General features: G+C 23.6%; 26 protein-coding genes and 1 long non-coding RNA gene across 48 annotated transcripts; 15 read left to right on the top strand and 12 right to left on the bottom strand.

Moving 5' to 3' along the window:
• Positions 1-39,406: 39,406 nt before the first annotated feature.
• On the top strand, positions 39,407-40,881 carry LOC129606859 (vacuolar protein sorting-associated protein VTA1 homolog). Its single transcript, XM_055517464.1, has 4 exons — positions 39,407-39,605; positions 39,710-39,823; positions 39,883-40,033; positions 40,108-40,881. Exons 1-4 carry the CDS (start codon positions 39,542-39,544, stop codon positions 40,682-40,684), a joined length of 906 nt encoding a protein of 301 aa, XP_055373439.1. The 5' UTR covers positions 39,407-39,541; the 3' UTR covers positions 40,685-40,881.
• A 3,110-nt stretch (positions 40,882-43,991) lies between these two features.
• Positions 43,992-56,820, bottom strand: LOC129606831 (novel acetylcholine receptor chaperone). Of its 2 annotated transcripts, none has more exons than XM_055517409.1 (5): positions 56,673-56,820; positions 55,257-56,042; positions 44,763-44,901; positions 44,488-44,639; positions 43,992-44,171 (listed from the first exon to the last, which is right to left on the bottom strand). In XM_055517409.1, exons 2-5 carry the CDS (start codon positions 55,374-55,376, stop codon positions 44,103-44,105), a joined length of 480 nt encoding a protein of 159 aa, XP_055373384.1. In that variant the 5' UTR covers positions 55,377-56,042; positions 56,673-56,820; the 3' UTR covers positions 43,992-44,102. The 2 variants fall into 2 exon arrangements, with proteins under 2 accessions (XP_055373384.1, XP_055373383.1); XM_055517408.1 differs by having other exon boundaries at positions 56,361-56,819.
• Positions 50,074-52,925, top strand: LOC129606832 (uncharacterized). Of its 2 annotated transcripts, none has more exons than XR_008696777.1 (3): positions 50,074-50,790; positions 50,908-51,172; positions 51,235-52,925. It is a non-coding gene; the product is annotated as an uncharacterized LOC129606832 (long non-coding RNA). The 2 variants fall into 2 exon arrangements; XR_008696776.1 differs by having other exon boundaries at positions 50,074-50,833.
• A 1,443-nt stretch (positions 56,821-58,263) lies between the features above and the next one.
• LOC129606925 (transmembrane protein 60) lies at positions 58,264-59,006 on the bottom strand. Its single transcript, XM_055517572.1, has 3 exons — positions 58,800-59,006; positions 58,600-58,733; positions 58,264-58,514 (listed from the first exon to the last, which is right to left on the bottom strand). The coding sequence occupies exons 1-3, from the start codon at positions 58,895-58,897 to the stop codon at positions 58,336-58,338; spliced, it is 411 nt and encodes a 136-aa protein (XP_055373547.1). The 5' UTR covers positions 58,898-59,006; the 3' UTR covers positions 58,264-58,335.
• Positions 59,007-59,573: 567 nt separating this feature from the next.
• Positions 59,574-64,245, top strand: LOC129606748 (GPI inositol-deacylase). The gene is made up of 3 exons (XM_055517263.1): positions 59,574-61,174; positions 61,237-62,223; positions 62,311-64,245. Exons 1-3 carry the CDS (start codon positions 59,717-59,719, stop codon positions 63,694-63,696), a joined length of 3,831 nt encoding a protein of 1,276 aa, XP_055373238.1. The 5' UTR covers positions 59,574-59,716; the 3' UTR covers positions 63,697-64,245.
• A 1,122-nt stretch (positions 64,246-65,367) lies between these two features.
• Positions 65,368-66,845, bottom strand: LOC129606880 (3-oxoacyl-[acyl-carrier-protein] synthase, mitochondrial). Its single transcript, XM_055517495.1, has one exon. The coding sequence runs from the start codon at positions 66,812-66,814 to the stop codon at positions 65,492-65,494; it is 1,323 nt and encodes a 440-aa protein (XP_055373470.1). The 5' UTR covers positions 66,815-66,845; the 3' UTR covers positions 65,368-65,491.
• A 385-nt stretch (positions 66,846-67,230) lies between these two features.
• LOC129606741 (cytoplasmic tRNA 2-thiolation protein 2) lies at positions 67,231-68,739 on the top strand. Its single transcript, XM_055517252.1, has 2 exons — positions 67,231-68,275; positions 68,336-68,739. Exons 1-2 carry the CDS (start codon positions 67,381-67,383, stop codon positions 68,674-68,676), a joined length of 1,236 nt encoding a protein of 411 aa, XP_055373227.1. The 5' UTR covers positions 67,231-67,380; the 3' UTR covers positions 68,677-68,739.
• Positions 68,704-70,120, bottom strand: LOC129606742 (putative uncharacterized protein DDB_G0289963). The gene has a single exon (XM_055517254.1). It carries the CDS (start codon positions 70,022-70,024, stop codon positions 68,759-68,761), a length of 1,266 nt encoding a protein of 421 aa, XP_055373229.1. The 5' UTR covers positions 70,025-70,120; the 3' UTR covers positions 68,704-68,758.
• A 237-nt stretch (positions 70,121-70,357) lies between these two features.
• On the top strand, positions 70,358-121,860 carry LOC129606740 (ceramide phosphoethanolamine synthase-like). Its single transcript, XM_055517251.1, has 5 exons — positions 70,358-71,246; positions 119,926-120,271; positions 120,343-120,500; positions 120,586-120,752; positions 120,887-121,860. Exons 1-5 carry the CDS (start codon positions 70,679-70,681, stop codon positions 121,661-121,663), a joined length of 2,016 nt encoding a protein of 671 aa, XP_055373226.1. The 5' UTR covers positions 70,358-70,678; the 3' UTR covers positions 121,664-121,860.
• A 5,583-nt stretch (positions 121,861-127,443) lies between these two features.
• LOC129606858 (folliculin-interacting protein 1) lies at positions 127,444-134,910 on the bottom strand. 5 transcript variants are annotated; one of them, XM_055517459.1, is made up of 10 exons: positions 134,681-134,910; positions 134,343-134,583; positions 134,098-134,286; positions 132,324-132,926; positions 132,004-132,256; positions 130,777-131,931; positions 130,530-130,714; positions 128,557-130,471; positions 128,242-128,502; positions 127,444-128,183 (listed from the first exon to the last, which is right to left on the bottom strand). In XM_055517459.1, the coding sequence occupies exons 4-10, from the start codon at positions 132,398-132,400 to the stop codon at positions 127,977-127,979; spliced, it is 4,053 nt and encodes a 1,350-aa protein (XP_055373434.1). In that variant the 5' UTR covers positions 132,401-132,926; positions 134,098-134,286; positions 134,343-134,583; positions 134,681-134,910; the 3' UTR covers positions 127,444-127,976. The 5 variants fall into 5 exon arrangements, with proteins under 5 accessions (XP_055373434.1, XP_055373436.1, XP_055373435.1 ...); XM_055517461.1 differs by having other exon boundaries at positions 134,264-134,286; XM_055517460.1 differs by lacking the exon at positions 134,098-134,286.
• Positions 134,911-135,616: 706 nt separating this feature from the next.
• Positions 135,617-136,953, bottom strand: LOC129606897 (uncharacterized protein CG1161). Its single transcript, XM_055517519.1, has 5 exons — positions 136,815-136,953; positions 136,574-136,734; positions 136,411-136,519; positions 136,230-136,355; positions 135,617-135,937 (listed from the first exon to the last, which is right to left on the bottom strand). Exons 1-5 carry the CDS (start codon positions 136,869-136,871, stop codon positions 135,761-135,763), a joined length of 630 nt encoding a protein of 209 aa, XP_055373494.1. The 5' UTR covers positions 136,872-136,953; the 3' UTR covers positions 135,617-135,760.
• Positions 136,954-137,391: 438 nt separating this feature from the next.
• Positions 137,392-140,427, top strand: LOC129606901 (uncharacterized). 3 transcript variants are annotated; one of them, XM_055517527.1, is made up of 8 exons: positions 137,454-137,576; positions 138,267-138,472; positions 138,563-138,707; positions 138,806-139,020; positions 139,106-139,816; positions 139,878-139,958; positions 140,024-140,239; positions 140,310-140,427. In XM_055517527.1, exons 2-7 carry the CDS (start codon positions 138,302-138,304, stop codon positions 140,204-140,206), a joined length of 1,506 nt encoding a protein of 501 aa, XP_055373502.1. In that variant the 5' UTR covers positions 137,454-137,576; positions 138,267-138,301; the 3' UTR covers positions 140,207-140,239; positions 140,310-140,427. The 3 variants fall into 3 exon arrangements, with proteins under 3 accessions (XP_055373503.1, XP_055373502.1, XP_055373501.1); XM_055517528.1 differs by lacking the exon at positions 140,310-140,427 and having other exon boundaries at positions 137,392-137,460; positions 140,024-140,265; XM_055517526.1 differs by lacking the exon at positions 140,310-140,427 and having other exon boundaries at positions 140,024-140,265.
• Positions 140,428-140,686: 259 nt separating this feature from the next.
• Positions 140,687-142,921, top strand: LOC129606899 (uncharacterized). Of its 2 annotated transcripts, XM_055517522.1 has the most exons (8): positions 140,687-140,759; positions 140,809-141,237; positions 141,310-141,454; positions 141,530-141,744; positions 141,807-141,873; positions 141,934-142,514; positions 142,566-142,646; positions 142,713-142,921. In XM_055517522.1, exons 2-8 carry the CDS (start codon positions 141,067-141,069, stop codon positions 142,887-142,889), a joined length of 1,437 nt encoding a protein of 478 aa, XP_055373497.1. In that variant the 5' UTR covers positions 140,687-140,759; positions 140,809-141,066; the 3' UTR covers positions 142,890-142,921. The 2 variants fall into 2 exon arrangements, with proteins under 2 accessions (XP_055373497.1, XP_055373496.1); XM_055517521.1 differs by having other exon boundaries at positions 141,807-142,514.
• Positions 142,922-143,574: 653 nt separating this feature from the next.
• Positions 143,575-145,769, top strand: LOC129606900 (uncharacterized). Of its 2 annotated transcripts, none has more exons than XM_055517525.1 (6): positions 143,575-143,782; positions 143,850-143,994; positions 144,067-144,269; positions 144,473-145,183; positions 145,291-145,374; positions 145,478-145,769. In XM_055517525.1, the coding sequence occupies exons 1-6, from the start codon at positions 143,612-143,614 to the stop codon at positions 145,652-145,654; spliced, it is 1,491 nt and encodes a 496-aa protein (XP_055373500.1). In that variant the 5' UTR covers positions 143,575-143,611; the 3' UTR covers positions 145,655-145,769. The 2 variants fall into 2 exon arrangements, with proteins under 2 accessions (XP_055373500.1, XP_055373499.1); XM_055517524.1 differs by having other exon boundaries at positions 144,055-144,269.
• Positions 145,770-146,051: 282 nt separating this feature from the next.
• LOC129606954 (uncharacterized) lies at positions 146,052-147,968 on the top strand. The gene is made up of 6 exons (XM_055517603.1): positions 146,052-146,240; positions 146,296-146,440; positions 146,500-146,690; positions 146,756-147,529; positions 147,628-147,708; positions 147,792-147,968. Exons 1-6 carry the CDS (start codon positions 146,052-146,054, stop codon positions 147,966-147,968), a joined length of 1,557 nt encoding a protein of 518 aa, XP_055373578.1.
• A 129-nt stretch (positions 147,969-148,097) lies between these two features.
• LOC129606953 (putative uncharacterized protein DDB_G0286901) lies at positions 148,098-149,746 on the bottom strand. Its single transcript, XM_055517602.1, has 4 exons — positions 149,297-149,746; positions 148,819-149,205; positions 148,378-148,647; positions 148,098-148,114 (listed from the first exon to the last, which is right to left on the bottom strand). The coding sequence occupies exons 1-4, from the start codon at positions 149,736-149,738 to the stop codon at positions 148,098-148,100; spliced, it is 1,116 nt and encodes a 371-aa protein (XP_055373577.1). The 5' UTR covers positions 149,739-149,746.
• An 18,019-nt stretch (positions 149,747-167,765) lies between these two features.
• On the bottom strand, positions 167,766-169,942 carry LOC129606952 (uncharacterized). The gene is made up of 3 exons (XM_055517601.1): positions 169,913-169,942; positions 168,923-169,727; positions 167,766-168,850 (listed from the first exon to the last, which is right to left on the bottom strand). Exons 1-3 carry the CDS (start codon positions 169,940-169,942, stop codon positions 167,766-167,768), a joined length of 1,920 nt encoding a protein of 639 aa, XP_055373576.1.
• A 2,300-nt stretch (positions 169,943-172,242) lies between these two features.
• Positions 172,243-174,749, bottom strand: LOC129606731 (E3 ubiquitin-protein ligase CBL-like). The gene is made up of 6 exons (XM_055517238.1): positions 173,706-174,749; positions 173,301-173,591; positions 173,096-173,212; positions 172,903-173,027; positions 172,722-172,843; positions 172,243-172,655 (listed from the first exon to the last, which is right to left on the bottom strand). Exons 1-6 carry the CDS (start codon positions 174,254-174,256, stop codon positions 172,518-172,520), a joined length of 1,344 nt encoding a protein of 447 aa, XP_055373213.1. The 5' UTR covers positions 174,257-174,749; the 3' UTR covers positions 172,243-172,517.
• Positions 174,750-175,670: 921 nt separating this feature from the next.
• LOC129606877 (heat shock 70 kDa protein 14) lies at positions 175,671-177,634 on the top strand. The gene is made up of 4 exons (XM_055517492.1): positions 175,671-175,872; positions 175,923-176,247; positions 176,311-176,655; positions 176,717-177,634. The coding sequence occupies exons 1-4, from the start codon at positions 175,813-175,815 to the stop codon at positions 177,544-177,546; spliced, it is 1,560 nt and encodes a 519-aa protein (XP_055373467.1). The 5' UTR covers positions 175,671-175,812; the 3' UTR covers positions 177,547-177,634.
• Positions 177,635-186,032: 8,398 nt separating this feature from the next.
• Positions 186,033-213,531, top strand: LOC129606767 (serine protease inhibitor dipetalogastin). Of its 7 annotated transcripts, none has more exons than XM_055517297.1 (7): positions 186,033-186,223; positions 186,527-186,770; positions 189,048-189,157; positions 208,400-208,863; positions 211,641-211,747; positions 211,816-211,967; positions 212,078-213,531. In XM_055517297.1, the coding sequence occupies exons 3-7, from the start codon at positions 189,100-189,102 to the stop codon at positions 213,181-213,183; spliced, it is 1,887 nt and encodes a 628-aa protein (XP_055373272.1). In that variant the 5' UTR covers positions 186,033-186,223; positions 186,527-186,770; positions 189,048-189,099; the 3' UTR covers positions 213,184-213,531. The 7 variants fall into 7 exon arrangements, with proteins under 7 accessions (XP_055373272.1, XP_055373277.1, XP_055373276.1 ...); XM_055517302.1 differs by having other exon boundaries at positions 186,034-186,223; positions 208,703-208,863; XM_055517301.1 differs by having other exon boundaries at positions 186,034-186,223; positions 208,502-208,863.
• A 1,566-nt stretch (positions 213,532-215,097) lies between these two features.
• Positions 215,098-217,948, top strand: LOC129606820 (exocyst complex component 7). The gene is made up of 9 exons (XM_055517391.1): positions 215,098-215,223; positions 215,303-215,468; positions 215,535-216,114; positions 216,184-216,460; positions 216,525-216,695; positions 216,764-217,058; positions 217,140-217,459; positions 217,522-217,655; positions 217,727-217,948. Exons 1-9 carry the CDS (start codon positions 215,176-215,178, stop codon positions 217,830-217,832), a joined length of 2,097 nt encoding a protein of 698 aa, XP_055373366.1. The 5' UTR covers positions 215,098-215,175; the 3' UTR covers positions 217,833-217,948.
• A 644-nt stretch (positions 217,949-218,592) lies between these two features.
• Positions 218,593-226,944, bottom strand: LOC129606819 (protein melted). Of its 6 annotated transcripts, XM_055517388.1 has the most exons (18): positions 226,574-226,944; positions 226,052-226,246; positions 222,911-223,032; positions 222,595-222,847; positions 222,360-222,484; positions 222,165-222,291; positions 221,871-222,069; positions 221,624-221,787; positions 221,348-221,554; positions 221,090-221,253; positions 220,552-221,000; positions 220,371-220,495; positions 220,132-220,308; positions 219,824-220,061; positions 219,591-219,748; positions 219,404-219,532; positions 219,065-219,343; positions 218,593-218,978 (listed from the first exon to the last, which is right to left on the bottom strand). In XM_055517388.1, exons 4-18 carry the CDS (start codon positions 222,697-222,699, stop codon positions 218,733-218,735), a joined length of 2,892 nt encoding a protein of 963 aa, XP_055373363.1. In that variant the 5' UTR covers positions 222,700-222,847; positions 222,911-223,032; positions 226,052-226,246; positions 226,574-226,944; the 3' UTR covers positions 218,593-218,732. The 6 variants fall into 6 exon arrangements, with proteins under 6 accessions (XP_055373363.1, XP_055373364.1, XP_055373360.1 ...); XM_055517389.1 differs by having other exon boundaries at positions 219,824-220,058; positions 222,595-223,032; XM_055517385.1 differs by having other exon boundaries at positions 222,595-223,032; positions 226,578-226,944.
• A 974-nt stretch (positions 226,945-227,918) lies between these two features.
• LOC129606781 (all trans-polyprenyl-diphosphate synthase PDSS2) lies at positions 227,919-229,990 on the top strand. Its single transcript, XM_055517329.1, has 5 exons — positions 227,919-228,391; positions 228,450-228,622; positions 228,711-228,900; positions 228,957-229,506; positions 229,565-229,990. The coding sequence occupies exons 1-5, from the start codon at positions 228,242-228,244 to the stop codon at positions 229,834-229,836; spliced, it is 1,335 nt and encodes a 444-aa protein (XP_055373304.1). The 5' UTR covers positions 227,919-228,241; the 3' UTR covers positions 229,837-229,990.
• LOC129606780 (uncharacterized) lies at positions 229,947-232,073 on the bottom strand. The gene is made up of 6 exons (XM_055517328.1): positions 231,842-232,073; positions 231,014-231,783; positions 230,716-230,957; positions 230,439-230,653; positions 230,150-230,385; positions 229,947-230,086 (listed from the first exon to the last, which is right to left on the bottom strand). The coding sequence occupies exons 1-6, from the start codon at positions 231,970-231,972 to the stop codon at positions 230,037-230,039; spliced, it is 1,644 nt and encodes a 547-aa protein (XP_055373303.1). The 5' UTR covers positions 231,973-232,073; the 3' UTR covers positions 229,947-230,036.
• Positions 232,074-232,356: 283 nt separating this feature from the next.
• LOC129606762 (cell division cycle protein 27 homolog) lies at positions 232,357-236,440 on the top strand. Its single transcript, XM_055517287.1, has 6 exons — positions 232,357-232,388; positions 232,489-232,651; positions 232,763-232,838; positions 233,155-233,592; positions 233,670-235,182; positions 235,242-236,440. The coding sequence occupies exons 2-6, from the start codon at positions 232,628-232,630 to the stop codon at positions 236,023-236,025; spliced, it is 2,835 nt and encodes a 944-aa protein (XP_055373262.1). The 5' UTR covers positions 232,357-232,388; positions 232,489-232,627; the 3' UTR covers positions 236,026-236,440.
• Positions 236,441-236,516: 76 nt separating this feature from the next.
• LOC129606886 (nuclear receptor coactivator 5) lies at positions 236,517-237,860 on the bottom strand. Its single transcript, XM_055517503.1, has 3 exons — positions 237,712-237,860; positions 237,340-237,657; positions 236,517-237,284 (listed from the first exon to the last, which is right to left on the bottom strand). The coding sequence occupies exons 1-3, from the start codon at positions 237,816-237,818 to the stop codon at positions 236,528-236,530; spliced, it is 1,182 nt and encodes a 393-aa protein (XP_055373478.1). The 5' UTR covers positions 237,819-237,860; the 3' UTR covers positions 236,517-236,527.
• Positions 237,861-238,416: 556 nt separating this feature from the next.
• Positions 238,417-246,463, top strand: LOC129606802 (protein hobbit). The gene is made up of 12 exons (XM_055517366.1): positions 238,417-238,595; positions 238,699-238,822; positions 238,927-239,148; positions 239,243-239,404; positions 239,479-239,619; positions 239,670-239,942; positions 239,996-240,139; positions 240,205-240,958; positions 241,018-241,859; positions 241,919-242,376; positions 242,435-246,056; positions 246,133-246,463. Exons 1-12 carry the CDS (start codon positions 238,537-238,539, stop codon positions 246,184-246,186), a joined length of 6,855 nt encoding a protein of 2,284 aa, XP_055373341.1. The 5' UTR covers positions 238,417-238,536; the 3' UTR covers positions 246,187-246,463.
• The last annotated feature ends 5,895 nt before the right edge of the window (positions 246,464-252,358 follow it).

Genomic DNA, 252,358 nt, shown 5'->3' with positions numbered 1-252,358 from the left:
AAAAAAATTTTTTTTTTTGGGATTCACTTCTATTTTTTATTTTGTATTTGTTTTTTTCTCTTTTTGTTTTTCTTATTTTTTAAGTTCACTTTTCTCATATACAAAACGTTTTCTGTCTTTTATTATTTTTATTTTATTCTTCTCATTTTCGTTTTATTTTATATTTATATGTATAACGCTTTAAAAGCCATCATCATCTTTTCTTACAATCTTTTAACCAGTTCAGTTCAACAGGTAACAATATAATGTTACAATATTTTAACCTACCTATATTATACATTTAAGTTAAATCCTATGCCTGTATTACAATATATGTAGATATAGGAGACTATGCTTTATGTATCGCGTTCACATATTTATAATAAATGCATGTTGAATACCATCCAAGAAAAACATTGTATTACTTTTATAAAAAATTTTCAATTTTAATTGTTAATAACAATGTTGCTCGAATATTTTCGTTACATTCCATTGACATATCAAGAGGAGGAGCTTGGAACTGCTTTAAAAGCACAATAACAGAAATTTTCAGAACTTCAGCAATTTCAGAATCTTGACATTTAAAAATCCACAATTTCAATCTTCATTTTCCATAAAACAAAATTATCTCTATCCCCCTCTATGGGATCAAATTTGCGTTCACTAATTTTTTAAACTATTTTTTTGTTAACTTTAATTCACGGCTGCTGCAATTGCATACCTTGTAGAACCTAAAAGAAAAAAAAGAAATTTATTATATTTTACAGTTGCAAAAAACAATTTTGTGTTTTTTTTTGTTTAATTCGATTAAATTTTTCAGTTTGGGAATTTATTTTGTATACAAAACGACATCTCTTCGATAATGAAAACTAAATGTCACTATAAAAATATCATACATACGTTTCAAGTTTAAGTACACTACTCTACCATGGTATAAGAGAGTACTCTCTTTTCAGCAGGTTGAGAAACAAATATAAAGTAAAACAGCACAAATTTAAAAGTGATTTTAATACAATATCCTATGATGGCATCGATATTTCATTATAATACAATAATGAGAACACTGTCTATATAATGATGAGATGCAAATTGAAAATTATGATGATATTGATGATGATTATAATGATGATGATATTTTTGATCATATACATATGGTATACCAGTGATTGACAATGATTAATCAACATCATTACTAAATTCACTTTTATTTTATTAATACTTTTAATGTATTGCTTTAAATATATTAATGAATGCAATGAGCAATATAATGATCAAAGAACTTTTTATCTATCTAACAGTAGAATTACAGAAAACTTAGTAATACACGCACAACATACACATAAACATCATGTAAATGTGTATTTTGAAATGGTGAGCTTTACAGCAACAAGCATAAACACATGGCTACACATAAGTACATTCTAATAAAGCTATAAACAAAAGTTCAATAGTTAGTATTCTAGTATAGATGTCGCTTAGATCAATGTGTACTTAACAATTAACATATCGATGTTCATATACTTAGCTAAATATGTAGTTATAAACGGTTATAGGTGAGTATATTAATTATAAAATTGTGTGTGATTCAAAAAATAAATTAAGTTTTTGTCTAGGCTTTCAAATCGTATTTATTCATTTCAGTTCATGCAAAAACACACATACAATATTGTGTAAAATTATTGTTATAAAAAAGTGTGTAGGTCGTGTATATTTTTTTAAGCTGAACTTGAGAAAAGTTCAACAACAATAATAAAAGTTTTAGATTTATTACAAAACTTGTTAATATGTCTAATGATGACATAAAATGACGTCATTAAAATGAGATTTTGTTTTTGTTGAAGTATAAATTATGTTGGACGCCAGAAAATAGAACGGTGAAAATGTTAATTAATTTTGTTCTGTTACAATTCTAAATTAATTATTTTTTTTCTTTATTTTGTAGCGTTACTTTAAATTTAAAAGGTGTTAAATGTTTACCGGTATTAAAATGGTCAATTAAAAAATTAACAAATTTTTAGTTTCTTTTTGTTTTTAACAAATTTAGTTAACAAATTTAATTTGACATTTAAGTAAATGACAATACTTTTTGATTCCTTGTTTAAAAAGTAGGAAAAATGACAGCCATAAAATACTGACAGACATGTGAGTTTTTAACTAAATGATTTCATTGATTAATTGTAGAATTTTGAAAAAATACAAGATATACGGATTTTTTAATTCAATTTTTAATAAAAAGTGTTAATTGATTGTTTTCTTATATAAATTGTGAACATATAAAAATATATTATGTAAATCAATTTAAAATTAAAGATTAAAAAAAAAATTTAAAATAACCTTGAAAGGAAAAAGGTTTTTGTATTTTTTCTTGAAAGAAGAACGTGATTTTAGTTAAATTGTGTAGAAGGTACAAAAATTGTTTAGTGGACGAGAATTTGTTTTTGTAAATTAATTGTATTATATAAACATAATGGTCTCTCTGATTTAATCATTTTGTTTTGCATTTCAATTTTTTTGAAGTTACGGAAATTTTAATTTTGATTATCTATAATAATAATTAATTAATTTTAATTATTAATAATTTTATAGAATAAAAAATATGTATAAATTAATTATTACTTTTCAATATTGCAGTTATCACAGTGTTGTTTTTAATGTTGTTTGACTAAAAACTATAATTTGAATTCGTTGTCAAGAGAAATTGCCACATATTAGTCTCATCAAAATTTACAAACAGTTTATTATTCACTAAATGCATATACCGCAACCTGAAAGATAAAATATAAAAATTCAATAGCAATAAAGCAAAATTTCTAAAAAAAAAAATAGTTTGTAGTTATTATCTAGTTTAATTATTTAAAGTTAATTTCTGAAACAATAAGAAGAACTCTAAGTTAATAAAATTACAATAATGTGAGAATTCTCACTGGTTTTCTAATGCAGCACTGTAGACTTAAGAAACACCTATGCAAACTAGGCTTAGGAACTGACGGGCCTTGCAAATTCTGCTTGGAATGGAAGGAAAACTTGATGCACCTTCTCAATGACTATGGAGTGTTGATCCATAAGAGCAATGACTGCTTGAGTAAACCCTCATTGCTGGACATATCGTATATAATATTAGAGTTAAATTTTGCGACAGGCTTACTGCTTAAATTGAATTAAATTTTACAAGATTATATAGACTTGAATTAGAAGAGTGCAAATACTATTACATCTTGATTCCGAGTCAAATCATCCACTTCTATATAATGTATACTAAAACGAAATATTTTAAATAAATTAATGCAGTTTTATATTAAATTAATGTTAAATAATTTAAAATATTTTTATTAGCAAAATATCAAATATTATAGAAAATAAAGTATTATTTCATTATTTCAGATATTAAAATATTGATAATTTAGTTTGTTTACAGTACCTTCAACGTAACCATAAAATATAACCATTTAATTATAATTATCTACTATATACTACATACGTGAGAATTTTTTTCAATATTACCTTCATTTACATTACATAATGTAAATGAAAATTTAATACAAAAGCAAATATAAAGTATATTAAAACTTTGTTTGAATTTCGTTACAATTTTGACTTTAATTTTGTAAATCTCAACCTATTACGCAACGTAATTTAATTTTGTAAATCTCAACCTATATAGCTACGTGCAAAATATTGCAGTATATTATTTGAATAACAAAAAAGAAACTTTATCAATAAAAAATTTATAGATTTATGCACAGCTTGCGAAATTAAAAAAAAAATTGTATGAATATTTCGATAATGAATCAATAATATTGAATTTGCGTTATAACGTAAAGGAAAATTAAAATTTTATTTGAGAATTTTTTAGAAAACAAAACCATATTGTACCAAATGTTTCCACGGAATTCGTGGAAGTGAATTAAGAAAAAAATAAATTAATTCTATTGAAAATTTAAGAGAAAACTTTTTTCTTTCTTTCTTTAAAAACTTTTTTTTTTGCATAATTAAACGCATGAAATGTGTGAGCTCCACATTATGTTTAAAGTAGAATATGTACGTGTGAATTTTTATGTATATTAAGCATAAATTTTCAAATTACATCCTTTTTATGGTTACGGAAAATAAAATATTTATGTACATGCTTGATTTACTGAAAATTTATTAATAATTTGAACTTTTAAATTTTTCCTCTCCAGTTCCAAAATTAAATGAAATGCCTTGTATAAATGAAGGTAAGAGTTTTTAAATTGTAATATAATTTTTGAAAAGTTCTTCTGTTTTTTCTTAAATTTTTGAATTTTCTCACAACAGAGTATTCAAAATTGAATTTATTCTCTTGAATTTTAAGATTGAGCATTTTCTTACTGGCAAAGCAGAATATAATTTCTTTTATCAATCAATGTTCTTTTTGTTACCGAATCGAAATTAAGGTTTGATGAGACCGAATTCTTTTCCATATAAAATTGCAATGCACAATGGTAACAATTTGTGATAGTTCATTTTTTAATGATGTGATTGGAAAAAACATGATGACATTCCTCATAGATGGCATTCTAAAAAAAAAATGAAAATGAAAATATGAATAATTTAACAATTTAATTTCAAAATATTATTGTGAAGGGTCTGTCTTCAGATGTCAGTAGTGAATAATTAAGTCTGTATCAATAAAGGATCTATGGAGGATTCAATAAAAATCCCAAGTAAATCTTAAAAAAATTTCTAATTATACACAATACGTTATTCTCGTATACATATATATGATTATGTAGTAAATCAACAATCAGCTCAAATTTTGGAAAATTAAAACTAAGAAAAAAAAATATAAGAAATTAATAATATGAAAATCAAATACTCAACTCTTTTATCATCGATAATGAAAATTATTAATAAGATTTAATAAGATTTATGAAAATATTTTTGTGTTGTGCTGTGATTTCGGCCCGCGATCTCTTTTTGCAAAACATTTCTTACTCATTCCATATCTTTCCTGTTATATTTTTTCTCTCTTATTTCAGTTTATTCTTTTCTTTTACAATGTACTCTCATTTTTTTTTTCATCAACAACTTTTAATTTCATTTTAAATTTTTTAACATTTAAAACACAAACAAAATTAATCAATCATATAACAGATGAAACTCAAAATAGAGAGGAAAATTCACTTTTGTTTGATCTTCTTTTTCGTATAATCACTCAATAATCAATATAACTCTCATTTTCTCATAAAATAAATTCTTCGTTAGTAAAATTTATTTTTTGAAGCTTTTATTTTATAATTTTCTTATGTCATTATTGTTATAAATTTTTTTTATTGAAGATGCTGTAACAGTAAATATTAATGATGACGTAAAAATATCATATTTATTCGTACACATGGTGTAGCTATGTATGTATGTAGTTATTTGTTAAATTTTTAAACCTTATTCATCTTGTGTTAGAATGAAATTTTCGATTGCGGTAGTAAGTGTTGTTAATTTATTAAGAACAATATGTGTTATGTAGGTTAGAAATAGTGTAAGTAAAATTACGAGTATTTTGGAAAATTCTTAAACTATAAATTGTTCACTGATTAAGTTTTAAAATAGTGAAGTGTGTATTAAGAATACTAAAATTAAATTTTTATGTAAAAATTATAAAATTTTAAATGGTTTAATTAATTAATTCCCAAAAAATATATTTTATTTTGACACAATTTCATATAAATAGTGGTAATCATCATGAAACAAATTTGCTAGTATGTAAATAAAAATTGTATGTGTACCATACAGAAACTTTTAAAATTCAAACAAGTAAATGAAAATCACAATAAATGATTTAATTTTGTATTAGCATTGATTAAGAGTCCCGGTCAGGTCACTATAAAAAAAAAATTATATTCAATATTATATAACTTAATATGCAATACTAATAAATATTATACAAGTAATTTTCCAATATTCATAATATTCGATACTAAAGACTAAGAAAAAATAAACAGTAAATATCAATAACCTCAAATAATTAATATAAATAAAAAACTACGGCAGGCTAGTCACCTACCTAGTTAAACTCTATGACGTTATGAAACTAGTGCATGAGAAATCATGCACTAGCCCTATGCTCCTTCTAGGAGTGAAGAAGGAAAAAAAAAAAAAAAAAAAAAATTGATTAAGAGTAGTTTAATTTTAAACGTACATTATTATTATTCATGATTATTTCCAAAATAATTCAATATTATTTATTGATCACTATTTTACAAATTATACAAATGTCAATATAACATTTTTCATACCGCAGTACATAATGGGAAGATTTCAAATAGATATCGTGTAAATAGCACAAATTTATTAATCCATATTTTGATTGTTGCAAATTTTTATTTTTTCTATATTTGAAATTTTGAAAGTAATAATTAAATTCATATGAGAATTTTCGATAAAATCAATCGGCAACAAAAAGAATACAAATTCCCAAAGGTCAAATAATTTGGAAAAATATTAAAAAAAGAAAAAAGGAAATAAAAAGGAAAAATTTAAATAATTCTGAATGAATTAATTGAAGCTTTCAATGTTAAGGAATTGAGAGCTTTGAATATTAAGCAATTGAGAGAACAAAATTTAAAATATGTTGACAATTTCAGTTTATTAAAATTTAATAGATTTTATCGGAAATGTTTTTGATTGTTTTCAATCAATTTTAAAATAAAATAAATTAATATTCTCTTAATAAATTTAATGCAAATTCTACAATTTGGGAATGAATTGTTTTGTGATCAAAGTCCTTGCTATAATAAGCAAACAATTTTGGAAAGTTTGACATAAAATTCGCATATTCTTATAACAAAGCTTAAAATCAAAATATTTTTGAATAAATTTTAAAGCCTTAAAGGTGAAAACTGTCAATCATTGTTATTAACATTAAAATGTTTTGAAAAAATAAAACCTTTTAGAAACCATTTTAGGATCATAGTAAGGAAAATATTATTGAAAAAATTATTTGCCAATTTTCATTTTAACCTCAAATTTATCTAAATTAAGAATTTCACTTTTCCATTTAGTGTAAACAAATTGTAAACAATTAAAAATTAATCGATAAAATCGATTATATTATCTTTTCATTTTTGTATCATAAATAATGCCTAATATGATAAATTGCATTCATAAATTTTTTTATGGGTATACAAACATAGATTTGATGAAATGATAATTGAGAAAATTTGCATTTTATTTCATTTTTATATTGATTTGGATAATTTATGATTTAGTACTTGAACAGTTTAATGCGAAAATATTATGGTGGTACATGTACCTTGAATTATTCGAATAAGAAACCTTGAATTTTAATTTTTTGGGTTTTTTGAATAAAGTTTTTGAAAATTTAAGTTTTTTTAACTTTCATGCTATTAACAACTACGCAACTATTAGACACAACAGTCATATGAAAAATAGTAGTATTTACAATTTTTCTGATTTATGACATTAGTTTACCTATAATCTTTGTAATCCTTGAGTTTACAACGTTTCAAGAGTCTTCTATTACTTTATTTCAATTGCAAATACAATTTCCATTCACAATTTCTAATATTCATAGTTTCCAATCCAATTTAAATCAGTTTTAGCGCCTAAAAATTTAAATTTATTATCAATTTAAATCAAATAATGTAAAAGTAAAAGTTGATTTTTTATTCATATTTGTAAATTAATAATTAAATCACTATTTGAAATAATAGACAAATTGAATTTATTAAAATTTTACTTACAAAAAAATTGAATAAAAAAAAGCCAATACCATAATTAACACATAACACCAAATGTCATAATGGACAAATTAGGTCATGTTACATAAAAAATGAAAAAAATCTTGGCATTTAGAAAACATGAAAAATATCAAAAGAACACTTCAAAAAAAAAAATTTAAAATTAATTTAATTAACTAGCCCCAAAAAAATTCTATGGCCAAAAATAATGGTAAAATAAATTTTTTTTTGTTTACTTATCCACATTTTGTTTTTCGAGTTCAAATTTCATATATGGACCAAATATTTTCTATATGTACATTCATAAAAAATATTGTGTTATCATATCTCAAATAAAATGTGTTAGGGTAAGTATACACCCAAGCCTCGCTATACGGCCGCTCTTTATACGGCCTTTCGCTATAACGGCCCTCTTTAATTAAGGTACATTTTCGATATACGGCCTAAAATGTTTTGCTATAACGGCTTTTTTTTTCTATGTCGATATATTGCGCAAGCGCAGTCTTTATTTCTTTGTGTTTCCCTTGTTTACGATTGTTATTCAGTGTGCGATTGAGTACCTTCCGAAAAATACAACAGCTCTGATCCAACCAATGGATCAGGATGCAATAGCCACGTTTAAAGCATATTACCTACGCCGAACATTCCAACAACTTATAAGTGAAACCGATGGTACATCATCAATTAAAACGTTTTGGAAAAACTAAAGGATGCTGTTGAGAACATTAGTGAATCCTGGAAGGAATTAAAATCGACAACAATGAACCATGCTTGGAAAAAAATATGGCCAGAATGTATAAAAACTACCGATGCAGAAGTTAATTTCTTTTCTGAAGTTGGACAAAACATTTTGGATTTAGCATATGATCTCGGTTTTGAAGATTTAAACGAATCTGATGTGCTGGATCTACTTGCAGCTAATAGGGAACCCCTTTCATATGAGGAACTCATTCAGTTGCAAGCAGAACCAGCAATTGATGAAGATACAGAGCCTGTTGTATCTAAACAGCTAACATCAAAAATCATGTCGAGCGCTTTTTCTTATTTTGAACAAGGAATAAACATCCTCCATGAAAACGATCCTGACGTCGAACGTAGCGCTAATGTGTCTCGAGGAATTAACTCAGCCATTAGCTGTTATAAATCACTAAAGGAAGAAATAGACAAGAAGGCAAGACAAACAACTTTAGACAATTTTTTCAAACCACCAGCGCAAAATGGTGGTGACAGTGATCTGTAGGTTTTAGTTGTTTCATTTTAATTTAAAAATTATGTAATGCTTTTGGAGTTTTTTATTTTATGTAAAATTTATGTTCTTGTTAAATATGTTTATAATTTAAACAAAGTAAAAAAATAAAATGCATTTTGAATGATAAACCATATTATATATTTATCAAATTTGGAACCGATCCCATTGAATTTGTATGAACACGTATTAGAGTAATTAATTCGTTATACGGCTTTTCGCTTTACGGCCAAGTTTCGCGGAACGTATCTAGGCCGTAAAGCGAGGTTTGAGTGTATTCAAAAATTTTTTACTCAAATAATATTAAAATTAAATTATAAAATTTTTTTTAACAACACTGATAATTATGATTTAGGATTTGAATTTGTGCAGATTTAGAGTAAAATGAGTTTAAAATTTTCTAGAATTCCTCTTCAGCAAACTGTTTTAAATGTCTTTTGCTTTTAATCCTTAACCCTTCTTCAAGCATACCCGTACTTTTGAATACGTGAGTGAGGTATAGAATTAGTAAGAATCTAAAACGATAAAGTTCAATATACAAACAAAATTTACACAGTTTACCTTCAATTTTCTACATCTTATACTGGAAAATTGAATCATGGAACACTTAACTATTGCAACCAGCAAAGAACTTCCTGTTTTTCATTTGAAATCTTTTATTTACGTTTCTTAAATTGTTTTGCACCATAACTATAACAGTTTCCATCGTATTTAAGCTCAATAAATGGTCGCACCTAAAATAAAAATAAAAGAGAATTATAAAAAATCGATACATTTTGTCAAGTAATAATCGAATCAAATAATGCGATTCAATATTAATATAAAATTTTAGCGTTTTCGGATGTAAAATCGTAAAAATTAAGAAAATAATAAATTAACATCAGAATATTCTTTAACTTCAAGTTTTCGCTAGTATAGTTACGATAAAATCGAATTTACACTTCAAAATACGATATATTATGCAAAACTTTTCAAAAATTTAATTATTAAAAAATTCAATTTTATTATTTTATTATAATAATTAGTATACCAATTACATTCGTACCAATTATTTCATATATAGTGTCAAGTTCAAATGCAAAAATTTCATCAAAAAATTAAAATGATTAATATTATCGTTCATCTTGAATTCTTAATTTTTCTTTGTTGTTTTTCTTAATACATGTTTTACTATTATATTCAATGAAAAATCATTTACAAATTTTGAATATTTATTTTTATAATTTAAGTATAAAATCCAAAATTTGTAAAATTAATTATTGCTGTATATTAAATGCTTTTTTTTTATAAATTCAATTTATATTATAGCAAAAAAAAAATTATTCGATTTTAAACTTGAAAAAGCACCCTGTAGTGTATAATTTTACTTTTCGTCATGAGTTTCTATTGAAAATTGAAAAAATATGTATTTGATTCAGGAACTATACAAAAAATATTAAATGTCAAAAAATATTAAAATTAATTTGTCAAAAATATTATAAAAATTTTTTATGATTGATATTTTTCATAAAATTTTTTTTGAATATTTTGAAAAAAAAATTTAAAGAATTTAAGGTGAAATTTTAAACGCATCAAATTTCAATTTCAGAATTTGAATATCCGAATTCCGTAATATTAAAATCATGCAAAAAATATTTAATGTAAAAACAATAACAATGTGTTATAGAAAATTAACAAGTTTTTGACATGACCTTCTTGATTAAACATATGTATTGTAAAATATTTCACGGATGAACACACTAAAATAATTGAAATTATCGAATTGATATCAAAAAAATTATCTAAACTTGTTTACAATTTTTGACACTTATGTTACATTTTTATATTTACATAAATAAATTCAATTTAATGACATTTTTAAAAATTCCAATTACAATTCAAATATAATTTACATAATAATATTCTTAAGTATTATTTACAAATACTACGAAATCTGTTAGACATCGGACATTGTGTAACAAAAAACAATAAAACCTAATACATTATATTCAGAAAATTAAGTTTTCAGAAATTTTTAACAGTAATCCAAAGATTTTTTACTATTTTTGTAAAATATCATAATTTTAACATAATATAAGGTGTTTATAAAATCAAATGCAATGTTTACGACAAATTTTATATAGGGCAAACGAGGAGACTATAGTTACAACAAGGTTAAATTAACATTTAAGTGAGGTAAAACTTGCATAAGGGATTTCGATTCAATGGTTGAGAAACACAATTACGAAACAGATCACAAAAATACAAATAAGAATTTAATGGTATAAGAGAAACGTTCATGAGAGCATGGAGATGTACAAATCTTACAAGGACACCAGTTTTAAGATTTCAAACAGGTATTATTTTAATTTGTAATAAAAATTATAAATGTAGGTGCATACGTAGAGCACGAAATATATGTAAGCGGAAATAAATATTCGATAACGAATAAAATGGTGTTTTCTCTTAGTACATTAAACAATTGTGAATATAATTAATAACGTACTTAAGGTACGACATTTTGACGTTAGAGTACCAAGCAATAAAACGTCAGAATTAATACTATAATTACGAACTGTTTGCAAGACTTTATTATCAATTAATGGCTTGACATTGTCGTATTATCGTAAATATTATCGTAAATATTACTTAACATGACAACTCAAATTGCAATATGTGGTAATTTTAAATGACATTACTATTAATTTTTAAATGACAACTATTAATGTCAACTTTTTTTTTTAATTTTAAATATCTAAAAATATACAAAAAGTATAGACTTTAAAGTAAATCAAAAATAAAATTTTTACTAATTTTGTCTATGTATATTTTGCGTTCTGCTAGATTTCTTAAATTTAAATACTTTAAATGTCTTCTTATCATTATGATTTATTTTATTATCCGGATTTAAAATTATTTAAAGATATTAATCTATAAATTTTAATAAATTTTACATAAAAAACAAAAAAACAAACAAAGTTAAATGTGATATTTTAAAAGATCGCAAAACGATATAATCAACTATTTATGTATGATAGCACATTTGATATATGAAGCGATCATCATCAAGCAAACCATAAAATATAATTTTTATGTTGATTTTCAAAAAAAAAAAAAAGAAGAAGGTATTTTAATATGCAAATTAGAAATTCACCAACTCACCATACCTACATATAAATTGTTACAGACATTTTTATTTTTTTTTTTTGCAAAAATATTTTATGTAATTAATTACTAACCAAAACCTACCTATTAAAAATTAAAATACTCGCGTAATACAAAATGTTGTGTTGGGAATTCTACAACATAGGTCAAATCCATTTAAAGTTAATATATAAAAAAAGTATATGGTCACTAACCAAAAAAAAAAAAAACACAAACAAAATATTGATTAGATTTGACACTTTATCGATTTGTTTCACATTATTTAATACCTTTTTAATTTTAAACGCTGATGTCAGTGAATATTATGTCAAGTTTAATACGCCTCTGCCTATATAATGTATAATTTAATTATATTTTATGAAATTTTTTTTTTAAAGTTTCCATATATTTAATTTTAAAACTCTACCAACATTTTTTGAAGAAGCATTTTTTAATTTTAAAACGATGAGTAATTATAATTTTTGATAAAAATTTTATGGTTTTGATATTGAATAAAGCCTAGGTAGATAGCAACTTATTTAAATAGAAATTTAATAATTTATTTCTTTAATGTTTACTTTACTGGGTGCTGAGGTCTACATTACGAATGCCCTTCTAAAAACGTTGAAATTATTTTTTCCCCCCTATAATAATTACTTTTATATTAAATGGTATTTTATTTACCATTACTGTAATCAAATCAAACAGCGCTGCACATGCTCGAAATAAGCACCGAATAGCCTCTCATTCGAGATTTTCAAGTTCTCAAATTTTTTTTTTTTTCACTTTTTGCGTAATGCAGTAATGGAACGACACATTCGTGCTTTTTAAGGGACCGTCCCTTTTGGGCCACGCTAGCCATTTAAACCAACTATCCAAGACCTCGCACGTTCAACTTTTGAAAAAGTTTTTCGGCAATATAAAATATTGTCAATATACAATGTACTGCACAATTTTTAAACTGAGACGGGCTATTTCGAATTACTTCTCCTAGAAAATCAGATTGACAAATTACTACAATAGTCTTATTTCAACTTTAAGCTTTATTTCTCACCAAATACTACTGAATTAATTAATTTTTTTTTTGAATACACACTGTCACTATAATTACTTCCTTTTATAGTATATTTAAACACATTCATTTATAAGATGTTTTTGGTAATAAATTTTACTTTTGTTATTAAGAAACGTTTAAATTGATCTTAACAAAAATGCTAAAAAAAAAACAAAACCAGTAAATGTTCGGCATTAGATTAAATTTAATAATGAATATGTACTCAAAAATTAATACAAAATGTAGATAAATTATTACACCTTTTAAATGATAAATTAAATTTTTTTTTAGAATAAATTAGTTTTTGTTTTTTTTAATAAACACACAATAAATGTACGCAATCTAATAATAGTGCCACTTTTATTTAAATTAATTATTATACAAAAATTTATAAAAGGATGGTTCATTGTCATTATTATTTAAAATATATGCTAAATCAATAAATTATATATTATAGGATATTTGTGTGAAAAATTCTTATAGCATAATATTCTAACTGTTATATAATTTGGTCATTGGATTAAATCTAACAATATGTATGAAATCACTTAATCCCATAGTTTTTTTTTTCGATAAACAATCAGTTATTACAGTCTCCTATAGAGATAAAATAACGGCATAGTTTGCAAAAATATTGTTAAAATGACGATCACATTAATAATATCAATCACTTTTATTTACAAAATATGACAATCATCTGCATATAAAGCAACTCTTATCGGCTGATGTTTTGGCATTTTAAGGTTGTCATCTCTTTTTTTTCTTATTTGCAAATCTTAAAATTTGACTTGTTCGGAACAATTAAAATTACATTACTGAATAAATCAATTGAAACCTAATAAGTCTAATTGACATTATAGTTTTGCATTTAGTTAGACGCCATTATTTTGTTCTGGTTGTTCAAACTTATGACATTTCAAACGAAATGTCAATTTTTGAATTATAAATTTGAAAATGAATTTCAATATTTTATAAATACATTTTTTTTGTTTTCTTTGTTTATTATCACTTAATATTAAATTGAAAATATCGAAAATAAATTAAAAACAAAGAATAAAATTTGTTAAACTTGATAATCTTGTTTTAATTTTTATTAAAAGTTTTGATCACTTTAATGATAACTGTGTAAAGTAAATTAAAATATGCTATTTTATAAAATTTCTTGTTTTTTTTTACCTGTTAATAACCTAAGAAAACCTACAAAGAAAGTTGTTTTTGTTTTTTTTTTAAATTAAAAAATAATAATTAATGTTTAATAGGTGTGGCGGTGTTAGAATATAATATACAATAAATAAGCAAATTTAGAGCTTCTAGAGGTATACAGTTTGATTAAAAAGTTAATTTCCTAAAGTCAAACACAAAAATAACGGGAAAATTTATGACCAAATTTATACTGCAAATTGCAGTATTGCTAATTGTTGGAAGGAACCATTAATTTATGTGAGTAGAACATTATCTTTCAATTATTTATTAAAAAACATTGCACTTATCATACGTCAATTCTGTCAAATTCGGATAAGATGTTAAATTCATTTATTCAGCTGTCAGAATTTTTTTACAAAATAAATTCTGGTGAAATTAGATTTGTCCTTAGTCAAATTTGTTTGGTCCACGTTCGTTAGTTTCCTAAAAGAAACAGTGTATGAGAAATTAATTTTTAACAGTTCTTATTAAGTCTTATAACTAACTTATGAATTTTTTTTCCGTTAATCCTATAATAAAATTTTAATGACAAAACAGACAACAACAATTACCTATATTCCATAGTTTCGTTAAAAAATATTATACTTTATAATTTTAGATTTTTGATCCTTGTCATCATCTATTTTTTCTTTAACAAGTATTTCTATTATACTGCAATAAAAAAAAATTAAAGTACCGGTTTATTTTTGAGTACCGTTAAAATTTTATTTCCTTTTTAATATTTTTTTTTGCCTTTTTACTGCTTTCCAGTTTATTTTGTTGATTTGATTTTATTATATTTTTAGCTTTTCGTTTTCGTTCTCAGGCAATCAAAATGACATAATCATAATTATTAATGACAGATGATTATAAAAAGGTTAATAATATTTTTTGAAGATTTATTGGCAACACTTCATTTGTTATTATTATTTTAGTACAGTTAAGGATTTTAAATCTAAATAATTTTTTAAGTAAAAAACTATATGGTTTCTAAATGAAGACGAGAGCTTTTGAAGAGGATAACTTAACGGGAATCGAAACAAACTTGTATTTTATGATAGAAGGTATAAAAACTTGGGTAATTAAAAATTTAGATTAAATGACTTAAGAATTATTTAAGGAGTGTGTGAATTCTTTAAAAGTAAAAAGTGATAGTTTTTTTTTCTCTCAACATCTAAATTCCAAAAGTTTTGTGTTCGTGGGGTGAGATTGATACGTCTTATTTACGATCACATAAAAGCTGCTGTAGCAATTGAGTTTTTTTTCAATTTCTTTATAATTTTTTAATGAAATTTTTATTACTCGAGTTTGTTTAAAACAACCTACTTTGAAAAACAAATAACCTTTTCTCATAATCTTCAAAAATATTTTCAAAAGCATTCCGTTCAATGTATGTTTTTAATATTGTTCTCAATTTCAAATGACCTTATCCTTGATTCTTTACATGAATTCATTGTATTTCATTAAAAAGAAAAAAACTCTTTTATGTACAAAGTAATTTTCATTTGAAAATAGCCAGAAGAAATCAAATATGCTACCCTCTATCGTTTCTTATCAAAATTAAAATTTATTTTTAGCAGAAAAAAAAAAAACAGAAAATTGTCAACAAAAACATTCAATTTATTGAAGTTTTAATGGACATTACTCACATTATTATCAAAATTATATTATCCATTATATTGTATCTTATATAAGATTTAAAATATATAGATAAATATGGATATTTATCAAAAAATATAAATATATTACATTTGTGTATGTATATACGCACGTGTAATATTAAATTTATTAAAAACAATGTAAACCAACTGCCCTGTACAACCTATATAAACAAGAAAGTTGACATAAAAATAAAATTACCATTAATGAAATCAAGAAAAATATTTCATGAGAATAATTTTTTGTTTTTATTTAAATTATTTAATTCTCCTTATTTAAGCAGATTCCTTAAACAAATTTTTAAGAAAAGTTCATTTTTTTTTGAGTGATTGTTAAAATTGCCCTTTGGGAAATTTTGTTATTTTGTCAATTATGAGGTAATTTAGGTAATTAGTTCTTTCTAAAAGTATTCACTGTATTTACTATTCTTTATAGGCTACGTTCAATATATTGTGAATTGCTTAATGAAATTATATTTTGCTAATAATTTCACAGGAGGAAATTTTTTGAGATTATACAATATATACTTGAAAATAGTGAAGTATAAGAAGTAAGTAGTTACAGGGTAAGCAATACGAGTATGGTAAGCAATTGACCGAAAATATTTTAAAAATTCATTCACTAGGTGGCAATAATAATTCTTCAATAAAATTCAAGTTGTCAAATTAAGTGTTTTAGACGTAAGAAGTTTTGGTACTTATCTCTTTTGATTTAAAATTTCGGTATTAAAGAGAATTAAATATATTTATCTGCTCTTTCATATGTATTCCAACAAACACATTATAAAAAATAGAATGAGAAATTAAATATTTCAATTCTAATCATTGGCATTTTTCAGTACTCATAAATCAGTTAATTATTTTTGCTCATAAATCAATAACTCATTATAATTTTAATTAATGTATCTTAATCAGATCATGAGCATTTCATGATTTTTATATAGATTTCATATACATACTTTATGTATATAACAAAAACATATGGTATACCAGAATCCAGCAATTCCCTTGAAGCTTTTAATTTTTCGATGGTTATAAAAGTATCAAATAAATACAATTTATGAGCATATTAAATTGTAATTTAATAAAAGGAAAAATAAAACGAAAAATGCGTATAAGTATAACCTCCCTCTCAAACAAAAATTTTTATGATACATACATAAAAACGGAAAAAAAAATAGAAAATGACCAAGAAAATTTAAAGATTATTATAAGAAACAAAAATTTGATCAAAATTTTAAATTAATTTACTGCATTAACCGTATATTGTAGGGTTATGGTAGACTTTTTTTTAAACATTTTTCGTTATTTACTTTGCTTATTTTACAATTTGGAACTTCCTTTAAAAATAAAGGAATTTTTTATATATTATATCGCTCTATAACTTACTGTAAGGAATTTCAATTAATTGCAACGACCCTTCAACATTCTGTGCATTATCTAGGGCATCCATCGCCATGCGACTGAAACATTGACTGGAGTTGAAATCTAACATTCGATAACAAAATAAGTCGACTGTGGTTTACCTAATAGGGAGGCCAAATATAGTTTTTAAAATTCTGTTTTAGGAGATTTGTAGCCTGTTAACTCCTGTACTATCACCCTACACCACTGCACCATAAGGAAAAAAAAGAATGGATCAACCCATAATACATTTTAATTTTAATAAGGTATGATTAAATTTTACATATTTAATATTTTTAAAATATTTTCTTAAAAACCTAACAAAAATACAATTATACCCCCGGAAATTTTTTTAAATATTCAATTATATTGCAAATATTAAAAAAAAATTTACATTTTATTTATATAATTTAAGCAATAAAATCTAAATACATATTTTATTCAAAATACTATTTCGATTACTAATTTTACAAAATAGATAGAATCGAATCGATAATAAAACAATTTTATAGAGTATACTCATAATTTGAATAATAAAATAATCGCATTAAAAAATGCATAATCGAACATAAATTCTCATTATTGCTACAAAAAAAAATGAATACGTATTTTCATTCCAGACTAAATTAAAAACAAAAATTAACATAATTATAAAAAGAAAAATTAACAAATAAATAAATAAAATATGGAAATAAAATATAAGCATAAATTATTTTAAATACCAAAAAAGAAAAAAAAATCGCTGCAAATTATTATAAAAATTTTGAAGTTTATTGTCAAGGTAAAATTATTTCAAAGAAAAATCGAAAAATATTGATTATTAATATAAAAAAAAAATAATTTTGAATTGATCGAGTTTTTTAATATGATTTTAACAATAATGCGTTGTTGCAACAAATAATTTACATTAATTATAAAATATTTCGAGCTAGATAGCGGAAATTTATTTCTTTTTTTACATTTTTATAAATTTTAAAGTGACATTCAAACTGTGAGCTAAAATTTTTACTCAAAAAAAGCTAAAACAAAATCTTATAGAACTGTTCATTAATAAAGTGGATCACAATTTGCAGCTAAAACAAACAGACAATTATGGAAGAAAATTACTTTTTTGAACACTAATCAGGAAAATATTCACTAAAAATTACATTTAACTCATTAAAATATATTCAATAAAAAATAGATATACCAATTTTATTCACCGGCTCGTCATCTTCAATGGCAAACAATTGAGTAAATTTCAGTATTTATCTATACTTAGTCTCCTAACAAATTGTAAAGCCACCTCTCATTATCTCAGTCGCAAGCAACCACCTCTAATTCACACAATAAAACTAAAAATTGCGATAGTTATTAAATTGATAACGAGTGACATGCAGATTTTTAGTTAAACGTAACATCAACTCTCAAAAATATCCTATAGACGTTTCCTGCGATGTTTCATGACAGCAATAACATTTTCTTCTTATATATAATTTCTTCGACAACGATAATAGCTTTTGAAAAACACTGACAATCATTTGTTTGTTCTACATTTTCGTCTACAAAAAAAAATTTATTATTGATTCAATTTGAATTTTACTTATTCCGGAACCAATAATATAAAATATAAATTACATTTTTTTTTCTATTCACAATTTTAATATATTTATATAATTATAATAACAAAATATTAAAATTATCACTAAATAATAAGAATGAACTGTTCACATATTTATATTTAAAATTCGAACAAAAGAATCTCAATTTTATTTTGGACTTCTTTTTAATCTTTAAATATGTATATGTACAAAATATAATAATATTAATAATTTTATGCAGTATCCGTGTCTATAATAACTACCATTATAATAGACCAGTAATTCACACTTCCAACAAGCAAAAGAAAAAAACAAACAAAATACGATATAAAAGTTGTCTGTTATACAAAAATTCTGATGCGTTTTATTGTAAAAATTTCAATACAACAAAAAAAAAAAATTAAAATCACAGAAAATTTATCTTTTGAATTTCTTATCATCTTCATCATCGTCATCATATCATCATCAATTTTTTATCATATTCGAATATATAATTGGTATATAAAGTGTACTATAGTTGAACACGCATTTAAATTTAAGCAATAATTTTTTTGTTCAACTACTGCGGGCATCATTTATACAAATTATTGTTAATTATTAAAGGTGTTTTTTTCACAAGATTTTTAAAATATTTAAAACCGTAATCATAATATTTTGGTACAACTGTATAGTATATATATATATATATATATAAATTTTACTTATTATTATATTTTGATTAATTTATCCAGGAAATAACAAAATATTTTTATTTGTTTTCAACATAAACCTATCATGTTACTAAAATATTATAACATAAATAATACATTGACATTACATGACACATAATTGACATTTAAAACATTAACAACATTAAGCGTTGTTGTGTGTTGTGCATAATGAGAAGTGTGTTGTGTAATTAAAAAAATCATGATATACATATGCAAAGAGGATTCTATTTGTATTACAGTAAACTGAAAAAGACATTCATTTAAACATCAGCAATACTTTTAAATTTTTTGATTATTGAGAACAATGTTCACAATTCAAAATGGTGCTTATAATTGACTAAATTAACATTGTAAAAATTTTTCGCCAAAAAAATATTCTAATTTCATACAACTTTAAAATAAAACTTTCTTATTATTTATAAGTTCTTCATTATCAATAATGTCATCAATTTTATTTTAATCAATTTACTTCATAATTCAAAATTGTTATACTACTGTTAATACTAGAACGTCATACACGATCAACCACGGCAATTACTTTCATTTGTAAATGAAAATGTGCATGTATTAAGTACTCATTTTTAAAATATTTTCTTACATAATGCAATGGTACATTAAAGAATGCAAAAAAAATATCAAAAATTAACAATTGACAAAATCGAATTCAAGACACTAGCAACAAACAGTGTCTGTTGTAACTATTCTGTCTGTTGTCTGTTCAAGAAACTAGCAACAAAATCGCATTCTGGAAAAATGCTTTACTTTCCTTATACAAAAATCGGATTTATTTTTATTAATCTTTATACCATTCGAATCACTTCACAGAGATGGCACTTTCATTCTCATACTGGTTGTGAACTTTGATTTAATAGAATGTGTAATATTTCTACTATAATCGTATTTTGAAAAGGAATTTGAATTGCTTTTAGTAATTAGCAAAGATCCAATTTATATTCTTTGATTTCATTTCTTAAATAAAATGTTGTTAACGTTTTCATTTTATTAGAAATTCTGCAAATCATTGAATATTCTGCAATCATCTCAATTTTTTTTTTTAATTTATGATTAATTATTGTATAACATTTAAGAAAAAATTAAAAAATTAATTTAAATTTAAAGAAAAAGAAACAAAATAATTACTATAATCAAAAAATGATGGACAATTTAACTTTTTTAATGGATATTTAATACAACAATACACGTTGAAAGAAAAGAGTTTATATCATTAATTTATAACAATAGCCGCTATATATAGTTAACTATAACAGAATATTCATTATTAAAAAACAGTAAATTTTTAGTTTTCTTATTATTAATTTTTATTAAATTTTCATTTAAATTTGGAACAAAAGAGATCAAACGGGTTTTTATATAATTTTTTTTTTTATTGACTTCATATTATTAAAAAATTTAATTTTTAAACACTTTTTAAGAATTCACTTAAAAATATACAAAATTTGTAATTTCCTAAATAGATAATATAAAATATCAATAATAATTATGATTTTATTAAAATCTATAATTTTAAAATCGGGTTCTAGATTTTTAAACTATTATTGTTATTTTAAGTTTAGAAGCTACCGAAATATTATTTCTGAATAAAATTCAAATTATACAAAATAAAAATTTCATAATTTTAGAAGCTTTTTATTTTAAATAACTAGTTCAATTATTTAAAATTATTATATTATATTAATTTTATTTAAGAAAAACAAGTTAGAATATATTATATATAGATTTAGTTCATTAACCTGATTCAAAATATAGGTGAACCTTCAAATATTTATATTTGTTTTTGAAATTTTAAGGAAATTCCTTTTGTTATTGTAATTTTTGAGATATAAATATGGTATGCCATTAAATTGACTATCTGTTTCTTTATTATACAAATTTGTATAGGAAGTAGGTACTTATCCAAAATGTAAATTATAATATTTTTTCATAAAAAAAATATTTGATATTCTAGATCTAGATATATTAATGTGTTTTTATATTAGGAATACTATCATTGTTAATATTTTTAAAAATTCGCTGAATAAGCCACATATTTTAGCGCTTGTTATTCCCTCTGCTCCATATCAATCTGCGTTAAAATTAGGTTTTATTCGCGTTAAAATTTCTATTTATCTCTCTTGAACCATTAACAACTATTTCAATATCTCTTTGAGATTTGTTTTTTCGTGTTGGAATGTTTATATACCATTATTCTCATTTCTAATATACAATGAGTAGCTTGCCCATTCCGAATCGACTTAATTTTTCTGATCACTTAATATATTAAATTTATATCACAAAATAAGTCTTGTATTCATTGCATGGGTTACAAATACCGTTTTTCCTCGAAATTATTTTTGACAACTTGTTACTCTTACTTTTTGGTACCAATTACTGAAATATAATTAAAAACAAGTTTATTGGTTGTATGAACGCATATGGTATATCCGTTACCGTCATTGTATGATTCGTAATAAAATAACCATACGAATTATCAAACAAAAATTAAATGTTAAAATAAAAGATTTATACCTATTACAAATCTGTTTTATTTAAAAAAAACAAAAATTTTTTTACTTAATTAACAGCAATTAACCAAAAAATAAATCAAAAAAAAATTATTCTTGTCTACATTCTTCAGTAAAGAACAAAAGAAAAAAATATTCTTATGTATTTCAACTTTAACCTCTAATGGTACCATAGCATTTAACAAAAATTCTTTAATTCAAGAAAGCACAAAAAAAATTGATAATTAATTTAATTTAACTACGAAAATATCGCAGATAAAATCGATTCTATACAATAATTTCTCATTATTATTATTAGGAGTAAAATCATAGGTAAAAATGTTTTAAGAATGACAGATGATCATTATTGTTTACAATTCCGTACTTAATCTAAATAATAGCGTTTTTTTTTTACTGAACGTCATTAAAAATATTGTAGACAAAATCGAAAAAAAAAAATTCTAGACAACACGCAAAACGTTTACACAAAATGCTTATTGTAACAATTGAAAAGAACAATGAATTTATTTTTTTCCTTTTTCTACTCCTTCCTTTTACTAAAATTAATTCAGAAATATTTAATCATGAACCGTCATTTTCATACTATTGTAAATAACTAAATAGCATTTTTATTTTCTATTAAAAAATTTTTAATATTAATTGTATAGTTTTTTAAACAATTTTAACAAACAAGTGCCTTATGTACACATAATTTTAATTGTTGTTAATAATTTAATATTTCCTTATATAATATTTAAATTATTCCTTTAATTCATCAAAACAAAAAAAAATCCAAAAACATAATAATATCAAAATATTTGAATAAATATTTAATTAAGTTATAAAAGAAAAACTGATTTTCCTGATCAAAAAACATAATTTATTAAAAATTATATTAAAAAAAAAAATTTTTTTTAAAATTAAATTTTGCAACTTAAGAATCATACTACTGAGTCATCTTTATCACTTTACTTATAAAAATTACTACAAACACACCACCACTTTTGACATTCGTGACGTTTTATTGTCTCATAATTAATGAAATTTTATACAAATATAAATATTTCAATATAATAAATAGATAGCCTATGTTTTTTTTTTACCCTGTAGCTACTATTATTAAAATTATGCCCCAAAAATCTAAATATTGAACTTCAAAATATTCTACAGACAAAATGAACGCATTTTTTTTTTCTTTTATTTTTCTTCCCTTTTTTTTTCAAGTCGTGTACTCGTAATACTTTGAATTATTTCTCAAATTTGGTTTTTAATCCACTCTTGTAATAAGTGTAGATAATTTTATTTATTTACTCGATATTTGAAATAAGTTTTTGTTAAAATTTAATTTCCTAATTAAAAATAAAAATTCTGGATATTTTAAATTTTAATGATATAAAATCAAATTTGACGACGAGAAGTCTGATTTGCGAGGTCACGTCAAATCAAGTAACGTCACATCACATCACATTACACTACGTCACGTTACACCATGTCACGTCATCTGCGTCTGAAAGCCCAAACTTTGCTGAATTTATTCATGAAATTTTTGCTTTTTTCTAAATGAAATAAAACTGACACTATAAAATACACTAAAATTGTGTGAAAAATGAGAGCTTCGTACACTAATTTTAAAACTTCGAATCATTTTTTCATCTACTTATGACACTACAACATCCAACTTTTTAACACTACAACTAACCAACTAATTTTAATTGAACACCAAAAGTTTTTTAATCATACTTCAATATTAAAAGTGCAATTTAAAGACAACGAACAGATCGTACGCTCATATGTATAAAAAATTTAAAATAATCAAATTATAAAAATGACAGACAGTCAAATTATAATTTAAAAAAAAAAAAATTTAAATAAAATTGAAACATCAGCGCTATCTATAATTTTTTCGGTTCTTAAAAAAATAACAAAATTATGAGAAATTTTTTTCTTAAAATGAAAATTCCATATTTTGTCATGTTTTATTTATTTTGATTTTTTTTTCTTATTTACCTAATAAGACAAATTAATAGCTGTGAGAAAATGGTTTCTTTTTTTTTTGTGAAAATTTATGCCGAGCATTGTTATTTTTCTTGGAAAATTTCTGTATCAATATGCCTTAGAGCGGATGGATGACATTCAATGTTTATTTTTTTATTAAAATACGCACACAAATATATGTACGTATGTATGTACATAAATATTATTTTTATAAATATAAAATTATTATGTATGAGATAAGTAATTCGGTTGAAAAAAAATAATTAATTAGATTATTTAAATATAATATTTAAAAATTAGGCTATTCTTTTATATTCGTATTATACGTAAAAAATAATAGATGGCGATAAGCAGATGGTCATTATTTTTAATGGTCCTTTCAATCGAATAAATTGACAAGCATTTTTTGTTAAATAAAAATTTACGTATACAAACTCACATTATGTAAGTAGTTGAGGGAAAAATTTTATAAATATAAATTAATTTAATTTTACATTAAATTGTTTTTAATTTAAAAGTTATTCAATTAAAATATTAGTAAAAAAAAAAGTACTAACAAATCAATTTTTGAAAATATTTTAAAAAAGTTTTTGAAATGGAATTGCTTAAGACTTTAAATTTTTTTAGGTTATGTAAAAGCTAATTAAAATTAACTAACGCCACTTGCGTGCACACAGATTTAAATGCCTCACTATTCTAAATATTAAAGCAAAAACTTTAACATTTTCAGTCGATGACGGCTTATTAATTGTAAAAATAGAAGAAAAGTGCCGAACGGCAATGGTGGATGATTTCTCCGTTGTTAATTGTATAAACAGAACGAAAGTTGTGAACGGCAATAGTAGACGATTTTCGTTGTTAGCACAGAACAGCAAAACAGCAAAATCAAACATTCAGTATTTTCCATAAATGTCACATGCAAGAAAACAAATTACGAGTATATCAAAAAATAGGATTTTGCTCTTTTTCCAAATTATAAACCAATCTGATCAAATTTGAATCGGATTATTAAAATTTAAACTCATAAAATGTTCTTAAAGTAAATCTAAAAAGTAAAATTGATAAATTATGTTATAAAATAGAAATCGAAAACTTACTACAAAATTCAATTAAAATATTAGAAAACAGAAATTACAAAAAGTATCAAAAGTATAATTAATAAAATTAATGATTTTTAATTGTAAAAAATTTTTAACATAACTTAAAATCTGAATAAAAATTTATAAGTCAAAAACACAAATAAAGTGACTTTTGTGGAAATAAATCAAAATTAATCCCTTCAACACACAATAATTGTGTGATTAATATTTTTCTTTAAATAATGAGAGAAATTCCCATTTACAATGAATGTGCTCTTAAAAATATTTTACTTAAATTTTTTGAAACAAATTCCAAAACAATATGAGAAGACAATAAAATTTTAATCTTTTACAAAATAACAAAAAAAAAATAAACTCTTCTCTATACAAAAAGCAAGAGAGCGAAAGAGGGGAGAAGAAATGAAAATCAGAAAAAAAGGATGTTCATAAAAAAGAGATTATGTAAAACTTTTTTTCAACAAAAAGTTGTAAAAACTTTAAAATTCTTAAATTATTATTTTATTCATATTTTCTTACAAATTCTTACAATATTTACAAAAATCTTCAAGGGCGATTTTGCTTGTTTCTCAATAATCGCAAAAAAAAAGATACATATATTCAGAAATTCATTAAAAAAGGAATAAAGAAAACAGTGAAAAACATTTCGGCCGATATTTATACACTCAATTTTGTATACCCTACTTATACAACTATAGCTTTTATATTTATAACTTCTTTAAATATGCCAGATTTAAGAATACCATTGGGACTACTCTCTAGTTTCTAAAACAAAAATGCTACATAAAACCGTTTTTTGCTCAAAAGCATTATTGTTTACTTGCGCTCACTTATTATAATGAAATGGAGAGTAAAAAATTATAACGCCAAGTCTCAGAAAAATTTTTGAAAAAATGAAAATTAAAGCTGTATGTGGGTTTTAACAAATCGTTTGAATAATTAAGAGCGCTCCAACAAAAAGAATGCTCAACGAATCAGAATATGGAATCGAATAAATAGGGTCAACGGAACGAAACATCATTTGACATAAGAAATTTTGACATGTTTGAAAAAAAAATCGCATATTCAACTCTGGTAGACATTGAGATAGGGTATGTAAAAATAAAAATGTTTAACACAATTTTACAAAAATAAAAATACAAAACAAAAAAAAAAGGATTAAAGAATTTTCTTCCTTTATAGCTTATTATACATTTTAATGCTTTAGGCAAGGACATTATAAAACAAAATATTAAAATATTAAGATATTAAATTATTCCTTAAAATAACTTAAAAAAATATATACAACATAAGTATATTACTATACTAAATATAGATTTTAAAGTGGTGGGGTTAAAACTTTTAATTGACTCCATAATATTAAGTAGAGAGAAAGTATATGCGAAAAAATTTCTAAAATTTCAATTGAAAATCTTTAAAATTTCTTAATATCTTTTAGATTATTTTAATAACAAGTTTATATCATTAAATATTTTGTTCATTTTAAACCAATTAAAATGAATGGTTAAGAAGTGTAGGGTTTAAATTGCTTAAACATTAAAAATATCATTGAAAATTTATAATAATTTGGAGATGAACTTAAAACAAAATCTCATTCTTGGAGATGGCATGAAAATAATTTCACTAGAAATATAATAATTTTATAAAATTCTTCTAGAAACCTTGAAATATTTTGATTCATTCTCAAACATTAATTATTATTTTAGTATATTCTCATAATTATCAGTGAATTCTGTATATAGTTTATTTATAAATACTTCATAATATATTTCTTACCTTATATAACACATTCCAAAACTTCAAAAGAATTCAAAACACATGTACTTGCTATATGATTGTACTTCTCTTTAAAAACAACATTTAATCACGGCATCAACAGCAAATAAAAATCCTAAAAAGGAAGAATTATTGTTTAATAAATACAATGTTTCTTATATATTATATAAATAAATTAATCATATTTATTTATGCATCTGATTAAAATTTACCACCCAAAAAAATCAACTAAATTATATAAGAAACAAATATTTTTACAACATTTTACAAATTGAAATTACCTTGATACACTCAGAAAAATATTTATTTTATAAAATTCATTTGATAAATTTTTTATTGTAAAATAATTTTGCATTAATACTTTCGCATCTCTCTATTTTTTTCACCGAAAAAGCTTGCAGTTTCGGAACTTTTAAAAAGGAGGAGACAGCTCAAAAATTTTCTTCTAGTTTCTTATAAAGATGTAATTGTACACAAAATTTCACTTTCTAACTTAAAATATTTAAAAGTTTTGTAAACCGGCTCAGGGATAGGCAGGAGATAGCTGAAATGGCAAGATACATAATCGAACTCTAAAAAGCATGCATATTAAGAGAAAAAGAATTAAAATGTTACAATATTACAATCGGTGTGTACAATATGAACTACCTAATATTTTTTGTATTCCTAAACACTTTATCGACTGGTTATGGTTGAGGCTGCCACTCAGTAAATACCGGCTAAGTCACGCCCGAATTTACTCCCAGTACTGGCTAAATTTTCACTATGCATTGTGTTGTGCTTATTTCTTTTGTTTTTTTATTACCCACTGGCAAAAGCCGATAAATAGTTTACCGGTCGATAAAGTATTAACTTACGTTATCATCACGCTACATATGTACTTTATTTTGCGGTATGCATGTGCGTATAAAAAAATTCTTAAGATCAAAGTATGACATTATGATTTGTAAGCAATATAAAAAAAATGTATATGTAATTTTTATTAATTATAATAATATGCTTATAACAATAAAAATGGTAATTAAAATATTAATAAAATATAAACAAAAAAAATTAAAAACATGTCTTTTATGGTTTTTAAAAATATTTCAATTGTTTTAAAATGGAAATTTATTCACATACATAATATGTAATTATTAATTTTTGAACATAAAAATTCTTGTTATACGAAGTAAAAATTTATAAAATTACATACTCGTATTTACATATATATGTGTATGAAGCGTGTAATAAGATTACACAAAATTATAATTACAAATTTTTTGAGTTTTGAATATCAACGCTAGAGGCGTATATTTGACATAATGTAATAAATATATGCAAGCATTGTATGACAGTACACAAACATTGTATGACAGTACACAATATAAAAGTATATTTACACGCATATGTGCTTTTTATTTATTTTTGAAATTTTGCACGTGAACACAAAATTCATAAAAAATTTTGTGTTTAAGAACTTATGTTCTTCTTCAAATTTTGTAAAAATTTTGATTATAAAATTTTATTCTTATAGTTTTCAATAAAAATATTTTTATATATTAAGGCTTTTCAACTATTTTAATAAATTTTATGTTATTGTAAATAAAACTTTTAAAAGTTGCGTACGTGTTGACATTGCAAAAAAAAAAATTGACATAAATAATCAACAAAATTATAGTTTTATATAAATTGACATATTCTTTTTAATATTAAGTAATTTAAAATTCTAGCACGTAAATGCTATATAAATCCTTTTTTCCTATAAAATTACACATAAGCGTACGTAACGTAATTTAAGCACCTACTTTACGTGTAGTTGTGTACATAATAATGTATGTAACGTGTGCGAAAAGAACATATTTTTTTAATAACTTTAGATTTACATTATTTGATTTTTAAGTCCTTGAATCAAAAAAATATGCACTTGGTCTATAATTTTAATAAAAAATATTTGTATTTTATGATTGTAATGCTATTTATATTGCAACAAAATTATAATGTACTGCAAATTAATTATATGAAAATACTTTGTTATATGCGAGAAAACTATAAGATACAGTAAAATATTGAAGATAGTAAACTATTACGTAAGATAGTAAAATTTTGAAACTACTCTTAGAAATGACAAAAATTCTACCTCATATGTGCAAGTAAGTTATAGTTCAGTGGAAATATGGAATAAGAATCTTACATAATTATTTGAAAGTTCAATTTTCTCAAAATTCAAATGTTTTTGATTGAACTCGTGTTTGCTTAAATTTAACTGAGATCTGCGATAGCAGCACATTTTTGTAGTTTGCTGCAAAAACATTTCGTTTTTATTCGTACCATACTGCAAAAGATCTACAATGATTATGTTGCAATTATTATGAAATAAATTTATGAAAATAAAAAAATATTACAAATTGATTTTGAAATTCGAAATATCAAACCGAATATCTCGTATAAGATTTTAAGAATATAAAAAAATAATATTCTTTATTGCGCTGCCTTTTAATTTTTCATCCACTTAATTCTTGTTGTAATAATAATGAATTTTTATATATATGTAGCTATACATATGTTTATTCCATAATTGGTTTCTTTCATAAATCTTTAATGAAAATTCTTTAAATTAAAATAATGAACACACAGAATTTACGAATATCTAGGCTGTTATATGAACGAACACTATTAATTTTATTTAATTTGTAAAATGTATAATGTTCTTGGAACGAATGATGACAATCTGAGAGAACAATCAATACAATTTTATTCTTTTCTTCTATGAAAATATTGAATATAAAAATACTTTAAGGATTTTTAAAAATGTTTAAATTTTATAACGTGATTTATTATTAATTTCTTGTAGCTTGAAAACACATGATTCTTGTTGCTCGGAACCGCAGAAATTTAAATGAAACCCAAAATGAGTAACCGCAATAATAACGGTATCAATATTATATAACAATTTTAAATTTAAACGTGTTCCTTACCATAGGAATGCCTGAAGAAAGCTTAATGGGGAATAATGGAAACCCTTATTCATACTGTATGTATTTCAAATATTAAAATTATTGCAATTTTATAGCATGCCTAATATGAAAAATGGCTGTTATTGCTATTCAATAAGATTACTACTTCAAAAATGTTCAAATTAGTGGATTAGTTTATATAGTTCACATGAGTTGATGTTTCTAATCTACTGACAATTTCAGTTTCCTAACTTGACTATGGATTGGCTTACGACAAAATCGTCCCAGCTGCTGAATGGAAGCACCGAAAATTTTTCATGTTTTAAGACTGTATACAGTTTGTTTTATTAAAATGTTCATAAATCTAATATTCTTAGAAACTCCCATTTTATTAGACAGCCTGAAGAAAATTTTAAAAAATTTTCCAATATTTTTCATAAAAATTTAAAGTTTTTCAAAATTTACTGCAAAAATTTAAAATTTTATTATAAAAATATTCCACTACATTCCGAATAAAGTGTACAATCGATTATAATATTAAAGAAAGAAAAAACCCACAGGATATCCTTTTAAGCTCATCAATTATAATTCGGGATCAGGATGAATAATTTTTTATTTTTCATTTCACTTATTTTTATATTTAATTTTTTTTTTTATTCGGATTTCGGCAATTCTTTTAATTTCCATAAAAGGTCAGTGACCAGACCCAAATATCCTTATTAATTTTATCTTTTCTTTTTTTTTTGTATTTAATATACTTAGCAAAAGTAAAACTTTATTTTAACCTTATTGTACAAAATGACCTTCCAATATAGTTCAAATAATTTTCAGTTTCAAATTAAAGGATGGGTAAAATTTTCATTTTAATACAATTATATAAGAGTAAATTGAATTTATAAATGAAGAAATCGCATTAAAATATTTATCACATAGCCTGAGAAAAAAAAATCCCCGGTGAACAATTATTATTATTAAATATAATTTTTAAATGGACTGGAAAATTTCAAACACAAGCATATAACCTTATATTTATACGGATTTAGAGGTAGAATTAGGTAAGCATTAAGGATTTGAAGGAAGAAAAGGAAATATGTGAGAAATAATAATTTAGGAAATTAAAAAAAATATTCTTACTTAATATAAGTATTGGTTTTTTTTAAATAAAATTATAAATCCAAATTTTCTGATCTTCTGCATAAATTAAATTCATGTACAAATTTTTGTTTACCTACTTAAATTAAAAAATGTCCCTAACAATATTGTTGCGCTACGTAATAATTTCAGAATACCTTAGCAGCAGTGTACGGAATTTTTGTTACGACATTCCGATAATGATGTCATAACGCATTAAGAGATCGGACTTACACTCTTCAATAATTGAAAAATTTCAAAAATTTTTTTCAATAATTTTAGGAAGTTTTTTTTTTAAAAAAATAAAAATTTTTGAATTGAAACTCAAACCGAATCAAACTTTATTAAAGAAAAAATTGTCAAAACTGTCAGCATTCTCCTTTCTTTTCTTTTTCAATTTTCAAAATCTTTTGACCAAATGTCACTTTTATAGAATATTCATATATGTATTATAACTTTTGTCATATTTATTAAAATTTAATATTAAAACAGTAAAACATAACCTATATGTGTCAATATTTTGTTTTTATATAATATGTCATATATTAAGATACGCCATTAGCACAATCTGTTAGAAATCGATTAGGATCTTTTCATTTACATATGTATATACATATGTAAGTATGTATGTACATATGAACATTATTCGAGAATAATAAGTTGGACATGAAATGACATGTTTGTAATAAAAATATTCATTTTGAATTTGTACAAATTCATTCAACAAAAAAAAAAGGAAATTTGAAATATTTTGAAAGTTATGATTATAACAATACCACAAGATTAATAACAAAATCAATCAATCATATACATACAACACATAATTTAAATCAATCATTGGTCATCTTAAATGCAGATCTAATGTATTTTGACATATTATGTAAATATATTCAGCAATTAAAATTGTAGTTTTGGGAATAAGGCAAACTAATTTTAAAATTTCCTTTTTCAATAATATTAACTTATTTTTCTTCTTTTTCAGATTATGCTTGGCCAGTTAAATATAGGGTATGGACACAATTTAATTTAAATTTGTAAAACAAAACTGTTTAAATTTTTAATAATATTAGATTTTTAACTCATGAATATTTATATTTTTAGGTCACAATAAGTCCACTTGACGTTTTCCAAGTTAAATCATTTTGATAAAAGTTATACAACTGCAAAATGAAGAATTACTTCTACTGAACTAGGTTAGGTTAGGTTAACTATGATATAAAATATAAAATTTGCTATAAATTTATCCAAGGGCAACAATATTACTAAATTTTAATCTAAATGTAACCTTGATATTAGCCAAATACTTTTCATGTCATTTGCGTTTAAATATTTTATTACACAATGGTCTACTTTTATATGAAACCATTGAAAATCATACTCAATCAGGTTTTTATTAAATCATAAGCTATTTCTTTTCATAAAGCCAAAATTAAATTAAAATTAGAATGAAAAATAATCCTTTATTTATAAGTTCTTTTTTTTTTCTATAAATAATTTTTTCTGCGACGTGCACTCAATTTTTTATTCATTTTTCTTTACCAATACAATTAGTATTAAAAAAATATAAAAGTTAAATAAAAAAAGCCAAAAACAAAAATTGATCCTTGAATTTCTTTTTTAATTTCAAAATTATTTCGAAGGTTAATGAAAGGCTTTTTTGATTTTATTTTTTTTAATTTAAACATTCAATAGAATAATTTGAGAAATTGTTGTAATTTTTTGAAAAATTAAACATAACCATTCTATTTTTGAGTATACACTTCGGTCAATGAGAATAAAACCATCGTAAACAAAATTTGCAAAGAGAACCGAAATTAAAATTCCATTATTTAGTTAAATTTTAATATACAATGAATTCAGCTTATTGTTTAGTTACAATATTGAAGTCATGACATTTTGAGTTGGTCAAAAAAAATAAAACTGTACAATCATTCCATCCAATTCTCCGCTCTTAACAAAAAAATTATTTGATCTTTCCTGCTTTTGACTATAAATTATTTGAGAAGAGACCAACTCCCAATTGAATATAATAACAATACTATATATTCAAAGTGCTCTTTGAATTGACTTTATTTAAATGAAGCGCAGTGTATTTCAAAAAAAAAAAAAAGAGTTTTGTTCTTGAAAATCAGATCAACAACATCAAAGTTAAAATTTTTGCTATGTACACTGTGTATTCTAAGAAACAAAATAAAAAATTTTTGTTAAAAAGAAAATCCTTCTTCTATTATCCTACCAAAATCGATTAAGATGATCTAAGTTTTCTTAATTTTTTTTAAATAAGGTCATAAAGTCTAATCAAAACATTCTTTAGATCTTATGCAATTTTTTATTGATAATATTCCCGGCACTCCAATGGAATACATAGTGGCGAAAATTTCATATTGTAAGCTTTAAAATATTTATTAAACTAAATTTAAAATCCATTTTTTTATGTATACACAGCAAGAGTAGTCAAAAACAGAGTAAAATATGCTTACTTATTCATATAACTTTGACAATTTTTATTAAAAAGTTTTTATAAGGTCTATAAGACTACGTTCGCTCAACAAAATAACCGTTTTCGCTTTTTGTTTTAGAATTAAATTACAAAACGAATTGATTTAGGTATTGTAAAATCAACATTTATGCATTATTAATTAAAATTTTTTCAAAATTTTATTTTATTTACTAAATTTATTAATATTATTGCAATTAACTGCAAATTACTGCAAAATGTTCTTAAGTTTTGAAGTCAAAAACTGCTTTTTTCTATTGTAACTAACTTGTATTTTAAGGCTGAACGTTGAAATTTAATATTTAAAATAAATATTTTATTAAAATTTTTCATAAATTTTTAATAAAATTAAAGTTGCGAAAAAAAATTCAAAGCGTTTTTTTAGAAATTCCCTTAGAACAACAAGAATTCGAATCCATCAAAATAATAAGAAAAACTAAACAGCATCATTTTTATTTAATTGAAAAAATAAGAGTACACAAATCAATCGGGAAAATTATCCAATGGGATTCCTATCTTCTTTTTGGTTTTTTTTTTCGTCTCGTCTTGAAATGGATTAATAAAAATTTTTTAACCTTGTTTTTTCTTTTTTGTTTTTTCTAAAACTTTACCTTCAAAAATGTCAAATACTATTAAAAATTTACAAAATTTAAGAAAATAATAAATGGTTAAAAGAAAATTTTTTTTAACTAAAAAATGATTCTTAAATTATTAGAAACTTATATTTCATCAATTTTGAATGGGTTTGTAATCTCAATGGAAAAAATAAATTTATGTATATAAGAGTAGCCACAAGTTGGGCAGCAAATATCAGTTAATTTAAAACAAAAAAAAATAAAATACTTATAAAAATTAAGTAGTGAAATATGTCAAAATTACTTTTCTACAGTAAAATGCAAGGAGAACGCATCAACGTGTTAAAAATTTAATAAACCAATAGACATACTAGATTTTTATTTCAACAATAATTGTACTTTAAATAAAATTCCAATTCCACCTGATTCGACTTTAAATTATCCAAGAATTCTAATCTGAAAATTTTGTTAATCAATTCTGAATTCAACAATTGGTCACTCTGAACATCTAATTTTCATTTTCATTTTCATCATTTTTATTAATTTATAAACTATCAATCATAAATAAAAGTTTTCAAAGAATTTAAAACGAAAAATTTTAATTTAATAAATACTTTTTTTTTTTAATATAATTCCATTTTTGAATATTCCAAAGGCAATAATTATAAATTTTTGATTGATTAAATTGAAAATTGTATTTAAAAATATTTTTTAAAATTAATTTACATGTAAAACAAAAATCTTTTGAATTAATAATAATTTTTATTATAATTTTCAAAGGATTTCTAAAATTTGGGCTTGAAGAGTGCCAGCAAATTTAATAATTCTAAACAATTCCAATCTATTTAATAATTCTACTTAACAAAAGAATAGAAACAACAGAAAGCTACTTCACAATCAGCACTTACAATCATCAAAGATATTGACTGTAAAAAGAACACAATTTTTGAAAATGTGTACATTTTTAGTAAAAACTTCACAAGAATTGAATTTTATCCGAAAAAGTGCTTCATAGTCATTGAACATAAATTACAAAGACTACATTTCGTTAGAACTAATATTTTTTGTTTAAATTTTTAATTAGACCGCTCATATTTAATGGCTTTAACAACTTTTTTTATTCGATTTCAGTTTCAAATTTAATTTCCAATTCAATACACCCGTTACCGATGTAAAAATCAATTTTTTTATCAAATATTTGAAATCTAATGTTCAATAAATTTGAATTTTTATGTTATACTTCTTATAAATTCACGATAAATTCTCTTTCCAAATTAATTGTGAGCTATAAAGGTTGATTAAACTGAAAAGTATCGTCGTCTCATTAAACAAATATTAATAAATTTGAAATTTTTATTTTTTTTTTAAATTATTGAGAATTTTTAAAACCTTTAACATCTATTTGTAATAGGGAATTTTTTTTCGTACGAAATTTATTAACCCTATTTAAATTTTTTTGCTACTTGTTTTCAATAGAATTTTCTACTTTGTTTTAATGATTTCAAAATATACACTTTTGTTTTTTTATTATTTTTTGTAATTATTTTTTTTTTATTTTGAAGAATTTTTTTAAGTGTAATTTTATCAAAGTCCTATTTTTCCATTAAAATTAAAACCTACGTACATAGAATTTTTTTTGGGTTTCCCTTAGAAAAGGTATTTATTATGTACCTAGATTTTTTTACTAGAAAAAATTAATTTTGAAGGTTATTTACATTGGTAATTTTATGAGTAAAATCATTAAATACATAAATGGAATTAATCAGCAAGCATTATTTATTTATAGTATAATTTTTATATTATTTGTACAATATTCTTTTCTAATTGGTTTTCTCTTTAAAAGAAAAGTTTAATCAATTCAAAGTAATTTAATTTACAGCGGCCGAAGTTATTGTGAAAAAAATTCGAGCCAGTCTATTAGAACCATAGAAAAATTTCAAGAGAAGACGGTAAAGAAAACAATATTGCATAGACTCGTTCTTAGCAAATGAATATTTTGAGTATTTTGATGAGAAAATTATTAAACTTGTTAGGTATTTGAAAAATATTTTCAAAAAGCATATAAATTTTGATCTAATTAGTAGCATATAAATTGAATTTACTTAAACTAGACTATACTTAAATTTTGACTATATATATTTACCTTAGTTAACTTTTAGTTAATCCTTATGCATAGTTTTTCTCATTTGTAAGAACGAAACTTCTTTCATTCAAGTAAGTAATATCTACTTCCATATTTTTATATTAATTACCCTTGTCATCCAATTTTTAATAACAAGCACTTATTCAAATAACAAGTTGTAATCACTGCAGTCCAGTAATATAGTCTAAAAATAATATAAAACATTTTTTTAATAGAATAACATAATATATTATAATATATATATATACATATGTATGTATTAATGTATGCACTTGAATTTATAAAAATATCTAAATAATTTAATCTTTTCAAACTCGTAGATTATGAATATTTACATTGAATGATACAAAAATATAGTTAACAAATTGCTCATGATCTGAGAATTAAGTACTCTTTTGCTATGCTATTTCTCATAACACTAATCCAAATGAACATAAGAAAGGATTTTGAAGGAATTTTCTACGAGTGAGTAAGATAAGTACTTATTTGTTATTGATAGCCAACCTATCCTTAAAATACATACATACATATCATTAAAAGCTATAAAACAAAACAACAAAATTTTAATACAAAATTATTTTTTCTATAATTTTTTTTTTTGAGAATTCCAACAAGAATGGTTTTAAATACATTTAATTTTTATGCAGATGAGTAAGATGCCCCATTAGTAATTAAAGAAAATATGTAATGGAATTTTTACAAAACAAAAAGTAATGTAAGTATGTATAATCATTGCAAATTTTTGAGCTAAGTTAATTTAAATCGAAAATATGTAAAATAAAAAGGGATACACTTAGAAGAAAGAAGTCATAAAATCTAAATAGCGATGACATTATAAGCTTCTTTTCAAAATGTAATCACATAAAATGAAAATGTTTCCTTTCAGAAGTGATAAAAGTCTTTTTCTATCTTCTTTTTAATTTTTTCTTCAATTTTATATTCCCATTTAATATTTCTTTAATTTAAAATGTCGTGACAGAAAAAGATTAAAACTAGTTAATTTCTCATGACCACAATAATGCATCTACAACAATTCTTGTAAGTACATATAAAATCCACATAGGTACGCTTATTGTGTATTTCTAGATTTCATATTTTAAAAATAGCATAAAACAAAATAACATCTCTCAAACAAAACAAAATCTCTGTAGATTTTATTGATCTTTAGAATTAAAGGTTTTTATTTAAGTGGTATATAATTAGAATAAAATCAATTTTTAAAAAAGAAACTATAATAATGGTAATAACAATAACAATAAAAGTTGTGCTAATAATTCATGGTTAATTCTATTATTAAGGATTCCTTACAAACAATAATCATAAAAATTCCATACAATATAAATTAATTCAGTTTCTATTGTAATTGATCCATTGAAGTGAAGATTCCATTAAGGTGAAGATATATATCCCATTGTAAGTGAATTCGTGAAAAAGTGTCGTATTAAAAATATAAAAGAGCATAATTGTGGAAAAATATTATGAAACCATAATTTAACACTCTTTAATTAAATTAATGCACCTGCTAATTTATGAAAAAAAAATTGATATTTTTATAAAATCCATGGTTAATAGTATTTTTATGGTAGCATACCTATTAATGATATGATAGCATATTACATACACCTCAAAAATATGGTTTATAATAAAATATGGCATGAAATACAAGAATTACAATAATATTATATAAAACATATTATAAATATAATAACATATTATTACATTTTATTATATTATTTTAAGAATCTTACCAATTTTCTGGAATTTTACTTATTGATCGTGTATTGCATGCAACAAGAGGGAACCAAAAAAAAATTATACAAAAACTTAATTGCAATCTACGAAAAGAATATTGAAATCTTCACTAATTGTATGGAATTATTGTAATTATGTACCCTTAACTTTAGTTTCTGCTAGCTTATATTTACTATTTTAGTAAAATGATAAAGTTAACGACCAAAATAAGGAAAATTTAAGCTTATTTGCAGTTAAATAATCAAAATGTTTAAGAATCTTATGATACAATTTTGCATATTTAAATAACATAAAAACAATTTAATAGTTTAACTATTTTTAAATCATTTCTAATTGATTTCTACTTACCACACCACCAATAATATTAAGATATCTTCGTTAGGTATAATACAATACCACATAAGAAACAATAATCATTAAGAAATCTCCAGTAACCAGTATAATTGTAAAAGTATTAGTTCCTTAGACAAATTTGAGTTTTGCAATAGAAATTGATAAAGGCACAATGAATTTAAAGCATAATCTGTTCAGATATGTTATGTTTCTGTTATACTGCCCTAAATTTTATACCAGTTCGGTCAGAAAAGTTTATCAGTTTAATCAGAAAATCGTGTTATGTTACCCAAAAAATACTCACCTTTTTTATTTTATGAATTTAGTAAAAAGAAACTCAATATAAATGCTTAAAGTAATCACTATGTCAATCTTGAGACTTGCCAATTGGGAGCTGCACATATGTATGTATGAATATGTTTGTGTATGGGAGTGCATATACGTTCGTACATTATGTAGGAGTGCATTTGAAGATTTGTGCGTTCTAGATAAACAACCAATTATTTTTATCCTCGCCATTTTGAATTTAATCCTGACTTATTTTGGATTCATTTTAATAAGTATGCATCTTTAAAATTGAATGTGATTATATTGAAATTTTTTGCTTTTTAAAATCCAGTTCCCAGCATTTTTATAACATTGTATACAATTTAACATTTTTATAACATAGCACTACAATTTTACTGTTATGCTATTTTTAGTTTATAGATTATAAATGTTTACGTAATTTTAACATAAAATTTTTATTTTAATTAATTTTTCCACAATGAACACTTAATTTATGATCCAAAGTAAATAATTTGCCGTTTGCTTTTTTTAAAAGCTTCCATGAACATGATATATGTTCGCGCGCTAAAATTGTCAAAACACAAAATAATTTTGTTTATATCGGTTCGTGTCTTTGGTAAATATGACATATATGTATATCCAATTAGTATTGCTCTCAATATATTTTCAGTAGTATCCCTGCCATAAAAATTACCAACATACTGTCATTATTCTTGACATATGTCACTATCTGGGTGATATCATTTTAACAAAGTTATTATTTTTGTATAAGCATTTTCTTTTTATCAACTACGGTTTTATTAATTTATATAAAAATTAATCAACTTTAACTTACTTTAGACAAGTTAATCTGACTCCTAAGAATGTCTGTAAATTTACCGCCAGTTCCTCCATCACTTAAGCAAATTCAATCATATTTAAAAATAGGTGAGTCATATTGATGCAAAGAATTATACGCGTAGTTTAGAACAAAAATTTCAAAATCAATAAATTTATATGATGAATTCAACTAAAAATATTATTATATGCAGCTTCTGAACATGATGAAAGAGACGTAGTTGTTAGTTATTGGGCAAGATTGTATGGCCTACAAGTCGGAATGAAAGCATCTTCAAAACAACCAGACGAGACAGCTTTACTGTTGGGTAAATTAAAAAAAATATCGATTTTGTAATCAAATTACAATTTTAAATATTTTTTTAAGGTTTAATGGATTGGCTAGAAGCTACAAAGAAGGAACACAGTGAAAATGAAGCTATTACAAATGAAGTCGTTGCTCAAGCTCATTTGGAAAATTATGCATTAAAACTATTTCAGTATGCTGATAAACAAGATAGGGATAGTAATTTTGGAAAGTAAGACAAAATAAAATGTCACACTTAACATTATTCTATTAAGTACATTTTTTCAAATAATATGTTCATTTTAGGAACGTCGTCAAAGCATTTTATACAAGTAGTATTATTTATGATATTCTTCAAACATTTGGTGAATTAAGTGAAGAAGCAATTCATAATAGAAAATATGCTAAATGGAAGGCTGCTTATATTCATACTTGTTTAAAAAATGGTGAAACACCAATTCCAGGACCAATGCAAGAAGATAATGAAAGTCCTGATCAAAATACGGAAAATAGTGATAATAGTGCAATAGGATTTTCAGTTCCACCATCTATTGATGAACCCGTCACTCCAGATCCAACTTCATTTGAAAATCCTCCGCCATCTGCTGAAGAAGTTTTAAATGATCCAACAAAATTACCAAATCCTCCAAAAGAAGAAGAAAAAAATCCTGGTGGTTTTATACCATATATTCCACCAGAACAACCACAATCTAATTATGTTCCACCACCAGCAAATGTTGAATTAACAATGGAACAAATGCAAAAAGCACAAAAATATTGTAAGCATGCTGGTAGTGCCTTGAGTTTTGATGATGTTCCAGCAGCAATTGAAATTTTAAGAAAAACATTACATCTTTTAACAACCGGAGAGGATTTAAATTAGAAATCATTAAGTATTCTAATAAAATTTGTATTAAATCAAAAATTTTGGAAAAAAAAATAAGTTCTAACTTTATGTACTGTTAAAAAGTTGTATGTTCTTATAATTTTAATTTATATTTATGATTATTAAAAAAATAAGCACGCTTAATAGATAAAATTACTTGTTTTGGATTTTTTTCTGAAATATTTTCGTCATAAATTACAGAATTTATTTATATACACATATTGTAAATAATATAGAAAGAGTAACGTTAATTTTTAACATTGAAAAACATTTTTATAATTCATTTTTGTTAGGTGTTAAAGTTTTATTGTTATATACAATAAAAATATGTAGAAATTACCAAGAAAAAATTAAGAAGGAGAAAGAAATCAAAAAATAAATAGTTTTTAAAAGATTATATCTTTTATAATGAAAATTTCAATGATTAATAATTCAAACACTTCCACCCATATTCGCTTAGTCGCCTCACTTGAATTGGTGGGATATACTTAATTGAAAAGCATTTTTGTTTTCATTGATTTTATTCAGAAAATTACAAAATATTTGAATAACAGCCAATCGTGTTGAAGTAATGCGACTAACAGAGTATAGATGTATATATAAAATTTAACCAGGATTTTATGAAATAAAATATTTTTTTTCTAAATATCCTTAGTTTTTCAGCCAATTCATGTGTATCAAATAAAAATTGTAATTTTAAATAATAAATCAAATGAATCTTTTAAACATTTGATTCTTGGTTTATAACATACAAGATAGTAAGTAAGTATTTCGATAGAATTCAAATCATTTTTCCTAAAATTATAACAAAAGACAGGACAAAATTATTCCAAACAATACAAAAAAAAAACCATATTTTTAACATTAAAATTTTTTTTCTAATTTTGTTTTATTTTTTATTTTTTTGCTTCAATCATTTTTTTTTCATTATTTTATTTTAATAATTTCATTTAATTTAAATTACATAAGTCTCATTTAATTTGCTAAATTAAGTGCAAAATTATTATAGTTACCTTTCATATATAAGTATTTTATAACAAACAAATTAATAAATAAACAGAAAAAAAATAAATAAATAACAAATATTTAAAAAAGACAAAAAACAAATAAAATAAAATAGTTACAAAAATTAAATATTTGAACAAAAACAAAAAAATAATTTTATAAAAAATTCAATTTTAAAAAGGAAGTAAATTTTTATTTACAAAAGATATTTATTTTATTCACTTTCTTTTTTCTTTAATTTTAATTTTAGTTTTATTTTTTGTGTTGTTCTTTGCATCTTTTTATCAATTTTTTTTTATATTTTAATGTTTTTTTTTTTATTTTATTTATTTTTGGCACTCAAATTGAAACCGATTACATAAAAATTATAAATTATTTTTTATACATATATATGAATAATTTAAAAATAAATATTGTATTTATGTATTTGAAATGCAATAATATATAAAATAAAAAGAAAATGAAATTTTACAAAAATTAAATAAAATATAAAATAGAAATAAAAACATAAATAAAACAGAAAAGAGAAAAAACTATCACGAATGTTAATTACATAGGGCAAATACCATATTTTATTAAATTATAAAAATTATATTCAAATAATTTTGAATTTATTAAAATTAATAACAAAAAATATTTCGAAATTATTTATAATAGATAAAGTGCAATATATTTTGAACAAATATTTTTCAAATTAATGCAATATCCAAACAAATTTTATTTAATATTAGTCACATATTATTATTACATTAACATTTTTAATATAAATTGTTTTCTTGTTTAAAATTAAATTTTTGAAAATTGAAATAATTTACAAAAAAAATTATTAAGTTACAAGAATAAAAATTATTTACATACACAATTGTTAAATAATAAAAGAATTTCAAAATTTAATTAAATAAATGTACTGTACTTAATTTTAATAAGAATTTAAGTTTGTTTTTGTTTCTTAAATGCAATTTTACTTTAGAGAATAATAAGCTATATTATTTATAATTATTAGATATTGCTTTAAATAATTTTAAAATGTGTAAAGCAATTAACACATAATATACAATAATATTGTTGTGCATAGAAATTAAATTACTTATTTATATAATTTAATATCATACATTTTATATTAATTTTATTTTGTTAATAAACTGAAAAGAATAATATTCATTATAGATTCATAATAATTTTATATATTAGAATTAAATATGAATTTAAAAAGGGCAATTTTCTTTATTAAAATTTAATTGAATTGAATTTATTTTATGGTTTTAGAAATACGTTTGAAGGATATTCAAATTGATAATATTGATATTTGAAATATTTATATTAATATTTGAAAAATATTTATTCATTATCTATGTACTTTTTTAATTAATTTTTCGTTATTATTTTAATTAAATGCGTTTAGTCAAAAAAATTTCGTATATTTTAAAATCAATAATCATTGAAGATTAATTTTATTCATATTTTCAATTCAAATGTAATAATCATATTAATTTGAAAAAATTAAAAATTAAAAATAAGATTCCGTTCCATTTAAGCGAACGCTATATTCCTTATTATATAAGCTGTAGGGTCTGTCATCACTATTTTTATCATTCACATTTTTTTTTAACTTATCATTGATTTTTGGTGTCATCATTAAAGAATGATAGTTACCATTGTGCGTTGTAATTTTATTCGGAAAGAAATTTTATTGTCATCCAATTGAAGAAAAATGAAGAATGCAGCTTTTGATCATTCACTCATTTTTTCTTGCATTCACTTTTTTGTTTGTGACAATGATGACAGGGGCCTATGTTAAATGCAATATATAAGTAATTTGAATACACAAGTTTTTGTTTATTGAAAATTCTAATTTTCCTTTCATATTTTCAGTTAGGAATTTTATTGCTTTTCAAATTAGTAATCGTCATTCAATATATATAATATAGTATTGCCCTACGTTCGTAAATAATTAATAACATTTCTTATTTTTCGTTTTAAAAAGAAAAGTTATTCAAAATCAATTTTCAGAGGGGTTTAATTTAAAAATTTTCATTTTTCGGAAATAATTTAAAAAAAAAATAGAAAAAAAATCATAAATACCTAATAAATAATATAGAAACGAAAAAAAAAAATAAAAAAATAAATTGTATATAAATAAAAAAAAATATATAAAAATATGTGGGTGTTGCGCATACTTTAGTGCTATATCAATTTTTTTTTTACTTTTTTTTGTGTCATCATAGTTTAGTTGCGATTTTTTTTTTCATTTTTTTTTTCCTTTTTTGTCAATTAATTATTAAAATCTCACAAGTGTACGTTTTAAATTTTTTTTTTTCCTTAATTATTGTTAGTTTTGAGTCTTTTTCCTTATATTTTATTTATGCGTGTGCTCATTATTAATTTAGGGTTCAAAAAAATAAAATTCAATTTAATCCTGTTTAACTCCATTTGCTTGTGTTTGTGGTGTTCCACCTAATTCTTGTTCTTTTTTATTAGTCTAAAATAATGAAAATTAAAATAATTAAATTTTATATAATTTATAATATAATTTTATTTTATTTCAACATAAAACTTTTCATACATACATACTACTTACTATAAAATAATAAATAATACAAATTATTAAAAATCTTGTGAAAAAAAAACATAATTTTAGTTAATAAATCAACTTGACAAATAAATTTACCAAGTCTTCAATACTAATAATAATAACAAAACTACTAAAAAAATGAAAAATTATTAAACTACTAAAAAATTAATGAACAAAAAACAAATAATAAATAATTTTAATAATATTTTTGTTTTTTACAAACCTGATACCAGACAACAAGTCTTCCACTTAACATAAATGTGAAGACTAATGCTGGTCCTGATCTCTCAAATGGATCACTGACCATATAATGCTGATAGACACCAAGTAGCATCAATAAAAGTAATGTAACATTGGCAGTGTTCTTTACTTTATCTATATAAATATATACAATTATAAAAAAAATTGGCAAATATTTAAAAATAAAATGAAAAAAACATAAATTAGTAAAAAAATTTTACTTTTTTTTTATTTTCATATTTTTGTTTATTCACTTACGATTTGGAATTAAAGCCATTGCAAGGCCGCAAACAATTTCCAAAATACCAACTGATCTTCTATACCATTTTGATGGTATTTTAAATCCCAATAGAGCTGTTAATGGAAATACTTTTGCGTATTTCACATATTCTGTACGCTATAAAATAAAATGAAAATGTTTTTGATTTCAAATATTAATAAAAAATAGTATGTATTTATTTTGCAATATTTATATTACATTAGTAAATAAGTAAATATACGTTCAAATTTTTTTGCATAATGAGAAAAAAAATGGAATATTAAGGCTAGATTTGAGTTTTATTTAACAACACCATTAAATTTTATTTTATTTTAGTTTGGGAATGTACAATTTTCATCTTTTCATTATAATTTTAATAAACATTGGTAGTTGAACTCAAAAAACTTTGTCAAATACCTTCCTTTAAGTGAAAACAGAACAAGAACGATTTTTCGTGGCGTAATACCCAAAATTTGTATAGAAAAAAACATATATAAAAGGGACTGCTAAGAATATAACGAAAGTTCCAGAAAATACTGCGAATTTAAATGATGACGAAAATTCTATTTTTTGATCATCTGTTTCTATGTGTGAATGGCATATGCAAAATACTGAACAGCTGAATTTGCCGTTTCACTGTTGTTCTGTTTATAAAACAGAAAATGTTCGTCGTTAACTGCTTTGGCTCTGTTTTTACCATTAATTGAATTCACAATTCTACTCTGCAACTGTATATTACTCAATAATTTATGTGTACAAATATATTCACTCATTATAAATATATGTACATATATATGAATGAACATTTTATATCTGTTTAAATTTCGTTGATAATAAATTTTTATAAATATTAAAAGATCTACAATATTAACCACCTACCAAATATTTATATATTATATTTAAATTTTTAAAATTTCATCTCAAAATTTTCATATTATAATTTTGTTTTTATATTATTGAAATATCAGAAAATGATCTCACAAAAATTTTGCATTTTTGAGAGTGTTGCATAAAATTTTTGGATTCAAATATAATAATGTTTCAATATTTTTACAAAAATATTTTATTAATTAAATTTAATATTATTTTTCTATAATTAATTAAATTAATAATTATTGTTCTGAAAACTTACGTCAAATAAAAATTAAATTTTATGAATATGAAGGAAATAATTATAATAAAATAATTTTTATGTTATAATAAATCAAAATTATTATTAAGCAGGATATTGTGTGTGTGTAAATTTAAAAAACAAGAAAAATTATAATTTTTCAATACAATTATACCATTGTAAAATAATAATAAATTAGATCGTAAATCTCTGTATTATGCTCACATCATAATTTCGAAATGAAATTTCAATGATAAATAAAAATATCTATAAAGCTTCCTCAAAAATTGTTGACAAATAACATAAATCAGATACAATTTAATAATATTGAAAAATAAACAATTATAAATAATATTCCTTGATTTAAATTTGAAATTTTTCTTATTTAAAGAATAATAATTGTTAATTAGAAATTATTTGACATTTATTGGCCACTATATACTAAAGATGAAGAACTCGATGTCTCAATATACAAACTGCCATCGTTAATAATTTGTACAAAAATACATATTTAGTAAATGTAGTAGATTTTGAATAATTTTCACAATTCGAAATTTCCCAAAAAATAGGTTACTATATTGCTACAACACTGACATAACTCAAAATTTACATTAAATTTGTACAACTTACCGATTTTAATCATGAATTCTATCGCCGCAACGTATGACGTATACGCGTTATAAATTCGAATATACGTTGCCTATACGAAACTGATTATTTTTATTAAAAAATTATTTATTTGCATTTCTGAGGCTGATGCATAAGTTATTTTTATATGTGATAAAATGAAAGATGAAGAAAACCTTTTAATTTTGAAATTTAAAATTTTCTGCTTTATTGAAATTATTTTTAATAAATGTCAACTGCGAAAATTGCTTATAATTGCAGATGATTGTCATTTATAAAATCGAGCGATTAATATGATCGTCAAATTTTTGACATACAGGAAAAAACCCATGTTTTTTTTGGTTATTATAGCAGTACTATATTTTATTCATAATTTCATTACCTACCACAATTTGTAATTCCATTATAAATTCCATTAATAATATTATAGAATTAAGAAAATAGCTACATATTTCCTTTTATATTTTCCGCTGCTATATAATTCCTACAAAAATTTCCCTCCGTACAATGCCAAAGACAAAAAAAAAATAACCACATTCCACAAACATAAATTAATAATTTTCCCATGTAGGAAAATTTTTTTTTCTTATACAAGTAAATATTTCCAAAAAAACAAGAGAATTTCAAATAAAATAAATAATATACAAAAATCTATTTTTAATTTAATTATAATATATAGCAATCACACTACTGGTCTGCTATACTGGATTATTATTGTAAAAATAGTTTTTTTTTTCGAATAGAGAGGTGTGGTGGGAAGTGTTACAATAATTATATTTGAATGAATATACTAAATATTTTCAAGTTCAGTAAAATTTTTGACCTCACAAAAAATGAAAAAAAGAAGAAAAGAAAAGAGGATCAGTTTTTTGACTTTTTGTCTAAAAAAAAAATAAATTTATAAAATTACATAATTAATTTTTTTGTATATAAAAAATAAATCTAGTATAAATAAATGATTTCTTTCTTTTTTATTTTTTTTTTTTATAGGAAATGTGTCTATTTAGCATATGGATATTAAGAATAATAAAAAATTTTGGAAAAACAAAATATTTGTTATATGTATAACAAATATAAAAAATCATTATAATAAAAAAATTTTAATAGGAAACAAGTGAATTTTATTTTTCCACTTTTTTTTATTCACTTCTTTTTCATTTTTTCAACTCATCATGTCACAAAATTTTTTGTTCTATAGATATACGTTATACACACATACATATTGTAATGTGTATAAAAAAAATGAAATTTTGAAAAATATATTAATTTTTTTTTTATTTATTTTGGCTAAAATATTTTTTTTTTAATTATTAAAACTATAACAATTCGCGCACATTCACACGCGTCAATAATTTTTTTTGAAATATGAATATTCCCCTCTATTATGAACATCGGTATCGGCCGATATATTATCGGCAGTTCTAATCGGTTTTAAGTTTCTTCTGTATTATGAACCGATACCGATAAAAATATTTCAACCGATCAAAAGAAGCTTTTTCATACAAATTTTTGTTTTTGTAAATTGGAGAAAAAATTTTTTTTTTTCTAATGACATTTGTTTTCTTTCAAAAGTTATTTTCAAAAAATTTTTAAAACTATTTTGAATTGTGTTTTGATGTGCTAAAAAGTTGTTGTAAGCAAATTATTTTCTGTTAAATTTGTAAAATAAAAATATACATATTATGTATATCGGGAAAATGTCGCGTGCATTATATTTTGAAAGTGAAGAAACGATAGTAAGTGAAGAAACGCAAGCTATTCAAAGACGACATATAAGAGATTCAACTAATCCATTGGATTTAGACAACAAAATGTATGTTTATGTACCTATTTTATTTTATTATTTATATAATATGTACGCATTTTTTAGGTTTATCCAGAATTTCAGATTATCATTCCTTGCCAGGTTTAAGTCCTCTTCCATTTTTTCTACTAACCGCGCAATTTGTTTTTTGTTGCTTACGATTTTACTCCTAAATAAAATATATGAATAACATTTTGAAAGAGAATAATTTAGAAAAAAATGCTTACATTTTAAAAAAGCAATTAATTACACCAGTTTCCTTGATAAAATGAAGATTTTACAAAAAAAAAAATCTGTCGTCTAAAAATTTGTACCCGCTTTTAAATCGGTGAAAATCCGACAATTTATCGTTTTCATAATACCAGCTAATACGTTTCCTATACAGGAAAAAAAGCTTTCCCGACTCCGATAAAATTTACCGATAAACAATGTTGGTAATACAAACACAAAATTTTGCCGATAAATTATCGTTTATCGGCCGATACCGATGTACATAATAGAGGGGATTATTACAAATAGGGTGACTTCCATATTGTAAAAACTAAAACAGTTTTTAAACCATTTTTAAACCGCTTTTAAACTTTTTCGCTTTTTTATACTAGATTGTCAAAATAATGTTTAAATATTTAACAAACAGTAAGACTTTAATAAATTTTACATTCAATGGTAGCACCGCTTAAACAAAATTTATAAAAAGCATCGAGAAACTGCTCGTGATGCTCTCTGCTTTCTTCTGCGTATATTCAAAACGGTTTCCAAGTAATGTGGAACTTACTACATCGTCGCATACTTTTAATGTACAATATGGAACATGAAACATTACATTGAAAACGTTTTTTTTTTTGAAGTATGGAAGCCTAATGTCATTGTATGTGCTTATGACTCTAAATGTAAATGTCTATGACCTACAATGGTATAATTTGGATTTAATAGAGTGAAATAAATAAATTAATATATAACGAAAACGAGTAATAATATCAGATATAATTAAATTTTTTAATTGAAAAATTAAATAATCTAATTAGAAAATTAAAATATTCATTAAAGTAAATTTGAACTTAATTTGACGTTACGACAGTGCTGTTCTCGAAATTTCTTTAATCCCCTCTTTGAATCGACGTGATGTAAACCCGAAATGTGTCAAAAAAGTGTCATATACTTACGTAAATTGATATTTTCATAAAGACAACGTAATGTATTTTTTTCAATTTTCAAGATATTTTTCTCTTAATATATAAAAGAAAATGATTCATATAGAAATTTTATAATAATTAAAAAATAAAGTGTAATACAAAAATATATGCATATTTTTTTCAAATTAAATTATAAAATTGAATATATTTTCTTTATTTTTTATTTTTTTTTTTTTGAAATTTATTAACATTTTGTTTATATAAGCGATGTAAGTGTATAATTCAATTGAAAGAAAAAAGGAAATGAGATATACTGAAAAAAATTTATTCATTTTTATATCCGAAAATATAATTTCAAATAATTATGGAGACCAATTGCAAATTACCCTCCTTTAATGAAAGAAAATTTAGTACTTAAGGAATTTAATATTAATATCTCTACGGAATGCGATTATTTAAAAGTATGTATTACGAATATGAACAAGTGCAATATAGAATTAGAAAATTGGGTTTAAAATGTGGTATATTGAAATTTCAATCTAGACAGACCTATCATCATTGAACATAGTTTTAAAATTATAGGCCTTTTCATAAACGCAGTATATTGCAATATTATATATAACGATAACTGCGCTGCAATTTCTTTCATAAACAAATGTTACTAGCCTAATTTGATCATAAACATAAGCCATGTTTTGCAATACAACAAAATTTGCATAAGTAGCGCAGGCAAATCATAGTTTATAAGATTTGATTTTTTATAACACATTTATATTTTTAATGTATTACGTTATATTTTTGCAGTATTGCGTTTCACGGTTATTGCGGTATTGTGTTTATACAAATCCCTAATTTTATAAACTCAAGTTAATGGACAAAGCACCTTGACATAATTAGAAATGCTGAATAAGTCAAGTTGATGCTAAACATATGCTCAACAATTTAGTTGATGTAGTTGAAAAGAAGATCGGAAGGCCAGCATTCATCCCTAACACGCTCTTTATAAATTTACATATATAAAAAAACAAACAAATTTCAATTAAAAAAGAATAAGTATCATAGCATAAGTTTTCGGAACATCTACATATTAAAAATTGAAAGAAAAAAAAATAAATAATTTTTTTTATTCTATTATTTTTTCTTCTTGCGATTTTTCCTTTAATTGATATTTCCAACATCAAACGGAAACACTTTTATAATATTTCAACTTTTCCAATTTAAATTTAAAGAGTTTGGGAAATTTATTTAAGCATAACAAGAAAAAAAAAGCACATATTGAAAATGTTCATGTAGCAAAGCACATTAAAAATAGCATTATTAAGATTATATCGATCGTTCATGTAGATAGAGAGGTGTGTATAATTTACGATTAAGAGTATACATTTAAGAATATGGGTATGTATACTTATATAGCAGTCTATATACAATTTTAATATTGATTAATATTTTATTTTCATTTTCTTTTATAGATTTTATCGATTTGGAAAATGTTTATATCATAAAATATGAAGAAAAATAAGAGCAAAAAGAATCAACATGTTTGGCTTTAAGTTTATTATTACAAGGTATTATAAGGAAAATTTTGATATTTCCCAGAAAAGTACCAGATATGTCAATATTAAAATATGATTGTGCACAGTATGAAACATATGTATGTGCATATGTACATTAAATAATGACGAAAAAAAAATCTGAAGAACTGTGAACTAATACCAGGTCTAAAGATAAGGATGAGTAAGTGTAATTTAGAATATAATTTGTGTTGGAATATATAAAAGTTTTGCTTATCTTTTTAGATTCAATATTAACAATTTTTAGAAGAGGTGTCCTGCTCAACAAGAACCTCGTTAAATCAAAATTACAAAAATATTAATTAGTAAAATTATTGAAGAATGACATTTACCAAAACCAAAAATGTAAATTTAACATTAATTTCACTTATTCGACAATTAAAATTGAATCGTTCAATAAATCAAATAGACGTAAGATCTGTATTATGAAAAGTACCCAAATAATCAGACATCTATGATCGTTGTTTTTTATAAATACGATTTTTGTTTAAATGCCCAGCTAGCTTTTAAGTAGACAGCATCATTACTAACATAACAATATTCATTAATTTTATACCTACAATTGCCATAATAATAAATAATTGAATTTGTTTACATGTTAATAACACTGTATTCATATTTCAATGTAAATTACTCGATGTTTTTATACTGTACGTTTTTACACACCCTTTAAATAAGATTTTGAAAATGCTGTTATGAATTAAGTAATTAATGACAATATAAACAAAATTTTATAAATGAAATGATAAATATATTTTGAATAAATGAGAAATGAATTATAATGTTTTATAAAACATAAATTATTAAATTTATACTTATGTATATAAAATCCATGATTTCCAAAAATTCAATAATAAGAATATTAATAGGCAATTGAGATTAATATATAAAACATTAAGAGAGATAAGGAAGATTTGTTGAATTGTGTATTGATATTGTACAATTAATACCGTATTATTGCATTTCGGAATATTTATAATACAATATTAATTAGCAATTAAACTAATAGGGGTGAATTAGTGAGTTGTATATTAGTACAATTTAGTATTATAGCATTTTGGAAGTCAAGAAATTTTTCAAATAATTTTAAACGAACACATGCTTCCGGAATAATTTTGTAATCGCATTTTGGTAATTATTGCAAGATTTTCCAATTACAATTCAGATATATTAAAAATTCATAAAAAAACACTAATTGTACTACATAGGTATTATAATTTAGTTGGGTCTTCCGTTTCAGTTCAATATTCAATAAATTTTATTCGTTTCTTCAATGATTATTGCAAATTTTTCCATTTAACCAGCTAAATATCTACAGAAATGTCATTATTTTATATTACTTTTGAAGAATAAATGTCATGTAAATTATTATTCTAAATATTTAATTTTATTAAAAATTAATTATTGTACTCAAATCTACACTCTAATTCAAATTTTTTTTTAAAAGGATGTTTATTTTTCTTTTTTGCTATAAAATTATTTTATCTGGGGTTAATTATCAAAACTATTAATATAAAAATTGCAATATGAACTCTTAAAGTAATTCATTAAATTTTATAATTTTTCTTTTAACTGTAAATCCAAAAAACCTACATATACAATCATATCGCAATACAGAATACACTATTACATTCAAATATATATATATATTTATATATCTTATTTATTTACCTAGTAAATATATATTTTACTTTATTTTTGTGCAGTAATTTATTAAAAGAACCCTTCATCAAGGCCTAACATAACAGCCAAAATATTGTCACCATATGCATGATATATAAAATGAATGAATATAAAAAATTGTTAAGAAATAAGAAAAAAAATGAGAAATTAAAAAAAAAAAATAAATTTTTTTCTCTTTTTACTTTTAAAATAAAGAATTTCAGGTCTAAAGATAAATTTATTTTTAAAATTAATGTTATACTAAATGCTAGACATCTTGTGTTTGACAACATACATTGTGTACATGCAAATAATGTTAATATTTATGTAGTATATGTGCATATTCATATGTAGATATATATATATATATATATATATATATATATATATATATATATATATATATACATCTACATATAATATATAATTAAAACTATTAAGTAGAAAAATATGTTAATTTTTTTTTATTTTGTACTCGAACATAAAATTTTTTACTTTAACTTTGCTATAAAATAGAAATTCAACCATATAACAACGTTGCATGTATGAATCGTTCTGCAGTTAGTATCTAAGAATTATACGTGTAATACCTACAAATGAAATTTATTATATTTTTTTCGTTCACGTTCCAATACACCAGAAGAAGAGAAAAATTTTTATGCTTTCAAAAATTAAAAATTTATATATATAAGGATGAAATGAAATGTGAAATGCGGAAAGAATTTTGCACTATTCTTAATTATTACAAGAGCCCTCACAAATTTTTTTAGCACGATAATGAAAGAGCATTTCTAGCAATCACAAATTATGAACTGAATTATGAAAATTAAAATCCTAATTATAGGATAACGTTAGTCATATACAATTCAGCAATTACACTTCATCAGCTGAATTGTTTATTATAGTGCAGTTATTATTACTATAATTTTAAAATATATTATTTGCAGATGAAGAATTTTAATTTTTGTATTGTATTTGTATAGCTACAGCAACATAGTGATATTGGAATTTTAAATTTACCTTGAATATTTTGAGTTAAGTTTTTTAATAGAATAATTATTATAGACCTTTCTTTATTATTGAATAACCAATATTATGTATGAAATTTCAAAATTAAAATGATTGTGTTCCGCTAAGAGAAACTCACTGAATCAATAATTTTTTTCAATTAACCAGAAACGAAAGAAATCAATAATATTAAATTTTTAAAACTCTTTTTCCAAAAATTTGCTTTCATAAGACGTGCATGAAAGTAAATTCATATAAAATGTATACGTATGAGTTGGCATAACACACACGCATGTATTATCAAAAAACATTCTAGTACAAAAAATGAAAACTTTTATAGATTTAAGAATATTGTTTGAGGCATAATTTAAAATTCATATATATACAAGTAAAATTCTAATAAATTTATATGACATTTTCTTATTGTACACGTTTACATTATATACAATATTCATCTGCAATTAATATATATATGCAGATATCTGCAATGTGACTTTATTAATGCACAAATAAATTATAAAATGAAAAATTTATTGTATATATTACAATTTTATTATAATTTAAATTTTAAAATTATAATTTATAAACAATGAAAATATGGTATGATTAAAATAAAATACAAGGAATAACAAGATAGCTGTATTTTTACTTATACTTGTAGAACTCAAGATGGTAACGGAATTGCTAAGAATGATACACGTATAAAATATATATTTAACACGTACACATTAATTCATGTTCCCACGTAGTACATAAACAAAACACAAAATCGCATCCAAGGTAATTTACACTTTTATTATATTTTATTTTGTTTTTAAATCTATTTACTATTTCTCATGTAATTTTTCGTATTTTCAGGCAACAAATTGGCAATCAATGTTATAAGATTTTCATAATTATAACAAAATTCTGCAATAAGCGCTCATAAAATGTCACAGTATAACTTTACTGTAACTTAACCTATACCTTAAAACTAAGTATAGTCTACAATTCAAAAGCTGAATTGTGTTTTATAGTACCATAATATATTGCAGTAATTCTGAAAACAGGACAACCGCTTATTATTATAAGCAATTTTTAAGTCAGGGGTTACTAAAATTCTCATGTCAGGGAATTTAAAATATTCAATGTTTTGTTGCATTCGTAGCAAATATAAAATGAATTCGTTATAGCTATAAAATAATGTAATCAAAAAATGCTTAAAATGAGAATATTTAAAATATTTGAAATTATTGAATAATATATTATTTAAAATATTTCTCTTTTAATAATAGTATAATAAAAATAACAAAATATAACAGTAATATATTGAATATATAACAGAAATTAATTGTAAGAAATTTAATGAAAAAATTAATTTTAATATATTTTTATTTTTCTATAATATGACTATAAAATTATAATTATACCGTTTATATTTTATTGTCACACAATTCAGTAAATAACAACTAATAATTCAAATAAATTGTATATTATGGTATTGCCAGATTATATTCAAAGTCAATATAAAATATAAATATAAGCATAAGATCACAATTTAAATATAAATTATAATTTAAAATATATATAATTCTTACCAAATCTTTATATAAATCTTTACTAATTGCTGGTGTTAATTTTAATGTACCAACAAATACAAAAAATAATCCCAATAAAATTGATAATGATTTTAATACAATTCCTGTGTTTGCTGCCATTTTAATTTTTTTTTTTGATTCCTTATATGATTTTTGTTTTTTTTTTCTTATTTTATTTTAAAAATTTTTTTTCGATATATAATGTTGCGATTATATTAATATATATTATATTTTATTTAAAATATTAAAAAATGTTTTCTTTTCAAATTTCGAATTTCGAATTTTTTATTTATTTTGTTAAATATTTTATTTATTTATTTTTTTTTTTTTGTTGTTGTTATTATTATTATTATGTATACATATTATAAATATTATTATTTATTTATTTATTTTATTTATTTATTGTACACTATATATATATTATTTATATTATTAAATATATAGTATATATATATGTATATAGTTGAATATGTTGAATATTTTTATTAAATATTGTCAACCCTCCTCTCGCTTTATAGATATACACACAAAGTTATGTATATTATTATTATGTATATCAGAAAAATTATTTATATTTTATATTTATAGGTGTATATATATACAATTTGTATGTATATATATATATATGTGTAGGTTGAATTTAAAAGACAAAAATGCTTTTATTATTTAATTTCACTTATATTTTATTTAAAAACAAATTTTTTTTATTATTTTTGCTTTTTATGTGATTACACAATAATTTTAGAACACTTTTAATTTTATTATTATTATTTGATTTTATTTTACCTATAATATTTTTAATTTTGAAAAAAAAAATAAAAAAATATTAAATATTAATAAAATTTCTTTATTGTTATAACCAGAGCCAGAAAGAAAGAAAAAATAATTGATTTTATGATCGAAAATTCCTTCTTTTTTCTCTTTTTTCTCGTTTACCAAGAAAAGGATAAAATAAAAAAAAAAAAGAAATGTAGAAAACGAGACCGCGTTTTTTTTTTTTGCGTTTACTTTTGTTTTTTTATTTGATTAATAAAAAAAATTTTTGGAATTTTTTTCTTTTTTTCCGTAATTATCGAAAATTTAATTTAAAAATTTTTATTTTACCTTTATCAAAAAATTAAAATTAATTTTACTTATCGCGTATTATTGCCTTTTTTTTTTACCAATTTTAATTCAAATTTAAATTTTATTTTACTTTATTTACCGTGATTTTATTTGTTTTTCTTATTATATTTTTTTATATTTTATTTATTTATTATTGTGCTTTTTTACCATTAGAAAAAAAATTTAGAAGTTAAGGGAAAAAATCGAATTTTATAATGAAATGAAAAAAATTTTTTTTTTCTTTTTTGTAATTTTATTTTCCCCACAAAATTGAAAAACTAATTTGAAAGGAAAATTTTTTTTTCTTTTTACTTTTTTCTTATTTTTTTTTTTTCCTTGCTATTCTATGGTAATATTGTGAGTATGCGCTAAACTCACCCTTTAAAAATCGATTTTGACACTGACTGAGGAGCAAAAAAAAACCGAAAAATATGAAAAAAATAAAAAGTTCATGTATTATGGACTTGTTTTTTGTGTTTAAGAACAAGAGTAAATTTAAGCACAAGAACAACAGAAAAAAAAAAAATAGCAAAACAAAAACCAAAAAAAGCGAGAGATAAAATATTAAAGTATTTATTTTAAGTTTTAAAATATTTTTTGTTTTCTTTTTTTTTTTTTTTGGGTATCTTCTATAAATCTGTATAGGAAAAATTTGTTTTTTTCAAATGCGATTATGATGAGAGGCAAAGTTTTCCTTTATATATAAAAGAGTGAAATAATTCCCACAAAAAAAAAAAAATTCTACAGAAATGAAAAATAAATTTTCTTTAATAGCAAATAATGTGTATTGTATGAATGTATGTATGTATGAGCCAAAGTATGTATCTGATAATAAGTAGTTTCGAATAAATTTAATAAATTTGAGAGCAATTAATTTTTTAAGACCACAATATTGTGTCAATTGTGTGTCTCGTTTTTTTACTCATCGAGTGAGAAGAAAATGAATCAGAATCAAAAACAATATCTTTGTAATCTCACTTTTCAACTCGCCCGAGTCGAATCTTATGTTAATTTCATATACCCTACCTATTGAAATTTTCAAGTTAAAGAAATTTTTCCGTAATGCGTATTTCATTTTTTTTTTCTAAAATTTATCCAAAATTTAATCTGTATTCACTGTTTTTGAATGTAACAAATTTAAATTTTAATATTTTTAGAAAAATGGCGTAAATCCATTGAATTTGAGAAATTGAATAATTTTACTGTAAAAACATAACATATAAAAATTAAAATAAATTAGAATTTTGATTTGAAAATGAATAATAGGTCAGATAAACAAACATCTTATCTTTTGTCTCTGACAATGATTTCCATATATCTACGGCAAAATTTAAAGAAATAAATAAATAAATTTTTGATAAATTTTTATAAAAGTTGCGAATTATGTAAAATACTTATTAAGAAATATACTTTGAATTTTTAAAATATAGAAAAAAAAAAGCTTTTTTAATTTTATATGGTCATAATATAAATCTTACCGTTATTATTATCGTTTCATAATTATGGTAAAATTTTATAATCTGAAAAGCTAAAACAAAAATCTTTTTCAATATTTTTCAAAAATTTGCTTTGTTTTCATATTATTATAATTTTAGATGAAAAATAAATGCATTTTATATTTTTGGCAACATCTTATATTTATATAAGATTTTATTTTATTCAAATAAAATCTTATTGAATATAAATTGAGAGAATCAACAAAGATGATTTTTTTTTTTTTATATTTTTGTCTGATACTGAATTCCAAAAAGCAAAACTTTTGAATCTCATATTATTTTTATTATTAATTTATTGTGAGAACATAATAAATATTATGAAAAATAAATTACATTTAATAGATACAAATTGTAGATATCAACCACCTACAATAATTTGTTATTAAATGAAATATAAAACAAAATACTTTCTTTTAAAACATAAAGTTTGTATTTTAAAATTTACATTCGTACTTAAAATTTTAATATTAAATTAATTTTTAAGAAGTTATCTGTAATGAAATATCAGATTTTTGAATTAAATTAACAAATACATATATTATAGTTGATGGCAATAAAACCCAAATTGGTATCATCATTTCAAATATACTGATATTTAAATGGGTATATTCTAATTTAAGACAAATCATCACCTGAGATGCAATTTTTAATAATACTCCTAAAATTATAATATTGTTAATAAATATTTTTAGAATGCACAATATTTATTTTAGTATTCTATGGACAATTGACTTATTATTTACCAGCTATATAAAGTTGATAGCTTACAAGAAGTTCCTTCAGTCTTGTTAAATTTCTCCATTTAGTTATTATTTTAATTATAATATAAATTATTAATATCGCATCAAATAACCATAATGGTATAAAAACTATAAACCTGAAATAGTAAAATAAATTATGTGATATGAAAATAATAGAATTTATAATATGAACTATGTATTACCAATTCCAATGGTTTTTCGGTTCTAAACGCAAACATAATAGTATAAGGAAAACTAATAATATAAACCATGTGAACAATGCTCTGTGAACTAGAGTCATTTTAATTTTTACTTTGTTATTAACGAGAAATCAATCAAAATCATTTTTATAATACAAAAATAACTTAAATATTAAATTATTTAGTAGGATAATGAAGTCCCAATCAGAAATTTACTTTAATTTGGAAAAGTAAATAAAAATTATGTCAATTTGCTGTCATTGTCAATATTGTCATATTAGGTTTTAATGACAAATAGCAGGGTTGTGCTGAAAGAATTTAATGGTAATTATGAAGAGAAACAAATTTTGAAAAGGTTTTGATATTTTTTTACAATATTTTTGAAAAAAAAAAAAATAAAAATTATATTGAAATACCTACATAATATTTAAACCTAAATTGTTAATATATATCGCGAAAATTAACTTTTTTTAAATTAAAGCGTTGAGGAGTTTATAAAATTAAATAGGAAAAGCTAATTTTAGAAAAAAAAATAACTCCAAATTTTTTTAATTATAACTACCCAATTTTTTAAATGCCTACTTATTAACATACACAATATTATATAAAACTGTAAATAATTTGTCTAAGCATATCCTTTGTCTTTCCTTAATATAATTTTATTTCGAAAATCGAAGAACCTTGAAGAAAGTAAATTATAAACAAATCCATAAGGTGTATTGGGTTATTAAAAATTTATTGTAGAGTCAGCTGTTTAAGCAATTTCAATTCCCACGGCATATAATTTTAAAATTTTATAAATAAATGATAACATAAATTTTTTTTTTTTTAAAAAAACTTTCTGTTACTATTTCTAAAAAAAGAATATTACTAATCAGTCTTTAATGTTATAAACGTTAGATAGATTAATATAAAATTCAATGTTTCGGATAATAATTGTGATTATTTCAATATTTTGTGCTTTATTTTTGTTGTATGGCTTACTATTTGCAGTACTTGAAAATGAACCAAATCGATGTCGTATGACTTATATGTTTGAATATCCACAATTTGTGAGAATTCATTTCCCAGCAAATAAATTCTATGAAAGATATGGATTATATGCTTATTCTGAAGGTGCTCTTACAGAACGTACACGTTCAATGGATTTTACTGGGGCTCCAGTAATTTTTATACCAGGGAATTCAGGTTCATATAAGCAAGCTAGATCATTGGCTTCAGTTGCTATTAGAAAAGGTCTAGATAATGGTTGGTATCAACATTTGGATTATTTTTCAATTGATTTCAATGAAGAATATAATGGAATATTTGGTGGATATCTTGAAAATGAAAGAGATTTTGTAAAGGCTAGTATATTTGCTGTTTTAAACTTATATAGTAAACTTTCAAATAAACCTACACAAGTAACATTGATTGGTCATTCGATGGGCGGTAAAATAGCTCAATCATTATTGGCCCATGATGATGTTTCACCATTGATTAATACTATTATAACTATAGCTACACCTATTGATGAACCTGTGTTAAATATTGACTACTATTTTGCACATTTTTATAAAAATATTAATAAATATTTTGAAACAAATAGAAGTTTTCAAATAACTAACAACGAAACTAATCATTGTACTGGAATTTTTGCAACTAAAAATCTCAAAAATGAGTCATTATCCCTAGATGATAAACTAATAATATCAATTGGAGGAGGTTCAAGAGATTTTATGATTCACTCAGGACTGACAAGTTCTAAGTTCAGCGATTTAAATACGTTAACAACAGCCATACCAAATGTTTGGGTAACAACCGATCATCTTTGTTCAGTTTGGTGTCTTCAATTTGTATTAGTTATTAACCGATTTTTACACAGCATAATAACACCATATTCTGCTAATCGAAAATATGAAAGATTTGCTCAACAATTTACACAAGACAAGTCAATTCGTTTAGCGAAGGCAAAACATTTCTTATTAAAACCAGATTATGGACATCGCATGAGAGAAATTGATTTACCTCCAGCTAGAATTGGAGTAATCGAATGGGAAGAAGATTCAAGGCGTGTTTTTAGCAAATCATATAATGATGGTCTTAATAAAACCGTCATTCAAATGATTCGGCTGACTGATTCACCTCATCATAAATATTTATCAGTTGTGGCTGTTAATATTGAATATGATGAAAATTTTCTAATGGGATGTGCCGCAATTGATTTTAACGAAGGCATGCGATATTGTAAAAAAGCATTATCTTTGTCCAAATATATAACAAGAATACCAACAATAGGTGACAATAAAGTTATTATTAAACTGGATTTACACAAGCTTAAAGACACATATCCTTCGTGGACTCATATTATCCTACGATTCAACCCAACAAGAAAAAGGGTAACTTATAATTATTATTTTTTAATAGGCAAAGAAAGCTTATATCTTTCTCCTTTTTACAGTTTTCTTGCAGCATTGACATATTTGATCCGGATTTACGATTTGTCAAAATTCACGCACCTAAATGGAATTCATATTCCCAATATGATGTTCTGGAAGAGACTCTTTATGGCAGTTCATTTTACAAATTCGAAATAAGTGGGATTGAAGATTCGCATCAATCCCTGTACTTTAACATAAAACCAAAAATTTGTTCACAAAATAAACATCATGCTGTAGCACGTGTTTGTATACCATGGCTTAAAAACTGTGATAAATATCAACATTTCACGGATGAAGAAAATCGACCTCTATACATTGATGTTCCAAAAACTAAACCACAAAATTACAATTCCACAGCAAATCCTATCATTGTGCAATTGCATTTAGATGCAAATTGTCGCTACAAAATATCTTACAAAAATTCATTTGGAGGAACAATGTCTCGGATACTACAACAATATTTCCATTGGTTGCCGGCTCATTTAGTGGGAATACTTTTGATGGCTTTTCGACATCAAATAACAATAACACCTAAAAAACTTTCATTTAGGTGTGGAAAACTCCAAACAGGATTGTTAGTTTGTTCCTCTTTTTTCATAATAACAATGTCTCGACTTTTTGGAAAATTGTTTCAAATGTTGTCCTTTTTACCTGAATTGGATCCGTATAGTGAATCTTTAATGGTATCAATTTTGATACATGGAACTGCTTTTGCAATGCTAATCTCAGTTACAATTTTTCTATGGTTAACTATAAAAATATATGGTAATATGGCACATAAAATTCTCTTAAGAATTATCAAATTACCCATTAAGCTACCAACAATAACTGATGCAGTAATGCCAGTTATAGAAAAAATTCCTATAAGTTCTGGTATTATATTAGTTTTCGTTGCTAGTGGATCATGTGGCGGTGTAGCTATGATAATTGGATGTGTAATATATTTTATGCAAATTTTGAAAGATTACGAAGATTATTTAGAAGAATTTGTTTATGATACGGCTAAAGTAAGTTAAAAGTAGAATTTAAAGGAAAAATTTACATATACACATATATATATATATATATTTATTTTTTATTTTTTTACTTTGTAGATGATAGCTGAAAAACTCTTTGGAAAAGTTAAAGAAAAATTTTTCAAGAAGAAAAGTGATATTGAAAATGCTGAATCAAAAGAGAACGAAAGTGAAACAGATGTTACTGATATTGAGGAACTTAATAGTGATACTTCAATTGCACTTTCTGATAAAGAAGAAGGAAAAGAGGAGGAGGTTAAAATCATAAAAAATATAAGCAGTGAAGACCCTGAACATTCGGAGAAAAATCAAGATAAGAATATAAGACGCAGGAAAAGGAAAATGAAAACAGATATTGATGAATCTAGGGAAGTTAAAAACCAGATAGACTCAGAAGATTCACTCAAAAACTCGAAAGATTTAACAAAAAACCTTGAAAATAAAAAGGATTCAGTGAAAAGCGAAGAATATGAGACATACTCAATCAAAAATCAAGAAAGTGAAAAAGTTTCAGATGATTTGGAAAAAGAAACGAAACCAATAAGTAAATTACAAGATCAGGAAGAAAAGAACGATTCGATAAGCATTAAACCGGAAACTATTTCAAAAGATTTAAAAAAAGATCAGGCAAATGAAGAAAATCCAAAAAAATTACCATCTGAAAATTTGGAAAAAGATGACAAAAATAAAAAATCGGACGAGTTAAAAATTAAAAAGAGGGAAGATTCAAAAAATAAAGAAGAAGAATCAAAGAATTTAAATGATGATAAGGATATGGCAACGAATCACAAAAACGAAAATGAAATTGATACAAAACAATTATCAGAGAGTAGTGAAATTTTATTAAATGCTTATGATGCTGCATCTGAACAAGATTTTCCAGAAGATATTAGTGAAACTGAATTAAATAAACTATTAGATGAAGCAATAACACGTCAAAAGCAAATTTTAGATGAAAAAAAGAAAAAAGAATCTTTAGAACGCTTAGAATATGATTCGGTTCATGAAAGTTTTTCAAGTATTAATTTTCATATGACTTTATTAATATTACTTGGTATTTTAACATTAATTAATCTACCAGCAACAGTATCATGGGCTAAAAATTATACATACGATCGAAGATTATCACCCGATCCATCTTATATACCATCATTAATTGTATTATTATCAATTTCAATTTTAAGACAATTCGGTGCACCACGTAATGTTTATGGTTACACTATTTTATCTGGTATATTATATGCTATAGCAGGAGGTTGTATTTTATATTGTCAAGATTCAATTTATCGTCTTAATTATATAATACCAGCTATATTTTTATTAATAACAATACAACAATTATTTTTACCAAAAAAACCAGAAGAGAATCAAGAAGAAGAAGCTGATAAAGAATTAAAAAATAAAATTGAAAGAATGAAAAATTTACTTGAAGAATGTGAAGGTGATTTAGAAAGTGCCGATTAAATATTAAAAATTAAAACCAGAAAAAGTGACAAAACAAAAAACAAATTTAAATTAAAAATTAAATGTTATTTTTTTTTTGTTTTAATTGGTTTTTGTTTTTCATAATTTTATTATGCAAATAACTCGTTTTTTTTCTTCAAATCTAATATTTTGTCGAATTTATTATTCTTATTGCCGCAAATAAGGACGTTTTCATGTGAAAAATATCTAAGAAATTCTAAATTTTGTTGAGTTTCTTTAACAATATTTTTAATATGGTTGTTTAAGCATTGTTTGCCGAAAAAAAAAAAAAACAAAAAACCAAAACCAAAGACTTGTATACTAAATTGATAATATAAATTTGATTAGGGTTAATTAGTAAAAAAAAAAAGACGAAAATTAAAAAAATAATTTTGTTATCTTATAAGTTGTGAAAATTTTTCGGCTTTCAAATTTGTTATTTAATAAATTTATACAACACAAAATAACAGCAATATTACTAACTTAATATTTTTAATACATTAATTTATTAATAAAATATTAACAATTCAATATTGTAATAAATCGAAAAATGGAGTTATTAGAGTTTAGAGTAGCTAAAACTTTTGATATAAAAATAATTTAATTAAAAAAAAAAAAAATTAAATAAATTATAAAAAGAAAATAAAAATTCCAAAACAAATTTAGTAAAAGTTTACAAATTTATTTGAAAAAATTAAAACTAATTCATTATATTTGATTTTTTGAACAGAAAAATAAATGACTTTGAAGAAGACAAAAGAAAATATATATGTTATATGTACATATATAAATAATTAGGAATTTTTATACAAGCTTTTAATTAAAATTATAAATAATTTATTAATGAGCCAAAAAACAACATTTTTCCCTAAAATTCATGAACATAAATCATGATCATAAAATTGTACTTACGGAAATGTATCTCTAATATTCTATATATCATAAAACATTTCAAATTGTACTATTTATTACTAATGAATAAACTCAAATTGAATTTGCATTAAACTCACTTATATCGAAAAATCAATTTTTAGCGGAAAATTGTAATTTTTAATTATAATTCTTTGCAAGAAATTTCATTAAGTGGTTCTTATATTAATTTTAAAGAACTTATTCATCAACAAAAAGACTTCAGTTTTGTGAAATATTCTATACAATTTTATACCATCTAAATATTCTCATAAACAAATCCCAAGTCCAAACAAAATTTTGTTATTTTTCATAAAAATTTATGCCCACTATTATTTTTGAAATAATCAAAAATATTATATATATTTCATTTAAAAAGATCATTAATTATAAATTATTAATTATTTTTAAATATTTTATTTCTTATTTTTTAAGTTTTTGTGTTTTTATAAAAAAAATTATTAAAAATGCACGTTGTTAATATTACAACAATGAAAAATAATGTTCAAACTAAAATTCTTTTATAATTAAAAATTTGTGTGATTTTTTTTTTTAATATTGTTAACAAGTTTTTAATATTAGTTAAGGTTTTTTTCCCTTTTTCATGTGAAATTTTGTTTGAAATTTTGAAAATAACTTTTGATCACATGAATAATAAAATATAATATAAAATTTCGATTTATTTTTATTTTATGACAAAATTCCCTCCAATTACTCCTAACAAATTATATAAACCAGTTTGAAATAATTCAATGCATTCAATCAATTCTAAAAAAAAAGAATTTATTTTAAACATGATCTATCTACATAACTATAAAATAAAATATAAAGCAGACAAATTATATTTTTGTCGTTTATAAAATATGTAATAAAAAATCAACAGAATTTAATTGGTAAAACTAGAAATACATAAACAACAATTAGTTCCTCCAAAACCAAATGAATTTTTAAGAGCTATTCTCCTTGTGTCCGTATTCCATTTTTTTGATTTTCTAACAATATTTATATTGATATCATCATCTAATTGATCAATATTTATAGATGGTGGCAAAATATTTTCATGACAGGCTTTTACAACAAATAAAGCTTCTAAATTTCCCGATGATCCCAATAAGTGACCATGGGCACCCTTTGTTGATGATACTTCTACATCATTTCTTCCTAAGACTAAGCTAATTGCTTTCGCTTCAATTTTATCTCCAGTTGGTGTACTTGTTGCATGAGCATTTACATAACCAATTTGAGAAGAATCAAGTTTAGCTTCTTCAATAGCACGTTTCATTGCTAGTTGTGCTCCGAAACCATCCTCACTTGGTGAAGTCAAATGATAGGCATCACCAGATAGCCCATAACCTAAAATTTCTGCTAAAATTGGAGCATTTCTCATTTTAGCATTTTCTAAACTTTCTAAAATTAAAATTGCAGAACCTTCACCCATAACAAAACCATCACGTTTCTTATCAAATGGTCTGGATGCTTTACTTGGTTCATCATTGAATGTTGTACTTAAGGCACGAAGTCTACAAAAACCAGCTATAGATAAAGCATCAATGCAAGATTCACCACTACCAGCAAGCATTATATCAGCATCACCATATTTTATAAAACGAAATGCATCACCAATAGCATGAGCTCCTGTTGCACATGCCGTTGACACTGAATGATTTGGTCCCCTAAAATTATATCTCATACTGATATGACCACAAGCCATATTCGGCAGAATTCTTGGAATAAAAAATGGTGAAACACGATTATACCCTTTCACCAAATTCTGATATGATAAGTAAACATCAGATAAGTCGAACATACCCATGCCAACACAAACTCCTATTCTGTCTTTATTTTTATCGGGTATATCTTTTAAATTTGCTGATGTTAGTGCTTCCTCAGATGCTAATAATGCTAATAATGTGGCAGGGCTCATACTTTTAATATCAGACTTTTTAAAATAATTTTCTAAATTTAATGCATTTTTATCTATTTGAGCGGCTACTTTACATGGCAATTTATTATATTCTTCCCCGGAAAGATTTGTAATTGAACTCTCACCAGCTAAGATTTTAGTCCATGATGTCTGAACATTGTTTCCAAGTGGTGTAACGGCACCAAGTCCAGTGACTACAACACGTCGACCATTATGATTTGAATGTGTACTAAAATTTTTATTTAAAAATAAACTAATAACATTTTTACTTGGTTTAAATTTCATGTTGATTTTTATTTATTTACAAACAACAGCACATTTCATTTTAGGACATTGTCATATGATATAAAAGTCAAAATCATATTGTTCCAATAAATAGGAAATCGATTGTAAAAATTTAAAGAATCGATTATAAAAATTAAGTGAGATTTTATTGTACTAACTTATTGCCACAGCTAATTTGTGGCTAAAAATTCTGATTAGCAATCGAAATTAAAGACCAAAGATTTTGGAAAGTAATAGTAAAATCTGAGTTTCACCTATAAATTCTGCATAACAAATTTTGTATTTTAAAAATTTGAACAAAGCAAGAATACATAAGAATTTACAAAAATTTTTGAAATATAATATTATGATCAATCTGGTAACAACTTTACAATAATATTTTTTATATAACATGACGTTGATCCATGCTGCTGTTTCAAAAGTCTTTCCGTCATCCTTTAAAATTTTGGTATTCGGGTCGTGCAAATTTTGTTATTTTTTCAATTATAGTCTTAATTAATATTTTAATTTCTTGTGAGACTCACAAAAATAAATCATCCGAAATACAAAAAAAACATTTTATAAAAATGTGCAGTATAGGAGAAGATGACTTTGGAGATGAAGGTGGAGCTCACGCTATGATTAAAGATAATGAAATGGATACGTCATGCGAAGTTGACCAGGTTGAGAAAATTGTATGCAAAAAATGCAACCAAAATTTAGCTGCTGTAAAAATACAATTTAGAGATGCAGAATGTCAAAATTGTTTTTTGATGAATGTTCGGCATAAATTTAGAGCTACATTGGGATCATCAAAATTAATACCAAAAGATTCGGAAATATTAATACTCTTTGATGGAAGTAATGCTTCAATTGTCTTAGCTGATATGTTACACTATGCTCAAACACAAAATAATTTTAAAAAATTGCATTGTTCAACTAAATTACTTTATATTGATGAAGATTTCGGTCATAATTTGGATTTGAAAGAAATTGAAAATTTTTTAAGAAAATATAATTTTGAATCATATATAGTTTCGTTAGGTGGCAATGGTGATCCAGTAAATTTTAAGGAAATTTTGAATTATATTCAAAATCCACAGAGGAAATCAGAAGAAGAAAATTTTCAAACTGAATTCGGAAATATAAAAACATTGACATCTCAACAAGATTATTTAGAAAGACGACGTAAAGTTATATTAAAAAAGGCAGCTGATTTTCTTGACATAAAATTTATTTTCTTACCGGATACAACTTCAGACTTGGCAGTAACTTTACTTACAGATGTTTCTTTAGGTCGTGGTGCTTCAATGGCCGATGATGTTTCTCTTTGTGATAACCGATACGAAAATGTTAAATTTGTAAGACCGATAAAAGATTTACTTCCTCAAGAGATTGAATGTTATTTAAAATTTTGTAACCTGAATCACACAGAACTTTCTGAACATATTCCATATGGATCAAATTTAGAATCAGACGCTAGTATAAAAAATTTAACTAAAGATTTTATTGATAATTTACAAAATGGATTTTCTTCAACAGTATCAACTATTTTCCGTGTTGGTGAAAAGATTGCTGTCAATAAGAAGAACCAAGATGTTAATTTGGAGAGTACATTAGAAAAATTAAATATATCATCTACTAAGTGTATGTTCTGCAATGCTAATTTAGATTTTTTTGATTCTAATACTTTGCTGGCGATAGAATTTTCGAGGCTTGCTTCGGAAAATACTGACTCTGAAAACTTAGATAATTTAGACAGCTTAGAGAAAAGAGCGTGGGAGAGTTTGTACGGAGAAAGCACTAATGACAAAATATTAAAAAATCTTTGTCATGGTTGCCGAAATTTATATCGTGATTGCGGAAACTATTTATATATGTAGTAGAAAAACAAACGATTTGTAAAAATTTTTTTTATTTGTAATATATACCTTTAAATTTTGTAACACATCCCTTTTTTATTGATTAGAAACCATATTTGCTTGCTGTTGCTCTTCTATTTTGTCTGTTTGCCGCCCACATAGCTTGTAACTCTGCTTCATTCGCTTTAGCTTGATGAGCTAAATAAGTGATTTGATGTTTCTTTCTAGTACCGGGAGCAGGCTCTTCATCCACTAATACTCCTTTAGGTTGATAAGTAGTTTCAGCAGCAAGAGCAGCCCTCATCCATTCATCTCGACTTGGTAAAATTTGTTCACCAGATATCTCAACAACCTGTATTTCTTCAACAAGTTTCCTTCTTTTTGCATGACTAGCACCAACTAATGCTTGTAATGCTACCTTATCTACTGATCCTGAATCGACTGGCTCTTCAATAATTTCACTCGGAACATTATTTTCAGTAGATTTTACCATTTCATCTATTTTCTTCGATGTTTTTTTAATTTCTGCTATTTTTTTCCCTACCATAGCATTCAATTCAAATTCACTAACTTCTGGTAATTTGGTTTCTAAATTTAATGAAAAGAAATCTTGATTTTCCCCTTCATCACTTTCGTCACTATCACTTATGTTAACCAATGATTTTGAAGTTTTTGTGCCTTTTTTACTTGTAGTAGTGGAGTTTATTTTGGATTGTTGCATTCGATTTTTAACATGATCTGGAATTAAACTTGTCACTGTACTGGTGGGTTTCTTATTCTTTTCTAAATTTCTTGCTTGAAATATTTCCTCGTTTTTAGGTTGGGGCAACATATCTAATAGATTTAAAGAATTTTTTGTTCCAGAATTTGTATTATATTTTTTGTTTTCAACTTTGAATTCCATAAATTGACTTAAACTGGGGATTGTAATTTTAACAGGTGGTTTTTTCGGCGGTGGAGGTTTTTCTATCAAGGGCTTTTCGACTTTTTTATGCAAAAATTCGTCATCCTCCTCTATTATTTCAGCATTGATTTTGGTTGACAAAGTTTTAGGTGTTGGCAATTTCATATGAATTGATAAATTTGAATTGCCACTATCTATCTTACTCAATTCTCCATTTGAAATTTTAGGTAAGGGTAAGTTAATTTTTCTATTTTCTGGATTGAGTGAACTAATTGTTTTTTCTGTATCATTATCATTGTAAATTTCATCTTCGTCACTTATATTGCCATTTGTGTGTTGTTCAGAATTTGAAATGCGATCTGAAATTTCTACACTCTTGCTAAGCTCTATTTTTGTTTCTGGTTTTTCGTCTAAATCTGAATTATCTTCTTCATCACTACTTGCATCATATGCGACTAAAGACATTATTATATGATTTATATTTAAAGCTAAAATCTATTTAAAAAAAAACAAACTCTTAAGATATTGTGAAAATTTATTTAATAACTTTGTTTGTTTCCAATTTTTTGACAATACCAAAAGTGCTGTCATTATCAAAAAATATTTATTATTTGAATTTCTTAAATGGCAGCACAGGTTTACTATCGATAATCTGCAACCCTGCAAAATGACATTTCTTATTTTGACATTAAACTTTGATTGCAGATTTAAATGTGACATATTCACAAATGTCAGAATAAAAAATTGAAAAGTGAATAAAATTTATTTAGTTTTTCAGAAACGATCGGATAAAGTAAAAGTAATTCGTATTTGAATTCGTATTTTGTATGTGCTAGAAATTTTGCCAAATTGGAATGTATTTTATTAACAATTATTTATTGTATATTATTAAAAATTCTTATTTCAAAATTTTCTTTTAATTGTTATGATTTTTATATTCATATTAATTATTTAATTGATTTAATATTTTACTAAAATATTTGGAAATAATTTCTTAATGATTAAGACCATTAATTGGTTATTACTTTGGAAATTAGTAAAGAAAAAACAAAAATAAGCATAATAAAAATATAATAAATTTATAAATTATTTTATAAAAAATAAGAAAAAAAATTCAATATGACAAATTGTGTGAGTGCTTCCAGTGATGGTATTGGATCTGGAGATACAGTATTAGATTGGACAAAAGAAAGAGTTTTAGAATGGGCAAACGAACAAAAATTAGATTGGAGTGTAATCGATTGTATACAACATGAGGAAATTGATGGAAGAACTTTAATATCAATGACTGAATATGATATAAAAGATTTACGTTATAAATTAAATTATTTTTTAAAATTTGGTGATATTAAAAAATTTGCGTTAGCTTTAAGACATTTACAAAAAGAGAATGTTACATGTTTAACATCATTGGGTATATTAGATGGTGGTGCTGGTGTAACAACATCAGGAACAGCAACTAATACTATATGTCATCCGCAATTTTATTCAAGTGGTGGAGGTAATCAATATATACCAACAACAACATCAGCAACAACAGCAGCTGTATTAGCTAGTTATCCAATTGGTACTATAGTAACTGGTACAGATTTATTACATGAACATGATCGTGTTACGCCACCATTATCGGTTGATGGTAGAGCAACAAACATTCCACCAGAATTTTTTAAGACTTTTGTAAGTGTAGGTAAGTGATATTATACAAAATTATTTTTATTTTTATTATATAACACTTTTTTGCAATATTTATAAATTTTATTACTTTATCCCACCAAGTGTCCAATACCAGCCAAGTGTTTGAATACCCACCAAGTCAATAACATAATCTTTTTTTTATAATTCCGTTCTTTTTATTTACCTATATACCTACTTATAACTTTAAAATTCCTTTAATTAATACAAAGAATAAAATTTAAGGTGTGAGTGATAAGAAAATCTGATATGCTCTTGGTAAGCACCTAGAATCAACATAAACTTAATGTTTGTGTTGTTATCTGTTTAATAAGCGGAACGTTTAGCCGAGCCTATATAACCGAATCTAAAATAATTATTTAATATTTACTTAAATATTACTTATGTATTTTTTTAAAAAAATATTACCTAGCTGTAAGTACTATAGCTAAAACTAGGGTTGATTTTATGTGTTGTCTCAATCAAATCTCTTCGATTTGCCATTTTAGATCTCCGTTAAGATAAGTAGGTATAATAATTTTTATTGATTTTGAATAAAAATGAAACCTCCCACCTATGTTATTTACAAAACAATTTATTTAAATAATCAATCATTTATATATAATAAGGGTATGTAGCCAGTTACTTAATCAAAATCAAATTCTTATGAATTATGGTGTATATACGTACTTTACTTTAAAATTTTTAAAATTATTTCTAGCATCCCACTTCTTTTAAAATGTTGAGGAAAGTTTTAATGATTTATTTGATAATATATATATATATATATTTTTTATAAAAATTAATAATAATTTTGTAATTGATATTCAAAAATTTATAGATTTTCTGGATTTTTTTTCTCTACATTCATTAACTTTAAAGGTTATATGTGTCTTATAATTCAAACAATAGTAACCTTATAATCTATTTCAACTACTAGAATCTATTGCATTTTAATTGAGTATATTGTTTATTTAGAATTTAGATTTAGTTAGTAGGTATCTTGCTGGTAATAAGTACTAAATTCCTATTTTCTATGGTGCTAAGTGTTTTATGTATGTTCTTTAGAATTTCTTTTATAAATATTTGTATTTTCTAAATAAAATTTTTAAAATGTATATTAATACTTAATTATCTTCTAAATTGAAAAATATATACATATCTACATTCTTATATCTTTAATTATAAATTCATTATTATTGTCAATCTTAGTAAAATAATTAAAAATAGCTCATTGATTTGTTTATAAATTATAAATTGTTTTTTTTTTCTTTTTTTAGAAAATGTGAATGAAATGCATAAAAGATGCCAATAAACTCGTTTTGCATTAAATATAAAATTTTAATCATAAAAATAGTTTTTTCTTTATAATTGCTAATAACAATGGTCTTTTTGCTTTCAATTACCTTATTAAAGAGCAAATAAGATGAATGATTAACAAATTTATAAATAATCTAATTTTCAGAATTTAAAATTTTCATTGTTCATTTAAATACATAATTCAAATTATAATATTAAAAAATATTTTAATATATAAATTTAAATTGTAAAATGGATTGATATTAAATAGGCAGGTAGGTGTTAAAATTGGGCCATGATTGTATTTCAAAACTCATAATTAATTTGAAATAATTTTGAAAATATTTAAAATTACAATTAAAATTTAATAGTTTATAATTTTTCAAAGAAGATCATTTACATTTTGAAATACCTTCAAATAAATTTGTGTTTTCTTTTACATTTCAATGAAAATTTCATCCGTGTGAATTTAATATTTACAAAAAAGAAAGAAAAAATCAGAAAACTTTATTTAATTACAAAAGATAAATTTAGATCTTACAAATATATATTGGTATTTTATTAATTTATTCAAGTATTTACAGTCGAATACGTGCTATTATAACATATTTATAATATTATATGCCCATCGTTTGGACAAAATTTTTTATGGATATTATTCGGATCAGTTATCCGTTTTCTATTTGACTAGAAAAATTAAAATATGGACAAAAAATGTACTGCGTGTAGGTATAAGGAAATTTTGCTCATACGCGTGTTGCAAATAAACGTGTTCGACTGTTCTATTATATATTGTGCTACTTACGAAAAGGAAGAAGTTATTAAAGCTATTAAAACCTTAACTTGTGTTCATATAAATTACATATCAATGGACAGGTCATTGTTATTGAATTTCAAATAATGAATGTTTAAATTACCGAAGTTTTACTGTTAAGAAATTTACACGTTTTTGTTAATATTAACTTATTTACACTGACTATCTGAGTGTATTAATGTTATTATTTTACTATCAATTTTTGTTCATTTTAATTCTCAGAGAATATTTTTGTCATTATCCTATTATTTTATTAGTTTATATATGCAAATATATTATGATATGTAAATACAAGTATGTATTTTAATAATGTAGCGCGTATGCCCATATATTAAACAAAACTATGTATGTCAAATGACTAAATGAATAATTGCGAACTGCATACAAACAAAAGAAAAAAATATATATATTTTATAATTAGAAATTTGAAGGCAAAATATTAAAAAAAAAAAAACAAAATAAGTACTTATACTTACGCACGGCACTATTATTATTTTGTTAATTTAGTTTCTTCATTTCTAATTCATACATAATTTTCTTATATATATAAATATATTTAATGTTTTATTTGATTTATTTACGAATTTACCTTGAAATGTTGAAAAATAAATACTTATAATTTATAGTAACGTATAAGTACTTATGTTCAATTTATTTCTGATATTACTTTGATTTAATAATTATTGAAAAATATTTAATTTTGTTCATGGTTAAATTATTTATCACAGCAATGACCAGGAGTAATTTTTAGGGCTTAAGTAGGATAATTAGAGCTTTCATTACAGTTTTAATTTGGGTTAAATAGGTTCTGGAATTTTAGGTAAATTGTGGAACTAAAATTTATTTGAAATTTAAGATTTCTCATTTACAAGTAGTCAAAATTTTAAATCTCAAGCATTTTTTTTTAGTAAATTTCTTGCACTTTTGAATTAATACTTAAGTATGTCACATGTTTTATTCTTATACTTGGTTACTTGTTTGTATTTATTGATGAAGACATATATACATATTCCAAATCGAATGATTTACGATGAAATAAAATTAATGAAAAATTGTCAATAAATTTAATTAAAATATTTAAATTTTAATGTTGCCAAAAAAAAAAAAAACGTGGAATTAAATTAAATTTTTTTAATTTTCAACATTATTTTTTTTATAGTAAGTACATGTAAATCAAGATTTTTATTTAAATTAATTGAATTATACTTAGTTTAAGTAATTATTTTGAAAATTTTGTTAATTCTCTGATTTATGAATATAAAATAGATTTTATAGGAAATTTTCATTAAAAAATCTAAAATTTTTAAATTAAAATACTTAGATTATCTAAATTATTATTTTAAACTAAAAATTAATTGGGCAATTGAATTTCACGCCGTATTTTTTGAACCAATTTTACGCTCAAACGCCTCCTGTTCATGTTTTCATTATCTTAATTATACCTTATAATTATGTATATAATATACAATTAATTTTTCAATTCCATATCATTTTAAAGCAGTCAACCAATGCAATCAGATATTTTAATAATCTTAGATCATCTGTTTAATTAATTCAGTAACTAATTATAATTACTTATTTGTTTTCAAATCTAATTTAAATGTTAAATATTACTAAACTTGTTTTCTAAAATTACATACTTATTTAGTTACTTTATTTATTTTTATTATGAGTCATGAAAATTTTTAATTATTCCATTCTTATTCTATTACTTAAATAGATTTTGTTTTTAATCCAATTCCAAATATTGTTTATCACGTAATTATGAATTTTGTTTGTATATAAATTACTTAAAAACTCCTTTATTAATAAATAATCCAAAATATTATGCAAAAAATGCATTTGATTTTGTGTTAAGTAAAGGTTGAAAACAAAACAAGTGAAATTTGTCTAGGGCGAAATGTCAAAATTCATATAGCATGCAAACATATGTATATAAATGGGGGCCGCCTAGAATCATATGTTGTCGGTAAAACACCTTAAATTATATTTTTTTTTTGACATCATTTATTTCCATGTGTATGCGACATTATATACAAAATACTGAATAGTTGATTTTGCCGTTTTCTGCTGTTGTTCATTGTTCTGTGTTCGCCGTTTTAGTTTTCCACTTTGGCTGTTCTGTTTTTACGCTAAATAAATAACAAAAAACTCAGAATTTTTCGATAGATATTCTGTTAGATAAATTTATCAAATTTTCGAATTGAGAATTAGCTATGTCAGAAAATGATTAAGTTTATACATGAACAAGAAATTAAAAATAAATTCAAATATTTGTGTTCTGGAATTAAATTTTTTCAATTTTTCAAATCATTCACTGCTTACTTAAGAATTTGATTTTAAAAAGAAATTCGTTTTTCAAAGCATTTATTACTTTATTTTTTGTACTGTAAGGAAGTCATCAAATTCTTAATTAATTCTTTTCAAATGCAAATTGTTTTTTTGTTTTTTTTTAGTGAATATTTTATTATTAAACCATTTCCTTAAAAAAATTACACAATTTTACTAATATAATATTGCTGTAATATTTTAATTTAAATATTTTATATTATGATTCATTGTTCTCATTTATTCCTAATTTTATTTTTAAATTAGAACAGCAACTATAAGTACTTACTTAGTTATTTTATGTACAAATTTCATATGAAAAATAAAAAATAAATTTTATTTTTAACTTGATACGTAAAATGGTTTAATAAATTTCAATTTAAAAACTTTTAATACACGTATATATACAAGTGTATTGGTACAATAAAATCACTTGTATAATTTACATGTGTGTATATTTAATTTTTAGTACAATTTAATTTAATATTTAATTAAGTAATGATAATTCTCATTTTATTCTTGCTAAATATTTTAGGTTTTTAATATACATACTCAATATGATTATAAATCGAATTAAATCTGCGGAACTAAAAGTACTATCGAATTCTTGGCATTACTAAATTAAGAAGTTTTCTTTCTCAAAACGCACTTTTAACTTAGTACTTACCGAATTGTACTATATGTTTAATAAGAGCTGCTAAAAACTAAAAGGCAGTGCCATTAAAAACAATGTAGATTTGCAATAGCAAATGTTTTCAATGCTACAGCTACAGCAAGTAAGGCAGAGTTTTCACGAAACGTCACATTTTTAATTCTTTAACAGCGATAGATGATAAAGATCATTTTTATAAAATTTTCAAAATTTTTATCACTCTATTTCCTTTAACAAGATATTTAAATTTATAATTATTTAAGAAATTTATTTTGAAAATTCAATTATTTTAAATTTTATATGTAAGGAACTGTAAGGAAAACTGTTTACATTTTATATCAGACTGAAATTACCAGATCGCCGTTTAAAAATTTGACGAAAAAAAAAACTGTTTAAAAATTTGACGAAAAATTAATTGTCGCCATTTTATTTTTAAAAAAATTGATCGTAAATATGATGAAAATTGTGTCTGACCGTAAATCTTATGTCAAACAGGGTTTACTTACTGATGTTAAATAGAAATGCGTACGAATTCTGAGTTTTTAGAAGAACTTATTCTTTGTTCATTGGCTTTATTTGTGCTACAAATGTTTTCAGTAGCGATTTTTGACAAATTAGTGGATTTTGTAATTTTTCATATTTCAGTTGTCTATCTCTCTCTCTCTCTCTTACTGAAATCAATATTTATAAATTGATTAGCAATACGTGATTAATAAGTTAAAAATTTCTATGAATTTTATTAATTAAACTAAAAATAATTTCAACTTAATAAATCAAATTTTAATTATAATTCTACAATCCATTGCCTTCCCCTTTTTTCTCTTATTCCTATAATATTTTTTAAAAATAATTAATTAAAATTAGTGACTAAGTATATGAAAAATTAAATAATAAAAAAAAAATCCATTGCCAGTTTAGGATAATTACAAATCCCTAGAAAAATAAAGATTTTTTCTCTAGAATTTATTTACTTACTTATACGAAAAGACTAGAATTTTCAAAAGAAACATGTTTTTAAACTTATGACCCTGAGGGTAATATGATTGATTAGATTCGCTTACCTTATAGCTTATATTTTAACTTTTTGTGCTCTGTTTTCTTTTTCAAATTAATAAGTAAGTTATTTAACTATTTTTCTATTTTACTAGTCTATTTTTCTTTCTCTTTGACTATATACATATATTATGTTATTTATAAATGTGTGTATAATGTGTATAAGTATTTGTTTGCAAAACACAGTTTTACGGCTGTTGACCCTCTTTTTAATTTATTTTTTGTGTTACGTATATAATAAATGTGATAAATTAAGTCATATATATACGTAAATTGTACGCTTACTCACCTGTATTGTAAATGTATAAAAATATTGTCAATATTATTTGTCTATCTACTTTTATATTTCATAAAATTTGACTTACATATTATTTATGTATGTACTTATGATCAAAAATTATTGTTAGTATACCTAATTATATAACAATTTAATTTAAGATTTAGTTTAAAATTTAAAAAAAAAATTTATTGAAAGCATGTGTTTAAATATTATTTAAATTGTTAATTTATATTATATTTTACAATATAGAGGGTATGTGAGACCCAATTTTACCCCTGAAAGAATAAGATAGTATGGATCCAAACCAAAATAAAAAAACTTTTTGTGGATATTTTCATGTTCCTGCAATTGAAATTGGTGTTCCTTTAAAATCGTCCTCATTTTTTATATTTCTATTTTTGACTCAGAACATCGGGAAAGTCAATTCGGTAAACAAATATTAAACATATAATGCCATATAAAATTTCCGGAATATTTTGGTTACAATATGCAAAAGTTTTATCAAATTGTCTAACTGTAATATTTTGAGTTATTAGTACTGACAATAAAGAAAGAAGAGGCAATCACTTATAGAATAGAAATCGAAAGAAAGGGAAATTTCTATTACTTACTTGACATTCATTTATTGTTCGTATGGATTCTTTTCTATAATCTTGCTTTATACGTGTGCATTATGAGCATCGTATACTTATACCCTGAATTTCGAACTAAAAATAAAATATTATAATGATACAAACATACAGTTTACTTCGAAAACCCACTTCAAAAAATTTTTCACATAATATATTTTCCTAAGTAGATAGATTAAGTACTTAGACGTAGTAAACAGTTAAAAAAACAATAATATATTCCATTCATATACCACATACATACGGGTACCTTATACTTACAGTTATAGCAAGCTAACTAATGGCGCGTGATGAAAGAGAAAGTAAATGTATTTTTTATTTAAATTATTAAAATATTTTTACATCAGAGTACTTACATATGTAACTATTTAGTTACTTATTTGAATACATTTTACATGTAAAAACATAGCAAATGTAAATAGTTCAGACATGTATTAAAAAGTATTATAAATTTTGATTTTCATTTTTAATATGAGAAATATTGATGGTCTTTTGTATTATGTAATTAGACTTTGTTTAAACATGCTTTTGATTTGAGATAAACATATTTTTTTCTTTAGATAGTTAAACTATGACTTTTAATAGTACATTCAAACATGTTCGATGTCTGCTTGATTTAAACTTTTCTCCAAATGCAACTTATTGAATTTACTCTAATCACCGAATTAATTTCATTACCAAATTTATTTCTGATCTTTAAAGCTGTTTAAAATCAAGAAATTTTAACAGTACTTATTGTGTTTCTTTATGTCAGACTCACGAACTCAAATGCGCCCATCTAAAAGGGAATACATTAAGTAATTTTGTAAATGATCGCTGACTTATGTAAATCAGGGCAGAACGGGTGCATTTTCAATTAAATTTTAAATGCATATTTGAAATAAATACTTACTATAAATTTCTTATTCGAAATTTCTATTAATGAAATTATTAAATGCAAATATGTGTATGTCCTTTTAAAATAAACGTGGTTTTCATTAATTCAGTGTAAAAGAACCATAAAAATATGAATATTCATTGCAAATTTCAATAGCTTTTGTGTTTAGCACTATCTATAAGTACATAGTGCTTAACATGCAAGAATGTAATTTGTATAACAAAACTAATTTGTCTTATTTCATTGGAAATCAATAACTATTTTAGGTAACACTTAATATTTTAGTTCATATGCCATAACTTTAAGGTGAAACACAAAAAAAAAGAAAAAAAAAATTATCTTCATTCATTCAATTCACCTTTACTTAAAGAAATTTTATTTATATTTTAATATTAATAGCTACTTAGAGCATATTTACTAACTCACCTTATAAGATTTTTGGGGTGGTGCTTTATTCTTGCAGGAAATTATATTATTTATAATATTTTTAGAGAAAACTTTGTATATTATTAATCATTGAAAAATTAATACTCCGCGTATCTACTAAAATGCAGATCCTAACACGCCAATTTAATTTATTCAGCAATTGAAATTTGTATTGCTGAATAAATCAAATGAATGACGTTTAGTTTTAAAATGAAAAATGAATGAATTTCGAATTCGAAATTAATTATGATTAATTGCGGAATAGAAAATTAATTGGGCACTCTATTTCATTTATTTTTTGATAGACAAAATTTACTATTTTTTTTTTTTCGAATAAATTGAAAGCTTTCCGTTGTAATACGAACAGGTTGAGATGGTCTCATTTTTTGCTTATAAAAATTTTTATTTTCTGATTTTATAAGAGTAATTATAAATTATAATGAAAATTTCGAGAAATTTTTGTATAAAAGAAGAAGGTAATATAAAAGTAACTATTTGCTAGTGAATTTTTTTTTTTATTTTTATACTAAGTTGTGAAGGTTTACCTTCACATACACTAATAAAATTAAATATGAAATTTTAAGTTTAATACTTAACATCTTGCTAATGGCATAAAAATATATTCATATGTATATGTACATAGGTAAGGTGTTTTTAGTTCAAATGTTTTTTTTTTTATTTAAAGAATTTGATTTGGAAAGTTGAAAAAATGTTTAACATGTTCTATAATTGCGTGCTTAATTGAGTAAGTACAGTCGAAGTCGCTTATTTCCACCACGCATATGAGCAAAATTCTTTTATAACCGTTGCATTTTTTAACCACAAGTACTTTTTTTAATCAAATAGGAAATGAATAAATGCATAATACGGATGTACTTATGTATATATTATGTACAAAAAATTCTGCCCGAAAGGGGTGTGCATAAAACATGTTCGATTTTATAATTATTGTTTATTATGATATTCTCTTTAAAGATGAGAAAATTCACGAGTTTTATAATTTCTGATTTCAAGAACTAACAATATCGTGGTATTTATTTAAGAAATCATAATGTATATGAAGCACCCTATCAGGGTAAATAGTCCAATATAACCTACTCTTTACAGTACATACATTTAAATACATATCCCTTTGTTTTTTTTTTTTGAAAATTGAAATAATGATCCAAAACAGAGAAAAAATAGCAAGTGATGGATAAAATCACTTGTTTTAAAATTTTTAGGCGGTAAATATTTTTTCATACTACCAGGCTAGTTTATGTTTTATATGTACGGCTATTGTACGTACTTATTTTATATTTTCTTAATTTTCTTTCATATACTTGAATACATACATATGTACATATGTATGTGCCTTGCATCTACATACATACTTATATAGTGTGTTTATTAGCTTTTTCAACTAGGTTTTGTGTTTTTCTTTCCTATAGTTTTGTTTTTAATTTTTTAACTTTCACTTAAATTCGAGTGTTTTTTCTTTTTTGAAAATTCCATCATACTTCCATTATACGCCGAATCGTATGATCATTTTTTATATTTACCTACATACATACATACATACAGCACATACATTTTGCATATTTAGTTTATTTTAACGAGTATATCACGTATATATGTTTGCATGTAAATAAATGATGAATTTCATTTTACTCCGCGAGCAGTATAAGCAAATGTATATAAGTACATGTGCACTCACATACATCTGTGTATATAATATTTTGTACATAATTTATTTTACGTGAACGTAATATTAACATTAATATTGTCAGAGAAATAGATTGTGGCACATAAATGTAATAATAATGGTGAAAAATAATAAAGGTGGAAGTAGCATCAGGTGCAACAATTCAAGTCAATTTTGTAATAATAAAAATGTGGTAAAATTTTGTTTTTTTTCTTTTTCCTTAATTATTTTAAAAAATTTTATACAATACTCATTTTTACTGTAATATCATTATTTTTTTCTTAAAATTTCAACAATATGTATGCATGTATGTATTCATATACACATACTGGCATACACACAATATTCGTGGAGTGAAAAGAAAACTTAAGAAAATAATAATTACGTTGAAAACAAGTTTTAAAAGTTAAAACAAGAAAAAAAAAATTTATTTTTATGACATCACAATTAACAAACATAGATGTCATCACTGTTGTTATAACATTAAAATATTTTACTGTTGTTTCAAAGAAAAATTACCCCAGTCTATTGTGAATGTTTTTTCTTGTTTTTGATTTGTTCTTAAGAGGTTATGGGTCAAAAAGTTGAAAATTATGTTGTCATTTTGTAAAAGTGTTAATTGAATTGCGCTCTAAATAATATTTTACATTATTTTTTTTAAATTTATTTTAAATTAGAACAGTTTCTTCAACAGTTTTCCTGAATATAACAGTATGAATTCTGTGGAAATTTTTCAAAATCTTATAGGTAACACTACTTTAAGACGAACTAAAGTTATAATATTGAAAATTAATTGCAATTTGTAAAATCTATATTGTGTGCGAGCCCGATATACATATCTACTGGAAATTAATATTGAAACTAGAATTCAGAAATTTCTGTCAAAGATGAATTGGATCTAAAATTATTACTACATTAAGGAAATCAATGTAGTATTGTTAATAATGTTGTATACTTCTTTAGCCTATTAAAGAATAGAAATATGCAAGTGCTTCTAATTGTTGTTTTAGAAATATATTATGAAGTATACATAATCAATTTCTCTAAAATAGTTTTGTGAATGTATAAAGCGTGCTAGGTGCCATTACACTGGATGCTTCGAGAGGGAGCATAAAAGATCTTTTAGACTGCGCTGCATTTTGTCAATCCAAAATCATTAATCTGCAAGTATTTAGACATATGTACACACATATATAAATAAGTATATATGTAATTTCAAAATACATAAGTACATATGTATACCACAATATACATAAGTATACATGATTGTGATGCCATCCACCACTGCAATATCGTAAATAAAAAATAATAAAGTGCGTACAGCTTTCCAATTTTCAAAATCGCATGCTTTTTACAAAAGAGAAAAAAAAAGGAAATTTTTTTTTATTATATTATCACTTGTTTACTGCAACACTGACATAACTCAAAATTTACATTTTTGAGAAAAACGAATTTTAAAGTATCGGAATTAATATATTCAATTAAGTTGTAGCATTATTTTATATTTTATTATAAACAACAATTTTCAAGCTAAAGAAATGATCTCTTTATACAAAAACGAAATATTTTAAGCACTTTAATTTCTGTATAAATAACTTAAAAATTGTATTTTTTGAGTTATGTCACTGTTGCAGTGTAAATGAGTGATATGATCTCATAATTGAATAAAATATAATTTCCTCATGCACAATTTCTTTAAAAATCACAATAAAAATAAAATGTATAATAAAATATTGTATATGAGCGTATACATTGTGCATAAATTGGTAAATGATTTTTTTGAATCAGAGCATGTTAAAGAAAAGAAAAAAATAATCTTTAATTTAAATTTTATGTGCATTTAAGTAAAATATATACTAAGAGAAATCGTAATTTTTCTAGAAAAATTTTTCTGAAAAAAAAATTAGTGAATTTTGAAAATTATTTTTTAAAAGAGAACGTATATGAGTTTTAGTATATTAATTAAAAAAAGCTGAAATTAAAGAATATTAGGCCTTTTCATAATAGCAGTGGAAAATGCGCAATATTTATGTTCATTCAAACTGAATTTGCTCATAAACATGTCTAATTTTTCGCAATATACCAAAATCAGCAAGAGTTGCACGCAGTTAGTTCATATGTACTGTTTTAATTTTATGGAATATACATCACCTTTTGCAGTATTGCGTTCATGAAAGTCTCTATTATTACAATATTTATTGTTAATATTAATAAAATAATAAATTAATTTATACTTATTGCATATTAAATAAATTCACTTGTAAGTATATACAAAATTTAATTATGGATTTGAAAAAAAATGGCATCGAAAAAGACAACAAATAATTTTTCATTACTTCTTGATTCATTACTTCTAGAATTATTCTTTTATGCTAAGATTAAGGCAGCAAAATTTTATATATAGTATACGTATACTTAAGTATGTATAAATCCTAGATTGTGGTGTGCATAAATTTTATATGTACATACTTTACTTTCACACTCTTAATCAATAAAAAAAAACCATGAAATAACAAGAGAGCTATTTTTACTTTTAATCGATTTTAGATCAAAATTTTGCAATTTTTTATTATACTCTATTAATAGACTTATTCAAATTAAGTCAATCAATAAATCGTATAACTAACTCATCATAAGTGTTTGACTTTGTACTTATGTACACATGTACTTGTATGTCAAAAAAAAAAAATGATATTTACAGGTGGTTCGAGTGAATATTTATATACTCGTATATGTACGTGTGCAAGATAAATAAAGGAACATAAATAAATTTTATGAGAATTTCTTTTTTTTTTCCAATATTAAGATTAAGAGTATGAATAGAAAATGATAAGTTTGAACATTAGGTACTATGGTTTATTAGATTAAGTAAAATAATCCAACTGAAATAAGTACTTAATCAGAAAATTGAGTCAGAATTTTTCTAGCCAAATTGAGAAATTTTAACAATTTCTTTGTGTACGCGATCTGTACTGAATTTTTATTCGGGGATTAATATTAACTTCCTCGACTTCAAATATAATTTAATTTATACACATTTCAACAAATTTTGGTAAACCGTTAGCAATATCGTTAAATTGTTAGTGTCCGTTAACAAAATAGTCCAATACTACTAAAGTCTTATTATAATAGCGCAGTTAAATCATATATGAAATGTCTTGTTTTTATAGAATAATTAAAATAATATATTGTAAATCCATTACATCAAATCGTTTTCGCAGTACATATTGCGTTTATGAAAATCTCCACTGTATATTAATGCAGTTTTGAAGTCAGGGTATTTAAGATTAATTCAGTACATAGTTTATTTCTCTAAGCTATAAATTGAATTTAATGTTGTAGAACTCAAGTTTTATTTTTTTTGTGAGAGTTTTGTTACTACTAATGATATAACAAAAATGTAGGTATCAAGAGAGATACATCTGAAATAATTACAAATACAATCAGTGTTGCAGTTACTGCCTTTTACACTTGTACATACAATGTAAGCTACATATATCAGTAATCATTTCATTGCAAAATTAAATATATAATATAAAAAAATTCATATGATGCAGTAATTCTCTTTTTTTTTGTATTTAATTTTAGAAATTTTCTACTATCTATGGTTTTTATGAGTATATTCTGTATATATTACGGTTTTGTTTGATTATATCTAATAGGATTTTATGATTTATACAAGTAAGGTTATACGATAAAATATCACATCAATAACATGTCAGTTGTTCTCAATTAATTTACATATAATTCATAGGTGTGAGTCGTCAGTATTAAATATATAAGTTTGATTAAAAGAGTATACATAATGTCCAGAATTAAGTCAATATAAATATAGCTTTCGCTGACAACGATTCACTTTAGATAAGAATTGTTTTAAATTTTCTTAAATTTATTCAGCAATATTTGAGAAAATTTTACTAATTTGCACAGAAGTGTAATATTTCCTTCATCATGTTATTTTTCCCTTTAATATGTTTCGAATTCAAGCTAATTTTGAAGAAATCAAATAAATCTTTATAGTTATCATATTATGACTTATGATATAGCTAATAAAAATTTTAAACTGTATATAGGCTAACTATGTAAATATATAGTTCCGACCATAAAACATGTGCCGAAGATACGCCGGATCTTACATTTTTTATTATTTATCGCATTGTATATCTATTAACAGATTACACTTCATATCATACCATTTCTTTTCGCATAAAATTTCCCAAAGAAAGGGGGGGAGAGAGAGAATAAGTTTAAACATATAAGTAAATGAGATTTAAGACGTCCATTACGATCATCAGTGTAAAACGTCGATATTTTAAAATTTCAACAAAATATTTTTTATATTCATGCAAGTGACATTTTATTATTACAAACAAAATTAACAGCAATAAAAGTTTGATTATCACTGGTTATACCATTATGATATTTACACGTCTGGCATATATTTCAAATAATATGGTGATTGTCCCCAATATATTAATATTATGAAGATACGTGACAAAATATATATATATATGCCTGCTTTTTATTTGTCTCTTTTCAAAATGAATCAATGACGTAAATCAGAATTTTACATAAGATGTAATTTGTTAGCATTAATAGGTAACTAAGGAAACTAGGAAATCTATGTACTTTATATTTAGTTATCATAAGTATTTATAATATATAAATAAGTATTTTAAATTATACAAACATATAAGTGTAAGCATCTCTATATAATATTGTATTTAACTAATAATATATATATATATTAAATTAAATAAGTATGTTGATCTAAATATCTAATATTTTTTACCGCAAACATAAAAATAACTTTATTTTTTTATTGCCACCTGAAGAATATAATTTCGATGAGACATAATAAGAAAAAAAAAAATAAATTCTATTTTGTATGAGTAAATGAATAAAATAATATATTGATTCACATATTTGTAAATATTTTAAATTTCTATTAAATTTTCTAATAGAAAATTCTTAAGTAGCTACATATAAAATATAAAGAATTTATTAAATTTTGTACTTGAATAAAGTACCAACACGCACAGCTATTACATAAAATAGTGCGTATATGAGCTACACCAAAATTTTACGAAAATAATTTTTAAGAACCTTCATTATTACAAACTTTTATTAGATCAATAAAAATTGTTTAGTCTATTGTCTATATATTTTCGGCAAACAATTAATTTTATATAAAAATATAACTGCATAAATATTTTAAAGTAATTAATTTTAAAATATTTACTTAAAACTATTTAATTATTTTAAAACGAAAACAAATTTCACTTGTGAATTTACTTGTGATTACTTTATTCTTACTTATTTGCATATATAAATTGTGAATAGCCAAATTAAAAAAACGCTACAAATTTGTTGTACCTATGAGTACATTCCATAGTCGTCAATTATTCATTTGAATGTTTATATGAGGCGCTCAGCCCATTAATGGCCTGCTTGAATAATTGACATGAATTTGTGATTGAAATATTTAAATATTAAATTTTTAAGAAAATTTTTAAAAGCAAAAACGAACTTGTGTCAAAATAGAATGAAAAGAGGAGTAAACTAAGTATAAGTATTTTGAAAATATAAAACTATTCTTTAGGCAATCACAGCTCTATTGAACATAATAACTCATTTTTGCAAAAATGTTGAATAGGTCACTAATGCGCTGAGCACTTGACATTTGTTAATGGTTTTAGTCATTAACTGCAATCACAAGAAAAATAATTGCGCCATTGCATTGATTTCTGTAAATTTTTATGTTTACAATAATTATGAAAAGTTAATTTTGACGAATGTCATGTTTTTTTGACAACTGAGAAAAGTATATTTTACAAAATATAAAAGATATACTAAACTACAGCAGACTATAGTCACCTACCTAGTTAAAACTCTATGACGCAATGAAACTTAGGCATAACTATCTATGATATCATGTACTAGCCTTATGCTCCTCTCAGGAGTGAAGAAGGTACAAAAAATATAAAATATGCTAAATAATAAGTGCACAAGTAAAAAAAAAATTTTTACAATCTCTTACAATTAATTTCAAAATTTGACAAAAATCTTTGACATACAATGGATTTCCTCCTCTGATTTTGTATTATTTAAAAAAATAAATACCTTCATTTACTTATTCAATTTAAAATTAAATTATATTTAAAGAACTCATATAAACTATAATAAAGTAATTCAATAGAATTTTTTAATTATTGAAAAAAAAAAAAGATTCCGCCAAAATTTTATGATACCGCCAAGTCATTATTTTGTATTATAATGGCATTCTCGTGTTTACCAGACATAAGTACATACATACACTATTTTTAATATTATCCTGTAATAAAATTTACTTTAACTATAAGGTAATTATTATTAAAAAGAATTTAAATTCAATTGTAAATTTTTTTTCACACTATTAAAAATATTCTATATTATAGTCTACATAAAATACAATTAGTATAATATCATTAATTTATTTTTTCTTTTATAAATTATATGTGTATATATGTACATAGTTTTCTTAAACTAACTTTATTTTTAATTGAATAATAAATATATACATAATATGTACGTATAATAAAAGCACAAATTTATTTTAATATTCTCTTATATTTTTTTTTTAAATACATTTTAGACATTAATGTGTGCATGTGTATATACTTATTGTACGCACGTTTATCTTTATTTTATATATTATGCATTTAACTTGTATGTATGTATAGTAAAATAAAGATGTTTTTGTGGAAATGGCAAAAATTTGCTAATTTCTCTATTCAAATATATTAAGGTGTTATTTCTAATATTTGTTATAATATACATTAAGCTGCGAAATTCTACCAGGGGGAACAAAGCCCCCCCTCCCAACGAAGCATCTCAGTCGCAGGCGAGCAACCGCCTCTCACTCACACAGTAAGTGCTCCATGGTTTCGTCCCCCTCCAGGCATTAACGGCAGACTTCATCCGCCACCCTGCCCATCCTTTTCGGGTGGACCCTCGAGAGGCAGTGTTCAGTGAGAACCCCTACTAATGTTCTCAAATTTGGACAACTGAGCATGGTCAGACCCTGTCTCCCAGTAGTGTTTGCAGTTGAATAAAGCTTAAATTGAAATTGACAGCCAGTGATATAAGTAAATAATAATAATGTTTCCGATATCACCATTTATTATAACCACAAAAATGAAAATAATAGTACGTCCAAAATGCGGTATATTTAAATGCTATAAGGTATTTTAAAAAATTCAGCAATTGATTTTTACGGCAATACGATATTATTGCGTTTTGGACATCAGTCAGATAATAAGTATATCGTTTTGACAAAAGACAGTATCTACAGTCATTTCAGAAATTATTATAATAGTCGGTCAAATCGAGTAAAATTTCTCTTCTTGTTTACATTCTTAATTTATTAGATTGAATGGATATTTTGTCATAAAAATTTTAGTAGTTTCTTTGTTAAAAGTTATTTATTTTTGTTTTTTTTTTTTTTTTTTGCGCTTTATCACAATTATTGTATACATATATTATTCTATTCAGTTATTTGTATACATATATAATATAATATTTTGGTATAGGCATACATAAGTATAATATATGTATATAAATCTTAGCCATGTATAACAGTAAGGAGAATTGTTATATGTACATATTATTATTATTTTAATTAAATTGAATATTTTAAAAATTTCTTTCATTTTTTTTATACATATAAATTTATCATATTATTAGAGTAGATTGCAAAATTCACGTAGTAAAATGCATACAAATTAATACTTTTATACTATTGGGAAAAAATTATTCCTCTTTTATATAAAGAAGCGTTCAGGAGGGAGAGTAGATCTCAGACGGGTATATACTTTGATGGCATCCCCTGTACTCAGATTGATTACATAATAGATCGCCGTATACGAGGTTGCGGTTAACTGCTGCTCCATTTGTACAAATTTACAATTTATACAACATGAAGTACTCTTTTCACTTATTATGATAGCCGGGCTATCGAAACCCCTCTTGACATTTAAATCAGTTATATATACATATAAATTCAAATCTACTGCATATTTATATACGTATATAGATATAATATAAGTATATGTTTAATATATGTACATAAATATTGTATAACAGAAAATCTAAGACAAGTTTTATAATTAATTGTCGTTTTTCCATTCCCCCCTTCCCACTTCTCAACCCCCTTTTCTTTCTTTTGAATTCAAAAGAAATATACCTATGTATGTATGTACATACTTATGAATTCATGCATATAAAATGCATATGAAATAAAATGCATATTAAATTCATTACGAATATATAAATGAAAATTTTTCTACAACATTTTGTTATACGTAAGTGTGTTGCTGTTCATGAAAATTTTTATTCAATTCTACATACATAAACATATATGTATATGAAAATTTGATACATTTTTTTCTTTACGTTCAAATGTTTGTGTGCATCATCGTTGAAATCGTTGCATCATCATATCATATTTTTAATAAAAAAAAAGTAAGCGTTTGCTAAAATATTTTGTTTATGTATAACAAAATGTTTATATATGTAATATAAAATGCAAAATTATAATAAATTTTAACCAAAATTTCTCTAGTTCGAACTATAACAGTCAATCAACAGTCAATGGTTATACTTAATATTCTATGCGTTTTTTAAAAATAATAATATTATATAATACATATGTATGTATATGAATTTCCACAAAATTAAATAATTAAACCTTTTCATAACTTTAAATTATTTTATATCTAATTAGTTGCAATTTTTCAGTATTTTCTAATTTGTATTTTCGCCACATGCATGCGTACTCATATATGTACATATATATAATTTTATAACAGTTATATATTAAGTATAACGTAAGAGTTAGTAATATATATATACTTATGTAAAAAACTAGTGTAAACAAGTTGGTTTTTGTATTCAATATGCGTATTCAAAAATATCAATATCAGTTGTCAAAAAAAAAAAATTGAAATTTTAGCACGCCATCTACATATCCACGTATAAATATTCAAAATATTTGAAATGACAGCTACTCTGTAAATAATTAAAATAAGTACATATGTACCTACCTGCGTGTAACTTGATTAAAAGCTACATATGCGTGTACGTACATACATACACTCGCATAGAAAATTAATTTTATTTAAATTTTTATTTTTTCTTAACTTCATAATATTTTTTTTTCTATGTACATACGTGTATTTGTGTACATAAATGTAAATTTTGAAAAATATTAAACATGCGGCATAATATGAGTCACCCATGCACATGCATACATATTTATGTAAACATACGGTCATAATGTAGGTATAGATAAGGTATAAGTAGGGTAAATACGAAATGAACAATGAAAATTTTATTGAAAATATTTTATCAAGTTTTCATGCAAAATTTTTTTGTATTCCAACAAATTTATGGTAAACAATTTTAGTAAATTTTAATAAAATTATTGAAAAAGAAAATTCCGTCTTATAAAATATTTGAATTATTAAAAACTTAAAAAACACTTGATTAAATAAAATTTAAGAATTTCTTTTAAGTAACAAAAAAATAAATAAATTTAAACTTGACTTCGAGCTTTTCATCTCTTTATATATACAATGTAGGTTAGTTAAGGTTATTGGCTTTTTAAAAAGACATTGAATGAAATTTAAAAAAATTCATTGTGAAAAAAAGTTTTTTTTTGCCTAAGTATTTCAAATTTTTTTTTAAATAAACTATCTTAAATTTTTTTTTTTAACCAAAACATTTACTCAATATTCCGCTAATCATGAAATATGATCATCGGATATTTTTTTTTTACGTTTACTTTTCACATGTCAATTATTAGTCACGTACAATGAAAATTGGATCGCAACTAAAATTATAGTTGCTTGCAAGACATTTATTTTGTTGATTAAGCAATAAATTTCCGCTTCTTTCAAAAGTAAGATAAAAATTAATGAAATAATTGTTACGATACAATGTAGTTTAGTTTTCGAATACAATTTTTTACAATGTCATAAAAAAAAATAAAATGTGATGACTGGATGAGTAATGTTACCCTACCCCTATAATAAATACGTTAATAAATTGCTAAAATCATTATTTTTATAACAATTTTCCGTTATTTGATTCTGTATTTATAATTTTTGTTAAGCTTACTTTAATGATACTATAATAAGTCTTTCGAATGTTTGTTAATTAATGTTATTTAAATTAAATTTTACAGTTAAATTCTTGTATTTTTGTGTTTAGTGCTTTAATTTACTTTATTTACCTAATTATTTATAGCAGAGGAAAAATTTACTTAATTTGGCAGATTACTGAATTTAGTCCTAGCGGGATAAATTTAGTGTACAATTAGATGCGTTCCTTTTACGTACTCATAATATTCATGAACGTATATACGTAGTTTCTAAATTGAAATCTCTTTTTCGGTATATGAGCAAAACATAATCCTATTTTTTTAATGTCCAATGTAAATTAACTCTTTGAAAAAATCTGACAACGTACTTAGCATTCCAGTTTTTAAAATTTAAATAAAATTAAGTGCTATCAAAAATTACCGTTATATTGCACAGATAATTTATTCATAATGGGGTAAAATGAGAGTAAATGTACTCTGCTGTTGATGTAATTTTACTCATAAATTGAGTAAAATCACATCAACAACATACATACTCATATTATACTCTTTTAGTAATTTCTATGGTGACAAGAATCATTTTTGTACTAAATTTACTCTATAAAAGTGTGGCTTAGCAAAAAATTTATTCCAAATTTTTGATAAGTTCCTCTCACCAATTTGTTTTTTTTACTGCACTACTATAATTTGTTAAGTTCTTAGATTTCTTTAATTATTGATGTAATTTTACATTATTTGTAAACAAAAAAAATTCCAATTCCTAAGGGTGTAAGTAAAATTAATTTCATATTCAATTATTTTGAATTAAAATCGTTTAAGTATAATAATGAAAATACCCTAACAACAATCAAGTATGTACTCATTTATTTTAATTATTTTATTATTTCCTATTTTCTCTCATCCAACATATTATTTACAATTTATGCATTTTTCTATAGAATTTAAATTCAAGATATCAAATTAATAATTAAGAAATTCCCGTACTTAATTTGTACAAAGTAATTAAAAAAAAACACTTCTTTTGTAATCCTCATTCATTATCAAAGATTTACTTACTATATCTATAAAAAATATAGGAAAAAACAAATAGAAATTTAAAATTAAAAAAAAAAACACTTTTGTTGAGCTTAACTTATATTTACTTACTCAGAGATTGTATATATGAATGTGAAAAATATTACGTAGTTTTTAATAAATTTGCTGTTGTTTTCCAATTATAGAGAATCAAAGTTCATATTAATTTTCTTGTTACTTTGGAAACTGTTATACAATATGTGCTTAATAATATTTTTATTATTCGTATCATGCATATTGGCTTATAAACAAATATACAAAGCATAATATTATTAACTGTAATTAACAGCTCAATGCAATTTTATAATGGCGATTAGATGATTTACTAATATTAAAGATTTTAAAAATATTGCTTTTTTGTTAATTCATATGATAAGAATATTATAACTGTTATACTAATTATAATTGATAATATTGAAAATGAAATTGATTTAAATGAAAAGTACTTTTTTTGTTTTTAACCCTTTATGATCTGAAAAATTCAATTTTGAATTATAGGAACAACTAAATTTAGTATCCCAAACATAAAACTAAACTTAAACATCATATATAAAATTAGTTAGTAGAAGTTATTTAACCCACAAACTCTTGTAAGCATAAGCGTTCTGTTTTCGCATAATTTTCTATTTCTTTTTAATTTTGTCAGAAATTTAACAATAATTGTAGCAATACTGCGTATTACTATACAAAATTTGGTAATTATAGTACTTACAAGTAGTGTAGGCTAAATTGTGCTGCTCTGTAATACAATATATCAGTAATTTCGATATCAATTTTATATTATCGCACATTTATAATTAGAATACCTTAATATCGTAAAATTTCATAGATCCTCTTATGTACGATATAATAATGCAATTTGAATTGAAATTTGTGTTTGTTGAAGGGGGGGGGGGGGATTTACATTCTTCCATTTAAACAAAGAAATCACATATAATAATTTTCATATTCATAAAATCGCTATTAATATACAAAAAAAAATTCTACAATATGACAAATTTTTATTGTTCTAATATTTTGAAATGTTCTAAATTATTGAAAAACAAAAAAGTAGAACAAAAAAAAATTAATCACTTATTATAAATTTCATTATCATAAGTAAACCAAGAATTGAACTTTATACTCTATTTACACTTATTTGCCTTATTTAACTTCATATGTACTTAAGATTGTACGTACTTTAAAAAATATAACCAACCCCTAACGATGAAAACAACGTAATTTTTTTTTTTATTTATTTACAAAATTCAAAAAAATTAAAAAAAAGAAAAATGGTACTGATAATTAAATCGTAATTGATTGTTAAATTATTTTTAGAATTAAGAAACTATTTCCATATAAATACCCATTAATACATGCATACTACATATAGATTCATAAATGTTGATTTATTTTGTTGTAGTTCAGTCGTATTAAAAGTTTTCTCTTCCTTTGTCAATTTTTTTTTATATGGCAAAAAATGAAAAAAAAACATTTGTATTTACTTAATCTATTTTAATTATTTATTATTTTTATGCAAATATATATATATATACATATACAACACATACATATGTACACTCATATATATAGTAATCATTCTCAGTAAATAAATCGTATGCCTTATGATTTAAAGGAAATGATAGTAAAAAAAAAATACTTACCTACTATAAATATTGAATTGGTAAATTACAGGAAGAGTAAAAAAATTAAAAAAAAAATTTTATTGATTGTAATTAACATTGATTTTAGTAAAAATGAAAAAATAGGCCTATAATTAATGTTAAGTGTCATTCCCACAAAAAAAATGCAGAAATTTCATTTTAAAAACTTTTTCGTCAATCATCAATACGAAATTGAAAGTAACATACTTACGAAAAATTTTCGTATAACAGAATTCGAATATAATGGGTGCGCCGCGCCGCATTCGGTTAACTATAATATAATGCAGCTTTGAAATTATTCAATTGATTGCAAAAAAAAGCGTTACATTTGAGCGATTATTAAAATGTCATCTGCCAAAACTAACGTCAATTCGAGGTACATATGTAACTATTAAAATTTTATTATTGAACAAGTCCAATTGACGTTAATTAGATATGAATTATGGTAGACGCCTCAATATCGAATTTAAAAGCGGTATTATTATAATAGAAAACTCACCGTCATCTAGTATTTGACATTTTTGACATGTATTAAACAGGAAATATAAAAAAAATATAGACGTCATTTATGTCAATAATCACTTAAGTTAAAACATTCTAAGTACATGAATTTTATTCAGGACCGCGTTTGTTTCAACTATTTTTTTTAACATACTATATTGGGGTTGATTAATTTTAAACTGTATAATCAGTAAATGACATAGCCAGAATGACTTTGCAGTTAAGGTACAATTGAACACTCCCAGGGTCACAGAATTTTCGGCCTAGAAGCGCAAGCAAAGAACTCGAGACCTAAATAATTCAAACTTGTCATTGCATCAAGTAACATAAATAGCTAAGAATTGAACAAGATGGTGATGTTAAGTGGAAGCCCCATGTCAAGCCCTCCCAAGTGAAATAAGAAAAAATAATTTTTTTTTAAACAAATAAATAAAATATTTTATAGATTCTATATAATTTTGAAATTAATTTTGATTTTGCATATTTAAACAAAAATTTGTTTATTGTTTTTAGCGGTTTTTTACACATACAATAATATACATACACACATGCTTGCTTTGTATTACAGTTTATTCTGTTTATGATGACATTGACATTTTAATTTTCAATATAAATAAATTACATAATAATATGTGAGTATGCATAAAAATATTGTTATTATACCATTTTGCTCATATGTAACCAAATATGCATAATAAATATGTATAATTATGTGTAAATACTTTAGTATGTAAATTTTATAGTTTGCACAAATTTACATATAAAATTTGATTCCAAATCAAAAAAATATTTATTGATAATTTTGAAATTAAACAATATGATTTTTTTCATGTGTTGTTTCAACAATTAATTGTCGTATAGTGAATTTTCTTTGTTTCTAGTTAATATAGAGTACTTATGCATGTGTGCAAAGATCTTAATTTTTTATTAAAATTAGAGTAAAATAACTTTTAAATTTTAAAAATGAATTTCAAAACAATTTTAAAAGAAGTCGAAATTTACACAACATACCAATTGTTTTATAAAATTTACAGCCTAATTATGTTTTACTCACTCTTTATTCACCTTCAAATTTGCTTTTTTACTCACTTTTTATTCACCTTAAAATCAAAATTCTCAGTATTTTTTAATAGATATTTCATTCTTCCCATAAGATTACTCATTTTTTCAATTGAATTTTTGCATTTTTTCTCAAATTATCGACTGAACGTCTCACTTTCAAAAACTAAGTGAATAAATTTTGTATGCATTTCTGAAAAAAAACGAGACACGCAATACAGAATAGTTTTTCTCACAAATAAGTATATATAATATTTACTCACTTTTTTCTCACTTGCCGAGTAAAATAGCGAAATAGACAATCAGGCCTTTAATAGTTTTTCATGTATAGTCTTTTAACCTCAAATTTATTTTCTTAGAGTTTGACAAGTTTGTATATTTAATTATATTCGTAAATTAATTTCCTGAACTGTAAGAAAATTAATTTTTTGAAATTCGAATAAAAAAATTTCTAGTATAAGTACTTATTTTAAAAAAATCCCGCAATAATATTATTAAAGCCCCATAATCCCAAATTCATTATTAGCAACTGCGTTTAATTCTTAATTTTATTATAAGTTTTACAAAAATGTAAGAATTTTATAAGCATAACTTTAAAATTTTTCACTTTAGAAAAATTATTGACAAACATTAAAATCACATTTAAATTTCTTTTCTTCCATATGTAGGTTTCTACATACATTCACAATAATAAATAGTTGTTAAAATTCAGAACAAATAATCAATAATTAAATAAAAATTATAAAAATAAAGATTATAAAATGGTGGTATTCATAATGAGGGGGTAAAAGTCATATGTATACTCTAAGAGTCACTGTATAATCCAAAATAGTGATTGATTACCTTTTAATTATTATATTATATAAAGTATGTAGGTTTATGTGTAATATAATTATATACACTAATTTATATGGGTCATAAGGTGTGTTCTTCAAATTATTTTTTTTTTGAAGATAAAACTATGATAATAATTGCATAATTATACATACCGAATAATTTTATATTTAGAACTGTTATATTATATATTAAATTATATACATATATATATAATACTGTTGCTATATGTTCCTATATATAGTATTTCATTTAATACTCGTGATATGATTTACAACTGAACGAACTGAACGAGGAAAAAAAATTTTACAATTTTAATGGATAAATTTTATGTACGAAAGCACTTTGAGTATACATTTATGAACAGCAGTGGGCGCATTAAACTGTTATACATTACTAAAACTGTTATAAACCAACTTAAATCAGTTTTTGATAAGAGGGAAATTTTAACGGTAAAGAGGTATAAATTCACCAATATATTTAAAAAAAAAATTGCCATGCAAATTTTAAATTTCGAAATAACTGAATGACGCTACGCCTTAGCTTTTTTATTGTTCATTTTTTTCTATAATTTAAATCTATTTGTAAAACATCAGACATTTTACGAGTATAGTAAACAAAAACTGTGACCGATGCACAATAGTTATGGGAACAATTTAATTTATACAATGGAATTTCCCTCTACCCTTCGTAACATATAAGACAGAAAAAAAAAAACACCTAAAGTCTTAAAATAACTTGCGGTTCCTTCTTGTCTCTTTGACATTTAATTCTGTTTTCATTTTGTTAAAAATGATTTTTGTTACAAAAATTTCAACTAAAAAATCAAAAAATCCCACGACAAAATTTTCATTTGTTTTATTTTTTTTTGTTTTTTTTTTGTCTTACAAGAAGAAAAGCCTTGTCCTTGAAATTTACTGCTAAATAAAAGAAGATGAGTATTATCGATTTCTACGTACAATTAAATATATGTATGTATGCGTATGTATTTGATATGAGAAAAGGAAAACTTTAAGTTATAATAATCTCTAAATAAGTATGTGCTATAATGTACAAAAAAAAAGAACAACTTCCTATATTTAAAATGGAAGAAAATGAGATTTTTTGTTAAAAATCATTTGCATTTACACAATTTACATTGTAATTATTTTAAAATTTAATTATAATTGAAACCACAATAACAAATCTTATAGGGTAGTTAAAAAATTGCACACCCAACCACTGTAATACTTACAACCTCATTAAGTGTTCTCCAATACCTTAGCACATTAGTTTTTTTAATAAGTTGTAACTGTTATACGTACCTTACCTATTTAAAAATATGCTTAAGATTAATATGCTCACTACAACGAATGTCTGTCAGAGATGTCAGGATATTGCGGGGATTGAGGACTTTAGCGTGTCTGCTCGTCGCTGATGTAGAAGGAAAAGCGGAGTCTTTGTCGGAGGAGTTTTTGTTAGTTGCGGTAGATGATTTTTGGTGTTTGTATTACATGGGAATTTTCGAGTTTTGGGGTTACTGATGGGTGTTTTTGCTGGCTATATTCGGTACTAAAAACTCTTTTTTTTTATGATCATCTCAAATCTTCTCTTATACTGAAATTCTAACACTTAAATTATTGTACATCATTCGTTTCATATCATATACGCAGCCGATATCGAAAATTGCGTTCAAATATATAATATTCCCATAAAATGTACACATGTATGTAACATATACGTGTACATTCATATATATGTGTACTTATATACATACATCCTTTATTATCCTTTAAATACGTTGTTAAATTTAAGCAAGTTCTTAAGAATATCGCACAAAATATTTATGAGCATTGTATATATACAATATAATATTACTATATATATTTATTCTCTTGTTTATAACATTGCATTCACAAACAAATATGTACATGTAAGTTAAGTTCAAAACAAAGTTTCGAAAAAACTTAATTTTTCTTTTTTTTTTGCGATACAAATTAATTCTGTAACATTCAAAGAGGAATAATTTCAAAGGAAGAGCAAGTATATGTGTACATCATATGAAAAAAGAATAATGTTTTAAAAAGGCGTCTTCTTTCTATATACATAACTATTATATTAGAATGTTATACTTGTATATATATAAATAATATGAGAGTTATAATATAGAACACTGACTCTTAACAGAAGGGTTGCGGTCTTTTATGCAAATATATCAAAAACTATATTAAAAGGACAATTAAATTAAAAGTATGACATTGACTTAAATGACAGTTATGTGATAGCTGTCTTGACATTCCCAATTTAATTCTAAGATGTCAAAAATCGGAATGTATTTCTTAAACTATCCTTAAAGAAACAGCAAATAGCAACTACCGAGTCTTCGTAAATTACTTAAAAACTCTTGTGGGTCACATACGTTTTGAAAGTTTAAGGATCACTGTATATATATATCAACCAGAGTATAAATATACCTATATATGTATGTGTATATTCGCATATATGTACGCATATATTTGTATGTGCACATAAACATTTTTTAAATCATTTAGAATTGTTTATGCTTTGATGTGGTATATATATATAATAATAAAAATGAAAAAAAGATAAAACGAAATATAAAAAATCCTGACGGGTTTAAGGATTATAAGAACAGTGTGGATTAAAATACAAGAATAGTGAAAAGAAAAAATTTTATAAATGAGTGTCGGCGTAAATACTCTCTTTTTCCTTTGATATTATTTTTTTAAATACGCTTGTATTCATTTGCTTTAGAAATTTTTTGACACTCTTATATTGTTGCAACACATATAATGTACACTTAAATATTAATAAAGTCTTTGAGAAATTTTTATAGAGTAAAAATCTACTATAATGAAATTTGGGGAAATTTACTCATTTCCCGTACTATAATAAACCGAAGCTTTTGGTGTTAAAATTTTTCATTGTATATATCATGAAAAACAAACGCGACAGTTCGTTTAAAACTCGTTACATTTTTATTTCAAAGTCTATAATTGAAGGTTGTCAAAAAGTAAATGGCACCGAGAAGACTTCAATTTTTTGGGGGCAAGTTGAATAAGTTGTAGAAACAAGAAAATGTTATATAAGTATAAGTAGAACATAATTTTGTGGTAATTGTAAACTGATAATTGTTAATTTCAATTCTCAGCCCTATAAATTTGAGATCCAAAGCCCTATAAAGTTCCCATTTCTACGTATTTAACAGTATGCAATTAGTTACTTTAAATTTAGGTCAGTTTTTTTTTTATTTTAAATTTAAAATAAATTTTATATACATATATGTATATTTAGATTATTCTGTTTGTTTATTAAGGATAAACTGGGTAATTGTATATTAAGGAGAATATATAACGTAAAATACTTATATAATTTCAATTATGCTCTACCAAGCTATGTTTTAAATTATAAGCAAGTATATACGAAGCAACTTATGCATTACATTTAACTACTTGTATGTATATATATATACTCATATAATATGTAAATTTTACTTTTTTTTTAATATAATTTGATAATAGGACTCCGATTAACCAAGCAATTGCAATGTGGTTCCACTTGCTTGCAATTTAATCTACAATATATTCATCCAAATCTATTTATGCATAAGGTTTTAAAAAAAAATTATTTTTTCAAAATGACTTTTGTTATACATATCTAACATATTTTATTTTTACTTTTTATACCACAATATAATTTATAAATATTTCAAAATTTAAATATTTTATAACCTAGTAATTAATGCAATATAAGTATTAAATAATTCCGAGTAATTTTTTTTTATGAATATGTCTAAAATCTATATATATATATATATATATGCATATCGATTTTAAACTGTTATACACCACAATATTGCGGTTTTTAACCGATTCAAATAAATTAATAATAAATTTTTTTTTCGTTTTTTAATTACACCTGTGATTTCTCTATAATATACTCATAATATAGAAGAATAATATTAAAATAAATATTAACACTATAGCATATTGCAACAGTATTCTATTAACCCTTTATTGCAGTGCCCTTTTTTAAGCCAAACTACTATATTTAAAGTTTTAGGTGTTTGTTTCAGGGAAAAACAAATATTTTTTGACAAAAATAAAAAATGATCCATTTTCATGCAGTTATTATAGCGATTTATACATATTTATATTAATTACACAAACTCAATATATAATTGCGTTGAACGTTTCTTATATACCAGCAAATTATAAATTTTTGTACATATATTTGCATTTTAAAATCCTGAAAGAAAGAAAGTAAGATGAAAATTTTTATAAAATGAAAAAATAAAATTCAATTCATTCAAAGCAATCTTGGACATCTTCTGCATCATAAAGTAAATAAATTGGTGCACTGATTGTCAACTCTGATATAAACACTATAAAACTGTACATATATACGTGATTATTTATGTAACTATGTATCAGAATTAACTGATTGTGATGATTTGCTTGAAGAAAAACCTATAAGACTTGTATATCTTGTATATGTGATAAATACGCTACATTAGAGGGGGTTAATTAATTTTCAATCAATCATGTACATACTACATAAAGTAGGGTTTTTTCTTTGCTTTGCACTATATATTGCATATTTTAACCCTATTACGCACACATTTCAAATAAATATTGAAGAATTAAGGATAAAATAAGTTACTTTTGCATTCATTTATTCGTAACAGTAATCTTTGAACAATTACATAGAGACATTGTAAAATTTTCAAAATTGCTATACATAGTATATAAATTTAAAAGAAAGTGGAAAATAAGTGAAAGTGGAAATAAATAAAATTGTGCTTTATATCTATAATATGATGCACTGTTATATTTTGATTTCCCTGACCGTAAATTTCAAAATACTTAATAATATATTTTATATAATAAAATTTTATGTATATGGTTTTCGTATACCATACTCTACATACTATATAACAAGTAGACATTCCATAAAAACATTACAACATTTTCCACAATATATACAAGTTATATCCATAATATTATAAATAATAAATATTTTGTATATCGAGACTTTATGGGCAAAATATTTTGAATGCTACATTTTAAAAATTTTGAAATAATTTGGAAAAAAAAATCGAGAATATACTATTTTTCTACTATATTCGCATTAAACACTATAATATTTCTACAATATTATTAGGGCTTAATTCGAATTTAGTTGGTTTTTTTCTTATTAATTTCAAAATATTTGAAAAATTGTTTCTGTTTGAATAGACCATTTTCCCCACAAGCCCTCAATTTATATATTAAATAATAATTGTATATATATACAATACACTTATATACATACATATGATTGAAAATATGATGCAATATTAAAATATTGGCGAATCGCACTTATGAAACCTATATTTCTCTTTTGATCTACATACATACATGTATATAATACATACATACATATTCATGCATATATTTTATGACCTCTTTTACCCTCAACCCATATATGGTATCATTTATTATATTATATGAAGTCAAGAAAAGCAACTAATGAATAAATGCATAGAGGTACTCTTAAATCTGAAGTCTATATATGAATGAATGTATACATAAAGTTTTCTCCTCATTTAAATGGAATTTTTTTTTTTTTAATTTTCCTACAAAAAATGACAATATAAAAATAAAAGTGCAGTTTTTCTTTTCTATTATTAGGAGAAAATTGTTATGAAAAATATTTTCGCTCTTGTTTTGCTACGGTCATAATAATTTTCACATTTTTTACATTTTTCCTATCCCTCACTTCTATATAATAATACTTTTAACCCTCACTTTCATTGAAAAGTACATACATACATAAATGAGAACCTTAAGGTAATTTTTTTTGTTTTGGTTTTTTTTTGTTCTCTTTGTCATATTGAAAAGGTTGAATTACCTGTGCGGTTTTTTTTTTAATATATTACTCTTTTTCATATTAAAAGTCAAAAAAAAATAAAAAAAAAAAAATAAAAAAAAAGGGAAATTCTTATATCCTTTTGTAAATTAGCAAAAACAAAAAAAAACAAAACAAAAAGAGAAGAAGACAAAAAAAAATTTTCTCTCTTTCTTTTGTAGTTGTTTGAAAATTTTTAACATTTTAAAAAGGTTCTTCCTGCGTTTTTTCAATTTGTTTACATGAAAAAAAAAAATCAATTTTTCTTTTTGAAGAGTAAATTAAAATCGGATTTAACCCCTTTAATTTTTATTTTAGATATATTTCATAATAAGAAGAGGGACGCATATAAATTTGCATTTTAATGACATTAAACTAGTTAGTTAAAGTAATTTAATATAATATATATATATATATATATATATATACGAACAATATTTTATAATAGAATGATAAGATTCACCTTGGTTTGAAGGAAATTTCTATAAGGCTCCTTAATAAATAGATTCGGATGAAAATAAATGGTTTCTATATAAAGAGTATAACATTCTTTTGTCTTGAAAATGTCAAAATACTTTTTCTAAAAAGTAATCTACAATAACTATTTCAAGTACTCTCATTAAAATTTCAAATATTATGTACATATTCAAATATTTCAAATTATTGCATACATTTAGGATAAAAAAAAATTAAATGAAGCTTAGTCACAGCTGAAAATCTCGATAACTATCCTCTGCGGTCTTAAATATGGGTAATTACTCTTTGCATAGGGAATTTATCTAGCATATTATTTCCGTCAAAAAATGGTTGATTACCCGATATATAACGGGTATATTTCAAATTATTGCATACATTTAGGATAAAAAAATTAAATGAAGCTTAGTCACAGCTAAAAATCTCGATAACTATCCTCTGCGGTCTTAAATATGGGTAATTACTCTTTGCATAGGGAATTTATCTAGTATATTATTGCCTTCAAAAAATGGTTAATTACCCGATATATAACGGTTTAGAACTCGACTATTTCGACTGCCATTTTAATATTTAACTATATATATGCGATACGTCATAGCAATAGCACAAACCAGTCACTACTTTTTTACGTTTACAAAATTTACAAAATATTTGTGGTTTTATCGAAGCAAATAGACAAAAAGTAGAATTTCGGCAAGTGGTGTATTGAATATTTTCATAATAAGAGGATTATCTCTTAACACCAATGAGGTTGCAATTATATATTTAAAAAAAATCAATTTTCTATTAATTCACTCCTTTTGTAGGTTTTGTTCTTTTGTTACCAATTTTACCATATCAACCAGAAATACAAGAACACATACATTGTTCATATTATGCAATTATTTCTATTACTCCTTCATCAATCAACAACGAAAAATAAAATTGAAACAAAGTTAAAAAAAATATTCTATGATAATAATTTATTATCATAAGATTATCAAATTATATTACCAGGGACTAAAACCCGTAAAATAATGGTATTAAATATTTAATCTTCGTATATTTAATACATTAAGCGATTATGGTTAATAAATTAATGTATATACAGAGATCATAGCGATTAAATATAATACAAAAAACAAAAATATATACAATTTCGGTCTTTTTTCTTATTATTTATCAATTCAATAACAAAAAGTAATAAAACGATTATGAAACCTTAACTCTAATATTGATTGTGCCAAGCATATGTCAAGCATTGTGTTAAGCAAGTGTGTATGTATTATAAAATAAATAATTATATTATGTGATAACAATAATCTTAGTCATATTTAATTGAATAATGAAAATTTTATTATAATAAAATAATTTTGACGTATTTTAACAAAGAATTGAAAGAAGAAAATGAAAGGAAAGCTTTAAAAAAGTACAAAGTACATTTAAAAAAAAACAATTATGGTGTTAATCAATTCCGCATGCAATAATCGCAAATACAATTTTACATACATATGCAAGTATATAATGAGTAATGTCATAAATATACTATGTATGTACAATTAAAAAATTGGTATAGCGAGATTAAATAATTACAATCTAATTTAAAAATATCAGATTTTATTTAGTGTTAATTATTTGTACTTGAATTTTGAAAAAATTTTACAGACCAATGATTTTTGTTATTATTTGAAGTGCCAATGTCTTTTAATAATTATAATGTAAGAATATGAAATGTCATGGTAACCAATTTCATATGGTGAAGTGTCATAATTAATTATTGGAAAAAAATGGTTACAATATAGTAGGCCCATATGTAGAAAAAAAATGATACAATGAATATGCAGAATTAAATTTTCACTCATGTCATGAATTCCAATTTTTATTGCTAACGCAAGTGATTGTTATTTTGTTCATTTTTTACAGCAATTACAAAAACTAATTGTTATAAATTATTAATTTTCATATAAAAAAAGAAAACAGGTAAGGAAAAATAGATGACAACCTTAAAATACCAAAACATTATCTGACAACAGTTGTTTTATTTCCATATGGCTGTGATTTGTAAATGAAAGTGGTTGACGTAATTGACATAATCGTCAGATTGATGATGTTCTTGAAAACTAAAATACTGTTCTGAAGACAATTCAGCAAATACACATTTCATAAGCTGAATTGTGTTTAATTTAATACACTATAATTTTACTGAAATTGTGTAATTAGAGCAGTAGTCTATATTCTTATAATAACTTTAAAATGTTAATATAATATTTACATTGAAATGCAATTACTAGAACATATAAAGAAACCAAAAACAAAAAAGCAAAAATTTTAAAAATTTGATTTCCTTTGAAACATCATTAAAAACTTTTAAATTTTTAAAAATTTAAATAACTTGAAAACATTTATATATACATATATATATGTATATATCCATCTATTGCGTACATATACATATATTTATAATTGAAGCAATTAGTGAACTGTAAAATTATTCTTATTAACATGCAATTTAAATCCATTGCATTTTCACTATAGATTTCTGCACTGAGTACTGCACACATTTCGTACACTCATATTATGTATACGTATAACAATATATATAAGTGCAGTGCTCAGCTATCTATTGTGTTATTTAAAATATTCAATAGCAAAAATAATATTATGCATACTCGTATGTATGCAAATTAAATTATAAGTTTTTACTTTACACAAAAAAAATATTTTAAGATTTATAAAAGTTCTTTTTATTTCATTTATTAATTAATTACACTTTAATTTCCAATTCCAAACTTATTAAATTAAACTATAGGTTTTTACTTTACACAAAAAATATTTTAAGATTTATAAAAGTTCTTTTTATTTCATTTATTAATTAATTACACTTTAATTTCTAATTCCAAACTTATTAACTTTATTTTTAAATCTTTATTTTCTAAACGGCAAAACGATTTAATAACTAACGAGCTACTGAATTACCAACCAAGCAAAGTTGCTATTGAATTTACTCTATTTATAAGAAATAACTGTTTAGTAAGCAAAAAAATTGTTTAGAATAATTCTCATGGGAAAGTTTTAATATTGTAATTTGAATATTTGGAACTTTGCTTTAGTTTTGTCTGTAAAAGTTCAATCACGTTGCAATTAAATGATTTCATATAGGAGTTTAATTGCAACGTTGAATTTTAATTTTAATTTAAAATAAATATTTTGTTTTTGTCAAATCACGTTGCGATTAAATGATTTAGAATAGGTTTAAGTAATAAAGTATGGAAATTTGATCGCAACGTTCGATTTAATTTTAGTTATAGTTAAATTTTATTTTTTGGTGTTCCGGGCGTAAGCGAATATATAACTCCCCCCTCGTTAAGCTGGAAGCTCTCCTGAGCTCCAGAGATTATATTTCCTTTACTATTATTTTCATTTGTATCGTTTGGCCGTTTTTTACATTTATAAAATTTTTTCATATAGTATTTTGTAATAAAAATTATTAAAAGCAATATAATAGAGATATTTGACAGTATTAAAATATAATGGTTTTTAATTTCAAATTTTACAAATTCTATTTCATTGTAATTTTCAATTTGCTTCAAATTAATATTTTCTAAATTTGGTATATAACTAACATTATAAGGTTCTAAATAGTTTGGTATTATTATGTGGTTGTTAATTTTTCTCTCTATGTTTTTGAATATTACGTCATCTATTTTTATAGTGCAATTATAATATGTAATTAAGTTAGTTTTAATTAGTTTGTATTGTATGTTATTACAAGTATTTTCTAACATTACATTATTTGCATTTTTTACTAAGATAATATTAGATGAAACTTCCACAATCTCAAAATTAATATTTTTTCTTTTTGTACAATTCTTAAAATTATTATTCATTAAATTTTTTATACAACCATTTATTACTTTTAGTTTATTTTCACAATTCTGTTTATTATTAAAGTAAATTTCATTTTTAAATTTCAATATATTAGTAGATTCAATGTTTATTTCCTCGAAATTTTTGTTAGGTACTGGAATAATTTTATATCCAACTGCAAGTTCCTTTGCAACGTTAGGAATCAAAATGGCAAAAATAATATTATTATCTAGACTAATAAGTGAACTTTTTATTTCTTTATATTTAAAAACATCGATTTCAAATTCATCAATTTCTTCATTGGATAAAATGGAGTGAGTCATGATACCATGTTTAGCGAAAAGAATGTTTTGTTGGACTTTGTCTATTTCTGAATTTAGTAAGTTAATATTTGTGTAACTAGAAAGAAACTGTAAACTTTTTATGCTTTTGCTAAAGGTGTTGTTTTGTTCTCTCAGTGTAATATTTAAAATTTCTTGGTTTTCGTTAATTCGTTTCTGTAGAATATTTAGGTTTTTCTGAAATTGGTCGTTTATTTTAATCTGTTTATTTATGGTCTGAATGGAGTTGTAATTTCCCTGTTCAATAAGTTTTATGTTTTCTACAATTTCAGTTTTGTCATCATCGTCTAAGTTTCCAAATAACCATTTTAAAATTTTGCCACCTAAATTAATGAGTCCTCGTTTTTGTCTGTGTGGTAGTAATGTTTTAATGTTATGTCGAGTTTTTTCGATTTGAATTTGTAATTGTTTTAATGTGGTATTGTCTTGGTTAAAAGTGTTGTAAATATTATTTTCAATTTGTGCTAAAGTATTTTCTAGTTCGCTAATATTTATAAAGTGAAGAATTTTAGAATAGTTTTGAATTATAGGAATTTCTTCCCGTTTGATTAGTTGGAATCCATCTTGATTTTCCAATACCTGAACGTCAATATTTGCAGAACAAGTATTTGAAGTGAGGAGTAAAATTAGTAGTGCTAATTTAAGTTTGTTGTGGTAGTGGTTGAGTGGAGTTTGTTTCTGGGTTACCTGAGGAAAATTTAAAATTTCTTTTTAATCTACTTGGGTGAATATTTCCATTCTGGTTATCTTTTAATTTACCGTTAATTAATTTAGATTTAATATACGTATATTTCTTTTTATGTTTATATCTTAGAGCTTCGGGATTTTTTACAAGAACTTTGTCTCCTTCTTTATAGTCAGGGTCTATCCTATCTTTGTTTAGTTTTTCAATCGTTTTAAGTTTATTTTCATCAATTAATTTTCTAATTTTTTCAATATCGGTTATTTCGTTATTTACAAAGTTTATAGGCTTAACTTTAGTTACAGAGTGAATGGAATTATTATATTTTTCGACTGCGAATAATATTTTTTCATACGGTGTTAAATGTGATTTTTGTGTATCTAAGATACGAAGGTGTTCGCTTAAAGTTCCGTGAGCTCGTTCGATTGTGGAATTTCCGGTATGGCTTCTGGGTGACGTAAAGTGAGCGTTTATATTTTCTGTTCTAAAGAAGTTTTTGATATTAAGACTATCGAACTCATTGTCGACAACGATTTTATCTGGCCTACCGAATAGTGCAAACCTGTTGCGAAGTGCTTGTATAATAGTAGTTGCATTTCGGTCATTGAGACGTTGGACCATTAAATGCTTTGAGAATTTGTCAATTATTGTAAGAAATATTTCCTTATAACAGAAAAATAAATCGACGTGTATTATTTTATTAGGAGAGCTCGGGGTTTCGGAAATTTCGAATCTATATTTATTTGGTTTGCGATCATATTTTGATTGATTACATATGTCGCAACTGTTTATATACTTATGAAATAGTTCCTTAAGTCCAGGGAAGAAAAACTCATCTTTCACTTCTGTATAATTTTCAACGATACCTCGATGGTTTGATTCTTTATGAATTTTTTCTATTAATTTTAAGGCCTCTTCTTCATTTTCTATGTCTATTGCTTTTTTAGTACATTTTATGAATTTCATTTTATTATTATTAGAAAAGAGTTCCGTGAGTTTCTGTTTTACTATATCAAATTTTTCATCATTTAATTCGGAATAGATAGCAGTTATTCCATTTCTAATGAATCGTCTAAGTATGTCATTTAAATAATGGCTATTATTGATTTCATTTTCACTAATAAAGATTTGTCTAAATTTTTTATATTTTATAATTATTTCCCTTTCTTTTTCTTTTGTCAAATAAAGCTGCGTCAAATATTTATTAATTATTATATCGGATGTTGGGAATTGATTTTCATGGCGACTATGGTTTGTTGTTATAACTGAATTATTAGAAGGTGTTTCGTTAGGGTCATCTATATGATTAATTTCATTATTTGTAGAATCCATTCTACTTAAAAAATCAGCAACACGATTTTCTCTTCCTTTTACATAGTCTATTTCGAAGTCGTATTCGTTTAATCTGATTCGCCATCTTTGTAGTTTGGCGCTCGGTTCTTTTAGTGAATGCAACCATTTTAAGGGTTGGTGGTCTGTTCTTATTAAAAATTTTGTACCATATAAGTATGGCCGAAAATATTTAGTGGCCCATACTATGGCAAGAAGTTCCTTCTCTATAGTAGAGTAATTGCATTCATGATTATTAAGGGTTCTGCTAGCGAAGCAGATTGGGTGGTTTTCTTGTGATAGGACCGCTCCAATTGCAAAGTTGGACGCGTCCGTTGTTAATACAAATTTCTTTTTAAAATCAGGGTAACGAAGTATAGGATAAGTTGTAATCAATTCTTTTAATTTTTGAAAGGAGTCTTTATATTGTATATCATTTTCATTGATTTTATTTCCCTTTTTCAAATATTTAGTCATAGGCTGAGCTACTTTCGCATAGTCCTTGATGAACTTGCGATAGTACCCCGTAATGCCTAGGAAACTTTTTATCTGCTTGGGAGTCTTAGGCAGTTTGATTTGTTTAATTACATTAATTTTATCTTCGTTTGGCTTTATTCCCTCTGGTGTTAATATGTGTCCTAAATACTCTGTCTCTTTAGAGAAAAATTTGCACTTATCCACTTGGATTTTTAGATTGAACTCTCTTAATTTTGAAAATATTTTATTAATAGCTGAGAGGTGTTCTTGTAGTGATGTAGAGAAAATAAGGATGTCATCTAGATAGACAACGCAAATTCGCCCGATAAAGTCCTTTAAAACGTAATTGATCATCCTTTGAAAAGTTGCCGGAGCATTCTTTAGTCCGAATGGCATCCGTACAAACTCAAAGTGACCTTGCGGTGTAGAAAACGCGGTCTTTAGACGATCTTTTTCATCCACTAATATCTGGTGAAACCCCTTTGCGAGGTCCAGAGTGGTGAAATATTGAGCGCGACCCAATTTATCAAATATAGAATCTATATTCGGTATCGGGAATTTGTCATCAACCGTAATTTCATTTAATTTACGGTAGTCGATGACAATGCGCCACTTTTGTTTCCCTGAGTAGTCCAATTTTTTGGGTACTACCCATATAGGGCTATTATAAGGGCTACTGGATGGTTGAATAATATTTTGCTCTAACATTTCCTGAACTTGCTTATTTACTTCCCCCTCATGTATTTTTGGAAACCGATATATTTTACTATAAATCGGTTGGGAAGTAGTTGTAATTATTTGATGTTTTACACTTTTGACACATGTTAATCGATCTCCTTCTTTATAGAAAAGATCTTTATTAGAGTTTAAAATATATTTTAGTGATTTAATTTCTTCTCTATTCATATTTTTATTTAATAATTTTTCAAATAATTCATTATGGTTGATTTGTAAAGGTTCTATTTGACAAGTGTTTTCAAAAGGACAAGCTGAATTAAATTTAATATTACGGTTGTTAATTTCTAACCGCCCCTTTGAAAGATTAATATTTGCTCCTATTGGTTTTAAAATATTTTGGCCTAAGAGAGCGTCAAAGTTTTTATTGCTAAGATCCATTACTTTCCAGGACACAGTTGAATTTTCATTGAACTCGTCAGGTACTTTTGTAGTTATTTCGTATTTAATGGCTTGGTTTCCTGCGAGTGTTTTTAATTGAATTGGATTTTCTAATTTGTTTTGTTTAGATCGATCAAAAATATTGCCGTTTATAATTGAAGTAACTGATCCTGTGTCGATCAGACAGGTCAGCCTTTTGCCTTCTATTGTTAAGTCTACTAAGGGTAATGTCGGATAGGGGGACCACAGTGAAAATTTTCTGTGGAACCCGAATCCACATCCATTGGAACTGGACTTGACCGATTTTCGTTATAAGATGGTCCTGGTAGATTATTACCTGTACCACCAAACTGTTGGTTGGGCCTAAAATTCCTAAACTTTTCGTTAGTAGTGTAGTTTCTGTCCATTGGTCTATTTGTGTAAGTGTTTCTTATGTTGTTATTGTAATTGTTATTGTTGAAAGTTCTATTTGCGTTTCTATAGTTATTTCTGGAATTTGTATTATTACTACTATGTCTAGAATTTATGTTATGGTTATTTCTGTAATTTGTATGATTATTGTTCCTATACTGAGAGTTGGTGTTTGGAACCTTGCTGTCGGATATATTGGTTTCTAATAAGCTTCTATAAGCGTCTTCTAATGTTGTTACATTTTTAGTTCTAAGGTACATTGAGTCTACTCTATTTAATTTATTCAAAAATTTTTCTAATATTGAATTTTCATTATTAATTGGATTAAATTCTGAAGATTTATTGTCATCCAAATCATATTTTAAATTTAACAAATTTAATATGGAATTTAATTTAACATAAAGATCACTTACATTTCTAAAAATTATACAGTCTGCTTCTTCTTTTAATTTCAAATAAGATTTCTGTACTCCGAAGGTAACTTTCAGTTGTTGTTTTACTTCGTCCCAAGTTTTTTCCTGAATTCTCCGGATTGCTGCCGCTGCAGGACCCTGGATCTTGCTGTACAAAATTCTGTATAGATAGTTTTTTGCATCGGCATCCGCTGCTAAGGCAATTAAACTTTCGACTTCTTCGATGAAGGATTTTAGACTGTAGGCGTCTTGTCCAGTAAAAATTGGTACTGAACGAGCTTCGCCTATCAAGTCTTTTAATGTAATTGCAGCAAGTGACATGTTAAAATTTTTTTGTATATTTTTTAGATTATCAAAGTATTTTTCTTTTTCACTTTTCTTCATAAATGTAAAAAAAAATATTTTGGTTTTTTTTTTTTTTTTTTTTCCTTTTTATAATTTTTGTTTTATCAATTTAATTAGTTGTAAAATTTGATTTGATTAAAGATCTTTTAATAGATATTTTATTTGTGTTTTACTTATAATTTTTTTGTTCGTTTATTTACCGAATTAACTTTTTGAAAAAAGTTCTCCGCCTTTACACAACTAAACTTTTATCACTCAGTTCACCACAAAATTTTTTTTTTATTATTATTATTTAATTTTGCTTAATGGTTTGAGCATTACACTATTTTATTTTCTAGTTTTTTGTTCATTTAAATTGACTTAAGAAAAATATTAGTGTTTTCTTTTTTTTTGTTTAGATTTTTTTTTTGTTTTTATAGACGGAGTCGGTATCCTATCGACTGCGCCAATTAAATTATAAGTTTTTACTTTACACAAAAAAAATATTTTAAGATTTATAAAAGTTCTTTTTATTTCATTTATTAATTAATTACACTTTAATTTCCAATTCCAAACTTATTAAATTAAACTATAGGTTTTTACTTTACACAAAAAATATTTTAAGATTTATAAAAGTTCTTTTTATTTCATTTATTAATTAATTACACTTTAATTTCTAATTCCAAACTTATTAACTTTATTTTTAAATCTTTATTTTCTAAACGGCAAAACGATTTAATAACTAACGAGCTACTGAATTACCAACCAAGCAAAGTTGCTATTGAATTTACTCTATTTATAAGAAATAACTGTTTAGTAAGCAAAAAAATTGTTTAGAATAATTCTCATGGGAAAGTTTTAATATTGTAATTTGAATATTTGGAACTTTGCTTTAGTTTTGTCTGTAAAAGTTCAATCACGTTGCAATTAAATGATTTCATATAGGAGTTTAATTGCAACGTTGAATTTTAATTTTAATTTAAAATAAATATTTTGTTTTTGTCAAATCACGTTGCGATTAAATGATTTAGAATAGGTTTAAGTAATAAAGTATGGAAATTTGATCGCAACGTTCGATTTAATTTTAGTTATAGTTAAATTTTATTTTTTGGTGTTCCGGGCGTAAGCGAATATATAACTTGCATGTTATTTTAACTTTTCTTCCATATAGTTTATGTGCCAAATTCTAATTAAAGCCGAAAACAAAAATAAATTTAGAATAAATAATTGCAAGCAAAATCAACTAAAACAAAAAGCGAACTTATTTTTATTTATGTAAATTTTGCGTATACAAAATAATATATTTTCAGATCATGCAGAAACGTATAACAATATATGTATAACAGTAAACGTATATAATTGCAGTAAAATTTGAAAATTCGATTTTAATTGTTATAGATGGTATACGAAGAAGCAATACTATATTCGTATACAAAATCAGAACCCAGACTATAATGTCAATTTGACTTATTCAATAATAACACTGTCCATCAGATAATTGTTTGATTAATTGCACACCCATTGTAATTAATACGAGAAAATGCTACTATTATGACAATAAGCAGTACTGTCATAATAAAAGAAAATAATTTGACAGTTTCTATATTAACTTTCTGTTCTTATAACTTTCTTCTAAAAAAAAATTACTTGACATTATTTTTGTTTTGTTACAACCAATTAAATTTTTTGCTTATCGCATTGCATACAATAAGTAAGGTTATGTGAAATCAGATATCAGCAAGCGAACTTTTACTACGGACCACATTTATATTGCTGCTTATATAAATAATTAATCAATTTACTTAAAATTTCGTATTCAAAATTAAGATATTAAAAAAATATACTAATAAATTTTTCAAGAATATCAGATTTCGGAAACAGAATATTCTCTAAGGGCCGATTTTATATATACTTGATCATATCTAAGGAATTACTTGCTTATTGTTAATGAAATTAACCGAGAAACTTTGCAGAGTAATTGGATTACGATCAAAATGAGCCTCTACTCGGAATCAAATTTACATTATTCTAAGCTTACATTATCGAAAGCCTACGTTTTCATTTTTTCATAGAATTTTATATATGTAAATATTTATATATAAAGAAAATATTGCAATTTCACTTATTTTTTTGTTATTCTTGCAAGCACAAGGGACACTTTTAAGAAAACTTGTTCTAGTTGACTGACAATGTGAAGATCTTTCAGTCGTAATGTAGTTAATCAACTTATTTCTATATTTATAACTATTCAATCATATTGTTTTCTATTGTAATATTATATAATTGAATTTCCATTTATGAAAAACTATTTAAATAAATTTTTATAAAATTTTTCATTAACTAAAGTAGATTTTAATGTAAATTTTTTTTTATTTTAAAAATAAATATTTATATATGTTTATGAATATTTTTGAAAACTTTTTAAGTACTTACTACATTTTCAAAAGAAAATTCATATTATGTACATTTACTTTATACATATAGCTACTCTATTTTCTTAAAATTTATTTTAAATTTAAAGAAGGAGAAAATTTATATAAAAAAAATTTCTCATACTAATAAGTATAGGGTGAGAAAGATTATTTTTTTATTTTTCATAAAGAAAATGTATAATATTTTCATATTTTTTTTAAGAAAACAAGTCATATCGATTGGAAAAGGGTTTCTTGTTGCATATTAATTAAATCAAAGTCGAAATATCAATACGAATTTATTTTTAAAAGTACAAGACTTAATAATCGTTGGTCCAATTTTCCAAAAGGATTATAAGAATTCCTTGTTCGAACACTCTCTATTCTCAATTCTCTATATAATTCTCTATTCTCCCACTTATCTCTTCTCATTTTTTTCAAAATTTGATTAGCATAATATTTTCCAATTTATACCGCACATAAAAAAGAAAATCTGTAGGCGTACAGAATTTTAAATAGCATAATTTATTAAAAAGTATGGTAAAACAAAAATTTTTAATTTAATTTAATTCATTCTTCATGATTTCACATAAAAAAATATTCGAATATAAAAATTTTTTCATTATTAATGCCGATACCCCTTGTTATTAAAAAAAATGTATTATACCCCTGTCTAATGATAATTTACGCATATCATTATAAATTTTAAGTGTTATAAAAGTTTGTGTATCAGAACGAAAAAAAAAAAAAATAAGAAATTATATGTATAACATGAATATTTCATATTTGACATAATTATAATAGATTTATTATGGTAATGAAGCAATTTGAAGTAAAAATTTATTAAAAGATTATTAAAAAATAAATATATTTTATTTTTAATTTATTTTTATGTATATTGAGCTATTTCCTCCTACTATATTCTCAAAATTTCTTTTAATGTTCAAAATACAGCGTGTCTTGTATTTAAGTGCAACAGGGTCTTGGCTATAGGGGCTTAATGTCACTTTCAACTGTTTTCTTATGAATATCAACACATAATATCTTTTAATTACTAAAATCAAAACTGACTTACAGCGTTGCATCAATGAAAGACGTCATATAATTTTTAAGTCATTGACTCTAACAAATGTAAGGGAAATTCGGTTCTTAAGTTGAATATTTCCATAACAGAAGTGAGATGCAATTTTGAACTGTTGTTATACATTTTTTTAAGTCATTGAAAAAAAAAAGTTGTTTATAAAATAAAATTGGTAACACTTCACTTGTTCTCATTAACTCCTAAACCAGAATATGTAGGAATATATGAGCCATAAAATCAAAATAAAGCTCAAATTAATTAAGTTGGTTGCTATACTAAAATTAGAGCTGAAATCTGACGTTACCATAAAAAAATAAAATATATTAATATTAAAAATAAAAAGTTACGTGATTCACTTCACCTGCAGCGCTGAGAAATTATAAAAAATGTATAGATTTTCATGAGAAAGCCCTTGCTCTAGTGCTTCCAAATTATATTTAATAAAACATCTATCTGTCACAGGAACGAAATTATACTTCAAATTTCAAAAAAAATAAAAGAAAACAGCCGAGAGTAACATTAACTTCATATAACTCGGAACCTGTTAAGCTCCATACAAAAGTTTTGTCTATTCTTCTATTCTTGAGAGTCTGTACAATTGTATGTGGTAATGCATTTAGATACGAAACACCCTGCATATAGTTAAGACCGATTAAAGAGATAAGCAGACACACAAATGCACATTTTAAATGTCTTGTAATTTTTCAACATCTAACAATAATTTTGTACAATAATTTAATTGCTCTTTATGGGGATAAAATTTATGAGAATTATAGATTTTCTATATAGTGTAAAGAGTATATATGTATGTACTTATATAGAGTCTTATTTATTCTAAATAAAAAGTTTCATACCTATATTCGAATAAAAAAGTTTATGTATAACAGATATAATATTAAAATTTATTTAAGAATTTTATTACAAGAGTATAAGATGCAAGTGAGAAAAATGTAAAAGTTTGTATATTAAATTTCAAAAAAGTTTAAATAAATTTTTAATTTAATTTTCAAATAATCATTTTGTATAAATTTTTAAAATTCATTTAAACATTTTTTTTTTGTTTTTATATCCCAAAGGACTCATGAAATTCAATATTGTTGTAAAAAGTATTTTGTTTTTTGTAAATTTCTTGTTTTATTTAATTTTTTAGTTTTGGAAAGTGTATATGACTATGTGCTAACTTCACACTTAAACTTTAATAAATTTATCACATTCACATTATTTGTGTGTGCCATTGTGAACTACTTTATGGGGAGATAATAAAACATTAGGGAAACGTGATTAAATAAACATTTTAATATTTATAGTTGGCATGATATGATTTTGAATTTTTTAATATTTTTTAGTACAGGCATTCAAAATGATCAGTTGACAAAGAACGGATTAGAATTGTCGTAAGGTATGTCAACAGGTAATCACCGATTACTTCCTAAAACTAGTCAAATTGATTAACCATTAATTTTGCTCTATCTTGTTTTTGTGTCTATATTTTATGAAGGAAGGCACGGAGTTGCGGTTTCAACAATTTAGGCTGAATCGAAAGGTGTCCTTTCGGTTCAAACTCTCTCCTCTACAAATCGAAATGCCTCATAAATCTACATCCTTCTACAAAAACGTCCTATGCTTCATGTCACAGTTCCTTATTTCATCACTTATTCCGGGGACTCTGAAATTCCTATGAATAATGCTATTGTGTGCATACCAGAAAGCATGAAGAGCCTTGTTATGGAAAGTTGGCATTTGTTTGATATACTTATGTTTACTTGGTACAACCCCATAGCTATATACCATACATACGTTATGTCTGCAAAACCAAATTAAATATCTTCAATATTATTCCTGAAATAACAAAATTTATAATATTTCCCGTTATAATTACAGGAATAATTTACATCTAAATTGGGAAAAAAAATATTTACCAGAAAAGCGCTAACCAATTCTCATATTTTATTGTTTTTTTCTTTCTTGGTTTTTCACTCGTAGGAGGAGCATAGGGCTACTGCATGACCTCATAGAGTCTTGCCCCAGTTTCATTGCGTCACAGAGCTTTAACTAGGTAGGTGACTAGCCTGCCATATTTTATTGTTACATTAAACAAAGCTCAAAAAAATTCAATTTCAATTTTTGTATTTGATTTTAACCTTTATTGTGTTGAAAATTATTAAAATTAAGTGCCTACATAGCCGCCCCACATACATAGACATTGTTTAATTAATAATTATTACCTTACTTACCTATATTGTCAAATTAATGATGCGTTTATTAAAATCTAATTACAGGAAATTTATTTTATCAAAAAATTTTTGTAACATGATAAGGGCGTACTTAATTAAGACTTAATCACACTTACCCATCATAGGTATACACAAATTTTCAACTCTATGTAAATTTGGCATCAAATTGCAAAACAAATAAAAAAAAAAACAAGAAAACAACAACATTTCATCAGTATTAAAAATATATACATACCTACATAAGTATATATGTATGTATGTATTTTTTTCTATCTTGATTTTTTGTCAATAAAAATGTTTATTGACCTTCATTGACCTTAAACCCCATATTATGTTTATTGAATGTTTATAATAGCAAAACAATTTGGAAATACACAATAAATTTAACTTTGTGTGTATGTATGTATGTAAAATAATATTGTAAACAAATGAGTGAAACACGAAAAAGGAAATGTAATTACAATAACACTTTTATATGTGTACATACATCCATCTATACTCAAATGTTAACTGAATTACAAGGTATTTTAAATTTGATTAATGTGGCAAACTAATGTTAAATGCTATCACAGTGTTATGATTGTTATGATTGTCTTATGATTGTTAATCATAAATTTATTATGAAAAAAAAAAAACTTGAAAATTAATAAAATATTTTATTACCTTCATGAAATGAGGTTCATGATCTAAAATTTTTTTTCAATAATTATTTTAATTGTTATAATCAATTGTCAAGAAAAAAACCACGAGAATAGAAAGAGTTGATCATGATACCCGTACGAATGTGTGATTTTAAGAGTGGTGTAATAATTTCGATATTACCACATTCGTTTATACAAAATTTGAACACTATTCGATTTCAATAGTTTCCATAATATACGACCAAATAACTTTCAATAATTGTATGGCACCTTCCGTGACAAGTCAAGATTTATGAGCTAGTTTTACAAAATATAACAACCCTAATAAAATATTTGCTTATGCAAAATTTGAATACTGTATTGTTTCTATAATTTTCTGAGATATAGTTAAATAACTTTTGAAATTATATGGTAGCTAACGGAACCACTACCCGAATCACATACAATTATAATAGGTTTCTAATATTTATAGTAATAATAAACCACTTCTCATTGAGTTATTGTTGCGACGAACAAACGGACGAATCAACAATGTTAGATCGACTCAGAATTCGATGCTGATCAAAAACATAATATAGTTGCATATACATATATCTGAGACAGTTATTTCTAAGCATTATGGAATGACAAATTTATAATACCTTTCGGACATACGGTCGTATGAGTATAAAAACTGCATTCCATATATTAAAGATAAATGGTGTATAGAGAAAATTATCACGATAGTAAGTGATATGACACAATACCATAATTTTGATCGAAATCCACTTATACATTTTTATTCTTAACTGTGTATGTAAAAATTTTATATATTCGTAAGTAAATCGTAAAAATTTTGAATATTTGCAAGTAATATTTATAGACACATTTAACCATACTTATTATGGTAATTTTGAGGCATATATATATATATATATATATGTTTGTCTAAATTCTATATATAACAATTATTTTGTACTGAATTTAACCTTATATTAAATTTTATATTAATTGTTTGACGTATCAGGGACTAGCCAGGTGTACCCATACTAAATAAGTGTTATATTGTGATTAGAATTAAATTTTAAAAAATATATTAAATTAATTGAATTAAAAAAATTTAAAAATTATTATTCACGCACAATAAGTGTTCTATAATAATAGCAAATAAATTTTAACTGCACCTTATTAATATTAGGCCGCCTCATTTTTAAATAGGTACTTTTTCATGATCAATTTTCTATTGTAGGAAAAAAAATATAGCAATAAAAAAGTAATAAATTATTGAGAAAGTATAAAATATAAATCTAATTATTTAGATAGGGAGCCTTAGTAATAACTCATAAATTTGAAAGGTATAATTATAAAATTAAAATGATATCACGTAATTGTGCTGGTTATTCAAAATTTTTCAGGATTATTTATGTACCCTTAAAATTGAATACAAGTACTGCTTTCATTGAAGGTTACATAAGACTTTTATAGCGAAATTAAAATATTTTATTCATTAATTTCAATTCCTTTCCAATTTATTAACACTTAGCTTTTATGATTTAAAAAATATTCTGATATATGATTAGATCTAAAAATTATTAAAACATATTTTCTTACATTGTAAGTGTGGTGAGATTATTCATCGAGCTCTCCATGTCTTGTCTTCTGAGTATAATAGAAAAGACTTTAATTTATTAATATTATTTATTTGTTATACATACATATACAAAAATTTTAAATTAATTTTTTTTAATTTTAGGCTACTCATTTTTAGTAACATGGATTACGGCATTTGTTATGGTTGTTGTACATGAAAGAGTTCCTGATATGAAACGATATCCACCATTACCAGATATATTTTTGGATAATGTACCTCATATACCATGGGCATTTCATATGTGCGAAATTACTGGTACCATATTATTTTCAATATGGACAATAGTTTGTATATTTCATAAACATCGAATGGTATTATTAAGAAGATTTTTTGGTATTGCTGGTACAGTTTTTTTATTAAGATGTGTTACAATGTTAATAACAAGTTTATCAGTGCCAGGAACTCATTTACAATGTGATAGAAATGATTATAAAGTTGATGACACAAAGTAATATATAAAATACAAAATTTGGTTTTTTATAAATAAATTAAATTTTATTTTTTTTATTATTGTTGTAGTTTAACATTAACTGAAGCATTTTTGTCTAGAGTAGCACGTGCCTATACCATATGGAGTGGTTTAGGTATGTCAATACAAGGTGTTCGAACTTGTGGTGATTATATGTTTAGTGGACATACTGTAGCTTTAACATTATTAAATTTCTTTATAACAGAATGTAAGTTTTAATTACTATTCTATTAAAATATTGAAATTTAATTGAATATTTTAAAAAAATTTTCTATTTTCTTTTCAATTTTTAGATACACCAAGAAATGTATACTTTTTACATACCATGACATGGTTGCTCAATATGTTTGGTATATTTTTTATATTAGCTGCCCATGAACATTACTCAATAGATGTTTTTGTTGCATTTTACATAACTTCACGATTATTTTTATATTATCATACGTTAGCAAATAATCAAGTAAGTATATTATACTATTCATCCAAGTAATTTCAACAATTTTTGGGAGAAAATTCTTCAATTTCTTATTTTTATAAAATTAATTTAATATAAATACACTAATATATTTAATTTTTTTTTAAATGTATTTTTAGGCGTTAATGTCACATGATTCAAATCGTACAAGGATATGGTTTCCAATGTTTTCATATTTTGAAAATTCAATTGATGGAATTGTACCAAATGAATATGATGATATAAGCACAATATTATCAAAATTATTTTGTTTAATAGTATGCATAAAAGATTCATTTATGTTAACAGCAAGAAGAATATGGGTTCCAACAAATGAATTAACACCATTAACAAATAATTTATTAAATAAATTTCGAAGAGATATGTTATTAGATTTTATAAATACAAAAAAAGCAAATCAAGAACAAGAAAATAATATTAAATGTCCATGTGCTACACCATTACCTGCTACATCAACATCTTCCACATCTACTGCACTAATTACAGATGAAGCCAAAGACCAATTAAATATGAAAATAGAACAAAAATGTGACTATGATTATCCAAAAGAAGAAATAATTACTTCCAATAAACAAGAACAAAATTCTTCCGATATATTAAAAAAGCAAATATCTTCTAGTATTCCATTAATTACATCAACGACTGATCATCATGATAATAATCATCCAAGGCATCGATCTGCCCATCATCATCATCATCATCATCATGAATATTCTCAAATTTGTAGTAATGGCGATGATTCAGATTTAATAAAAATATCAAAAGATATTGATGAAAGTATAAAATCTAAAATAAATTTAATAAATAAGGATAAAAGTAGTACTGATTCACAACCAAATTTAATTAAAGTAATAGATAGATTAGAAAATGACAAGACTTTAAAGAAACATAATTAGTTTTAAAAGCAAAAAAAAAAAAACAAAAAACACACACACACAAAAAATAAAGAGAAATATTTTTAGAATATTAAATTAGCAACAATACAAATTTTTTTTTGTTTTTTATAAAAAAAAAAATCTTTAAAAATAAAATTATTGAAATTATTGTTTTTTTTCGTTTCATTACACTATTATAAAAGAAAATTTTATCCATTGTTAAATAGTTAAAAGTATAATTTCTTTTTTACTTAAAATTTAATAATCTAAAATTTTGATATTAATTGGCACATATTATTTAAACAAAAACAAAAAAAAAATCAATTTATGACCATAAATTTTTAAATTAAATTGAAATTAAATATGTGCCATATTTGTTTTTTCTTCGTTTCATGTTATCATATTTAAAAGGAAATAAGAAAATCTAAATAACTTCTTTAATTTTATTTAATTTGCATTCATTTTTTGATTATTCAAAACTAAAAGAGGTTTTAAAAACCTTTAAAAAATCATATTTTATAATTTTGTTATTTATGAATGTTATATAATTATATAAGAACTAAAAATACATTATTTAAGAATTTTGAAAAATGGTTCTTTTTGCGTTTCCGATTAAGATTTCGTATTTTTCAAATTGTTCTTTTTTTTCAAAAATTACAGACATTAATTTATAATTGATGGCAAAATATAATTAAATTTTTATTAAAACAAGTTTTTTTCACTATAATAATTAAATTACAAAAAAAAGCAAGTAAAATGTTGAAAAGAATTTAATTACATTTTCAGGTCAATGGTATATCCAATAAAATTTTGAACTTACTACAAAAAGATAATGAAAATAAATTTATAAAAAGGGAAGAAGCAAGTGAAAAGAATATAATAAGTATATTATTTTGTAACAAATTTAAAAACCAACATAATAATATAAAAGCACATTTACTATTAAAAATATTTTTCGAAATTAATTTTAAATTTACTAAATTATTCAATTAAGAAAGATTCTTCAAAACTATCCAATCACTAGTTTTTCAAATATCCAAATTGCAATTCGATTTTTTCACAATGCTCTTCCCATTTACTAATTAAATATTAAAAATTTTTTAATTTGATTATGTGCCTTTTGAATTTTTATTTTAAATTTTAATATAGTTTATCTTAAAAATTTATAAATACAATATACCAAAATAATAATATTTAAATTTATTGTATATAATTGATAAAATACCCATATTACAAAAGTGCTTCAAATGCTTATTTTTTAAATTATTAAAAAAAAATATTATATGTTATCATTCATGTTAATTTTGAAATTTTTATAATAGTTAATTAAATAAAAAACAAAAAATTTATTTAAAAAGTTTGAATTTTTTAAATTACAAAATATCCAGTTTTTTCCAGTTTTTTATACGAAAATAATATAATATTTAAGTAAGATAGAAATATTTTAGTATTAAAATTTAATGAAAAAAAAAAATTAATTAATAATTATAATTTGAAAATAATTATAATAGAAATAAACAAAATTTTATAGTAATAAAGAATTTTGGCTGCTTGTTTTTCAAAAACCAAACACAAAAAGACCATAATTTAGTCCTTAGCACAATTATATTTAAATTTTTAAATTTTAATAATAGAAAAATGATGTTAACGTTATTCATAAATTATGAATAGTAGGAGGCTACAAATATGTTAATTAAAATAAAAGTACATAAATATATTTATTTTTTTTTATAAATTTGTTTTTTTGTTTTTCTTTTTTTTTTTACTTTACTTGAATTCTTGAAATTTAAACTTTTTAAAATAAATTCTATTTTAAAATTTATTCTATAAATTTTGTTAGATAATTATAAAAATATTACAAAAGGACAAACATTCAAAATGAACTTCAATTGCATAGAAATTAAGAATTATAAAAAAATATTAATTAAAAAAATAAAATTAATAAAACAATATTAAAAAAAAAAAGTTGTAATATACGAATATAATGTAATTTAGTACTTGAAATAGAAAAAAAAAAAAGAGATATATTTTTATTACAATGAAAATTTATAAAATTTAAATATTAAACTTGTTCTGTTTTTTTTTATACAATTTAAATTAATTTATATAAATGATGAAAATCTGTAAAAATCGTTCTTGTCATTTTCAACCTATGTTTAATAAAAAATAAAAAAAAATATATTCTTTCACTTTTAGAATAGCTATAATAATTGGGAATTTCGATAATTCAGTTCTAGCTTAGGTTTTACTATAAAGCATGTTCGATTCAAACTTTAAAATTAGATTAAAGAATAATAAAGAATTTCTCAAGTATGTTATAGATCTGCAATAGTAAAATATTCAATTTCTATAGATTTATAAATATGTGTTAAAAATATTTTTAAGATTTAATGTAGAACATCCAGTGCATGTCTGAATTATCGAAAATCCACAATAATGCTTAAAATCATATATAAATAATAAGATTTTCTTTAATAAAACAAAATACAAACAACATATCATTCATTATTCAAAGAAAATAGCAAATTTTGTTTCAAAAATACCATAAAATCTGTAAGTGCAATTGAAGTTCAAAAAAAAAAACAATTTTTCGAACAAATAGAAAATTTGTAAATAATTTACATTTGATCAATTTTTTTAAAAAATTGAAAAACACAAAAAAAAATAAAAACGAGGAAAAAAAAATTATTAATAAAAAAATTCCAAATTTCTTGTTAAAAATTGAAAAAATAGTAAAAATTTTGTTTTTATATACAAGATAGTTCATATGTACTTGAAAACTACATTCAAATTATAATTTTTAAAAACATTTTTCTTCCTACTAATTTTCTTCAATGCACTTTTTACATTAATTATTAAATATAATTATAGGAAGCTTTAAAATTAAAAAAAAAAAAACAAAAAATTTTCTTAACTAGTATGTAAAAAATATTGAATTTTTTTTCTTCAAATCTTGTATAAAAATGTTGTTCTAATAAAAAATTTATAGAAAAAATATAAAATATGCCATAATTAAACAAAAATATATAGACAAAAAAAAAAAACTTGCAAGTTGTCGCTATGCCATAATTTTCATAAATTCCATTTTCTATAAAAAAAAAATCACTGAATTTAAAAATAAAACATAGCTATTTCAAAATTATAAAAAACAAAAATATTTTTCTTTTTATTATAGAAAAATTAATTTTTTTAATTGAGTAGGTTTATCTTATTTAATTCTTTTTTATTTCAATTATTTTTATACTTCATAATACAGATATTCATCCGTATTCTGTTAGTCGTATCGAAAGCAATTATCGCATTAAGTGATACTATCACGTCTATTAAGTCCTATTTTCGTGATAATTAAAAGTGATTTCAATTTTGACGTGATGGCGAATGTCAAAATCATTGCGTTTTTTTTTTTTTTTTTGACTTTTCACAAGTCATTTTTTGTCACCTCAATATTTGTATTCGATAGATCATCACGCCAAGGTCTTTTAGTTTAAATGTTTATTAAAATGTATAATAAAAAAAGCAAAAATCGACGAAGCTACTTTTTATAAAAATTATTGAATTATGTAATTTTATACTAAAAATTTTACGCTATTAATTTTTATATTTATAATTAAATCTTCTTTGCATTTTTAGAGAACAAAAAAAAATAATAAATACAAACAATTTGTGCTTCTAATAAAATTAATTGTAGACAATTCGGATATAGCCAAATATTTTTCGGGATACTTAAAAAAATATTAATTTGCTAATAATGTTTTCAAGTTTCTCAAGTAAAATTTTTAAACCTTTTTTTTCGAAATTTTGAAATATTTTAGAAATCTAAAAAAGAAATATACGTTCTATTGTAATATTTAAATACATATATACAAAATTTCTTTAAAATGCTGGGGGAAGTTAACCTAATACCATTTTTTAATTCCCCCCCCCCCATGATGTATTTGGGGACATGATATATTTTTTTTTCATCACATTAGTGACGCGGCTAACAGAATATGTGGGTATTAATTATTTTAAAAAATTGTAATATTGTAGTAATATTTTATGAAAGAGAATAAAATTCATAAAAAGAAAGCAAAAATCATAAATTATTTAATTAGTGTCCACTAAAATTATATTAATTTACTAAATGTATAACCACTATTATAATAATTTCATGTGTGTAAAAAATTTTTTCCATATTATGAACATGAAATGCTTCCAAAATCTTCCAAAATATCTTATTTAGTTTACCTATATTGTAAATTACAATATATTTGCTTTCATTGAGTGAAAAATTTGAATTTACATAAATTTGTGTAAATATATTTTTTGTTCTTTTGAATTATATATAACAATCGACAACAAATTAAATTTATTAAATTTAGGAATAATGCAAATCTTCTAAAATTTTAGTATATTGTAGAATAGGCGTAAATTCACAATTTTGTACCAAGTGTGTGATGTATGGCATTAACAATGAAATTAAAATAATTGAATAAAAAGGGAAAAATAATTGATTGTACAGTAAAATTTAATAGATTTTTTTTATTTAAAATTAAATAACAATTAACGAAAAAAGAAAAAAAAAGTTATTTTAAATGTTAAATAAGAAAAACGTTTATAGCTTGATAACAAATTTCATAATTTTAGAACAGTTTTGAATTTTTAATTTTAATGAGTTTTCTTTTCTTTTTTATATAATATATTTTAATTTATACTTGTGAATTTGTAGTATATAGATGTATCTATAAATATTTATATTTATATTTATGAACGTTGTTCGCACAAGAACTTTAAAAATAAAAATGAAATAAACTGAAAAAAAAAAATATTTTAATTACAATACTTAGGATTTTGTTTTATTTTGTAAATTACAAATCTCAAATTATTTAGGTTTTACTTACGTTAATATTTACAAAATACATAACAGAATTTCACCATTTAATAGAAAATAAAAGTTTTTAAAGCAAGTTAAATGATAAACTATTTGAAAAAAAAAATCTGGACTCAACAATGAATTGTTTTAATATTCACAAGGCAGCGTTATTTAACATTTATCAGCTAGAACCGAAAGCTTAAGTGGGGTATTAAAAATTTGTGACTAGAACTGAAACTTGACTTGATAGTATGCTAGTACAAATTTAAAACTTTTAAAATAATTTTTTTTTGTAGTCGAAATAAATTTTAAATAAATTGCAACATTAGAAAATTCAATTTTAGCTTAGATCTTAATATAAATCACATTTGACAGGATCAAAACTACAAAATCTTTAAAAGCACCATAGCATGTACGTGAAGGTATACCACTAAAAAAGCAGGTTCGCATTTATAAATAGCAGCTCTAAAGTATTTTTGAAGTTTTTGAAATGCTGCAAAAATATTCAAATATGAACAAAATCAAATAGAAAATATGTAAAATATTAAAAATCTGAAAAAATAAACTAGTTATTTCCTGTAGAATCAAGATACTAGAAAAATTTTTTAAGATTTAAAAAGAATTCTAAGTGCATAGCTGAATTATCAAAAATCAATTAATGCAATTGCACCTTTGCGTAGTTTTCTGATTATCAAACTTCTTACATATCTAATACTGGACCCTAACAAATACTTCTTTGTAATGTTAAACTGCAAAAATTATTTTCTAATATCAAAAAATTTTTATTATTTTGTATTTTTGAAGAAATAAGTAAAATTAAATTAAAATGAATATTAAAAGTAACAAAATAAAAATTCCTTTATTTTGCTTACTTCCTCAATACAATAATAATTTTAGTTAAATTTTGTATTTTGTATGTATTCTTTTATTAAATGTGAATGCATGCATATGTACATATATAATATGTATGCCACAAATATTTAATACACATATTACATATTTCGAAATTATAAATTTATAAATTAAAGTATACAAATCTCATATTATCTTCAATTTAAATAAATAAATCAAGAGAGCATTTTCATTTACAAACATTGCAAATTTTTATTGCTTAATATTACAGTTCGATTTAATTTAAAAAAAAAAAAAAATAATTATCACAAAATATTTAATTCTAATATTGTTAATACATTTTTTTTTTTTACTTTCTCAGATTCCTAACTCCACCACAGAATTGGTTGATTTTATTTTTTTTTTGTAAATCATTTTTGGTTTTTTTTTTCGTTTTTTTTTTTAGAAATTTTTATATAAAAGGAATGATTAAATTTAGCCTAACTTTAATAATTATTTTATAATCAGAATTGATGTTGTTTGTTTTAGAAAAATATTTTTTTTTTACATCTTTATAAAATTATACAGAAATAGTGTATAATTTTCAAAATTCTTAATATCTAAATTAAAAACTAAAAATTTGATTCGTGGTCATCCAAAACTAATTCCATATCGTTTTGTTACCTGTGGAGAATGTATAGATGCAATAGCTAATAATAAAGGAACATCATTTTCTGATAAATTTAATGCCGTAGTAACTGAATTTAAAGAACAAAATTCGTTTGTTAATAAAAATTCTGCCAATGCTTCGGATTGTAAATATATTTCTTTTAATTTAGATTCCAAATATGTGAAACACTAAATAACAAATACGAATTTATTAGTACGTACAAAAAAAATATAAAAATTTCATTACTTCAAACGAAGAAATTCCAGAATTACTCAAAATTAAAAAGCCTTCCAACAATTGAGAAACTAATTGTGACATTCCAACTGAACCATTTTTGGAACTTAAATTATAATTTTGTGATGATAATATTTTTATTTCCCATTTATCCATATCAGCTATTATTGCGATATTTTCAGTTGGTTGCGTTGTTAATGATGCACAGTGTGATGCAATAACTAAATCATTTTTAATATTAGTTTCCCATGAATCGAAAGACGATAGAGTACCCTTAAAAGATTGGATAAAAATATAAAATTTACTAAAAATATAATTATTTCTTACTTGTAACACCATATCAGGAATGTAGCGATCTGTTACTCCGACAAACAATGACGAAATAAAATCAGTTTTCGAATTTTTATTTTTATTCGCTTGATTAAAATTTAAATTTGATTTTTCATTACAATTTTCAATTCGAGGCATAGGTAAGATTTTGAAATTAAAATTTTCTAGTTTTCTGCTCTTTTCTTTTAAACTATGAAACATTTTTTTTAAATGTAGTCCACGACTGCTTATAGGAAGGTCACTTATATTGTCATCTTGAAGTTCAATTTTTTTTACAGGTGAATTCCCTGAATTTTTTCGAGACCCTCCGGATTTATTTTTCATATTTGAACCTTTCCTTTCATCATATGATACATGTATATTTTTATCATTAGTTTTGGCTGTTTCCCCAATATTTGTTTTACAAAATTCACAAGCATTCGAGGATTGTTTTTGATTTTTAATATTATTTTGTGATTTATTCTTATTGAGATCAAAAGTTGAGCTTGTACTTAGTGTATGATTGTTACTATCACATGTACACCTTGTCCAAAAATCATTATTTAAAGGTTTTTCAATTTTCACAATTTTAGATTGAAAATCAATTTGTTTATTTAATAATTTGTTAACACTTTCCGAATATTCTTCTATGTTAAATTTTACACCAGAGTGTTTTTTACTGTAATTACCCGCTGTAGGTTTATTCTTTGGTCTATGTTCTTCAATTGCAATATTTTCATTGCTCTTTTTAATATTTACGAGATGGTCATCTTCCCCTAGTACAAAAAGAACACCCTCAGTTTTCTCTTGATGAACAATTTCTTTTTCATTCTGTTTGAAATTTTCTGAATTAAAATTTTTAATAAATTCTTTCGAAACTTCTAGGTGTTTTTGTTGCTCTAAATATATATGTTCATCTATAGGTCCCATAGGTCTAGTAGCAGACTTTGAATTTTCTAAACTAATATTTTCATAATATTCTGATTTTGTAGTTACACTTTTGGAATTTGTCACTTCATAAAAACCATCGTTAATTTTAATAGTTTGTTGTAATTTTGATACATCAATACAACTAATACCTTCTTTGATTTCTGGTTCCAATTTCCAAAAACTAAGTTTTCCTATTGTAGAAGTTTCTAAGTTATTGATTACACTCCATTCACATTCACACGAATTTTGAATTTCTATAGCTTCTAAAGCTTCTCCGTCTTGAGTTATATTTGAATTACTTGAATAAGTGGAAAAACTTTCATCATCTAAAGACATCTCAATATCTTCAGGTGTTGTAACTGTCACCTTAATTTTTTCTTGTGATTCAGATTTTTTAAAAGGATTGTTATCGTAATTATTTAAATTGTCAAATCTTAAGTTTCTTTTATCAAATTTTAACTGTGGAGAAACTGAACAATTTGGTTTAAAACTTTCTTGATTATCTTCAACTTTGGTGTTTTCAAATGACGAAATTTCTGAGAGATTTTTTAGAAAAGTCGATTTTCTACTAAGACCCAACGCTTTTGCAGGTTTTTTCATATCATCAATGGTTTTATATTTTGATGTGTTGTCAACGGAAACTTCATTTGCCGAATTAATTTCTAATTCTCTCTTTATATCATTGCGATGAACTTCTCCACATCTTATAAAATAACCCAAAACGTGTAAAAACTTTTCCATTAAATTTTTATCTTTTCCAGAAATAATAGTGCGTGACACTCTGGGTGGACTTCCAATTGCACCATATAAATCGCACATTTGAGCCCATAATGGATTATATGGGTATTGCTCCGCTGCGTTTTTCAAATTGTTTTGCTTTTCATTACGTATTTCTCCTTCTGTATTTGATGAAAAATCGGTGGAGGGAGAAGAAATAGACGTAATGGTAGCAACCCATCCTAAATGATAAGTTAAAACTGCAGTAACCATTGTGCTTATAAAACTGAAATTTTGTTTGTTTTTTTATTATAATTTCTATTTGAATATCAATATAGCCTTACAAATTTGTGTCTTTAGAATCTAAAGTTCTTAGAAGACTTGAAAATTCTTTCACAAAATTATCTGCTGTATGTTTAGAAAGTTTACTTTCGAACGTTGAACTGTGCCAAACTGGAACTACTAAACGTGAAACTGTAAAAAAGTCCAAAATCCATTCAACCGTTTTTTGCCAAGCATGTAACATTATCTAAAAAAATCACATTGTTATTTATTTTTAATTACAAATATATATTTATTGCAAAATATTACTTTTAAAAATTTTTTGTGATTTAAATACGCATATTCGACAGATGCTCTTAAACGAGAAAGCATTGATTCTAATAGAGCTATATGCTCGCAACAAAATTCTTCCATTTCCTTTTCATGGTTTTCAGTCATAGATATACAAACAGCCAAACCAAGTTTCGATCTCTTTGAATTAATTTTATTGCTCTTGCATGAAGATGTCTTGCTTGAAACTCCAAAAAAATTATACAAACTATTGTAAGAGTTCGCATTATCTTTGCATATTTCAGGACTACTATGACTTTGTTTTGAATTAGATTTTGAAATTTTGTTTTTATTGGTAAAGCATCCTTCACTTCCGCCTATTGGTGCAGCTATTTGATAATTATCACAAATAAAACCGACAAAATCACAAACTGAACTACGATTTTCAAATGATGTTTGCATATTTCGTGCAATTCTTCTATTTATACTCATATCACTGGCTTTTGAATTTTGTTGTGTAGATGTTGAAAAAGATGAGGAAACAAAACTGTTACTAATTACTCCACAATCACCAAAATTAGATTTACCAGAATCTAAACTAAATTTTCTTAAACTATCATATGTTGATAATGGATCACTTAAAACAGAACCCATACTACTTCTAGTCGAATACTGACATGATGAACGGGACGTCCAACAATCACTTATGGTTGCATATCCAGAATCTGAACCAATTATATTTGGTGTTACATCATCGGCTGATGGAGTATTCAATTTATTTATTATCAATTGATCAGTACGTTTTTGTATTAAATTACTATCTTTTATAGTTGGTAATGTTGATAATTGCATACTTAAATTACGACTATATTCATTTGGACTATAAAGTGCAGAAGAAAGTGAATTAACTGTATATCCATCAAATGATTCAGAAGTATCTTTTTTGAAATTTCTTTTTGGACTCAAATTATTATTGCTATTGATAGTAGATGAACTACTGAGTAAATCTCTTTGATTTAATAAACAACCAGTATTAGTTCCCGGTATTGGTGATAAAAATACTTGAGAACAAAGTAATCGCGATGGTGCTTGTAACCAATGTACTTTTAGAGAAGGACTGCGAAATGACATTGCTAATGCACCAAATACCATTTCTCCAATATTTGTTATATCTGAAGGATTCGGACGTATGTGCTGTTGAATTAAATTTTGTATATTAAAAATTTATACACGTAAAATCCGTTATCTTAAATGTATTTTTTTTACCTTATAACCGATTCCATTAGCAATTTCAATAAAGCTTCCATCGTTTAGATGATTTTCGTTTTTGATTGTTGGTTTACTTAAATTCCCCAATAATTTTGCTTTGTTACTTTGTAAATTTGATTTTAAATTTTGTTTTTCATTTATTTCAATTTTTTGAATAGAATTTGAATCAAAAAGTAATCGTCTGCCACTTGAATCACATTCACGATATAACAAAATTCTTATTTGTTTTGAATCAAACGGAAAATGAGGACTGAAAGAAAAGAAAAATGATCATTTAAGATTTTAAGTAATTTAACAGTTTAAATGAAGCTACTTACCTAAAATTGTTTTGATTTGTATTTGAACATTTCTTTTTATTTGATGAGGAAAAGAAAAATTTATTAAAAAGCGCCATGACACTCAAAAAAAAGCGCCAATAATATTTTTAATAATTTTCTTTTATTCTTCTTAATAATAATTTTAAATAATTTTATCCTGTTTCAACATAATCAAAAATTCAATATATAATTTATATTGAAATTTTTTTATAATTTTTGTGCACATTATTTTCTTTGCTGTTATATTTTTAAGAAATCAAATAGTGAAAAAAATAAAATAAAAACAAAAAACGAAAAATTAATAATAAAATGCGCTAAACTACTTCATTTTTCCTTCTCCTCTTCTATTTCCATGTAGCTATGTATATTTTAAATTATTTGTTTGTTTTGATTCTTTCTTTTTGATTCCTATACGAAAAATTGAATTTTGTTTATATGCTCATTTCATTATATTTACGTTTATGAATTTATTTTTAATTATTCAAGAAAAAAACAAACAATGTAATCATCAAATTTTTTCATTCATTCAGTATTTTCTCTTTTCAGTTATTGCTTTTGCGAAATAATCTTTGTTATCTAGTCTAGATATGCCCAATGATAAAACTGAAAAATAAAATTAATAATTTTTATATTTAAAATATTGGTTAAATTTTTTGTTTGCATTTAAAATATAGGTAAGTATTCATACCATGGGTATCTATGTATATTGTATGAATATAAAAATAATAATTAATTTTATGAAAATATTGCATATGATATAAGGAAAACAAATTAATTTTACATATATTTAGGTATCTATATATTGTATATTGTGTATTAAATATAAATTTAAGCATATATAATAGTCTATATGTATATTTTATATATTATATAGTTTATAATGTACGTATAGGTTATATTTATAAACATGTATGTTGCGTAAGAGGAAAAGTTTGAAGATTTCATCATGTTATTTGAAAAATAAATAATTTTAACATTAATGCTATAATTTTTAAAATATATACAAAAATTTTAAAATTCTTACAAAACAATTTAATAATTTAATTTAAAAAATTAATTCATTTAAATAACAGGTACTTTTCATAATAATAAAATTATTTATTTTAATATTATTTGAATATAAAAAATTACACTGTTATGCAATCATTTAAACCAAAAAAAATGAAGTAAATAAAATTTTCTAAGCAAAGTATTTTTTAAACAAATCTTCTATATTTAAAAATTTTAATTATAAACGTAATGTTTAACTACATTATTTTATTAAAAATCTTAAGTGATGACTTAATATCTTTCTTTATAACAATAATATTCATAATTAAATATTAAAATTTAAAAATATAAGTATTAAATATATTGATAACTACTGCCCATTTAAAATTAAAACAAAAAAATCATATTTACCGGCTAGTATTGAACAAAGGCTACAATGAAAATATATGTAGTTCAGCGGAGAATAAGATTTGAAAAAAAAAAAAGAAAACAAAAAATCTTTTGAGGAAAATAAATTTTTTTCTTTTTTAATTTCCGCGATTTTAAAGAATGATGACTATTCTGTTATAAGATGATCGCTAACTAAAAAAGGGTTTTTGACAGCTGTTAATAAACAGAGAATCAAGAATATTGTAAAAACAGAAAAAAAAAAAAACAAATTTCTCGTCATTATTACGATAATCTGCGCGAGCAAGTCACGTGCAACAATTGATATATTATAATAATTTTAATGTGGTTATAAATATATTATACTGTTTTCAATATATTCATTCATATTGGTTACCACATTCATATTAGTTTAAAATACTATCTATGTAGGTAGGTATGTAGTTTAGTTGCTATTTTATAGATGTTTGATTATCCAATGATATTAGTAATAAAATAATATTAAAATAGCAGGGTATACATAAGTTAACAATAATGTAGGTTAAAATTGAGTAAGTAAATACATGAAATACATGCATTTCAAAATCTAAAAAATAAAATAAGCATAATTATATTTTTCTTTTATAAATTTTAAAATTTTACCTTAGCTATGTTTTTGAGTATATTCAATAGAAATTCTTGACAATATTTGCTCTCGCAAATTGTTAATTTTAATTAAATGCTTACAATCCTTAGCACATTATTAATTTTGTATTATCCAATATTTTTATCAATTTACCATCATAAATGACTTATACTCGTATGTATGTTTTGTAAACCAAAAGAATATAAAATTTGTAAACATTTCTACTTATGGCCTCCGGTCTTATTTCATCTAATTTAACTAAAATTTTTAAATATAATTTATTTAAAGTTTGTACATACAAATATCATACATATCAAAAATATTTTTTAAAATTTCAATATAAAATTAATTTTACCTTATTATTCAAATGAATGAGAACAAAAGAAAAAAAAATTGTTTATTTTTTTTTTGTTTAACTTTTCCCTGCAATATTGCTAGTTCAACATAATTTTCTAATTTTTTGCAAAAGTTTTTAAAATGAGAATTTTGTTTTTTAATTAACCGATTCAAATTTTTTAAATTAATTTTATAAACAATTAATAAATAAACAAAATAAAGTTAAAAAAATATTTGGACAAGGGCGTCCGACACTTTTCCGATAAAAAAAAATTTTAATCTATCAAAACAAAAACAATTTACATTGAAGTAAGAAAAATCAAATAACAATACAAAATATTTAGTGTTGCCAAGTTTTTAAACAAAATAAGTAATTTGACTTTCTGTTGAAAGATAAAATTTTTAAAAATTTTTGACAAACGAATTTTTGTTTATGTATTTTATTTTTATGTGATATTTTGGCCAAAATGTAAATGTATAATAAATAGCAATAAGATTGTCAACGTCAATATATAGAAATGGCTTTTTTTTGGAGAAAGTTAAGATGATATTTAACCCTTTTACTAATAACTCGATTTAACTCAATTTTAACAATGTATTTATATATAAAACACAGAATTAAGGCTAATCCATTAATTTCAAGTTACAGGTTTATTTAAAACATAATTTAGCCGTATTCAGCATCTTACGTTTACTGGCTGTTTTGGTATTAGTTACAGCCATGACTATACTAGATCTTGAACTAAATTTCAATTTTTGAATATTTAGAAAATACAACCATTTTTAGATTGACTATATGTATAATTTAAAAACGAAAAATACCATAGTTTTCCTTTAAGAAGGATGAGATACTTTAAAAAAAAAAATAAGCTATGCACCCAATGGCTCAAAAATATACTCGTAACTTGCAAAACTTGTTAATATTTTGATAAAAATTTAAACAAACTTTCACATATACTTTTCATAGATTCTTTCATTTTTAATACTATAATTACAAATTCAAAGTATTTTTATAGTTCGCATGTTAAATATTTTTTTCATAGATTTCTTAAAAAATAATTGCTATCTTAATATAGTGAGTTTATCATAAACGAAAATTTCAATTAAGCATTGTTCTCCTATCATAAATATTTTTCCTTTGTTCACGAACTTGCCTCTTCCATTTATCTTGCTGGTGGCCAACTCGATTTAAAACATTACTGGAGTTGCCACGAGTGTTCATCTCCTGAGCATTCGCTTGTTGTAATTGTGGCCCACTGACTGATGCTGTGTCATCCTATCGAATATTTTTAAACATTTTTTTTAATTAATTTGAAATAATATTTTTTTGTTATACTGTAAATGACCCAAAATACAATGTAAGAAAAAGTAATTAAAAAAAAGTGTTAAATTAAAAAGATTTTTTTTTTAATAAATATAAAAATATTAATACAAAAGAAAAATCATGAAAAGAACAAACCCAAAACATAAAACACAAAAAATGACTATAAAAATATTGCGTGCTATATATCGGGTTCTTTTGTATTTGTTAGCAATTTATATTGTATATAATTATATTTAATATCTACATCTTCGTTTGTATGTTCCTGATAATTTGCTTTCACTCTTTTATTAAGTAATGGATCCAAACACATCAAGAATAACATATAAATAACCAGAATCGATATTACCCAAATAACTATAATGACAACAATCTAAAATTAAATATTTATTCACTTAAAATTTTTCTTTTTTATTTTAAAGTATTACTTTAATCAGTGTTGAATTACGGTCTTCATATTTACATTTGCAATGTGGACAAATTTCTAGTTCTTTTCCGTTTTCTCCAATTCTTGGTATTAATCCACCATCGCATGAACTTCAAAATTTAATATTAGGATTTCTTTTTAATTAAAATATTCAATATTTTTACCATTTTTCAGCTGTTGCATTAGATATAGAACTACTAGATGATGTTGTTGGAGTTGGTGAACTTACACTTGAAGTTTTATTTTTATCTTGTAAAGATTGCGATTCTGTTTTTACTTGAGTTGAACTTGTTTGTTGTTGTTGTTGGGTATTATTGGTGTCACCCTTCAATTCCAAACATGCACATACATGTATATGTTTTAATTAGCATTACATTAATCTATTTTTAAAAATCTTCAACTTACATTTACACAATTTAATATAAGTATTAAAATCGTAATTAACGCTATCTTATTGTACATTTTAATTATTTTCACTAAATTTTTCTTTGGGACTGATTTGATGATTGAGTTATTGTATTAATCTTGACATTTCTATAATTTTACTAGGGGTGAACACAAAGAAAAATAAGAAATAGTTTTGAATAATTATTCACAATAGAGAAATAATTGTCAAAATTAGAATTCAAAAAATAATTTTGTCGTTTTATAATTTTGATATTTTTAAAGAAAAAATTATTAGAATTGGAATAAGCTTTAACAGCAAACATAATTTTAATAATTTTTCATGTTACGTTCTTAATTGGATATAGTAAGCTTTTGTAAATATTTTTATTTGTATATATGTATGGAGTACATTTATTTATTATTTTAACTACGCTTTAATTATATTTTAAATTATTTTGACATATTTCAATTTATTGTACTAACATATTGCACCTATTATTACCCCTGACATATTTCTTGTGTTCAAGTTTTTTAACTTTAATATTTCAGAACTTCAGTATTAAAAAGCTCATTAATTGTATAAAAAACTTTTGATGTTCATTATAAATAAAAATCAGCTGAGCAAATTTTGCCAAAAACAATGTTTTGTAAATTAAAGAAAATTGTAAAAAAAATTAACTGTAAAATGAGCAAGTCAATATAAAACAAATTGTATCGGCAAATTGGTTTAATACAATTTTTAATAATATTCAAAGTGATACATGTAAACCGGTAAATAACGTAAGGAATAACGTAAGGTGTTATAAATTTATGTACACATAAAAGCTGCAATTTTTATATTTTCTACCTATCTGCTAAATACCTACATTTGTTTAAAAGTCCAATGATTAACTTTTACTAGAATTATTTTAAATAAATTAATTAAATTATTTTGCTTGAATATAATATCGATTATATAATAACCAGGTCATAATACTCCTATTTATCCACTGAAAACTACCTCGCGAAAATTTTGTAAAAGCTTATTTACAAAATTGTTTGTTTGGTTTTTACTTGTTGCATTTTAACTGTTTACCTATTAGAATGTCCTATTGGAATATTTTTGAAAATTCTATATTTACAACTATAACAAAGATATATAGGTGTAAGTAGGCAGATACCATTATTCATTTTAATTTACAATTAAATTTAGGCTTTAAAACTTTAGTAGGTAGCAATAAATGTAGCTAGTCGTATGAAATCTTACTTAGTACATAAATGTATGTATACATTATAATCACACGCTTGTATTAAATATATATGCACGAAGAATTAAAATTTGTATGTAATTTGTGTAATTTCATTCAAATAAAATATGCCGCATAGTATACAAAATCAGATTGACTAAAAGCTTGTTTTACAGCTTTGATTGAAATCGGTATTTATAGTACGAATTTTATTAAATTTAAATTATTTCTATTTTATCTCTAGTGAATTAAGCAGTGTGAATAAATAACAGATATAAAATGGGTGCTCAAGTTTGTAAGGAATTTAATGAAAACTGGCCCGGAAAAAATGAATTAAAATATTCTGAGTTTCAACGAAGTGTTTTGGAAGATGCAAAAAAATTAGAAAAAAATATTGAACGTGTTAAGGTTAATGAAATTATTAATAATTCCAAGAATTTTCCTATTGAGGTTTGTATTTACATATTTATCAATAAAAAATTAAATGAAATTCTATTATTTTCATTTGGTTTTATTTTAAATCATTATTTTATTTTGCAGTTTCCTATTAATTCTTGTCGTGTTGAGTATCAGCCTCAAGAAAGATATAATATAATTGAAGATCAAATAAATTCTGTTTATCCAGTAATTCATGAAAGAGTTGTTTGGCTGTATACCAGATTTTTGGAACATAAAACTAAATATGGTATTTCTACCTATTATAAATTACTATAATTATGAAAGTTTAAAAAACCTGTACACTTAAGTACAAATAATAAATGTTGATATTTTTTTTGGATTTAGGTAATAGCATTGAAAAAGAAGTATACTCAAATTTAGATTTAATAAGTTTTGTACATCGTCTTTTAACGAAAAGATGTGTTAGCTTTTTTGGACAATACGATAAATATTTATTAATTTCTAATGAGATTGGCTGTAATGGTCATAAACCGGTTGGTACATTAGAAGAAGAACCTCCTTTAATTCTAAAAAATTGCTTAAGCTATGATGAAGCTAAGGTAAATAAAAATATTTTATTTTTTTTTACAAATCGTTATTCTTATATAGGTACATATAATATACTTGAAATTTTTAAATTTTTAGCTTGGTGCTTTATTATCGGTTTCATCTAGCACCGAATTTATTAACGATGGTGAAAGAAAAAATATAGGAAATGTTGAAAAAGATAAATCAAAAATTGAACCAGAAGGTATTATTATTGGATTAATAGGGCCACGTTTAGTTCAGCGTGATTTTATGGAATTTGAAGATATAATCATATCTGAAAAACAAAATACTTTAGAAAATAGTTACGGTTTCAATGGTAATAAAAATGAAATAACTTCGAAAGTTGATTATAGAAAAATGTGGAATGATTTTTATGGTGAGGAAAAGGATTTTCTTTATGACGAAATCAAAGCTTGTAATAACAAAAGATTTGGAAAATTGGAAAAAAATGAATTTGTTGATAATTTGGTTTTGAAAAAGCGTTTAACAATTTCATTTGATACTCTTTTATTGGAAGCTGAAGCTAGAGCTTGTGTATCTGAAAAACAAGCTTATATTCATGTTGTTGGAATAGGATTAGGAGTTTGGAAATATTTTGATGAACAAGATGATGTATTTTTAGCAACTTTTACGCAACGAATAAAAAACTTATTACCAAAGTTAAATCATGTGTCGGTAATACATTTTTCGTATTTTAAAGAAGGAGGTTACAAAGAATTAAAAAACAATGCAACTTTTGTTAGTGAAACTCATCCTAATGGGGGGATAAAAATTTATATATCTAATAGAAATCCACATCAGAAATTGGTACTATATCTCTTAAAAATTGTTAGCTTTTTTTTTCGTGCTTACCTTGTTCTTTTTACAGGATGGAGTATGGACAAATTGCTTACCTGTTGTGTCATACGCTTGGGATGGTAACGCTTTGCCTGGAAATGAGTTTTGGATGGTAATAACGAATTAAAAATTTAAATTGGTAATTAAAATTAGTATTTAAATTCTACATATCTTCAGAAATATCTAAAATCAAGTGGCGATTCTGCTGCAGCATGTAGTACTTTAATATCTGAATTACATAATCCACATATAAATAGGAAGCGAGTATGTGGAAGTAATCTTTATATTGCAACCGAAAGTTCTGGAGTAATTCATATAAGCGAATACATAAAAAATAATTTTAAAGATCAGGGGAATTAATTTTTTATGGAAATTGTAAATATGAATTGAAATGTATGTGCATACACTTATTTTAAATTTAAATTTAATAATAATATTCTATTTTTTTTATAAATAATTAAAGTTTTTACTTTATTTATTGGAAGAAGATATGTGAATATAACAGTAACAATACTTATATAAGAAGATCATATCAATGCCAATGTACCAAGAATATTCTAGCTTATCTAGATGTGCTAAACAATATTATGTCCTAAGTGCAACCTAAAAATATTAATTTATTTAAATTAATATTTTAATATTTTAGATGAAATTTTATTTAAATATTAATTGCGGTTGAAAAATCCAAGCTTTTTTGGATGAAAAAATTGTACGCACAGTTTTTTCTTTGAAAAGTTTTCTACCAAAAGCTTCAAAATTTTAATATATGTAAGTGAATTTATTTATAATTATTGCGAAACTTATGTGTTCATTAAAAATTAGTCTTCACAAGAACTTTGGGAAAAACGTGTACCTAATAAAATATTCATTTGAATGATAAATTCGTTACAAAGGAGTCGATTGTAGCTATTTGGTAAGAAACTGACTCATGCTTTCGATAGAATTAATTTATTGCATTACAGGTAAATTCAAAAACAAAGTTAATGAATATTTTAAGCGCAACCTAAAACCTAAATTATTCCAAATTTAAACACACGATAAAATTACAGAACTTAACTATGCAAATTTTTTGCATAAGATTTGCAATTTCTGAGAAAATTTATCATTATTATACTTTATGAAAATTTTTTATTCTTCAACGATAATTTTGCTTAAATTCCAATTTTTGGTAATTGGGAATATATAGACAACATTCCTGTAACGCTAAAATATTTTTAAAAATGGGTTCCAAAATATCTAAAGAATTTAATATGAATTGGCCGGATGAAAATCTACTAAAATTTTCAGATGAACAACGAAATATTTTAGAAAAATCCAAAAATGTAAAGAAACCCAATGAAACAGTTACTATAGAAGAAATTATCGCAAATTCAAAAAATTTTCCTATTGAAGTATGTATTGACTATTTAAGATTATCACAAAATTATCTTAACTTTCACTAAAAGCAGAAAATTTATTTTTAGTTTCCTATAAATTCTTGTAGAGTTGGTTTTCAACCTAAAGAAAGGTACGATATAATTCAACAAGAAATAAATTCAGTATATCCGATAATTCATGAACGTGTTGTTTGGCTTTATATACGATTTCTCGAACATAAAACCAAATATGGTTAGTTTGAAAAAGATTCACAAGTTACTAAACTTAATGCATATTTTACACATACATGCGTATGCTTACTTTCAGGAAATGAAATTGAAAAAGAAGTTTATTCCAATATGAATTTAATAGATTTTATAGATCGATTATTGACAAAAAGGTGTGCTACTTTCTGTGGAGAGTATGATAGATATCTTTTAGTTTCTAAACAGTTTGGATTAGATGGTCATACAACTGTAGGAACCTTAGAAGAGAAACCACCTTTAGTTTTAAAGAACTGTCTCAGTTATGACGAAATTAAGGTTGTTAGAAGAGTTTACTTTCAATTCAAACTTTAATAATTTTTTATTTTAAATTATATAAGCTTTCTGCATTTTTATCAGTTTCATCTCATACCGAATTTATTAATGATGGTGATAGGAAAAATATGGGTAAAATTGAATATGATAAATTAAAAATTGAGCAAGCTGGGATTATTATTGGACTTATAGGACCACGTATGGTTAGACGGGGTTATATGGAATATCAGGATATTATTATATCGGAAAAACAAAACAATTTAAAAAATGGTTATGGTTTTCAACATGACAAAATGATAGCTACCTCAAAAAGTGATTATAGAAAAATGTGGAATGATTTTTATGGAGAAAGAAAAGATTTTATTTATATTGAAGTGAAATCTTATGATAAAAGATTTTTAAAATTGGAAAGAAATGAGTTTTTTGATAAAATAATTATGAAAAAACGTTTTACAATTTCTTTTGATACTTTGCTATTAGAGGCAGAAACAAGAGCTTCAATATCTGAAAAACAGGCATACATTCATGTTGTTGGAATTGGATTAGGTGTTTGGAGATATTGTAATGACCAAATAAACATATTCTTAGCGACCTTTTCCCAAAGATTGAAAAGATTATTACCCAAATTAAATCATATTTCAGTAATAAATCTTTCATATTTTCCAGAAGAAGGTTTTGAAAATTTAAAAAATGATTCAACTTTTATAAGTGAAACTCATCCTAATGGCGGTATTAGAATTTATATATCGAAAAGGAATCCCCACAAAAAATTGGTAAAATTACAACTTTTTAGAAACTATAAATAATTTTCTGTTTTTTTACAGGATGGAAAATGGAAAAATTGCTTGCCTATAGTATCATATGCTTGGGATGGTAATTCTTTGCCTGGAAATGAATTTTGGATGGTAATCTATTCACATTATTGTTATTGTTGATTAATTAAAATTGAATATTGATTTAATATATTGTAGAAACAGATAGCTTCAAGTAGTGACTCTGCAGCAGCATCTAGTACACTAATAACTGAATTACACAATGCTCATATTAATAAAAGATTAACTGGAAAGAATCTGCACGTTGCAATGGAAAATTTTGGAGTAGTTCATATAAGTGAATACATAACAAAATCATTAACAGAAAACGCATGATACTATAATTAATATGGGATATTTTTTTTCAATATTTTGTCGCAAATTTTAGATTTAATAAAAATAATTTTATACATATTGTAGTTTAAACCGACTTTTAATTACAAACGAAATGGTATATTTTACATACATATATATTATGTACTTATACCTAATCAGTTCGCAGAAATATTTCATTCTTAGACAAACCTTTTCATTCAAACGGTAATGAATTCATCAATCGCGTATCTCATAAACACTCCCTATCTAGCTCACTCACTATCTTTATATTTCAATTTATTTTAGATGTGTATATTTATGTATGTATTGTATGTACATATTAATACATATTATTATTAATGAATTCTTAGTAATAATAAATAACTTGATTTTTGAAGAATACAATATAAACACTAAAATTGTGCCATTGCATGTAGTATAAAATGATGAATCTAAATAATATTCATACTAATAAAGTTAAATACATAGATATTTGTTTACAATTAAAAAGCTTATTTGCCATATGGAATTTCCCAATAAGTTGAAATCAAAACAAAAATTTGCGATTACTCGGTTTTCTGATTAAAATTTCTCCAGTATTAGTCAACAGCAAAAAGCTTTAACAAGAATTTCACTTTTTGTTGTTTTTCAAATAGGTAAGTACTTATTGAAATGAATTCATTCATTATAAGACACGATAGAAATTAGTGCATACGTAAAGAGTAAAAATAAAGGGTTAAGAAATGGTTTCCCAATTTGGTAAAGAATTTAATTTGGATTGGTCGGATAAAGAGGCTCCAAAATATTCTGAATTTCAAAAAAATCTTTTAAAAAAATGTAAAAAAGTGACTAAACTAAGTGAAATTACCAAAACATCGGAAATAATTATAAATTCACAAAAATTTCCAATTGAAGTTAGTAAAAAGTTTTTATATTTCTGAGGAATTTATTATCTTCTATGTGTTTAAATTAATTTTCTAGTTCCCAATTAATACATGCAGAGTTGAGTTCCAACCAAAGGAAAGATATGAAATAATAGAAGAGCAAATAAATTCGGCATATCCAATAATTCATGAACGTGTTATCTGGTTATATTTACGATTTTTGGAGCACAAAATAAAATATGGTATGCTTCCATTTATTTACAATTTCTAATACTATGTGCATAATCAATGTAATTTTAAAGGCAACCTTACAGAAAAAAATGTTTATTCTGATATGGATCTAATAGACTTTGTGCAACGATTATTAACAAAACGTTGTGTTAGTTTTTTTCAAAGATACGATAAATATTTATTGATTTCCAAAGAAACTGGTACTAATGGTCATACAACGGTTGGAAGTTTAAAAGAAAAATCACCTTTATTTTTGAAAAATTGTTTAAGTTATGACGAAATTAAGGTAGGTACATTTGCTTGCTTATTTGCTATTGAACATTTTTCATTCACGAAAAATAATACTTACATGAGCTAATGTTGGTATTTACATTTATGCTATATAAAATAAATGCTTCATTATGTGTGTTACAATGATAGCACCTAATATCTAGAATCTAGATCGATGTAATTCAATGCTTAAATATAGATTTTTTTTTTAACTTTTAGCTTTCCGCTCTACTATCTGTTTCATCTCACACAGAATTTATTAATAATGGAAATAGACATAATCAGGGTCATGTTGAAAAAAATAAATCAGAGATCGAACGTTCTGGTGTTATAATTGGACTGATTGGGGCAAGATTGGTAAAACGTAATTTTATGGAAGCACAAGATATTATTATATCAGATACTCAAAATACCAAGGAACATGGATATGGTAAAAAAGATCCTAGTGAAACTGGTTTAAAAGCAACAAAAAATGATTATCGTCAAATGTGGAATGATTTTTATAATGAATTAGATTTTATATATAATGACGTTAAAGTTGATAATGGAAGATTTCATAGATTAAATGCTAATGAAATATTCGATAGCATTGTTATGAAAAAACGCTATACGATATCTTTTGATACATTATTATTAGATGCTGCTGCTAGAGCTTTCAATGAAAAAAAACAAGCTTATATTCATGTTGTAGGAATAGGGCTAGGAGTATGGAAATGTTGGAAAGAACAAGAAAAAATATTTTTAGCAACATTTGCACAAAGAATTAAAAAATTGATATTAAAATTAAATAATATTTCAATTATACACTTTTCATATTTTAATAATGATGGTTTTGAAGAAATAAAGAATGGTGCAATTTTTCATAGTGATTCACATCCGAATGGTGGAATTAAAATATTAGTATCAAAAAGAAATCCACATCAGAAATTGGTAGGAATTCTACAATCTTGTAAATTTTGTAAATTTGATATAATTTTTAAATAAATTTTAATTTTAAGTTTGATGAATTTAAATCTAATGGCTACTTTTATTTTTAGCACCAACCTGAATTAGAAAATTATTTGCCAGTTATATCATATGCTTGGGACGGAAATGCATTGCCAGGAAATGAATTTTGGCTGGTAAATTTTTCTATGTATAAATAGAAAATTTTTTAAAAACTTTATTTGTTAGTTGGTCATGCAACTTTATAATTAATATATTTTTTTTTATCAATTTTTGTAGAAACATTTAAAATCAACAAGCGATTCAGCAGCTGCATGTAGTACTTTAATTACAGAGTTACATAATCCACATATTAACACAAAGCGAGTAAATGCAAATAATTTACATATTGCATCTGAAGAATTTGGTGTACTTCATATAAGTGAATACGCTGAAAAAATATTAAAAATGCTGTGAAAATTAAAACACGTTACTTATTATCGTTTTTCATTTAAACATCAAGATAAGATTAAATTGTTATATAGCACTGCGCAGACATATTTTCTATCAAGTTTTGTTTTTATATTTTTGTTCTAAGGTTTAATAAATTGATATATGTTTGAAATTGAGTAAGATTGAATTGAGAATTAAATTTTAATTGATATAAATTTGAAATTGTTTTATTTACTTGATGAAGATTTAAAAATAAAAAATTTAAATTATCAAAATATAGAAACTAATTTTAACTATCTTTTCAACAAAAAAGTCAATTTACTTGTATTTATATAAGTATAAAATTTTTTTTTTAATTTCAGAATAAAATTCTTATTTTCCACCATCTATTGGAGTATTCTTCAACTTTTTAAACCACAAAATGGCTAAAAATTTCGATCTTTGCTTTCCCAATTCCTGTATCGAGGCTGAACAGCAGGGTGTCAAGGAAAATTCCCAAAAAGTAACACCATTTGTGAATGATATGCTAAAACATTGTATAAATATAAGAGCCCCAAACCAAATAATGTTGGATGCTATAATTGAAAAATCAAATGCATTTCCAATTGAGGTAAGAATGTTTTTATATTAGTTTCATTTAAGTTTCAGTTAATGATTCATTTAAGTTTCCCATAAATACATGTAAAATAAAATCACAGCCAAAAGACCGATATCTCGGAATTGAATTTCAAGCTAATAGTGTAAGGCCTATTATACATGAAAGAGTTTTATGGCTTTATGTGAATTTTTTGGAGCATAAAATTGCATATGGTAAGTTAAAAGCGTTTTGAAACAAAAAAAAAATAATAATAACAATACGTGCACTCTAGGAGACAAATCTGAAAAAAAAATTTATCAAAATATGACAATATGTGAATTTGTTCAACGTTTACTGGAAAAAAGATGTGTGGCTTTTTTGGATGGCATTGATTCATACTTACTTTTGGATGGTACGAGAGGTAGTGAATTATATAAACAACAGCCTGATTTAAATAAATATTTGAGCTATGAAGAAGTGAAGGTAATAAATAAATCGTATTTTTTTTATTTTGATTTTTTTTTTTAAATTAACCTTATTCAATAAAGTTATCCGCGCTGTTGTCTGTTTCATCCCATACCGAATTCATTAATAGCGGTAGTCGAAATAACTGTGGGAAAATTCCCAAAAGCAACGAAAATATTGAAAAAGATGGTGTAATTATTGGTTTGATTGGAGCAAGATTTGAACGTCCAAATGAAATGGAATATCAAGATATCTTAATAGAAGAAAAACAAAACAAAAAAGAAAATGGATATGGTTATTATAAATTAGATGAAAAATTTGAACTTATTAACACTCCAAATATTCCTGATGACGAAATGATAAAGAAAAAAATTGAGTATCGCAAGTTGTGGAATAATTTCTACAATGAAACCGATTTTGAGTATAATAAAGCAGTTTCATATTTTGCTAGTGAAAATAATAACGGTCGTTTAACAATATGTAGATCAAGACCATTGGAATTATTTGATACATTAATTATGAAAAAACGTTATGCTATATCATTTGATACACTCCTCCTAGATGCTGAGTCAAGAGCTTCTGTTCTTAAAAAACCAGCATTTATTCATGTTGTTGGAATTGGTCTTGGTGTATGGAAATGTTGTAAGGAACAGGAAAACATATTTTTGGAAACTTTTAAAAATCGCATTTATTTATTAAAAAATCAATTAAAGCATGTAAAGTGTATTAATTTTGCAAGAATTCTAAAAGATGATATGAATGAAAAATTAAAATTGGGTGAATTTTTTGAAATAAAAGATCATCCATATGGTGGAATAAAATTTTTGTATTCAAATAGGGAACCGCATTTAAAATTGGTATGATTAATAATAATAAAGCTTGTAGTATCAACATCTTGGACTTACATTAAGCAGTTTTAAATTTTAATTATTTTCTTATATTTGTACTCTTGTAGGAAAAGGAATTTTCTGATTGTCTTCTTGTTGCTTCTTATGCCTGGGATGGGAATGCATTGCCAGGCAATGAATTTTGGATGGTATATCCTTTTTTTTTTAATTTTTAATATAGTATAATGAAAAAGAGGTGTATCAAGGGGTAATAATTTATTTTGGTTTCTAGGGTTTTTTAGCTGCTAGTGGTGATCCGGCAGCTGCATGTAGTACTCTTATAACTGAACTACATAATACACATATAAATAATCAAACATGTAACGGTAACAATTTACATATTGCAACATTTGAAAGTGGAGTGATTCATATTGCAGATTATGCAAAAAAAGTATTAAATACTAATTAATTTAATAATATATTTTTAATAGAACATTTATTGTATTTGCCTAATATGACATGATAATAAACATTTATATTTTTGTGTAATTTTTTACAAATGTGAATATAATATTAATGGTTTATTAAAACCGATTATTTAATTATTTAAATATCCTTTAAATCGTTAAAACATTTATATGTTGCACATGTTAAATTTTGAATTTTGTATTATAGTTAATTTTATTAAATTAATTAAAATTAAACTTAAATTCTTTTCTGTCCGTCTTTTTTACGTTTTATTGAATTCTCTAATATAGCAGTAGATTTACCATTTAATTTTCTTTTATTTTTAGAATATTTACTTTGAGAATTTCCATTTTGTTTTTCAATTTTAATTAATGGATTAATATTATTTGTATCAATATTGGAAGGAATACTATTTCTTAAAATTGTAATAGTTTGACAATTATTATTGTTACTGATATTCGAACCAATTGCTGTATTCATTAAAATTTGTGTATTAATACTTGAAGATTGTGATGATAATACCATAGAATTTTGATATAAATTCAAATTTTTATTAATCAATTCAGAACTATTACTTGGAATTTGATTTGTCGATGTTGATGTTGATGAATCTTCTAAAATTTCTTTTTTAATAATTGTATTTAAATTTAATTGAGATGGTTGAGATTGTTGAGATGGTGCTATCATTAATAATCTATTAGTTTGATTAATATTTGAAATTTTTTCAATTGATGTACCATTTATTGATATACCATTCATAATATGATTATTATTATTATATGTTGAATTTATTATTTGTTGATTATTGAATTTATTTTGATATAGAAGATTTTCATTTTTTGTTCTATAACCATTATTATTTGGTTCATTTTCACGTCTAGAATTTAATTCTTCTTGTTGATCTTGCCATTCTAAAACACTTGTTAGCAATTTAATATATTTTATTGCCATTTTTAATATTTCATTTTTTGAAAGTTTTTTATCTGGTGGATGTGTTGGTACTAATTTCCGTAATTCAGCAAAAGCACCAGATACATTTTGTTGACGCCATCGTTCTCTTGTATTCGTATACATTTTACGTATAATACCGTTACGTGGTGTAAATTGTTCAATATCTGATGTTATTGATGATTGCTGTGTATTAATTGTTGTAGATGATGATGTCGTATTTGCTGATAATAAATTTGAATGATTGCTTATTGATTGATTTAAAGAATTCGAATTAATTGATTTTAATGCTACAATAAAAATAAATTTAAATTTTAATAAAGAATAAAAAAAAAAACTCTATAGGAACAGAAAAAAAAAAAAAATAAAATAAAAACATACTTCCACCATTTTGATTATCATAAGATCCACCGCTAATACTACCACCACTGCAAACTGAATGACTTCTTTGAATATTATTATTATTTATTTGGGAAAATTCATCATCATCACTATAAAATGAATAATCTGAAAGTTCTTCATCTGACAAAATTGAATCAGCATTCAAATTTGTATTGAATTCACCACCACTTCTTGAATTTGATGATGGACTTATACGATTGATACCATTTAAAGAATTATTATCATTACCATTTAATACATTACTATTACCGTTACTGGTAATTGCCGACGGTAAATTTGTTAAACCTGATACTTGAATTGGTTTTATAGAATTTTTTTTAGTACGTTCGTTTGTGTATGTTGTAAAGCTTGATGTTGATGATGTTGAACTACGTCCACTTTCATTTTGTTGTTCATTTAATTCATTATTAATAGATGACATCCTTGATATTATATTATGTTTTAAGTTTTTTTGTAATATATCAACAATTTTGATATAATTAAATTTTGAGGAAAGGGTAATTTTAAACTTATGAAATTTTATCAAAATTTTTATTATTTTTTTCTTCCTTTCTTTTATTATTATTATAAAAAATTATAATATATACGTATATATGTATGTTTATTAAATGTATTGTACTTTTTTATGATGATGTAACCATCATTATAATATCAGAGCTTAAATTTTTGCAAAAGATAAATTTGAAAAAAATCCCCAGATTTTTTTTTTTTTTTTGTAAGAACAAATTTTAATTATTTTCAATTACTACTTAGTATATTAATGTAAACATTTACTTAAAGTTCAAATTATTTTTATCACATACAAATAATTTTTTTTTTATTTTTAAATATTTTTCTTTATCTAATTAAATTTTTAATTTAAATTGAAAACTTTGCTTTAATTTTATGAATATTGATAATAATTGTTAGAATTCTTTGAATTAACTTTACTTTAAATCTCATGGAATTTTAATAGTTTTCAAAATTAAATGGGAATTTAATATAAAAAGGGCGTATATAGAATTCATTAAGTTCCAATTGAAATTTTATTCTAAATTCAGAATAAATTGTGTAATGAACTTTAGTTATTAATTGTAACTAAAATTCAATTATGATTTTTGTGACAATATTAATTATTTTTATATTTATTATATTTTTAATTATGTATATTTCTTATTTATTAATTTTGCGTTAAAATCTGAGTCCCCTTACATCCCAATATTCAATTAATTCAACACTCCTATTAAATAATATTTGAAACAGTTTTCATTCAATTAAAAAAAAAAAAACAATTTTTTCACTAAATTTTATGTAAATTTCAATTTAAAATGTTTTAATTCAATTATTTTAATTATTTAAATTCAATTAATGGTATATATATATATTTTTAATTAATATTATTTAAATTTCAATATTCTGTCCTTATTTTAACACTTACACAATTGAAATTTTTATAAAAACTAAAAATCCTTTTTTGCAGAAATTTATTTTCTTTTACAAAAAACCAGAAAGGACACTAGTTATTATATATAAAATGAAAATATCCAGGTACAACCCTCATAAAGGCGGAGTTTATAGAATATTTATAGTGTGTGTATAAAGGGTGAAAATTTGAATGATGAGATTAAAGAAGATTTTTTATTTTATTTTTTTTTTTTTTACAAAAATTTTTTCCCTTAACCAAATATGTATAAATCCAACAAGTAATTATCCTTTTTCTCTTAAAATTTTAAGTTATGTATACTTAATGTTAGCGGTGTTAACGATATAATTTAATATATTATCAGTTCTTATTCTCTTACTATTCTATAGACTAGGCCCAGTTTAGGTTTAGGTTTACTATATGTTTTCGGAGGAGAGAAATTATTATAATTCATTTCTGACATAGAGTCATTTTAATAATTGTTGGTTTGACTGACTGCAATGTCTTTCCTCAAAAGTATATACATACATACTTCATTTCTTTGCGCGCAGTATTCGTTCATTCTTAATTGATTGTGTTTTGTACTCCTCCTTTGCAGATTTTATGAGGACAGTGACGAAATCGCCGTGCACATCCTTCCCCACTAACCCCATACTGGCTGTTCGGCGTCGAAATTGTTTTGGGCGGCGTTTTTTGAGTGTTCGTGAACTGCCGTCTAATTCCTCCATCTTGGGAATATCTTCAGCTTTATACTAGAAACTGAGAGAAATGTTCGGGTATACAGAAATATTGCAAGACAGGTCTAAACTTTATTTTTTAGTAAAATTTTTTTGACAATAAGATTGAAAGATATTAATCAAAAATAGAAGTCACATGCGTGCATTTCTTAAAGCTTTCAAAATCCCAATATTAATATGATTTGGTGTCACATTTTTTTTGGTGACGCATTATTTATATGTTACAAATTTATTATTAGCTTAATAAAAATAAATAAAAAAAAATAATAAAATTATATAGAATATTATAATACGGGTAAAAAGAACAGGTTGGTTGATATGTATATGTAATTATTTATATATTTTGTATATTAAAATTATTTAGGTTTAATAAAGAAGGTTATTTAATAAACATAATATCATATTTAAGACTATTATTTTTTTAGGAATTCACAAAAAAAATTCTTGTCGCGTGTTATGGTTAAAATGTGCACGTGACCAAAAAAAAAAATCTAAGAATATTTAGAAATCCTGACTTTTTAAAAGTGTAATATGGTAAAAAGTGATAAATTCTATAATCTTTTTGATTATACATATATTTTGTATATGAGCAACTTTATATAGGTATTGCTTATTGAGGTGGGTCAGCACAATATACATATATATGTATGTATATTATTTTTTGAAATCCATTGGTGCCAATGAAAAAAATATTAACTTTTTCTTAAGGGTATCTACCACTTTTGAAATGTCACTGATTTATTCTTTTAGTTTAAGAGTCAGTACTATATTGAAGTTATTAGAGTCAGTTAATGGCTTCCTTAACAATTACAAAAAATTTTTACAATAGGGTCCTATTATAGGATTTCTTGAAATTATTGAATTAGTTTAGTAATGGAAGTAGTTAAGTTACTGAAGTAGTATTAACTTTAATGGAACATTCTTCATGCAACTGCAGAACAGATGGATGACGTAATCAAAGGAACAAGTTAAAGGCAGAAAAATTAAAAAAAAAATTTCTCCTTGAACTGGACTCGATTCAGTGACCTACTACTTTCTATGGGGACGCTCTACCAACGTAAGGCAATATTATTTCACGATTATAGTGCGTATACAAAACAAATAATCTTTAATTTTCTTCATATACAAGTGACCCACCCTATATTATAATATATGTAGGTATACATCTTATGAGCATAATGTCTTTGAGTATGGTGTATAAAAAGTGTTAAAATAATAAATTTTATTTTATGTGTGAGTCTATATATAACATCAGAGTCTATAGAATTAGAAAAATAATTTTTTTTTTATTCATATGTATCTCTTCTTATTTGTTCGATTTATCTTCATCTAAATCCTATTAACTATTGCATATTGACTTCCGAAATTTTATAAATATAATTAACATGTTTATATGTAAATAAAATTTTCAGAATTTGTAATTATAGATGTATGAATAATTGAATGTATTAAGTATTACAGTACTTTATATTTATATAGATTATAGAGCGTTGTAGAAAGCAAAAAAAAATCTGTTTGGGTTTGGTCATTGAATTTATTTTTATTGTAAATTTTTTGCAGATTTTATATTCTTACAATATAAATTGAAATAAAATACATACATACATATTATAAATTCAGTATCTGATATACGCGTGAGTATTATATGAAAAAAATAACAAAAATGCAAGGATAAAAATATCTACACAGAAAAACTAACATTAAAACACAATATTAACGTACAATATAAAATATATACATATGTGGAATGAATTTGCTAGTTCGTTTGTAATTATTTGACATAAATTTGAGTTTTTCAACGACACAATTCTAATTACTGAATAAAGTAGATTATAAATTTATTTGTATATAAGTTGAGTTCATGGCTTTGTTAAATATTTTAAAAATATCAATTTATATTGAAAATTTTTTGATTTAATTCAAATACAACGAGTTATATACTAATTACAATGCTAGGTAAATTAATTCAAACTAACCTGCAATACTGTTCTTTAAAAAATGAGTAAAATGGTAAAACAATGGATAAATTGCGTTGTTATTAATTTCCAAATCGATATTAGCTTTTAAATATTCAAGTTGGCTTCATTATTCTACCGAAATTATATTTTTAAATGCTATAGAGCTTGCATTTACGTACAGATTTCTAAATTCTCTAATTGAAAAAGTTAAAAAATGAACAAGTTCTACCAGCATGTTCATACGCCGTCATACCGCGAACAAGTTGATGTTATCACTATCCTATACTTATGGGGTTGCAACTTGTCAGATAGAATTTTTATCTGTATGTGCTTATATCCCCAATCTTTACCAAGTACATAAATGTATGTATATTATATAATGTGATAAATAGGTATAGAATAAATATTATTGCTAACGCCTTTTTCAGCTTAACACTTTACCCAAAAGAGAATATCACGAATTTTTTGATATTATTGAATTGAAAAATGGTGTAAAGAACAATTTTTTTTTTATTTCCTTTTTCAATTACTTGAACTTAATAATAATCACAGTCAATTCAACCGCATAATCTTGCAAATTAATTTCAAATATGTTAAACACGTGCCGCTGATAAAATAAAAAAACAAATAAGAAAAAAAAAATTATGATAGATTTTTTTTATCAATTTCAATTTCTTTCCGAGTTTCCAAGTTTATCTTAAATCTACAGACGAATAAATAAAATTTTTTTTTCAAGCAAGTTTTTTTGGATAAATGAAACAAGGGTCACTTTTATAAGTTTCCGTAATCTTTTCTAATTCTTTCTTTTTCTGCAAAAATCAAAAACCTCTTTCCTCTTTATATAATCTGACGGATTAATAAAAATAGCAAAATTAAAGTCATTTAATGAAAGTTAATTTTTTAATTATGGATTCCTTTTTAAGAAAGGGTAAGTTTAGGAATTGTTGTTTCTTTTTCGTGGGAATGATAAGGATATTAAAAAAGAATCATGATTACAGACCCATGGGTCTTTATTTTGATTTGTTTTATGCACACTTTAGTCAAAGTAAACAAAAAGAAAAAAATCTTTTCTTTTTTAAATTTTTAAAAGTTTGTAAGGTCTAAAATATTGTAACATGTTTTAAATCTACAATTATAAGAACATATTAGATATACTTATTTATATATAAGAAGAAAATTAAAAAAAAAAAATAAAATATGCTTAATCCATCCGGATGAGAAAAGGTACTAATAAACGTTAGAGGAGCTACGAACGTTAGTTAGGAAGTTCTGTAGAGTGCAAACACAGCTTTAAGCGAATAATTTGTACTTAACTTAAAGTCAGATGTCATTTCATAAAGCATTTTAAATTTATGAAGAAGTTCTGTCACTTGTCAAATTAATTTTTTAAAAAAAAAAGAAACTCAAGAAGAAAAAGCTACCCGCTAAAATCATAAATTTGATGTAAAACATACAGCATAATAAAAATTATATTACTTAAAGCTTAAAATAAAACAAAAAAATTAAGATTTAAAAATTGGAATTAAGAGAAAAAGAAGGAATAAAGGATTTCTAGTTTTATTTTGATTCATAATTGTTGCGGATAAAGGAAAGGAATTGTTTAAACTGGCTACAGTAAAAATAAATAGAGAACCCACTGGTATCAACAAAAGATGAAACATAAAAAATATAAGCTACAACCCATAAAAACTGCACTATCACGCATATTAAAAATATCCTTACAAACTACATACATATATGTACATAATATATTATATACTGGAGTGCTACCATAGCTCTAGTGTTACATAGAGAATAAATTGATATAATGGTAAATGGATTTCAACCAGTATTTTGGTGAAGCAAACTTATTGCTGGAAGATTCAATTTACGCTCATTTGTTATGGATATTTGAATGTTTCACCACCATTTTGTAAATTTTTTTCATTTGGAAATCGGAAAATAAGAACCGTATGTCTTCTTTTATATAAAGACTCATTAAGTTTTAGAATTTAATTATATGTAGGTAGGTACATAGAGAAATATATTTTTATTATACCTAAAAGAAATATAAAATTAAAATTGAAAAGATTTTATGATTTTCTAATTTTTTGTTAAATAAATATTTTTATTTCCTTACTATTTTAATTTCTTTTTTTTTTTCATTTTATAATATAATCATAATATCATTGTTATTTTATTATTTAATATATGACTAATAATTATATTTATACATGTATTTTTTTATATAATTATACATTTAATTTCTATATAAGAATTATTTTAATATTTTGAAATAATTGTAAGTTTTCTGTTCTTTTTTTTTTTATAATCCTATACATAATATAAGATATTTATCTATATATGCTCGCATATATTGTATATATACCTATATAATTTTAATTACATAACTTTTTATTTTATTTTATATATAATGTTTATAAAGTAAAATGTTTATAGTTTTTTTTTATATTATAATTAATTTTTTAGTTTTCAAAATTTTTAATCCTAAGTAGCATTTTTTTTGTTATCGTAAGTTTTGTTTTTTTTTTTTCTATTTTTTTCACTTTTATTTTAAATTTAAATTAATTAGTTATATTTTATGTATTTCTGTTTTTTTATTAATATTATTATTATATTATTATTTTGATCACGAAAGTTTTCTATTTAAATTAATTTTAAAATAAAAAACTTTTTTTTAATTTTAATTTTAATTGCCATTTTATTTTTAATTATTTTATTATATAACATAGTAATAATATATAATTTTTTTGTTTTTATTTTTTTTTATTTAAGTATGCAAATATAATATTAATTTTAAAAATTTATATATAGTAATCAATATACATATTATATAAGAATATATAGTTGAATGTTTTTTTGTGGGAACACAATAAAGGATCCTTTATTTGTAAAATTCTAATTATTATTGGAAAAAATTAAAGAAAAAAACAAAAATATTGTATTTATACAAAAATTAAACAGAATTTATATGCAAATTTTATATAAGGATTTGAATTGTGTTTGTACTATAAAAAAATACTATGTCCAGTGCAGAATTTAATAATATTAGCACTTATTAACTGAATCGTCAGGGAAATTTTCAAAAATGAGAAAAATTAAAATGGCACCCCTTTTAAAAAATGTAAAATTGTTGTTGATTTTTTTTATTCAGCTAAACTAAATTCAACTAAATCATTTGCTAAATAAGGAAAATCAAAAATTTTGCATTTTTGGACACATGCAGGAGATAAGATGTTAAAATAAACTCATATACCTGTTAATAAAATAATTCATATAATCATAATTTTTTAATAATAAAATCTAGTAGTAAATAGAAAGGATAAATTTTATTTATCCTTCTTATCATATTTTATCCAAAAACTTTATATAATACACAATACAATGATAGAAATTGATGCAAGCTTGAATATTAATTATATAACTACTTACTCTATAATTAATATTTTTCTGTAATTCTATATATTAATCCTATTATATGTACTCGTATTAGCGGAATAAATCATTCAATTTTATCTTTTTCTCTATTTTCCTTATGCCTACCTATACAACATTTCTAAACCAAGAAATTTTATTTTATCAACATTTTTTTAATTTTTATTGATAACATAAAATATTCTAATTTATTTATTTTTAACTTGAAAATTTATAAATGATAGAGGAATGTTGATTTAAAATTTTAAATAAAATTATAGAACTGTATATATGTATATACAAAGAAATTCGATTTTATATAAAAAATTTTATTTCTATTCAATAATAATTTTAATTTTTTAATAAAATAAATTTTACACATACTTGTTAAGTTAAAAAAATTAATTATCACTGCGAATAAAATGTTACATGGGAAATTAATTAATACATTGCATGAGTAGTATAGGATCCATTTTTAAATGTACAAACATACATAATATAAATATATTATACTTGATAAATTTGTATATACTTAATAAAAAAAATTTTTATTTTAAAATTGCAAAAGGACATCAAAAATACATATATATATATATACACATTATGTAAAAAATTTTAATTTTCTATATGAAAGAAATATTTTTAATTATATTTACATACATATATATTTTATATAGAATGTAGCGAATTTAATTTAATTTTCTCTGCAGTTGAATTTGAATTTATTTTATTGCAAATTTTTCAATTTCTGAAAAACCTACATTCAAAGTAACAGGAGCCTACTAATGAAATAACCGATTTAAAACGTGAACTTATTATACTTGTTTACGCGAAACAAGCTTTGTTTGTAAGGTAAATGAAACATATGACAATCAATAATTCAAAAGTCATCATGTAAAATCATGTAATCTGCCTCAAATTGTTATATTTGATTCCAGAATTATGTTTCTAAATAATAATGCCACTTGTTTTTTATATTAAATATAAATATTTTCTACTTAAGATAGAAAAAGTATATATGTACATATACATAGAATGAAATTTTATATTTATGATTTTGGAAGGGTACATTACAGACATAGTTTATTAAATTTTTCAGTTTCTTCTCTTTGCAACACAGTGAAATTGTTTAAACATTATATTTTAAAAAATAATGAATTAAATTTCTTAATTAAAAAAAAAAACATTAAAAATGACTGAAATAAAAATTATTAATATTATTTTAGTATTTTTTTTTTTGTTTTTGTAGTAACTTATACTCTTCTTTTACTACTTATATTTAAATATTTTATATTTTTGCTATTTTTATATTCTATTTATTTTTGTTTTTAAGTTTTTAATTTTAAGTTTTTATATGCTAAAGTTATATATATAGCTTAAGTAGGTATATCATTAATTTTTTTAATATTTTTTATTCATTAATTTTATTTTTTTTCTAAATTTCTTTACTTAGCATTTTATTCTTGATTTTACTTTATATAATATAATTCTATATATTTTATAAATTAATTATTTATATATACGCTTTAATTTTTTTCTTAAAAGATAAATTTAATTTATTTTTGGATTTTTAAATATTATTTAATTACAATATGTTAATGGTTTAATAAATTTTACGAAACGAATATACGAAAAAATAGCTGCCGAAAATGATAATTAATTATATAATAATTATATTTTAATTATAAATAATTTAATTATTAATTTTATTATATTTTTTGTTTTATTTTTCTATTTAATTAAGTTTTATATGTTTTTATATCAAAAATAATTCTTTTCATTTTAAATAATTCTTTTTTCTTTGTTTTTTTTTTGTTTTAATTTTTTTTCAGTTTTTTTTTGTCGTTTTTCAGTGTTTTATAACTATAATAATTATAAATTTATTATAAATACAGTATAGTATATAATATGTGTATATTTTAAAAAGACTTAAAAATTTAATAATAATAATTATGGTGATAATAATAATAATAATAATAGAAATAATAATAATAATAATTATTATCATTATTAATTATTAATAATGATAATAAAAATAATTATATAACAATAATAATAATTTTGAGAATATTTTATAATTAATATTATAAATTTTTATTTCATATAAGTATGTATATAGTAATGAATTAAGTAATATATACAACTAGTTTTTACATTATAAAGTTTTATTTTGGTTAATATTAACTTTATTTTTTTATCATTTGTAATTTATATAATTATATAAGTAAGAAATATTGTTAAAAATAATTAATAAATTTATGTAAATTAATATTAATATTTATTAATGAAATTTTTATGTATTTTTTTTTTACAATAATGGGGCCTTAAATCTGTTGTTTTATGCTTTATACATAGGGCAGGGCAGGACGTCCATACAAGAATGTAGATGTATTGTTAAATTGAATTACTCAGTAATTTTAATAGAATTGTTGAATAAATAAATTTGACGTTATATCTGCATCTTGATAAATGCCCATAAAATATAATTAATTAATATCAAAGAAAAATTAAAATGAAATAAAATATAATTTCAAGAGATATAAAATTTCTGTAAGTGTAAGATGCTAGGTAAAAAAAAAAATAAATAATTTAGTGTCAAATTTAAGAAAAAAAAATAATTTCAGAAATCTTCATTCAAATAATTTATTTTAAAATATTTTATATTGAATATTGCATGTTGTGCGAGAAGAATATGGGCGATAGCGCTTCATAAATTGATCGAAAATTAATTTTTTTTTCGGTTTTTTGAAATGGTTCAAGTTGAAATTAGAATTATGAAGACAATGAATAAAAATTTTCAAAACACAAAAGATTTTTTGTAAGTATGAAAAATTTAAGTCATATGGCATTTACAAAAATGCAAATCCAACGCTAATTTATTCATTATAACAATTTTAATTGCTGAATAAGTTAAATTGACTTTGGATTTGCATTTTAGTAGACATCCATATTTTACACTTTTCAATACCCAAAACATGTTTATTAAAGTATACTTAATTATGAAATAAAATATGAAGATATATGCTTGACTTCCAAAATGCAATAATAGGGTACTACACAATTTAAAAGTTCACATTTATAAGCTTAATTGTATATTAATACGGTATTACTCTGCATTTCGGAAGTTAAAATGTATTTATATTAATTGAAATACATAATTTGAATTTGAAACTACAATAAAACATAGTATTAAATCAACAGAAATTCTTTTTTTGATTTGTAATTTGTTGATTTGTTTTGCTAACATATTATTGCAATTTTATTGCGATATTTCGTTTATTCAGCAATTAAATTTGTATGGCGTTAAATAAATGAAATTAACGTTAGGCAATTATTATGATGGGCTTAAGTAAACCTAATATAATGTATGGATATATTATAAAACAGATCATAATGGGGTATAAATATATAAGGCGTATTTGAAGAGAAAAATAAAAAAAAATTATAATAAAACAAACACAAATAAAAAGAAATGTTTTTTTTAAATTAAATTTTTATAAATGAATAATGTTTTTTTTTTTATTTTTTTTTATTATTACTAAAATTATATTTTATCGATATTTTTTATATTCAATATTTTATAAATTTTATATGTTGCTGTTGTTTTTTTTTTATACATTTATACATAATTAATTTTATTTCAAATAGATTTGTAGATTTTTTTTTTGTTTTTTTTTTTTCATTTGTGTGTATGGAATTTACAAAATTTTCAAAAAATTTTCGATGTGCAAAGGAAATTTTTTTTTCTTTATTTATATTTAGTGCAAAGTTTTTCTAAATTAATTTTTTTTTTTCATGTTAATATATAGATAGTAAAATTGTTTCATATACTTAATTTATAAATATATTTATTGAATGTATTTAATTAATTTTCTTTAATTTTTTTTTTGTAATTATTATACCTTAAGAATTATTAATAAATTCAATAACAGTTTTTCTTTTATAATTCGCATTAAATTAGAGTCCTTATATATAAATAGAGACTTTGTTTCCTTGAAATGTTTCAATTATAGAAACTTTTTTTTTTTTTAATATTTTTTTGAAATATCATATATAGTTTAACATGTATATACAACATGTTACATAATAAGAATATGGTTTTATACTTAAATTAATATAATAATAAAAGAAATTAGTTTGAGTTCTCTATATATTACATAGTGTACTATATATATATAGAGAGAGAGTTTTTTTTCTTTAAGTATATATTTATTATTATTTTATAATTATTAACTAAATTTAATAATTTATTTAAGAAAATTAAAATTTATATAAATTTTAATTTTCTTATTTTGTTATTAATAAAGACAATTTATCGCATATATATAAATATATATATAGTAAAAGTTCCAATATAATTTATAATAATTTATAATATCCTTGAGTTCCAAAACGTCATAATACGGTATTAATAAACAATTCAGCTTATAAGTGTAAATTGCTGAATTTTGTATTAATATCATATTTCTGAATTTTAGAAGTCAAGGTATCCCTAATATCAAAATCGCAGTAAAATTCTATTAATATACAATTCAACTTATTAGTTGTAATTGCTGAATTGTGTAGTAATACGATATTACTGTAATTTTCAAATAAGGTATATAATATAATGATTATATATAAAATAAAGTCAAAATAAAATCAAAGTTTTTTTTTTATTTTATTTATTAAATTTATTCTGTACATATATAAATACTCATTACAATATTTTTATTATTATTAGTATATAAATATACACTTATATATAATTAAAAATATAATATATATAAAAGAATTAATTTTTAAATATCACTTAAAAAAACCACAATGAAATTTATTTATTTTATAAATATATTTTATTTTTTATTCATATTCAAAAGTGATATAAATGTTAATTTTGATATTACATTTAAAATATTCTTGACTTTTAAAATTCGTAGTAATATCGTTATTAATATACTATTCAGCAATTAATATACTTATGAGCTGAATTGTGTTTTAATACAATAAGCTAAATTGTATTAATACACAATTCATCTTATAAGTATAAGAAAGCAATTTATATACTTATAAGCTGAATTGCGTATTAATATCGTATTTTACTGCATTGTACAAAGGTATATGTATACGAAATCCTGACACCTCAAAAAGAAAAAGTCTGGTATTGCTACATAACTCAGTTTATAAATTACTAAATTACATGCAGTAATGCGTTATAATTAAATTAACATATTAAATTAAATATAATATGATAATATATAATGATATACATATTAAATTAAATTTTTTATTTTAGCTCAACTCGATTATTGGTGAACTTGTAATGAAATCAGAAAGTTGAATCTATTAAGCGAATTGTATATCATATCATATTGATGCCAATTTGGAAAGTGAAGATTACTTTTTTTTTTATGTTTTGAAATGATTTTGGAGGAAAAAATATGAATGTCTTCCAAAATGCAGGTCTAACATCAATTTGACTCAATCAGCTATTGAAATTGTATTGCTGAATAAATTCAATTGAAATTAAATCTACATTTAGATAGATGACCTATTATTGTATTTATATTTTACATAATAAATTATTTTATACTTTATATTATTCATTTAAATTATAATAAAAGAATATAATATTAACTAATATAAAATTAAATACAACTTAAATATGACTATTTTTTTTCTGTTTTTAAAAAGAATTTTAAAATTCTTTTATATTAATCTTGATTCTTATACCTAAATATTTTTGGTTTGATATAAAAAAAAAAACAAAAAAAAAAATATTAACATAATAATAATAAAAAAAGAAAATCGTAATTGTCAATGAATTTTTACACATAATTTCCTTATTTTTTTCATTTATTATTTTATAAAACTTATTTACAATTATTAATTATTATTTAAATTTTCATAATTATTTTAATTTCTATTTATTTATAATAATTGCATATTATAATAATATTATGTATATGTGTAAAAAAAGTTAAAAAAATAATATTATATTTTCAAAATAAATTATAACGGTATATAACGATATATAACGATGTTACTATAGTGTTAATAATAATCAGTGATTCTCAAATATCGACAATTAAAATATTAAATATTTTTTTTCTGTATTATTTTAGATAAGTTAGCAATGTTTGCAATGTTTCATGTTTTTAAATTTTGATACTACGTGTTTAATTTTTTAGAGATGTCAATGTCAGTTTGGGTTGCTATTTTTGCAATGGAGAAATTAACGTTCAAAAAGGCTTGAACTATTTATTTCATAAAATTATTGGATGTACATTGATCAATTAATATTAATCTTGAGATTTCCCAAAGTAAATCTAGATGACAATACTTCAACGAATATAAAATGCTAAGAAATTGTTTCTATCAACAATGCGACATTTAAAGCAGCTTTGGAAAGCTACACAGTACGTGCAATTTGTGATATTTCACCCCATTATTAAATTAGTTACTTTCTTTACAGTTGAAGTTTATTAATTTTCTATTGCTAAATAATATTAGTTCTATTTTAATGTAGCGTTTGAATTATAATTAAGATTTTTGACAGAATTTATAAAACTTTTATTTATTTAATTAAATTTCATTAATTTGATATTTTTTTTCTTATAAGTTTTAATTGTTTTAAAACAATTTTTATGTAATAATTAATTGTATAAAATTTAATTATATTTAATATATTGCATATTATTTATAAATTTTAAAATACAAAAATAATAATTAATATAAAAAATAATTAAGGTATAATATCTACAACAATTGAATTCGATGAAATTACAAAATAAAATCCTATATTATAATAAATGCAAATTATTCAATACTATTTTTTTGTAAATAAAATTTTATTAAAAATTAAAATAAAATTACATATATAGTATGTTATTTAAAAAAAAATACTATTAATATTTAAGGATAATACAAAAAAAATAAGTAATAACGCTTTTTACATACAGAATTATTGAGGGCGTCTACCAAAATTTATTTGACCTATCTAACATTAATTTGAAATATTCAACAATACAGTTTTAATTACTGAATAAGTTCAATTGATATTAGATCCGAAATTCTGGTAAACGCCCTAAGAATGAAAATATTATTAAAATATATTTAGAGAATCACTGATATACATACACTCAAATTGTTATATTTGTTTTAAATTAATTAATTTTGTTTTGATTTTGAATTTTATTGGATCATAGTAATATAAAAATATAAACAGAATATATCTATGTAAATTATTGCAATATTGGGAGGAAAAATATTTAAATATGCAAGATTTTATTATTATTATTTCATTACAAATGACTTAATTTAATTTTTTACTACAATTCTATACGATAATCTATAAATTCCTAAAATTGTTTTAAATTTCTAATGATTAAAAAACAAAAATTGTTTTAATTTTTTACCATCAAATTTTCGACATTAAATATTGAATTTATAAATATTTTGAACAAGAAAAATTTTTAATTTAAATTTTTTTTTTTTTAATATTCCAATTTATATATTAAAATTATGCGTAAGGTTTTTTATTTTTGTTTTTTAATAAATTTTTTTAAAAATAAATAATTTTAATTTTATAGTCAAATAAATAATTTTATTTTTTAAAACCTCATTTTTAAAATAATTTTATTTGCCAATTAAGTTGCTTCTGAGCTTTATGAATGATTGGGTGTTGAATTTCTAAAAAAAATCTTAATGGAATTTCGAGAAAAAGCAGATTTTAAAAATGGTAAACAATAAAATTTGTTTAAATTCAATATAAAACTGGGACATTGCTCATATGTGAGCTAAAGAAATTTATAATTAGCAAAAAAAAATTAAAAAATATTGGGATTTAAATAAATAATTAACAAATCTTAATTTTTATATGTGCAATTTATGATTAAAAAAAATTTCTTGTCCAAAAATTAAATTGTCAAATAATTAAAAAAATATAAAATTATAAAAAATAATAAATGTTTTTTTTTAATATTAACACACTTTTTATCTATTTAAATATATATAGAAAATACTGAGAGATTTTTATAATATTTGTTTGCATTTTTAAGGTATTTAAATTTTTATTTTTTCTTAATTAATTTTAATGCTTATGTTATAAGAAATAATTAAGTTTTATTTATTTTATTTGTATTTTATTTATTTTAGTTTATTCTTCATTTAAAATTGAAAATAAAAATGTTCAAATTATTCAAATTTGTTTTGAATAATATTTTATGCTGTAAATGAATTAAAATAAGAAATTGCTTCTATTAAAAAAAAAATCATATATAAATTTAAAAGTTACAAAAAATTAATATTTAAAATTCATTGCTGAAATCAATTATAAATATTTAATATTAAACGATTCTATCATATTAAACTCATATACCAAGAATAATAATTTTAATGTAAATTATTTCCAATTTAAATTTATCTTGAATAACTCTTTAATTTGCGAGTACTAATAAATAATATAATTTGTCGTAAAATAAATTATTTGATTTTACGACAAATATCGTAAATTAATTTTTTATTTAATACCAATATGAAAAAACTATTTCTTACTTAGTTTAATATGATAGTTACCATTTTTTTTTTAATGTGACAAAAAGAAGTTTTTTAATTTGAAATATTTTAAATACATTTCGTTGTATATAAATATATATATATGTATATAAAAATATTGAGTTGCGCACCGGACTATCATTTTAAACTATTTGAAAAATTGAATTTTATACAATAAGAATACATAAACATTAATTATATTTTAAAAAATATTAAAGTACATTTTTGTTTTTTTTTCTAAAATAATTAATTTGTATATTCAAGTTTCGCTTATTTTTTTTTTCTTTGTTATCGTACTGGGCAGTGATTTGTTATATTTAAGTGTTATATTTGTTGAGTATTAATATAAATGATTTTATATTTTAAATTTTAATTAATTTTATCATTTAATAATGTTAGTATTGTGCTTTTGTTTGTTTCTAGATAAAATAAGAATAAATTTTTTTTCCATGTTGTTAAAATAAATAATGCAGTTAATTAATGGGTTTATATTTTATTTAATTGGACACGTTTATATTTCGAATAACATTAAGATGATAACATTTAATTATTAAAAATGAATATTATTTTTGAATTTTTATTTTGTGATTAATTAATACAAGAAAATTTATTATTTTTTTTTTTAAATTTCTACTCTTAATTTTTAAATTATTTGGTTGTAATGCAAGTTGACGAGTTATATGGTAAATTAAATTAAAACTGAATTAATATCATTAAGTGAATTATAAATATTTTGACCGACCTCCCAATCTGGTTACTTACCCTGACATCGGAATTGTAATAATATCATATTAATACAGAACCCACTAATTGACATTTATAAGCTTAATTCTGGCTGTAATAATACTACAATTTCGAACTCAGGGTTTGTATTTATTTAGTATAAATACTAATAATTAAAATAATGTAAATGAAACTATTATGTTTAACATAAGATTAGATTTTCTTTTACACTTTAGAATTCGGATGAAACAATTATTATTGGAAAATATTGTAATTTGCATTATTTATGTATTTAATATTATTAGTTTTCATATTTTAACAATTAATAAATTTTTTCCTCATAATCTCGTAGACGCATCACTTAAGATGGAATATTATTAAAAAATTTTGTAAAATTAATAGTGAAATCAATTTTGAAATTCGAAATTTAAAATTCTAATTATATTAGGTCATGCGTCTAAGAGAATTATGGGTGTTGAATTTATGCTTACTCTCAACATAATCACATAAGTTTAAAAAAAAAGAAAGATTTATGTACCATCCTGTATTTATGTTATCATTTTTAATTATTTAAATATTTTGATTTTAATTAATTGAAAATAACTTGGTATAGATAAATGGTTATATTAATTTCTATTTTCTCTCAAATATTTGTATTTCATCTCAGTATTTTCGTTTTTTATTATTATATAACATACTTCTTTTTTTTTTTTTTTTAATTTCTAACAATAATGATTATATACCCCAAAATCCCATAATATTCTATTACATAATTTATGTAATATATAAAATTGTATTTTAAATTGATTGCAAAATTTATATTTTCATTAGTAAAAGTTTTCTTAATTTGAAAGAATAAAAATCAGAAAAGATGCATAATTTTAGAGCCATAAAAATAATGCTTTTCCCGACTTTTTTTATTTCAAATTATTTTGAATAGCGAAATAATAGACCTACATATAAATTATAAACATAAGAAACTTTTATTAAAATTTAAAATATGTGAATGATATTTATGATTTTTACATTTAGTGATTTATTAAATTTTTAATTCTATTATTATTTCAATATTGAGGCGCTTTAATTTGGAGGCGTAGAATAATTACTCTTAATTATAATTTGTGTTAATGGGGGTAAATTTTTTATTATAAATTGTGATATTGGGGTAAATACATTATTGTACAATGTTTTAGGTATCTAATTAATAAAAGCAAAATAGAAATTGATTTTAAAATGTAAGATTCATAAAAATTTTTGGGAAATTTTGAAATAAATCTAAAGAAAAAATTTTTTTGTTTTGATATTTAACTTTAAAAATTTTAATTTTTTTTTATCTCACACTTTACATCATACTTTTTATATATAAATATGATATAAAAACAGCCTCTTTTTTTTTGTTTTGAATATTTGAGTTTTTTAAATTTTTTATGGATTTTTGTTTTTTTTTTTTAATTTTATATTTAAACATGTTTTTTTTTGAACATGCACTTCAAAATTCAGTGTTTTTTTTTTTTTTAAATACTTGAAACTACGTTTTTACGGTCCCACTTGGTTTTTTTTTATCATTTTGAATTTTTTGTTTTCGGTTCCTTATATTTTTTTATAATTTACTCCTTTTCCTTCTGATTTTTACTAAATTCCTAGATTTTGATTATTTTCGATTTGAAAATTTTAAAGTTTTAAGCGCTACTCTTTGAAACGAATTCATGTAATATATCGCATGCCATTTCAATATTATTTCTTGATATACCTAAAGCAGTAATTGCATTTTCTTTTGAGTAACCTTCTTTCATTAATCTTGCAATATATTCTAAATTTATGTTCTCATACGGGACATTACAGTCTTTATTAGTGATTGTCACATTTTCGTATAGCAATGGATTATGTTGTGTATGCTGTTGTTGTTGCTGATGTTTTTGCTGTTGCGATTGCTGTTGTTGAATTATATGATTACTGCTATTATTTGAATTATTTAATTGGGATGCAGACTGATATTGTATATTGGAAGAGTTTTTTGTTAATGATAAATTATTGGTACTGGAAGAAGAATTTGCACAAGATAAATTAGAATTAATGTTGCTACAGCAACTTGTACTAGCACTACTAAAATGTGAAATGGTTATCGATTTTGAAGGATATTGTTGTTGTTGTTGTTGTTGCTGCTGTTGTTGTTGTCCTTGATATGGTACCGGAGTATGACGATGTTGCTGCTGTTGTTGGTGTTGTTGATATTCTTGACTATAAATTGGATTTGATGAAGCATTTGGAAATGATTGATATCTACCGGAATTGAAATTTGCTTGTGATGATGGTAAAGATGTTGTATTACCATTTATTGTGTTAACGTTATTTGAATTTGTTGATCTAGAATTACATTCTCTATCATTACTGTTTTGAATTGAAACTATAATTGGTTTTCTTGCTTCTAATGGTCGAGTATCAATTATTCCGGTTATTGTTTCAGCTGGGCCTACAACAATATCGTTATCATCATCTAAAAGGTTAATTGGTAAAACTTGAGCATTATTATCACTTCCACTTGTTCCGGCAACACTATTTGAAATATTTGTCTGTTTAATGTTATCACATAAATTATCAACAATATTAATAGTAGCATTTGTATTTGCATTACTCGGCATTGGTAATGTTTTATGTAAAACCCCTGTATTTGGTTGTTGATAAGATGTCGAAGATATAGCAGATGAGGATAAAACTACATTATGTTTTGGTATCGGTGGAGCATTTGTTTTCGGCACTTCTATTTCTGACGTTGTAATTTCAGTTATAGTCGAAGAAATATTTTTATTTGTTGTAACATTATTATTACTGTTCAAACTAATTAAATTTGATGTAGGTGAAACAATACCCGAAATTGATGGCTTTAGTTGGCGAATATTAATTGAGTTATCAATACCGGGAGAAGATTTTCGAGGTGGTAATGGTGGAGCTAATGGTGCACTTATTATAGCAGATGAAGATGATGATGATGATGTTGTAGATGATATATCACATGGTAATTGTACTTGTGCTAATGTAGCAGAACAAGATGATAAAGAACTATTTCCCAAAGAGCCATCACAATTATTTTCAGCGGATATTGCTTTATTTAGAATTTTATTAACTATTTGTTGTTGCGATGTTGAGCTTATAGGAGCGCTCATTCGATTTAAATTTGTTCCGGATGATGCTAAAGCGCCTGTTGTTGCTGATGTTGTTGATGATGATGATGATGATGAAGATGATGAAGCCGACGCTAAAGATGAAGATATTTGGGTCGAAGGCGCTGGCGTTAATGAAGATGTTTTTATTGATGAGGAACAACAGCCAACCATACTCGATAAAATACCATTATTTACGCTATGTAAGGATGGTGCTGATGGTTGTTGTTGCTGTAAGTGCTGTTGTTGCTGTTGTTCTCCTAATAATACTGCCGCAGAAGATGAGTTAACACCTGTTGCTATTGAAGATGCTGATGAGTTTGATGATGATGATGATGAACTATTGGCGATTGAATTCAAAACAATATTTCGTCGTGCTAATCTTGGTGATGAATGAGGACTCTGTTTTTCAGATCTCGATGAATTTATATTATTACTGAGAGCGTGTAAAGATGATGTTGCTATGTTGAATTCACCCAAATCCTGAAGGATTTTATTTTTCACAATTATTTGTATTTTATTTTTAATTATATGAAATTTTATTTACAATAATTTTTTTTTCTATTTGAAATTCATTTTTTTTCACTAATTCAAACACGTATTAATTGAATACAAAATACAAAAAATTAAACTATGTATATTTAGAATATTAGATAAAAAAATTGTACATAACAGGAAAAAAAGCATGCTTTTTGCATTAATTATTAAGAAACCAAATACTAAAACAAACAGGTTACTAGTAGAAAGATATCGAGTAGTAGATCACGCTTGTCAAAGAAATAAGTGAATAATTTAAAATAAAATTAAACACAAGTCGTAATTATTGAAAAAGTTAAAAAAAACACACACGCAAGCAATATTTCACACAATGCTTTTTTTTATTGAGAAAATCAATCAAAACAGTGAATAAAACAAAACCAAATAAAAAATTAATTTTTTTAAATATTTTATTATTGTATATATTTCTTTTTTTTTTTTTAATTTTCTAAATTGTATAAAATCTATTCTTAATAATATTATTTTTTTTTTAAATTCTTTATTATTTAAATGATTAATTCTATTTATATATAAATAATTAGAAACAAAATATATCAGAATTTTTTTTTTGGAAAAATTTTGTTAAAAATTTAGAATAATATTTTCAATTTTGAAATTTGTAAAGAGCAACACTAATTAATTTATTAGAAAATTTAATGTTAGAAAACAAGAGAAAAGAAAGCATTCTATATATTTAAAAAAAGGGTCTTTTTTTGTATTTAGTAAAAAAAGAATTAAACAGAGCGTTCATCAATTTTATTTTAAATGATTGGCAAATAATTTGCAAGTTTTCCCATATTTTTTGATTATTAAAAAAACAATATAAAACCGTACGGGGTAGTTAATTAATGAATAAGTACTTTAAATTTTTTTTAATGATTCTAAATGATATTTTTGCATTAAAAAGCAATTGATTGAATCATTCATTATTAATTTTTTTGATTGATTACAAAAAAAATAAATCAATTTAACTATATTTATTTTGAAAATAATAAAATTATTAAATTATCTTACATATTTGCATTGGTAATTTTTGTTATTTTGAAGAAGACTTTTAAATATAATTAAAAATCCTATTATACAAAATTTATTTTAAAGAATTTTGGTGTTTAGTATATTTTCACATACTCTTGAAGTAATAGTTAATTATTTGAATTAATTTAAAAGTAAGAAAAAAAAAAACACTTTTTTTTAAATATATTAAAATGACCCTCCTCTCTTTTTTTTCTTTTTTAAAAATCATTCATTTTTTGATTTAGAAGTAGTTTTATGTATTTAATATACACACACATATTAGAATATAATTTATTAATTTCTTAATTATAATGAAAATAATTAATTTTATAGTTGTTTATACTTGTATAAAAGTTTTACTGTACAAAATTATTATATAATGATAAAAAAGAACTTAAAATGCAGTCTTAATTTTGAATGTTATACACACATAATAATTAAATTTTTTATATAAAATCATACAATTACTAAAATAAAAAAAAATAAAATAAAATAAAATTTATTTTATAAATAAAATGGCAAACTCTTGAAAAAAAAATATCTAATTTATAAATGTAAATTTTTTTTATTGTAAATTATATGGTAAATATTGAAATTAAAATAAATTGGAATGATGTAGAAAATTATGTTTCTAGCTGAAGATAATCAATAAAATAAAAGAATTTTATGTTTTTAAAAATTTCAACTAAAATTTTTATTTTTTTCCTTGCAATTATTTTTTGTAATTGATTTTTTTTTTTTTTTGGTAGGAAATAGCTTCTTATTGCAAAAAAATATATGGTTTTAGTAAAATTGAAAAAAATTAAATATTATAAAATAATAATAAAAATTTTTCTTCAGCAAAACAAAATTTAATTATTATTTATTTTATTATTAATTAAAATAACCATAATAATAGCAATAAAAAAAAAAAGTTAAAATTTTAAGGAAATTTTATAAATAATGTTATAATAATATATTATATTGAAAATATTTCAATAAAAAATTGTAAATGTGACTAATAAATTTATATTTTTAAATTTTAAACTTTTACAATTTATCCAATATGAAAAAGATAATAACTATTATATACTACTTAAACGCTTATAGTTAAATACATTAAATATTCAAGACAATGTCAAGAATACAATGCAATTTTGGAAATTTTAAATGAAATATTTTCAATGAATTTCCAACATACATATACATACATATGATTAAAGTCATCTAATTTAATGATAAGTAAATGAAAAAATGCGATTAATTTATGTGCGATTTCATAAATAAATAAAGCAATCACTTTTAATATACAAAAATAAAATAAAATATGATCTAATGAAATGACAATATTCAAAAAGTATAATAATATATTTGTCAATATATATTTATTAAATACATATATTGAATAAGTAAATATTATAAGAACGCTAATATCGTATATAAAAAAAAAAATACATGTTATTTATCTTTATAACACGAAACGTAAATTTTTTCTATTAATTTTTTTTTAAATTTATTTTATCTATTTTTTTAACTAAACTTAAATTTTTGAATTTCTTTATTTAATTTATGTGAAAAGAAAAACAATTAAAAAGGTAAATTTTTTTTTAAATTTTGTTCTTTTCTTTTGTTTTTAAACATCTCAAAACAAAAGCAATAAGTTTTATAACAAACAAAACAAAAAAAATTTAAATATATTTTTATTAAAAAGAAAAATTTTTTTATCTAATCTGAATGCATAAACTATACCTCAGTATCATCATCATCAACATTTTGTTGTCGACCACTGGTTGAATTTCGATTGTGTTGCTTTTTTGGATCAAATGCATCTACGACTATTTGCTCGGTACCTTTAATTTCTGCTCTGCAAAATGGGCATCCCTATAAAAAAAATAAAATAAAATATCAATAAAATTTTCTTTTAATTAATAATCTTTAATTACGAACCTGGCCTTCTGAATCAACTTGCCATGCATTTAAACATGGGGTACAAAGTAAATGCCCACAAGGTTCAATTCGAATATCCTTATCATTCTCTGCACAAATTTTACATAACTGAAATGTACTCCCTGGAAAGTTTTAGACGCATTAAATATATTTAAATTATAGCAAATTTTAAGAATTGTACCCATTTCGCAATATAATTCATATTGTTCTTGCGTCACAGTTATGTGATCTTCTGTTGGACTTTGAACAGCAGATGACAAATCTGGATTATTAGGTTGACCATCAGGATATAAATAAAACCCTTCCCTAAAACAAGATAAATGTAAAGTGAATATGTGAAATATGAAGTTTTATATTGAAACTTCTTATTTTACCTATGACCATCTAGTAGCGCTTGACATAGTGATTTATTTTGTGGAATTGTTTGTAAAATTTCACCATCAGCTGTAACATAACCTATTGCCCACTGTCCTAATCTGGTACATGATAGTCTAAAATAATTTGATTCATTAAAATACCTGATGACATTTCATTTTCAACAATTGGTGAAATTTAGACAAAAAATATTTTTGGACCTACCTAAAAACATAACTACCAGCTTTTCTGATATACCTCTGCAAACGTGCTTTAACTTCATCATAAGTTAAAAATGCTACATATCCAGGATGTGTTACTGCCAAAATTTGCCAATTTCTTAAAAGTGTAGCCCATGGTTGGAACAGCCTTGTAAACACATCAAATTCAAAATTTGATATATAATCATTGCACGTTAAATCAATAGTGGTTTTTAACGCCATAGCTTCCAAGCCTGAGGAAATCGGATGAACACGATTTAATTCTTGCCGAAAAATTTTCCATGGGACTAGAGTACTAAAATTTTAATAAATTTGAATTTAATAATAATTCTTTTGGAAAGCAGGCATAAATTTTACTACGAACATTATTAACTAATTTAGAAGTTTACATTTAGGAAAGTATTCCTACCTGTTTCCAAAATTGATTTTCCAAAATTCTGCTGCGTCAGCTTTTGTAATTCTAAATTGATCTCCAGCGAAGATACCATTAGGAAAAATTGCTTTCAATTCGCTAAGCATATGTGAAAAAACTAAACTCAATTTAGTTAAATTTCTTCGATAGTGCGAATTCTCATCGAACATTTTCTCTTTGCCTTCTTTAAACAATTTTATAGCTTGTTTACATTTCCTCATCAAATTATTGATGAATACATTAAAATGCTCATTTGAATGTAGAATATGCATTTGATCTTCATACTTCGAATAAATTAATCTAAGGCGTTGATAAGTGTCCGGTAGAATATCCAATATAAACGGTGGACTATTCTTTAAGTTCATCTTTGGTTGTTGACATAATTTAACTACCTTATCCATTAGTTTCCATGTTTTATCTAATGTTTTCTTATCTGTAGATAATTTTTGTGGGCCACAGGCATCAGAAAATGCTCCGTGTAGTTTTGATAATATTGAACTAGTAATATTTTTTGATTGTTGAATTCGAGTACTACGACTTGTCGCCATTTTACCTGGATCAAATAAATTTTGCCTTTCGGTGGTGTCTGACAGTTAAAAAACCTCAATGAAATTTTCTTAACACTGAAAATTAATTGGATACACTAATACACTACCAAAAATTTTCAGTAAAATAATTTGGTGCAAACAAAATTATTAAAAAGCATATTACATAAAGTATTTTAAAATAATCCCAATTTGAATTGATTATATTACATTAGTGAAATATTTTTTTTTTGAATTTTCAATAAATTTTTCTCAAAATTGCACATTATACAACGTGAATGTGTTAGTGTCATTTACGAAAAAAAAATGAAAACCTCTGGCAATTTCTAACACAATTATTTTAACCAATTCGATTTATTTTAGTTTCACTTCATTAAATTTTATTTATTTAAACATCATTTTATTGAAAAAAACACTTTTACTACGTCCTGGGACATTTTTATAATCTTAAAATTAAATTATTTTTTTACAAGTAACTTTTAACACCCGACTTAAAATTCGGAATTGATTTTTTTTATTCCGAATTGAATTGAATGAAACTAATTTGACAGTTGACATTTAGTATTATAATGATGATGACTCCATTTAATTTGACGTCTCCCTTTACAATTCATATAAGAAAGTATATTTTATAAGTTTCCATGTCAAGGAAGCATCGCATAAATATTTAAAAATATGAAATTTTAATTAATAAAATATCAAAAAAAAAAATTTTAACAGGAAAGATAATTGAATTATTTTTTCAAATTTTAAAACATTTCAAATACTTTAAATTGCTATTTTGCGGATCCGACAATTGTCAAGAATTGTCAAAAGAATATGTAAATATTTAGCAAGCATATGAAAGAGGCAAAAAATATTTTCTACTTCATTTAAAAAAAAATTCATTTTTAAAAATGTTACATATTGGAAGATTTTTTTATTCAATGGTATTATTCAATGAGGAATTGTTTGTAAAATTTCTCCATCAGATGAATGGCAATTCAATTAAATTATTCGAATTTCGTTGCTGAAGAAAAATTCGCTGGAGGGTTACTGAAGATGACTTTATTTAAAAACAAGTCTATTGAAATGGATTTCTAAAATATTGTATAACTTACAATACGGCCCCTTCTCGAGATAATATTAAAATAATATCACCCTTAGATTAATGGGTTCCCTTCACGAATAAATTTTATATTGTGAGAATATTTGATTTCATGAATAATTATTACTTATTTTTTTCCACAAGTTTTTTTAACTTTGACATATTATACTTTTACGTTGTCAAGAGTCAAATTATTTTTAAATTGTTAATAATTATAGCGCCGTCGTTTAATTTTCTTATGTGGTTACATCTCTGAAATGAAGTCCATATTGAAATATGTACATATTTCTTTTTTTTGAAATTGACAGTGACATTTCCACATGTGTTTTTTTTTACTTGTTTTTCGTTGATTGGTGCATTTTGCGGCAATTTTATGAAAATTAGGTTTAACTTTGTTTTTAAATTAATTTTGTTAAATTTGTAAATTAAAACTTTAATATTGAGATTTTTGTGATAATTAAGTTCAAGAGATATGTGGCCTAGATTTGGTGTAAAAATATCAAACAGCACTTTTTGCATTGCCTATGCTAAGGTAAGTGTTTCTATAGTAATGTAATAGTTTGTCATCTTTTTTTTTTGTAGGAGGATGGTAAAATAGAAGTGATAGCTAATAAGCAAGGGGATCGCGTAAGCCCCGCTTGCTTATTTTGCGAAGAATCTGAGATTGAAGTGGGTGTTACGGCAAAACAAAAAATGTCAGCTAAACCAGGAGTAGGCATTACTAATAATCTTCTTTTATTTGGGCCTGAGTTGGAAGATGAAGAAATCGAAAGAGCTTTAAAACTAATACCGTGCAAATTTAATAATGAAGTGAAGGAATATGAGCTTATCAAACAAGGTGAAACGAAACCACACAAAACCTTATCACCGTACGAAGTTTGTGTGGAGTTTTTTAAGGCTACTTTTGGTAACTAAATATTTGTTTTATTTGTATCGTAATACTATTTTTTTTAATACTCGGCTGTTATAGAACTAGCTAGACAATGTCATTTACATGAAGAACATCCTAGTGTTGTATTGTCAATACCAGAATATTACCCACATAGAAACTGGAAAATTTTGTCTGAAGCTGCGGACGAAGCTGGATTTCACGTTGCTCAAATTATTACAGAACCAACTGCTGCTGTCTTAGCGTATGAAATGGCAGAGGATGAGAAGCTTTCTTCTAAAATAGTTCTTTATATAAAAACTGGAGGACTATGTACAAGTTTGGCTTTATTTGAATTGGGAGATGGATTTTATACTGTTCTTAAAACCGTTGGACCTTTTTATATCGGAGGAAGTCAAATTACTTCTGCTTTAGCTGATTTTATTTGTAATAGTTTTGAAAATTGTTTATGATCAATTATTTTTATGATTTTAAATTTTTTTATTAGGCAATGAATTCTACAAAAAAAATAAGTTAGATCCAAATGAAAGTCGGCGATCGAAAGCAAAAGTAACAAGTGCAGCTGAAAATTGTAAACATATTTTAACAAGCATGCCAACAACTCAAGTCTATATAGATTCGCTTATGGATGGTGTCGATTTCAACATGCAATTGACAAGAGCTAGATACGAAAGTATTATGCAACCATTTTTAAATGATTATTCTTCAACATTAACAAGTGCTCTTAAGGAAGTAAATGAAGATAATCGTAAAATTGATGAAATTATTTTAGCTGGAGCTACACTGAAAATACCAAAAATACAATCATTAATTAATTCTTTGATTCCTGATGCAAACGTAAATACTAAATTTGCGCCCGATGAAGTTGTCGCTATTGGCTGTGCACGACAATCGTTATTCATTCATCCAGATCATCTTGATTTAGAAAATACGGAAGAAATTTATATTGTACCAGAAAATATTTATATATGGCACAATGATACAACAAAAGTTGTAGAAAATGGTATTGATAAAAAATCTAATAAATTAAATGAGAAAGATATTTTATGCGAAAAAGGAATGACTGTACCAAACGTATTTAGAATTTTTGTAACTGAAAGTAATCCTTTGCCATCTACAGTAGAAAATAATGCTGTTACCTTTAGTATACAATGTGGTGAATTTATGAAGGACATACAAGTAAATGATTTAAAATCTAAAGATGGTAAATTTCATCTTGAAATTAGTATTGAGCTTAATGATGAACATATAAAACATCCTGTTATTAATATTAAACCAGCTGATGTTGAATCAAAAGAAGAACAAATAAAAAAATAGTATACATTGTAAAATATTAGTTGAAAAATGCATTATAATGTTAAAGTAATTTTAATTTTATTAAATTATCAAATAGACAAACAATAATAACAAATTAAGAAATAAAATTTATTTTTTTATTTACATACATATATATGTGTGTATACATTTTATATGTATACATGTATATATATACATGTAATCGATAGTAGATTGTAAGATGTATCAATAAAAAGGGCCATTGAAAAGTTTTGGATTTATACATACCTATATGTATGTATGTACATATCATATAGATAGAATTTACTACAATAAACTTCACTTTTGATATTAATCCTTATAAATCTATTATACTATAAAATTCTATTCAGTTATAGGTATAGATTATTAAGGTCAATTAAAGAAATATGTAGGTATAAAAAAAGTCAATTCGAATGTTTTTTTGTTAAAAGTGATCCAAATATTTAGGTACATAGGTATGTGTGTACGTAAATGTTGATTTTAAATGTTACTTTAATTATTATGCTCTTGTTTTTTTCTTTTTTAGAAATTTATATGTTTCTTATTCACCGATTGACAATTGACCGATATTAAGAAGTAAGTAAAAAACAAAACAGAAAGAAAAACAGTAATTCAACTTACTGAATAACATTTCAATCAAATTAAAAGTAAAAAAAAAATGTAAAAAGAAAGTGGTATTATGGATTAGTAAAATATTTCTTCAATTTCAGAATTAACTTATCACTTAACGTTATAGGTACATAAGCTTATAAAAAATTTAATTTAACGTAATTAAAATTGTAATTTTGTTGCTTGAATTTGATAATTTTGATTTTTTGTTCACACAAAAAAAAATATGTATTTCTCATTGGATATTTTAAATAATGTATTTAATTACATAATACAAAAGATTATTAATGTAAAACATTTTTACAACACTCAAGTTAACATTTCCTGTTACAGAAGAAAATGTTATTTTTTATGGCCTACTTTTAGGAGAAAGATAACCTTTTAAAATTACCTATGTCGATATGATCAATTAATAAATTAAATAACTGACTTTGGCATTCTGTTAATAACAAGTTTTATCTAATGGTTTATTGAATAGTGCATTGATAGATTTATGGAAAATCATTTGTTTAAATCGTTCGTTATTCTTAAATCATATTTAATCATTAAATTCATAAATTGCATTTAAAGAAAATTTTACATGTAGGCAGGTACTATCTGTTATTTTTGTATCTGTATCTAATTTTTGTATTTTTGTATCTAACAAATGTTTAAAATTTTTAACAATTAAAAAAAAAAAAAAAGCAATTTATTGGCTTTATATTTTACATATTTTTATTGTTTACATATTTATATACATTTTATCAATTTCTATAAACCAAAATATAGTACATAATTTAAATTTTAATATATTTTAAGCTTTTAAATTATAAAATTTATTAAAATTATTATATAAATGATTATTGTATTGAATTAGTTGATTTGAAATCTCTATGGATTATATAATTTATTCTCTATGGACACTATAAACCTGCTATCAACAATATTATCATTTTTTATTGACCATTATTCAATTAATACTATATTGTAGTTTCAATATCACCATTGGTACATATTATATAGTATGATAATATCATAAATGTTTCATGCAAATATATTTTTATATATGTATTTATTATCTTTTTATTATTTAGTCCTTTTTGATCTGAAAATTTTAAAAATTAAATTATGCAGGCATATATAATTGTGATTAACATATATGCGCTATCTAGTTTATGAATATATTTCAATTTACCTTAAATTATACTTAGTTTAGCTTCTATTTTAACTGGTATATCACCTTGGTTTTGTAACTATTTAATATAACTATGTAAAATATCTATTTTTAACTATGTAAAATATTTATTTTTTTTTGGTACATTTGCTCGTCACATAAATTTTTATGATTTTTTAAAACAAAATTATTTTCGCCCTACATTTTTTTTTATAACAGTGAATTCATTTTGCCTGAATCTATTTTACAATTTCATATACATATGTACATAATATATGTTTATAGACAAGCATGTTTAAATTATCATATTTACTAAAGCTTAACTCTAACAAAGTTAAGAATTATTTGTTGCAATTTTATATCTATAATATAAGAGTAATTTTCATTTCTTTTAATATTAGAAAGTAATTAATAAAATCATTCATACATAATATGTATAATACTGGAATTACGTTGAAGAAAATTTTACACAAAAAAAATGTCTATTCATTATAATCTAAATTTTATTTGACGACAGTAAACTTGAGCTAATTTCCTATTAAAATTTTTTATCGTTATTAACATAAAAAAGAATTTTCAAACTATTTCTATCTATTTTGTGTGATTATTTTCTTTTAAACTATATATATATATATATGTTCATACTTAATAAAACTAACTTTGTGTACAATAGTACATACATACATAAATATAAATTTTTGGTTTCTTTTCTTCTTTCTTTATTGTAAGTAATTTAAGGTGAAGATAAAAAGAACAAAAAAAAAAAAAAAGGTTTCAAAGTCAATAGGTTTATCGTGTCATTATTTATGTAGTTTCCTAGATTTTCCTTTTTCTTTTCATTTTACAAAAAAAGAAAAACAAAAAAAAAATACAAATTTGTATTCTCACACTAATAAAGTCTGCCAAAGGTAATAAATATAACGCTCTTTGCTGAATTTTATGGTTAGCGAAAATATTTTTGCAATAAAATTATTAGAACACATATTTGAACTTCATGTATACATAAATACATTTTGTGTATGCAGATTAATTAATTTCGGATGGATTGTAGCTATTAAGTTGTAGCTATTGTAATTTTCGATTGAATTTTAAAATTTCTGTCTGTTTGATAAATTAAAGGTGAATTATAATTCATTTGCATTAGGAACTCTGCACGGACGTATTTGCTATATAATAATACTAGTACTACAACAATAATTATACCATACACAAGTGAAATACGCACGTGTTGACGCATAGTACTTGCTATAGTACTATACGCTATTACTATAGTACATATAGTACAATAAGGTGGTACAATATAGTACAAGTAAGATGGAAAATCTATTTAATTTATTTTTAAAATTACATATTACCTAGGTAAAGATTATAGGAGTAAAAAAAAAATTAATTACTTAATTGTAATATTAAAAATGTTTTGCATTAAAAAAAAAATTTGGATTTTTTTTTTTCGAAATTCTCCAAAATTATCTCAATTGAATATTATTTATTATTTTTTATAATACAGACTTGCAATAATATATGTATGTATGTATTGAAATTTTACAAATTATAATTATTGTAAAAAAGTTGGTACATAATATGCTATTTTCAAGTGCATATACAAAACTTGATATAATTATATACAGTGGAACCTGGTTGTATACACAATCTTTCCGGCAGAATTTTAATAGCAATGACAATAAGAACATATAATATATATTATATACGAGTATATTATAATAATTATTATATTGAACATAAATTAATATTTTCTATGTTTCGGTCCAGATGGTTCAACACATATTTTTTTTTATCAAAAATTTGTGTTTATATAATCAGAAGATCTTTGTATGATGAGACACTATTTGTTGTCCTTGTCAAAGTTTCGTGTTATTAAATGAGTTGCAGTTAAGCGTAACAAATAGAATAGGTATGAAGAATTTTTCTAATTACATGTGCGTATAAAGAATTTTATTGCTTATATGCATGTTATATATATATAAGAGTGTTCAACTGTATATGAATATAAAATTATATTTTCTATATAATTTTAATTTCTCTACAAAAAATACCCAGACAGTGTCTATTTTATGATTTACCAATATAAATATAATATTTTTATGATAATTTTGTAAAATATAAAGAGAATAAAACCAAAAAAGAAAATTTTAAGTGTTTTTACAATATTATTTTTGGTTAAAATTGAAAAAAAAAAAATTATGTATTTAAATTTTTTTTTTTTTGAACGATTTGCTTCACCAAAAAAACAAAATATTTAATTTGTATGTATGTATGTATAAATATGTGTGTACCTACATATTAATTTCTATGATTTTTTACTATAATTTTTTAATGCAATAAATTTTAAATTCAAATTTATATTTTATACCTTTAGGCAAAAATTATATGAAATTTTCAGATGAAAGTTTCACGATTTTTTAATTTTTTTTTTTTTTTTGTTATTATTTTTGTTATTATTTTTGTGTATGATGTTAAATTAGGAAAGTACATAAAAATTTTCCTACAATAATCTTTCTCAAATAGGTTATCGCGTTCATAATTAAATGTGAATATATATATATATATATATATATATATGTAATGTAATATAATATTACAATACTTTTACCTTATATATTTTGAGGCGGGTGTATATATGTATGTAAAAATTTTACATACAATGTTAAAAATTCTGATTTACTATAATGAAATTTTACACCAAAATAAATATTAATTTTCAACTAAATGCTAATTTGTAATTTAAATAAAATTTCTAAAGAAAAATTAAATAAATTTTCCCGGTAAAATGGTCTATTAAATTTCAATTATTTATGATTATTTTTTATATTTTGTGTAATAGTTATGTGATGTTTTAGGAAATTCAAAATTTTTTTTTTTTTTTGAAAAATTAATTAGGCATAATATAGTGTAGATAATTTAAATGTTATATTATAATTTATTACTTAAAATTTTATTAAATAATTTATTTCATTATCTTATTCTAATAAAGTTTTAATTTTTTAATTATTTAAGTTTGAAATTTTCCTCTATAATAGAGGAATTTTTATTAATTTTATAATTTATAATTAAGTTTATTTGATATTTGGTCTATTAACTGATATAGAATGTGTAAATCTTTTATTACCTACATTATTTTACAAGAGAATTATTAGCTTTTTAATTCTACAAGCATATTTTATTGTAATTATAATCCGCATTATGGAGTACATTGGATTTGATTGTAATAAAATGCTCTTTTTGAAAATTATTTGAATCGAGTAAGAATTTATGGTTTTTTAGGATTTTCATTATACTGTTATTATTATTAAAATTCCTAAACTATTAAATTTCTCAATCTTTTACTAGAATAAGTAAAATATTCTACATATAGTTTAATATAGTATAGTCTTATTTTAGCAGTAAACTTCAAAATTCAAAACCAAAATTGAATAAATATTAAAATACACAAGCACTTTTAAGATGAAATTATTAAAATTTATGACTTAATTTATCTAAACTTATTAAATTAATTTCGTTTTTATTGTGTATAAATGAAAAAATGAAAAAAGCACGCTACAATATTAAGAAATCAAAAAATCAATGCAATATTTATAATTTAAAGCATTTATTAATTATTTATTTTAATTGTATACTTGTATACTTGTATATATATAGTGAAATATTTATTTTTATTAGTATATACATTGTTTAAGAAAATCATAATTACGCACAATTAATATTAATTCTTTTTTTTTCTCTCTTGTAATTTTTGTAATTTACTTGCGTAAATAATTATAGTCTAATAATTTAATGGTTGGTTTTTAAAATAAAAATTTTATATGATTTTTATTAATTTTTTTATGAATTTTAATTTTTTCCAGAAAATTTTCATTAAATTTTTTGTATATTTTGGTTTTGTACAATTAATATCTTTTAAAATTTATTAATTGATAAAAAATAATCATATAAGTAAGCACAATTGTTTGAAAATTAATCAAATTTTGAATATTATTAATCCGTAAGTTCAATTATTCATATAAGAAATGTACAGACACGGCTATAATATCTAAAATAATTTTAATAGATATTAAAAAATTCCAATGAAATATTGAATTTAATCTACTATCCAAAATTTTATAATTTACATTAAATACTAGCTAGTATGCCGAACAATTGAAAAGCAAAAAAATAAAATAATAATTTTTTATATAATGAAACACGGCCCTCAAAATTTCATCAGAAAAATTTATTCTTGATGATTGCCTACAATTATGCAATTTTTTTTTTATAAAAGAAAAATTTTTGATCTATTTTTCAAAAATTTTCAAAATAATTTCTATAATTGTTATTATTTACTTTCATTTTCTGGTTTTCTTCCCATCTCTTAGGAATCAACGGCATTTTTGATAAAAATGCATTTAAGTTCATCCTTCTGTTATTCAATTGACCTTTTCTACGGCCTGAACTCTTCCTTTAAACCTAAAATTAAAATGAAACCTAATTTAATTTAATTGCAATTGATTTTTTTTTTTTTTTAATTTTTATATATAAAAAAATAAAAAATAAAAAAAATTTTCAAAAATTAAAAAAAAAAACAATTAAAAAATGTGATTAATCTAGGTAAAAAAAAAAAAAATTAAGTTCCGGAACGAATATTTTATAATTTTACATACAAATGTTGCCAGAAGAAGAGAGGTGTATATATGTAAGTGGTTTTAATTTCATTGTGTGTGAATGGCATCCCACATCATTACCGTCTTATATTCTGCATTCTGTATACATATATGAGGCATAATATAATAATTATTTACCTATATATATATCGATCAACATTATTAACTGTCCATTATACGTCTATACAGCAAAACCGAACAATTATAAGTATAACAAAACAAAATAAAATCAGAAAAAAAAAAAACCAAACAAACAAATTTGAATTTGGTATATTTGTAATAATTGTAAACCAAAATATAATGTAAAAAAATTCATAAAAATTTGCTCTAAAAAATTTCCATTTTATTGTAATACCGCGTAAGCCTTCATTAAACACATTTTGTACATAGACATACATCGTGCATACTTACAGGGTGCTTCAGATAGATATACAACAACATATATCAATGGTTGGCGGATGAAAAACACGAATGGTACAACTTTTGTTTCGTAATGGGTACCAATTCTTAAGAGCTTCCGAAATGCGCATGGTATTTAAAAGGGTAGATGCATGGTTCCGAAAAGAATAGGTTTTTTTTTTTGTATTTTTTGCATTTTTTTAAAACATAAGCATTCAAACTCTAAAAAATTTCAATTTTTTTCATTTTATATTTATTATCGCATCAATTTCTTTGAAAATTTTCTTTTACAAAATATTGACGAGCTTCTTAAGCTTCAATTTAAGCTATCAAACGTCGTAAAATGTTAAATGTCTTTTAAGGTACAGAAGATATACGAAAAAAAAAAATCATTTTCAGTTCAAGATTTTGAAGGCCATATCTCCATCAACTGTGATATATTTTGCTGTATATATCATTCCGAATCAACCTGTACATACAAATATATACAAACACATATTGTATATTTAATTTTTCTCTTTCTATATATACAAATTTTCTAATACATTATATTATTGTTGCTCATGTTTTTGTTGCTTGCTACCATAATTGCTACCGCTTAAGCAGCAAAATATCTACTGTTCAAAAAAAACAAAAAAAAACAAAAAACAAAAAATTTGTAATTTTCTTTTTTGTTTTCCTCTCATTTTTTTTTCTTTTTGTTATTATTATATATACCCATATATTAAATTTATATTGTGTTAAAATATTTACATTCACACATACTATTAATAATGGTATTAAAAGTATAATAAATAATTATGTGAACTAAGAAAATCTAAGCTTAAAATTTTTACAGCAACAATATGAAATTATATTAAAGTGTGAGTGTTTGTATATCCATATAATTTGTATAGAGTATGAGTATTTCATTTTTTTTTTTTTGTTGCAGCAACATTTTCATTTTGATATTTTTTTTTACATTTTTTTAACAAGCATTCAAGTTTCTGTGTAAAAAAAAAAATTAAAGTACAATTCAGTTCAAAAAATTTTCTTTTTATTTTCAATTTTTTTCTTTTTTTATTTTTCATTTTTTATTCTTTTCGTTGTAAAAAAAACAAAAAACAAAAACTGAGCCAATCGCTTTTTTCTTTTTCTATTCTGCGTTTGTTGTTTTTATTTTTTCATATATTTTTTCTCACTCACTATAGTCACCATATACACAATAATTTTTATTATACTTTTCTTTTCTTTATACTTTTTCCATATTTATACATACTTACATATTAAAATGCTTTTATAATAATATATGTATGTTTGTATAAATATTTACATATTTATTATTTATTATAAGGCAAAAGAGTGTTTTATACATAAATATCACATTTTCCATTCCCGTATAAATATGCATTAACAAACATACACACACTATTAATATATACATATGTATATACATAATGATTTTATAGTTTAGAGCTTGAAAAATTGAGTGGTGTTTTGGTGTATTTGAATGGTAAAAAAAAAAATAAATATATGTATTTTTCTTTATTTTTTTATTTAAATAAAAATTCGCTGTTATGGGTAAGTCTATAAATTCATAAACCTTGGCAATGAAATATCCAGTCGCATCTCGACTTTCCTTGTTGACTGTGAAAATTCAATTTTGTTTGCTCTTATATTTAAATTAAAAAAAATAAATAAAATTAATTAAATTAAAAAAAAAAAATATTAATTTTTTTAAATTTAAAAAATAAATTAGGAAAAAAAAATTATTTTTAAAAGTCAAAGGAAAGCAAAAAAAACAAACAATAATTTAAATTTTAAATACTATATTTTATTTTGTTGTGATCCCTGATCTTCAGTCATTCGGAAAATTGGAAAAGTATATATAAATATATATAAAAAAAATATTTCTATTTGAAAATTTAGAAAAAAATATTGAAAAAGAAAGGGACAAAATATAATTTAGAAAAGTTAAAATCGCATATAACACATAATATATATATATATAGAAAAACGGTATTATACAAAGTGTTTTGGTGTTTTTTTTATTTTTTGATTATTTTTATTTGTAAAATTAAAATTACATATGTACATATATAATTATGTGATAAACTCAATTTAAAAAAATTTCATTTTTCACACATTTGTTCTTTTGACAAATTTTTTAATTGTTCAATTATAGAGAGAAATCCGGAAAAATATCAAAAGAAAGAAAACTTCACTTTAATAAATTTAAACAATAAAAAATAAAAATAATAATAATAATAATATACCAAAAAAAAACAAATTAAAAAGAAGAAATTAAAAACACACATGCACATAAATAAATAAATGCATATGAACTGCATAATTTAATGTACTTTAGTAGTATAACACTCTTAATAAAACTCTTAAAAAACAAAAAAAAAAATAAAAATTAAATGAGGGTAGGTTAATTGAGCTATTAAAAAAAAATTTTATAATAATATGTAAACACAAATATACATACATATATTTACTATTATATGCGGAATATTAAATTAAAATTATTAAAAGTGAGAAAAAGAACAATAATAACCTTTTTGTATTTGACATTTTAGACGCCAAATTTTTCATTATTTTTTTTTTTTTTTTTGTTTTTTAATTCAACATAATTATTTTTTTTGTACAAAAGGTATATATTATAAAAATACCTACTTATAAATATACAAAAGTTCATATAAGATTTTAATAGAATATATACATATATAGTAAAAACAAAACAAGAAAAAGGCGAAAAAAAAAAAATAAAAAACAAAATAAAAAGTGGTGCATTTTCGTTATTACAATTATAATTTTTTTTTTTTTTTTGTATAGAATAAATAATTTTATAACGATTAATAAAAAGAACCGTTTTCAAGTAGATGCATTTTATGCAAACACACATATATACATATGTATAGATATACATACCATATACAGTCTGTAATGTTGTATAACATTGCTCTCTTTATAATATGTTGAAATTTCCGCTTGAGGTGGTTTATTAAAAATTATTAACGGATTTTTATACAAAAAAAAAACGAAAAGAAAAAATCTCGCTACCTTTTTTTTATAACCTACATTATTATTATGTATATGCATATAATACTTTTATATGACATACACACATTTACATATAAAAAAATGATTTTGTTATTCAAATTTTTATTTCAAATTTTTTTTTTTTTTGTCAAATTTCTTTAGTAAACCGACTTCTTGTTATATTTATTGAAATAAAGTGTAATAGGTACCTTTTATGTATGTTTTTTTTTATTTGGAAACAAGGAACAGTAATTAAAAATATATGTAATATAATTAAATTGTTAAAAAATAAGTAAAAAAGAAAAATGAAATAAGAAAAATATTATAGAAATTTTATGAATCGTGAAAATAAGAAATTTATTTTTATTTTTTGTATATTTTTTTGGTTATATCACAGTTATAGTACATTTGTATATATTTATATTTATTCTATATAATATACTTTATTGACCATAATACGTAAAAATGTATGTACATAAAATATGTCACAATTATTTGATATTCGACATTATATTCGATTAATTCAAGGAAAAATAAAAAAAAAAATTTATATCCGTCATTTAATTTATGAAACATACATTTGTAGCTATATAAATGGCCCTTGTCAAATCTTGTCAATCAAAATGAAGATCTATATAATGTCAAATTGATTGTATTCAATAATTTAATTTTAATTGCTATTATAATTCCTCAATTTTTACAAAACTCTTAATTTTTAATTGAAAAAAAAATAAAATTTTTTAAAAATTTTTTTTTTCGAACAAAATTGCTATATAACAGTTATACAATTAAAAATTTCTAAATATTTGAATTAAAATTTCGAATTTTTAATAGAAAATTACAAATTGCATTCTGAAGGGTATATACATATTACATATTTCTGAATATATGTGTGTGTGTATATTATCTTTATTATATAAAAATCCATAAATGACAAAGATTTTTTAATATTGTTATATGTAATTTACATAATAGCGTATGTTCTTATGACATATATGTCATATACATGTAAGTAAGTAATAGGTATATTGCAAGAATAATAGTACAGAACGTGACAATTTTCGAAATAGATTTAAAAAAAAGAGCAAAGAATCAATTTGTCTTTTTTGTTCTTTTTTTTTTCTTCACTAGGTATAATATTTTTTTAGTTCTTCTATTTCATTTTCATTAAAAGAAAATAAAAAAAAGCAAGGAAAACCCCAATATTTCTATGAATTTTATTTTGTTTTTTATTGTTTTTTTTTTTATATTTATAAAATAAATGTTTTGTTATTTTAATATATATAAAAAAAATCTTTTAATTTTTTTTTTCCTCATAAATATTTTTTGTATGTACAATATAAAAAAGTAATATATATGCGATCGTAATAATAAATTAAAAGTGCAATAACTCTTTACTGATTTTCTGCATCAATTATAAATATTGTTTTGTTATTTGATTTTCGAATATTTTTCTAAAGTATACAGAGTGAATTTAATATATATATATATTCCATAAATATATATATGAAATTGAATTTATATGTACAATATATAAATAAATAAATTTAACAATTTTATATATATACAAATATACAATATAATAAAAAATTTAAACAATTTTGTGATAAAATTTTTTGACAAAACAAGTCATTGATTTAATTTTGTTTTCTTCAAATTAGTTTTTGTTTTTTAATTAAATTATTAAATAAAACTATATAAAATTTATTCAATATGTGGAAGGAAATTGGTATTGCAATAATATTTTTAATCTGTGGAATATATTGTGAAGGTAATTAAAATTAATTATATTTATAAATTAATTATAATATTAGAGTATATATGTATTTATAATATTCTATATAAATTAATAATTATACAAATTTAATATTAAAAATTTGCCTATATAATCGTTTAAGCTTTTTTTTATAATATTGCTAATTGTTCTTGTCATATAAAAATTCATTCACAATGAAATCAAAACGAAAATTGAGAATTTAAAATATTTTGAGATATAGAAATGACAATAATAATGAACGTTTAAAGATTTGACATAATTAGTTAACGTAAATCTACCTATAATATAAAAAAAAATATTATTATGTATCACGTAAAAATTGATTCGCTACTTTTCAGCTACATAAAATCAACAATTTTATATAATACAATACAGCACTATTACAATAGTACTATAGTACTGTAAAAATAGTTATTAATCGATTTATATATACAATTGAGAATATAATCGATTCTTTATTCTTTGACAATTAATTTGTTGTTCAATGAAATATTCTAGCTATATACTAAAATTTTCAGCATTTTATATTTAAACACTAAAAGTTCATTTTATTTTTAAATTATTTGCTATTTTAAGATGCTCCAAAGAATTTCAAATAGTTTTATAATTGCTTTTAAGCTAATTTATATATTATATAAGCAATAAGTTGAAAATATTATTAATTATTTGGAATTAGCTTAATAAAAATAATCAAAATTCCAATTAAAAATTATTTTATATAATTTAGAATTAATCGCTACGATGCATAAAAAAAATTCTTATCATATTATATACATTTTAATGTTATATATTTATATATTCCTTGCAGAAATCATTATTACAGCAAAATTATAATTAGTATATAAAATTCTAATTTCGTTTTATTTTTTATAAAAAATGTTTGAATTTCTCGAACCATATAAGTAATAATTAATAAATGAAATTGCACAATATTGTTATAAAATAATTTATTTTAAAAAGAGTAAATTTTAAAAAGGAATTTCGAATTTCAAATTGATAGAATTATAATTTACAGTTTTAATATAAATTATTAATTAATCACAAAATAATATATGAACACGCTAGATAATATTTTTAAACGAAATAGAAATAAACCAATTTTCTGGTGTTTGAACCATAAAAATATTCTTATAGTTTTTAGCAGAAAAATTATTTTATTGCTTTAATAAAATAATTAACATATATGTATATAGCCATTACAATAACCATTAGTTTAGAATTTTCAAGTTTTCTTATTTTTGATAATATGTATATGATTTCTAATCGGTGAACAATTTACAAAAAATTATTCCTATTAAAATTGGCCTACAGGGTAAACATAAAATTTCTGACTATAATAAAAATTATTTTATTAAATTATTATTAAGATTGAGATCACTTCAAAATGAATCCTATGCGTTAAAATCCTTCAAGTATAAGAAGTATCATTAAAAAATTTCATAATTAGAAAACTATAAAAAAAAAATGATTTCCTCACTGTTTTACACCCCAAATAAAAAAAAAACTGAGATGCTACGGAAGGGGTTTTATGACCCTGATAGAAGCCTAACGGTTTGAGGTGGCTGCCATGCTGCAATTTTTGAGAGTACTTGATATAATGCTAATGTAGGTGAGAATGGAATCACAAAAGAATTTATGGGTCGAAGTGGGAATGTCCTAAGGGTTTCGGTTCCTTTCAGAGGAACAAATTCATCGCCTTTTTGAAACACATTAGATATGGATGTACAAATTTAATATATTCGTGATTTTTAAATTCAAATACTTTAATAAGATTTAGTTTACTGACTAAGTCCAGTACAAACTTGAAAGAGATCAATATTAAATATGATTGAAAATTCATTTTCTATAATATTTATTAAAAAAATTAATTAAATATTAATTAATAAATTTTTTAATAAACATTAGATTAATTTTTTTCCATGTTCAATTTATTTTTTTTTTCTTTTAATTTTATTATTCATTTTATTAATTATGTACGATTTTTAAATCTGTTTAATTCAATTTAAATTAATCAAACATAATTTTTGCATTTTGTATAAATTTAATATTCAATAATAATCATATTAATTTAATTACTATAAAATAATTATTTATTCAAGTTGATTTTTACAATCCGATTAACACCATACTACTATAATATAAAATCAATTAAACTATCAAATATCAATAAATTAAAATTAATTAGATTTTTTTTATAATATAATTAATTTTATATTCAATCTGAATAATTTAATTTTTTATTATAATTCTTAAATCGCAACTTTTGATTTTTATTATTTGATTAGAGGCATTATAAAATTTAATCTTAATACCGAACGCATTGCTTGCGTACAATAAGGCATATCGAATTTTCGATAGAAACAGATTTTTTTCATGGTAGGAAAACGTAAATAAGATATTTTTAGCAAGATGTCAGTCCGTCGGTCTATTGACCTATGTATATCCAAGCGTATATCTCAAATTCGACTAAACCGATTTTTAAATGAAAAATTCCATATGATTTTATTTCGGCTATCACATATTGATCAAATTTTATAATATGTTAGGCCTCGGATTTTCACCGATTATACATATCCGATTCTCACCATATCTTATGAAAACTAATTGACGAAATTTTTTGAAATTTAATAATTAAATTTTGTGTACTACAAAAACAAATTGACAAAATTTGCAAGGGATTCGGATGGCACAAAGCGAAATTCTAACTAATAGTCTAAATTTAATTTTTCGAGTTGTCTTAACTAAAAGCTTACTAACGCCTAATACTAAAAATTGGAAAGAAGTGTTTAAAAGCCATTTTTATAATAATTTTGTGCAAAATTTTCGCTAAACCAGACAAATACACTTTGCGCTTGGTCATGTGCTGGCCACATCAGATTTTTTCTTTGCAATTTTTTAATTTTTTTTTTTTGTCTATTAAATTGTTAATTTATTCAAATCGTTAACTTTATAAATTGTATCTACATATGTTTTAGTTTTAGTATGTAATTACAATGGAATTAATTTTCTAAATTAGGTATGAATAAATTTTTTTTATAGCCTGTTAAGCGAATATATGGAGGAATAACATAATCATGTGTTTTTGAAAGTTTTATCAATAATAGCGATTAATATTTGGAACTTCTCAACACAGATTTTGCCATATACCAAAATAACAAAGTGATAAAGTCTTTCTAAATATGCAAAATTTGATTGAGAGTTTTGTTTTTTTTTTGCTTTGACTTTAAAATACTTTCGCTTCCATTTTTTTTTTTTTTGTAATAAATTTATGAAATTTAATATAAATGAATTTCGGTGAAGTTCTATCAGAAATTTTTTATAGGACAACAATAGATGTGAATCAGACATCATTTTTAATAAATACTTAACAGGTCAGCTTTTTTTTTCAGATTTTTATATTCTTGCCTTTCTTTTTTTTTTATTCTCTCGTGTATAGCAGTAAAATTGTATTCATAAATTTTTCAGGTAATTTTTTTTTTCTCACTTTATTTCGTGGTATAGCAATAAAAAAAAAAATATATAAAAATGGTCAAAAATTTCTCAATGAACCACTTAAATAAAAAAATATAAAAAAAATGCTTAATAAATATAATTGTGTATATATATAGAAGAAGTTTATATGGAAAATAATTTTATTCATTACAAAAGTGGCATGTTTACAGTTATACTCTTGTATATACTTGCTATATAAATGTATAAAAGAGTGAAATGAAAAATATTTTATAAAAGATTATTTTATTCTTAGAAAACTCTTAAACGTTTGAGGCAATTGTATATAAGAATATTTTCTAAAGATGATAAAATCTATACCTTAATTAAGTTTTTCAAAAAATCATGAAATCAAAAATCATGAAATTCTTATTAAATCGTGTTATGTCTAATAATTTTATAAGTACATGAGATAAAAATACAAATAAAAGAAAAATAAAAATTTGGAAAAGTTAAAATTTCTAACTATATCGAATAATTTTAAATTACAATAAACATTCTTATGCAGAGATTATATATGTAGCTCCCGAGAATTATCATTTCATTTAACAAAATAAAAAATTCACATAATTATTGTGCGTCTACGTTTCTTCGCTTAATTAATAATTTTTTTTAATATGTGCTCTATAAATTATAATACTATGAATGGGAGCGCATGTATCATATATATTAAAGTCTTGGTCACCTTTATAATAACTATACATTCGAATAAGTTATAATAAACAATACACTACATTCGTACATAAGAAAATTGCTATTATATTAGTAGTTTTACGATATTTCTACTTAATCAACTATTACTTTATTTGTAAAAGTGACTTTCATTAACATTTAAAAAAAAAAAATATCATTTTCTATTGCAGTTAATTACTATAGTTACAATAGTTGAAATTTACAAAAATTTACGTGTCGGGAAATTACCCTCGATTGAGGATGGTAATAACTCTTCCAAAAAAAAAAAATGGAAAAGCAGTGATTAGAAGCATTTTATGTATATGTTGTGTCTGTTTACAAAACCTCTATAAACGCACTAAAGTATAGAAAGCTGAAATTTTAAATAGATTTTAAGTAAGGAAGTAATCCCTAAGAGAAAATTTTTGAAAATATCTCCCCCTTTTTAAAACGGAGGAAATGACTTCTTCTACAGCATAGTCAAATGTCGGTTAAAATTTAATTGTCGATTATCTGAAACCAGTTATTTCCAAATTTTTAATATAATCCTCCTTCTAGAAAGAAAGTTGTAGCTGTGTGAAACTTTAGTAGCTTTTCAACACTAATAGCTTATTTCCTAAAAATTCTTTTCCAACTCCATCTCGTGGGAATTTTTGCGTACAATCAAATTCAAAATGAAAAATGAAATTCAAAACGAAAAATTATTACTTCTATTACATTATATTTAATATTATACAACGATCCTTGTAAGATAAACTTATATATGAATTAGAAATAGCTCTTTACATGTATATCAACTATAATATTTCATTTCGTTTTGAATAATAAAAAAAAAATAAAAAAAAAAAGATTTATAAATTTTTTCATATAAATAGAATTGACTGTTTGTCAAAACATTCAAAAACTGTTAGAATTAAGAAAAAAAAACAAAAAAACGAATTTACATTAGCAGAAAAAAAAAATTAAATCTGCACACCATTTGTTATATTAGGTCAAGAAAGCAGGAAAAAACAAAGACTCTATTTTTTTTCATTCTTGTTTCTTTTCATTTTTTTCTTCTAACTCTTCTCTTATCTTTTCTATTTAATGGTTAATACCTATGCTATTATTAAAGATATAAACGTGCAACAAATACATATACACATACAAATGAAATTTTTTTTTTTTCAATTTTTCGTGCTTGAACATTCAAATAATGGTGGTGAATAATGAATTTAATTTTTTTTTATTTGTTTTTGTTATTTATTTCAAGTAGTAGAATTAACACATAATTTCATTTCGTTTTAAATATGTATGTATGTATATATAAGAACACTTATTTATCTTTTATAATTATAACTATTTGTTTATTTATTTAGAAATTAAAATGGAATACTATGGGGTATAAGCAGATTTCATTTTCAGAATCTTTACAAGTAAAGTCTAAAATTGTATTACAAATTCTATAATCGATATAAATTCGATAATCGATTTCAATGTTTTGTTTGTAATTTCAGTATAAATATGTAAGTGAATGACAAGTGTACAGCAATGTTGTGTTTATTCATATTGCTCTGAATTTCTCTCAAATACTCTCAATTCTCAGATTTTCCTACAAAGAATTTAAAAATTGCTCAATTCCTTCCCACTTTTAACAATCATTAAAAATGCATTACAAAATTATAGGGAAGTTCAATAGAATGATATGTAACAAATCGGCATATAAGGCATTTATTATATACATAAATGTAAATGAACTAATAAATTTGACAATATGAAAATAATTTTAATGCAAAATGTTAATTCACAGTATAAAAATCAATAAAAATCTATAATCATTCATCAAATAAGAATTGATCATGTCAAATCCTCATATATTCTGCTTTATTTTTTGAAAAATGTTTGGCAACAATGGAGTGGTATGAACGGTAAACGTACAATTATCTTAATTTGCAATAAATTGTAAAATTTAATTTTTTTTTCCATTTCAAAATCCCATTATATAGGGGAAAAATCATAGTCAATATCGAATTGTAGGGACACACATGCAATATGTATAATAATTGTCAAATTATTTAACTGTCATTTAAATAATCAGTAATAATATTTGTGAATATTTTAAAATTATAATATTGCACATAATAATAAAATAAATTAATTTATACAAAATATGTATATGGGAAATCTTTTAATGTTCTTATATAATATTATTATTATTATTGTTATACTAAATTTTAATTCTTATATATATGTTTATAATATTTTATATTCTTTATATGCACAATTTGTTCCGGTTCAGATCTTGAGTATATTATAAAAAAAATATTCTTATACAAATATGCGCATCGTAAAATAAAATCATCATCGCCTTCAAACAACAAAATAATATAAAAAATAATTATATACATATGTATGCAATAAATACGTACATATGTACATAAGCACATTATGTTACATATATATTTGTTCCTGTACAATATTCATATAGATCCGTTATAGTTGTCAAGGATAACTGCAATGAAAATTATTGCAATATATTCTTTAAATTCAGAGTCATTCAACACTTATGTACGTGTTGTTTGTTTTCCGGCAAGTCGATTTTTATTTTTTGTTCAGTTCTTTGCAAAAGAAAAAGAGTTCAACTTTTTCTTGATTTTTTTTTTCTTTTTAATTTTTTTCTTTTTTTTATTTAATTTCGCTTTTTTGAAGTTAAAAAATAGCAAAAACAAATTCCTAAAAACTATATATGAGGGCGGAACTATTAAAGAAGAAAATAAACTAAGAAAATAATAAAAAAAAAATACTTGAATGTTGCCTACATACATGCATACATATGTATAATATGATATTAAAAATCCGTTATTTCTTGATGGTGCAATAAATATACAAATTTTATATTCTCCCGCTGTTGATCATTTCATATTATAGACGACTTATTATTATTGTAGACCAATATAGAGAATTAAAAAATTTTATATATTTTTTGCATTATTGCAAAAAGATTTTAAAACTACTAGTACATACATATATAATCTTGAATGTGACAACTTATATACACTGCCGTACTATTGTATATATGACATATATATGATAACATACATGAAATATAAATTCATTCGCCTTTCCTATATTTAAAAAGTAAAAAAAAATGAAATAAATATTTTAAAAATTGTGTATGAAAAATGCGCATTGCAAGATGCAATTTGATGAATCAACAGGAATCAAACTCTTAATATAGCATAATAGTGCATACTATTCCATAGACATTGTCATATAGATCTATATATTTTTATAATACCAGCTGTACCAGCATAAATACTAATGTATAAACTTATTAATCGATTATTATGCTTGCAGTCGCTCTATATACTTGTTTTTTTTTTTTAATTTTTTCTTCAGCTTCATAACCCTATTCAACGTAATAGATTTTGCCAAAAGATATAGTATGTGTGTAGATATTATACTTGCATTATTAATTACAAGCATTCTAACACCCACTTAAAAAAACTTTTAAATATTTTTTTATAGAAAAATGAATTATGGTCTATATTTGCTTTCATGTACTTATTGTAATGCCAATGTTTGTAACAAAAGTTACAATATTACAGTTAAAAATTAATTTGCTTATAAAATAAATTAATTATTATTGTATATATATATATATTAAGTATGTACGTAATTATAAATGTTATTTACTACAAATAATATTAAGGGGGTAACAGCAGGGTATACCATAAACTGGAGATAATTTAAGCAATAACAGTGCAACTTATTTAATTTAGAATAAGTAATAGCTGTAATGTAGAAAATATTGTACATTCATGCATAATTAATTTGTTCGAAATGTAGTACATATTCACAACGCCTAAAAGTATACTTAATTTTCTTAATTAAAACCAATGTAAAACTGTAAAAACCTTTGTTATTAATATGAAAATTTCAAAATATAACCTTAAATTTTTTAAAAATTTGGAACTGCAATTCAATTGCTGATAACATTCTTTGTATTTCTTGAAGTTTGATTTCTTCGAAATTTTCATTATTTAAATTGTCTATATGCAATCATTTTCTTGACTTAAATTCATAGCGTGTAATTTACACAATACTCCTATCTAATATTCCAATCCCTAATATAATACTATAATTTTAATGTGATGAAAATATGAGCCCTAAATATATGACACATTTTTTTCAATAATTAACTACAAATATTTTAATTAAGAATAAAATTGAATCTACATTTATGTAGTTTCCCATCTATACTAATATCAAGTTTGAATAATAAAAATTTTTATATTTAAAATGCATATTCATGTAAAGCTTACCATCATACTTCCATAACTTATTAACGATGATATGAAATGACATTTCAAATCAGATAAATTAAATGATGATTATACTTACAAGATTTCAATGAAAATTGATATTGGGAGAAAGGGAATTTAAGCAATAATAATTTAAAATAAATTCAAATTGGTCACTTAATTGTTAATTTATTTTTGATATTGTATTTAATTAAATTTCAAAAATTTCAATTTACATCCAATTTGTTTTAGTTTAGACTATAACATTCAAGATTAACAAACTTCAAAAGCAAGTGGAATTTTCGATAACAATTGAAAAATTTAAGTAATATTTTATATTGATAAATTTATTAGCAGAGATTCGTATTATGAATGATCATCATTTAAGGTTAGGTCGCAATCAATTGTCGCTGTCTGCTATACAAAAGAGTGATTATAAATAAAAATTTAATATTATTTTATTGTATATTGTTTCAATTTAATGTACAATTGTCAGTTTCCATTAAGATATGATATGTGATCATATTCATTTTTATGTAAGTGCATATTATAATCATTCATTTGTATTTTGTAATTGTAGATGACGTGATCATATCATATAATATGTCATTATTATTTAATTCAATGTGTCATTTATGATAATGGTCTTATTTTTAATTATTAAGATGTTCGCATATTGTTCTTCATTACAATCATTTGAGTAGCAAAATGTGGTTTTGGTTTTTGATTTTCTTTCTTTTTTTTTCTCTACTTCCTTATGATTTCTTAATTGCAGTATATTTTTTTCTTTAATTGCACTAATTAAGTCGTAGGTGCACAATATATTCGTATTAATATTATTATGACATACATATATGGTTTTGATTTAATTTCTGTGCAGGATGGTAAATATAAATTATGTATAATTTACAAAAGGAATTACAAAAAATATTTTAATTATAAAATTATTCTTAAGTTTTTCAAAAATTCGCAACATTGGATTGAGAAAATTTTGCAAAAATTTCTGTTTTATAAATTATTGTCACTCATATTATTTATTTGTGTCAAATATACGTCAAACATTTAATTTTTCGATTTATAGTATGAATAACATTAAAATTTTTCAATTATATAGTGTTACGATTATGTATTTTGGTTATAGAAGAACAAAAATTTAATTAAGCAACAATTTCCAATTCTAAATCTAATTTTCAATTGAGTCTCACATTTTGTGAAATTATTTATGAAAAATTGCATACAATGAGACGTATGAGATAATTGCATAAGATCTCATTTATTTTAATTGCGCACCAACACTCTTCTATTTTAGGTTTTTGTTACAGCTTTTGTTGCAGTTGAGCAGGCAGGCACTTGTTTCCGAATTTTGGGTCTATTATAATACATTTACTGTAAATACATAATATGAATCAAAAATGAAAAAAGAATTTTTTTTTAAATTGAAACTCAATTTATTTATATAGCTATCTATAAATTCAAATTTTTTGTATATATATACAATATATATATATTTAAAAATAAGGAATGTGATGTTCATTTAATATGTATATATACATATGGTTGTCATTTTCTTTATCGTATGCAATAATTTACAAAATTGCTACAATAATTCTTATTTAAAATTATATAGCGCATATACACAATTATAATATAGTAATATTGAATAATATGGAACTATACCCTATAGTATGTATATATATATACATATATATTCTACAATTTCATATAGACTATAAAGTCAGAGTTCATTTTCATTTTTAACTCCGAGAATTGTCTTATTTTATACTACATAATATAGAAATGAATTGATATGATTTAATTAAAACAGTGACAAATATTCATAAATAAATAAGACTTCTATGTTAATTGATATAATTCAATTTGTGCATATACATGATTACATATACATACATATAAATGTCACATGAAAATTGAAAATGAGAGAGGTTATTAAACTTAATACTTAATTTGCATATTATGGAACTTATTTTGCATTCATGTTTTTGTATATTAATAGTAAAATCTATGTAAAGTAATTTCTGTAATATATTCAGTGAAATGAAATTAAATTTAAAAGTGCATGACTTATAAATGATTATAATTGAATATTTTATTATGCAATTAAATACAATCCTATATTTTATACAAAGCATATTTATTTGTGTATATTCATTATATAGTTTAAGTGGTATACAAATGATTTTCTTAATAATTTCTTTGAGTATAATATGTATGTAAATTTTTTTTAAAATTACTTCCCGATATTTTTGAATTTTAATAAAATTCTATATATTTATGTATATGAATTGAAATAGAATTAAAAAACACTTTGATTTATTTTTTTTTTTTTGAATACATATGTAAATAACATTTGAAAGAAAATATAACAGTTTAATTAACGATGTCATTTTTATATTTTTATCAAAAATAATTATTGATTCTAGAGTAACATATTTTTTTAAGTTCTCTATGCATAGTTACGAACAATAATCAAATAATGTCGATTCTTATAGAACCGATATATTTGAATCGATTCTTGTAGCTCTCAATTTTAAATTTTACTTAAATATTTTAATTACATTATGTTTCCATTGCAGCTTATAATTGTTGTATATACATATAATCAAATTTTAGAGCTTTAACATGATTTTTGGAATTAAGGAACTCAAATTATTAAAATATTGATAATGTATCGTATATTATATGTACGAGCACAGAAGCTCAATGAGATAACAAAAATAAAATAAATAAATAACAAATTCTGCATAACTTGTTCTAATACTTTTGCTTCCACTACAGAAATATCAAAAATTTTTGTATCTAAACCAGTGTTTACACGATAACTTTTGCATCGCAATGTGTAGTATAAGTTTCATTTCCATTTGTAAAAAGCGATGCAACATTGTCGACCAGAGGAATGAAAAATATGTCAAAAAAGCCTTAATTGTTAAATAGTGGTAAATAAAATTAAATCAGAGTATATACGTATAAAATTCATTAGAATTTAAATAAATTACGGGTTTATGTCACTGCTATTTTAAAGGGTTTGTCATTCGTTCATTTGTTAAAAAACCTCTTTATTTGAATATGGATTTTGAAAAAGAATATTATGTGATGTTAAGTAATAATTAATGTATTTAAGTTATTAATCATTTTTTGTACTATTCTCTTAAAATATTTTTTTAAAAATTATCCTTTCTACTCTCTCAAATATTATTTATTAATGACATTATACTTCAATTCAAATAAACAATTCGTTCATCCAAATAATAATTACTACAAAAGATTAATTCATTTTTATAATCAATTTTTAATTGATTTAGGATCTTATTATGTAGTATATACGTATTGATATTAATTGTGTGTATTAAAACTACTTACTTTCTCTCTTATTGCTCTCTTATTTTTTTTTTAAAAAAGTAAAATTTATAACTTTCAAAATCAATATACTTAATTAATATAGAATAAGTTTTCATAATGAACACTCCAACTTCAAGAACATCAAAGCAAAATAAACAAATATAAAAAAAAAATTAATAGAATTTTAAACAAAAAAGAAAATGAACCTTTAAGCATTTTAATTATGAGGTTTTTATTTACTAATATTTGTACACCTTTATAAATATAAAAAATATCGCATAATTAATTCACTCAATTCACTCAAGTACCTTGATGTACACATATATATATATATGTGTACCTAAGTAATATAATTGAAAATTAAAAAGTCAAAACCTAAAATGAAAACATAATAAAAAAGCAAACCAAAACATTATGGTGAAAGCTTTTCTCCGTACATAAAAAGTCTACACTAATTTTAAATCATTGTGATTTTTTTGCTAATTTTATTAAACAAAAAAAAAAAGAAATATTTTCTCAACAATCTTATAAAACAGAAATTAAACAAAGAAACTACAAAATTGCAAATATAATAAAAAAAAAAAAAAAACAAAAAATAAATTGTAAAATTTCTTTTTTTTTTTTTACTTTTTTTTCACTTTTTTGCTGTTTTAATTAAGTATTTTCTGACTGATTAGTTTACTTACTTTCCAAAAAACAAAATAATGAAAACAACAATAAATAAAGGCAAAAAATGAAACAGCGAACTAAATAAAATGGAAAAATCTCTCCTCAAAATCAAAGTATACATACACACAGTGCTATAATTGACGCTATAACCCTATTCATTACATTTTTATTTGCATTGCAATTGTCCAATTTCTAATTGTTTTATACACAATTTTTCAATTTTTTTTTCTTTTTTTCATCAGTCATACCAACACCACACCACACTTGTGTCTCTCTTTCTCTTCATTCTTGTCCTAACATCTTATCTTTTCTTACATTTTGTTTTTGTTTTGTTTTTGTTATTTTGCATTTTTCGACTCATTAATGCGCGGCATTAAAGTCAATAAAATGCAAAGTTGAAATTGTTAAATCAATGCCTCTTTATTACATTATAATTATAAGAGTATACTTATTATGTATGTATATAAAAGTATACATGTATAAGAGAAAAAAAACCAGTGTAGCATTAAGAAGCAAATATAAAAATATTTACCTATATATTTTGTATAACAGTATAATATGCAAAATACTTGTGTACTTACCTATATATAAATATTGTGTGTAAATATAACTGAAATTATCGTACACACTTTTATTCTTATTATTATGCTTGTAGCTATTTTATCTTTCTCTGAAATATATGATTTTAGAGTATATAATGTAATGTATATGGTGTTAATTAAATCATTATTATACACCCAATATAGTTAATTCATTATATCGTATAATTATATGTTGTACGTTGGCTTTTATCACTATATATACTACCAAAATTTTATATACTCGTGATCAATATGCTGTCAATAGTAATTAAGAAATTATATTAATTATATATATATTGAGTCAATTGAGTGAAAATATTATGATATATATGTGTATATGTGTGCATAATTTTAATTTTGAAAAATAATAAAATATTATATAGTAATAAAAAAAGATGAGAGAAAATTATTTGAAATTATTTGATTTTTTAAATGAAAAGCATATAGAAAAAGACACTTGAAAGAGGTGTTAACACACAAAAAAAAAGTGTGTAATAATTATTATAAAAGATTATTCAATTGAAAATATTTTAAGCTGTAATACTAATTAAAAATTAAAAAATTATGAAAAAAAGTTCATATTTTTTTAAATGCGAAATTTACATTGAACGTATATAAAAATATATTAATAATATAGGCATAAATAAGGTATACATTTCAGTTATGCGAGTAAAAAAGATGTATGACTTGTAACTATTTCATGCGTGAAAATCATGTTTTAATGATAGTTATACGCGAGGTCTATTTTACGATATACCATTTAGATAAATCAATAATCTTTATATATTATTGTGTTACTGAACTTTGTATATACATATATAATATTAATAATACTTAACACGAATAATCGGTTGTATACGAGTGTTGCCATACTTATTCATGTTATGTATAATTAATATTAATTATAATTTTCTTTATATTCATATTTTTATATACTTTTGAAGAAAACTAATAGCAATATTATTATTATTCAATGTTATATATACATTTATTTAATAATTTAAAGTTGTCTGAGTTCAAATGAGTTAAATAGGATGAGATAATATAGGATATAATGAAAAAATTTTACTTTCACAATGGAGTCAATGATATACGCATATTTTATTAAATAAAAATTTCAATAAATAATGTAAAATGTGTAGCAACAATGTTGAATTGATTTTTATAAATATGTAGTTACTAAAATTATCTCAATGTACAATATCGCCATCTGTATTTTTAATTTACACAAAATTTTAATTGTAAATTTTGAATAGTAATATTGTGAATTCATATGTATGTTACATATGTATACCTATTTTACATCATTCAAATACGTACTGTTCTTCATTGTCTTGCTAGACATATCTGTTTAATTATAAAATTTTAATAAAGATTTTAAAAGAGATGTCAATAGAGTGCGCTCAGATCGCAGACAGAAATTTTTTTAAATTTTTTATGATTATGTGAAAAATTTCAATTGAATTATTATCAAATGGAATAGTATAGAAATAAAACAATGTAAAAATTTGAATAAAAGAACAAAAGTAAAAAGGATGTTAAAAAATTGTATGTGCAATTAGAAAAAAATTATTCTATAATAAATATAATAATATGATATGATAAATGAGAGCTTCAATTTATGTAAACGCCTTTAATAAATACAGCAGATAAAATCAAATGGAAGAATTCTAACACTACAACGTATTCACTTTTTTTTTGACAAAGAGTGTTATAGGTAGACACATACATATGTATACATACATATACAACAAAATATCATGATTCATGAATTCGAAATTCTTTTGTTTATTCATATAGTAATTTACAGTAAGGTACTAATTAAGTGAAGACAAGAATAAATGAATTTTTTTCTTTTATATTTTTATTTTATATACAATGAAATGTATTAAATTTTATATTAGTATATACCATATTATTATAGTATATGCAAAGATTTTATTTTGAAATTTAGTTCAATGAAAATAATTTGAACTAGATCAAATTTTTCTGCATTTTAAAAATCTTGGCACGTAAAATTTCTCAAAGCATTTTTGTTATATTATAAAGTAAAAATTGTTAGACAGAGTTTGTTTGTACTTATATTATGATTATTACTGAAAATTGCAAAAATTGAACAATATATTTCACTGTATGAGAACTATTAAGTTTAATTACAATGACATCATTTATTTAAAGAATTAAAATTGCATTCTATATACGTATATAATTTTCCTTTCGTCTATGATCAAACGTCAATTTGTACGCTTATAAAAATGTTCTAAACTTCAAATGTTTCGTTATAATGCTGTAAAATACTTATTTACATTTATATGATTGCAATTATTATACAGTTTAGTTGTAATAAAATTAATTTAAATTTTATTTCTGACTAATTAGTAATTATATACAGTTAAATTGAAATATAGAAAAACCTTTAAATAATATGAAATAATGAAAAACCTTATAAAACCATATGAAATAATTTGCGCCTTAATATATGCAAAATCAATAGAAAAAATATTAATATAGAAATTAGTTTATGTAATTAAAAACTGTGGAAAATTTTAAGAGGATATCACTACCATTTTGTATAATATAGTTTATGGTGATATACAGCAGATAATTTTTGTAACTACCCAACGAACTACATCTTTTGTGGGGCGCTAGTGTGTAATAAGGTTTTTTATTAAAAAAATTGCCTTCTGTATATCACTATAAACTATATATACACGATGATATTACCTACACGTATTTTCAATAAATAAAAAAGTTTTTTTTTTTAAATTAAAATTAATTGACAGTTTTTTTTTTAAATGCATTTTATTTCATATACCTATAAGTATTCTGGTATTCAACACGTCATCCATTATACATGAGAAATTCAAATCACTATATATATTTTGTCAAATTAAAGTACTTAAATTTACTTGCATATTTAACGTAAAAGTTGTCAATCTATTTAAACTTCACATTCATCTGACAACTGAATTTATTAGTTAAAATAGAGACATTTTATTGCATCCGTTTTTATAGCCATTGATTTCTATAAAATCATTAATATGTTGTTGTACAAATTTTACTTTCAAAATTTAATTATGTTTATATGTATGTATACAATTAAAGCGACAATTGAAGTAATCGAAAAAAAAAGAAAAATCTTATTCTGAATCAATTGATTAATTGAGAAAAAATTAAAAAAAATTAGCATTTCTCTTTCTCCCACACACTCATATGACACATAACCTCTCAAAACTGTATATGTGTGTACCACAATTTATAATTTGCATTCAGATCTTTACTAAATATTGAAAAACAAAAAGAATAAATTGTATTTTTTTTCAAATTTCTTAAACCTATTTCTTTTACTTTTTATTTAAAAAAAAAATGTAATAAAACCGCATCTCAAATAAATTTGCATATAGTATATTTGTGATAATATATGTGTACATATATATAAATAATATAATTAACTTAAACGACCAATATGTCAGAATAAATTTTGATACGTGATTTAAATGATATTAATTTATACGTTAAAAGAAATAATAGCTATACTTTTTGAACTTTAATAAAAAATTTAAAAATGAAAAATAAGAAGAAAAATAATATAAATTGCTTTTATTTTCAATTTCTTTATAAATTTTATACGCCCAATTTTAACATGTTTTGCATAAAAGATTTGTTTTATTTTTGCTTGCAATTAACTTATAGGATTTTCAATTTTGAAATTTATTTTCTAAAATTGATGAACTGTCATTGAGATGTCATTTATAAAAAAGAAACTTCTTATATTATAGTTTTCACCCATAAAATATACTTGAAAAAAATAAATTTTCCAATATCGTATACATGTACATATATTATGCATTATAACATTCATATATAAAGGTAGATATTTATATTTGCGTATCTATGCTGTCAAATAAGATTGATTTTAATAAATGGCTTAATGTATTGAAATTGATTTTTCTAACCGATCATTCATTGTTAATGCTCATATGCATATAATTATAATTTGTTTTTTTTTTCTTTATTTGTTATTTTAAAATGCATACGAAAAGAAAAATTGACAATTTGAATTTATTTTCTTTTTATTTTTATTTAAAAGAAAGCGTTATATACTTTAAGGTAAATAAAAGTGGAAATGTTTTAGAAAAAAGTTTGACAAATTAAAAACATTTTCATTATTATAATAATACCAATACTATAATTTCATATATGTATGTATGTCAAAAATTTTCAAAATTATTTTTCATTACTTTACTGTCAATTCATTTTTTAATATACCCGTGTTTACGTGACGACTTTCGCATCAATGTTTGACATAGATTTCAATCCTCTTGTCGGCAAACTTTGTTGACAAGGATAAATCGTACATATTTCAACCATTTATACAAAAATCGTCGTGTAAACGCAGCTATTGAAATGAATAACGAATGACATTTTAAAAATCTTGTTTATGTCGGAAATTTAAAGTATAAGAAATTTTGTAAATTATTTTAATCAGCTAAATATTTTCCATCTACGTTTAATCATTACAATTTATTACTAAATATTAGTAATAATATTTATTATAGCTAACAATAACTTAAAATATTCTCTTATCTTCTCTCATAAGTCTAATAATTTTTTGGAATGTTATGTTATTCATAATTGAAAACCTAATTATCATTCGATATTATAATTTATGAAATATCTAATTACCGTAAGGTGCATTCAAAAATTTTGTACACCTACATATAAACGCATAATTTCACATGTTCTTAGACAAAATACAAAAATGTAGCGACATCATAGCATATAATTAGTTCTTCTTTAGACTCAATTATTTGTTCACGAATTCTAAATAACAAAAATTGTATATTTACGATATACTTTCACATTTAAATTATTATATTTAAAATGGTGGACTCATATTTCATCTAATCACATTGTATTATAAAACCATATCAATTAAAGGAACACATATACAATTTTTAAGAATAAAAATTTTTTTTTTCGGAAAAACTATAAGCATAATAATTATTTTAAATGAACTATCAAATTTCACATGGGCATATCGTAAATTTTATGATAATTTAATTAAGTTGGTATATCTGCCGCCAATATCAAATAAAATTTTAATCTAATCAATTTTTTTCTTGTACTTGTTTCATTTTAATATTAATGTAAAATTATAAATCTCTAATCAAAATTTTAAACGGCTATTGAACTTTTAATATATATCTGTGTATATGTAATTATATGTATGTAAATATAAAAAAAAACACAAACTTGATTAAAAAACCACTTAAAGAATCCCAAAAACAAAAAAAAATGAAAATTTAGATAAACTTTTCTAATTAAATTGAATAGACATTAAAAAAAAAAAACAAAAAAGCAAAATTTTAACTTTCGTTTTCATAAAAAACGTGATTCTCCTATATATAGACAAATATCGTATACATATACTTACGGTACATAAAATTACCATGCATCAAATATTTTGAAATGAAAAACTTGCTTACAAGAAAAAAAAAACCTTACCTTGCTTGAACAAAAAAAAAAAAATTACTAATTTCAATTTTGAATAAATTTGAATTTTTTCCTTTCCTTTCATTTTGTTTATTGAAAAATGTAAGCGATCGATAGGCCTCAATTAAAACACCGGATAATCTGTAATTTAATTTTTTCTTTTACCATCTCATTCATATTCTCCTCTCTATTATGAATACCGTCAATAATATTATATGCTAATATATACTTACCATAATATTATATTCAACTCATTCAACCTATATGATATCCCCCTATCACATTCTCTCATTCATTTAAAATCGTTAATTATATTTGAATAAAAAGCGTGTAAAAGTTCAAATTCTTATACTTTTATTTTCTTTCTTTTAAATTTAATTCATTTGACATACACATCTTTATAAATATAATATATACACTTATATATACATCTCTATATATTTATATGTAATTTATAATGTTATATGTATGTACTTATCATATTTTTTCTTTCTCTTTTTTTTTTATTTTTCTTTCTATGCCGTTACCTATACCATCATTATCATCAACAATAATATTTATCATCAACAATCATTATCAATGAAAATCATCAATATCAACAATAAAATCATTACAACTATTACTCATCATTTGCTATTATACTACTATCATCATCATCATTATAATAACAATAATAATATAATATATAGATTCACCAATACGTGTTATAACAGTAAATTTTAATCGAAATTCACCACATTTTGATGAAATTGAAAATTCTCCTGATGATAATATACCTACTATTTTAGAAGATGATAGTAACGATTATAGTGATATAGTATCATCATCAGTATCATCATCAGTAATATTAGATGATACAACAATACAACCATTTTTTGTAACAACAATACAGTCGTCGAATAATAATAATAATAAAAATAAAAATGATACATTAATAATAACAAAATTACGGAGTAGAAATTCTAACAATAGTAATAATAATGGTATAATAGGTGTAAGACAAAATCGTGCATCAAATAGTAATTGTCCTAGATCATGTCCACCAGTAACAACACCACCAGAACCAGTATGTGGAAGTGATGGTATAATTTATGCAAATATATGTGAAATGAAAAAACGTACATGCTCAAGAATACCAGTTAATCAAGTCAAGGTGAGTTTTATTTTGTTTTATTTATATTTTGAAAAATATACAAATAGTTTGATATATATGTATATTATATTATTATATATGTTAAAGAGAAGAAAGGAGATTTAATAAAAATTACTGCTATGAGAATAATATAATTTAACACGTATACAGTAGTATATAATTTACTCCCATAGTAAGTAAAGTATAAGAAAATAATATAGTAAAAGTTATCAAATATGGGTATACTATTTGAGTACATTTATAACAGTAAGTCAGTAAGTTAATTATTAGTTTATTATAACACATACAAGTATATATTAAATTGTGATTATAATTGAGTAGATATAATAATAATAGTAATAATGATAATAAATCGAATTAAAAAATTTTGCGGATTGTTAATGTCATAAATTAGATTTTTGTTTTTTTTTTTTACAAAGATGGAAATATAGGTATATGGGTATGGCATAAGGTGCATGTAGACATAGTTAAAAAAGGAAAAATAGGAAGATTAAAGATAATAATATGGAAAATGTATAAAAGAAAGTAGAAGTAAATTATACAATAAAATAATAAGAAATTTTAATGTTTTCTTTTTTTTTCTTCTTTTTCTTATTAGATATACACGTTGTATATAGGGTGAGCAATATTTATGGATTTTTAAATAAGACGAATTTATACGGAATAAAAAATTTTCATAGAATATGTGAATTTGTTATTATGCTATTAATATATGAGATTTAGTGATACACTTACAGAGTTTTTCTTATTTAGGATTTTGTTTGAAATTGCTTGTAATGGGTGATCTTGTAATAGGTGTTCGGTGTTTACAAATTTTTATATAATAAACAAGTAAAAATATTTCAGTAGATTTTAGCTAAATGAATTATACCCCACTCCCCCGGATCTTGATAATCTGACTATAAAAATATGTTTTTGAAATATTTAAAATAACTAATCTACCTATAAGATTTGTCTAGCAATTTTACTATAAAGCTTTACGGATATTGACTTATATTAAGGCACATAATTGTCAAATTTTATTCAGCTTTAAGTTGAAAAAATAGAACAAGAGAAATTTTCAGTGGCAAAATGTCAGAATTTATATAGAACACATAGTATATTTAAATGGAACTGCCCGTAATCAAGAGAAATTACTGTTAATTGTTGCAATTTACTTTCAAAAAAATATATAATATTATCTTAATGTTACCTTTATTACTACGTTCCAATTAGGTGGTACATTCGAAGAGTCTATAATTTTTATAAAGTCTATATTTCTATAAGTCGAACTCGGAACCAACACAGCATATAAAGTCAAATTGTCAAGAAAACGACTTACCGTGTTTTGGAAATTTTTAATAGCAATATTATCTAAATTATTTTAATTTTTTTTTTTTGAGAATAGTATATTTTTTTTTGTAGTTTTTTATATTAGTGACAAAAAAATTTTAATTCACCCTGTAAATACCGTATAAGTTATTAGATGTATATATACCTTGTAAAAATGCAGGTTATTTTTAAGATTTTAATTTATTATTGTCTTATTTTTATATACATACATATATATGTATATATATATACGAAAATGGTAGTTCGTGGAATTTTACAAAACTTTTCCTTGCCTAATTTTTTTCCTCTTTCTTTCTTTCATGACTATGTAATAAAAGTATTAAAAAAAAACAAAAAAATGAAAGAAAATGAAAAATAAATAGAAAAATGAGGGAAATTTTATTACTAAGTAAAAGTTTTTGAAAATTTTTTAAAAAAAATTTTTGCTCTTTATTTTTCACTTCTATTATTTTCGCTATTTTATATTTTCTTAAGATTTTTGAAATAATTTCTTTTTTATGATAAATTTTCTTTTTCTTATTATTATTTTAATTTTACATGAACTTATTAATTTTATTATTTCATTTTTTCTCTGCTTTAAAATAATTTATGATACCGTAAAAAAAAAAAAAACTAATTTTAGCCTTCAATTTTAGTTAAGGAATAATAAATTGTATTCATGTAAGATCAATAAAAGAAAAAAAAAGAAACTAATGAAAAAAAAAACGAAATTAGAAAGACTAAAGAGAGAAACTTTTTTTACAAAAATCATTATTTTAAAAATTGGAATATTGATTACTTTAATTAGTCACTAATTTTAATCCTTTTTCCATATGAAAGTTGTAAATAATTTAATCCGGCAATTTAATATGTAAAAATCTGGCAATCAATAATAATTAAATTAAATTTGTAGTAAAAATTTTTATACTATAACTAAACATAGTTATTACTCGATAATTTCAATGATTTTCATTGAAATGAAAGAAAGTATTTATATTGGATTAAATTTTTTACGAAAAATTATAGTAATAAAGTAGATTTTCGTAAATATTTAAAATTTATCAATCGGTAACACTAATTTTCAAATTTACAAGCAACGGAATGCTATTATTGAGTTATTTGACGTTTTAGTAACATTTCGGTTATTGCAAATATGAACTTTTTTACCGCAATGTACACAAAGTTATTTAGACAATTATTTTATTCAAAATTGAAGGAGTAACGATTTATCAATTTATTTTATAGGAAAAATTTAGCATTTATATTTTAAAATTTAATAATAAACTGTACTTAAATATAATATGGAATTTAAAATTAATATGTAATCTGGTAAATTAAGGTATTATAATTTTGTAAACTTCAATAATCTCATTAAAAATTCAAATATAATAATTAATTGTTGAATCTTATATCAAAAAATTATTATAGAAAAATTTTAATAACATCTTTTGTATTATTTATAATAGGAAGATAAAGAGGGATGTGAAAGAGCTAAAGGATCTGATTGTAAACATCGTTGTCCAACTGAAAAAGATTTAGTTTGTGGTTCAGATGGCCGTACATATTTAAATAGGTATAACTTTTATAATATAAAGAAAAAATTACCTACATTATTCTAATATAAAATAATTATTATTGTAGATGTATGCTACGAGTACAATCGTGCCGTGTTGGAGCTTCTGCACTTACTTTATCACATGTTGGACCATGTACTAATACAAGTGCTATAAGAGAATCATGTCCAGTAAATTGTGATAGCGCACCAAGAGATGGACCAGTTTGTGCTTCTGATGGTATTAAAAATTTACTATATTTATTTCATAATTTAAATATTTTTAAATATTTTTTCAATTTATTATTTATAAGAATAATATTAATGTATTATTAAATGCGTAAAATATAGGCAACGTGTATAATTCAACATGTGAAATGAAACTTTTAACATGTGGTCAAGGTGTTGTTAAAACAAATCGTAAACATTGTCAAAGTACTAGAATGTGTCGTGAATCATGCTGGAGAGTAGCAAGACCAACATGCGGTTCTGATGGACGTTTATATGCTAGTCCATGTAAAATGAGATCATCAAATTGTGGTAAACATATATTTGAGGTACCATTATCATATTGTATGTCACAGGAGCAACGTACATCAAATGATGAAAAATTAGATTGTCCAACTGAATGTTCAAAAAATGATACACAATATGTATGTGGTAGCGATGGCAATGTATATACATCATTATGTGAATTAAAAATGTTAAATTGTGGATCATATCGTAAAGCGATACGTAAAGTTAGTATGGATAAATGTAAAAGTCGTTTAAATCGTTGTAAACAATTACCAACATGTAAAGAATTTAATAAATTATTTGGTGGTATATTTTCATCAAAACAAAATGATAAATTTTGTGGTACCGATGCAAAAGTATATAGTAGCGAATGTGAATTAGCACATGCAACTTGTTTACGTGGTGTTCAATTGGCACATGTTGGTGAATGTTCAAATATTAAAGGAAAAGAAAAAGATTGCGGTGATCGTTGTACAACATCAGAAGTTGAAAGTGGGCCAATATGTGGTTCTGATTTAAATACATATCCATCGATGTGTGAATTTAAGAGACGTACATGTGAATCACATGTTGTACCAATTAATTTAAAACATTGTTTATTAACACAATATTGTAATGCTGATTGTGATTCACAACCATCAAATTTCGTTTGCGGTTCTGATTTACAATTTTATAAAAATGAATGTCATATGAAACAGAAAAATTGTGGTCGTCATATTTATGTTGTACCAATTGATCGTTGTTTAGGTGCATTTTCATTTAAAGGTTGTGCTAGAATATGCCCAAAAGAATTTGAACCAGTTTGTGGTACAGATAATAAAACATATACAAATTTATGTTTCTTGAATTTAGAAAGTTGTCGAACAAGAAATTTAGTAAGATTACAATATTATGGATCATGTGGAAAACCAGAAGAACCAATGCAAAATTATTTATATTAAAAATATGAAATATTTTTATTTTATATATTAATTTTTTTTTTCTGAATAATAAAAATTAAATATATGTATTTTTAGATATTTGTAATAGATATAAAGATAATTTTATAAGATAATTTTTTTTTTAATTAAAATATTTATTTATTATTTCCTTTTCTGTATAGTTTTTGTGTTTATTTTATTTTATATAAATTATATAATTTTTTTTTTTTTTGGAAAGTAATCCGTAGTTTTACGTTATTATTATTATTATCGTATTTATTAGAAAGGCAAAACATGAAAAGAATTTTCATAGATTAAAAAATTTTTATAGACAGCTTATATTTATTTGTTTTATAAATAAAGACCTAATAAAACACAAAAATATCAGAATAAAAATAATAAATTTTCTTTCTTTTTGAATTCCCTTCACTTTTTAAAGCTCATTTAAAATCGTATTTATGAAAATTTATTTTAGCAAAACCAGAACGACCAGAACAAATGCTAGACCTTGTTCTTCGTTTTAATTTATCCATTAGCATGCTTTTTTCCAGTTTTGTTGTAAGTGGTCTTAGGGAATAAGATTAGGCAATTCTAAAAAATCTCTAATGTGTAAAAATTTATAAATTTTAAAAATTTGTTAAAAATTATGTTTTTATGTTCCTTTGTACTAATTAAATTAATTCATCTTGCTAGTTTGCTGTAAAACTGAAATATTTAACTCAAAATTTACATATTTGAGAAAACCGGATTCTAAAGTTTTGAGGTTAATAAATTTTTCACTGTAGCATTTTTTTATAATAATATGTAAGCGATCATTTTCAAGCTAAAGCAATGGTGCTTTTCTACAAAAAATTGAAGTGAAATGTTCAAGTTAAAGAAATGTTTTAAGTGCTTATTTCTGTATAACAAATAACTCAGAAATCGCATTTATTCAGTTATGTTCATTCACAACGAACCATCGATTTAATGTGGTAAAATAAATTGTACGCAGTTCTAATAAATCTATTATATTAAAAACAGAAAGAGCGCAGCTATAATTCACTTTATGATTATAAAAAAAACTCAACTAATTTTGTAATTTAAAAAACTACCGAGTAGTTTTATTTTAATTTATGAAAACAACAACCAGGTGTTAACCAGGTTATATGGAATATTCATTCATTGTGAAAATTAGTAAAACAAAATAAATTAAATTGTTAGAAGGATATTATTTGTTATTTATTGTACAACTTTCATAATATACGCTGAATTTACATTGAATAGGTCATCTCATTTTATTTTTAATTATTTACCAATTTATTTATTATTCAATATTTGTATTATAATCTGTATGTATACCACACCTTACGTAGTTAAAGTTGTTTAAAGAAAATTTATTGTCACCTGAAAAATTTTTCATTCCCGTAATAAATAACTCCCGGAATGCACTCGATTTTGAATTCACCTCAAAATTTTATAATTTTGAAAACAAAAAAAAATTTTTCACCATCGTGGTGAATTTACACAGTTACAAACACTAATTAACTCTTGCGGTCAAATTTTGAAGTACATAATTAATTTAGCTGACAGTAATTTGAGACAGTATAGATGTCGCATAACGAATTAAGAAGAAATTTTTACATATTCATATATTATATTCCACAAAATATGAAACGGTGAATATTGAAACGATAAATCGAAAACATAAACAAATTGCTGGGTGCATTTCTACTAGTTATTTCTTATAGGGTTGTAAGAAACAGCTGATTTTTTCTGAATAGTATTGCCATATATGAATTCTTAATTTTAGTGCTAAAACCAAAAAAAATTATTAAAAATGGTTTAACTAGCATGGCAAAAATGATGAAACTAGCTATTTATTTTCTTCATTAATTTCAAATCTTTTTTCATCGTGTTTTGTTTAGTTGGCAATACCAAATAGCAAATTGTAAAAATTGTAATTAAATTGATAGATGACGAATAAATGAATAAAAATTTTCTTGTTTATATTTGGGAAATCAAATTGTAATTGAAATGACTTCTTTAGATAATACATTAAAAATTGGAAATAAGTTGGAAAAAGTAAGTGAAATAATATTAATATGAAATTAATCGGAAATATATTTAAGAAGTAAAATAAATCTTATCCGATGAATTGTAGGAAACTTCCAACTTTTCAATTTTAAAGGATCGGGTAGATAAGTATCATGATTTAACAAAAAATATGTCATCAATTTTAACAAATTTTGAAAATCGATTGGCAAAATTAGAAGAAACTATTTTACCAGTTTACAGCCAAACAGAACACTTACAGAAAAGGCAACAAAGTAATTACCTACCCAAGTATAACCATAAATTTAAACGTACATAATATAATTCAATTCCGTTTTTAGACCTGGATGCAACATTACAAGGGCTTGAAATAGTATTATCTCACTATGATGCTTCACAAGAAGTATGTGAATTAATTCACCGAGGTCCTAATGAAGGGAATGTAACACCATTCCTTCAAGCTCTCGATCGTCTCAAAGTTGCAATGAATTATTTCTTGGAAAATAATTCTCAAAGTGTTGAATTGGAAAATGTGACCAGTCTTTTTAATACTGGTTGTGAAAGTTTAAATAACTATTACAAACTTATGTTAAAAAAACATAGTAGCCCATTAAAACCAGTCGATTTATTAGATTTGATATATATGGATGAAGATTCATCAAATGAAGATTGTTCATCCATAAAACAAATTACTCCTAATACAAGAGAAGAACTTAAAGTCATTTCGTTTTGGTTAGAACAAAATTTGAGAAAAGAATTTATTGAAATATATTCTGATGAGAGAAGTGAAGTAGTTTTTCGTTCATTGCAAAACTTAAAAGATCATCAAAAGAGTGGCAGTTGGGGTAATGAACCTATTAGAAAACAATATATTGGAAGATCTGAAACTAAGAAAACAACATCACAAAGGCTACAACATATGTAAGTTTTAAAAACTAAAAGATTTCAATCAAATAAAAACATACACTAAATTGAAAATTTCAACTTCAGATTTGAAAAGAAAGCAAGTAAAATGCTTTCAACTATAGAACAATCAACCGGACTTTCGTTGAAAAAAAATTCATCCTATTCTGAACATTTAAATGTGGAGGACAATATGGACGGAGATCAAGAATTAGATAAATATTTAGTTCTTCTTTTAGGTCTTCAAAGACTTTTAGTTTGGGAAAGAACTTTATTAAACGATATTATTCCACAAACAAAACATACCGAAGTATTTTCAAAATTAGCTTATAATTCAATAGAAATGGTAGTTAAAGATGCTGAGGTATTCATGAATAAAACAATTTTTGTTATTTTATTAAGTAATTATTTTAATTGGAAATATTTAGGCAATAACGAATCGTGTAATTCGTAATATAGCAAAAAAAGAGTGGACATCAGTTTTAGGTATATTTTCTGCTTTAAAAAGAGTAATTATCTTACAACCAGATATTGATCGAACTTGTGATATACATCAAAAAGATCAACTTCGTAAAGTTTTAAATAAACTGCAACAAACTGTAAGTGTTTCAAAAAATTAAAACTTTCTTTTATTTTAAAAAATAAAAATACTTAATTTTCTTTTTAGGGAAACAAAGCTTTAGAGCAATTTTTAGAAGTAGTTAAAGATTCCGGCACAAATTTAGTTGGAATGAGTACGAGTGCTTATTCGGGTGGTTATTCAAATGTACCGAAAGATGCAACAGTTCATGAACTAACATCAAATACAATTTGGTTTATTGAAAATTTATTAGAACATTATGATGTTGTTGGTGAAATATTTGAAGGAGACTTTTTATATTCTAGTCAACTTGATACTATTCTGATGAAAAAATCATTAAGTCATGAAGAAAGAAATAAAGCTTTGCTTGCAATTTATATCAGTGAGTAAAAAAAACATAAAAACAAAATCAAATATATTAAAAATAATAATAATAATTTATTTTTATTTTTTAATTTTGTAGAAAAAGTTTTATCGGAACTAAATTTAACAATAATTGCAAAATGTGAATATTACAGTGATTCTGCTACTAAATATCTTTTTAGGCTGAATAATATATTTTATATTTTGAAATCTTTACAAAGATCAAATTTAATGGATCTTGTAATATTGGCATCACCAGATTGTGAAAGAAATTATTTAGATATCATAAATGAATTGAAAATTTCATATCAAAAATCATGGTCTAAATTATTGAGTAATATAATTTTAGATGAATTACCAAGACCTATAAATGGTAAAGTAAAGGATAAAGAAAGACAAATTTTAAAAGATAGATTTTCTGTAAGTTAATTGTTACTTTTTATATTGAAAATATAAATAACAAAAAAAAAATTTCATTTTAGAATTTCAATAAAGATTTAGAAGATATATGTAAAACACAAAGAGGCATTTCCATACCAGATATAAGTTTACGTGAAGGTTTAAAACGTGACAATATTGAACATATTCTTCCTAAATATAATCAATTTTATGAAACGTAAGTTAATTAAAATAAATATTAATTAAAAAAAAAAATTTAATTTTTTTGTTTGAAATGTGCATTTTTAGGTATGCTGAAGTTCAATTTAGTAAAAATCCTGAAAAATATGTTAAATACAAGCCGCATGAAGTTCATACTATGCTTAATAAATTGTTTGATGATTCAATTATTTAAGAACAAACACATCCTCCAAATTAAATAATAAATTAATAAAAAGTTATTTAATCGCTATGTTTTTTTTTTTTTTAAATAAATTTTATTATAAAAATATTAAATATATTATATATATCATGCGCAAATAAATTTATAATATTTTTGTTTCAATATTAATTTCATTTATAAAATTTATGAAATAACACTATAAAATAATTTAAGTAAACAGTAAATATACTATAAATATATAAGATTTGTTTTCTTTAAGTCATATAAGAGAGGAAAAAAAAAAACAGAATAATTTTTTTAACAAAACTCAACTTTTTACTTTACAAATTCAATGTTTTTTTTTCTTTTGTTTCTTTAGTACCTATTTAAATAAAATATTTTGTAATCTTATTTAACACAGTCTTTGAAAGACTTATATAATTTTGAAATATTATTTTTTAACTTAATTAGATTTTCAAGCAAATTTAAAATTTGAGATACAAATATTAACACCTTTAGTTTAATATTCTTTTTTTTTTGCCACGAAATAATAAAATTAACTATTTTTAAGACAAAAACATAAAATAATAAAAAAAAAAAATTTTATTTAATTAAAACCAAATGAAATAACATTAAAATATAAATATTAATTTAAAGATTTATATCAGCCTGTCATGGCGATTTAATAATAAAAATAGGCCACAAAATTCTTTCTTTTTAAATAATTATTACCGAATTGCTTTTAGCAATGCAACATTTATTGGAATTTTTATATGAAAATCTAAATTAATTTTACTTAAATAACAATTACGTCATTTTGTTACAAATTAAATATAAAAATTTTTTATAATAATATAATTTTATTTTTATCTTTTAGATATTTAAAAAATAAAATTATATAAAAAAAAAAAAAACATAAATTTTATTCATCGTTTAAAACGATTTAATGTTATTACCTATACCACGTGAGGGAAGACTATGTGTTTTAACTGTTGCTTGTGAATGTGCTACAGCTATACTAAGACATTGCACCCATTCTTCAGCACTTTTTTCATCTTTTGGTTTTAAAATTAATGTTTGATCACCAGTAAAAATTTCGAATGCTTTTGGAATATTTCTTGCACCTCTTGACACTTTTACAGATCTAATTTGATTTACATCAATACTTTCACCACCACTCTAAAAAATTTTAAATTAAAATTATAAATCGGATCAGCTTTTTTTTGGTTGTATTTCTTGAAAAAAAAAAATGTTATTTTATTTACCGATCCTTTGCAAGATAAATGTGCTCCTGATAATGTAAAATATCTGGTACGCCAACGTCGAAATAATCTCCATTTACCTTTTTTCTCTTTTAATTGACCTTCAATAATTGGTTGATTATTACCATGTAAAAATGCTGCACGATCAGGATGATTACATAGAAAACAACCCCATTGATATTCGAGCTCATTTGCATTAGGTTTACTTTTATCAGTTTTCATTACTTCGAATACATCAAGGAATCCAGAATGTCGTAATTCATTAACTAAATGTTCCCGATCCTATTTACATTAATTTTGTTTATATGAATTTGTTTTTGGAATTCTAAATTAATTACTAACCTTAACTGATGGAAAATGACTTGTTACCAATTCTGTAAAAGTTGGATTTTCACATTTAAGTAATTGCCAAAGATTTTTTAAATTGCTAATACCAGGTTCTCGTGTACTGAGTACACATTTTTCTTTAACCTATAATATGAAATAATTTTATGAACGGAATATCAAAAACTTTCATAATATAACTTACATAATTTCTAACTTGAAAATCTAAAAACATTAAATGTATCCAAGTTTTTGGATTTTTAGTTCGCATTGTAAAACATGATGTTCTTTGTGAGTACAAACAATGTGGTCCACGAATTTGACATGCGAAATGTAATTTTGCAATTTTTTTACTTCGCCTTTCTATAGTTAAAAATAGATCATTATTTTAAGTAAGATTCAATAATTTTCTATAAAATGAAATATATTTTTAATTACCTTCTAATGTGCATTTTGTTGGGGGTGGCAAGAATTGTGATGACTCGTCCATATATTTTTTAATTGAATGAAAATTTTTTTCACAAAATTGTTGCACAGGATCTCGCATTATTTGATACGGTTCAAATGTACTCATCCTTTGATTTATAATACTACTATTTGCATTCAAAAGTGTCACACTGGTATTATCATTGCGTCTAGTTACATTTGTAGTAGGTCCAGACACAACAACTTCCTGCTTATAAAAATATATTCAAAACATGAAATTACAATTAATTTTCATATGATATTTTAAGATAAAAACTTACGGAATTAACTGGAAAAGAGGTAATAGATTTTTGCATAGCACTGACAGTGGGCGTTGTTGAAATCGAACCGCTCGATTGATTTAAAGGATCTAATAAAGTAACAGGCCCTCCAGCGGTTACAGTTACACCACCAGAAGTAATTTTTGTTGTTGATGGTATACCCAGAGTAAATATGTACTGTAAAAGAATTGTGTGTATATTAATAATATAAATGTTTATAAAAATGTATTTTTATGTACATTGTTAGAAGGTATTGGAGTATTAACTTGCTGTTGGGCAACATTTCCACTAGAATGGCCATTGTTAATTTGTTGTGATGAACTTAACCTGTCGATACTTTTATGTAATCCTCCAACAGATCCTCCTTAAAAAAATTTCGATTTTATTTATTTTTATTGAAATTTCAAACAATTCACTAACCATGCAGTCTTGTCATGCTTCTATGTGTATTACTAGAATGATGTAATTTTCCTGTACTTCTGGAATCTCCTAATTTAACACGTCTCGTATAACCAGTATGTGTTGACTGTGACTGGGTTGTCGTAACAGAAGCTACAGGTACTGGGGCTGGTATTGTTATTGCTGATTCAATTGCTGACACTGCCGTACTTATACTATTATTTGTGCTGATTGTTACAACATGATTTCCTGAAATCGTATTTGATGTTATACTATTGATTCCAATTGACGGTGTTAAATTTGTTGTAGTAGCAGTTGTTATGGCAATTGAATTCGCAGCAATTGAAAGCGGTGGTTTTGATATCGTACTTATTGTAGAAGATGTGACAATTGTTGTAGGTGAATTTAAGTTAACTATTGTAACACCTCCCGATGTTTTATTAGCTATTTCAGTCGTTGATAATTGTTGACTAAAATATTTTTATTATATTTTGATTAATATTAAATAATTTATTGATATAAAAAAAAATTAATGCTTCACAAAAAAAATATAGCAAACCTTAAGGTATTCTTTTGCCTTATGCAAGATAAAACTTTATCACTGAATAAAACAGGATATGTTGAGCATAATTTTGTTGCTTCTTGCATTAATATAGTTTGAGTTGTGCGATCAGCATGTGGTAAATGTTCAAGAACAAAATCTAATGCTGATTGTGCTTTTTCCTAAAATTATCATTTTTACCAAAGGTAATAAAAATATATATTTTCTTTTAAATTAAATATTTTAATTATAAATAATAATTAAATTATAAATTACCTTATTAATTTTACCCGACGTTGATAATATTTGTGCAGCCAAAGCGATTGTCGGATTTTCTGTAGCAGAATTTTTAATATTATCAAAATAACTTAAAATTAAATTAGGTCTATTTTCTGCAAATTTAAGTAATACAGACATTGTAGCTAACGTAATTGTTTTATCATTTAAAAATTCTAATAAATCCTTTAAACTTGATTCTAAAACCTAAGAGAAAAATAAAAAAATTATCAAAATTATGGGTCAATGAAAAAATAAAAAAAAATATTTACTTACAGTCGGCTTTTTTTGAGCTATTAAAGTAAAAAGTTGTAATAATGCTAATTTTTCAGGAGTTTCACATTGCGGTAATAAACTTACTAATAGTGATGCATTCATTGATATTTTATCTGGTGAGACATCATAAAGTTGAGGTAATACTTTACACAGTCCATAGTTTCCTTATTTACAAAAAAAAAGAATTTTTACATTAAAATAGAAAAAGAGGGTTTCGTTTTTTTGTGAGTTATTAAATTTAAAATACCTGCAAGAATTGAATCCATAATTAAACCAACTTGAGGGCTTAATAAATGTGAATATTCTATAGCAGCCAATGATAAATAAATAGCTAAATTTTTTGATAATTCTTTATTGCCTTTTGGAAGAAATTTAACAGCAATTGGTAAAAATATTTTCATCACATCTTTTTTATCTTTGTTTTGTCTATAATTAATTTTGTAATCCTTTAAATAAATTTTATTTTTAATTTTATCAATTACTTTAAAATGAAAAAGTATATAATGTTTTTTTTTTTCAATGAATATGAATATATAATTACCAATAGTATAGTAGATGTAATATCAGCTGCTATCTTAGCATGTGGTGGATCTTCTTTACTAGATCCAGTAGGTTTTAAATTATAATGTAGACATATTTCTAATATATCTTCGAGAGATGAACAAAATCTATAATAAGAATAAAAAATTTATATATTTTTTTTTATTTTGCTTTTGTTGTGTTGCAATATCCTTACCTCTCTACCGTATTCGTTTCTCGAATACATGATAAAACTCTTGATATACATATTTCTACAACCGATTGATCATTTGTATTTTGCAAATAATCTGGCTGTAATATTATCAGTTCAATTTCGCTTAACTAAAAATAAATGAAAAACGAAAAATAATGAAATAATTAAAACTAAAAAAAAATCTATATGCACTTAAAATTATATTTTTAAAATATACATAAAGAAAAATTAAAATTACCACACTATTAATGTCATTAACAATATCACCATCTGGTATTGAAAATAATTCACCAGCTCTAGACAGATCTCTTTTAGATAAAACTTTTGTAAATAGTTCATGCATTTTTTTTCTCTTTGTTTTTCTTTTTCTACTTTCTTGTCCACAACAATGGAATTTTTTTCTTTTCTTGCTTCTTCTTCTTATTTCCTTATAGATTAATTTAACAATCCTATTTCTTTTTGTCTTATTTCTTGAAGATCTTCCAATTATTCTAATTATGTATGATGGATGATAAAAAATTATGTATTTAATTTGTATCTTTAATTTCCATTACCATCTTGCTTTAACATCAAAATCATAAGATTAAGTTATAAGAAAAACAATTGTATAATAAACCAAAATTTTAAATATTATTTGTTTTTAATATATTATTAAACAATTTCCATTGAAAGTCATCTGTTCAAATTGTTGATGAATAATAAATTCCAAGAGTATAATAAACGGAGTGTTGTTAAATATGTACATAAAATGAAAAAAATATAAAGAAAAATTATGAATGAAATAAATACATAAATATTATTAAAAATTATACTTAAATAAATTTTATTAAATAAGTTATGTGTATTTAATTTATAATAAAAGATTTTTGAAATATGAAAAATTATTCTTTGCACACATAACATTTTGTCAATTTAAGCAACCAAATAACTTAAAAGAATCTAAATAATTAATTTTGTAAAAATTTCATAAACTACATTAGATTGACTGATTATTTTAAAAATAACCTAAGTCCATTTCAAGTTTAATAGCATATTTGGGTTTAAAATAACCAAAAATTCGATTGATAGCATATTTATTTTTCTATCCAGTAACATAAGTTCCGATTCCAACTATTCACATTATCACAGCTTTTAGAAGAAAAAAAAAAGTTTTGAAACTGCAAATGGACATCAGTCACTTTCAAAATCAAGCATCCAAGTAGTCTAGTTAATTCTAATAATAATTTATTGTAATTTAACACATTGATGCATGTATAGGTGGGTATTTTGCACCTTAGATAGCTCGGTTACTCAAATTTAAATTAAAAACTATTAACAATTTACATTTACAATTAATCTGTGCCTGTTTTATGTTACCTCCTTAACTATTTTCATTGAAAATATATTTAAGTTCGTAATTAATATAACAAATTTTTTTTAGTATTATTGTGTACGTACATAAAACATAATTTTAATTATAGATAACAAGAAATATAGAGAAAAAATATGTGAATAAAAACCAAAAATTTTGCTATTGACAACTCAATTACTTATACATAACCGAGTTTATCTAATTTTTTTATCATTTTATTTTTTATTTCAGCTTTTTTCTGTTCATTTAGAAAACTTATTACTCCTAGATACATTTAATAACATGAAAAACGTAATAATAAATATTTTATGTAATATTATTTAATATAGTAGGTTGTAGGTATGAATCGATTATTTCCATACAAAAAACACTTTATCATAATTAATATTAATTAATTATGATAAATTTAATATTAAAATAATCAAATTATTAAATCATAATACTTAATAGTAAAATAGAATTATGTAAATTACAAATTTCCTTAAAATTTTTAATTTAATAATTTTTTTTTAGTTTGTTTTTTTACTAGCAATTTTTGCACGTTTTACAATTAATTCATTTACGGATTATTTACAAATTGTTGGTCAGATAAGAAATAAAAAAATTTTAAAACTGGTGGGTAAGTAGTACGTATATAGGTGTATCTAGATAGAGAGATATTTAATGATACATTTTTTATGTAAAGATAAATAAGAAAATTAAAAGAAAAACGAAATGCTTAAAAGGATTAAAATAAAATTACAAAAAGAATGTGCCTTCGTTGCTTTTTTTTTTTTTGTTTTTATGAATTTATTCAATTCAGCGAATTTTTTGAATTGTTTTGGAATTGTTTTACTAAAAAAAATAGTACCATAACTACACCAAACAACCTATTAGAATTGAAAATTCTAAATATTTATTGTGTATACAATTAAATCTATTATAACATCATTTCATTTCATTGGAAATTAATAACGTAATGCTTTTATATTTATAATATTAAGTATTTTATCGGTAACTAAATTGGGTAGGTAGTAAAAGCATAGCTATATATTTTAGTAAAATAATTAATAGGATATTTTGTAGATAATTAGATATATGTTCTATTTAAGTGAATTCTTACTCTAGTTTATTAATTTATTTTGGTTTATTTTTGTAGTAAGAATTTATTTAATTAATTTTAATGTTAAAAATTCAATAAATCAATAAGGTAAAATTTTCGATAATTCAGTTATAGTTCTATACAAATCTTAAAAAATCCTATTTTGCATTATTACAGCAACTAATTTTCAAATTTTTAATGTATAAGATATTTTTCCATTAATTGGATTTTTTTTTTCAAACTTAAAATAATTTCGTAGGTATTATGCTATGAAAATATGTACATATTCCATAATTTTTAAATGTGTTTCTTTTATAGTAAATAAAGATTTATCGAACATAAATTTAAAGATTTTGTAATTTTGATTTATCGGACATGCTTAATACATGTATATTAAGATTTATATTAGAATTGCACAAATTGAAGAAGTCCATACTAGCTTTTTTCTAAATTAATAATTCATATGTATTTGGAATATAATTTTATATGTCCTCGGTAGGCATGTATGTACGTTACGTACGCTAGTTATATTTTAAATACTTCAGTAGAAATCAATTAGACTGGAACTTCTTTAATATCACATCATAATATCATAATCATAAATATTTAAAGAAACAAAAATAAAAAGCAAAAACAAACAAAAAAAAAAAAAACCCGAAAAGAAAAAATATTAGAAACTTATTACCAAATCTTGTACAACTTGATTTTATTTTGCAATTCTGTTTTTTCTCATTTTCTGTTTTTTTTTTTTTTTTTTGAATAACGAGCTTTCTAGTTTATATTTTAACTGCAGGCAAGTGTGTATTTAGGTACCTACCTAACTACCCCAATTATATCCATACATACCTGTATGTATCTACATACATACATACTTAATATGATTTATTTTTTTTCCGGTTTATAAATCATTTTTTTTTTAATAAATATGTACATAAAAAAATACTAGCCAAACTGGCAGTTCTAACTTTATAATTTCAATATAAAATACCTATTATACAAACTATTATTTTTATTATAACATGCAGTACATTACATTACAGTATTATGTACAATGTACCTACATACATGCATAATATATAACATAACTTTTATATAAGACTATTTGCAATTAAAAACAAACAACGAAACAAAAAAAAAAACACAAAAAAAAAATTAAATAGACTGATTATTTATCCATATCTCTGCCTTATAACGGTAATTTTTTTTAATAGCAATAGCAAACATAACCAAATATATTTCAAAGAAGTTAATAAAAAGGCTTACATTCTACGGCTACAAGAAGACAAGAGGAGGCCAAATACCCATTACGTTTAAAAAAAAAATGGAAAAAAAACTTGTTTTTGATTTTGCACTTTTTATATTTTATATATGCATGTAAATATATTTGTATATAATAATGTACATACGTATAGGTATTTTATTATTTTTCATTCAACATTTTTTTTTTGTAACAGCCAGCTAGGTAAAAAAAAAATAAGAAAAATAAGAAATGAAAAATGTATGAAATGAGTTTTTTTGTATGGTTGGTTATTCTTCTGTGGTTGTCAGAGAGTTGATATTACTCTACTATAGAAAGTTGACAGGTGGGTTTCTGCTGTTATTTTTCTTATATAGTAGGCAGGCACATTTATATATTATGCAGGTAGTTATTAATTTTAAGAAAAAGTCTCAATCAAATGAATAAGTACCCAATAGTTTTTTATATTAAAAATGAGATAAAACCGAAAAAAATTATAATGTAATATGTAGCACTTTTTTTAAGCACATATGTATATATTTTATTACCTACTTGTTTCAACACATATATATCCCCATTATTATAATTTTATAGGTAGATATATGCAGGTATATATGTATGTATATATATATTTATATTTTTTTTATCAAATGTGTGCATGAATAAACTTTAAAAAAAAATCTTTTTTTTTTCTTGTTTCAATATTTCATTTTTTTTATATATATTTATGTATGTAACGTGTATAGTTATTTTTTAAAAATATTTTAATTAATAATAATATAAATGAATTTTGTTGTAATATATATATATATATATATTTTTTTTTTTAAATAAATATTATACAATAAACAGAAATAAAAAAAAAAGAAAACGAAACGAAAAAAAATACAATTTTATCACGATCGCGAAAACTTCTTCATATTTGTCGGGCAGGTAAAAATCAACTGACTGACTTGCCGTTTTATTTATTTGTATGAGATTTTGACAATAAGAATTACAATGAATTGGAAAAGTTTTAAAGGTTACCAATTTATTAATATAAAAAAGAAGTTAAATTTGCGTAAAATTTATTTATTTTATTATTTAACATATTCAATGTTATTCTCAATACTAAACTTGACAGACTGCAAATATTGCAAAACTAGGCAACGACAATTATAATCAATTGTGATAGAAAGACGCATATTATATAATGATAGGTTATTTAAAAGTATAGAAGCACATTTGATACGTGTAGCGGAATATTGTAATTTATGAAATAGAGGAGATTTTCTACTACTCATTTTTAATGCATAAAGTTGTACAAATATTTATATGTATATTGCAAATAATCTTAAATAACGAAATCAGAATAGGGATATTTAAAATACAGTTTAAAGATCATCCTTCATTCCATATTCAAAAATTTCTTAGCTTAAAAGTTTCTATGACACTAATAAATAATAATAAAAATAAAGAATAAATAAAAATTTTATTTTTCTTAATAATTAAGTTTTTTAAATTGAAAACTTATTGAAATTTATATTTTAAAGAATTTAATCAATAGTTAAAATTTATAAATAATATAAATATGCAATAATGAATTTAAATGTATAGAAGATTAATAAGAAATATATTTTCATACATTAAAAGTTCTCAATTTATTAATAATTGAGATTAAATGCTTAAAAAAAAATACCCACTTGTTAAGAATATAAATTTCAACTCCCATAAGATTTTTTTTCTAATCAGAATTTTACAAAAACTATTGTGAATGATATATAATAATGTAAAAAAATAGTTTATTGTAAAACGGCAATATTGATTCATGCAAATATGACAAATGTCAGTTTTGTTATTATTTACATTGCAGGAATCATTTGTTGTTAATTGGTAAACAGAAGTTACAAAAAAAAGAGAAAAAATATTTACACAGGTAATTTAAGCACTGACAATGGTTTTTGATTACAATTAAACCTGCTTTGTATGATAAAGGTGGGGTAAATTAAAAATACGATTTTCACTTCATGTAATATTTCGAATCTCCCACCAAATTTTTTAAATTTAAATATTTCTTAACTATTACATACCTTTTACATATTGACATTAAAAAAGAAAGAAAGAAAAAATAAATGAATTAATTTGGTGTGTCAGTCAAATACAATTTCACGATTTCACTTTGATAGTTTTTTTTTTTTAAAAACGCAAAAAATATTTTCTTGAGATAGAAAAAAAAAATGATTTCTAAAATCATAATTTCATCGAGGAACTACATTAGATACTCAAATTTATCGAATAGATTCGTCCCACTTGTTTGCAACGCGCAAGGAAATATTTTAATAAGTAGATACTTCTCTTCCACGAATTCTTTCAATGCAACAAAGAGGGCAAGATAAATAATTTTTAAATAACACTATATTAAAACTAAATATATTTTAATTACAGGCTCCAGTTCCAAAGCATGATTGGAATCGCGCAGTTAGTGAAGCTGAAAGAATAGTTGGTTATCCAACATCATTTTTAAGTTTGAGATGGCTCCTCAGTGATGAAATAGCTAATGTTGCATTGCATCTAAGAAAATTAGTTGGAAGTAACCATCCGTTACTCAAAACTGCCAAGTAATTATTCTTATTTGTAATTAAATCACATATCAGTATCACATAGTTTTAATTAACATATACCTGTTTCAATAACGAATATTTATAGGTATTTACTTTACAATGGAAAAAATACAATGCAAGCATGGGGATTAATTGTTTTATTAATATCAAAAGCAGCTGGTCATGCACCATCAATTCCAGATATGGAGCAAGACAAAAGTGCTGGAGTTCTTCACTCTCAACGAGCTTTAGCTGAAGTTACTGAAATGGTTAGAATTTCACATTTAGTACATAATGTAAGTTATGGTTTTTATTTTTAAATTTTAAATAACGTGCTACCTAAATTTAACAGAGTTTAGTTAATCTGCACAAAAGTGGCGAACTTTCTCAAGATTTACCTACTCTAGAAGATATGACATTTGGAAACAAAATTGCTTTACTAGGTGGTGATTATCTATTAGCACATTCATGTGCAGAACTTGCAAGGCTTCGTAATCAAGAATTAGTCGAATTGATTTCATCAGCTGTTCGAGATTTTACCGAAGCTGAGTTTATCGGAGAAAGAGATGGTCAAAACAATCCATTACCGTCTAAACCAGAAAAGAAAGAGAAACTTTCTGAAATTAATATGGATTATGATATTTCAAAAGATATTGTAGAAACTGATTGCCTAATTCCTTTAGATGTTAAGAGTGCAATGGGTATTCCCGAAAAGGAATGGGCACTTAGGCACATATTGAATGCAGGTAGTTTATTGGGAAAAAGTTGTCAAGGTGCTTTGAAATTAGCTGGCTTACCAGAAAGCTCCCAAAAACATGCGTTTTTATTTGGTAAACACCTTTCATTAGCTTGGCAGGCCTGCTTAGATGCTGAACCATTTCAACAGAGTACTCTTCCTCTTGGTAAAGTTGTAAAAGTATGTATTAAAAATTGTAAACATTAATGGAATTATATTTTCAGATACTACCTTTAGTCTAGTAAGTGCACCAATACTTTTTCACTTGGAAGAGGATCAATCTTTGTACGACGAAATTGAAAAAGGCAAAAAATGTGTTGATAAAGTTGATTATGAAAAGATTCATAGTATAATAATTAGAGGCCCTGGTGTCCAAAAAACAAAACAACTACAAAAGAAACACACAAATGCGGCAATGAAAGTTTTAGAAAAATTCCCTCCATCTGATGCAAGAACAGCTTTGGAAAATATTCTTTTAGCAATGCAAGATTTATGAGAGTTACAGATGTAACATTTTCGTTTCTTTTTTTCAGTTTATTTTTACAACATTTTGTTTAAAAGTACCTATATGTATTAAAGTTATATATTGAAATTGCAAGTCAAAATATTTTTTATACATTTATATAAATAAAATTGTTTTATAACTTATACAAAATTGTACTTTTCTGAATTATTTTTATAAAATAGTAATAAAATTTATTCCCAAGGGAGACGGCCTAGAGGACATAAATGCCAATCTAATTCATCTAAAAAATTATTCTTTAGATTATTATTAAAATTATTATTAGGAAATTGAAAATTAGTTTTACCAGTTCCTGTAAACCAAATTCCTGTGTGATTTTCTTCTTTCGTTTCAAAATTGGAAATATCGCAATTAAGATCATTTTGAGTGAAATATTTTTTTTCTTGTAATTCATTTGATATTTGATGGTTTTTATTTGGATTTTCGTCTTCATTTTCAGGAGAGCCACAATATATATTGATAAGTTCCACTAATTTGGATTCTTCATAATATGAAAGCGGAGGTTGAACCAGTGAAAGACAACTGAAAATTTCATTTAGTGTTAGTTCAAAATAAAAAAGAGCTTTTTTAGTTACTTTTTTATGACAGTCTTTGTGTATTCCGTAACATTTTTTAGTCTTTCTTCTATGTAGTTTTTAGAAAAACTAAGACACCAAGGTCTTTTGTAATGGTCTCCAAAAATAATAATTGAACTTGCATCGATATCTAGAATGGAATATATTCTTTTGATTTCTTTAGACAAAATTTTATGATCATTAATATGTTTTTTCTCTATATGAAAATCAGAGTCCTAAAATAAAATTTTTATATTATCATCAAATTTACGATATATTTGACTTATATCTCTTATACCTTTTCCTTTCGTGTTTTACAATAGACTTTGAACTTTTCGAAGGCAGAGAATCCTACTACGATTTCATTCGCCCAAAAGCTTGCGCCACGTCTTTTGGAAGATGTTTCAAAGCTATTTTCTGCTATATATATTAGTTCATCAAATAATCTTTCAATAAAACCATGCATTGCAATAGATCTAAATAATTTCCTATTTTTTCTAACTAAATTTCTCAAGTTTTTTTCAGAGTCAACTAGATTGGCTGAATTAAAAGAAAATATTGCGTTTAATGTATTTAAATTTAATGATGAAAATTACCAGGAATTTCAAATATGAAAGTCATTTTAGTAAATGCCGTTATAAAGACAGATGCTAAATTTTTTACACTTGATTCTTGTCGTATTAAGTTTTCCATAATTTTTATTACATGAACCTGTATATGTTCTAGCTGAATTTTTCCGTTAATATTAGAAAATTTTTTTAGTGTATTATAGTGTTCATTGCTCAAAAATTTTCGTGCTTCATTGACTTTAATGCATCCATTCTGAATTGCTAATAATGATGAATCGTACACTTCAAATAATTCACTTACTTTGTCATCAAACAATGTTATATCTTCAGAACGAACATTTTTAGAACCAACATTTCTTTGATTTTTATATTCTTGATCCCAATAAAATTCTTTTAACCAATCAAGACAATAATCTGAAGCTCTTCTTAAAACATTAAGTGACGGCATAGATTGTCCATGAGAACACAAATGTCGCAAATCTACTATAAACGGATCTATCCCAATATCCATAGCGCTTTGATACATTGTTTTCATTTTGCCTTTTTGTGTAGTAGAACACATGTAGTTCAGAAATCTGGTAAATGCTCCAGAATATAAAACTTGAAGTTCGTTTGCGAAATCTTTCGATTCATCCTTTATTTGAACTTCTATAATGGCTAGTGTGCTTAAAATAGATGCAGGAGTCATATTAAGAGATCTCAACTTCCAAATCCTCATTTTCTTGCATGCTTTAATTTTTGTTTCATATGATGCTCCTTGTCCAAATAATGAAATATAAACCATGTTGAATTCTTCACTAAATTTGAACTTTCATTTTATTTTCTAAAACTTCAGAGAATTTATTTTAAACTTACACATTTTTCCAAGGTCCAACATTCGTTCGTCTCTTTTTAAAATTTTCACCATCTGTTATATTATTACTTGAATCTTCAAATTTTGCCTCATTTTCGAATGTTGTATCCAATTCATTTTCTTCATTATCCATAGTTAATCCAGGAATATTAGGTACCAATTTATTTTATGTTTTACAAACCGGTAACAAAAAATTATTAACATATGCACAAATTCAGTTTGCACTTCAATTTTCAATATCTCGTGTTAAAACGTCAAAATTCTATGTTTACATCAATTTCTATGTTCGAATTTTCAAGATTCAGATTTGTATCAATACTGAGGTGTTCTAGCAGTGACAGATTTCCTGTACACTTGACGACTCATCAACTGAAAACAATCGATTTTAAAAAAAATCGAACTACATAAATTACTATCGACTTTTGGTTAATCAAACAGACATTTAATGACATTTTGAAATGTCAATTTTTTTGATAAACGACAAAAAGTAAATTGAAATGGCAAGAGCGTCCTGCAATATTTTCAGAAGGCATAATTTTTTTTTAATTTGTACATAAATTTACTATTATAAAAATCATATAAATTATTTAAGAAAAATTTTGCAGTTTATTGCCAAAGAAATTAAACATTTTTTTTAATTTGTAATTAGCAAGGCGACATATGTTTGCTTCATGAATTTTGTAATGTTCGTAAAAGTGAAAATCGAGAACCCATAGAAATTTTTTCTATTGAAAATTGGAATTTTCAAGTTTAAAAAAACTATTTAAATATAATTAAAATTTATAATAATGATAATACAGGAACCAGTACAGGTAAGTAAAAAATTTCGATTGATTTTTTTAAATGGAGCAATCAGAAAATTTTTAACGATTTTTCACAGGGAGGGGTGAAAATGAAATTAATTTGAAATATTTTTCTTTTAGGCAGCCATTTGGCATTGTTTAAACCATTATAATTATAAAGATGCAACTTTTCTTGCCGAAAGACTTTGTGCTGAGAGTAAGTAGAAAAATTTAACTAATATTTATTCCTGTTTTGCGTTAGAGCTACTGTTCTCAGTTGATTTTACATTCCAATTTTCTTTGAAAAGTCATTAAGAATTGTATGTTTTCTTTTGTCATATATAAATATTTTTGTATGAAAATTTTTCTTGTTAATTCATTTATTTTCACACTTTTATTTTTCTTATCTAAAAAATATAAAACCTTTTTTAAAAATATTTTAGATAATAATATTTAAACCAAAATTTCTTTAATTTTTCTATTTTAAATATATATGTTATGATAATTGAATATATTCTATAATTTCGTTTTAGTCGAAACGGATGAAACAATCTTTATATTAGCCACATGTTATTTTCGTTCAAATAATATTCATCAAGCATACTGGTTATTAAAAACAAAATCATCTTATTCCCCACAATGTAGATATTTACTAGCAAAATGTGCCTATCAGTTAAAAAAATTAGTTGAAGCTGAAGCTGCGATTTCTTCTATTAATTTCAATGAAATAAAAAATTTTGAAGAAATTGGAAAAGAATTTGGGGAAATAGCATGTTTTGTTTTACAACTGATCGCCAATATATGTTTACAAACAGAGAGAAAAAGAATTGCTATTGAAGCAAATAAAATGGCTTTAAAATTAAATCCCTTCTTATGGCATTCATTTGCAGATTTATGTAATATGGGTGAAAAGGTTGATCCAAATTCGATATTTCAATTTTCCAGCGCGGATATATTTAACACATGCCAAGGTAATATTTAATTTTTGTAATAAAATTTTTTTCTAAAATAATATAAAAATAAAATATGATTTTTTGTTTTATTTTAGGAAACACCAATACAAACCCAATGATCTTGTTTGGTAATAACGGAGCAAATTCAGTTATTATGTTAGACGCTTGTCTAATAACATCTGCTGTTGGTGTAAATAATAATATGCCTTTAAATAATACATCGACAACAATTAACAGCTCCGGTGATATAATCAATAATACAAGTAGTAATAATTATATTTTGTCTACTCCTGGAGACAATAATTTACAGACACCGATTAATCCACCAACAAATATACGAAATATAGGTGGAGGACTTTGTAACATTAATAATATCAGTATCGGTCCAATGCACTCTATAGATGATACGTTATTTTCCTCGTCACCAGTAGAAACAGTTAATGCTGATAATTGCACACCAATAATACGCAAACAGTTTAAATATTTATCAATGCGTACACCAGGAAGTCCAAGTTTTGGAATATTGCCAATTAGTCCAGTTGACACTCCTATTAGTGGTAGTAATTATTTTGGTGGTAGCAATGTAGGTAGTAATCTGACTACACCAATTAATAACAGTAACAATAATATAAGTAATATTAACAATATAAACAACAATATTCAATCTCCTCAAACATTGGTAGAAATGAATCAAGAACAAAAACCCGTAGGTAAAAAATTAAAAGGACATGTAGGTGGTATATTAGTACGCAAGGATTCGCCTATTCCAAATACTAAGCCAACTGTTTTTACTCAAACTGGAAATATAACATCACGTACGCCCAATAATAACTCAAGTCAAAACGTGAGAAGATCATCTCGATTATTTAGTAATAATAATTATTCTGTTAAGGAAAATAGTAGTAAATCGCCAAATATTAATAGTAAATTTGTTCAGCCGCGTTCACCGCCACGGAAAACTAAATCACGTTTAACAAAAATTACAGAACTTATTAACGAAAAAGATTCAACTGTTACAAACATGAAAAAAGATAAAAATCAAACAACACAAGTAAACGAAAAAATTGAAACTATAACTTCAGCTACCGACGTAGATTCAAAAGTTTTGTTAAATAATACATTAAACTCAGCTCAAACAATGGCACAGCATGTTGTTAATTTAAAAAAGCAAAGTGTAGAAGGATTGATGGCATTACTTCGGGATATAGGACAAAGTTATTTACAATTATCTCAGTATAATTGTACGGAAGCTGTTACTAATTTCAATGAAATTCCAAAACGACATCATCAATCTAGCTGGGTACAAAGTCAAATAGCATTAGCATACTACGAACAACGTAAATATGAAAATGCTGTTGAAGTTTTTAAGAGTATACATGAAAAAGAACCATACCGTTTACAATATATGGAAATATATAGTACCGTTTTATGGCACCTTCAAAAAGATGTAGCACTTAGCGCTTTGGCGCAAGATCTAATGGCAGTTGATAAGAATTCTCCTGTAACGTGGTGTGTTTCTGGAAATTGTTTTTCATTACACAAGGAACATGAAACCGCAATAAAGTTCTTTAAACGTGCAGTACAAGTTGATCCTAATTTTGTTTATAGGTATAAAAAAAATTTATTAAAATTAGCAAAAATTTAACTAAAACTTATCTAATTTTCAGTTATACCTTGCTTGGACATGAATTAATTATTACTGAAGAATTAGAAAAAGCTATGAATTACTTTAGAACAGCAATTACAAAAGATTCCCGACATTACAATGCTTGGTTTGGTATTGGAACCATTTATTCAAAACAAGAACGTTATGAATTAGCAGAATTACATTATAGACACGCTTTAAAAATTAATCCAAAAAATTCTATTATTATTGTTCACATAGGTGCAATGCAATTTTTCATGCACAAAACTGAACAAGCTTTAGCAACTCTGAACACAGCGGCTACTGTTGACCCTAAAAATCCTCTGTGCAAGTTTCATCGTGGTTCAATATATTATCAACTAGGTAAACATCAAGAAGCTCTTAAGGAATTAGAAGAATTAAAGCAAATCGTGCCAAAAGAGTCAGTTGTATTCTATTTAATTGGCAAAATTCATAAAACTCTTGGAAATGTTGATAAAGCATTGATGCATTTTAGCTGGGCTACGGATTTGGATCCAAAAGGAGCAAACAATCAGCTTAAAGATGCGTTTGATTCTATAAATCATAATCCACGTAGTAATAATGAAACTAATATCGGCAGTAGTAATAACAGCAATCCTGTTACAACCAATAATGCCGATATTACGAACGAAGCAAACTTTGGTGCTAGCATTAGTATAGCAACTGGATTAATGCATATTGAAGAAGAATTAGAAATTGAACCGGTTTCAGAACGCAGTGATGATTCAACGCAAGCACAACATGAGCTTGACGCGTCATACGATAATGATAGTGACAATTATTAAGTTAATATTTTCAGAAATAAACTATTTCATATTGAACTATATGATAACATAAAAATGCAAAATTAAGAAATTTTATTGGAAAACAAAAATATATATTTAAAATTGAAATTATAGTTAAAATTAGTGTTTCGTATCAAATACATGAAAAAAGTAAATAGAATGCTTTTTATTTGATATAGGGAAGATTAAATAACAAAATGAATGCAAATGTGTTCCACGTAGTTGAAATATTTAAATTATTATTGATCTGAAAAGTTTTTAAAGCAAAAAAGTGTTATTCGATGGATTAAATGGATTCATGCATTCTTGGCTGATTCAATAACAATGTAATATCGGGATTTTTGCTAATATATTTTATAATTGTAGATAGGTTAAAAATGAAATAAATTTACTCATGGTATGTCGACTATTCTAAACTTAATTTTTTTGTCTGCTTTCTTATTTAACTCACTTACAAGCTTGTTTTAATAAAAGGAAAAGCGCTTTATTAATTAATTCTTTATTAAAACTCGAAATGATTTTGGATTGTTTCCACTAAACTAGTTATCATTAATGAATCTAATGCTTTTTGAACTTTTTCATCTTTTAATAATTCGATTGTATCTGAATGTTGCAACAAAGAGTCTACTGTTGGGTACAAAAGTGTTGATGCATGTTTGTCCGTTACAGACGGTTTATTTAATATATTTAAAATTTTCTTTTGCAATTCAATTTCCGGATCTGGTTCCGCAGTGGCTTTTAAATTTGTTGTCATCGACGCATCTACGTGTTCGCCCATTTCAGTTTTTACTTGAAGCTCTCTCCTTTCCTGTAAGTATTTAATAACTCTGTCATATTGTAAAACTGTTAAGGGTAAATTATCAGCTAAGAGATTTAACAATGTTTGCATTGATTCTGGATGAGGCTCTTTAAGTGGTGGGGCGACTATTTTTGCTGGAGCCATAAATGACATTGTTGGTTTCATAATAGATGGAATTAATTTAATTTCGCGAGATAATTTTTCACTGAAATCTGAATGAATTAAATTTATTGCATCATCAATTGGCATATTTCGATGTTCAGCTGCTTGTCCATATAAAATATTTACAGTTATGCTCTTATGTTCTACATTTTGTTCAGTGACAACAATAGCATATAAGCATCCACGTGATGAGATATTTGCTAAAACTTTTCCAATTGGTACTTCAGGATTTGGATATAAAATATCCACCCTTAAATACATTCTTTTCAGTCTTTGTTCTATGTGCTCCGCATAATCACTAAAAATTTAATTTCATAATTATTGATGTTTAATGAAAAAAAACTTGTATTTACGTTATTTCCTTATTTAAAACAATAATCTCACAGTCATTGTAATCAACATTTACGGTTGCATGATATTGTTCTTGCAATAAATAGTATTTATCAGGTGTAGGAGCATTTTGCATTGTGTTTCCTGAAGTTTGATTTGCCGGTCCTTTATTCAAATTTTTATTTTGTTGTTTCTTATTATCAGCATTCCTTACAGTAATTTTATGTCCTTTGAATGAAGAATGATTAAGTGCTGCTGCAGCTTTGTTAGCTGTAGCTTCATCCTCAAATTGAATAAAACCGAATTTGTCTTTAACCATTGAAGCGATTGGCTTTCCATATCTAAGTATAGTAAAAGTTATTAAATTTTTTAGGTAATTTTGTATAAATACTCACGGAACACAAATACTACAAAGTTCCTCCCGTGTGCAAGATGGTAAATTTCCGACAAAAATCCGATTTTTCGCTAAATCTGGATTTTTCAGTAGATCCATTTTCTGCATTTTTATTTTTTTGTAAATCAATTTTTGATATTTGCATGTATACACACAACAATTATTGAAAATGGACTGTCATGTAAGTTTTTATACAAAAAATCGATTTAGTATTTTTCGATACATAACATCGAATATTGCTCCCAATTCGACTTTAAACTGAATGAAAACGATATGGCTCTTTGATGAATGGGCTACTTAAAATTCATCCAAAATGTAAACTTAATAACATGTGTAACATTCTTAGATCTTCATTTGTACACACCTACAGTATGTTAACTACAGTAGGAGAATTTTAATAGGAATCGTGATAGGATTTCAAACTATTTCACCACAGGCGCTTAAATTCGTGGAGGTAGTTTAACTTGATTCTTTCGCAGTCCCCTTTAAATATTTGTATTCTATAGGAATTCTGATATTTCTTCGCGAAAAGTCGTTCTTGTCCTGTTTTCAACTTTAGAATGGTAAACCTATTTCACAGAATATATGTAAGTGCCAAAATTTAAATCGGTTATACACCTCTGTAGAAAACCTAAAGCGAAATTTTGTGAACGTCAAAAAAAATTTGAAACAGCTGTTCAGAATTTATAAATGTGTTGGACTGTTTATCAATAAATCACGGTCTCTATAAAGAAATTAATTATTTATCAATTAAAATAAAAAATTTTAAAGATGTGAATATTCTTCTAATTATATAGTGCAAAAAATATTTTTTATAAATACAATTATGAGTTTTCTAGTTGTTTTAATAGTTGTAGTTTTAATTTTTTATGGAAGTATTACCTGGTAAATATTTAATCAATTAGTTTCTATATAATTAATTTATTTCAATTGAAAAAACAATAAAATGACATCATACCTAAATAATATATATATTTTTTAATTCAAGGGCCTTTCCTTTAGTAATAAGTTGGTGGTTTAATCGTAAATTTAAAATAAATGTTCGTGCTGGTCGAATGAGCCTACCCTTGTCGTTTAAAAAGGTTAACATTTACAAAAATGGATTTTCTGTGGTATGTATACTTGCTACCATATCATATATACATATAATTAAATATAACATAATATAATATAAAGTAACGCAAACTTGACCTTGAATTAATTTTTGATTCAATAGCAAATTGAAGAAATATCAATTAGTAGCAGCTTTTTGAATTCAGAAGTAACCAAATTACTATCAATTAATTTACGGGATATTCGTATAAATAAAGATATAGACGCAGGGGGGAAGTTTAATGATGATTTACCGGATTTCAGTGAAACGGATAGAAAACTTAGTTCTGGGGTGCCGGATTTCAGGAAAGCAAAAATACCACCAAGTATTGTAACATTTGCTCAGGTATGAACTTTAACTTCTATATATATGTACATAAATAATTATATATGTGTATATTTTGAAGTATGTATGATAATTTGATGTATTTTGTTTTAAGTTTATGGCTGTTCATGTATATAATGTATCGGTTGTATTAATAAATAATGACTGTGACCCTAGTTGGTTTATTCATGCCACTGCTAAAGAGCTTCATTTAGATGGCAGTATAGTACAAAATGACAAAACTTTATTAGTAAATTCATCTTTAACTGATGCGCAGGTAATTCTATTAGTCATTAAATAATCAATTAAAATTTTAATAAAGAATAATTTGCTTTTCTCTTTTTCCTTTAGGCTAAAATGCTTCTTCATTCTCCAAATCGTCGCCAATCGTCATTAGAAAATTTGAATAAGTTAAGACCATGTTTGGCTGAAATTAGTTTCGATGTAGCTTTAGATGCTACTTTGATAGCTCAAGGACCTCTTTCCGTTGAGGTAATGGAATTTTTTTAAGTGATAACTTTTAAAAGTGTTTTTCTTTTTAGAAATTGCAATTATCGTTGAATAACGCCAAGACGACCATATATGGAGGAATGTATGAATTTTTAAGTGAAGCTAAACTGCAAAATAAGTTATCTACTGTTCAGCAACAGAAATCTCAAATATTTGCTAAAACAAGAAGTTATAGTAATGATGCATATCATAAATTAGCACCAATAATTCCAAGAAATTTTGGGGTGGCAATAAAAGCTGCAACCGTAACCGCTGTGAAAGAAAATACTCAAAATGATTTTAACGCAAAAATGCAATTATTTACGGTAGGATTATAAGTTTTATATGGATTAAATATTTATGAAATTTGTTGTTTCAGATTTCTGGAAAATTTAAACCAAATTCTCTACCTGAAAATATCCATTTACCTAATTTGTATGCTAACTTAGCACTTCAACATCTAGACATCGATACAAAATATGAAAAACTTTTATTTATTGAAGAATTCACAACAGAAGCTAAGGTATAAGCATATAACAATATTTTCTCAAACATTTTCATATTTACTTATAAGTTTTATAATTTTAGCTGGAAAACGAAATTTTAAACATCTTTTTCTTATTACGCACTTTTCAAATAATTTACAATCACAGTGAAATTTATGGTTGGGTGAATAATAATTTTCTTTCACGCAAAAAGTCAACACCAAGTCAACCACTTTCTCTTTCGAAAAAAAAATTCGAAGATATTGAAACAATAACTAAATCAAATCAAAAAATCTCAAATGGAGGTGGTTCTAAATTACTTGAATGGATGTTAAAGAGGATTGTCGTTAAGGCTTGTGCAGAGCTATGGAATATCTCCATGCTTGTAAAACTAGACGACCATAATGCTGGAATAAGTATGAGTCATTCGCGCATGATACTGGCACAATATGATGAAAAGCGCAGTAGTACTTATAACAATCATTTTATTAATTTACTTTTAAATAACCGACATTGGAGTGTGGAATTGATGTTTGAAACATTATGGTGGTCACTTGGAAATTCTATCAATGACACAAACAACCTAAAAAAAAACCATTCTCGTGGTAGTCCATTTTTTTTAGCTTTAAGCATTATAAAATTGAGTAGTTATGCAAATATTATGAAATTGGATTTTTCTATTCATAATGTTCGGGCTGAGTATAGCATATTTTTGGCAGAATTTGTAGTTAAAACATTGCAATGCATAAAGCAGTATGGATGGGGTAGCAAAATATGTACACCGACGTCCGAGACCATACCTGTAAAATCAGATTCTAAAGTTAATTCTGGAATGATTGTTAGTACAAGAATTGAAGGTAGTTTCATTATAATATTAATATACTATTTTGAAGGTTTATCATAAATATACTTTTAGGAATCTCGGTTTATTTTATAAATCATCATGACGCTTGTATATTAGTCAGTTTGTCTGAAGTGGCGATAACAAGAACACAACAAATTTCTGTTATAAAATTAGAGCGACTTCAAATGGCAATTATGAGGTCGTTAACAGCAGATTCAATGAGCGTTAGTGATTTTACTGACATTTTTTGCAATTTCAAAATAATCCGTTTAGAATATGAAAAGTTTTCGACGGTAACTAATTCGCCGAAACTTTCAATATATATTTTGGACGATACAGAAGCATTTTGGAACTCGAATTTACATATGCATATATACACTTTGTATCAGGATATTCAAGAATTTAAGATAGAGACTGGACTTTTCAGTATTAGTGAAAAGCCTACATTACCTCCGAAAGAAATTAATTCATCTGAAAAGCTTTCCATTGAGTTATCAGCAGAGCGAAACACCTTATTTGAAATAAAAATGTCAGAGAGGCATTCCATGCAGTGGTATTTCGAAAATTTATTTATTAGGAGAAACGATAGATTTTTGGTGTCAATCGAGAACGTTTTCATCAAAATTGATGACCAACACATATTTACATTTAAAGATGTAGATGTTCAAACTTTTCCAAGACTGGATATGTTGACTGTTGAAAGACAAAATTCTGAATGTTTAACTTTATTATCAAACAAAGTTTGGGTGTGGACTATTGAGGGATTTAAAGCAATTTTTCCTTACGATCATGATTTCTCAGATGCTGTTCAAAATGAATTTGTATCGCTATTTAAATGGTTGAAACTTATTCATAATTACAAGAAAAAGGAGTTTACCGTGGACTCTCCCTTACCAAGCGATTTAATAATTCAGGCTAGTAAAATTTTATAGTGCAAGACGTAAATTTTAAAATATTTTCTTTCTTATTGCAGATTAAAGAGTTTCTTTTAGAAATGAGTGATGATCCGTTTGAAGTAAAACTTCGTGATAATTATGTTTTATTAGTTGATGAGTACTTAGAAGGATTGAAACGCGAAAAAATATTTAGGAAAAAACTTGCAGAAAAATATTCAGATCGATTACTACTGCCTGCTGGTGCGATGGATAACCTCTATAAAAGTTTTTTGGTGAAAAATTCTGAAATTTATATACAACGATCAAAAAAAATTAAACAAAGTGGACCAGTTCGTACAAGACTTTTTGCCTGGATTATGACAGATTTAGAAATTTTAGCAATGGCAGATCCTTCAATTCATGGTAAGGAAAATGTTATTCGAATAATGAGAGAAATAGATTCAGACAGTCCTTGGCCTGAGGAAGGGTTGGATTTCGTAACTCTGTGGTGCCGCTATATAAATGTTAGTTGTACTGAATGGAAATTCATGTTGAGGTATTCTATGAATGAATTAAAAATGTTCCTTGAATCACAAAATTTTTTTTTATTGCAGAGATTTTCCACAACCAATGTTCCAGGTTAAAATGATGAGATTACAGGGTAATTTAGTTGGTGCAGAGCAGGCAGCACCAAAACGGGCACGTCGTGACATTCTTGTAGATATTGGGCACCCATTTGGTAGTGATATGATTCAAAGGGGAATGACAGCGTTGAAATTTTATCACGACTTTGAATGTGAAGTGGATTCATTCATATACGCTTTTGGTCCTTGTTGGGAGCCAGTTATGGCGCAATGTAACTTAAGCTTTGAAAAAATACAAGCTCCTTCACGAGATCCGAGTCCTGTGTTGCCTTTTTGGGATAAGATGCGTTTAATGTTTCATGGACGTGTTACCATGTTGGCAAAACAATTTACAGTGTTATTACATGCGTCTTTAGATCCATATAATACAACAGAAGAAATGGAATTAACTTGGAATAATGTAGGAATAATGTGGCAAAATGCAAAAATTATTTTTAAGGGCCAGTTAAATATTACTGTTAGAACTGCATCAAGATACGATGATTGCAGATTACTTCATTTTCCTCAGTTAAAATTGAGCTTCAAGCTGAATTGGGTTTGCTTAGCTAATCCAAACGATCATCACGCTGTAATTCCTTGTGCCCCAGATAAATTACCAGAATATTCAAGTAATCAAGTCCATGACTCGTTTAGAGCTTTTCGGTCACAGAATTTAAATATTTGGATTTCTTTCGAAACCAAAAACGTTCCAGGAGATGAAATTGACGTTGACATTCCAAGCCTTGTTTTGTATGGTAGCACGTTGCGATGGTTTGAAAGTTTAAAACTTATATTGTCTGGCGTTACGCGACCTACTAGAAGAGGTCCTGTATTTAACAACATTCGTCCAAGGAAAAAGCAACTAAGCAGGCATTATAAAAAGGCGAATTTACAAATGAGCTTGCATAAATTTCAAATACTGTATTGGATGTCACATGCACTACATAGAGGGTTTCAGTTAAATGGAGGTAGGGTTTCATTCAGTTCGGAACATATTTTAACATTGTCACCAATAGACGATGGTCTTGTGCATAGACCTAGAGCAGATTGGTCAACAATTTACATGAATTGCGAACTTAATGATGCCGAAATATGGTTGAAAAGCGTACTTAATGAAAAATTTGATAGCAGTGCAGAAAGCTTAACTCAATCAGATAATTGTAAAATTGTTCGCTTTTATTTTTTGAGTTTGGACAAAGTTTCATACGGTCGCGAAACTCATCTGCAAGCTGGAAGTAGTGAAGAAGGAAACAATCGTAAATCGCAACCTACCCATAAGCTTGTAGTTTATGATTTAAAAGGTGCTTGGACAAAAAGTAATCGTGATGTAGCATTTGCTCTGTTTGATTCTTTCATGAAGAATCAAAAATTAAAGAACAATTTAGGTACAGAGGCTTTGAAAGGGTTTCGTAAAGAAGGTGGCTCAAATTTATTGAAAAATCGTCGCAATGATAGTTCAAATTCTTTAACCTCAGCTGGTTCCGAAACTGTTTCGTCCATTTTCCCATCAACAAGTTCTGGAACGACTTCTAACAGCTCCGGCACTATTAAAAAATCACAACATACTAATCATGCAACAGCAATGTTGCAACAACTTATTGCTGAAGCAGATCATAAATTTAATGTTTACAGTGACGATAATGATAATACTCAGATTAGAGAACTACATTTACAAGGTTTACAAGCTTGCAATGCAAATGATGTTATACATGAAAACTGGAGTATATCATTAGTTAATTCTCAAGTTCTATTAAAAGGCTGTGAAACTTCAGGTTACGTAATTTTAAGTGCAGCGAAAGCAGAAATTTTACAACGCGTCCATAGACCTGTTTGGAGAGATCGAAGCTTAATATCAAAAACAACCTGGAAAGGCTCGCTAGAATGCATGCAGTATTATGCTACAGTCTCTGCTGGAGAGAGTGATGCATTTTTGGATGAAAAAATCATGTGGTTAACTGTAGATAATATTCAAGAAAAAGATAAAGATGCAACTGTGATAAACGACTTACCAGATCTTCCTCACTTGGTCGGTAGCGGACAGAGTGTTGGCGGAGTTGTTTCGGAGACTGTTGGAGTATCTTCCGGTGTCGCACCTGGCGAAGTTCAACCAGTACAGTTGCAAAGAATTGTATCGCGATGCAAATGTGAATTTTTTTATGTAAGCTATGGTGATACAATAGATCCTAATACAATAACAGAGGTTCCACCACCACCTTCTGAAGAGACTCTCAGTCCATGGGAAAAACAAGATGATCCAGTTGATGCATTCACATTGATGCATCATGATTTGGATGTGTGTACTAATTCTCTTCAGTACGCAATGATATTAGATATAGTAAACAATTTAATGCTTTATGTTGAACCGCAACGAAAACAAGCTTTGGAGAAATTGGCAAGAATGAGATTTCAACTCCAATTATACAGTAGTGAAGATCAGAAACGACCAATTCAACATTTACAAACACAAATACGTAGTTTAGCTATGAAAATAAGAGCTTATGAAAAAGATTTATATTTCGTAAGTAAAGCTAGACAGGAAGAGGGCGACACTGAAGAGCTATTGAAAGAGTTCGAAAGAATTCAGGATATGATCCGAGATTCCAAAGAAGAACTGAATATTCAAGGAGAAGAGCTTGATATGAAATTAATTTGTTACAAGGAAACGCAGTTATCTGCAATGAGTAAAATTACTAACGTGAGAACTGATAAACCTGTAACAATTGTTCGAGCTAATGAAATTTGTTTTAAACGTGCTCAGTGGAGACTTACTGAAACCGATGGTCAAATTGGTATAGCAGATTTAGTATTAAGTGATTTCTTATACACGAAGAAGTCCAAAAGTGATGATTCTGTTGAGCACTTGTTAGAATTAGGTAATATTAGGATGAATAATTTAATACCGAGGGAAATTTACAGGGAGGTGATATACCCAACTGAAATTCAAAAAGATATGCCTGTTGATGCTCATAAAAGAGTATTACGTGTATTTTGTAGAGAAAAGCCTCCCGTTGGTGGCATTTCTGTCAAAGAGCATTTTGAAATTAATGTTGCACCGATAACTATAGCAATAACAAAAAAATTTTACAATACAATGATGAAATTTTGTTTCCCTGATCGGGATGCTTCAGAAACTGAAACAGATGCTGATGTTGATGATGCAGCATCAACAACATCAACATCACAAAGATCGATAGCCAGTAGTAGTAGTAAAAAATCCAAACCAAAGAAAAGTTCCAAAGAATCCGCATTCTACGTCAAATTTCATGATGACGTAGAAAAAATGAAAGAGAGAGCCGAAAAAAACAAGTTATTTATATATATCAAAATACCAGAAGTTCCAGTTCGTGTTAGCTATAAGGGAAATAAAGAAAAAAATTTAGAAGACATTACTGATTTTTCATTAGTGATTCCAACTTTAGAATACCATAATGTTACTTGGACGTGGTTAGATTTATTAATGGCTATGAAGTCTGTTGGTCGAAGTGTTATTGTTAAGCAAGCAATTAAACAAAAATTACAAATAAAAAGAAAACCACCAATATTAGCAATAGGAGATAGAGAATCACCACAAGAAGAAGATAAAGCTAAAATGTTATTTGGTGATAGGCTTGCTGTAAGTTCAAAATTAATAAATATATTTAATTAAGTATTAATAATGGACTAATAAGATAATTTTTATTTAATTTTAGGTTGAAAATCGAAGTCAAAGGAAAAAATTCCAAAATTTTACAAAATCTTCTTAGAAAAAATTAATTTTTTGAACTTTTTTGTGAGACCAATATTCCATAATATCAAAGAATTTATATATATATATATATATATATTATACACTTATTTTAAAATATTAATATTGTATATTATTGTAAAGACAAAATGGTTTAGTGTAGTACCAACATAATGTATGTACATATATGTTTTAAAATTAGAATTTTATGACAATTTATAAAACAAAGAATCACACATGATGTATGCATGTATTTATAAAAGAAAAATTACATTTTATTTAATTAAACATAAAAGCATTATATTAAAATTAAATAAAGATTGGAGAATATTTGAATGCTGTTTTTTGAATATACATATAATATGAATTTGTGCTCAATAAATTTATAATAAATATAATGAATAAAAATGAAGAGTTTCTTAGTAATACATTTTATAAGTGTTAATTTTAGTATGATTTCTAGATGTTTTTCCATTTACAATTTTTTTTTTTATATTACAAAATTAAAATATTTCAAATTTCTTATGGCTAACCTAAATGTAAGACACCAATTCCATAGAAAAACAAAAATTTAAATATAATATTAATAGAAGAAAACTTATGAATACTTCAACAGCATTATTGACTAAATTTTGTTAGATATTTAGTATCATTTTTATGTTTATTAAGTATAAACTAGATAATTGAAAAATAAATTTAGTATTATGTACATATCTATTTTTGATTCTTTTCTTGCTGTGAAGAACGCGATGATAAAAAGTTGAAGAAAAAATATTTTTTTAAAATATTTTATATGATATTGTAATAAAGTATGAACTTACAGTTTTGCATAATATGTAAAACTTTAATATTATGCATTCACATAATATAAAATATTATTGAACAACATTGAATATGAAAAATAATTGAAAATTTTTAACCGCAATTTACTTTTTTTTTTTCTTGTTCATCAAATAATTTCAAACTCTTGAGAAAATTATAATATTATTTGTATGAAATAATAGTGTTAATGTTATTGGAGAAATTAAAAAAATATTATGTTGCATTGCGTATCGCATTGGAATTACTGCCATAAATTTGATTAAATTTCTTTTTTTTTTGTTTTAGAAAATATTGGTTTTTATATTATTATTTTGATTAATTTCTATTTAGTTCCCATAGTCGTATTACGAATATAATGTATAATATGCTAATTAGATAAGTAAATAGTTGAAAAGTATACTAGGGGGAAGTCATTTAGCATTTTGTTTCGGTAGGTACCAACTCCTTATATTTACAAATATTCTAAAATTCACAAAAATTTTTCTAAATTTCATTGAATTTTTTATTTAAATTTTGCTATACATACTATGATTTGTTCATAAATATTATTATACAAGTAGAATTGAAATAAATGATCATTTATGCAAATACCGGTCATCAAGAAAATGCAAATTAAGTGCATAGTTGAAAGTTTTAACAAGATTTTGATTAACAATATCTAAAATAATACTATACTAAATAGAAATGGGTGTATGATGTTTATTGAATTTCTTTCTTTTTATATAAAATAAAATGAATATAGGAGCTATTTATTATAGTATATAAAATTATATTATATATAAAGTTATATGAAAACTATTTGTGTGGTTTTGCATTTGTAGGCTATATTGCTATGCTTATTTTTTCTTAAAATAGATCTTATACTTTACATATTTAAATTTCTTTCTTTACTTTGTAAAATAAAATAAAAATAAAAAAAATAATTTCTTGCTTAATACGACACTCTTTTTTTTTTTTTTGCTTTTTTGCTTTTATCAATGGTATTATGATGTTATGAGGTAGTTGAGTCATGTTATTGTGCTTATTTTGTTAAAGTTTAAGCATTTATTTTTCTTTTTTTAAATTATTGTGCATATAAAAAATGTTATAAAGGTTTTACATTGTTTTCTTTTTGTTCCTGTTTTTTTTTTGTTTTGTGCATTTTTTTTTCTATTGTTAAAGAAATTTTAAAATTTTTAAATAATTTCTTGGAAATGTTTTATGATACTGTATCCAATGATAATTTAATACATGTAATTACAAATGAAAAGAATAATTTAATTTATTGAATATAATATGCAAATAATTTTAATAAAAATAAAATAAAAGTTCAAATGTTGTACGTATTAATGAAAAACTTATAAGTTTAAGAGTTTTCATATTTACAATTTAATTCACTTAAATTTATTCAAGTAAATATTATAACTTTGAAATTTTAATGTACGTAACAGTATTGTTTATTTTACATTTAATGCATAATACTAGCAGTTTTTCATAAAATATGTATAATATGCAATCTGTTCTGTAAACTGTTTTAAAATCTATCAATCGGAGGTTCTTAAATTAATAGACATATATTGTGAAACGAATGAAGTACGAATTATTCTGAGCAAAGAATAAATTTTGATAAATGAACAATGTACATTTTATATTGAACGGTTATTATTATCTTTTCTAACACTATAAATTTAATTTTAATATTAAATTAAATTCTTTTTTTAATTTTCTTTAAATTTATATTATGTTCTGTGTTAAAAAGACAGAAAGAAATTCAATATCATTGTTATCCTATATTCGTCAGTTTATTACTAAAATCGTTATACATTTTTATATTTTCAGATTTCTAATATGAGTACGCATATGCATATATAGATATATGTATGTATATCTGAGCACACTATAATGTGGGTAATATAGTGAAGTTAAGATGAAATTTAAGTAACCATAGCGTTATCTATCTATGCAAAAGATTAAAAAAAAATTATATACTTATGTATAATAAATTGGCTGTTAAATTAACTGTAATGTAGCAATTAAATGTATGAATGTAATCAAAGTCTTATGTGTCACATATATGCACGTATATTATATCTACATATATGTATATGAATTCTATAAATTACACATAATTACAAGTTAAGGCAATTGAAATTATTTCGTAAACATCTTTTGATATCGTAAAGTGTTAAAGAAATAAATATTTCAAATAAAAAATTTAAAAACTATACATAATTGCAGAATTATTATATAGAAATAGAGTAATGGTATTACTGTAAAATTTTGAAGTTATATCAGTCATACTGCTCTGGTTCCAAGTATAATTAACTAAGGCAACTTTCAAATATTAAAAATCAAAAATGTTAATTCTTATATATAATACTATATGTGAATATTCAACACATGTGTGAATTCAGTCCTGTTGTATGTCTCCGAAACATGGCTAGTGAAGAATGAATACATAAATAAAATACAGGCATTCATAAATAGAAGACTAAGAGTCATCTGTCGTGTATTCTGGCCCAGGTGAATCAGCAACACAGACCTCTGGGCTTTAACCCACCAAGAACCAATCGCAAGGGTAATAAAGAAGAAAAAATGGGGATGGATAGGCCATTCATTTCGACACCCAACTGAAACCATCGCAAGACAGATATTGGAGTGGAATCTGCAGGGTAGAAGAAGTGTTGGACGGCCATGGAAGAATACGTGGTAAAGAACAATAAAGAAAGAAATTGCCACGTCTAAAATGACATGGGCCAGAAGTAAAAAGAATGGCCCCTAACAGAGTTCGTTGGAGAAGTCTGCTTTACTCACCTGCTTTGTTCCTGCTTTACCTATGCTCCCAAGGTATAATGCTTTACTCCCCTATGCTCCCAAGAGGAGTAAAGTAGGAACAAAACAAAAATACTATGTGTACTTTGTTTATGCATTATATATGTACGTATATGGCACATGTATATTTATATTGTATGTATAAATAAAAATCAAAAAAAAAAAATTGTTGTGAATTTAGTCATAAATCCTTACTTTTCAATCGTAAACACCTATTACATCCCTTTTTTACATTTATTTCTTAATTAATTTTTACATTTTTTTTATTTTTAAGAATAAGAATTTGCACAAGAAGCCGCCACCATTTTTTTCACTCAGTTATTGCGATATAATATGTATATGTATATTATAATTATGTATGTTAGTATGTATCTACATATATGAATGTTATTTTTGATATCACAAATGGGGGTTTTTGTTAAAGAATTCTTTTAAATAATTTAAGCCTTATTAACTTTTTTCTTTATTCTTTTAGCACAGGGTCTCTGTTTTTTTATTTTTTTAATATTATGTTAACATTTTCTTATAATATTATTGTTTTTAATACTCTGTGTGTTGTTTTTTTTTTATTATTTTTCTTTAAAATATTTCAAATGTGGAATTTTGATTGGACCGAAAAATCAGTATTACCGAAAAAGAAAAAAAAAAAAAACAATTTTTTTGTTACATAAATTCCTTCTCATTCAAAAGAAATGGATTCTGCTGATTGAGAAGAAAATGGACCACTAAAATTAGAAGTAATATAAAAAATATGAAGGTACATAATGCAACAATAAAGTTAATTTTTAAATTTTATAAATTAACCATGTTAAATTCCGTTTATAATGCTTTCTTTTTCTTTAATTATCAACCATCATTGTTAATATTTCGGGAAAAAATTAAGTTTTCGAATTATTCGAGATCATAATAGTGTTAAAAATTCGGGTCTCACATTAAAATTTCGTTTCTCTTATTATGTTTTTTTATTATACAAAATCTTTATTTAAATTTCCTCCCAAACCCAAGGGGTATCATAAATAGAAGAATTTTGCAGTGAATATAAATCTTTAAAAGCTTTGAAGTTTTCCCTTTATCAGTTAACATTATCGAAAAAAATCAATTGCTGTGCTTTCCGTATTCTTATATACCGATATTTGAACAATATTTTTGGAAATTTCTCCATCAACTTATCGAGCAAATACGGACTAACGGTCCGTTACTCGATATTTTTGAGTTCGTTCGACGAATAATCATACTACTAATTTTTTTTTAAAATTTTATGTATTACGAACAGTAATTGAAATTCGGCAATATAAGTAAATCTGGTAACAATAAAAATCAACAATGTGATAAGAGAAAATAAAAAGAGAAAATTTAAGAATAAGGTGGGCACTTTGTACAATCGCCGCTACCGAAAATTCTTAACAGTTTCTTTTTTTTTTTTTGTTTTTTTTTTTTTTTTATAATGTTTGCATAGTAGCAGTTTATATAGTGTAAGAAGTCTGATTATAAAGACAATATAATGATGATCGAAATTTTTTTTTCTGTTGCTTTTGATTTTTAGTTTTTTGTTTTATTACCGTTGAAAGGATCCCAATTAAAAATTTTTTATCTTTAACTTTATGGGTTATGAAGAAGAAGAAGAAGAGTTCCAAAAAAAAAAAAAAAAACGTCCAAAAATGGAAACGCACAATGTGATAATTGAAAGTTAAGGGAAATACAAACTTATACACATACTGCATTATGTATGTACGTACAAATATGTATGTGTGTATAGAAATATTATTTTCGTTTTAGACTTTTACATGATACGAATATGCGGCATGTTTACGGTTTTTTGTTAATAAAATCACGCTTTCTAGATATGATTTAATGTATATACCCTATTTAGGTATGTAGGTATGTGTATAAGTTGGTTTTATTGATGCGGCAATAAAAATGAGGCTATATACATTTAAACTGGATTTTAGTTATATTTTTTCTTTTTTCTGGAAAAAATCATGACTAAAAGTTTTAAAAATGGTTAAATTTTAAAATGCATTAAAATGTCAATTTTGATTGTTGCAATGCTAAATAAAATATAAATTATATATGTATGTAGGCATGTATAAAATCTGTATACACACCTATTGATCCTGAAAAAAGTATTTTTTTTTATTAAAAGAGAAAATATAATATAATATACATAAAGTTATAACCGTGGTATAACAGTTTAACTATAAGAGCACATAATACATATAATAAATAATTGTACATATTATTTTTAATAATATGTACAATATAATATTATAATAAAGCATTTCGATTAAAACAATAAAAAAAAGCCTTAACAGTTCTTTAAAATTATATTTTATTACTTAAAACTACTACATTATATATAGGTACTGTTTTGCGTTAGGGTAGAAGAATTCTTAAATTATGTAGGTGCATGAATTTGCCTTTATTAAGAACTTTATACAATTAAAATGATCTACATTAAAAACGTCTACATTGACATGTAGTTATTCACGAAAATAACATTCATTAGGGCTAAGTACACGAAGACGTGCTAAGTCAAAATTTTATTACCGCGTCTTTCG

This window comes from Condylostylus longicornis, unplaced genomic scaffold (genome assembly GCF_029603195.1).
Source record: "Condylostylus longicornis isolate FDR11 unplaced genomic scaffold, ASM2960319v2 ptg000022l, whole genome shotgun sequence".
NCBI lineage: Eukaryota > Metazoa > Arthropoda > Insecta > Diptera > Dolichopodidae > Condylostylus > Condylostylus longicornis.
This window is presented reverse-complemented; position numbering and strand designations above follow the sequence as displayed.

Excerpts from the sequence above, each read along its gene's own strand:
- LOC129606925 (XM_055517572.1), bottom strand. The coding sequence starts at position 58,897 with ATGACTCTAGTTCACAGAGCATTGTTCACATGGTTTATATTATTAGTT. Across the intron at positions 58,734-58,799 it reads CCGAAAAACCATTGGAATTG|GTTTATAGTTTTTATACCAT; the intron begins GTAATACATAGT and ends TTACTATTTCAG. Across the intron at positions 58,515-58,599 it reads CTATCAACTTTATATAGCTG|GAGTATTATTAAAAATTGCA; the intron begins GTAAATAATAAG and ends TTATAATTTTAG.
- LOC129606880 (XM_055517495.1), bottom strand. The coding sequence starts at position 66,814 with ATGAAATTTAAACCAAGTAAAAATGTTATTAGTTTATTTTTAAATAAA.
- LOC129606858 (XM_055517459.1), bottom strand. The coding sequence starts at position 132,400 with ATGGCGCTTTTTAATAAATTTTTCTTTTCCTCATCAAATAAAAAGAAA. Across the intron at positions 131,932-132,003 it reads CTAATGGAATCGGTTATAAG|CACATACGTCCGAATCCTTC; the intron begins GTAAAAAAAATA and ends TTAATTCAACAG. Across the intron at positions 130,715-130,776 it reads ATCACAAAAAATTTTTAAAA|ATAATGTTACATGCTTGGCA; the intron begins GTAATATTTTGC and ends TGATTTTTTTAG.
- LOC129606781 (XM_055517329.1), top strand. The coding sequence starts at position 228,242 with ATGATTTCTAAAATCATAATTTCATCGAGGAACTACATTAGATACTCA. Across the intron at positions 228,392-228,449 it reads CTTTCAATGCAACAAAGAGG|GCTCCAGTTCCAAAGCATGA; the intron begins GCAAGATAAATA and ends TTTTAATTACAG. Across the intron at positions 228,901-228,956 it reads TTTCACATTTAGTACATAAT|AGTTTAGTTAATCTGCACAA; the intron begins GTAAGTTATGGT and ends TAAATTTAACAG.
- LOC129606740 (XM_055517251.1), top strand. The coding sequence starts at position 70,679 with ATGACAAATTGTGTGAGTGCTTCCAGTGATGGTATTGGATCTGGAGAT. Across the intron at positions 71,247-119,925 it reads TAAGACTTTTGTAAGTGTAG|GCTACTCATTTTTAGTAACA; the intron begins GTAAGTGATATT and ends TTTTAATTTTAG. Across the intron at positions 120,501-120,585 it reads AAATTTCTTTATAACAGAAT|ATACACCAAGAAATGTATAC; the intron begins GTAAGTTTTAAT and ends TTCAATTTTTAG.
- LOC129606762 (XM_055517287.1), top strand. The coding sequence starts at position 232,628 with ATGATAATACAGGAACCAGTACAG. Across the intron at positions 232,652-232,762 it reads TAATACAGGAACCAGTACAG|GCAGCCATTTGGCATTGTTT; the intron begins GTAAGTAAAAAA and ends TTTTTCTTTTAG. Across the intron at positions 233,593-233,669 it reads TATATTTAACACATGCCAAG|GAAACACCAATACAAACCCA; the intron begins GTAATATTTAAT and ends GTTTTATTTTAG.
- LOC129606952 (XM_055517601.1), bottom strand. The coding sequence starts at position 169,942 with ATGCAAAAAGCATGCTTTTTTTCCTGTTAT. Across the intron at positions 169,728-169,912 it reads CATGCTTTTTTTCCTGTTAT|GATTTGGGTGAATTCAACAT; the intron begins GTACAATTTTTT and ends AAAATCCTTCAG. Across the intron at positions 168,851-168,922 it reads ACCTACATCAAATTTAATTA|AAATAGAAGTGCCGAAAACA; the intron begins GTTTGAACAGTA and ends TTACAACGTCAG.
- LOC129606780 (XM_055517328.1), bottom strand. The coding sequence starts at position 231,972 with ATGGATAATGAAGAAAATGAATTGGATACAACATTCGAAAATGAGGCA. Across the intron at positions 230,958-231,013 it reads TTTCATATTTGAAATTCCTG|CCAATCTAGTTGACTCTGAA; the intron begins GTAATTTTCATC and ends CTTTTAATTCAG. Across the intron at positions 230,386-230,438 it reads ACAAAGACTGTCATAAAAAA|TTGTCTTTCACTGGTTCAAC; the intron begins GTAACTAAAAAA and ends TGAAATTTTCAG.
- LOC129606886 (XM_055517503.1), bottom strand. The coding sequence starts at position 237,818 with ATGCAGAAAATGGATCTACTGAAAAATCCAGATTTAGCGAAAAATCGG. Across the intron at positions 237,658-237,711 it reads CTTTGTAGTATTTGTGTTCC|ATATGGAAAGCCAATCGCTT; the intron begins GTGAGTATTTAT and ends TACTATACTTAG. Across the intron at positions 237,285-237,339 it reads GTTTTAAATAAGGAAATAAC|TGATTATGCGGAGCACATAG; the intron begins GTAAATACAAGT and ends TTAAATTTTTAG.
- LOC129606953 (XM_055517602.1), bottom strand. The coding sequence starts at position 149,738 with ATGTCATCTATTAATAATGAATTAAATGAACAACAAAATGAAAGTGGA. Across the intron at positions 149,206-149,296 it reads TGATAATCAAAATGGTGGAA|CATTAAAATCAATTAATTCG; the intron begins GTATGTTTTTAT and ends TTTTTATTGTAG. Across the intron at positions 148,648-148,818 it reads AAATGAACCAAATAATAATG|CACCATCTCAACAATCTCAA; the intron begins GTTATAGAACAA and ends TATTAATGATAG.
- LOC129606741 (XM_055517252.1), top strand. The coding sequence starts at position 67,381 with ATGTGCAGTATAGGAGAAGATGACTTTGGAGATGAAGGTGGAGCTCAC. Across the intron at positions 68,276-68,335 it reads AAATTTAGAATCAGACGCTA|TATCAACTATTTTCCGTGTT; the intron begins GTATAAAAAATT and ends TTTCTTCAACAG.
- LOC129606742 (XM_055517254.1), bottom strand. The coding sequence starts at position 70,024 with ATGTCTTTAGTCGCATATGATGCAAGTAGTGATGAAGAAGATAATTCA.
- LOC129606899 (XM_055517521.1), top strand. The coding sequence starts at position 141,067 with ATGGGTTCCAAAATATCTAAAGAATTTAATATGAATTGGCCGGATGAA. Across the intron at positions 141,745-141,806 it reads TCAGTTATGACGAAATTAAG|CTTTCTGCATTTTTATCAGT; the intron begins GTTGTTAGAAGA and ends AAATTATATAAG. Across the intron at positions 142,515-142,565 it reads GGAATCCCCACAAAAAATTG|GATGGAAAATGGAAAAATTG; the intron begins GTAAAATTACAA and ends GTTTTTTTACAG.
- LOC129606901 (XM_055517527.1), top strand. The coding sequence starts at position 138,302 with ATGGGTGCTCAAGTTTGTAAGGAATTTAATGAAAACTGGCCCGGAAAA. Across the intron at positions 139,021-139,105 it reads TAAGCTATGATGAAGCTAAG|CTTGGTGCTTTATTATCGGT; the intron begins GTAAATAAAAAT and ends TTAAATTTTTAG. Across the intron at positions 139,959-140,023 it reads CTGGAAATGAGTTTTGGATG|AAATATCTAAAATCAAGTGG; the intron begins GTAATAACGAAT and ends ACATATCTTCAG.
- LOC129606802 (XM_055517366.1), top strand. The coding sequence starts at position 238,537 with ATGAGTTTTCTAGTTGTTTTAATAGTTGTAGTTTTAATTTTTTATGGA. Across the intron at positions 239,943-239,995 it reads CAAAAATGCAATTATTTACG|ATTTCTGGAAAATTTAAACC; the intron begins GTAGGATTATAA and ends TTGTTGTTTCAG. Across the intron at positions 240,140-240,204 it reads AATTCACAACAGAAGCTAAG|CTGGAAAACGAAATTTTAAA; the intron begins GTATAAGCATAT and ends TTATAATTTTAG.
- LOC129606900 (XM_055517524.1), top strand. The coding sequence starts at position 143,612 with ATGGTTTCCCAATTTGGTAAAGAATTTAATTTGGATTGGTCGGATAAA. Across the intron at positions 143,783-143,849 it reads CACAAAAATTTCCAATTGAA|TTCCCAATTAATACATGCAG; the intron begins GTTAGTAAAAAG and ends TTAATTTTCTAG. Across the intron at positions 143,995-144,054 it reads GGAGCACAAAATAAAATATG|GCAACCTTACAGAAAAAAAT; the intron begins GTATGCTTCCAT and ends GTAATTTTAAAG.
- LOC129606877 (XM_055517492.1), top strand. The coding sequence starts at position 175,813 with ATGTGGCCTAGATTTGGTGTAAAAATATCAAACAGCACTTTTTGCATT. Across the intron at positions 175,873-175,922 it reads TTTGCATTGCCTATGCTAAG|GAGGATGGTAAAATAGAAGT; the intron begins GTAAGTGTTTCT and ends TTTTTTTTGTAG. Across the intron at positions 176,656-176,716 it reads TGCTTTAGCTGATTTTATTT|GCAATGAATTCTACAAAAAA; the intron begins GTAATAGTTTTG and ends TTTTTTTATTAG.
- LOC129606897 (XM_055517519.1), bottom strand. The coding sequence starts at position 136,871 with ATGTACAATAAGATAGCGTTAATTACGATTTTAATACTTATATTAAAT. Across the intron at positions 136,735-136,814 it reads TTATATTAAATTGTGTAAAT|GGTGACACCAATAATACCCA; the intron begins GTAAGTTGAAGA and ends TTGGAATTGAAG. Across the intron at positions 135,938-136,229 it reads AGGAACATACAAACGAAGAT|GATGACACAGCATCAGTCAG; the intron begins GTAGATATTAAA and ends AATATTCGATAG.
- LOC129606859 (XM_055517464.1), top strand. The coding sequence starts at position 39,542 with ATGTCTGTAAATTTACCGCCAGTTCCTCCATCACTTAAGCAAATTCAA. Across the intron at positions 39,606-39,709 it reads TCAATCATATTTAAAAATAG|CTTCTGAACATGATGAAAGA; the intron begins GTGAGTCATATT and ends TATTATATGCAG. Across the intron at positions 40,034-40,107 it reads AGGGATAGTAATTTTGGAAA|GAACGTCGTCAAAGCATTTT; the intron begins GTAAGACAAAAT and ends TGTTCATTTTAG.
- LOC129606767 (XM_055517297.1), top strand. The coding sequence starts at position 189,100 with ATGTGGAAGGAAATTGGTATTGCAATAATATTTTTAATCTGTGGAATA. Across the intron at positions 189,158-208,399 it reads CTGTGGAATATATTGTGAAG|ATTCACCAATACGTGTTATA; the intron begins GTAATTAAAATT and ends TATAATATATAG. Across the intron at positions 211,748-211,815 it reads GGCCGTACATATTTAAATAG|ATGTATGCTACGAGTACAAT; the intron begins GTATAACTTTTA and ends TTATTATTGTAG.
- LOC129606748 (XM_055517263.1), top strand. The coding sequence starts at position 59,717 with ATGTTTCGGATAATAATTGTGATTATTTCAATATTTTGTGCTTTATTT. Across the intron at positions 61,175-61,236 it reads TCAACCCAACAAGAAAAAGG|TTTTCTTGCAGCATTGACAT; the intron begins GTAACTTATAAT and ends TCCTTTTTACAG. Across the intron at positions 62,224-62,310 it reads TTGTTTATGATACGGCTAAA|ATGATAGCTGAAAAACTCTT; the intron begins GTAAGTTAAAAG and ends TTTACTTTGTAG.
- LOC129606731 (XM_055517238.1), bottom strand. The coding sequence starts at position 174,256 with ATGGCGACAAGTCGTAGTACTCGAATTCAACAATCAAAAAATATTACT. Across the intron at positions 173,592-173,705 it reads AAAATCAATTTTGGAAACAG|TACTCTAGTCCCATGGAAAA; the intron begins GTAGGAATACTT and ends TTAAAATTTTAG. Across the intron at positions 172,656-172,721 it reads AAGTTGATTCAGAAGGCCAG|GGATGCCCATTTTGCAGAGC; the intron begins GTTCGTAATTAA and ends TTTTTTTTATAG.
- LOC129606954 (XM_055517603.1), top strand. The coding sequence starts at position 146,052 with ATGGCTAAAAATTTCGATCTTTGCTTTCCCAATTCCTGTATCGAGGCT. Across the intron at positions 146,241-146,295 it reads CAAATGCATTTCCAATTGAG|TTTCCCATAAATACATGTAA; the intron begins GTAAGAATGTTT and ends GATTCATTTAAG. Across the intron at positions 147,709-147,791 it reads CAGGCAATGAATTTTGGATG|GGTTTTTTAGCTGCTAGTGG; the intron begins GTATATCCTTTT and ends TTTGGTTTCTAG.
- LOC129606819 (XM_055517388.1), bottom strand. The coding sequence starts at position 222,699 with ATGCATGAACTATTTACAAAAGTTTTATCTAAAAGAGATCTGTCTAGA. Across the intron at positions 221,254-221,347 it reads CGTCGGGTAAAATTAATAAG|GAAAAAGCACAATCAGCATT; the intron begins GTAATTTATAAT and ends TGATAATTTTAG. Across the intron at positions 218,979-219,064 it reads ATTTATCTTGCAAAGGATCG|AGTGGTGGTGAAAGTATTGA; the intron begins GTAAATAAAATA and ends AAAATTTTTTAG.
- LOC129606831 (XM_055517409.1), bottom strand. The coding sequence starts at position 55,376 with ATGGCAGCAAACACAGGAATTGTATTAAAATCATTATCAATTTTATTG. Across the intron at positions 44,902-55,256 it reads AAGATTTATATAAAGATTTG|CGTACAGAATATGTGAAATA; the intron begins GTAAGAATTATA and ends TTTATTTTATAG. Across the intron at positions 44,640-44,762 it reads AATGGCTTTAATTCCAAATC|ATAAAGTAAAGAACACTGCC; the intron begins GTAAGTGAATAA and ends ATATTTATATAG.
- LOC129606820 (XM_055517391.1), top strand. The coding sequence starts at position 215,176 with ATGACTTCTTTAGATAATACATTAAAAATTGGAAATAAGTTGGAAAAA. Across the intron at positions 215,469-215,534 it reads CTTACAGAAAAGGCAACAAA|ACCTGGATGCAACATTACAA; the intron begins GTAATTACCTAC and ends TTCCGTTTTTAG. Across the intron at positions 217,059-217,139 it reads TTTGCTTGCAATTTATATCA|AAAAAGTTTTATCGGAACTA; the intron begins GTGAGTAAAAAA and ends TTAATTTTGTAG.